The sequence below is a fragment of the Aquarana catesbeiana genome, linkage group LG04 (assembly GCF_042186555.1).
Source record: "Aquarana catesbeiana isolate 2022-GZ linkage group LG04, ASM4218655v1, whole genome shotgun sequence".
NCBI classification, from domain to species: Eukaryota; Metazoa; Chordata; class Amphibia; order Anura; family Ranidae; genus Aquarana; species Aquarana catesbeiana.
The window spans coordinates 459475936-459685633 of record NC_133327.1 but is presented as its reverse complement, the minus strand read 5'-3'; the positions used below and the strand labels follow the sequence as shown (position 1 = coordinate 459685633).

General features: G+C 43.2%; 1 protein-coding gene across 1 annotated transcript; it reads right to left on the bottom strand.

Annotated features, from left to right (window-relative positions):
- Positions 1–21513: 21513 nt before the first annotated feature.
- On the bottom strand, positions 21514–172073 carry URB2 (URB2 ribosome biogenesis homolog). The gene is made up of 10 exons (XM_073627542.1): positions 171963–172073; positions 143914–144058; positions 117077–117253; positions 95772–99090; positions 88654–88814; positions 83484–83594; positions 56912–57154; positions 56602–56692; positions 24705–24844; positions 21514–21859 (listed from the first exon to the last, which is right to left on the bottom strand). The coding sequence occupies exons 2-10, from the start codon at positions 144037–144039 to the stop codon at positions 21659–21661; spliced, it is 4569 nt and encodes a 1522-aa protein (XP_073483643.1). The 5' UTR covers positions 144040–144058; positions 171963–172073; the 3' UTR covers positions 21514–21658.
- Between the last annotated feature and the right edge of the window lie 37625 nt (positions 172074–209698).

Sequence of the window (209698 nt, the reverse complement as noted above, 5' to 3'; positions counted from 1 at the left end):
AAAAAAAACACTAGTGCTTAAATACCACCAAAAGAAAGCTCTATTTGTGTGAAAAAAAAAGGACGCAAGTTTCATATGGGTACAGTGTTGCTTGACTGAGTAGTTGTCATTCAAAGCTGAAAATTGGTCTGGGCAGGAAGGGGGTGTAAGTGCACTGTATTGAGGTGATTAAAAAACAAAAGGTAAGTGAACAGACAGGTGTTGGTGCCATTAGTAAAAGATAAACATGTGACCACCTCCAAGTGCTTAGGTGACCCCCGATGGATGTACACTCCCCACAATGGATGGACCTGCTGATGCTAGATACAGTATCTCAAAAGTGCGTACACCCCTCACATTTTTGAAAATATAATAAAATATCTTTTCATGTGACACCACTGAAGAAATTACACTTTGTACAATGTAAAGTAGTGAGTGTACAGCTTGTATAACAGTGTAAATTTGCTGTCCCCTCAAAATAACTCAACACACAGCCATTAATGTCTAAACTGCTGGCAACAAAAGTGAGTACGCCTCTAAGTGAAAATGTCCAAATTGGGTCCAATTAGCCATTTTCCCTCCCCAGTGTCATGTGACTCATTAGTGTTACAAGGTCTCAGGTGTGAATGGAGAGCAGACGTGTTAAATTTGGTGTTATCACTCTCACTCTCATAGTGGTCACTGGAAGTTCAATATTGTACCTCATGGCAAAAAACTCTGAGGATCTGAAAAAAAAGAATTCTTGCCCTACATAAAGATGACTTAGGCTATAAGAAGATTTCCAAGACCCTGAAACTGAGCTGCAGCACGTTAACCAAGACCATACAGTGGTTTAACAGGACAGGTTCCACTCAGAACAGGCCTCGCCATGGTCGATCAAAGAAGTTGATTGCATGTGCTCAGCGTCATATCCAGAGGTTGTCTTTGGGAAATAGACGTATGAGTGCTGCCAGCATTGCTGCAATGGTTGAAAGGGTGGAAGGTCAGCCTGTCAGTGCTCAGACCATACGCTGCACCCTGCATCACATTGGTCTGCATGGCAGTAGTCCCAGAAGGAAAGATGATGCACAAGAAAGCCCGCAAACAGTTTGCTAAAGCAAATTATGTATACGGAATACTGGAACCATATTCTGTGGTCTGATGAGACCAAGATAAACTTATTTGGTTCAGATGGTGTCAAGCATGTGTGGTGGCAACCAGATGAGTACAAAGACAAGTGTGTCTTGCCTACAGTCAAGCATGGTGGTGGTAGTGTCATAGTCTGGGGCTGCATGAGTGCTGCCAGCACTGGGGAGCTAGAGTTCATTGAGGGAACCATGAATGCCAACATGTACTGTGACTTACAGAAGCAGAGCATGATCCCCTCCCTTCAGAGACTGGGCCGCAGGGCAGTATGCCAACATGATAACAACCCCAAACACACCTCCAAGATGACAACTGCCTTGCAAAGGAAGTTGAGGGTAAAGGTGATGGACTGGCCAAGCATGTCTCCAGACCTAAACCTTATTGAGCATCTGAGGGTCATCCTCAAACGGAAGGTGGAGGGGCACAAGGTCTCTAACATCCACCAGCTCCGTGATGTCGTTATGGAAGAGTGGAAGAGGACTCCAGTGACAACCTGTGAAGCTCTGGTGAACTCCATGCCCAAGAGGGTTAAGGAAGTGCTGGAATATAATGGTGGCCACACAAAATATTGACAAATTGGGCCCAATTTGGACATTTTCACTTAGAGGTGTACTCACTTTTGTTGCCAGCAGTTTAGACATTAATGATTGTGTGTTGAATTATTTTGAGGGGACAGCCAATTTACATTGCATGTACAAGCTGTACATTCACTACTTTACATTGTAGCAAAGTGTCATTTCTTCAGTGTTGTCACATCAAAACATATAGTAAAATATTTAGAAAAATGTGTGGGTGTAGTCAATTTTGTGAGATACTGTATGTCTTACTGTGCTTTTTTTTTGGTTGGACCCACTGTGTATCTTGTCAACAACTTGACTAGTCACATGTTTGCACTGTCCTGGTACTTCACAACTTTCTTCCACAATGTTTTTATTGAATAAAGGCAAACTCACAAAACCATAAACAGTTGCCAAGGCCAGTGACTGAGAGTGGTTTGAGAATGACAACATATATACCACAAACTAACAGGCCTCTTACATGGTTTAACCAATAACAACAAAGAAACACGAAAAGTAACCAGGTGAGGGCACCTCGGTACTATTACGGTCTATTAGGGTAATAGTGAACCAATGCGGCTCTCAATAGTTAAAGTCTAGAAACTACAGTAAGCAAACATTATTATAGAAATCATCATGTAAAAAATACCATGCAGTACCTGAGATTGACCTATGTTTATTCTCATAGGATATGAGATAAAGTCTGAGAGCCTCTCAGGGACCAAAAAATAAAAAAATAGGGGGTGGGGGAAAACCATCTTTTAAGCCTTCCGATGTACAAGACGGCTGTACCCCAACCCAAAGGTCGATAGGCTATACCAAAAATGAAAAAAATTGAACCCAAAAGTGTGGCCAGAGAGCAGTTAACAGACTCAGCGTACTGGCATCTGGCAGTAAATAAATGAAAAAAAAAAAAGGAGAGAGAAAGGAAAAAAGAACAAGGGGAGAGTAAGAGAAGGAAACCCAAGAAAGAGGAGTCACGAAGGAAAAGGTAAGAAGAAGGTAAGCCCCACCCCAGGGAATCCAAGGCCATCACCGGTAGGCTCGACAGAATTTCCTAGAGGTCCAAAAAGCAGAAAGGCGGGCTCGTAGCTGGAAAATGGTCCAACCAGGGTTGCCAAATCTTAAGAAATGTGTCCCTAGGGTCCACGAGTGTCGCTGTAAGCTTCTCGTTCCTCAACGTACTATGCACCTGTCGCTTCACCTCCTCAAAAGAGAGGTGTTTTGCACGTCTTCACAATGGTTTGTTTAGTAGCCATAAAAATGTATGTTGCCAAGATACGTTCTTGTTTCGTTAACTCCAGCATAGGCTAATGAGGTAGGGCTTCCTACGGGTCCCTTCATATATTAGAATGAAAGAGCGTATTGACCAAAGTGTATAGCTGAATCCACAGCCTTTTAACTTAGGGGCATGTCTGCTCCACAGCTTTCAAAAACATGATGGGTAGTCAGGAAATTGGATCTATAATTTATGCCCTTAGAAAGCCTGAAGGTGCTCCTTGGATTTTGGGACTTTGGGGCTAAGCTGGGAAAAAGTCACACATGTGGTATCGCCATACTCAGGAGAAGTAGAAGAATGTGTTTTGGGGTATAATTCTAAGTATGCCTATGGTACTTGGTAGAAATATCTTATTAGTGAGAGTGACGGAATGTGTCCCAGGCACTTTTCCCTTATGTTTTCGGGGATGTGGCATGGAAGGCACAGTTTACCACATATGGTGGACTAAAAGGAAGAACCATCAAACTAGACCATGAAGGTTGCCAACATCCCTAAAAAGGAAGAAAATAAAGGTACCCCCCAGAGGAAAATGGGACTTTAACGGCAACACCAGTATATTAAAAAAGCAATTTAATAATACAAACTGACATCTACAAAAACAGCAATAATCATATAGAAAAAGCAAATGTACAAAATATAGAACCATTAAAAACAATAGTATGACATGGCAGTGATGCTTAGAAGATCTTCAACACGGCCCTACACGTTTCGGCACTTGACATGACGTCCCTTCATCAGGGGCATTTTGTGGAGAAGAATCACACTGTATAATAAAGTCAAAATTAAAGAAAGTAAAACAGTAAGTAATTATGTAAATACATTAAACAGTTGCTGTTGCATTTGGCATAGTGATTACATAAAAGGAAACATACCCAGAAATATCAAATTGAAAGTCCTAATGCTGGAGTCGTGGCTGCGACCACGTCAGACACATATCACCCCAATGTCCAATCGGAGACCGAGCGAGCAACTGCTCCCCCCCTTATCCACGCTGGTCCTCCCAAGCAGCGCCAACCCGAGAGCTTCCCCAAGGCAGTAAATCCACCGAGTAAAGATCAAATTGGATCTAAAAAATAAAATTACCACATAATTGAACTAACCCGCTTAAAAAAACAAAAAACCCCACAGTATAAACCAGAGAATTCCAAAGCATTAGATGTATCACATAATATCATACCTCAATGGAATTAAATCCCAGAGGAAAACAAGGAGATCAAGCCAGGGATGCAGGATATAAAATGTAGAATATATAGACCCAAGCCAAGTACTTCCACCATGAATTCCCAATGGATACGTTCTGCGGACAAAGGCAGGGTAAAGATGTCTATAAGCTAAAAGCCTACCTTGATAATATAAATTATAGTCTTGCAAAAAATTAGAAAAGTCCCTAGTAGTCCCCAAGAACCCACCTTGATGCAGTAAATCTAGGAGTAGGGGTCCTTGAACTATCCAGCAGTATGCCGTCCAGTGCAGTGACACAGATCCTGCATCTGATAGGGGTTTAAATAGGCTGACAGGCAGGGTAATACGACGCGGCGCCGCCAAACGTGCGGCATCAAAACACCATCGCGTCACCGCCTAAGAGGGTGGAGTCGTCACCCACGGCATCCACAATAGACGTGATGCCACGTCACAACGCTCGCAGCATCTCCCCGCCAAGACCCAGCGGGGAAGACAGCGGGTGTAACCTAAGACTGGGAAAACTCCGCCCAGACAAGAGCAGGGCGAAAACAACATAACAAACCTAGCTGCAGAGTGATCCAACCGTAGGTGAGAACGCACAGGGAAGAACAGTGGAAATTAAATACAAAGTATGGATAACAGAGGATAAGATTAAAAAACTTTCTTATACACGGCCATCTCAGTAAATATATTAAATCCTGGAGGGGAGAAGAAAAAGCATCTACTCCTATACTACCTAAAAGGGGGGCAAAACCAAGATAGCGCAAAGAGAGGGGGGGCCCTGAGCCCTCACTGCAGGGCGCCCACCACAGCACAAAAAATGTCTGAGGGGGCGTCATGCAGCAGGAGCCCACTGACGCAGGAAAGCGGCCATGCGAGCGGGCATTGGTCGGGTCATTGCCTAGGCTCACCAACGCGAACAACCACCCATAGCAGGCCGCCAAGAAAAAGGCCCCCCTAGGATCAAAAAGATCCCGAGGGGCCCACCTGCACCGGGCGGGACACAGGGGGACCAGTGCAAATGTGACAAAGGACGCCAACCACGACAACGACAAGGACTACAAAACCAGGGAAAAAAAAAAAAAAAACAGATGAAATACAGGTTGGTGGTAAAAACATGTTGTACAGAAGTGAACATACGTGAACACTAAGCTTAAGACTGGTGCATGGTGAAGAACAGATCATTACTCCTTCTCACAACCCCCCCAATGAAAAACCCTCCAAAAAGGGTCTATAGCCGAACTGCTCAATAAGTCCGGGGGCGAAGCCGCACCAAGGTCCGCAATCCAGCGGGTTTCCCGCTGCAAGAGGACCTTGTTCCAGTCCCCGCCCCGCGGACTAGGATGAATCCTATCCAAAATTAAAAAATCAATCCCTGGAAATATGCCATGATGTTTATTGGCAACATGCCTCCCAAGAGGGAGATCCGGGTTGGCTTTCTTCATAGAAGTTATATGTCTCGAAGCACGTAGATGAAACTTTAGCTTAGTCTTTCCGACATATAATTGTTGACATTGACAGGTGAGGAGGTATACCACCCCCTCGGTTTTACAGTTGAAAAAGTGGTGGGGTCTGTATGCTCGTCCGTTAGGGAGGATGGTATTTGGTCTAATATTCATATAGAACATCCACAAGTAAACATTCCCATTCTCTTACAGGGATCACCTCGAAAATCGCCCACAAATTCACTCTGGACCAACTGGTCTTTCAGTGAATATGCGCGTAGATAATTGCTGGATGTTCAGATAAAAAAGGGTGTAAAGAGGGATCTTCATCTAACAAATGCCAGAACCTATTAAAAATAGACTTGACTGATTGATGTTGATTACTGAATCTAGTAATGAATCTGACCACTGAGGAATCATCAATTCTCCTTCGATGACCCAATAATAACTCACGTCTTGTCTGTGCATTGGCTCGCCTGAATGCTAGATTGGTTTAGCAAGAATGATGCCAAAGCAAAGAACGAACCATCCTACATACTAGGGGGAGTACAACTGGGGGAATCCGTAGTGGAGAAGGATCTGGGAGTTTTGGTAGATAAGCTCAATAACAACATGCAAAGTCCTTTCTTGTACTGAGAAGTATGGACTCCAGAGAAAGAGATATCATTGTGCTCTGTACAAATCATTGGTAAGACCTCATCTGGAATGTGCAGTTCATATTTGGACACCAGTTCTCAAAAAGGATATCGGGGAACTGGAGAAAGTGCGCAGAAGGGCAACCAAACTGAGGTATGGAGGAGCTCAGCTATGAGGAAAGATTAGAGGAACTGAATTTATTCTCTCTTGAGAAGAGGAGATTAAGGGGGGATATCATCAACATGTACAAATACATAAGGGGTCCATATAGTGATCTTGGTGTTAAGTTATTCACTTTACGGTCAACACAGAGGACAAGGGGGAACTCTTTATGCCTAGAGGAAAATAGATTTTATCTCCAAATACGGAAAGGTTTCTTCACAGTAAGAGCTGTGAAAACGTGGAATAGACTCCCTCCAGAGGCGGTTCTGGACACCTCAGTAGATTGCTTTAAGAAAGGCCTGGATTCTTTCCTAAATGCACACAATATAACTGGGTACTAACATTTATAGGTAAAGTTGATCCAGGGAAAATCTGATTGCCTACTGGGGGTCAGGAAGGAATATTTTCCCCTGCTGTAGCAAATTGGATCACGCTTTGCTGGGATTTTTCACCTTCCTCTGAATCAACTGTGGGTATAGGTTTGGGTATATGGGATTGATATTATTTTTATGGTTGAACTAGACGGACTTGTGTCTTTTTTCAACCTGACCAACTATGTAACTATGATTCTTCATGAATCCACGCTGATTACTGCTAATGATACCGTTTTCATTACTAAAATCTTGTATATAGTCCCTTATCACCCCTTCCAAGAGCTTGATGATCTCCTAACTGGTCTGTAATTCCCAGGGATGTATTTTGGCCCTTTTTTAAATATTGGTGCTACATTGGCTTTTCTCCAATCAGCTGGTACCATTCCAGTCAGTAGACTGTCAGTAAAAATTAGGAACAATGGTCTGGCAATTACTTGACTGAGTTCCCTAAGGACCTTCGGATGCAAGCTATCTGGTCCCGCTAACTTATTAATGTTACGTTTTCCAAGTCTATTTCTATTTCTGTCCTCTGTTAGCCATGAGGGTGCTTCCTGTGATGTGTCATGAGGATAAACACTGCAGTTTGGGTTACTGAAGCCCCCCGATTCCCTTGTGAAGACTGAGAAGAATAAATTCAATACCATCGCCATCTCGCCATCCTTTGTAACCAGATTCCCTTCCTCATTCTTTATGGGACCAATATGGTCTGTCCTCCCTCTTTTACTGTTTATATACTTAAAGAATTTCTTGGGATTTTTTATGCCCTCCCCTGCTATGTGTCTTTTGTGTTCTATCTTAGCTGCCCTAATTGCACCCTTACATTTCTTGTTGCATTCTTTGTAAAGTCTGAATGCTGAGAATGATCCCTCAGCTGGATCTGTGTGGATTGTCATTGAGCCGGGCAGAATCATGTGACTGCAGGCTCACACAAAACAGAAGCTGCTGAGATGTCAGGTCGGCTGCTTGCTCTTTCAATCTCTCTGCATGGATGTTGTGAAAAAGAGGGGGGGAGGTTGGGACTTTGAATGAGGTGCGCATGATGCAGCCCAATCACACTCACAGAGGTGCAAACATATGTATGTTTATTAAGGACCAATGATCAACATGGCATAAAAACGCATTGCATGCATTAGACATAAAATAATCGCATATAGCCAATAAATCTATGTATATACAACCATGGGACATGGGTAGGTACAATTATGCATCTTAATCCCCCAAACAAGATAAAAGTCATGTGAAGTAAAAAACATCTGAAAATTGGTCAATGTGTGTTTGATGCATCAAAGGTAGGCTCGACGCTGCGTTTCATGGACTTCAATCCACTCTTCAGGAGCCAGATGCATCTAAATTCTATAAAAGATGTATAAAAAGCAATATAGTTTCATGGGTCTAACAAAATCAGCAGAAAAGGGGGGAAATTTGGGCATAATGGGCCATGCCAAAAAAGGTTACTCACATGATAGCCAAAACTGGGACCGTGCGACAAAACAAAGCCAGGGGTAAGCCATGGAGCCTGGCCCGGGAGCTGAGAGGGGAACCTCAACGAGGAACACTGGACCGCACACACCAACATCCCGCAGTGGAGGCGACTTCTATAATGTAGGAAATATTTAAAATGTTTCTATAATGATACAAGTAACAAAAAACTAAATGATATAAGCTGCGGATACCACCAGGTGATTGAAAAAAAGCACCCGGAAGATTACCTTGGAGAGTACATATGATGTTTGAAGCCACATAGATAGAAGGGGATCAGGGTTGCATAGGTTGCATCAGCACCGTCTCTGAATACCATGAAGCTGGGAGTGAGATGCAGCCCCAGTATGGAACGCCAGCTCCCCCTCAGCGTCACGCAGGCACGACACAGTGGAGCAAAACCTCAGCAAACGCCAGAGAAGCTCACCGCATGTCAGCCCAGCTGATATACCGGGTGTCTGTGCGTGTGACGCCCAACCAAGGAAGTCACATGCACAGTGCCGGAGGCGTGGTGCCGATGCACGGTGGAAAGACCTGCCCAGCCACCCACCCCCAACCCTGTGGAGGGGAGGTAGGAGGGCGGACACCAGCATGCATCGCAGCTCCCGGGAAACAGGACATCTGCCCACCCACCGACAATGAGTCACACAGACCCAGTCTGGCCACAGGGAGTAAAAGATGTATGAAGTGGTGAAGGATCAAAGTATGTGAACTGTCAGTGCAATGAACGTTCCATATAAAGCATGCTGAATTACGTCCGGACCCGGTAGGAATCCGCCATAAGAGAGCGATGGGCTACAATCATGAGCACCTCCATCCCTAATCAATGCAAGCAATGGGGGGAAAAGCGAACTTAGGACTTTAATTGGGACGCAAGGGAAAGTTTGCGCCCCCATCCTTAACCACTTGCCGACCGCCTCAAGTCTATATACATGAGCAGAATGGCATGGGCAGGCAAAATCACGTACCTAATACGTGATGCCTTCCCGCGGGCGGAGGGTCCGATCGGACCCCCCCCGGTGCCATAGGCGGTCGGCTCTTGTTCGCGGGCGATGAGAGGTCAGGGGGAGGCCATCCATTGATGGCCACCCCCTCCCGATCGCTCCCAGCGAATCAAATGCTTCCTCTCCCTCTGTAATGTAAACAGAGGGAGAGGAAGTGATGTCATCTCTCCTCGAGCCGATCTTTTCGATCCGGCGCCGAGGAGAGAAGACATCCAAGTAAGTTGCACCAACACTACACTTCCAGTAGAACACGTAGGCACACTTTTCACCCCCCGATCACCCCCCTGTCACACTGACACCAATAGCAGTTTTTGTTTTTTTTTTGCATTGGTGTCAGTTTGTGACAGTTATAAGTGTTAGGGCAGTTAGGTTAGCCCCCTTTAGGTCCAGGGTACCCCCCTAACCCCCCCTAATAAAGGTTAACCCCGTGATCACCCCCCGTCACCAGTGTCGCTAAGCGATCGTTTTTCTGATCGCTGTATTAGTGACACAGGTGACGCTAGTTAGGGAGGTAAGTATATAGGTTCGCTGTCAGTGTTTTAGAGCGACAGGGACCCCCATATACTACCTGCTAAAGGTTTTAACCCCCTGATTGCCCCCTAATTAACCCTTTCACCAGCGATCACCGTATAACTGTTACGGGTGACGCTGGTTAGTTAGTTTATTTTTTTATAGTTTATTATAGTTTTAGGGCACCCGCCGTTTATTACCTTATAAAGGTTTAACCCCCTAATTGCCCGGCGGTGATATAAGTTACGTTTTTAGGGTCAGATAAGGTCTGCGTCGCCCCAGGCAGCTTCAGGTTAGCGCCAGTACCGCTAAAACCCACGCACGCAGCATACACCTCCCTTAGTGCTATAGTATCTGAGCGGATCGATATCTGATCCGATCAGATCTATACTCCCCAGCAGTTTAGGGTTCCCTGAAACGCAGTGTTAGCGGGATCAGCCCAGATACCTGCTAGCACCTGCGTTTTGCTCCTCGGCCCAGCCCACCCAAGTGCAGTATCGATCGATCACTGACACTTACAAAACACTAAGCACACATAACTGCAGAGTTCGCTGAGTCAGGCCCGATCCCTGCGATCGCTAACAGTTTTTTGGTAGCGTTTTGAATCAGTCGCTAACAGTCAGGAGCTTTTTTGCCTGTGAGCCTCACTAGTGTACCCCTAAATTTAGAGCCCAAAATGGCAAATCGAAGGTACACTAGTGAAGAGGCCTACACGTTTCTGAGCATGACAGATAGTGAAGAGGAAGTCACTCATCTGTCAGATTCAGGCTCAGAATACGATCCTGTAGAGGACAGCGGCTCCATGACAGATAGCTCTGACGACAGAGTTGTGGTCCCTGCTAAGGTCAGGCGTACCAGACCCCGAACTTCTTCTGTCCTTGAAGTGCAAGAACCGCAGGGCTCTCGTATGGAGCAGAGAAGTACTAGTGCCGCTATTCCTTCTGGTGAACTGGCAAGCACCAGCGGCCTAGTACACCCTGGTCGTACATCCAGCACTGCAGTAACACTTGGTGACGTGGCGAGTCCCATAAGTGCAGTTCAAGCTGGCGAGGTGGCAAGCACAAGTAGTGTCCCGCTGCCACCAAGAAGACGAACACAGGCCTGTCGTGCCCATAGTGCCCTTCCTGCTGCATTCGCCAATCCGAATTGGGTACCCACCACTTCTGCAGCACCCGTACTTCCCCCTTTCACTGGCCAACCCGGAATTCAGGTGGAAACAGTTGACTTTATGCCACTGGATTTTTATTCGCTGTTTTTCACCGAAGATCTCTATAGATCTATTGTGAACCAAAGCAATTTATACGCTGGTCAAAACATCGCCACTAATCCCCAGTCCTCCCTTGCCAGAGATTGGAAACCAATTACGGTTTCCGAATTTAAGATCTTTCTGGGCCTTTCCCTCCTCATGGGCTTGAATAAAAAGAGTGAGTTGCGGTCATATTGGTCCACTGACCCAATTTACCATTCACCCTTGTTCTCTGCTTCCATGGCCAGGGCACGATACGAGCAGATTTTGCGGTTCATGCACGTCAACGACAATGAACTCTGTCGCCCTCGTGGAGACCCTGGATACGATCGGCTCTACAAAATTCGGCCCCTCGTAAACCACTTCAACCAACGTTTTGCAGACTTGTTTACTCCCCATCAAGTTGTCTGAGTTGATGAGTCCCTGGTTAAGTTTTCTGGCCGCTTGTCATTCAAACAGTACCTTACCAGCAAGCGTGCCAGATACGGGGTCAAGATGTATAAGCTCTGTGACAGGGCCACAGGCTATACATGTAGTTTTATGGTTTACGAGGGCAAAGATAGTCACGTAGAGCCGACAAACTGCCCTGACTACATAGGAAGCGCTGGCAAGATAGTGTGGGACTTGGTGTCACCCTTATTCGGAAAGGGGTACCACTTGTACGTGGACAATTATTACATGAGCGTGCCACTTTTTAGCCACCTTTTAGATCATCAGATTGGAGCATGTGGCACCGTGCGACCTAATCGCCGGGGCTTTCCCCAGCGGCTTGTAGATTCCCGTCTTAGGCTGGGGGAGAGAGCCTGCTTGCAGTGTAATAACTTGCTCGCTATAAAGTAGAGGGACAATAAGAATGCTTTCGTTCTTACCTCCCTTCATGCAGACACGACGGTCCAAATTCCTACGGCGACTGGTGTTGTGGAGAAACCCCTCTGTGTCCACGAATATAACCTTAATATGGGAGGGGTGGACCTCAACGACCAGTTGTTGGCGCCGTACCTAATTGCCCGTAAGGCCAGACGCTGGTACAAAAAAGTGTCTGTTTATTTCAATTGGCTTTGCTGAACGCTCATGTGCTATACAGAGCTTCAGGACAGACTGGATCCTTCCTTAAATTCCAGGAAGAGATCGTCAGAGCCCTTCTGTTTCCAGACGGTGCTCCACCTCACCTTCCCCAACCAAATGCAGTAAGCCGGCTGCATGAGAGGCATTTTCTTTATGCCCTCCCGAGTACCCCTACCCAACGAACCCCCCAAAAAAGATGTCGTGTCTGCAGCAAGCGCGGATTTAGGCGTGACACCCGGTATTATTGTCCCCTCTGTCCTGGCAATCCTGGTCTTTGCATTGGTGAATGTTTTGAACGCTACCATACATTAGTGGAGTATTAGCGTAGGGTACAGCACTGCACAGACTAGGACACACTTTCACAGGGTCTCCCAAGATGCTGTCCCATTTTGAGAGACCCAAACCTGGTACCAGTTAAAAAAGTTAAAGTTACAAAAAAAAGTGTAAAAAAAACAAAAAAAAGTAAAAAAAAAAGAAAAAAACACAAAAAAAATATAAAATAAAAAAAACAAAAATAGTTGTTGTTTTATTGTTCTCTCTCTATTGTTCTGCATTCTATACTGCAATGTTTTATTGTTATGTTTTTATCATGTTTGCTTTATAGGTATGCAATTTTTTTATACTTTGTTTTTTTATTGTTAACCACTTTTTTGTTTTCAGGTACGCCATTCAGCTGCAGAGCGGATTTATTTATCTTGACAGCAACAGCGTTTGCTCCCACGATATATAAAGCCGTGACTCCAGCGCTGTCGGAGGTGATTTCACCACCACAGTTACATACTTCAGTATATATGCCGAAGCGTGGGGGCAGCAGTGGGTGGAGGAGCGATTTGCTCCTGCCTTTTGCGGGAGGATGCCCCCATGCTTCGGCATATATATATACGGTGCATGTATGCCCATCATTAGAAGTGGGTGGAAGAAGGGAGGTATTCTAATGGTGGGCATACCCACCGATCAATATCTTTTTTACGTTCAGCCCACAGGCTGCATGAAAAAAAAGTTTACAATGTATGCCCAACAAGGACCAGCAACGTACTGGTATGTTGCTGGACTTTGAGTGGTTATACCAGAATGATGCCTGCAGGTTTAGGTATCATCTTGGTATCATTCTTTTCAGCCAGCGGTCGGCTTTCATGTAAAAGCAATCCTAGCGGCTAATTAGCCCCTAGACTGCTTTTACAAGCAGTGGGAGGGAATGACCCCCCCCACCGTCTTCCATGTTTTTCTCTGGCTCTCCTGTCCCAACAGGGAACCTGAGAATGCAGCCGGTGATTCAGCCAGCTGACCATAGAGCTGATCAGAAACCAGAATGGCTCCAAACATCTCTATGGCCTAAGAAACTGGAAGCTATGACCATTTCATGACTTAGATTTCGCCGGATGTAAACAGCGCCATTGTGAAATTGGGAAAGCATTTTATCACACCGATCTTGGTGTGGTCAGATGCTTTGAGGGCAGAGGAGAGATCTAGGGTCTAATAGACCCCAATTTTTTCTAAAAAGAGTACCTGTCACTACCTGTTGCTATCATAGGGAATATTTACATTCCCTGAGATAACAATAAAAATGATTAAAAAAAAAAAAAAAAAAATGAAAGGAACAGTTTAAAAATAAGATAAAAAAGCAAAAAAATAATAAAGGAAAAAAAAAAAAAAAAAAAAAAAAAAGCACCCCTGTCCCCCCCTGCTCTTGCACAAAGGCGAACGCAAGCGTCGGTCTGGCGTCAAATGTAAACAGCAATTGCACCATGCATGTGAGGTATCACCGCGAAGGTCAGATCGAGGGCAGTAATTTTAGCAGTAGACCTCCTCCGTAAATCTAAAGTGGTAACCTGTAAAGGCTTCTAAAGGCAATTAAAAATGTATTTAGTTTGTCGCCACTGCACGTTTGTGCGCAATTTTAAAGCATGTCATGTTTGGTATCCATGTACTCGGCCTAAGATCATCTTTTTTATTTCATCAAACATTTGGGCAATATAGTGTGTTTTAGTGTATTAAAATTTTAAAAAGTGTGTTTTTTCCCCAAAAAATGCGTTTGAAAAATCGCTGCGCAAATACTGTGTGAAAAAAAAAATGAAACACCCACCATTTTAATCTGTAGGGCATTTGCTTTAAAAAAATATATAATGTTTGGGGGTTCAAAGTAATTTTTGTTGCAAAAAAAAAAAATTTTTTTCATGTACACAAAAAGTGTCAGAAAGGGCTTTGTCTTCAAGTGGTTAGAAGAGTGGGTGATGTGTGACATAAGCTTCTAAATGTTGTGCATAAAATGCCAGGACAGTTCAAAACCCCCCCAAATGACCCCATTTTGGAAAGTAGACACCCAAAGCTATTTGCTGAGAGGCATGTCGAGTCCATGGAATATTTTATATTGTGACACAAGTTGCGGGAAAAAGACATTTTTTTTTTTTTTTTTGCACAAAGTTGTCACTAAATGATATATTGCTCAAACATGCCATGGGAATATGTGAAATTACACCCCAAAATACATTCTGTTGCTTCTCCTGAGTACGGGGATACCACATGTGTGAGACTTTTTGGGAGCCTAGCCGCGTACGGGACCCCGAAAACCAAGCACCGCCTTCAGGCTTTCTAAGGGCGTAAATTTTTGATTTCACTCTTCACTGCCTATCACAGTTTCGGAGGCCATGGAATGCCCAGATGGCACAAACCCCCCCCCCCCCCCAAATGAACCCATTTTGGAAAATAGACACCCAAAGCTATTTGCTGAGAGGTATAGTGAGTATTTTGCAGACCTCACTTTTTGTCACAAACTTTTGAAAATTGAAAAAAGAAAAAAAAATAAGTTTTTCTTGTCTTTCTTCATTTTCAAAAACAAATGGGAGCTGCAAAATACTCACCATGCCTCTCAGCAAATAGCTTGGGGTGTCCACTTTCCAAAATGGGGTCATTTTGGGGGGTTTTGTGCTATCTTGGCATTTTATGGCCTTCGAAACTGTGATGGGTAGTGAGGAGTGAAATCAAAAATTTACGCCCTTAGAAATCCTGAAGGCGGTGATTGGATTTCGGGGCCCAGTATGAAGCTAGGCTCCCAAAAAGTGCCACTCATGTGGTATCCCCGTACTCAGGAGAAGCAGCAGAATGTATTTTGGGGTGTAATTCCACATATGCCCATGGCATGTTTGAGCAATATATCATTTAGTGACAACTTTGTGCAAAAAAAATAAAAAAATTGTCACTTTCCCGCAACTTGTGTCAAAATATAAAATATTCCATGGACTCAACATGCCTCTCAGCAAATAGCTTGGGGTGTCTACTTTCCAAAATGGGGTCATTTGGGGGGGTTTGTGCCATCTGGGCATTTTATGGCCTTCAAAAATGTGATAGGTAGTGAGGAGTGAAATCACAACTTTACGCCCTTAGAAATCCTGAAGGCAGTGCTGGGTTTTCGGGGTCCCGTACGCGGCTAGGCTCCCAAAAAGTCCCACACATGTGGTATCCCCGTACTCAGGAGAATCAGCTGAATATATTTTGGGGTGCAATTCCACATATGCCCATGGCCTGTGTGAGCAATATATCATTTAGTGACAACTTTGTGCAAAAAAAAAAAAATTGTCACATTCCCGCAACTTGTGTCAAAAAATAAAATATTCCATGGACTCAACATGCCTCTCAGCAAATAGCTTGGGGTGTCTACCTTCCAAAATGGGGTCATTTGGGGGGTTTTGTACCAACTTGGCATTTTATGGCCTTCAAAACTGTGATAGGTAGTGAGGAGTGAAATCAAAAATGTATGCCCTTAGAAATCCTGTGGTATCCCCGTACTCAGGAGAAGCAGCTGAATGTATTTTGGGGTGCAATTCCACATATTCCCATGGCCTGTGTGAGCAATATATCATTTAGTGACAACTTTTTGGGACAAAAAAAATAAATATTCAATGGGTTCAACATGCCTCTCAGCAATTTCCTTGGGGTGTCTACTTTCCAAAATGGGGTCATTTGGGGGGGTTTTGTACTGCCCTGCCATTTTAGCACCTCAAGAAATGACATAGGCAGTCATAAACTAAAAGCTGTGTAAATTCCAGAAAATGTACCCTAGTTTGTAGACGCTATAACTTTTGCGCAAACCAATAAATATACACTTATTGACATTTTTTTTACCAAAGACATGTGACCGAATACATTTTGGCCTAAATGTATGACTAAAATTGAGTTTATTGGATTTTTTTATAACAAAAAGTAGAAAATATCATTTTTTTTCAAAATTTTTGGTCTTTTTCCGTTTATAGCGCAAAAAATAAAAATGGCAGAGGTGATCAAATACCATCAAAAGAAAGCTCTGTTTGTGTGAAGAAAAGGACGCAAATTTTGTTTGGGTACAGCATTGCATGACCGCGCAATTAGCAGTTAAAGTGACGCAGTGCCAAATTGTAAAAAGTGCTCTGGTCAGGAAGGGGGTAAATCCTTCCGGGGCTGAAGTGGTTAATATCATGAAAAAGAGGGGGGGGGGTTGGGACTTTGAATGAGGTGCACATGATGCAGCCCAATCACACTCACAGAGGTGCAAACATATGTATGTTTATTAAGGACCAATGATCAACATGGCATAAAAACGGATTGCATGCATTAAAATAATCGCATATAGACAATAAATCTGTATATACAACTATGGGACATGGGTAGGTACAATTATGCATCTTAATCCCCCAAACAAGATAAAAGTCACGTGAAGTAAAAAACATCTGAAAATTGGTCAATGTGTGTTTGATGCATCAAAGGTAGGCCCGACGCTGCGTTTCATGGACTTCAATCCACTTTTCAGGAGCCAGATGCATCTAAATTCTAAAAAAGATGTATAAAAAGCAATATAGTTTCATGGGCCTAACAAAATCAGCAGAAAAGGGGGGAAATTTGGGCATAATGGGCCATGCCAAAAAAGGTTACTCACATGATAGCCAAAACTGGGACCGTGCGACAAAACAAAGCCAGGGGTAAGCCATGGAGCCTGGCCAGGGAGCTGAGAGGGGAACCTCAACGAGGAACACTGGACCGCACACACCAACATCCCGCAGTGGAGGGGACTTCTATAATATAGGAAATATATAAAATGTATCTATGATGATACAAGTAACAAAAAACGAATGATATAAGCTGCGGATATCACCAGCTTGATTGAAAAAAAGCACCCGGAAGATTACCTTGGAGAGTACATATGATGTTTGAAGCCACATAGATAGAAGGGGATCAGGGTGTGCATAGGTTGTATCAGCACCGTCTCTGAATACCATGAAGCGGGGAGTAAGATGCAGCCCCAGTATGGAACGCCAGCTCCCCCTCAGCGTCACACAGGCACGACACAGTGGAGCAAAACCTCGGCAAACATCAGAGAAGCTCACCGCATGTCAGCCCAGCTAATATACAGGACATCTGTATGTGCGACACCCAACCAAGGAAGTCACATGCACAGTGACTCTGCATGGATGTTGTGGTGCTCTGCACTGCCACCTGCTGCCCAAGCCTGGTAATGCGGCCCAGAAAGGTATTTTCCTACATGTAATTGCTTCTGAATGCCTGGAAGGATTTTTTGCCTTACCCCTTAGCATGATGTTAATCTGCCTTTTGTTACAGAATGCCAAACCCCTCCAAAAGACCAGCATATGCAAAGAAGGTATGGCGGTTGCTATATAAATATATAATTTCATTTCTTCCCCCCCCCCCCCTTCCTCCTTCGTGACCCGCCTGGCTAATGGCAAATTAATTCTAGTCCTTCCAGATCTCACTATTCTACCAGTGACTGTGCCTCCTCTTCAAGACACGGATCCAGATCAAAGGAGAAACGCATCATTTTAGTCACAATGCATCCTGTCTCTCCACTACTCATTTATTTGGACTTCAGCCACCTCAGGAGTATGATAAGTCTGATCACTACCCACAGCCAAGGGGATGCTTGGCCTGTCCAAATGTGGCCCTTCCTGGCAAGACAGCTTGCAATACTTGCTTCCTGGAGGCAACAATGGAGAGGGAGGCAGACAAATCAAAAATTGTGTCATTAATGAAACAAGTGTTTCGAGACACCTTGGAAGCATATGCTAGTCAGACACACCCCACAGTGCAAGGGAAGGCATCAGCTTCCCAAGATACAGGCCCTCAACCCGAGTTGCAGCCACCAAACCTGAAGCTCATGCCTCTGATCTAGGCAAATCAGATGAAGATTTAAATTAGGGGGCAGGTTTTGATTTCTCTGATGTGGATGGATTTGTAAGGGCAGTCAGATGCACCTTGGTATGGGAAGACAAGCTGGAGGCTCAGCCCAAAAAGAAGAAATCTATTTCAAGCATATCAGGAACAGTTTGTGGTTTTCCTTAGAACTCAAGAGATATAATAACGAAAGATTGGTCCCAGATAGATAACAAATTTTCTTTTCGCAAACGTTTTTCCAAACTATATCCTTTTAGGAGAGAAGACCTTAGAGGAACTGCAGTCTACTCACGTAATTTGTAAAAAACATCTTTGCCATTCTGAAGCTTCCCTTCAACCACTTTGCATATTATTTTATATATACTGTACTTGCCAACAATGCTGCAGAAATCTCCATCCACTGAGTCTGGCTGCATCCATTTTAACTGTGGGCAGCTGAAGCTGCTGCCTGTTCACTTCATGGATTTACACAGACACACACCTCCAGCTCTGCAGCTCTCATTGGCCCTCTTATGACTCATCCCCCTTCCCTTCCAGGCAAACTCTCAAGAGAATGAGAGCAAGAGAGAGAGAGAGAGAGATGTGCATGATGTCATAAGCCTAGGCTTTTTACTAGACAAGAAACAGGAAGTGGGCTGTATAAGGTATTTACTAAAAGAAAAAAAAAAGTTTTACTATCCAAAGTTAAAACAACAAGGGCAGAGGATTTAATAGATGGAAAGATGAAAAAATTACTGAAGCTCTGCTTTAAGTACCTGGATGAGTCGCCTGTTGTGAACGCTGCCCTGATGAGCAGGGATGTGACCCTGCCTCTAGAAGATGCAGCATTGTTTAGGGATACCTTAGACAGAAGAGCTGACCTTGACCTCAAAAAGATTTATGTATTAGCCCACTGGCAGGCATGCAGGACTGCGGTGGCATTAGCACCAGTGGCAAAAGCCATTAAAGTGTGAGTGGAAAACTTGGACCCAACTGCGGCTACAGAAGTCAGAGGCAGATCTCCTAAACTCCTTTAGGAACATGAAGTTGTCACCGTATTTCTTGCTGACGCTGCTATCAATATCTTAAAATCCTTTTCCAGAATAATCCTGCGTACCATCTCCGAAGGTCACTCTTGGCTGTTCCTCAAGATGCCGCGTTCCATGTTCATTCCAACTAGGACACCGGTTTGTGCCGTGAAGAGGGAGACGGAGGGAGGGATAGTGAATACGTTACTATCCCAGAAAGCAATCATTCCAGTGCCCCATCATGAACGCTTCTCAGGCTTGTATTCTCGCTTATTTTTGGTCCCCAAAAAATCAGGAGGATGGAGGCCTGTTATAGACCTAACGAGATTGAACATATATACAAAGAACATTTCAAGATGGAGTCACTTCAAACTACACTGAAAGTTGTTCAACCAGGAGACTGGCTGCTATCTGTGAATCTAAGAGATGCTTATTTTCATATTCCGACACATCAAAACTAACAAAAATATCTCCGCTTCGCCCTCCCTGGGGCATCTACAATTTGTTTGCTTGTCTGCACTTTGGCCTTATACCTCTCCAAGGTTGTTCTCCAAGGTTCTTCTCTCCCTGGTGGCTCTTTTACGACAGAGAGAAGTTTGAATTTACCATTACCTAGACGATCTGCTTTTGCTGGCCACACACCGGATGCTAGTACTGGTGGTTCTTCAGGACTTTGGTTGGCTGATCAACTACAAAAAAGCAATCTCACCCCACTCAACGCTTTAAATACCTGGGGGCGTGTATAGACACTCATCGAAGCACGGTGTCCCTTCCAGAGCAGAAGATTCCAGTGATTCATTAGAGATGTTGTTCTGCCCTGACAGCCAACTTTCTCTCAGCAAAACAGTGCCAACAGGTAGTGGGGACGATGGTGGCTGTAATACCCAAGGCTCAGTGGAAGGCCCGAGCTTTCTAGTTTTGTTTTCTGTCCCAGTGGAAGTCGGAGAACATGAGCCAATTGATTTGAATCACATCAGGGATGAAGAAAGATCTGAGCTGGTGGCTAAACACCAGGAATCTTTTGTCCTGTCACTCCTTTTTACCAATTACCTAAATAGTCACAACCAATGCCAAACTGCCAATGTTTTACAACAGACTACCTTGTCCACAGGCAGCAGTGACAGATGCTCTGACAGCAGCGTGGTCTTTTCAGACAGCCTTTCCACCGCCAACGCTAATCTTCAACTTTCTCCGAAGACTAATAAAGGAAAGAGTTACAGTTCTGGCAGTAAAACCCAACTGGCCCAAACGTCCATGCTTCATCCATCTCCTCAGAGGCTGCGGGTGTAGGCTTGGATTTTAAAGGGGGCTAATTGAGGCACGCTGTAATTGGTATTGTGTAAAGTCTAGGAAACCGAGCACTAATGCAACTTATAACAAGGTGTGGATCAAGTTCCAGAACTTTGCTTCCCCCCAAGGCTTCTTTCCTTCCTTTCCCCAAATAAGTAATATTTTGGACTTTCTTCAAAAAGGCCTCAATATGAACCTAAGTCCTCTTAGGGGTCATGTTTCTGCCCTGTCTGCCTTCCCAGGGATTCAGTGGGCCTCCAATAGCCTTGTAATTAAATTTTTCAAAGCAATTTCCAGAAGTTACCAGTTTTTATTATACAAAATATACACAAAAGCGACAGCATTATAGTTCTTATTGAGGATTACATAGTTACATAGTTAGTCAGGTTAAAAAAAAAGACATAAGTCCATCTAGTTCAACCTATAAAAGGGGAAAAAAAAAAAAATCTTTTATCTTTAGGCTCAGCTGCAGCAATAAATTGTAGTCATTGCTAACATTTTATCAACTTCTAAAATGTGCACTAATTACAAAATGTACACATAAAATACACTAAGGGCCCGTGCACACTGGTGCGTTGTCAAACATAATTTGCCTTTTCTGAAAATGCATATTGTGTTTTTAGTGCATTTTATTGTGTTATGTTAAAATTTAACTCAACACATAGGCGTTTTACATGCATTTTCAGCCCAGGTCACCTGGGGAAAAAATTGACACGTGACTCAAAAAAACGCACTTTTAAAAAACACACGGTGGAATTTTGATCAAACAGGCACCTGCAATGAGCAGGACATTTTAAAAATGCAGCGCACTTTTAAAAAAATGCAGCACAGAGATGTGAACAGATAGAATTTGAATGCAACTATTTCTAATTTGCATTTGACTCGCTGAAAAGGTGCGTTTTACCATGGCAAAAAGCGCACCAGTGTGAACAGGGCCTGATTTAGGATTATTGCTATAATCTAGTGTTGTGTACTGTGCAGTCATAGGTACACCGTATTAAAGAGACCACTGCATGATTTCTATTTTGTAAATAGCAATTCAAACTTTTATCCATAAAGCGAGTCATATCATTAACAAAAATTACAAAAAAGTTTGTTTTTGTCCACATGCATGGCACATCATGGTGGTTGTGTCTTTTTAAGGCAAAATTCATATTGTACATTATAATCCTCTATATTTTTCTTCTACTTGGTTTCTTGTTTTGTGTTGGTGAGTATATTCCTGGTATAGTTCTTTGAATACTTCTCGCACTCCCATTTGTAAGGATGCATTTAGGAACTTGATATCACGGTCAATACACAGGTCCAAAATGTGAAAGATACCTCCTGTGAGGTGCTTCTTCACAGCAGGTTGAAGTGTAACCTGAGCAAAAAGAGACTTGTTATATCATCAAATCCAATTACAGAATATTTTACAGAACATTTTAGATATTTATAAAACACACTATGCCCTTAACCCACTCAACACTACCATACATATATACATGGCCTTGTATTGCGGTAGTTATAACAGGATCAAGGTTGAAGCTAAAACCAAGATACCAGTACCGTTTTTCTCAGGAGGCGATTCCCAAAGTGGTAAAAGTGATCTAAGCTACTATGCAGGCCTTTTGTTTTTTTGTGCAATAAAATTCATTCAAGTGTATTTTTTCCCAAAAATCTGTGCTTGAACTGCTTTGCAAATATCGTGTGACATAAAAAAACAACCATTTTATTCCATAGGGCCTCGGCTTAAAAAATATATATATATAAATAAAGTTCAGAGGTTGCTGCACTTAAAAATCGTTCATTTATTTTTCAAATTCTTTCTTGAAGGATTTGAAAAATAAATGAACGATTTTTAAGTGCAGCAACCTCTGAACTTTATTCATATATATTAGGTCGGTGGGAAGACCTCAATTGACGGCCAGGCAGCGCAGCTCTCTAGTGGCGGGCGAGCGTCTTATGACAGCCTCGCTTTCCCAGCCCACTAGGGGGCGCGCGCGTCACTGGGCACCCGGTAAAGCTGTCCACAAAGACCTTCCTTCGCACGGCCATCTACGTCATCCCTTCCACCCTGTGCTGCACGAGCAGTCCAAGCCTCGCTTTCCGATCACTCTACTGCAGTGTAGTATTCCCAGTCACGATTGCAGACTGACAGCGGTGAGGAGGATGGTCTATGCGGACCCATTTACCCCTGATGCTTGCATACTTAGATGTGCCTGTTTTAATCATCAACCATGTGAGTTGCTAATTGTTGTACCTTCATTAAATGTAACCATATTGCTACCCTTAGAGGCACCTCTCTTATTTGTACTCCGTTGTAACATGACGCTACTCATATATCAAGACATCGCTCGTTTATCAATTCAAAATTTATAAAAAAAATTTGCTTGTCTTGTAAAACACTCTTAGACCAAGTTACTCGCAATTCAAGGTTTTACTGTATCTAATTTTAGACCACAGCACTGCCAAGACCTTCAAAGTTACTGGCAACAGCAAGACCATCCCTGCCATAATTCCCTGTTCACCTGGGAGTCTTGGGTGATTCCTTCCACAGCAGCCCTAGAATAGAAATTCCCTAAAATAGAAACCGTTGAGTGGAGCAATCAACAACGGGGCTGAATTCCGGGAGCCATAATATCATGCACCACCTTGCCCACCTGTCATCGGCACTCCCTCCTCTCCCCTGTAACAGCGGCTTCATGACATAAGGGAGCTGGAGCTTCTATATAAAAGTCAATAACTCGCGCTCACCACTATTAAGATTGCGAAAAAGCTGTGGTATCCAACACTGTCACCAAACTTTCCTAATCTTTTCCTAAAGAAAAAAAAAACCTTTCGCCTGAAGAATTTAATAAGCACTGTGTCTACACTGAGTCACAGAAGAGAGCTCACTTGCAGCAGCCCAGCTTTGTCTATAGATGATCCTGGGTTGTCAGCATGGTTACATCTGAGTGGTGCGCTGCAGGGGTAAGCCTTGCTCCTATGTACTTGAGCAGAGCAGTACTTGTATGTTGCCTTTGGTGAGTGCATTTTAATAAATAATTTGGTTTTATATGGCAAATGGAGAGTATTATGATTTCTTTGTTCTTCCTTTTGGATGGTATTGAGATCTTATTTTTCTGGAGCTGACTTTGATGAGAATGAGAGTGTCTAATCCTCCAATGCAGCCTATCCCGGGTATTTTTATTTAATGGGAAACTTACCCAGTTTGAAGGTCCATCCAAAGAGGTGAGAGTTTTTCCCTCCTGGGCACACAATGGATTTAATTTACACACATTTTGGTGGTTTTCTTTGCCTATTTGATCTAGTATCCTCAAAGTTGGATATTTTCATCAGTCTGAAATTTGTTGTTTTCATTTTTATGACTGTTTGCCACTTTCAGGAGCACCATTTATTGGGTAGTCACCAGTATTTATAATTAATGCATGCACATTATAAGCTTATTTTGAATGAGATTATTTTTTAATTTTTTTTTGTTGTGAATGAGATAACTGACAACTATTTGATAATATTGAGATATCTACAGTGTTAAAGTAATTATTAAAGGTACATTTAAAAAATAAAAAAAATAAACATGTCATACTTACCTGCTCTGTGCAATGGTTTTGCACAGAGCAGCCTTGATCCTCCTCTTCTTAGGTCCCCTGACAGTGCTATGGGCTCCCCCACCGCTGAATGCCCCCATAGCAAGCGTCTTTCTATGGGGGCACTTGTGCGTACTTGCTCCCGAGCCCCGCTCTGTGTATCCATAAGACACACAGAAAGGGGCTTGGCCCGCCACCCGCATTGCTGTCTGTGAATGAAAGCAATGGTGGCTCCCGCTGCTGTGTCTGAGCCAATGAGGAGGGAAAGAGTCAAGAAAGCCTCAGCGCTCATGCACATTGCTGGATCAAGATCGGGCTCAAGAAAATATTATGGGGGACTGGGGGTAAGCCACGCACAGAAGGTTTTTAACCTTCATGCACAGAATCACTTTAATATTTCTAGCGCATTCATTTTTTTAATCTTTAAGAGCCAGAGCTCCTGCATTACATGACTGGACCAGAGTGAACTGAAATAAAGTATGTGCACAGATCTTTTTTTACCAGCACTGTACAGCATAGGTAGGAGGAGGGGGAAGCAGTTGTTTTAAGCATATTTACAGTATATGTAGCTTTTACTTCCAGTTTGAATTCTTTACTTCCAATTCCAACACTGAATAAAAAAAAAAATGTTGGTCATACCTTCTGTAGCTCATTAACATACTGTGAAACCATGAAAGAAGAAAAAACTGTGAATTCCTCTGTTTTAGCTGCAATATGAGTGTACATTCGTTCCACTAGTTGTGCACATTTCATTACGATTTCCAATTGAGGACCTGTGCCTGTTAAAAGAATGAAGAATAGTAAAGTAATGAGCCTTAGTTATTTAAAAAGAATATTCTAGCACTGACCCCATTTTTTACACGGCACAGTTCCAACATTTGAATGAAAAGTGTGCACGTTTAAAAACTATCACAATGAAAGCAATTATTGGTAAACATATAGTTTCCTGATTGCATTATGTGATATGGGCAGGTGTGCTGCAAGGTGTTCTTGTTAATCCTAAAATATAATACTGGCTATTAATCTTTAACCGGTTCCTGACCGGCTCACGTTTATATACTGGGGCACAATGGCACCACTGGGCGAAACCCCGTATGGGAGCCGCTAGGGGGTGCGTGTGGCCGGCGAGCACCGCCGGCTACCCGCGATCGCGTGCACGAGCGCCACACACAAATCCCTGTTCTGTCAGGGGAGAGGAGACATATCGTTTGTTTCTGCTAATTAGAAACAGCGATATGTCTCCTCCCCCAGTCAGTCCCATATCCCCACAATTAGAAACACTAACAAGGGAACACATTTAACCCCTTGATTGCCTCCTAGTGTTAACCCCTTCCCCGCCAGTGACATTTACACAGTAATCAGTGCATTTTTTATAGTTCTGATCGCTGTATAAATGTCAATGGTCCAAAAATGTGTCAAAAGTGTCCGATCTGTCCGCCGCAATGTCGCAGTCCCAATAAAAATCGCTGATCGCCGCCATTACTAGTAAAAAAAAAAAATAAATAAAAATGCCATAAATCTATCCCCTATTTTGTAGACGCTATAACTTTTGCGCAAACCAATCAATATACGCTTATTGTGATTTTTTCTTTTTATACCAAAAATATGTAGCTTACATATGGGCCTAAACTGATGGTTAAATTTGTTTTTTGTTATTTTTTTTAATTGTGGATATTTATTATAAAAAAATGTAAAAAATATTGTTTTGTTTTTTTTTCAAAATTGTCGCTCTTTTTTGTTTATAGCGCAAAAAAAAAAAAAAAAAACGCAGAGGTGATCAAATACCACCAAAAGAAAGCTCTATTTGTAGGGAAAAAAATGTAAAAAGTGCTGTGGTTAGGAAGGGGGTAAAATCGTCCAGGGCTGAAGCGGTTAAAGAGGAGTTCCAGTCTCCTGTGAAATAGATTAAAGTCAGCAGCTAAAAAAACTTTAGCTGCTGGCTTTTAAAAACCAGCCACTCGCCTGTCCCACAATCCAGCAGTGTCAACATCTTCACTACGGGCACCCAGCTGTGACAGCTTGTGACTTCACAGCTGGGTGCCCGATGCACATCGTGAATAGTGGATGCAGTCTTCTGGGGCCTGTTACATGTCCCAGAAGACTGCAGGGGGAAGGAGGGAGAACTTTTGCTCCGATCGCCTAGGGGGTCGGAGCGCAAGTGGAAGTGGGTACTTGTCAAAATTGGGTACTTAAAAAGTTCAATTCTTCAAGAGGAGCGGGGGACTTAAATCGGAACTTCCCCTTTAAGGGGTTTTGAATCCCAAAAAACAAAAATGTAATATATTGCAGTTTTGTTTTCTGTTTTTAACTAAATTAAAAAAGCTGATCATTGGAAGTACCATCAATGTTAAATGGTTTTTCTGAACCCTCAACTTCCACTTTTGCTGCACAGTTTGGACTGTTAAAGAAGTTTTAAAAATACCAGGAGGATCAACAGGTAAAAAACGAAGTCACACAGAGAACTCAAACAAAAACACTGCTGTGTTAATGCGACTGCAGACTGCATCATATATATCTATTTTTTTTCGCCTTTATTACCACTTTAAGGGATAAGTTCACCTTTTTCTTACATTTTATAAATGCACTAATAGTACTGTAGAAAAAAAATATATACATTTATAAAATGTAACCATTAAAGCCTGGAAAGCATTGCATCTTGGTTAGTGAAGGGAGCAATGCTGAAGTCTGTGCCTCTATATGGATTTTCCGTTAGGATATTTCAGGAAGGACGGCTAGACTACAAATGCATGTGATGTCACCACACTACTATGTCCAGCCGTCCTTCTGAAACCTGACACTCATGGCTGTGTTCCTCGAGAGCGTGCTTCACTAAGCCCTGTCTCCCTGGCTGCACACAGTACACCAGAGCGAGCAGTCTGGGCTATTAAATACTGTACAGAGCAGACAGTGGTAACCTGTGACTGCATCCGGGAAGGAGGAGGGAATGTGCACACGCCCTGTAGATCCATCTGCCTAGGTGGCAGATGGAAAATGTAGTATTTGTATAGGACTGACGAAAGATAGGAAGGACTTGGCTGTGTAGAGCGTAATAATGTACAAGCAAGCTAATCTTAAAAAGAAACAAATATGAGACACAAAATGCACCCTAGGATTCTGGTAAGAGGGCAAATACAAGTGGATTTCTGGATTTATGTATGCTCTCATGCTGCATGTTACACCCTATATATTGGTGTAACATGAAGCAAAAGGTGAATTTATCCTTTAAGGGATTGTAAAATAACAGCCATATGATAATTAATAAAATGAGCAAATGATTATCAGTACAGTAATTCTGTGTTTACCTTCAGGGTTTTTAATGTGTCAGATATAGACTAAAAGATAATGCTGCACACAATGAGAATTCTAATAATTTCTGTCTTATAACATTTAAAGTGGAACTCTAGGGGAAAACAGTGCTCTTTCGACTTTTGCTTGGTCCAAATACGTTACCTCTAATGCGGTTTATACTACGTCTGTGGATATGGCTATATGGCTACCCAAGTATTTAGTCAGCCACCAATTGTGCAAGTTCTCCCACTTAAAAAGATGAGAGAGGCCTGTAATTGTCATTATAGGTATACCTCAACTATGAGAGACAAAATGACATAGGTGAGGTTGAAAAAAGACAAGTCCATCAAGTCCTAACCTACTGCACGTTTGAGATCTCCCCAGAGTGGCTCAATGATATTGAGGTCAGGAGACTGAGATGGCCACTCCAGAACCTTCACTTTATTCTGTTGTAGCCAATGACAGGTCGACTTGGCCTTGTGTTTTGGATCATTGTCATGTTGGAATGTCCAAGTACATCCCATGCATAGCTTCCTGGCTGATGGATGTAAATGTTCCTCCGGTATTTTTTGATAACATACTGCATTCATTTTGCCAACACTTTTGACCAAATTTCCTGTGCCTTTGTAGCTCACACATCCCCAAAACATCAGCGATCCACCTCCGTACCTTTCATCATAGGCCTTGTTGACTCCTCTCCAAATGAAGCGTTTATGGTTGTGGCCAAAAAGCTCAATTTTGGTCTCATCACTCCAAATGACTTTATGCCAGAAGGTTTAAGGCTTGTCTCTGTGCTGTTTGGCATATTGTAAGCAGGATTACTTTGTAGAATTTGTGTAGTAATGGCTTTCTTCTGGCGACTCGACCATGCAGCTCATCTTTCTTCAAGTGCCTCCTTATTGTGCAACTTGAAACAGCCACACCACGTTTTCAGAGAGTCTTGTATTTCACCTGAAGTTATTTGTGGGTTTTCTTAGCATCCCAAACAATTTTCCTGGCAGTAGTGGCTGAAATTTTAGTTGGTCTACCTAACCGCGGTTTGGTTTCACCAGAACCCCTCATTTTCCACTTCTTGATTAGAGTTTGAACACTGCTGACTGGCATTCTCATTTCCTTGGATATCTTTTTATATCCCTTTCCTCTTTTATACAGTTCAACTATCTTTTCCCGCAGATCCTTTGACAATTCTTTTGCTTTCCCCATGACTCAGAAACCAGAAATGTCAGTTCAGCACTGGATGAAAGATGCAAAGGTCTGTCAGGAGTTCAGAAACTCGTTGACCTTTTATACACACACACTAATTACAAGCAAACAGATCACAGGTGAGGATGGTTACCTTTAAAAGTCATTCAAATCCCTTTGTGTCAACTTGTGTGCATGTCATCAGGCCAAAATCACCAGGGTATGTAAACTTTTGATCAGGGTCATTTGGGTAGTTTCTGTTGCCATTATGATTTAAAAAGAGTAAACACAGTTGATTGATAATAAATGGCTTCAGCCAAACACTAACCATGAGTGAAAGAAATGTTTTTGTGTTATCATTAATATTCTGTGAAAAATCAGCCAAGAAATCATAAAATATGCCAGGGTATGTAAACTTATGAGCACAACTGTGTGTGTGTGTGTATATTTTATATATATATACATATATACACACACACACATATCCACACACACACATCGTGTTTTGTTGCCTCACAACCTGTAATTAACATGGATTGTTTGAGGATTTGCATAATTTAATTTACAGAACATGCCCACAACTTTGAAGATGTTTTTTTTATTGTGAAGCAAACAGCAAATAGGACAAAATAACAGAAAAAGTCAATGTGCATAACTTTTGACCCCCCTAAAGTCAATACTTTGTAGAGCCACCTTTTGCGGCTATCACAGCTCCAAGTCGCTTTGGATAAGTCTCTATGAGCTTGCCACATCTTACCACTGGGATTCTTGCCCATTCCTCCTTGCAAAACTGCTCCAGCTCCTTCAAGTTGGATGGTTTGCGCTTGTGAACAACAATCTTTAAGTCTGACCACAGATTATCTATTGGATTGAGGTCTGGGCTTTGACTGTGAACCTCTATCCTAGCCTCAAATCACACACAGAGTGGTAAAGGTTTTGCTCAAGAATATCCCTGTATTTAGCACCATCCATCTTTCCCTCAACTCTGACCAGTTTCCCAGTCCCGACTGCTGATGGTGTTCTCTGGGTTATGTGATGTGTTGGGTTCGCGCCAGACATAGCGTTTTCTGTGATGGCCAAAAAGTTAAATTTTTGTCTCATCAGACCAGAGCACCTTCCTGCATTCATTTTTGGAGTCTCCCACATGCCTTTTCGCAAACTCAAAACGTGCCATTTTGTTTTTTGCTGAAAGTAATGGCTTTCTTCTGGCCACTCTGCCATAAAGCCCAACTCTATGGAGCGTACGGCTTATTGTCTTCCATTGTACAGATACTTCTGTCTCTGCTGTGGAACTCTGCAGCTCCTCCAGAGTTACCTTGGGTCTCTGTGCTGCCTCTCTGATTAATGCCCTCCTTGCCTGGTCCGTGAGTTTTGGTGTGCGGCTGTCTCTTGGCAGGTTTGCTGTTGTGCCATGTTCTTTCCATTTGGTTATGATAGATTTGATGGTCCCTTACTTGTTTGGAGAGTTCCTTGGTCTTCATGGCAGTGTTTAGTTAGTGATGCCTCTTGCTTAGGTGTTGCAGCCTCTGGGGCCTTTCAAAAAGGTGTGTATATGTAATGACAGATCAGGTGACACTTTGATTGCACACAGGTGGACATCATTTCAATAATTATGTGACTTCTGAAGGTAATTGGTTGCACCAGAGCTTTTTATGGGCTTCATAACAAAGGGGGTGAATAAATACGCACATGCCAATTATCAGTTTTTTATTTCTGAAAAATAGTTTTATGTATATATTTTCTAATTTTACTTCACCAACTTAGACTATTGTGTTCTGATCCATCACATATAATTCATACACACACACACACGCACACGTATAGTCCTATATATACAGTCCTATACCCACAGTTAATCCGGAAGATGCCAAAAAAAAAAAAAAAAAACAATATAGCATAATTTAATTTGCAATGTTTGAAATAATGAAGCAAGGAGGAGGCTTCCAATGCCAAGTGTAAGCTACAAACCATCCTTCATAAGAAGACAGGGCCCTCCAAGCCAGCCAATACTGGTGCCATAGCCTCTCCATAGTGATGGGGCTCCCCCACCTCCCAGAATGTCTTAGATGCCTGTCTGGCACAAGAGTGTCATATTCAGGGGCTACAAACAGGAGCATGTTGGTAGAAAGACTAGAAAAATTTAATGTGAACAAATCACCAGGACCAGATGGTCTTAGCCATGGAAGTACAGGGACTGATCTAAATGTATAATAAATATGTAAAGCACTGCATAAATTGATGATGCTATACAAGTACCTGTAATAAATAAATAGGGAATATTAACCACTTCAGCCCCGGAAGAATTTACCCCTTCCTGACCAGAGCACTTTTTGCGATTCGGCATTGCGTCGCTTTAACTGACAATTGCGTGGTCGTGCGACGTTGTACCCAAACAAAACTGACGTCCTTTTTTTTCCCAAAAATAGAGCTTTCTTTTGGTGGTATTTGATCGCCTCTGCAGTTTTTATTTTTTGCGCTATAAACAAAAAAAGCAATAATTTTGAAAAAAAAAAACGCATTATTTTTTACTTTTTGCTATAATAGTTTAGGCCGATATGTATTTTTCTACATATTTTTGGTAAAAAGAAAATCACAATAAGCGTATATTGATTGATTTTGCGCAAAAGTTATAGCGTCTACAAAATAGGGGATAGATATATAGCATTTTTATTATTTTTTTTTTTTTTTACTAGTAATGGCAGCGATCTGCGATTTTTATTGGGACTGCGACATTATAGAGGACACATCGGACAATTTTGACACATTTTTGGAACCATTGGCAAAAATACAGCAATCAGTGTGATTAAAAATGCATTGATTACTGTAAAAATGTCACTGGCAGTGAAGGGGTTAACACTAGGGGGCGGTGAAGGGGTTAACTGTGTAACCTGGGAGGTGATTCTAACTGAAGGGGGAGGGACTAACTACAGGAAGTGACAGATCGTGGTTCCTAGCCAATAGGAACACACGATCTGTCACTCCTGTCAGAACAGAACAGGGACGTGTGTGTTTACACACACGTCCCTGTTTTGTTTCTCCAGCTCACGATCGCTCGTGGCCGGCGGTCATTGCGACCGTCAGCCACGAGCATCGGCACCCCCGCTGTGCAGCGGGCTCGCGCGCCTGCTATCTGGAACCTGCATTATCATGTACAATAACGTGGTTTCGCGCAGGGGAGCCAACCTGCCGCAGTAAAACTGCGGCGGCTGGTCCGGAAGCGGTTAAGAGACCATACCCAAGAATTTGCCGATTCAGGATAGTATCGGTTGTAGTAACCAAAAAATTGGAAAAAAGTTGCGCAAAAGTGTCACCATCAGTGGCGGCCCATCCATACGGAGCGTCGCCCCACTAATCCATGCCCCTAATCTACATGCAGGGCGCCGGATGCATTCCAATAGGGTTTTTTTTTTTTTTTAGAAGCACATGATTAGAGCCATAGGCTCTAATTGACTTAAAAAAAGGGTGGGCTGGGTGCGCTTTGAGCCCCCCCTGTTGTGTGACAATAGCAAATTAATATTCGCTATTGTCTTCCCAATTCTCCTCCCGGACAATCAGGAAGCCAGTTCTGAGACCTGATTGGCTGGGAGGAGGAGAGGAGGTAGAGGAGATGCAGAGGAAGCTGCCATAAAGCTGAGGAGAAGACGTCTTGTGAAGCTGCCGCCCGCGACCTAGATGGGGCAAGTGCGGTGCTGGTGACCGACCAACGGAGTGAGGTGCGGGTGATCCATCCGACCGACCGGTAGATGTGTTGGTGCAGCTGATCTGACCAACGGGGGGTGGGTGGGGAAGGCTCAGGTGGCGGAGGGGATTGTTTGTCGCCCCCCCCCCCCCCCCCCCCCCAAAAAATATAGCCTCAATGGTCAGTGTTCAACATACACATATTTGTGTCACAATCTAACAAGACAATATATAGATCTGTGATAGCTGCTCTCAAGATATATCCACATACAGTATTTCACAAAAGTGAGTACCCACCTCACATTTTTGTAAATATTTTATTATATCTTTTAATGTGACAACACTGAAGAAATTATACTTTGCTACAATGTAAAGTAGTGGGTGTACAGCTTGTAAATAACAAATTTGCTGTATACAAATAATTTGCTGTCCCCTCAAAATAACTTAACACACAGCCATTAATGTCTAAACCGCTGACAACAAAAGTGAGTACACCCCTAAGTGAAAATGGCCAAATTGGATCCAATTAACCATTTTCCCTACCCGGTATCATGTGACTCGTTAGTGTTACAAGGTCTCAGGTGTGAATGGGTAGCAGGTGTGTTAAATTTGGTGTTATCGCTCTCATTCTCTCATACTAGTCATTGGAAGTTCAAAATCGCACCTCACGGCAAAGAACTCTCTGAAGATCTGAAAAAAAAATTGTTGCTCTACATAAAGATGGCCTAGGCTATAAGATTGTCAAGGCTCTAAAACTGAGCTGCAGCACGGTGGCCAAGACCATACAGTGGTTTAACAGGACAGGTTCCACTCAAAACTGCCCTTGCCATGGTCGACCAAAGAAGTTGAGTGCACGTGCTCAGCGTCATATTGAGCGGTTGTCTTTGGGAAATAGACATATGAGTGCTGCGAGCATTGCTGCAGAGGTTGAAGGGGTGGGGGGTCAGTCTGGCAGTGCTCAGACCATATGCCGCACACTGCATCAAACTGGTCTGCATGGCTGTCGTCCCAGAAGGAACGAGAAAAGCCTGCAAACAGTTTGCTGAGGACAAGCAGACTAAGGACATGGAATTTAACAGAATATGTAAAAAGGAAATCAAGGTTGCATAAATTCAAAACGAACGACAGATTGCAAAAGATAGTAGGACACACCCCAAACAATCCTTCAAATATATTAATAGTAAAAAGGTCAGGTTTGAACATGTAGGCCCTTTACAAAATAATCTAGAGTGGGTGACTGGGGACAAAGAGAAGGCTAATTTATTAAATACTTTCTTCAGCTCTGTGTATACAAAAGAGCATGGGGGAGCTCATGTCCATAATGGGGGTGGTTCTGACACAGCCCCGAATGATCCACAATGGCTCAAGAGTGATATTGTCCAGAAATATTTAGACAGAATAAAGGTGGATAAAGTACCTGGACCCGATGGCATCCACCCACGGATCCTAAAAGAATTGAGCTCTGTAATTTCAAAGCCATTGTATCTAATTTTTAGGGACTCATTAATGACGGGAATAGTACCACTGGATTGGCGCAGGGCGAACGTGGTGCCTATATTTAACCACTTAAGGACCGCCTCACGCCGATATACGTCGGCAAGGCGGCACGGGCAGGCAAAATCACGTAAATGTACGTGATCTGCCCCCCCCGGTGCCCGAGGCGGTCCTCTTTTGTCCCCCGGCGATCGGAGGTGAGGGGGAGGCCATCCGTTCGTGGCCCCCCCCTCGCGATCACCGCCATCCAATCAGAACATTCCTTTGCTGCTGTATGCTAAACAGCAGCAAAGGAAATTATGTCATCTCTCCTCGGCTCGGTATTTTCCGTTCCGGCGCCGAGGAGAGAAGACATCACTGTGAGTGTAAAACACAAACACACACAGTAGAACATGCCAGGCACACAAAACACCCCCGATCGCCCCTCGATCACCCCTCCGCCGTCACACTGACACCAAGCAGGTTTTTTTTTTTTCTGATTACTGCATGGTGTCAGTTTGTGACAGTTACTGTGGTAGGGCAGTTAGTATTAGCCCCCTTTAGGTCTAGGATACCCCCCTAACCCCCCCTAATAAAGTTTTAACCCCTTGATCACCCCCTGTCGCCAGTGTCGCTAAGCGATCATTTTTCTGATCACTGTATTAGTGTCGCTGGTGACGCTAGTTAGGGACGTAAATATATAGGTTCGCCGTCAGCGTTTTATAGCGACAGGGACCCCCATATACTATCTAATAAATGTTTTAACCCCTTGATTGCCCCCTAGTTAACCCTTTCACCACTGATCACCGTATAAGTGTTACGGGTGACGCTGGTTAGTTCGTTTATTTTTTATACTGTCAGGGCACCCGCCGTTTATTACCGAATAAAGGTTTAGCCCCCTGATCGCCCGGCGGTGATATGTGTCGCCCCAGGCAGCGTCAGATTAGCGCCAGTAGCGCTAACACCCACGCACGCAGCATACGCCTCCCTTAGTGGTATACTATCTGAACGGATCAATATCTGATCTGATCAGATCTATACTAGCGTCCCCAGCAGTTTAGGGTTCCCAAAAACGCAGTGTTAGCGGGATCAGCCCAGATACCTGCTAGCACCTGCGTTTTGCCCCTCCGCCCAGCCCACCCAAGTGCAGTATCGATCGATCACTGTCACTTACAAAACACTAAACGCATAACTGCAGCGTTTGCAGAGTCAGGCCTGATCCCTGCGATCGCTAACAGTTTTTTGGGTAGCATTTTGGTGAACTGGCAAGCACCAGCCCCAGGCAGCGTCAGGTTAGTGCCAGTAGCGCTAACACCCACGCACACACCATACACCTCCCTTAGTGGTATAGTATCTGAACGGATCAATATCTGATCCGATCAGATCTATACTAGCGTCCCCAGCAGTTTAGGGTTCCCAAAAACGCAGTGTTAGCGGGATCAGCCCAGATACCTGCTAGCACCTGCGTTTTGCCCCTCCGCCCGGCCCAGCCCACCCAAGTGCAGTATCGATCGATCACTGTCACTTACAAAACACTAAACACATAACTGCAGCGTTCGCAGAGTCAGGCCTGATCCCTGCGATCGCTAACAGTTTTTTTGGTAGCGTTTTGGTGAACTGGCAAGCACCAGCCCCAGGCAGCGTCAGGTTAGCGCCAGTACCGCTAACACCCACGCACGCACCGTACACCTCCCTTAGTGGTGTAGTATCTGATCTGATCAGATCTATACTAGTGTCCCCAGCAGTTTAGGGTTCCCAAAAACGCATTGTTAGCGGGATCAGCCCAGATACCTGCTAGCACCTGTGTTTTGCCCCTCCGCTCGGCCCAGCCTAGCCCACCCAAGTGCAGTATCGATCGATCACTGTCACTTACAAAACACTAAACGCATAACTGCAGCGTTCGCAGAGTCAGGCCTGATCCCTGCGATCGCTAACAGTTTTTTTGGTAGCATTTTGGTGAACTGGCAAGCACCAGCCCCAGGCAGCGTCAGGTTAGTGCCAGTAGCGCTAACACCCACGCACGCACCATACACCTCCCTTAGTGGTATAGTATCTGAATGGATCAATATCTGATCCGATCAGATCTATACTAGTGTCCCCAGCAGTTTAGGGTTCCCAAAAACGCAGTGTTAGCGGGATCAGCCCAGATACCTGCTAGCACCTGCGTTTTGCCCCTCCGCCCAGCCCAGCCCACCCAAGTGCAGTATTGATCGATCACTGTCGCTTACAAAACACTAAACGCATAACTGCAGCGTTCGCAGAGTCAGGCCTGATCCCTGCGATCGCTAACAGTTAGCGTTTGGTATCGTTTTGGTGAACTGGCAAGCACCAGCGGCCTAGTACACCCCAGTCGTAGGCAAACCAGCACTGCAGTAACACTTGGTGACGTGGCGAGTCCCATAAGTGCAGTTCAAGCTGGTGAGGTGGCAAGCACAAGTAGTGTCCCCCTGCCACCAAAAAGACAAACACAGGCCCGTCGTGCCCATAACGCCCTTCCTGCTGCATTCGCCAATCCTAATTGGGAACCCACCACTTCTGCAGCACCCGTACTTCCCCCATTAACATCCCCAACCAAATGCAGTCGGCTGCATGAGAGGCATTTTCTTTATGTCCTCCCGAGTACCCCTACCCAACGAACCCCCCCAAAAAAGATGTTGTGTCTGCAGCAAGCGCGGATATAGGCGTGACACCCGCTATTATTGTCCCTCCTGTCCTGTCAATCTTGGTTTTTGCATTGGTGAATGTTTTGAACGCTACCATTCACTAGTTGAGTATTAGCGTAGGGTACAGCATTGCACATACTAGGCACACTTTCACAGGGTCTCCCAAGATGCCATCGCATTTTGAGAGACCCGAACCTGGAACCGGTTACAGGTATAAAAGTTAGTTACAAAAAAAGTGTAAATAAAAAAAATATATATATATATAAAATTAAAAAAAATAGTTGTCGTTTTATTGTTCTCTCTCTCTCTATTCTCTCTCTATTGTTCTGCTCTTTTTTACTGTATTCTATTCTGCAATGTTTTATTGTTATTATGTTTTATCATGTTTGTTTTTCAATTATGCAATTTTTTATACTTTACCGTTTACTGTGTTTTATTGTTAACCATTTTTTTGTCTTCAGGTACGCCATTCACGACTTTGAGTGGTTATACCAGAATGATGCCTGCAGGCTTAGGTATCATCTTGGTATCATTCTTTTCAGCCAGCGGTCTGCTTTCATGTAAAAGCAATCCTAGCGGCCAATTAGCCTCTAGACTGCTTTTACAAGCCATGGGAGGGAATGACCCCTCCCCCCACCGTCTTCCATGTTTTTCTCTGGCTCTCCTGTCCCAACAGGGAACCTGAGAATGCAGCCGGTGATTCAGCCAGCTGACCATAGAGCTGATCAGAGACCAGAGTGGCTCCAAACATCTCTATGGCCTAAGAAACCGGAAGCTATGAGCATTTCATGACTTAGATTTCGCCGGATGTAAACAGCGCCATTGGGAAATTGGGAAAGCATTTTATCACACCGATCTTGGTGTAGTCAGATGCTTTGAGGGCAGAGGAGAGATCTAGGGTCTAATAGACCCCAATTTTTTCAAAAAAGAGTACCTGTCACTACCTATTGCTATCACAGGGGATATTTACATTCCCTGAGATAACAATAAAAATGATTTTAAAAAAAAATGAAAGGAACAGTTTAAAAATAAGATAAAAAAGGAAAAAAAATATAAAAAAAAAAAGAAAAAGCACCCATGTCCCCCCCTGCTCTAGGCTAAGGCGAACGCAAGTGGCGGTCTGTCGTCAAACGTAAACAGCAATTGCACCATGCATGTGAGGTATCACCGCGAAGGTCAGATTGAGGGCAGTAATTTTAGCAGTAGACCTCCTCTGTAAATCTAAAGTGGTAACCTGTAAAGGCTTTTAAAAATGTATTTATTTTGTTGCCACTGCACGTTTGTGCGCAATTGTAAAGCATGTCATGTTTGGTATCCATGTACTCGGCCTAAGATCATCTTTTTTATTTCATCAAACATTTGGGCAATATAGTGTGTTTTAGTGCATTAAAATTTAAAAAAGTGTGTTTTTTCCCCCAAAAATGCGTTTGAAAAATCGCTGCGCAAATACTGTGTGAAAAAAAAAAAATGCAACACCCACCATTTTTATCTGTAGGGCATTTGCTTTAAAAAAAATATATAATGTTTGGGGGTTCAAAGTAATTTTCTTGCAAAAAAAAATAATTTTTTCATGTAAATAAAAAGTGTCAGAAAGGGCTGTCTTCAAGTGGTTAGAAGAGTGGATGATGTGTGACATAAGCTTCTAAATGTTGTGCATAAAATGCCACGACAGTTCAAAACCCCCCCAAATGACCCCATTTTGGAAAGTAGACACCCCAAGCTATTTGCTGAGAGTCATGTCGAGTCCATGGAATATTTTATATTGTGACACAAGTTGCGGGAAAGAGACAAATTTTTTTTTTTGCACAAAGTTGTCACTAAATGATATATTGCTCAAACATGCCATGGAAATATGTGAAATTACACCCCAAAATACATTCTGCTGCTTCTCCTGAGTACGGGGATACCACATGTGAGACTTTTTGGGAGCCTAGCTGCGTACGGGACCCCGAAAACCAAGCACCGCCTTCAGGCTTTCTAAGGGCGTAAATTTTTGATTTCACTCTTCACTGCCTATCACAGTTTCGGAGGCCATGGAATGCCCAGGTGGCACAAACCCCCCCCCCAAATGACCCCATTTTGGAAGGTAGACACCCCAAGCTATTTTCCGAGAGGTATAGTGAGTATTTTGCAGACCTTACTTTTTGTCACAAAGTTTTGAAAATTGAAAAAAGAAAAAAAAAAAATGTTTTTTCTTGTCTTTCTTCATTTTCAAAAACAAATGAGAGCTGCAAAATACTCCCCATGCCTCTCAGCAAATAGCTTGGGGTGTCTACTTTCCAAAATGGGGTCATTTGGGGGGGTTTTGTGCCACCTGGGCATTCCATGGCCTTCGAAACTGTGATAGGCAGTGAAGAGTGAAATCAAAAATTTACACCCTTAGAAATCCTGAAGGCGGTGATTGGTTTTCGGGGCCCCGTACGCGGCTAGGCTCCCAAAAAGTCCCACACATGTGGTATCCCCATACTCAGGAGAAGCAGCTAAATGTATTTTGGGGTGCAATTCCACATATGCCCATGGCCTGTGTGAGCAATATATCATTTAGTGACAACTTTGTGCAAAAAAAAAAAAAATATGTGTCACTTTCCCGCAACTTGTGTCAAAATATAAAATATTCCATGGACTCAACATGCCTCTCAGTAAATAGCTTGGGGTATCTACTTTCCAAAATGGGGTAATTTGGGGGGGGGTTGTGCCATCTGGGCATTTTATGGCCTTCAAAACTGTGATAGGTAGTGAGGAGTGAAATCAAAAATTTACGCCCTTAGAAATCCCGAAGGCGGTGATTGGATTTTGGGGCCCCGTACGCGGCTAGGCTCCCAAAAAGTCCCACACATGTGGTATCCCCGTACTCAGGAGAAGCAGCTGAATGTATTTTGGGGTGCAATTCCACATAGGCCCATGGCCTGTGTGAGCAATATATCATTTAGTGACAACTATTTGTAAATATGTTTTTTTTTTTTTTTTTGTCATTATTCAATCACTTGGGACAAAAAAATAAATATTCAATGGGTTCAACATGCCTCTCAGCAATTTCCTTGGGGTGTCTACTTTCCAAAATGGGGTCATTTGGGGGGTTTTGTACTGCCCTGCCATTTTAGCACCTCAAGAAATTACATAGGCAGTCATAAACTAAAAGCTGTGTAAATTCCAGAAAATGTACCCTAGTTTGTAGACGCTATAACTTTTGCGCAAACCAATAAATATATGCTTATTGACATTTTTTTTACCAAAGACATGTGGCCGAATACATTTTGGCCTAAATGTATGACTAAAATTGAGTTTATTGGATTTTTTTTATAACAAAAAGTAGAAAATATCATTTTTTTTCAAAATTTTCGGTATTTTTCCGTTTATAGCGCAAAAAATAAAAACCGCAGAGGTGATCAAATACCATCAAAAGAAAGCTCTATTTGTGGGAAGAAAAGGACGCAAATTTCGTTTGGGTACAGCATTGCATGACCGCGCAATTAGCAGTTAAAGCGACGCAGTGCCAAATTGGAAAAAGACCTCTGGTCCTTAGGCAGCATAATGGTCCGGGGCTGAAGTGGTTAAAAAGGGATCAAAGTCTTTACCAAGTAACTATAGACCTGTTAGTTTAACTTCTATAGTCGGGAAGATACTGGAGCGTTTAATAAAAGACCACATAGACGAGTTCTTGCTGGTAAAAAGTACTAGTTACTTACCAGTAACTGTCTTTCTAAGAAATCTTCCAGGACGGCACACCTGAGAGATGAGAGGCTCCTCCCCACTGGAAACACAATCAATCAACAGCTGTTTTAAGTCCACACCCTTCCCCCTGATCCTCAGTTTGTAGAGAAGTAACTCCTGAACCTGGTTCACAAGGGAAATCATTCCTCATAGGCACTCACCTTCTAGTGTTCTAAAATGTTTCCCTCCAACGGGTGGAAAGTAGGCCTGCCGTCCTGGAAGATTTCCTAGAAAGACAGTTACCGGTAAGTAACTAGTACTTTTCTCAAGTCATCTTCCAGGACGGCACACCTGAGAGGATAATCAAGTACCTCAGGCCTACCTTAGGGTGGGACCACTGCAAGACCCTCTTGGCGAACCTCGGTTCTGCAGTAAGCTTTACCTTCACTCCATATGTTTGATGAAGGTATCTTAGCTGGATCATGCGGCTGATCTGCCGGTCTACTCCACCGGTGTCCCTGTCTTCTCTGCTTCGGATGCAGGATCTAGGTGGAGTGGGCTCTTAAAGATGGAATCAGAAAACATGTTAAACTTGTAGGTTATCAATGTTGCCTGTCACACATCTAACAACAATGGCCTATTCTGCCTATAGGTGCTGCTTAGAACCACTAAAAAGATTAATCGGAGACCTGTGTTGTAAGACAAGGACACTACATTGATCCATAAGGGGGCCGGTCTTAACACAACCCTGTCCAGGGAAATAAAACTGCCAAAAAAGGGGGCCCCTGACAGACAACCCCTTTTTGTTCATTTTTATCTTTACGTCAGCAAAGACTGAAGGGAAACCTACTTAAGGGAAATAGATTAACAAAAACTTAATTCCTGGGTTTAAGGCATGCCCAATCTATAGTTTTACTTACGCCTGAGAGCCTACTCAGGAGATTAACATCCATAGCAGGAGAAGATCACTCATATTGCTACATCTAGTTTTGCTAGAAGGGCAAAATGAAGGCCATGCACCGAGCTGTAACCTATTTGGTCGGGTATACATCTTTATACTTCATCTTCAGGCCATAAAACTCCTCTGAACCGAACTTCCTAAGTTCTTATTAAACAGGGCGATTCATTATCGCCTTTCTCCAGTGACCCATAACTCTACTGGGCTTCACCCTAGGAAATGGCTCTGGCATCCCTGAATGTAAGGGGTCAAGGCTTTCTGACATGTGACATCTGCAGCCAGAACTCCTGGCCGTTCCACGGAATAGAAGGCTGAAATACAAAAAGGTGATACATGTATTATTAATATCACAAATAAAAAAAAATCATAGATTGTGGACATAGCACAATAGATGTAGACAGAAAGGACACAAGCATAGACAACAATGTTGTGTATCTGAGTGTGACTAGCTAAACCAAAATATCAAATATGGGAAGAGACCCAAATCTGAACCTCACAGTCTGGTTTTCTGATGTGCGGCCAATATGTAAGCATTAAGACACAAACACACCTTAAATGCTGCGCATTTCTGAAGTGCAGCTAGCTAGGTCATAACTGATAAATACAGAAATGACGGGAACCCCCTTTTACCATGGTGTTTTACTGATGTACAGCAAAACAAGGCCATAAAGAGAAGACAGAAAGACCCAAACTTCTACGTTGGGCATTTATGATGAACCACCAAGTACAGTTATAAGACAATCCTTCCTGTTATGCAGTTCTGTAGTGCAGTTACATAGAACCAACAGAGAAAGAACACAAGCAACCTACAGCATTGTGTTTTTCTGAAGTACCATAAGGTAAGGCAATATGAAACAGAAAGCACCAACAAGCTTCAATGTTGAGTATTTCTGCTGTGCAGCAACATAAAAACAAAGAAACAACAGACAGCCTTTACAGCTGCGATCTTTCTGGTCTACTGCAAAATAAGGCAATAACTCCACAATGAGTATTCCTGCTGCGTTGCAAAACCTGAACCAGAAGGGACAGATAAGCTTAGGGTTCCCACACCCGTGCGACCCAACCTGCCACTTGGGACTGCAAGACGCATGAGAAGTCATACTATGGCTTCCAAAGGGTACCATTTGTGACTGTGCGACTCCAGGAGTCCCTGCTTACGGAACCACAGACCTCAAGATTACACAGGTCGCAGGAAAAGCAGCTTTCAGGTCAAACAAACAAGGGGTCCCCATGCTGTGGCTCCCTGGAGGAGTGCAGCCAACAACCCCCTACTGTGTATACCTAAGAAACAGCAAGGAAGATCAGTGAGAAACACCACTTACTGCTGTGCCTTTCTGATATATGGACGATAAGGCAGTAACTATAGGACATACAGGACACAAACAATGTTCAATCTTTGTGTATGTGTGATGTGTAGCATATACCAATACTGAGCAGAGATGCCATCACCCTCAATGTGTCTCCCTGCTGAGCAGCAAAAACAAATCAGAAAAAGAGAAACAACCTTCACTGTTGTGTCTTTTCTGATATGCAGCCAATAAGGCAGTAAATGTAAGACATAAAGGACAGACAACCTTCAATCTTGTATGTGTCTGATGTGCAACAACAATCTTGAATAGAGATAGCACATCCATATTCAAGTGATTTGGCATGTGCCATTGCCGTTAATAGCACTGTCTGAATCAGCACGGGCCACTTTGTGGTGCTGCACTAATTACCAATGGCAGTATGTGTACTACCCCTGGCACAGGTTCAATTTTGTATTTTCCAACAAAATCAGGACCATCCATCTTCACTGCTGCCTTTCTGATAAGCAACCAATAAAGCAGTAATACAGGACCCACAGACAGACCTCAATCTTGTACATCTCTGATGTGTAATAATATAACAGTTCTGAATAGAGATAGCACATCCATATTAAAGCGATTTGGCATGCGACTCAACATGTCAAAATCGCATGCCTAAAATCGGCAGCCATTGCTGTTAATAGCACCGTCTGAATCAGCACGACGTCACTTTGTGGTGCTGCACTGATTACCAATGGCAGTATGTGTACTACCCATGGCACGGGTTCAATTTGTATTTTCCAACAAAATCAGGACCATCCATCTTCACTGCTGCCTTTCTGGTAAGCAACCAATAAGGCAGTAATACAGGACCCACAGACAGGCCTCAATGGTGTATATCTCTGATGTGCAACAATCTAACAATTCTGAATAGAGATAGCACATCCATATTGGAGCGATTTGGCATGCGACTCAACATGTCAAATCGCATGCCTAAAATCGGCAGCTATTGCCGTTAATAGCACTGTCTGAATCAGCAGGACGCCACCTTGTGGTGCTGTACCGATTACCAAAGGCAGTATCATTAAGACACAAACACACCTTTAATAACTTGTTCAGTGGTACACCTGGCCAGTAAGGAACTCTTTGTTCTACCAGGTCACCCTCTTTGCTATATTCACCCCTACTAATGTACCACAACCGGGTATGTAGGGAGAGGCTGGCAACCTACTGTTGTGATAACCACAGTGTCTCTGCTATAAGAGGAAGCTGTGGCTGGTGGTTTTTAGCAGTAGCTTCTGGGTTATTTTGTTATGGAGACCCCAGGTCCTGCACTGCACCACTCAGTAAATACAGGTGGAAGGGGAAAAAATGCCTTACCTACCTCTTTCCCATCTGAGGTGGTTTAGGCACACTCGCTCCTCTGCACCACTTGTCCACCATACAGCATCTCTGATGTAAGAGGGAGCTGTGGCTGGTGTCTTTAGCAAAAGCTTCTGGGCTATTTGAATCCAGACCCCAGGGGAGATTATCTCAAATGCCCAGAAACAATCTGGCTGGGATTGGGGATTTTTGACTCACCGTTGTCGTCTTCTCCTTTTGCCACAGCCACCGGGCTTGCTTTTCCATCCTTATGGTCCACACGCAAGGAGGATAGCCGCCAAAGTGCCCCCCCACAACTGCTGTCCCTTTAGGGAGCTGCAAGGTTAGGCTGTGTCCTGCACTGTCCAGTCAGTATATACCCATGGGGGGGGGGGGGCAATGCCGTACGTTCCTCATTCCCATCTGAGGTGGTTTAGGCAGACATTCACCATAGTGAACTGGTGCCTCCTCGAAAGGAGGATGTGGGCGCCTGCTCCTGCTGACTCTCAGCCTTCCCTTCTGGGTAAGAACGCGGGTCGTTCAGGCAGTGCCCTCCCCAGCAGCCCACGCGAGCTACCAGGGGCCCAGGAGTCAGGGGATATGATCCCCCTAGAAACAACCGACAGCCAGCACCCCTGTCTGAACGGGCGTCCGGACAGGTAAGGGGGGAGACAGGATAAAGGACCCTGAAGTTCTGAGTACACCACTGTACCCAGGGGCCTTCAGCTCTCAGGGAGGCTTTCCCAGTTTCTGCTGCCCCCCCTGAGGAAAGGATAGGGGAACCCCCCCGGGAAGGATAAATATATCCTGCCAGACCCAGAGGCTTCCCAGGCATTTGGTCCGGCTCCCAGGGGGAGACCACCAGCCCCAGGCTTCGGTCATTTGGAAAAAACAAACAGTTTCGCTGTGTAGGAAGAAACACAATCAAAAATTGAGGATCAGGGGGAAGGGTGTGGACTTAAAACAGCTGTTGATTGATTGTGTTTCCTGTGGGGAGGAGCCTCTCATCTCTCAGGTGTGCCGTCCTGGAAGATGACTTGAGAAAAACATTTTAAGCAACAGACAGCATGGATTCATGAAAGACAGAAATTGTCAGACAAACCTGATTTGTTTTTATGAAGAGGTAAGTAAAACCTTGGACAGAGGGGTGGTTGTGGAAGTGGTATACTTGGATTTTGCAAAAGCGTTCAACACAGTTCCCCACACGTGGCTCATGTGTAAGGTAGAGTCTACAGGCTTGGAAATATCAGTTTGTAAATGGATAGAAAACTGGCTAAAAGACAGAATTCAGAGAGTAGTGGTTAATGATTCTTACTCTGAATGGTCTAAGGTTATCAGTGGTGTACCCCAAGGTTCAGTGCTGGGACCCTTACTTTTTAATATCTTTATAAATGATATTGGGTTTGGCATCAAAAGTAACATTTCTGTCTTTGCAGATGACACCAAGCTATGCAATGGAATAACGTCCTAACAGGATGTCTCCAATTTACAAGCCAACCTCAATGCACTGTCTAATTAGGCGACTATGTGGCAGATGAGGTTTAATGTTGAGAAATGTAAAGTTATGCACTTGGGGGCTAAGAATATGCATGCATCATACATGCTAGGGGGAGTACAACTGGGGGAATCCGTAGTGGAGAAGGATCTGGGGGTTTTGGTAGATCATAAGTTCAATAAGAGCGTGCAATGCTAAACTGCGGATTCCAAAGCGAGCAAAGTCCTTACTTGTATTAAGAGATATCATTTTGCCCCTGTACAAATCATTAGTAAGACCTCATCTGGAATATGCAGTTCAGTTTTGGACACCAGTTCTCAAAAAGGATATCGGGGAACTGGAGAAAGTGTAGTGAAGGGCAACCAAACTGATAAGAGGCATGGAGGAGCTCAGCTATGAGGAAAGATTAGAGGAACTGAATTTATTCACTCTTGAGAAGAGGAGAATAAGGGGGATATAATCAACATGTTCAAATATATAAGGGGTCCATATAGTGTACTTGGTGTTGAGTTATTCTCTTTACGGTCAACACAGAGGACATGGGGGCACTCTTTACGTCTAGAGGAAAAGAGATTTCATCTCCAAATATGGAAAGGTTTCTTTACAGTAAGAGCTGTGGAAAAGTGGAATAGACTCCCGCCAGAGGTGGTTCTGGCCAGCTCAGTAGATTGCTTTAAGAAAGGCCTGGATACTTTCCAAAATGTACATAATATAACTGGGTACTAACATTTATAGGTAAAGTTGAACCAGGGAAAATCCGACTGCCTTTTGGGGGATCAGGAAGGAATTTTTTCCCCTGCCGTAGCAAATTGGAGCATGCTCTGCTGGGGTTTTTTGCCTTCCTCTGGATCAACTGTGGGTATAAAATTGGGTATATTGGATTGTACAATTTTTTTTTTTATATTATTAATTTATTGTTTTTAAGGTTGAACTGGATGGACTTGTGTCTTTTTTTCAACCTGACTAACTATGTAACTATGTATGAGTGGAAGAGGCCTCCAGTGGCAACCTGTGAAGCTCTGGTAAACTCCATGCCCAAGAGGGTTAAGGCAGTGCTGGAGAAAAAAATTGTGGCCACACAAAATATTGACACTTGTGGGCCCAATTTGGACATTTTCACTTAGGGGCGTACTCAATTTTGTTGCCAGCGGTTTAGAAATGAATGGCTGTGTGTTGAGTTATTTTGATGGGACAGAAAAAGCTGTACACTCACTACTTTACATTGTAGCACAGTGTAATTTCTTCAGTGTTGTCACATGAAAAGATATAATAAAATATTTGAGGGGTGTACTCTACTCACTTTTGTAAGATACCGTATGTAATATTTAAACCATAAAAACAAATATTGCGTCGGGCTATCATTTGAAAGTGCATAATATCATTATAATAATCATACATTCAAGTGAAAAAGAAGAAATATGTGATTTAAAACATATATGCAAGTAATAAAACAATCCATAAACAATCCAGAAAGTCCAGAAAACAAAGTGCTTCAATGCAAAAAAAAGTTGATATAAACATTTAACTGTTACCAAAATCCAGTGCTCCAAAAGTGACTGAAGAAGGATTCTTCACATCCAGACAGTGCACATCCCAGTCACTAGCCGCTTACCAGCTATTAAGACCCCAGGATGGAGGTCAGGCTGCGCCTTATCCCAATATCCCATAAATGAGAAACACGTCGGGAGGAGCTACAGCGGTGATGCCATCACACACCTCCAGGGTGCTGCATGTGTTGTGTTTTATGCGAGTTTACTCCTGCTTGTTTGCACTGCTGGACCGTTTTGACTGCATGGTCTATCCATCTTGGAACCCTTGCTCTTGGCATCCATCCATCCCATAGGGATATTGGGTTTAGGCACAGTATACTTCCATCTTGGGTCCCAGTGGTTGATTGTGGATTATCCTGTTTGCTTGTTTTGTCCGTTTTTTAATCCTGGCATCCATCCATCCCATGGGGATAAGGCACAGCCTGACCTCCATCCTGGGGTCCTAATAGCTGGTAAGCGGCTAGTGAGTGGGGTGTGCACTGTCTGGGTGTGAAGAATCCGTCAGGCACTTTTGGAGCACTTAAATCTTTATATGAACCTTTTTTTGCACTTAAACACTTTATTTCCTGGACATTATTAATTGTTTATGGATTTTTTTTGGAGGGATGGATTACTTACACATACAGTTGTGCTTATAAGTTTACATACCCTGGCAGAATTTATGATTTCTTGGCCATTTTTCAGAGAATATGAATGATAACACAACAACTTTTCTTTCACTCATAGTTAGTGTTTGGCTGAAGCCATTTATTATCAATCAAGTGTGTTTACTCTTTTTAAATCATAATGACAACACAAACTACCCAAATTACCCTGATCAAAAGTTTACATACCCCAGTTCTTAATACCGTGTATTGCCCCCTTTAACATCAATGACAGCTTGAAGTTTTTTGTGGTATTTGTGGATGAGGCTCTTTATTTTCTCAGATGGTAAAGCTGCCCATTCCTCTTGGCAAAAAGCCTCCAGTTCCTGTAAATTCTTGGGCTGTCTTACATACATACAGTGGGGCAAAAAAGGATTTAGTCAGCCACCAATTGTGCAAGTTCTCCCACTTAAAAAGATGAGAGAGGCCTGTAATTGTCATCATAGGTATACCTCAACCATGAGAGACAAATTGTGGAAACAAATCCAGAACTGCACGTTTGAGATCTCCCCAGAGTGACTCAATGATATTGAGGTCAGGAGACTGAGATGGCCACTACAAAACCTTCGCTTTATTCTGCTGTAGCCAATGACTGGTCGACTTGGCCTTGTGTTTCATATGACGGCCTCCCAGAATCACGCTCCCGCACCCGGGAATGTCCGTGATCGTTGGGCCGGGGTAAACGGCCAATGACAGTGGCCCTTTACCACGTGATCGCTCTGTCCAATGAGGAAGTGATCACTTGTAAACAAACCGGCGCATGTCTGGTTCGGCTCCTCCCCTCTCCTCACACTGATCGGTACAGCATGTGAGGAGAGGAGGGAGCCAGTGCAGCAGCGCTGTGGGCTGGATCTGAAGTTCCCATAGCGCCAATCTGTGCCCATCCCTGGCTCATCCATCCACATTCATGCTCATCCATGCTCCATCCCTGGCTCATCCATCCTCATTCATGCTCATCCATACTCCATCCCTGGCTCATCCATCCTCATTCATGCTCATCTGTGCCATGTCAGTTCTCATCCATGCCACATCAGTGCTCATCTGTGCCACATCCATACTACGTCCGTGCACATCCATGCCACATCAGTGCTCATCCACGTCACATCAGTTCTCATCCATGTCACATCAGTTCTCATCCATGTCACATCAGTGCTCATCCATGCCACATTATATCAGTTCTCATCAGTGCCACATCTGTGCTCATCCATGCCACATCAGTTCTCATCCATGCCACATCAGTGCTCATCCGTGCCACATCCATGCCACTACAGTGCCCATCAGTGCCTCACAAATGTGTAATAGGTAGTCAAATTAGATTTGAAATGTATGTCCCTAGAACACCTGATGGTGCTCCCTGCATGTTGGGCCTTTGTATGTGGCCAGGCTGTATAAAAGTCTCCCACGTGTGGTATTGCCATACTCAGTAGGAGTAGCAGAATATATTTTGGGGTGTAATTTTTGCTATGTGTTAGAAATATCTTATAAATGGACCACTTTGTGTAATAAAATAAAAATGTGTTTTCATTTTCTTTCCACATTTTCCAAAAACTTGTGTAAAAAAATGACATGTTCAAAAGACTCGTTGGGGTGTTTACTTTCCAAAATGGGGTCATTTTTTGAGCATTTCCATTGTCCTCGTGCTCTAGGACCTTCGAAAGTGTAAGAGGTAGTCTAGAAATTATATGTGTAATGTCCCTAGAATGCCTGATGGTGCTCCCTGCATGTTGGGCCTCTGTATGTGGCCAGGCTGTGTAAAAGTCTTACACATGTAGTATCGCCATACTCAGGAGGAGTAGCAGAATTTATTCGGGTAAAGTTGCAAGTATGCATATGCTGTGTGTGAGAAATAACCTGTTAATATGACAGTTTTGTGGGGAAAAAAATAAAAGAAAAACAAAATCTTCATTTTGCAAACAATTGTGGGAAAACATGACAACTTCAAAACTCAACATGCCTCTTACTAAATACCTTGGACTGTTGACTTTCTAAAAAGATGACATTTGGGAGGTATTTGTACTGTCCTGGCTTGTTAGGGCCTCAAGAAATGTGATAGGCCGTTAGTACTTCAGGTACATATTTTTCATTTATAGCACAAAAAAAAACCCAGTGGTGATTAAATGCCACCAAAAGAAAGCTCTATTTGTGTGAAAAAAAGGACAAAAATTTAATATGGGTACAGTGTTGCATGACTGAGTAATTTTAATTCAAAATGTGAGAGCACTGAAAGCTGAAAATTGGTTAAGGAAGGGGGTTTAGGTGCCCAGCGGGCAAGTGGTTAAGCAAGCTGCTATCAGGCTTCAGTAGGCTTTCAATAGGCTTGAAGAAGTGCTGAAGCCTGCTAGCAGTTTGTTTAACCACTTCACCTCCGGAAGGTTTACCCCCGCCCCTCCGCCCCCCAAAGTAGGCCATTTTTTGCAATACAGCACTGCTTTATTTTAACCGACAATTGAGCAGCCGTGCGACACTGCACCCAAATAAACTTTATGTCCTTTTTTTCCCAAAAGTAGAGCTTTCGTTTGGTGGTATTTGATCACCTCTGCGTTTTATATTTTTTGCGCTAGAAACAAAGAGCGACCGTCAATTTAAAAAAAAAAAATAAAAAAATACTCATTTACTTTCTGCTTTAAAACACATCCAATAAAAAAATGTAAAAATCAAATGTCTTCATCAATTTAGATCGTTATGTATTCTGCTATATATTTTTGGTTAAAAAAAAAAAAGTTACAGCGTCTACAAACTATGGGATATTTTTATTTAAAGTCTTACTTTTTAAAATTTTTTTACCAGTAATGGTGGTGATCAGCGACTTATAGCGGGACTGGGATATTGCGGCGGACAAATCGGGCAACTGACACTTTTTTGGGGACCAGTGACATTATTACAGTAATCAGTACTAAAAATATGCAATGTCACTGATTGCCCCTGATGTTAACCCCTTCCCTGCCAGTGTCATTAGTAAATGACACTGGCAGGGAAGGGGTTAAAATCAGGGGCGATTAAAGGGTTGAATGTGTGCCTAGCTAATGTTTCAGTGTAGTGGGGGGAGGTGCTTTTACTACTGGAAGACGTGGATTGGAGGTTTCTGCTTCACAGAAACACAGGATCCATGTCTTCTGTACTGACAGAATGACAGTCTGCCTTGTTTACATAGGCAGGCTGGCATTCTGTTAGTGTAACGAACGATCAGCAGGTGCCGGCGGAGATCAGGTCCGCAGGACCCGCTCATCAGATCCCGCCACAGTGGGAGAGAGCCGGCGGTGGTGTGCGCTCGTGCCCAAAACCCGGAAGTGCGGAATCACATATATACGTGATTCTGCACAGAGCGGGCCGCCCTGTAACAACACTCCCATTAAGATCTTTAACATTTACAAACTGGAGCTGAATAGTACATTAAAAGCTTCCACAAAGCTTGCCAAAAGCTCTGCAAATGCTTGCTGTTCACACTGCTCTTATACAAGTGTGAAAGAGGCCTAATTGATTATATAGTGTGAGCTGGAGTTTGCCTTCAGTTTGTTATTGTGTTTAAATCTGCTGGTACATTTAAAACTACCCTCCACACCAGACTGACAATGCTGCTGTCTGCTGTGCCTTCTGTGCTCATTCTTCTAGAATTGTGTCTCACTAATACAGGAGGTGTGTTACTAGCCAGATCACCTGGTTAAAACAGGGGAAGAAGTCAAAGAAAAGAAAACTGATGCAGTCACTACATCTAATGATTGGTAAGATGCAATATATTACATTTTTGGGTTTAACCACTTAAGCCCCGGACCATTTGGCTGGCCAAAGACCAGGGCACTTTTTGCGATTCGGCACTGCGTCGCTTTAACTGACAATTGCGTGGTCGTGCAACGTGGCTCCCAAACAAAATTGACGTGTTTTTTTTCCCACAAATAGAGCTTTCTTTTGGTGGTATTTGATCACCTCTGCGGTTTTTATTTTGTGCGCTATAAACAAAAAAATAGCGACAATTTTGAAAAAAACGCATTATTTTTTACTTTTTGCTATAATAAATATCCCCAAAAAATATATAAAAAAAATTTTTTTTCCTCAGTTTAGGCCTGTACGTATATATTCTACATATTTTTAGTAAAAAAAAATCTCAATAAGTTTGTATTAATTGGTTTGCGCAAAAGTTATAGCGTCTACAAAATAGGGAATAGTTTTATGGCATTTTTAATGATAATTTTTTTTTTTTTACTAGTAATGGCGGCGATCAGCGATTTTTAGCGTGACTGCGACATTATGGTGGACATATTGGACACTTTTGGCACCATTCACATTTATACAGTGATCAGTGCGATTAAAAATGCATTGATTACTGTGTAAATGTGACTGGCAGTTAAGGGGTTAACCACTAGGTGGCGCTGTAGGGGTTAAGTGTGTCCTAGGGAGTGATTCTAACTTGGGGGGAGGGGCTGTGTGTAACACGTCACTGATCACCGCTCCTGATCACAGGGAGTTGTGATCAGTGACAGTGTCATTAGGCAAAATGGGGAGATGCATGTTTACATCAGCATCTCCCCGTTCTTCCTCACCGTGAGATGATCGCGCGTATCCCCGTGGACATCGAGTCCGCGGGACTCACGGTCACGGGGCTCCCGGCACATGCCCACAAGTCGCCTCTTAAAGGGCAACGTACAGGTACGTTAATCTGCCTGTACATGTCCTTCTGCTGCAGTATATCTGCGTGAGGTGGTCGGGAAGCAGTTATAACACTTTAATTACAAATTAAGTTTTTTTTGGCATGGAGTATGTTGTACAGTATCTCACAAAAGTGAGTACACCCCTCACATTTTTGTAAATATTTTATTATCTCTTTTCATGTGACAACAGAGAAAAAAATGACACTTTTTCTACAGTGTAAAGCAGTGAGTGTACAGCTTGTATAACAGTGTAAATTGCTGCCCCCTCAAAATAACTCAACGCACAGCCATTAATGTCTAAACAGCTGGCAACAAAAGTGAGCACACCCCTAAGTCAAAATATCCAAATTGGGCCCAATTAGCCATTTTCCCTCCCTGGTGTCATGTGACTCATTTGTGTTACAAGGTCTCAGGTGTGAATGAGGAGCAGGTGTGTTAAATTTGGTGTTATCGCTCCCACTCTCTCATACTGGTCACTGTAATTTCACGATGGCACCTCATGGCAAAGAACTCTTTGAGGATCTAAAATAAGAATTGTTGCTTTACATAAAGATGGCCTAGGCTATAAGAAGATTGCCAAGACCCTGAAACTGAGCTGCAGCACGGTGGCCAAGACCATACAGCCGTTTAAAAGGACAGGTTCCACTCAGAACAGGCCTCGCCATGGTCGACCAAAGAAGTTGAGTGCACGTGCTCATAGTCATATCCAGAGGTTGTCTTTGGGAAATAGATGCATGGGTGCTGCCAGCATTGCTGCAGAGGTTGAAGGGGTAGGGGATCAGCCTGTCAGTGCTCAGACCATACGCGGCACACTGCATCAAATTGGTCTGCATGGCTGTTGTCCCAGAAGGAAGCCTCTTCTAAAGATGATGCACAAGAAAGCCCGCAGTTTGCTGAAGACAAGCAGACCAAGGACATGGATTACTGGAACCATGTCCTGTTGTCTAATGAGACCAAGATAAAAACTTATTTGGTTCAGATGGTGTCAAGCGTGTGTCGGCGGCAACCACACTTGTACAAAGACAAGTGTGTCTTGCCTACAGTCAAGCAATGGTGGTGGGAATGTCATGGTCTGGGGCTTCATGAGTGGTGCCGGCACTGGGGAGCTACAGTTCATTGAGGGAACTATGAATGCCAACATGTACTGTGACATACTGAAGCAGAGCATGATCCCCCCCTTCGGAGACTGGGCCGCAGGGCAGTATTCCAACATGATAACGACTCCAAACACACCTTCAAGACGTCCACTGCCTTGCTAAAGAAGCTTAGGGTAAAGGTGATGGACTGGCCAAGCATGTCTCCAGACCTAAACCCTACTGAGCATCTGTGGGGCATCCTCAAATAGAAGGTGGAGGAGCGAAAGATCTCTAACATCCACCAGCTCTGTGATGTCAACATGGAGGAGTGGAAGAGGACTCCAGTGGCAACCTGTGAAGCTCTGGTGAGCTCCATGCCCAAAAGGATTAAGGCTGTAAAAATAATGGTGCTGGAAAATAATGGTGGCCACACAAAATTGACACTTTGGGCCCAATTTGGACCATTTTACTTAGGGGTGTACTCACTTTTGTTGAGTGTTGTGTTGAGTTCTTTTGAGGGGACAGGAAATTTACACTGTTATACAAGATGTAAACTCACTATTTTACATTGTAGCAAAGTGTAATTTCTTCAGTGTTGTCACATGAAAAGATATAATAAAATATTTACAAAAATGTGAGGGGTGTACTCACTTTTGTGAGATACTGTATGTACCTGGATAGAAAACTGGTTACAGGGGGCATCCAGAGAAAAGTGATTAATGGCATGTTTTCTAAATGATCTGGAGCTGAGTGGCGTGCTCCAGGCCCCTGCCCTGGAAGAAATTCTGTTTAATTCAATAATAAATGATATAACAATGGCCTGGAAGGCATTAGTGAATAATACCTTACCATTGTACAAAGCTACCTATCTCAGTAGAGGGGTACCGTCTAAATTTTATAAGGTGTGGGGTGGTTGGATTAATGACAATTCTACGGCTTCAGATTGATTGATTAAAGGTTAACAATACATGTTATGGGCTGGGCCTTGGTGAACACCTAGTACAAGCACTCTTGGTATTTCTGGGGTGTAAAGATTTAAAACATATAAAAACATTCCATCTCCAAATACGGAAAGGTTTCTTCACAGTAAGCTGTGAAAATGTGGAATAGACTCCCTCCAGAGGTGGTTCTGGCCAGCTCAGTAGATTGCTTTAAGAAAGGCCTGGATACTTTCCTAAATGTACATAATATAACTGAATACTAACATTTATAGGTAAAGTTGATCCAGGGAAAATCTAATTGCCTCTTGGGGGATCAGGAAGGATTTTTTCCCCTGCTGTAGCAAATTGGAGCATGCTCTGCTGGGTTTTTTTGCCTTCCTCTGGATCAACTGTGGGTACAGAATTGGGTATATTGGATTGTACGATATTCTTTATTTTATTTTTATTTTTTATGGTTGAACTGGATGGACTTTGTGTCTTTTTTCAACCTAACTATGTAACTTGAATATGGGGCTTAAGATCGAAGATAGCGGTCAGTAGTGTCTTTGCAGAATCTTTAAAAGGAACAGGATATCCTGATCCTCCAGGAGACAGATTTACCCTGGATCAATAATCCATGGTGTTATCACATATAATTATTAATATCCAGTTATATTTTGTGCATTTATGATTGCATCCAGCTTTTTCTTTTTAATTATTTGTATTTATTTTTTAGAAGTCATACATATGAAATGAGAACAGCAATGCCTGAGCAAAAAAAAAAAAAACATACACAGGCCTGTACTTATAATACTAGAACAAAATACATCAGCAGAGTACAGCTAAGGAATGCAGGATCACCACTCAAAAGAATGAAAGAACTTAGCAGACATACAGTATTAGAAACGTGGAGGAATGAAAACACTTTATCAACTAAATGGTACCTCCAAAAATAACTAAGGAGTTACACCAATGTTATCATTGAGCTATCATTCTATACATTGCAATCATTGTGACAAAAAAAATTGTATATATGCTGGTGTTAGCAATAGAACTATTAACCATAAATGGTCTCAGGGGGATATATGAGATGAGGGTCATCCAGCTATTTTTAAAACAAGTCTACTGAGCTGGACAGAACTAGTTCTTGAGGGAGTGTATCCCTGTTTACTGTGAAGAAGCCTTTATGAATGTAAAGAGTGCTTGTCCTCTGTAATGACCAGAAAGTGAGTATTTCTACTGCAAGTTCACTATATAGATCACCTATGTATTTTTACATGGTGATTATTTCCGCCCATTAATTGCCTCTTCTAAAGACAGATTACATTCAGTTCACCTAAACATTCCTCATAGCGGAGCTCCATCATGCCGTTAATCTGTTTGTCCTTCTCTGCACTTTCTCCAATTTCCTTTTTGTGAACTGGTGCCCAAAACTGAACTGGATATTCCAAATGAGGTCTTTCTAATGATTTGTACAGGAACAAAATGACGTTTCTCTCTCTCTGGAGCACCTCTTTTCATACAAGAAAGTATTCAGCTAACTTTAGAAACTGCACCTTGGGACCACAAGCTACTATTGAGTCTATGATCTACCAGAACACCTGTATGCTTCTTCACCAGAATTCCCCAGCCTGTTCTCCTCCTAGAATGTATGATGCAAGCATGTTTTTAAAACTCATTTACAGCAGCCTTAAAGTATATGACCAATGATGTAATGTAACACCCGGTCATCCACCTAAGACTCTGAGTGGCTGAATTTTAGCATCAAGTTTGAAAAGTTTACAAAGTGAGGTGAAAACAATCATAGTCCTGTTTTAACAGTAACACTGAGAGATACAGGGAGATCCCGTCACAGTGGGCACACCCCAAAGGGGTCTTCAGGGACTGTGCTCCATAGTGATGGTCGGTCAACGGCCCTGGACCTGTAAAGCACCCTGTGGCCAACAACACGTTGCAACAAGTGCCATGGTGAGCGCCCATGCAGGATGCCCAATGCAATATTACAGACCGTCCCCACAGCATGGGGTCCGGGTATGGCTCCAAGGGTTTTACCAAGGTTGTGCCGATCTAGATACACTGCTTCAATGCTTGCATTAGAAGACCATGAGGGCTTCATTGAATAATCAGAAAAAAAATTAATATAAAAACCAATAAAAAAAAAAAAATTAGTTAAGGTAAGGGAGATCTCAGTGAAGGAGAAAATGTAATTTGCCTTCAGACACTAACACAAAACTGAGGACACAGAATGGGGTAGGGTCACAGGAATGTTCTGATATTGACACTTTGCAAGATACATGCCTATAACCCATGCTGTATGAATATTCTGCCTGTGTTTTGTACTGTACAATTAAGATATTTCTGTTAAACTGCCCAAAATACACTTTGCTCTAAACCTTGTTATTGGCTGCCAACATAAGACTTTTTTTGTGGACCGAGTGGTGTCAGCACTGTCAATTGTCTTTTGCTAAACTACTCAGCTGTTCCCACTCTCAGATCTCTACAACATAAAGACCAAATATTCAAGGATTTATAAACGTGATTAGCTTCAGATATGGATACCAGGGTATAGTGCAAAAGTAACAGTCAACTTTAATTTACAAATTTTTTACCTACAATATGTATAGATGTTTGTATACAACTGCCCATGAAAATATTACAGTATTTTACCTTTATCTCCTTTTTGTTGGCCCTCATGCATGACAGATGAAACCAATCTATGGAATGTGCTCAAGAATGGTGCAACTGATTTTAGCATTGCCTTGGGTAGAAAAAAAAAAAAGAAAAAGAACAAAAAACATTTTTAAAGAGGCCCCTTAATTTTCAAAATGCCTTCAATAAAAACATGGTTTAATATAGGGCTTCTAAAACATTTGTAATATTTAAAAAAATTTAAAAATGTGCCCCACTACTTTACCATTCTAACAAAAGATTAAAAACAATCTGCAAATTATTGGTTTTAGAATGCAAATAAATGTACCTTGGAATGACATTGCAGTATTGAAAACAGCACTTCATGCACTGCCAAGAATATACTGTAGTATTCTTCAAACCTCAAGTGATCCAGAGGCACAGTGAGCAGCGTTCTGAATGAAAGGGTCACATGGTGAGGATTAATCAGAAACATCTCTCCACGCCTCAGTAACAAGGCCATAGTGTCTATTACAGGCACAACAATATCAGAGAGCAGTGAACGGTCCTTGCAAGCGTCATTGCCAAGAGTCTGCAACAAAAAGAAAACATTTTTTTAGCAGGACTGCAACTATATTATGTATCAGAGTAATTCATGACCCACAATCAAAAAGATTTATATGCTTATAGTAACGGCATATTCACACAATCTAAAATTATCTGGGGCATCTCTGCCACACCAGTTACAATGTCCCTGATCACTGCCACACCCGTCCCAGTGTCCTTGATCACCGCCACACCAGTCATATTGTTCCTAATCACCACCACACCAGTTACAGTATCCCCCTAGTCACCACCACACCAGTTACAGTATCCCTGATCACTGCCACAGCAGTCATAGTGTCACTATAAGGACTTGTTTACATGTGCGATGCTCTCTGAAGAGCCATCTATGCTCGGATCTCTCTTTAGAGAGCATATGACAGGCAGCAAGGAGGCAGCAATATAACTCATTCTTTGAGTTATATTTGAAAGCACTAATTTGGACACGTTTGCTTCAAATTAGATAAAGAGTCAATATGGAATATTTTATATTGTGACACAAGTTGCGGGAAAAAAACAATTTTTTTTTGCATAAAGTTGTCACTAAATGATATATTGCTCAAACATGCCATGGGCATATGTGAAATTACACCCCAAAATACATTCTGTTGCTTCTCCTGAGTACGGGAATACCAAATGTGTGAGACTTTTTGGGAGCCTAGCCGCGTACGGGACCCCGAAAACCAAGCACCGCCTTCAGGATTTCTAAGGGCGTAAATTTTTGATTTCACTCTTCACTGCCTATCACAGTTTCGGAGGCCATGGAATGCCCAGGTGGCACAAACCCCCCCAAATGACCCTATTTTGGAAAGTAGACACCCCAAGCTATTTGCTGAGAGGTATAGTGAGTATTTTGCAAACCTCACTTTTTGTCACAAAGTTTTAAAAATTGAAAAAAGAAAAAAAAATGTTTTTTCTTGTCTTTCTTCATTTTCAAAAACAAATGAGAGCTGCAAAATACTCACCATGCCTCTCAGCAAATAGCTTGGGGTGTCTACTTTCCAAAATGGGGTAATTTGGGGGGGGTTGTGCCACCTGGGCATTCCATGGCCTCCGAAACCGTGATAGGTAGTGAAGAGTGAAATCAAAAATTTACACCCTTAGAAATCCTGAAGGCGGTGATTGGTTTTCGGGGCCCCGTAAGCAGCTAGGCTCCCAAAAAGTCCCACATATGTGGTATCCCCATACTCAGGAGAAGCAGCTAAATGTATTTTGGGGGGCTATTCCACATATGCCCATGGCTTGTGTGAGCAATATATCATTTAGTGACAACTTTGTGCAAAAAAAAAAAAAAAAATTGTCACTTTCCCGCAACTTGTGTCAAAATATAAAATATTCCATGGGCTCAACATGCCTCTCAGCAAATAGCTTTGGGTGTCTACTTTCCAAAATGGGGTCATTGGGGGGGGGGGGGGGGGGGTTTGTGCCATCTGGGCATTTTATGGCCTTCAAAACTGTGATAGGTAGTGAGGAGTGAAATCAAAAATTTACGCCCTTAGAAATCCTGAAGGCAGTGATTGGTTTTCGGGGCCCCGTACGCGGCTAGGCTCCCAAAAAGTCTCACACATGCACACATGTGGTATCCCCGTACTCAGGAGAAGCAGCTGAATGTATTTTGGGGTGCAATTCCACATATGCCCATGGCCTGTGTGAGCAATATATCATTTAGTGACAACTTTTTGTAAATTTTTTTTTTTGTCATTATTCAATCACTTGGGAAAAAAAAATTAATATTCAATGGGCACAACATGCCTCTCAGCAATTTCCTTGGGGTGTCTACTTTCCAAAATAGGGTCATTTGGGGGGTTTTGTAGTGCCCTGCCATTTTAGCACCTCAAGAAATGACATAGGCAGTCATAAACTAAAAGCTGTGTAAATTCCAGAAAATGTACCCTAGTTTGTAGACGCTATAACTTTTGCGCAAACCAATAAATATACGCTTATTGACATTTTTTTTTTACCAAAGACATGTGGCCGAATATATTTTGGCCTAAATGTATGACTAAAATTGAGTTTATTGGATTTTTTTTATAACAAAAAGTAGAAAATATCATTTTTTTTCAAAATGTTCGGTCTTTTTCGATTTATAGCGCAAAAAATAAAAACCGCAGAGGTGATCAAATACCATCAAAAGAAAGCTCTATTTGTGGGAAGGAAAGGACGCAAATTTCGCTTGGGTACAGCATTGCATGACCGCGCAATTAGTAGTTAAAGCAACACAGTGCCAAATTGTAAAAAGTGCTCAGGTCAGGAAGGGGGTAAATCCTTCCGGGGCTGAAGTGGTTAATAGAACAATCTCAATATATCTACAAAGCATAGACCAAAGAACTTTTTCTTAAAGTGGTTATGAAGTCAAGACATTTTTTACCTTAATGCATTCCCTGCATTAAAGTAGATGTAAACCCTTACATATACGCAGTGAAGTGAACAGCCTCAGATGATACACAGGGATGAAACAAATCTCCCTAAATAAGTTTTGCATGTATATCTGCTGTCTACATTCTTTAGAAAGTTCAGATTGTGTTAGAGATTTTCTCTTCCTGTTCAGCACTGGAAGTGAAGCCTTGGCATATAGCCAAGACAGCTGATTGGAGGAAAGGCACACACCCCCTCTCCACATAGGTAGAGACTTTCAGAACTGTTCGTTGAATAGTTCAACTCTCTGCTAATCTCTTTATAGCAACCTCCCAAACACAAAACTCAGGCTGCTTTTATCTCAGTTGACTGAGAACTTGTCAGAAGTTATCAGGCTGATAACAGAAGAAAGGAGCAGGAGAAAGCCACCAGACTCTTTGAAGAGAGATAAGAAAACACTGCAGATATATGTGCCCAGCTCAAATTTCATGAATCGGGTTTACATCCACTTTAAGGTAAAGAAAAAAGCTTATTTGCTTACCCCTCCAAAAACCTACCCAAGTCCTTTCTCGATCCAGCGCATGCCCATGTGCAACAGTATTGCTCTCTCTCCCTCTTCTCACAGAACACAGGGGCAACAGTGGGAGTCATTGGCTCCTGTTGCTGTCAATCAAATCCTGTGGAGGGAGCAGATTGGGCCGAGACGCTCTGCGTGTCTGTGCACGTACACAGCCCGGCTCAGGAGCGCTCCCGCACGAGTGTCCCCACGGGACACAGCATGCTATGGGAGCAGTCAGAGAATAGGAAGACCCCAGAAGAGGAGGTAAGGGGCTGTTCTGTGCTATACTACTGCACAGAGCAGGTAAGTATAACATGTTTATTATTTTAAGGAAAGAAAAAAGCCTTTACAATCACTTTAATGTAAGAAAGCGTCCAAAGACATTGAGATTTGTTCTCTAGTAGGCAAGTATGTTTCCAAAGTACTCGTGCTGTTTATCCAATGCAACTGATATTCCCTTTGACTTATTATTGATTGAATAAACCCTGGTTTGAACACTGATTTCAATATTCTTTCTCCTTTAAAAACTTTTAGATTTAGTTAAATATTAGCTCTGTTTTGAGATGTTAAAGCTTCTTACATTGAGAGATATTTTCCAAAAGCATCTAGAGTTACATAGTTACATAGTTAGTAAGGTTGAATAAAGACACCAGTCCATCCAGTTCAACCTGAGTGAGTACACCCTCAAATCAGTCACTACCCTCAAGAAACCCACAATCCAAGGTCCCCAACTCACATTCATATACTAGGGCCAATTTTGGACAGAAGCCAATTAATCTACCAGCATGTCTTTGGAGTGTGGGAGGAAACCGGAGTACCCGGAGGAAACCCACGCAGGCACAGGGAGAACATGCAAACTCCAGGCAGGTAGTGTCATGGTTGGGATTCGAACCAGCGACCCTTTTTACTGCTAGGTGAGATTGCTACCCACTACACCACTGTAGCCATTTTGTAATTCTAATAGTTTTTTTTTTAATCAGCACAAAATGTTTTGGAAAAACTAGAGATTATTATAACATAAACAAACAAAAAATAGACGATAGGTATTAACCCCCCTGGCGGTATTCCCGAGTCTGGCTCTGGGTGGATTTTCAATACCAAAAGTGGTATCCCCGAGCCAGACTCGGGATCGCATCGCAGGATCCATGTAGAGGATACATACCTTGTCCCCTGGATCCTGCGATGTCTCCCCGCTGTGATCTGCGAGCCGCCGTGTCTCGCTCGATTCACAGTGCCGAGCTCCGTTCCCTGCAAGCAACGCACGGGGACGGAGTTCGGCGCCAAATTCAAAAAGTAGAAAACACAGTATAGATACAGTATACTGTAATCTTACAGATTACAGTACTGTATCAAATAATTACACATCCCCTTTGTCCCTAGTGGTTTGTCCAGTGTCCTGTATGCAGTTTTATATTATAAAAACTGTTCTTTCTGCCTGGAAACTGGAGATTGCCCATAGCAACCAAAACTGTCCCTTTAGTGGCTTTAGACCAGCTAGAAAACAGCGATAATAAATTAGAATCACTTGCAGAATTGAGTGATAGTGATTTGTGGGGAAATCCGTCACCAAACACTAAAAGTAACGAAAGCGACAATTCTGCCACTGAGCAAATTACAGTGCTTTTGATTTGATTACATTATTGAATAATTTTTATTATTATTATTTGGTATAATTATTTATAGTTATTTATTATATTATAATTTTTGATTTTGTTTTTCAAACTTTATCATAACCGGGATGTCTACTAGACTGGTTTGGGCAGATTTAAGTGAATTATTCCTAAGAATTACAGGCCTACAATATAAAACGCCAAATTTCTGTTCAAAATAATTGTACCACTTTCAGCACCTAAAATCTGAAATAATCATACCGCCAGGGAGGTTAACCAAGTTGATGGACATATCTAATATCTCAGAGCACTGTCCTAATTGAGAGCTTGCAGGTGTGAAAGATAAACCTAAGAGGTTAAAGGGGTTGTACAGGTTCACGTTTTTTCATCTTAATGCATCCATTAAGGTGAAAAAACATCTAACAATACCGGCCCCCCCAGCCCCCCCATTTTACTTACCTGAGCCCGTTCACCTGCTGCGCTCGCCCCCGATTTCCTCTTTGCCGCTCAGCCTGGCCGTTGATTGGCTAGAGTGGATGGATTGAAAGCAGCGCAGCCATTGGCTCGCGCTGCTGTCAATCACATCCAATGATGCGGCACGGCGGGGGCGGGGCCGAGTGATAGTCAGTGGCTATAGCTGCCAGCTGTATCATGGGAGTGCACCCCCAAGAACTAAACACCATGCGAGAGAGCTCGCATGAAGGTGTTCAGTTCTTGCGGGGAGGAGCTGAGACAGCCGCCGAGGGACCCCAGAAGACCAGGTTCGGGGCCACTCTGTGCAAAACGAGCTGCACAGTGTAGGTAAGTATAACATGTTTGTTATTTAGAAAAAAATATATACCTTTACAACCCCTTTAATAAGTAAACTTCAAAGCAAGACAGGAAATCATTATATTGAGCCATTTCTTGCAGGAGAACTATATAATGTGTTAAATGAGTAAATAGTGCTACATATATTTAAAGAGATGCAACTCCACACAGTGTAAATCTGAAAAACACCTTTGCAGAAGAAAATAAGTTAAATGTAGTTTACAAAATTAACCACTAGATGTCAGAACTGATCCAGCCGATAGAGACATAAAAAAACTGAATGTAAAGAAGCATTGCATTCCCTGATAAATTTATGTAGGTTTATGTAGGTTGTTGTTTAAGAAATCCATAAGATTAATTTCATTTGTATAAATGTGAACTCTGGATCTTATTCAGATGTCAAGTTGTAATTTTAAAGTTCTGGTGGAGCAACCTCTAGATCTAGCTCAGTTATGTGGGTGAGAATCTGTTCATACACCAAAATCAAGGAAGTATAATCAGCATAGGATCCCTACGTCACCTATTAAGGACGATTTTAAAATATATAGTTTACCTTTTGCAAAAATTGCAAGGTCAGAATGTGTTCATCTTTAACAACTGGTACAACTGGCTGTAATAATCTTTGACAGCTTTTGGGAGATTTGGATATGGCAACCCTCAAATTTAAATGCCCAACTAATATTTTTCTTAGTTTAAAATATACTGATCCAGTAGAATATCACATGGTCTGTTTAGAGAGACACCTTTTGGTAAAATCACCCTGTGCGCTCTATTTTAAGTTTTACCTTTGTCTTGTAAATGAACAGAATGCTATATTTTTTGTCATGTAAAGCCTAAGTCAGATTTAAGGTCAGGAAATGTTTATTTAAAATATTCCTTTACAGAGCAGATGGAAACTAGAAGAGGAATGGTGAGGAGCCAGGGCAGCAGGCACAGCTGGCTGGTGTGCGGAGAGATTCAGGGTACAAGCACAGCCAAATCCTGTAGGCTGTGGCCAGGATTTACTACCAACCACTCCCTTAAAGTGTTACTAAACCTAAAAACGTTTTTTTTACCTTAATGCATTGTTTGCAAGAAGGTAAAAAAAATGTTTTCAGTTTCTCTGTGCCCCCCTTCCCCTGTGTGAAGGGAAAGGGAGGGGAGAAGCGCTGTGCACTGCTGCATCTATTCTCCCCACTTTTCCACTTTACACAGCATTCGGGCAGCAGCATGAGCCGTTGGCTCTTGCTGCTGTCAATCAGATGCAGTGAAGAGGAAGTTCCGCTGTGTAAGACTATGGAGTCCGGCTCCATAGACACACAGGTCGTGAGCACGCCGACTACACTCTCCCCATAGCCAGTGGCTGGCTTTGGTAGTCGTAAAAAGAAGAGGAGGAGCAAAGATCACTGCCAGGGACCCCAGAAGAGGAGGATCGGGGGCCCTCTGTGCAATTCCACTGCACAGAGCAGGTAAGTATAACATGTTTGTTATTTTAATTTTTAAAAAAAATATTTGACTTTAGTAACACTTTAAGCTGCACAGGCAGCAGCTAGAGGTGTACACATGTAACAGCAATATTTACACCTCCCCGTTCACTTCAGTGAGCACTACTGAATGCGACCCCATCAAGTGAATTGAGTCATGCTGCAACTGCCCAGAAACTGTTGCACCCAAATGCAGCGCAGTAGTGCAGCATTTAGGGGGTTAAAACAGATGGCGTTTGATGGTGCACGGTATACTGCTTCTACAACCTCTAACTTAGGTGAAACCTCATGAAGTGCACTGGTACTTGTAGTGCCTATTAAATTGAATCTGGTGTGAACATTACCCATAAAATTAACACAAGGGGCATATGGTGTGTTTATGACCCCTGCCAAATGGCTCAGTACATCATTTGGGTTTGCTGAACTTGCCTCCCATTGACCTATATTCATTTTTTTAATGGCAAGCTGCCTGGACAATAAAGGTGAAGCAGCCCAAGTATGGACAGGAAAAAGTTCTGATTGCTTATCCAGCACACGTGCACACACAGACAAATTGTAATCACCCTAGAACTGTTATGCCCTGTACACACGGTCGGATTTTCCGACGGAAAATGTGTGATAGGACCTTGTTGTCGGAAATTCCGAACGTGTGTAGGCTCCATCACACATTTTCCATCGGATTTTCCGACACACAAAGTTTGACAGCAGGCTAGAAATTTTCCGACAACAAAATCCGTTGTCGGAATTTCCGATCGTGTGTACACAAATCCGGCGCACAAAGTGCCAAGCATGCTCAGAATAAATAAAGAGATGAAAGCTATTGGCTACTCCCCTGTTTATAGTACCAACATATGTGTTTTACGTCACCGCATTCAGAACGATCGGATTTTCTGATGACTTTGCGTGACCATGTGTATGCAAGACAAGTTTGAGCCAACATCCGTCCGAAAAAATCCTAGGATTTTGTTGTCGGAATGTCCGACCGAACGGGGCATTACAGTTGTGTTCAAAATAATAGCGTGTTTAAAAAAAGTGAGTAAAGCTCAAAATCCTGATAATAGCTTTTATTTCCATACACGCAAATGCATTGGGAACACTGCACAGTCTATTCCAAATCAAAACATGAAGAAAAAGGTTTCAAATTTGTTATTACTTTACAGAAAGTGAAGAAAAATGAATATTCGGCTCTTCCAATAAAATAGCGTCTGCATTTTTCTTTATAAACTCAACCATTTACTGTATAAACTGAAAAATGATTGAAGACCTAGCTTCCCTGTGAATCACTGAATATTTAGTTGTATAAGCACAGTTTCTGAGAACTGCTTTACATCTGTGTTGCATGGAGTTGACCAACTTCTGGCAGGTATTCCAGCCCAGGACGAATGCACTACATTTCACAGTTCCTCTGCATTGTGGGGTGACATCAAAAATACTGTTTCTAAGTGCCGGTTCACACAGGGGCGACTTGTCAGGGGACCTAGCCGCCTGACAAGTCGCCTCCCGTTCTGTACAATGGAACCGTTCTAATAGGAGCGACGCAAGTCGCTCCAACTTAGAAAAAGGTTCCTGTACTACTTTGGGGGCGACTTGAGGCGACTTGCATAGACTTCTATACAGAAGTCATTTTGCAAGTCGCCATGGAAGTCGTGTGCCTCGGTGAGGCGACCTGCAAGTCGTGTCGCCCCTGTGTGAACCGGGGCTAAGGATAACCCAAGATTACCTCAGAAACAGCATTTCTGACATTACCCCACAAGTTTTCTATTGGATTAAGGTCCAGGGATTGGGCTGGCCACTCTATAATGTTAATCCTGTTGGTCTAGAACCAAGATTCTGCTTGTTTACTCGTGTGTTTGGGGTCACTGTCTTGTTGAAACACCCATTTCAAGGGCATTTCTTCTTCCCCATAAGGCAACATGACCTTTTCAAGTATTTTGATGTATTTAAACTGATCCATGATCCCTGGTATGTGATAAATAGATTCAACACCATACTATGAGAAACATCCCCATATCATGATGGTTGCACCACCATGCTTCACTGTCTTCACAGTTTACTGTGGCTTGAATTCAGTGTTTGGGAATCGTATGACAAACTGTCTGCGGCCCCTAGACCCAAAAAGAACAATCTTGCTTTCATCAGTTAATAAAATGTTGAGCCATTTCTCTTTAGGCCAATCGATATGTTCTTTGGCAAATTGTAACCTCCTCAGCATGTAATTTTTAGTAAGGTAAGGATGTGGAATTCTCTTCCACAGGCAGTGGTTTCAGCAGGGAGAATCGATAAATTCAAAAAACTATTAGATAAGTACCTGAACGACCACAACATACAGGGATATACAATGTAATACTGACCTAAAATCACACACATAGGTTGGACTTGATGGACTTGTGTCTTTTTTCAACCTCGCCTACTATGTAACTATGTAAATTTTAGCTGAGCGGCCTATCAGTTTCTGCACTTCTTTATATGTTTTCCCCTCTCCAATCAACTTTTTATCTGCTTCAGCCCCGGAAGATTTTACCCCCTTCCTGACCAGAGCACTTTTTACAATTTGGCACTGTGTTGCTTTAACTGACAATTGCGCAGTCATGCAATTCTGTACCCAAATGTGCGTCTTTTTTTTCCCACAAATAGAGTTTTCTTTTGGTGATATTTGATCACCTCTGCTGTTTTTATTTTTGCGCTATAAACAAAAAAAGAGCGACAATTTTGAGAAAAAAAAAAAAAAAGTTTTTAACTTTTTTGCTATAATAAATATCCCCCAATTTAAAAAAAAATTTATTTCTTCATCAGTTTAGGCCAATATGTATTCTTCTACATATTTTTGGTAAAAAATAAAAATAAAAAATGCAATAAGTGTAATATTGATTGGTTTGCGCAAAAATTATAGCGTCTACAAACTATGGGAAAGATTTATGGCATTTTTATTATTTATTTATTTTTTTACTAGTAATGCCAGTGATCTGCGATTTTTAGCGGTATTGCGACGGACAGATCGGACACTTCTGACACATATTTGGAACCATTGACATTTTTACAGCGATCAGTGCTATATTCACCGATTACTGTGTAAATGTCACTGGCAGGGAAGGGGTTAACACTAGGGGGCGATCAAGGGGTTAAATGTGTATCCCCTCAGCGTGATCTAACTGTATGGGGATAGGACTCACTAGGGGAAGACACAGCTGTTCCTACTCAGTAGGAACACACGATCTGTCTCCTCTCCCCTGACAGCACAGGGATTTGTGTGTTTACACACACAAATCCCCATGCTGGCTTTCGTGCACAAGATTACAGCCACGCGCATCGGGTCCCCTGTTGTGCAGCGGGCGGCGCGCACTCTCTGGCGGCTCTCCTGGGCAAAGCTGTACCCATACGTGATTTCGCCCAGGAGAGCCATTCTGCAGCAGTAAAGTATAGGAGCCGGTTTTAGGGAACCGGTTAATCAAAGTATGCTGTTCTTCTGAACAATTACTGAAACGACCCATTTTACTCACATTTTCAGAGAGAAATGCGCTATACCCAGCATGTACAACATTTGCTGCCTTCATCCTTAAACACTTCCCGCCGGGAGGACGTTCACTGACGTCCCCCGGTTTCAGTGGTTATACCGGAATGATGCCTGCACCTACAGGCATCATTCCGGAATGTATATTTTCAGCTGGCGATTCTCTTTCTCTTTCATGCAGAAGTGATCCATGGGTGGCGAAAAGGGGTCCCACCCCCCTCCCGTCGATGCCTCTCCCAGGCCTGTACAATCACGGTGCCCGGGAGCGATGGGGCCGGCGACAATGGCTGCCCCAAACATAGAGAGGATCTGATGCAATGGCTGCCCCGAACATAGAGAGGATCTGATGTCGTTCCCTTCTCCTTGTAACCCCGGAAACCGAGAGCGAAAAGTTAGGTCATCACTTCTGGTTCGGCCGCTTTGTTTACCTGGCCAGTGATCTGTGCCTGATTGGCTGCATGGGAGGCTAGAGGAGAGATTTGGGGTCTAACAGATCTCTCCATAAAGAAGACCTGTCACGGCCCATGCTGTCACAAGGGCTGTTGTGCATCCCTTGTGATAGCAATAAAGTTAATAAAAAAAAAAGTGTAAAAAAAATCAAATAAAAAAGTGCCCCCATCCCTCCGTGCTTATGCGCTGATGCAAATGCAAATGTTACTCCCGCATGCATATGTAAATGGTGATTGCACCACACATGTGAGGTATTGTCGCGAACGTCAGAGCGAGAGCAATATTGTTAGCACCAGACCTCCTGTGCAACTTTCAACTAGTAACCTGTAAAGGCGTTTAAAGCGTCGCCTATGGAGAATTTTAAGCACCGTAGTTTTCTGCTATTCCACGGGCAGACGCAATTTTAAAGCGTGACAGGTTAGGTATCTATTTATTCGGCATAACAGCATCACATCATACAAAAAAAATTGGGTTACTTTAGTGTTTTGTTATTTTCTTAATTCATGAAAGTGTTTTTTTTTCCAAAAAAAATTCCTATAGGGCCTCTGCTAATATATATATATGTGTGTGTGTATATATATATATATATATATATATATATATATATATATATATATATATATATATATATATAAAGAAAAAAAGGAACTGTGCCCTAAAACCATATAAATGAACATATGTGTACAAACTAAAATTGGTGAAATACTTTGGCTAATTGAAATAGTACCTGGCTGTTATCACATGTAAATACACCAATACTATAAACTATAAGTGAACCAAAAACCAGAAAAAAACATGAAAGCAGGAAAGTGAAAAACACCAAGTCCATAAATGCATGGACAGATAGTCCACTAGGTAGTAAGAAGAAGCCTTTGCTCGCTGTTCACAAGAATTGGTGTACAAAAGGGGGAAATAGGAAACCACCCAACATCGTGATCCTCCACCACCTGAAGTGCACGCTTACCAGATGATAAGCTTAAATAAGCTTGATCAAATGAGCTGGAAACCAGATGGACCGGGATCTGAAGCGCCACTCTGTGTGTGTACCAGGCAGCAGATGGACTGGGTGAAGTGAGGACCTGGATATCCAACCAGCATCAAAACATCCCTTGGCAGCGTAGCCGCAGACAGGTTAGAGGAATACCAAACCCCGGATTATAGACATGGGAATAAAAAATGGATATCTATATATGTGACTCCGTAGATATGATTTATTAAAAACAGGTAAAAACGCTATGTAATAAAACATAGAATTGTTGACATTTTTGCAGATTTATTAAAAAAGAAGTACTGAAATATCGCATGGTCCTAAGTATTCAGACCCTTTGCTCAGTATTTAGTAGAAGCACCCTTTTGATCTAATACAGCCATGAGTCTTTTTGGGAAAGATGCAACAAGTTTTTCACACCTGGATTTGGGGATCCTCTGCCATTCCTCCTTGCAGATCCTCTCCAGTTCTGTCAGGTTGGATGGTAAACGTTGGTGGACAGCCATTTTTAGGTCTCTCCAGAGATGCTCAATTGGGTTTGTCAGGGATCTGGCTGGGCCATTCAAAAACAGTCACGGAGTTGTTGTGAAGCCACTCCTTCGTTATTTTAGTTGTGTGCGTAGGGTCATTGTCTTGTTGGAAGGTAAACCTTCGGCCCAGACTGAGGTCCTGAGCACTGTGGAGAAGGTTTTCATCCAGGATATCCCTGTACTTGGCCACATTCATCTTTCCCTCAATTGCAACCAGTCGTCCTGTCCCTGCAGCTGAAAAACACCCCCACAGCATGATGCTGCCACCACCATGCTTCACTGTTGGGACTGTATTGGACAGGTGATGAGCAGTGCCTGGTTTTCTCCACACATACCACTTAGAATTAAGGCCAAAAAGTTCTATCGTGGTCTCATCAGACCAGAGAATCTTATTTCTCACCATCTTGGAGTCCTTCAGGTTTTTTTTTTTTTAGCAAACTCCATGCGGGCTTTCATGTGTCTTGCACTGAGGAGAGGCTTCCGTCGGGCCACTCTGCCATAAAGCCCCGACTGCTGGAGGGCTGCAGTGATGGATGACTTTCTACAACTTTCTACTATCTCCCGACTGCATCTCTGGAGCTCAGCCACAGTGATCCTTGGGTTCTTCTTTACCTCTCTCACCAAGGCTCTTCTCCCCCGATAGCTCAGTTTGGCTCTAGGAAGGGTTCTGGTCGTCCCAAACATCTTCCATTTAAGGATTATGGAGGCCACTGTGCTCTTAGGAACCTTAAGTGCAGCAGAAATTTTTTGTAACCTTGGCCAGACCTGTGCCTTGCCACAAATCTGTCTCTGAGCTCTTCAGGCAGTTCCTTTGACCTCATGATTCTCATTTGCTCTGACATGCACTGTGAGCTGTAAGGTCTTATATAGACAGGTGTGTGGCTTTCCTAATCAAGTACAATCAGTATAATCAAACACATCTGGACTCAAATAAAGGTGTAGAACCATCTCAAGGATGATCAGAAGAAATGGACAGCACCTGAGTTAAATACATGAGTGTCACAGCAAAGGGTCTGAATACTTAGGACCATGTGATATTTCAGTTTTTCTTTTTTAATAAATCTGCAAAAATGTCAACAAATGCCCATGCTCCCGGGCACTCTCAAGTCCATTAAAAAAGATGTATTACGCCATTTCTTGGCCGCTGCTAGAATGGTGATCCCAAGATATTGGAAGTCAAGAACTGTACCTTCCCTGGGGGAGTGGGCTATTGAGGCGGACCGCATCAGAGACCTTGAACGTCTGTTGGCTGAGGAATCTAATAAAGACAATCAGTTCTCTCTTACGTGGACTTCGTGGGCAGAGGGCAACCTAGACAGTACCACCTCATGACCATGCTGGAGCGACTCCTGTTCCTAACCTTTCTGTTTCTCTACTTTCCCCCTAATCCTTCTCCTCTTCGTATCAATGTACTCCTTAGAATCCAGATGCAAAATACGACCCACACAAGATAATCCTTTACAACATAACAGGTTTCTGGAATAAGTTTGATTGTAGAAACACATGAAGTTTACATGTAATCCCCTCCCGTATATGGCGAGGGCTCTTTGGTTATCCTTGTTATGTCTTAACATGTTGTTTAAAACAATGTTTTTTCCTTGTTATCTGCACACATAACGTACTAGACTATGTATCCTTCGAATACACTGGATTTATTGTTATCACCACTACTACTATTAATGATGTTTATGTGAAATACATTTTCTTGTATGCTTCTTTCAATAAAATAAGATTGAACTAAAAATGTCAACAAATCTATGTTTTTCTGTCAACATGGGGTGCTGTGTGTACATTAATGAGGAAAAAAATTAACTTAAATGATTTTAGCAAATGGCTGCAATATAACAAAGAGTGAAAATGTGTGTATGTATATATATATATATATATATATCTATATAATAAAATGTTTGGGGGTTCTAGGTAATTTTCTTGCAAAAAAAAGTAGATTTTTACATGTAGGAGCGAAGTGTCAGAATTGGCCCGGATAACAAGTGGTTAAATAAGGGCCACCTGTTTGAGGCTTGGTTCACACCTAAACTGGCCGTGGATCGCGCAGCAATGCTGTCCATCCCTGTTCTCCATTTCAGGAATGAATCAGGGTAAAATCTTTGCCTGAATTCGGCCCTGAAATGGAGGCAAAGACGCACGTTTCTGTGCAGTGCGCTCCGCAGCCACGCAGAGACATGTGAACCGGCTCCATAGAGTGCCGGTCACATTCTCCTGCTATGCGAATTGAATGCAGGGAAACCCACATCCATATCGCATAGGTGTGAACCCAGCCTGATACCTGTTTTTTCACAGACTGAATTACCTCACTAATTCAGCTCCACACTGCTATTATTTTGAACACGCCCCTTTCAATTAATGATTCAATTGCACAAAAGAATGGGGTCTGCTATTACTCTACTACACCTAACTAGTAAATTATTTGCCATGTAGAAATATAATTTATACCAAAAACAGTGATTGATCTGGTTACTGATGTTGGACTGCTATTATTTTGAACACAACTGAACACATAGTTAGTCACCTAGTTCAACTAATTGGAAAAAAAGAAAGAAATTGAATAAATAGAAAACATTTCTTTACAGAATCCTATAACCACAGTTGATAACAGAGGAAGGCAAAAAACCCCTATAAAGTATAGTCCAATTTGCTCCAGCGAGGTAAAAAATAAATTCCTTCCTGACTCCCCGAAGGCAATCAGATATTCCCTAAATCAAGAATCTCTGGTGTTATTACCTATAAATTTTAATACCCAGCTATATTTTGTGCATTTAGGCATGCATCCAGCTCTTTTCATTTACTAAGCTGCCTAGAGCTAGTTCCTGAGAGAGTCTATTCCACATTTTCACAGCTTTTACTGTGAAGAAGCCTGTCCATATGTGGATAAATCTCCTTTTCTTCAGACATAAGCGCCCCCTTGTCCTTTGTAATGAACTTAATGTGAATAACTCTGCACCAAGTTCACTATATAGACCACTTACGTATTTATACATGTTGATCATCACCTCTTCACAAGAGAGAATAAATTCAGTTCAGCAAGCCACAGCTTGGTATTTAATGCTATTTCATGCTATAATTAAGTCCCTGATCTACCAGAACACCAAGATCCTTTTTGACCATTGACCCCCTTAGTTGTACTCCTAGAAGGTATGATGCATGGATGTTTTTCAACCCTAATGCATAACCTAAAGGGGTTGTAAAGGTCCCACCTAAGGTGAAAAAACACCTGGCAGTCACCGGCCCCCCATCCCCCCCATTTTACTTACCTGAGCCCTGGAACTTGACCCGGCAGGGACGTGCTGTTTCTCTGCCCGGGGTTCATGGCTTTTGATTGATAGCAGCGCATCCATTGGCTCCCGCTGCTGTCAATCAAATCCAATGACACAGGTGACGGGGGACGGGGCCAAGTCCGGCATCCTATAGACGCAAATGGTGGACTCGCTTGAAGCGCTTCTCCGAGGGGATTGCCAGATGTGGGAAGGAGCCGAGAGAGCCGTCGGGGGGCCCCAGAAGAGCAGGTTCGGGCCACTCTGCAAAACGAGCTGCACAGTGGAGGTAAGTATGATATGTTTGTTGTTTTAAAAACAAATTTTTTTACAGTCGCTTTAAGGCCCCTTTCACACGGGCGGCTGTTCTGCCGCTGTTAAAAACATGTTTTGTTATTCAGAGAATTCTGGCACAGTGTTCACTTGCAGTTGTACATTGCGATTAACTGCGTTTACATGTGGCTGCGTTTGGAACATTCTTGCCATTTTTTTACTATTTCTGCATACCAAGCTCTTCTTGGCCATGCCGGGGCCACCAGAAGTACCGACTTCTTTTCCTGCCTGATCCTGCAAAGAAGTCGTGGCAGTACCAGAATAGGAGGGAATGCATAAATCAGAGAGAACCGATGCCACGGAGTCACCAACGCATCTGTCCGGTATGCAAGAGGATCCCTTGTTCTTGACACAAAGTTGTCGATCTTCTGGAACCTGGACCTGGGAATAACTGCCGGCGACTTAAGCTCCTGCCAGTTCTCTACCCCCAAAATTAAGATTGCCGATATGCACGGCACATGCTTTTCTGCCCAGATTAAGATCTGGTTTACTTCTCCCTGAGCTGCACGACTCCTGGTGCCTCCTTGGTGATTGATATAAGCCACTGCTGTGGCATTGTCGGACTGGATCCTGACCGGGCAACCCTGAGACCTGAGCGTCCAGGCCTTTAGGGCTAGATACGCCACACAGATCTCCAGAATGTTCATGGGTAAGGTCCTCTCGGTCTTGGGCCATCTCCCTTAGACAGTCGACTGTTCCAGAACTGCTCCCCAACCCAAAAGACTGGCATCCATTGTTACCACTCTCCAGGTAACTGGTAAAAAGGATTTCCCTTTTCGCAGATTCTTGGGTATCAACCACCAACTGAGGCTCTGACGCACTGTAGGAGACAGACGCATCAGAAGATCTAACGCCTGGACCCTTTTGTTCCAGGCAGACAGGATACTGTTTTGCAGCAGTCTTGAATGAAACTGAGCATAGGGAACTGCTTCGAATGAAGCCACCATCTTCCCCAGCAGCCTCATACAAAGGCGAATAGAAGGACCTTTCTTTGTCCTGACTACCTGAATCAGTTCTTTTATGGCACTGATTTTTGCCTGGGGTAAAAATACTCTTTTCTGGGCTGTATCTATGACCAGACCCAAATACTCTAGTCTTCTTACTGGTTTTAAAGAAGTCTTCTCTGAGTTGAGGACCCAACCTAGGTATTCCAGGTAGTTGACTGTGGTGACCAAGTTTTGGTCCAAGCGGGCTACTGAAGATCTATCAAGAGCAGGTCGTCTAGGTACGCTATAAGCATTATACCCCGGGATCTTAATCTCGCCAGAGGAGGAGCCAAGATCTTTACACCCGAGGTGCAGTACCTAGCCCGAAAGGCAGAGCTACAAACTGAAAGTGGCATTTTTCTACTTCAAAACGCAGATATTTTTGATGAGCAGGGCAAATAGGTACAATCAGGTACGCATTCTTGATGTCCATCGACGCCAGAAGTTCTCCTCCTTGTAGGATGGAGACTACCGATCGGATTGATTCCATGCGAAAAGACTGTACTTTTAGGAACCGGTTCAGATCTTTGAGATCTAGAATGGGTCTGACATCTCCATTTGGTTTTGGTACCGTGAACAGGTTTAAATAAAACCCCAATCCCTGCTCTTGCGTGGGAACTACCACGATAACTTTTTGCGAAAAAGTCGCTCCAACGCTAGAAAGAGAGACTTCTTTTTCTCTGGGTCTTTGGGAACATTTGATCTGAGGAAACAAGGAGAGGGGAATTCTTGGAACTCTAGTTTGTAACCTAGAGTTACTGTGGAGACCACCCATCTGTCCTGAAAATCCTCCTGCCAGACCCTTGAGAACTGTAGCAGTCTTCCCCCCACTCGAACGAGCGGGGGCGCCCCTTCATAAAGGGGCTTTAGCGTTCTGTCTTGTAGACTTCCTCCCCCAGGACTTCTTTTGTCCCTGGGGCTGACTCTGAGATTTAATTCTTAAACCTGACGGAGGAGGCCGTCGCGACTGCCTGGAGGCTGATGCTCCTGGCACTGGGGAAAGAGCCCGCTTAAAAGAGGAACGTTTACTCATTTTCTTAACTGGCAAAAGGGTGCTTTTCCCACTAGAGATCTTATAGATATAATTGTCCAAATCCTCCCCGAACAGCTTAGCACCACGAAAAACCCAGCCAGGAGCTTCTTACAGGGCGATTCGGCTGACCAATTTTTCAACCATAAGATTCTACGCATATGCACCAACCCAAGCGTGAGAGGTCTGGAGGATAGAATCTCTGATTGCGTCAACTGCAAAACACAAAGCCGCTGGTAGGTTGGCCAAACCCCGGGCCTGCTGTTCAGGTAAAGCTTTGAGCACCTATTTAACATGGTCCCTCAAGTATTGACAAACTCCGATTGCTGCCACTGCGGGTTGAAAGAGAGAAAACGTTTTTTAACAGGAATTCCAATTTCTTATCAGTTGAATCCCTAAGCATTTGAGCATTGTCAACAGGACAAGTCACACTTTTATTCACGGAGGATATGGCGGCGTCAATTGCCGGTATACCCCACATCTTTGTACATTTTTCCTCCATAGGATAAAGTGTTGAAAACTTTTTAGGAGGGAAAAAATGTTTATCTGGTTATCCCACTCAGAATAAATAAGCTTTTCCAGTAAACCATGAACAGGAAAGACATGCAGTTTGAGGAGGCTTCAGTGAACCCAAACAAGACGAGGGTTCTTCAACTGACTCAGTTACGGGTAACTTAAATATGGAGCGGACCAATCCAGCAAGAATTTGCACCAGCAACTTCTCATCCTGAGAAGCTGAAGAGGGCCCTTCTCCACTTGATTCCTCAGAAGAGGAGTCATCAGTCTCATACCGAACCTCTGAGGGGGATTCCTCTCCTTTTTCCCCAAAGCTCCTCTGTTTGAGGGTCCTGGGTGGTAGACGGGACCTAGTGCGTTTTCTTCCACTGAGTAAAGATGCAATTAAGGCCACTAGTCTTTCCTCTAATACATTTAAGGTTGAGGAAAAAACCTCCTAAGTAATGTATACAGGGGCTGAAATGCCAGAAGCAGTTGCAGCCCCTGACCCCGACGGCTCACCCTGGCCAGCCTCCCCAGGTCCTTTGGGGGGGAAGGTGCTGCAGAGGGGAGTCCTCAGAGCCTGAGGGAGATCCCTTAGAGCCCCTATTTTTTTGGGTATTTGTACCTCTTCTGCCCATAGTGCCAAGCAACAAAGGCAGAGGTACTATCAGAATGCACTGACTGCTGAGCAATGTAGTTCAGCAACTGCCGCTGCTACCAAGGCTCAGTCTGGTGCCTAAGTAAATGATGCCTGGGAATGCCTATGTTCCCCACACTAACATGCGCCCGTCTGCTCTGTGTCTCTCCATAAGCCGTGTGCACCTGAAAAAGAGTGCACTTTATAGCTTGTGTAGCCCACGTTGTGGGCATCTAACCACGCCGATGTCTCGCTAACGCTCCGCCCCCCCCCCCCCCTCCGCCCCGATCCCCTTGTCTTTTTCAAAAAAGACTGCTTTCCTGCGCGAGGGCTCCGATCCCTTCAGAACAAGCATGGAGGGGAGGCTGGAGCAGAGGAGAGAGGAGGGCCGGTGGATGGGAAGCTGCCGTAATGGCGGCGGCGGGCAGTATACTACCGCTTCCTTGTGCCTTAACCTAAGCCGTGGGGGGAGAATCCCTGAGAGAAAAAAACCCCCTCCCCACATCCTACCTGGAGCATGGCTTGGAGGAGCGTACAGCATGGACACCGAGACAAGACAGAACAGGCATGAGAAGGTATGTGCTCTTGACAGCCCCCCGTGGCGACTTTAGGCATAGCATACATTTACTTAAAGGAGAAACCTAAACAAAAAACAAATACTGGATCCCGGGGTCCAGCTCTCTAAAAAGATAAGTGTTACAGGTAAAACCTCATTTCTTCGGACACAAGGCCCGGGTACCATCCAATTTGGCCTGGAAAAGACACCTTGAATGGATCTGGTTGCATGGCTTGCCCCAGTAAGGATATTCCAGCGGAGCTCAGCACAGCACATCTTTACTCGTGACCAACACCTAAGACACTGGCGAAAAAACTGAGGTACTCCCAGTAAGGGGAGGGGTTATACAGGGGGTTGAACTTCCTGTCTAGGGTGTGCCAGTGTCCAATCACCTAGTGATACCCTATATAACCCATCAGTAATTACTGAGACTCTGTGTCCCGTGATGTACGAGAAAGAACGTTTTTCTTCGTTTCTGTTATAAAATGTTGTTTTCTCCTTCACTGACGGGCACTGATGAGGTGGTACCGATGGGCACTGATGAAGTTGGCACCGATAAGGTGGCACTGATGAGGAGGCACTGATATGTAGAATTGATGGGCACTGATAGGTGGCACTGATATGCAAAACTGATGGGAACTGACAGGCGGCGCTGATGGGAACTGACAGGCGGCGCTGATGGGCACTGACAGGCGGCATTGATGGGCACTGACAGGCAGCACTGATGGGCACTGACAGGTGGTATTGATGGACACTAATAGATGGCACTGATGGGCAGCACTGATTGGCACTGTGATGGACACTGATTGGCACTGCGGTGGGCACTGGCAGACTTTATTATTGGAGCACTGCTGGGCACTGATTGGCACATCTGATGGGGCTGTGCTGATAATAAATGTGCTGATTATCAGCACAGACCCCACTCTCTGACAGGGAGAGCCGCCGATCGGCTCTCCCTGTGAGCACGAACCGAGGAATGCAGTTTACCGGCACTTCCTGGTTCTCGCGATGATCAGCTGTGATTGGTCACAGCTGATCACGTGGTAAGAAGCCTCTGTCAGAGGCTTCTTATCACGATCGGAGATGCGGCTTGTTAGACTGACATGCCGCACTCGGGCGAGCGCCGGCTTGTTATCCTGCTGGACGTCATATGATGCCCAGTCAGGATAACAGAACCACTTCCCGGCCATCATTGTTATAACCCGGACGGGAAGTGGTTAAATAGCCTAGTGTTATACAAACACTTATAAATTCCACCAAGGCAAGATTATTAAATGAAGCTTGCGCATGCAGGAGGTTTCCCATACATACACTCACCGGCCACTTTATTGTGTACTCCTATTCAACTGCTTGGTAACACAAATTGCTAATCAGCCAATCACATGGCAGCAACTCCATGCATTTAGGCATCTAGACAAGATGACTTGCTGATGTTCTTGCCAAGCATCAGAATGGGGAAGAAAATGGATTTAAGTAACTTTGAACGTGGCATGGTTGTTGGTACCAGACAGGCTGGTCTGAGTATTTAAAAAACTGCTAATCTACTGGGATTGGATTTTTACGCACAACCATCTCTAGGGTTTACAGAGAATGGTCTTAAAAAAAAAATATCCAGTGAGTGGCAGTTGTGTGGACAAAAATGCCTAGTTGATGTCAGGGGAGAATGGGCAGACCCGGTTAGAGATAATAGAAAGCCAACAGTAACTCAAATAACCATTCGTTACCTTGCAGTAGATGAGCTACAGCAACAGAAGACCACACCGGGTGCCACTCCTGTCAGCTAAGAACAGGAAACTGAGGCTACAATTCGCACAAGCTCACCAAAATTGGACAATAGAACATTGGAAAAACATTGTCTGGTCTGAAGAGTCTCGATTTCAGCTGCGACATTCAGATGGTAAAGTCAGAATTTGGCATAAACAACATGAAGGCATGGATCCATCCTGCCTTGTATCAACGGTTCAGGTTGGTGGTGATGGAGTAATGGTGTGGGGGATATTTTCTTGGCACACTTTGGGCCCCTTAGTACCAACTGAGCATCGTTTAAACCCCAAGGCCTACCTGAGGATTGTTGCTGACCATATTTATCCCTTTATGACTACAGTGTACCCATCTTCTGATGGCTACTTCCAGCAGCATAATGCACCAAGTCACAAAGCTAAAATCACCCCAAACTGGTTTCTTGGACATGACAATGAGTTCACTGTACTCCACTAACCTCTACCACCAGATCTCAATCCAATAGAGCACCTTTGGGATGTGGTGGAACGGAAGATTTGCATCATGGATGTGCAGCCGACAAATCTGCAGCAACTACATGATGCTATCATGTCAATATGGACCAAAATCTCTGAGGAATATTTTCAACACCAAGTTGAATACATGCCACAAATAATTAAGGCAGTTCTGAAGGCAAAAGGGGGTCCAACCCAGTACTAGCGAGGTGTACATAATAAGGTGGCCGGTGAGTGTACATACAGTTGTGCTCTTAACCACTTCCCTACCTGGCTATTGTCAAATGACGTCCACAGATGGGATCTCCCATCCTGGGTGGACGTCATATGACGGCCTGGGCTTCCCGGCCGCCTAGGGGGCGCGCGCGCCCGTCGCGTTGCTCGGGACCCGGTGCGTGTGCCCGGCGGCCGCGATGTCCGCCGGGAACCCGCAATTGCCCGTTAACTGGGCCGGACCATGGATCTGTGTGTGTAAACACACAGATCCACGTCCTGTCAGTTGAGAGGAGACCGATCTGTGTTCCCAGTACAGCGGAACACTGATCGGTCTCCTCCCCTTGTACGTCCCCGCCCCCTACAGTTAGAATCATTCCCTAGGAAACATATTTAACCCCTTGTGTCCCCCTAGTGGTTAACCCCTTCACTGCCTGTCACATTTACACAGTAATCAATGCAATTTTATAGCATTGATCGCTGTATAAATGTGAATGGTCCCAAAAATGTGTCAAAAGTGTCCGATGTGTCCGCCATAATGTCACAGTCACGAAAAAAAATCGCGATCGTCGATATTACTAGTAAAAAAAAAAAAATACATATTTTTATTAAAAAATGCCATAAATCTATCCCGTATTTTGTAGACGCTATAACTTTTGTGCAAACCAATCAATATATGCTTATTGCGATTTTTTTTTTACCAAAAATATGTAGAAGAATACGTATCGGCCGAAACTGAGTAAAACATTTGTTTTTTGTTTTTTTTAAATTGGGATATTTATTATAGCAAAAAGTAAAAAATATTGTGTTTTTTTCAAAATTGTCGCTCTTCTTTTGTTTATAGCGCAAAAAATAAAAACCGCAGAGGTGATCAAATACCACCAAAAGAAAGCTCTATTTGTGGGGAAAAAAAGGACGTCAATTTTTTTTGGGTACAACGTTGCACGACAGCGCAATTGTCGTTTAAATTGCGACAGCGCTGAAAACTAAAAATTGGCCTGGGAAGGAAGGGGGTGAAAATGCCCTGTATTGAACCGGTTAAGTTTACATACCCTGAATTTATGATTTCTTCACCATTTTTCAGAGAATATGAATGATAACATAAAAACTTTTCTTTCACTCATGGTTAGTGTTTGGCTGAAGCCATTTTTAATCAATCAACTGTGTTTACACTTTTTAAATCATAATGGCAACAGAAACTACCCAAATGACCCTGATCAAAAGTTTACACACCCCAGTTCTTAATACCGTGTATTGCCCCCTTTAACATCAATGACAGCTTGGAGTCTTTTGTGGTATTTGTGGATGAGGCTCTTTATCTTCTCAGATGATAAAGCTGCCCATTCCTCTTGGCAAAAAGCCTCCAGTTCCTGTAAATTCTTGGGCTGTCTTGCATGAACTGCACATTTGAGATCTCCCCAGAGTGGCTCAATGATATTGAGATCAGGAGACTGGGATGGCCACTCCGGAACCTTCACTTTTTTCTGCTGTAGCCAATGACAGGTCGACTTGGCCTTGTGTTTTGGATCATTGTAATGTTGGAATGTCTAAGTACGTCCCATGTGCAGCTTCCTGGCTGATGAATGCAAATGTTCCTCCAGTATTTTTTGATAACATACTGCATTCATGTTGCCAACAATTTTGACCAAATTTCCTGTGCCTTTGTAGCTCACACATCCCCAAAATATCAGAGATCCACCTCTGTACCTTTCATCATAGGCCTTGTTGACTCCTCTTCAAATGTAGCGTTTATGCTTGTGGACAAAATTCTCAATTTTGGTCTCATCACTCCAAATCACTTTGTGCCAGAAGGTGTGAGGCTTGTCCCTGTGCTGTTTGGCGTATTTTAAGCGGGATACTTTGTGGCATTTGCGTAGTAATGGCTTTCTTCTGGCGACTCGACCACGCAGCCCATCTTTCTTCAAGTGCCTCCTTATTGTGCAGCTTGAAAAAGCCACACCACATGTTTTCAGAGAGTCTTGTCTTTCACCTAAAGTTATTTGTGGGTTTTCTTTGCATCCCAAACAATTTTCCTTTCCAGTTGTGGCTGAAATTTTAGTTGGTCTACCTGACCGTGGTTTGGTTTCAACAGAAAACCTAATTTTCTACTTCTTGATTAGAGTTTGAACACTGCTGATTGGCATTCTCAATTCCTTGGATATCTTTTTATATCCCTTTCCTGTTTTATACAGTTCAACTACCTTTTCCCACAGATCCTTTGACAATTCTTTTGCTTTCCCCATGACTCAGAATCCAGAAACGTCAGTGCAGCACTGGATGAAAGATGCAAGGGTCTGTCAGGAGTCCAGAAACTCATTTACCTTTTATACACACACACTAACTACAAGCAAACAGTTTACAGGTGAGGATGGTTACCTTTAATAGCCATTCAAACCCCTTTGTGTCAACCTGTGTGCATGTAATCAGGCCAAAATCACCAGGGTGTGTAAACTTTTGATCAGGGTCATTTGGGTAGTTTCCGTCGCCATTATGATTTAAAAAGAGTAAACACAGTTGATTGGCAAGAAATGGCTTCAGCAAAATACTAACCATGAGTGAAAGAGATGTTTTTGTGTTATCATTCATATTCTCTGAAAAATGGCCAAGAAATCATAAATTCTGCCAGGGTATGTAAACTTATGAGCACAAATGTATGTGCAAGTAATCCATCCCTCCCAAAAAAAATCATAAACAATGCATGTATGTAAACTTATGAGCACAACTATACATCATATAATCAGTGATAGCATTGCTACTATAAGCATGTATTTATAGATTTGCACACATAACACACTATATAGGTCACAGAATATACATACAGTGGGGACGGAAAGTATTCAGACCCCCTTACATTTTTCACTCTTTGTTATATTGCAGTCATTTGCTAAAATCATTTAAGTTAATTTTTTTTCTCATTAATGTACACACAGCACCTCATATTGACAGAAAAACAGAATTGTTGACATTTTTGCAGATTTATTAAAAAAGAAAAACTGAAATATCACATGGTCCTAAGTATTCAGACCCTTTGCTCAGTATTAAGTAGAAGCATCCTTTTGATCTAATACAGCCATGAGTCTTTTTGGGAAAGAAGGAACAAGTTTTTTCACACCTGAATTTGGGGATCCTCTGCTATTCCTCCTTACAGATCCTCTCCAGTTCTGTCAGGTTGGATGGTAAACGTTGGTGGACAGCCATTTTTAGGTCTCTCCAGAGATGCTCAATTGGGTTTAAGTCAGGGCTCTGGCTGGGCCATTCAAGAACAGTCAAGAAGCTGTTGCTGCCACCATGCTTCACTGTTGGGACTGTATTGGACAGGTGATGAGCAGTGCCTGGTTTTCTCCACACATACCGCTTAGAATTAAGGCCAAAAAGTTCTATCTTGGTCTCATCAGACCAGAGAATCTTATTTCTCACCATCTTAGAGTCTTTCAGGTGTTTTTTTAGCAAACTCCATGCAGGCTTTCATGTGTCTTGCACTGAGGAGAGGCTTTCCGTGGGGCCACTCTGCCATAAAGCCCCGACTGGTGGAGGGCTGCAGTGATGGTTGACTTTCTATAACTTTCTCCCATCTCCCGACTGCATCTCTGGAGCTCAGCCACAGTGATCTATGGGTTCTTCTTTACCTCTCTCACCAAGGCTCTTCTCCCCCGATAGCTCAGTTTGGCCGGACAGCCAGCTCTAGGAAGGGTTCTGGTCGTCCCAAACGTCTTCCATTTAAGGATTATGGAGGCCACTGTGCTCTTAGGAACCTTAATTGCAGCAGAATTTTTTTGTAACCTTGGCCAGATCTGTGCCTTGCCACAATTCTGTCTCTGAGCTCTTCAGGCAGTTCCTTTGACCTAATGATTCTCATTTGCTCTGATGACATGCACTGTGAGCTGTAAGGGTCTTATATAGACAGGTGTGTGCCTTTCCTAATCAAGTCCAATCAGTATAATCAAACACAGCTGGACTCAAATGAAGGTGTAGAACCATCTCAAGGATGATCAGAAGAAATGGACAGCACCATTCATAAATATATGAGTGTCACAGCAAAGGGTCTGAATACTTAGGACCATGTGATATTTCAGTTTTTCTTTTTTAATAAATCTGCAAAAATGTCAATAATTCTGTGTTTTTCTGTCAATATGGGGTGTGGTGTGTACATTAATGAGGAAAAAAATGAACTTAAATGATTTTAGCAATATAACAGAGAGTGAAAAATGTAAGGGGGTCTGAATACTTTCCGTCCCCACTGTATACAGAAAATATAGTAGCTGATTAATATATATAAGACTACTCACAACAAGTGCTGTCATAATCTGAGAGGTGGTAAACCAGAACACTTTTCCTTTGTCTTCTTCTAAAGGACAATTAAGTAGCAGTTTGGTTATTGCGATGCCAGCAACAATTTCCTGTAACAAAAATAATTATAACCCGTTTATATAGTCAAATTAGAATTTTTATTACAGGTGAACAGATTATCAAAAATGTGATCTGCTATCAATTCATTGTCCCGTTTCACCAATTTGCATGCAAGCTGCTGCAAGCAAAGCCTACAGAATATTGGCATGCATTAAAAAGGGGATTCACTCCAGAGATAAAACGATAATTCTCCCAGAGTCTTCTACAAGACTCTGGTCCGGCCGCACCTGGAGTATGCCGTCCAGTTTTGGGCATCAGTCCTCAGGAGGGATGTGCTGGAACTGGAGAGAGTCCAGAGAAGGGCAACTAAACTAATTAAGGGACTGGAGGATCTCAGCTATAGGGAAAGACTACAAGCATTGAACTTATTCTCTCTGGAGAGGAGACATGATATCAATGTACAAATAACGTACTGGTGACCCTAGTATAGGGAAAAAAACTTTTCAGTGAAAGGGGATTTATAAAAAGACATGAGGCCATTCACTAAAATTAGAAGAGAAGCGGTTTAACCTTAAACTGCGTAGAGGGTTCTTTACTGTCAGAGCGGTAAGGATGTAGAATTCTCTTCCACAAACAGTGGTATCAGTGGCAAGCATCGATGATTTAAAGAAACTATTACATGGGTACATTAACGACCACAAAATACAGGGGTATACAATGTAGTATTAACATAATAGCACACACAGGTTGGAGTGGATGGACTTGTGTCCTTTTTCAACCTCACCAACTATGTAACCTCTTAAAGTACTGCATGAGCAGCAACAGAAAGTGTCCAATTGAGCTTACTGCCACTATAGGATGTTCCATTATTTACTAAGAAAAATATCTGCCCTGATCAAGGCACACACATGCTCCATCCCCTCTACCTCAGGTATTGGCTCCCTAATGGCTCATTTCAAATTGCAGGCACACGACTAACAAAAATGATACAAAGTGACCATTCCGCAATATTTGTATTATTCACGGCACCGTCCACTCATGCTCCTTCCACTGACGCATATCAATTGACATGCTTAATCATAGAGTGGAAGAGAGCTGGGGAAGATAACATTTAAGCAAATAACAATTATTGCAATCAGGTGAAATAGGAAACACATCAGAGGAAAGGGGTTTGTACTATAAATAATAAAGTTAGGGTATTGTCCCTGTGTGTGTGGCTGCAATTTCTATCAATATTTAAAAAAAAAAAAAAAATCCACATAAATAGAATAGATGGCTGTGTAAAAAAAAAAAGTGTGTGTTGTTTAGGAGATAAGGCTGCGTATATTACTATGACGTTAAAGATGAGGCCATAACAAACTTTCTTTTTTGATTAATAATCTTAGGTGCCAGTTCTGAATACTGTTCTAAATTACAGAGCAATATAGAAAGTATACATTCCAAAGGTAGTCTTTAAAAGTGGACAGAAGAGGAAAATTTGGGCATACATACAGTCATGCTCAAAAGTTTGCATACCCTGGCAGAAATTGTGACATTTTGGCATTAATATTGAAAATATGACTGATCATGCCAAAAAACTGTCTTTTATCTAAGGATAGCAATCACATGAAGCCATTTATCACATAGTTTTTTGGATCCTTTTTAAATCATAATGATAACAGAAATCACCCAAATGGCCCTGATAAAAAGTTCACATACCCTGGAATGTTTGGCCTTGGTACGGATAAAGAAGGTGGCACACACAGGTTAAAATTGCAACTAAAAGTTAATTTCCCACATTTGCGGCTTTTTAAATCACAATTAATGTCTGTGTATAAATAGTCAATGAATTGGTTAGCGCTCACATGGATGCACTAAGCAGGCTAGGCACTGAGTCATGAGGAGGTAGAAAAGAACAGTCAAAAGACCTGCATATCAATGTAATGAAACTTTACAAAAATGGAAAAGGATATAAAAAGTTATCCAAAGCCTTCAATATGCCAGTCAGTACTGTTTGATCACTTATTAAGAAGTGGAAAATTAGGGGCTCTTTTGATACCAAGCCAAAGTCAGGTAGACCAAGAAAGATGGCGGGAAGAATTGCTCAGGATACAAAGAAAAACACACAGGTAACCGCAGGAGAAATACAGGCTGCTCTCCAAAAAGACAATGTGGTTGTTTTAAAGGAGCACAATTCAACGATACTTGAACAAAAAAGAGCTGCATGGTTGAGCTGCCAGAAGAAAGCCTTTACTGCGCCAATGCCACAAAAAAGCCAATGAGGCTTTTTTGTGGAACTTGAACAAAAAAAAAAGATGCATGGTAAAGCTGCCAGAAAGAAGCCTTTACTGTACAAGTATCATTGTATTGTGCTCCTTAAAAACAACCACACCATCTTTTTCCAGAGCCTGTATTTCTCCTAAGGTTACCTGTGGGTTTTTCTTTGTATGCCAAACAGTTCCTGTGGCAGTTGTGGCTGAAATCTTTCTTGATCTACCTGACCTTGGCTTGGTATTAAAGATCCCCACATTTTCCACTTCTTATTAGGTGATTGAACGGTACTGACTGGCATATTCAAGGCTTTGGATATCTTTTTATATCCTTTTCTATCTTTGTAAAGTTTCATTACCTTGTTACGCAGGTCTTTTAACTGTTCTTTTCTACCCCCTCTTGGCTCAGTGTCTAGCCTGCTTAGTGCATCCACATGAGAGCTAACAAACTCATTGACTATTTATACACAGACACTAATTGTGATTTAAAAAGCCACAAATGTGGGAAATTAACCTTTAATTGCAATTTTAACCCATGTGTGCCACCTTCTGTGTCTGTACCAAGGCCAAACATTCCAGGGTATGTAAACTTTTTATCAGGGCCATTTGGGTGATTTCTGTTAGTTTTTTGATCCTTTTTAAATCATAATGATATGTAATAATAAATGGCTTCATGTGATTGCTATTCTTAAATAAAGGACATTTTTTGGCATGATCAGTCATATTTTCAATATTAATGCCAAAATTCCACAATTTGTGCCAGTGTATGCAAACTTTTGAGCACAACTGTATTTATAACTATATTGAGGAACAAAGTCCACGGTTACATTTCATGAGATTTCATGTGAATATTAAAAACCCAAGTCTAAGCTGATGTTTCCATCTCCTCGTTTGTCCCCCACCCCACCCTCCCCGATCCAGCTCTGTGGGTGGATCTTAAATTCTGCAGAGAGTGGCAGCATGTATTGACTTGGTGCCACTATCAAAAGCATTCTTTGGTAAATCCATGATGGGATTGGGGGGGGGCTGTTAGGTGTCCTGGGTTGAACGAAGCTGGACGTCATCCAACCAGGAAGAGGAACATTTGGGAGCCGAACGGCTGGGGAATTCCTAGTAACCATTGTCACTAAGAGAAAAAATAATAAATCCAAAGTTTTAAAGTTGTCACCAGAGCAAGAGGTGTAGAAAAATTCTCCAGTGGGAACACCTGTTCCCGCTACAACTCCATAGGATAAGATTTTTTTTCAAAGTTGTTTTCTGTTTTTTTCCGAAAAGATTGGGAAAAAAAGTGTGGAATATGCTGTTTTACAATGATAAATAATATATCTTTGACATGGTATTCAAGCTATATAACATGAAGACCTTTATGAGAGATTTCTGAGGCTTTATGTGCAAATGCTGGAATGCAATTCAAGTAACAATGTACTTCTCAATGCAGTTCTCAAACAAGAGAAATGCGCATTTCTGCCACTAGGAGGCACCAGGGGAAAGGCTTCATCTTGAACCTCCTACATTTGGGTGATTATTGGGATACGGTAGATGATAGTTTCTGTACTCTCAGGCCTTAATTTCTAGGTAAGAGGGTCAATTTGACAAATTAGGCTGAGCCAGTTGTCAGTCCAGACATCTGGGTGGATCCCGACCATATGGTCACAATTTTTCCCCAGCCTGGACCAGCTCTGTGACTTCAACCTGCTGTCAGCTGAAAACGGGTCACAGGAGTGCAGGCCGAATTGCACTCCTGTGATCCATAGGTGAAGTTCAGCCAAACAAGCTTTGGCTGTACTTCTCCTTTAATTTTGGGTTTTTAGAAGAGCCGGCTTCATTCTTGCTTTTGGTGCTATAACTCTGTGACTAAGAGAAGGGGCCAAGGGCCTACAAAGATTAACAAATGCCCCCTCACTTAGAAAAGTGGGGGAGCACCTCTATGCTAATTAAGTTTACTGAGTTTTTAGCAGACTTCTTACTACCGACCTTGAAGGTGGCTGGAGAATCAGGCTTGGAAGACCTTTCCATGTCTACTCCAGGAGCAGGGAGATGGAAAAGAAGAGAATGTTGTTGACCTTACCTTAGACTTTTTACACTGAGGTAGGTAGACAATCTACATGACCTGCTAAGTATTTGTTTGGTGTCCGGGTCCCACATCTCCCAAGTTTACGCTCACATCCTGTCCTTGTGATAGAGTGTTATAAGGACAGAAGTGGTGGGTCCTCTCTCTGAAGAGGACAGAGACATCAACCAAAGTTGTAGAGTGAGCAGGGGTTTAGAACATCTTTCAGGGTATTATTGCTGTGTCCTCCTGACCCAGTGACACATACACAAGTGTCAATGAGACTGGAATGTACTTTTAAGTCTTGTATCACTGTCATCTATTTTAAGAGTTATCTGGATTGTCCACCTGAGATGTTTCCTAATAAAAACTTCTCTCTATGGAATGCAAGGTTCTAGAAACCAAACAATAAATGCAAATGCAATTTTGATTACTGAGTGGAAAATTATTTACCATTTGTGACAGTGTTGTGGTTGAAAACAGCCAAGTGTATGGCCATCCTAAAAGAAAGGACACCGATTTGCCTTTGATTTTCAACCCAGATGTTTAACCCCTTCACACCCACAATCTGTAAATAATTGCTCCCCTGTATCGTTTTATTGAAACACTGAACCAAATAAAAGCCCTACATGTTCTTTAAAAATGGATTTAGATTATTTAAATATGTAAATTAGGCATAAAGTTATTGTCAGGCATCAATGAGAAATGGTGATGATAAATGTGTAAATGTAAATGTTAATTGCCAGCAAAAAAAAGCACATAAAACAATGTAACTTAAAATTTACACTAAAGGATAGGAAAAATGTTAACCTTATTGTTGTTTTCCCACAGGTTGCGAACTTCTAGTCCTTGAAGTGTAGATTGTAGGACTGTATTAAATTCTTCACAGCTACAGCGCTCCATCATCTGACTGAATAAGTAATTTAGCTCCCTTTCTACGCTCTGAACAATCTCATTATTGATCCAGGGACCTAAGACAAGAAAGTATTAGGTAAGTGTACACTAAAAACAAAAGTATGTCTTGCTGTCTCTATCCCCACATGCACAGTGTATGCACATGAGGAGCAAAAAAAACAGACCAAAGAAGTCAGGGGCTGATTTACTAAAACTGGAGAGTCCAAAATTTGGTGCAGCTGTGCATGGTAGGCAATTAAGCTTCTAACGTCAGCTTGTTCAATTAAAGGGGTTGTAAACCCTCAATGTTTTCACCTTAATGCATTCTATGCATTAAGGTGAAAAACCTTCTGTAGTGCAGCCCCCCCCCCCCATTTTACTTACCTGAACCCAATAATTCCAGCGACGGGGACAAGGCACAGCAGCTCCAGCCGCTGTCTCGGGCACTCATTGGATAGACTGATAGCAGCAGGAGCCATTGGCTCCCGCTGCTGTGAATCAAACCCAGTGACACAGGAGCCAAGGGGCGGAGCCGAGTCCTGCTGTCTGTGTCAATGGACGCAGCAGCAGGACTCCGTAGCGCCCTGCATGCGTGCCCCCATGGAATGCTGCTCTCCGTGGGGGCACTCGAGAAGAGGAGCCAGAAATGCCGCTGAGGGACCCCAAAAGAGGAGTATCGGGGCCGCTCTGTGCAAAACCCTTGCACAGAGCAGGTATGACATGTTATTTAACAAAAAAAAACACAAACCTTTACAACCATTTAAGCTTTCACAACAAAAACCTGGAAGCCGACTGGTTTCTATGCAGAGCTGCACCAGATTTTGTACTCAATACCTTACCGTATAAAAAGGTTATCTATACCAATCGGGGTTGCACAGGTAAATATGAAGCTATTTTTAGCTTTGATCGCTGTATAAATGTCAGTGGTCCCAAAAAAGTGTCAAAGTTGTCCGATCTGTCTGCCGCCATATCGCAGTCTTGCTAAAAATCGCTGCTCGCCACCATTACTATTAAAAAAAATAATAATAAACATGCCATAAATCTATCCCCTATTTTGTAGACGCTATAACTTTTGCGCAAACCAATGTATATACACTTATTAAGATTTTTTTTTTACCAATAGTATGTAGAAGAATACATATTGGCCTAAACTGATGAAAACATTTGTTTAAAAAAAAAAATTGGGGAAATGTATTTTAGCAAAAATTTAAAAACACTTTTTTGTTCAAAATTGATGCTCTTTTTTTTGTTTATAGCGCAAATAATAAAAAAAACGCAGAGGTGATCAAATACCCCTGAAAGAAAGCTCTATTTGTGGGAAAAAAAAGGACAAAAATTTTGTTTGGGTACAACATTGCACGCCCGCACAATTGTCAGTTAAAACAAAGCAGTGCCATATTGCAAAAAATGGCCTGGTCATTAAGGGGTTAAACCTTTCCGATCCTTAAGTTAATACTTTTTCCCTGTGTCATTCTATTTTATTATATAGAACTTAATTTCTGAACTTATTTGTTTTGGTTTCTTTGTATGTATGGGTTGTTACCGACATGTGAAAATTTCACGTCAATAGCACCTTTAGAAATATATTTACCTAGAAAAATGGTGATGTGCCCAATACCTTTTTTACCCGCTGTATATCTGCAGTGTTTACTTATCTCTCTCCAAAGCTCTAAGTGTCGTTTCTCTTTGGTGCTTGTTCCTCTATCAGCATGAGTCACTTTTGAGAAGTTTTCCTGACACATGAGATAAATTTGTGTTGGAAGGCAGGGGGGAGGGAGAGCTCAGAACAGGGCTTGTCTAATCAGAACACAGTTCTTCTGCTGTGTTAAGGGGTGTGTTCCTTTCCCCCAATCAGCTCTGTGCTGCTGACAGATGAAGAAAGATTTTTAACACAATCTACACTTCTGAAAGGCTGTAGGGAGGTGAAGACTACAGATAAACAAGTAAAACTTATGTAGGAGGATTTGTTTAATTTCTAAGGTCACCACATACAGACTCCAATAATTGAAGAAAGGATTGGATTAAGGAATGGAGACTAAGCCTAAAAAATATTAAGACAAGCTCCTAATAATAAATTATCTTCAATCGTTGGCCATCAGTGTGGTATACTGAGTAAGTGGATGGATGAATGGAGTGTAATGATGATAGTTAATAAAATGTAGCAGTAACTACTACATTTTATTAACTATCATCATTACACTCCATTCATCCATCCACTTACTCAGTATACCACGCTGATGGCCAACGTTTGAAGAGAATTTATTTTTAGGAGCTTGTCTTAATATTCTTTAGGCTTAGTCTCCATTCCTTAATCCAATCCTTTCTTCAATTATTAGAGTCTGTATGTGGTGACTGTGGTATGTTAATAACCGACAATGTTGTCTTTATTTTAACTGGTTTATGTTAACCACCTATCTGTGCCCTTCCCTTTTTCTTTAATTACGTTCATTAGTGTGGTGTATTTTTTGTATCAATAAAGCAAGTGTTTTGTATTTTCCACAGTGTTCGGTGTTTTGCCCTCTTAAGAGAACTTTATTCTCTTAGTTTTTCTTGTATACCCATAGCTGCATCCTACGTGACTCGTTTGGATAAATGGTTACATACACTTGTAATTTTTATACACTCTAATTAACTATGGAGGTTGATCCAGGCAACTAATCATTATATTTTGTACATCTTTATGTAGAGCAACAATTCTTTTTTTCAGATCCTCAGAGTTCTTTGCCATGAGGTGCCATGTTGAACTTCCAGTGACCAGTATGAGAGAGTAAGAGCGATAACACCAAATTTAACACACCTGCTCCCCTTTCATACCTGAGACCTTGTAACACAAATGAGTCCCATGACACCGGGGAGGGAAAATGGCTAATTGGGCCCAATTTGGCTGTGTGTGGAGTAATTTTGAGGAGACAGCAAATTTACACTGTTATGCAAGCTGTACACTCACTACTTTACATTGTAGCAAAGTGTCATTTCTTCAGTGTTGTCATATGAAAAGATATAATAAAATATTTACAAAAATGTGAGGGGTGTACTCACTTTTGTGACATACTGTATGTGAAAGTTTACACCCACTTTAAATCTTTTGTTTTAAAGGCTGAGTGGCCTATTCATATACTTATTGTTTTTTTGTATCACTTTGTCTTGTATCGGTGTTGCCTTATGTGAAAATTGATGTCACGGTTTTTCTTTTTCCTTTGTTCCGTTTCATGGTTTATTAGTATATACAATTTGTATATGTATTTCGTACAAATCTCAATAAAATTTATTTTTTTATTTAAAAAAAAAAGTTACGAAGAGTTCTACTTTTTACTAAATATAAGGATAGAGAAATGTTTAAAACATTTTTCAACACACAACAGAAGAAGAATGCCTTGCCAAAAGCTTTGCCAAAAATCAAATAACCCACCCCAGCGCTCAAATAATAAATGCATCTACAAAGTTCTAATAGTATGGAAAGTGTGGAACACGCCTCCACCTGGAATGCTATGCCTGATGCAACCCTTCTCAGATTGGGAGATTTCCACAAGCAACTGTAAAGAAAACACATGGGAGGACATTACCAAAAGCTTTTGGATATGGCAGTATATCAGACCATGTTCCGGAGGATGCACCCCGTTCTTCAGGGGCAATGACAGAGACCAACATCCTCTTATATATCTACTTAAGGTCTGTCCTATAGCAGATATACTGCTAAAAGGCATCCCTCATGTTCAGAATCGCGTTTATACGCGATTCTGCACTTTCTCCTAGCAGGCGCTTCTGCAGTGATTACTCAACAGAAACCGATCTGCGGGTGCCGGGCAATGGATACCCACCAATCCTCAGACAGAGACACAGAATGAAGCTCTGCCTATGTCAGGCAGGGACACAGAATGAAGCTCTGCCTATGTCAGGCAGGGACACAGAATGAAGCTCTGCCTATGTAAACAAGGCAGGGGGAGAAGTGACAGGTTTTGTGTCCTGAATAAAATCCAACACTTCCCTTAGTAAAATAAAAGCAGCACACTGTTTACACAAAAACACTGGCTAGGCACACAGTTAACCCTTTGATCGCCCTAGATGTTAAACCCTTTCCAGCCAGTGTCATTAGTACAGTGATCACTGTATTAGTGTACCTGGTTCCCACAAAGTGTAAGTCGCTGATCGCCGCCATTACTATTATAAAAATAAATAAATATTCCAGTATATATATATATATATATATATATATACATACACACACACATATATATATATATATATACACACACCATATTTTGAAGAAGCTATAACTTTTAAGAAAACCAATCAATATACGCTTATTGGGATATATGTAGCAAAATACATATTGGCCTAAATTTATAAAGAAATTAAATTTTTTACATTTTTTTTTGGATATGTTTTATAGCAGAAGTAAAAAATATTGTTTTCTTTCAAAATTGTCAGCCTTTTTTTGTTTATAGCGCAAAAAAATGCAGTGGTGATGAAATACCATCAAAAGAAAGCTCTATTTGTGAGGGGAAAAAAATTACAAATTTTATTTGGTTACAGCATTGCATGAGCGCGCAATTATCAGTTAAAGTAAACGAAGTGCCATATCGCAAAAATTGCCTGGTCATGAAGGGGATAAATCTTCCGGAGGTCAAGTGGATATACACTTATAGGTACAATATTAACCCGCCGATAGGTCGCATATTTGCGTGTGCATGGTACCAAGAGGTTAAAAATCAGTGTCTATACTGTTTAAAATCCAGTATTAGACTGTCTCACCCTGCTCTGCACATGCCTAGTTGCTCTCCATTTTTAGGCACTGTCGAGTTTGTAGAGGCCGATCTGCTGACAGCCTTAAAGCGGAATTAAACTCTCCTATCCTTTACATACAAGGAAGCTGCTTCTGTTCGATCTAAAACTTACATGGCGCTGCACATGTGATCAGGTTGAGGACAAGGTTGAGGACAAGCAAATGTGACAATTAGCAATCCCAGCATTTCAGGAACGTAACTGCTTTACCACTTTACTGCTGGGGATCTGGGCTTCAGCAAAATGGCAGCCTCCAGCGAGAAGAAACAGGAGCAATGCTGGAGGCAATTTACATCACACACTAATTTTGGTAGCATAATTCTTAATGTGGAATTTATGTTCCTTGATAAAGAACATTATTTTTTAGCAAGTTGTTACGGGTAAAGTTCCACTTTAAGGTGGGTGCCACCGTAGCAACAGATGGGGTAAAGGTTACAATAAAAAGTATATCAACCACAAGATACCCTAAAGTCACAACCAATCACTTCCCAAATCAATATAAATAATTTGATCAAATACATCCATGCTTATTTCCTACAGAATGAAAAGGTACAATGCCTCTTAAAAGGAGTGCATAAACCTGTGGAGATATGGCGGCTCTGAGTCATTGCCCTGGTCGATGTTAGCTGCGCACTTCTGGTCGGGGAGTCTTTATGACGCACTTTCGGTCCACCGATGGTTCCAGGTGACTGGGTGGGTTTTCCAGCATACACTTCAATGGCTTGTAGCCGCCATATTCCCACATGAGACAAGTCTATGCATGCTGCGCATTTCCAGTCGGTTTCCAATGACACAGTTCTGGTCCGATGGTGGTTTCAGCTGACTGGGGGGTGCATTCCAGTGCCTCGGAGCTGCCATATCTCTACAGGTTTATGTACATAATTGCTCCTTTGGAAACATGGTACCTTTGCATTTTTATTCTGTGGAAAATATGCATGTATTTACTTGATCAAATTAGATATATTTATTTGGAAAGTGACTTGGAAAGTGATTGTGATGTTAGGCTATCCCGTGGTTGCTATATTTTTTATGGTAACCTTTTACCCCATCTGTTGCTACGGTGCCGCCCCCCTTAAGTGTGGGAGGTGGGTTAATATCGTACCTATGTGTGTGTATATATATATATATATATATATATATGTATTAGGCAGTGCTCCATTACCACTGATTTGTGTTTGGTGTATATATACTGCTCGTATCTTATCACTTTTGTGAGTATCCAATTGGCATTTGTGTTTTAGTTCAATAAAAGCTTTTGGTAATGCACTAGGTGTTTCCACCCACTTGTTTCTTCTCTTTACAGTTACATGCTTTGATATTCCTGATTTAACACAGATGTCAAGATGATTCCACGGACATTACATTTTCCTAAAAAAAGAAGGAATGCATAAATACTGGAAGTTATCTTAAACCACTCTAGTTAAAGTGATTGTAAACGATCACCTTGTAAAACAACTATTCAGTTTAAAATAGAAATGAAAGGCAAAACATTTTTGTACAGCTATTAAAAAAAAAAAAAAAACACACACATTATAAATACCTTTTTTTCCCTTTTTTTATAACACATTCCCTCTGTTCTCAGCTGCATAAGAGCTGGGAGGAGGGAAAGCAGCAGCAGCACACTGAGCTTTTCAGTGAAAGGCTGTGCAGCAGGGGCGTGTCTGGACAAGTCTGATCATTGGAGAAGAGCACACTGAGTTCCCAGCACAGCTAGAGAACTGACCTGTGCTCACCTGCTTAATGTGATCAGTTTAATGGGAAAGCAGAGGGACTTACAGGAAACACCAGGTATTTCATACAAAGGAAGCAATACAAAGAGAACAGGATGCTTTCTCATACAAATACAGGAATAAGAAGTGTTGGAGTAAAACATGCTTTACAGGTTTGAGTTTGAGGAGTTCTCACACACCTCTTCTACAGAAAGCCATGGACAGGAGATATAGGTTTGATTTTTTTAGGTAGATTATAGCACAAAACATAGAAAGATGCAGTGGCAAGTATGCATGTGCAGCACATTCCCAAGACACTAGCCTCATCTTGGAGAGGCAATATCAATCAGCCAATGTCAAGCCAATTATCTCATGCCTATGGATACCTTTGCAGGCAAGAAAGCAGGCACACACATGACATTTTGTTGTCCATGGCTTTAAAAAGCCTTGCCTGAGGATCTTTAGGTTAACTGTATAAAACAAAATAGACAAACAAATCTTATTTTATACATAATTAAAAAAAAACTGAAAATGAATACTTACTAGAAAGCATTTTTTGGACGGAATTAAATATAGAGGTGACTAGCATTTGCTGGGCAGTGTAGATTTCTTCTACTGTAATACTAAACGCCAAATAACGAAGAGCGGCTTTCAGAAACAGAGTTTGTTTTTCAGCATATGGAAGTTCTCTCAGAATTTGTAAGCAAAAACATCTGTAAACCTCAATGTTCTGAATTTTGATTTTATCTTGGCAACTGAGCTCTGCTTCAAGGAGAGTGGTTGTGCAGGATACAAGGAATGAAGGTAAAATGTGAGCTGGGGCACTGATCTTCAGGCTTTGCTTAACAACCATATTCATAGTAACAACGGACTGCTGCAGCAAAGCACAAACATTTTCAGTCTTCTTTTTATCAACAATGTGTTCTTGGATGCAAGTTGTTAAAACTCTGCATAAGCCACTGAGAACAGAAATAAGCAACTGACCTATACAAGAGTTCCAGTCTTTGCTTTTGGGTTTTGGAACAAATTCAAACACAAATTCTGCAAATTTCTCTAAGTTCAGGAGACAGCTCTGCTTCCGCTCTAAGACCAAAGCAAGCAATGTGTCAAAAAAAGACTGTATAGTGGAAACAAATTCCGGCCAGTACTGCTTGTTCTCCATGTCATCTGAAAACTCCAATTCAGTTGGCTGAAAGCATATCATAACAGTTTTTAGAATGTCACTAGCAAAGAGCAGTTTAAATAATGCTTTGGCATGTTTACCATTTAAAAGAGATATCATAAGTCTATAACAAACACCTGCAAGTTGGAGACTCCTAAGGGACGTTGTCCTTGCTATAGACAACAGCAGGAAAAAGCAGCGACACTGGTCTGAGGGTGTCAGGCTGTCAGGTTTTAATGCAGAAATAAATTCTATAATATTGGTTATATGGTTTATCTCAGAATCACATAATTCAACAAATTTAGTTTCATTAGCCAATGATAATATACACTGTACAACAACCTCTAAATTTGTTATACATGCAGCGACTTTAGAATTTAATCCATCCGCTACATCACTGGCACATATTTTGGTTCCCTTACTGTAGGATGAAAGAAAATCTTCATGCCAATGCAAGTCTTTAGCAGAGAGAAGATCACAAATACCATTTAAAACATTTTTCTCTTTTAAAGCAATGGCACATTTGTTAATAATGCTGGTTATAAATGCACATTGCAATAGAGGTAGCTCGGAAAAGTGATCACTTTTCAGTAAAGCCAATGAAATATCCTCAAACGAAACTGAACTTTCTTTATCAGTTTGATCTTTTGTGCACTGTGTAGGTGGCATTGTTTCCAGAAGAAAGTCTGCTATGTTGTAGATATTAGGCAATGGAATGTATTTAAAGATAATTAGAAGATTTGATGCAATGAGGTGCCAGTGAGCCACATGGAAAGAATTTGAATCAACTAAGTTAACATTTCCACTCCAAGGTTCGTGATGTTTCGGCACCTTAAGATCACTGACAGGATGAATAATTAGAAATGCAGCATTCTGAAGAGTAAGTTGCGTGGATTCAGTTGGGGAGGCATAATGCATTAGAATATGTTTCATTTTCTGAATAGAAAGCAGCTCCAGATAAAACATGCTGACTGGATTTAATTGACTGCAATGTTTATAGACTTTGCTCCAACAATCTTTATCTCCACAGAACAATGAAAAATCCCACCCTTCAATAGATGATTCCAAAAGAAGAGGCAGTTCTCTTATCTGTGACACATATTTATTGCAATTCAGCTTAGTCACAGTATTTACTTCTATCCATGTACAGAGAAGCAAAAGGACAGCATCACAGAGTTTAGGAAGCCAGGCCAAAGATACAGTGTTTACACTACCCTGCTGAACAAGAGTTAGAGAAGGCATTATTAGCTTATCCATCATTTGTTTCATGAGATCATTGAACCTTGCTAGAACAGGCGTTGGAGTATAATTGTCCAAACTCTTCATGTTAAACAACAAGCAATGCAAAAGAGAGCTGAGAGAGACCATTTTCAAACAAACATCTGGGTCATCTTTAATATCTGGAAGGATATCACAATCACACTTTTCCAAAATAATGGCCCACACATCCAAAATCTGATTAGGTGGAAGCTGAATAAGAAAATCTGAAAGTTTCTCACTCAGACTAGAAGTAAGAATTGGCTGTCTTAACTCATCAGCTGCAGGACGGCATATCAATATCACAACTTCCTGAAACAGTTTTGGAAACTGCCTAAGCTTAGTATAGGTCTGGAAAAGGCTTAAAAGTAAAGCTTCCTGCGCTTTCCTAATGCGCAAATCGGAAATTTCTGCATCAATCCATGCACATGATAATAGGTCATCAAGGTCTGGTTCAACGATCATGTGATTTAATAAGATTAAATTTTTTAAGCATCGAAACCAAGACTGTGAGGAGGTGCAGGGGTTGCATATCAGCATTTCTGCTAGCTTCCGATAGAACTGGTACTGAATATCTTTATACCTTATGTGGTCTTCAGCAACATTGTAGATGTCATGATTGAGAGCTAGGTTCAGTAGCTGTTCTAATGCAAGAAGACCTGTAGAGTAACCCGAAGATGTTGCGTTATCTTCCTGCCTAAATGGAATCGTTAATTTAAGGCAATGAAAAAGCTTGACAAGCATGTGAAAGTAGAATATTTCCTTTCCATCTTTGCAATATGCCTCCAAAAACAATTTATACACAAGAGAAACAGAATTGGCCAATAGTGGAACATAGGTTTCTGGGTTACAGAAACTGCTATCCTCTAGTTTTGTCAAGATGGAGGATACAGGTGTAAGAAATATTTTGGGTGATATCTTTTTCTTCTCTGACCTGTCTCCTTCTGAAAGGAGCTCTTCTTTGTATGAAGCCAGAAGTTCAGGCTGAAAAAGGGCACTACAAAGAACAGTCTCAATGCTACTGCGGAGGTCCTTGATTAGTTGGTGGCGTACTTGACTATCATCATCCTTACTCCAAACACGGACATTCAAGGTATTTCTTAACAGCAAGCATGGCTGAAATAGATGTGTCATTAAATATGTAAATACCCTATTTGGATTACTTTGCTGTCTTTGTACTTGTAGATACTGGGTGAAAGACAATTGAAGGATTTTAAGGACTTGGATTGTGATGAGTTGTAATTGTTCAGATGGGATGATCAAGTAATGACAAGCCAATGTGCACAGCTTAGTTAATAAGTCTACCATCAATTCATATTTTGTTGTGTAGACATAAGCAAGGCTAGGAGTAGAGAGAACAGTTTGACAGCAGCTTAAAATGGTTGCGATGCCAGCTGGAGGGCCTTGTTGCACAGATGATAAAGCAATGAAGTCGTTCATAACCTAAAATATAAGAAACATTCACATAAATAACCTGTACAATGCTAATAACTTGAATAAACTATATGACTTTCTCAAGTTATATATTTTATATGAAACAAACAGATGGTTGTAAACAGTCTCTACAATAGTGAGGAAAATACGTGTTTATCTGCCAGAACTAAACACCATTTCTTTTTCCTGTTGTGGGCTAAAAACAGCATTTTTGTGAGCCTGGTCCTGTTGTCTTTTGCTAAACTACTCAAATTCCACCTACACTCATATCTCTACAACATAAGACACCTAATATTCCATAGTTTGAGAAGTGGCTAATTAAACTCCTCAAAATAACACAGGAAATGTGCACAGCACTGCTCTGAATTTTTGACACAATCAACAGGTATTTTTTTGCACTTATAAAACAAATTTAGCAGGATAATTTCAATTTACAAAATAACACCATTTACAAAAAAATGGGAATTTTGACTTACCAGTAAATTCCATATCTTAGAGTATAGTACAGGATAGAGGAGAGAAGTTTGTCAGGGCCCGACAAACCCAAGGTGCCAGGTCACAATTGTGACCAGAAGTTTTGACCTGGCACCTGGGCTGCAGCCCGCATGCTCCCCACACCCCGCACGGCCCCTCTGCTATGTCATTTCCAGGTCTCCGTTGACAGTTTCCAGGGCCATCAAGGCCGGGAAAGAATGTAATGCAGTGCAATGTGCATTGCATTCCATTCAGTGGAGCACAGGGGAGACATGCATGTCTCATTAACCACTTCAGCCCCGAATTTACCCCCTTCCTGACCAGAGCACTTTTTGTGATTCGTCACTGCGTCACTTTAACTGACAATAGCGCGGCTGTGCGACTCTGTATCCAAACCAAATTTACGTCCTTTTTTTTTCCCCACAAATAGAGCTTTCTTTTGGTGGTATTTGATCGCCTCTGCGTTTTTTATTTTTTGCGCTATAAACAAAACCGGAGCGTCAGTTAAAAAAACAAAAAAAAAAAACGCATTATTTTTTACTTTTTGCTATAAATATCCCCCAAAAATATATAACAAAACACTTTTTTTCCCTCAGTTTACAAAAAAAACATATAATTGGTAAAAAAAAAAAAAAAAAAAAAAATCGCAATAAGTGTATATTGATTGGTTTGCACAAAATTTATAGCGTCTACAAAATAGGGGATAGTTTTATGGCATTTTTATTTTTCATTTTTTTTGTTATTAGTAATGGCGGCGCTCTGCGATTTTTATTGGGACTGCGACATTATGGCGGACACATCGGACATTTTTGACACATTTTTGGGACCACTGTCATTTATACAGTGATCAGCGCAATTAAAAATGCATTGATTACTGTGTAAATGACACTGACAGTGAAGGGGTTAACCACTAGGGGGTAGTGAAGCGGTTAAGTGTGTCCTAGGGAGTGATTCTAACTGTGAGGGGGCTGGGCTTGAAAACACAGGTCAGTGATCACTGCCCTCGATTACAGAGAGCAGTAGATCACTGTCCTGTCACTAGGCAGAACGGGGAATGTTTTCTTTACATAAGCAACTCCCCGTTCATCCTCTCCGTGACACGATCGCGGGCACCTGGTGGACATCGAGTCCGTGGGACCCGCGATCACGGAGACCGCGGCGGCGTGCACGTGCTCGTGACACCGCTTCTTAAAGGGGACGTACCTGTATGCCCTTTTGCCTGCCAGTGCCATTCTCCTGACGTAGATCGGTGTGCGCTGGTCGGCAAGTGGTTAAAGAGAACCTGTCCCCAAAATAAAATCTTCACATAGATATAATGCTTTGTTGTTTTATATAATCTTCAGGCCTAAAATTATTTTTTAAACGTGTGCAAAAAACAGCTCTGGCTGTGAAAGGGTTAAAGCAGAAGTTCACCTTCAGGAACATGTTAAATGTTCCACCGTATGATTTGTTGGTTAAAAAAAAATGGTTCCTAACTTTTTTAGCTGGCTTCTAGATTCAAAGCAAATTTGTCAAGCCCTGCTTTAGGTGATTGAGTGGAACTTTATTTAGAAAATTAAGTCCTGCTAGATCACTTCAGGCTGGCAGGTATAGCTATGTAAAACATTAAAAATAAGTGCAGATACCATTTTAAAATCCACTAATACACTGTTTCAACCTGTTCTGCACATGCTCAGTTGCTCTCGATTTTAGGGCACTGTACCGAACTTGTAGAAGTCGATCTGCTGACAGCCTGAAGATTAACTACTGCAAAGGGGATCTAGACTTAAGCAAAATAGCAGCCTCCCGCAAGAATTAACAGGAACAACGAAGGAGGCAATTTACAGCACATGCTAATTCTGGTAGCATAATTATTAATGTGGAATGTATGTTCTTTGCTCAAGCTGTTATTTGTAAAGTCCTACTTTAAACACTAGCAAAAGCTTTGGTGGTAATGTTCCAGTATACCTTGCCCACCTCATGGGACTCCAGTTTTGTAGCAAGCAATAAGGATAAACAAAGAACAGAACAGAGGGGGGGACTTGTGTTCTGTACTGTACTCCAAGATACTGAATTTAGTTACAAGTCAAAATTCCCATCATCTTAATTGTAAAGTACTGAACAGGAAGTTATATACCTTGGGACATCCTTAACCAATAAACTGAGGGGTGAGCAACATTATAACAATTAGCAGCAAAACAGGTCCACAAAAGGAAGGGACAACTTAATAATAAATGACAGCTTGAAGCACCTTGCAGCTGAAGCAGGCATCAGCAGAGACCTGAACCACTACCCATTGAAACAGTATGAACAGAAGTCAAAGTGGCAGTCTTGCAAACCTGTGAAATGGATGCTTGATGCTAAAAAGCCCAAGAAACACTGACAGATCTGGTGGAATGGGCCCTGATAGGGAAGGAAGGAACCCGTTCCCTGAAGGTGTAAGCCCTGGAAATGATCAGCGTGAGCCACCTAGCAATAGTGAAATAAGCAGGAATGTCCCTTCTTGGGACATTTAGGGGAGGGCAAAAAGGGACTCTTCTCAAAGATGTTTTGGCTATGTAGACCCTAACTGCTCTGACCACATCCAGTGAAGTGCATCTCCTTGACATGTTTTGGAGCAGGACATAGGGAAGGGGAGACAATATCCTCACTGAGGTGAAAGGAAGAGAATACCTTGGAGAGGAAAGAAAATCTGGGCATCAGAACCATATTGTCTCTATGCAGGACGAGAAAAGGCTCCATACAAGAAAGAATCTCCAGCTCAGAGACATGCCTGATGTAAAGGCCACCTAATTTATGAGATTCCCAAAATCAGTTCATAGGGAGTTTTTTGAAAAACCAAAAGTACCAGGTTCAGATCCCATGAAGACACAGGAGGTTGGAATGGGTGATTAACATAAGCAACTCCATGTTTAAAGGTCTTGACAGAGTACAAAGCCAAAGACAGAATGGATAAAGCAAAAGCCTGACACTTTAGAGTACCAAGACCCAGAATAAAATATTCCCGTTGGTTAAGTTGCCTGCTTTTGCACCAGCCAAAGTAGGCCCTTCAGGTACAAAGGTAGATCCTACAAGAGGTAGATTTTCTCACACTGAGGAAGATGGGATTGACAGAGTCACTAATGCTCCATCCCTTAGGAGACTAGTAGTCTTCGACAGCCATGCTGTTAAAGCTAGCAACTGCAAAGCGGGAAGGAACCAAGGACACTGACAGGAGGCTAAGGCTCGTTGAACAGGAGTCTGTGTATTTCTGTGTACCATTTTCTCCTGGGCCAATTTGGAGTGAGGCGGACCACCAGAATCTGTTCCCCCTCTACTTTCTGAGCAGTCAAAGATGAAACCTTACTGGAAGGAATGCATACACCAGTCTGAACGGGGACCAAGGAATCACTAGGGTATCCACCATGAAAGCCAGGGTATACCAGAACCTGGCAACAAACCTATTTTTTTTATTATTATCTGGAGGCCATGATGTCCACATCTGGTGTTCCCCATCTCTGACACAGCATCAGGAAGATGTCAGAATGGAGGAACCACTACCCTAAGACCAGGCTTTGGCAAAACAGGAAGCCTGCTTGTCAACGTTCCACTCCCAGTATAAAGATACCAGAGAGAGTATTTAAATAGCAGGAGAGAATAAAGCTTGGTTCTTTCATGGCTGTCTGACCTCTGGTACCCCCTGGTGATAATGAAGGTGAGGGGTCCAGTGTAGGAGAGTCAGTCTTATGGTTTTTAGTTCTAGAATGTTGATGGGAAGCATAGATTCCTGTGGGGACCAGGTTTCCTTGACAGTCAGGGAGCTGTAGATCCAGATCCAACTGATGAGGCTTACATCCATCTTTATCACCTTCCAGGGAGGGAGAAGGAATTATTCTAGGGCTCTGGATTCTAGTGCTGAGTTGGAAATCCACTATGCCTAAGAGGTTTTTGCTTGACTGGACAGCAGTAGTAGACGATCCAGAGAAAAGATCAACTTGTCCTACATTGTGAGAATGTTGCCCTGCAAAAGTCCTGTGTGGAACTGATTACTTACACCTGCTTCAAAAGAGGCCACCATAAGTCAAGGGATGCCTAGTTGACCTGAGAGTAAGAGTTGGACCTCAGAGAAGCAGTCTTTTTCTGGGGAAGGAAAATTTTGGTCTGGGTCATTTCTAAGATCAGTCCCAAGTACTCCAGGTTTTGTTAAGGTTGGAGCAGTGGTGGCCCATCCATTTAGGGGCGCACGGGCACCACCCCCCTATCCATGCGTCCGGCCCCCTGCTCTACATGCAGGGCGCTGAAAGCATGGATTCCAATCAGGGTTTTTTTTTTTTAAGCACATGATTAGAGCCAGAGGCTCTAATAGGCTTCAAAGAAAAGGGTGGGCTCGTGGCACAGAGCAATGCGCTCGAAGCCCACCCAGTTGTGACAATAGCGAATTAATATTTGCTACTGTAACAATGATTCACCTCCCCGCCAACCAGGAAGTGGGTCTGAGACCCGTCACTCAATTGGCCGAAAGGAGATCCAATGAGATTGGCCAGCAGGAGGGGGGAGGAGATGTAGGGGAACCGAGAAAGCAGCCGCCCGCAGCCCGGAGAGAAGCCGCCGCCATCCACCGCCCGCTTGCGACAAAGGGATGGACCTGTCTTTGGTCACCCGGAGGAGGACACCAGGTTGGAGTGAAAGGACCACTTTCTGTTAGAAGTGGTAGGAGTCGTAGTACTGGTAGGTTCAAGCTGCCTTTTGTTAAATAAAAGTTCTTGCCCCCGTAACTTTCTTGATAAATGTATCAAGAGATTCACCACAAAGGCGTTCATCCTCGAACAGCATGCATAAAAAGACACCTTTTGCAAGCAGACTCAGCTGACCAAGCCTTTAACCAAACAATTCTGTGCAAGTGCACAGCAAGCAGTGTCATTCTAGAGACCTATCAAAGTACATTTTCTAGGGCAGAGGTGTCAAACTCCATTTAATTGCTGGCTGCATCAGCAGTATGGTTGCCCTCAAAGGGCCGGATGTATCTGGGGTGCACTATGTACAAAGTGCAAAGTTTAGGAGTATGCTACATACAGAGTGCAGAGTTCAGGGGTGCTCTATGTACAGATTGCGGTTCCAGGGGCGCCCTGTGCAGAGTCCAGGGGTGTGCTATATAACAAAGTGCAGGGTTTAGGGGTGCACCGTGTACAGTGTGCAGGGTTTAGGGGTGCGCTATGTACAGACTGCAGAGTTCAGGGGTGCGCTGCGTACAGACTGCAGGGTTTAGGCAAAAGTGGGTTTGCAATACCAACCCCCCCTTACCTAGCCCAGCTCTAGTAACTCCCTATGTAGGCGGCTCTAGTACAGCCCTGTGTAAGTGGCTCTCTTTACTACCCATGTATTTGGCTCTATTATACCTCCCTGTGTAGGTGGCTCTCACTTGCAGGGAGATCCTTCTGGCTCTCACATTCTGGAGAGCTGTCCCCCTGTGCCCCACCTTCAGGGATCTGTTATATTCGGAAGCTGCTGAAAGCAAAGCTGTTATTTGTAAACACAGAAGGCTTCTGCGTTGACAAGTGACAGTGGGGAGCAGGAGCGGAGGGTGAGAGTCGGAGGTGGAGGAATGGAGTTCTTGCAAAACTTGGTACAAGGGGCCACATGACAAGGCCTGATGGGCCAGATTTGGCCCGCAGGCCTTGTGTTTGACATATGTGCTCCAGGGCATCTAGGACAAATAGTGCTGAAGGCATGAGCTGCAATTGTTCCAGCAAAACAGGGACCTCAAAAATAGGATTGTGTTCTCTATTCATTTGGCCAGTCCAGTAAGCAACAGTTTGACAAATGTACATAGTCGAAATTGCCTGTTGTAAGGCTGGACCAGCATAAGCAAAGGTTGCCTTTTACGATGTTCCAAAGTGCCTATTAACCAAATCCAATCGAACTGAGGGAACATCTTCAAAAGGAACAGCGTAATGCTTCATCTAACACAGCAGGGAGTTTTTGAGGAAGTATTAAATAAGTAGGAATACCGCGCTCAGACTATAACTCCTAAAAACCAAAGCCGCAACAATAAACCATCTAATATCTAATGGTAGTAATCAAAAATAAAGTAAAAAAGTTGCGCTAAATTAATACCATGCAAAAATGATTGGCATATAAAATCTTAAATTGATACACGTGGACACCTATAAGTGAACTAGGAATCAATAAAAAGTGAATACAGGTGACAAAAAATCAAATAAGGAAAATCAAAACCTCAATAAATCATTCAAAGTGTCCATAAAGTAATGCAATAAAAGCGTGTCTTAATTATTTTATTTTAGTTTTTGAGGAAGCAATACCTTTTCAGGATTTGGCCAATCCTCATGCAAAGCACAGGTAATTTGCATGTGCAAAGGAAAAGTATTTCTAGACTTCATAAGCTGTTTAGTGTCCACAGGACCCTGAGATTTCAGTGCTGCTAAGGAAAGGCTAGTATGCACCTCATCACAAAGTGAGCTCCCATTAAAAAATATTTGCCATTACGTCTTTGCTTCCAACTCACCTTTCCCGATATCTAGAGGTTAGGAGGATTAGGGTCATACTCCTGAATAGATTCAAGTGGTAGAGAGGAAGAAGAGCACTTTTAGGTTCTGGAGACCAAAGGTTCTAGAAGGGCAAAGAGTTTCCCAAAGAAATCAGACATAGTGGCAGTGAAATTTGCCTACATCAGATAGGCTTAGACATAAATATTCAGACACATTTTTTATTATTCTGAGATTCGGATATATCCGAATACCCAAATTACAGTATAAACAAAGTTTACCGAATGCTCTGAATAACTAAACGAAATTCGAATTGAAATTAAAATAGAATTTTACATTGAATTCCAGTCAATTTCGAACTGTAAACATGTTTCTGAAATCAAAGACTGTGTGTTATTAGAGTACCATTTCAAAATAATGCGTTTTTTGTTAAGCCAAAGATGATTTAAAGAGTCTTGGTAATCATTCTATTTTTCTTTTGTTTCTTCACTTTGCCACATTTCAATCGAAAAAAAAAATATCAAAAGTTTTTAATTCAGACGATTCTAAATTTATCAATTTGAACGTTTCGAATCAAAACAATCGGTACATTCGAAGAAAATTCGAATACGAATCCCAAATACAAATTGAACGAATCAACCAAATTTAACTAAACTAAATAACTAGATTAACAAATCTAAACAAAACAGAACAAATTTTTTTGTCATGCACATGTCTGGATAGACTGTCTGTTGTGTGCCTGAGAGGGTAAAAATAAAACCTTGCTCTCATGCAGGGGAACTGCCGTCATCCTAAGCGCTTATCTGGCTCTGTGCCGTCTGTAGCATAAGTGCTATTATATCTTTTTTTCTCAGCTCCTCTATGCCTTGTACCCGCCATTGCTGAGTGAGGAGATCCCCTGTGAGGTATTCATGAAATGTATGCTGAATGAGAGGGCATTAGCATACCCAGTAAAGGAGCCTCGGTAACCCAGATGCTGACCAATGTCCTGTGGCTGTCTCTCTGGAACAGCAGGTAGCACTGAGAGACCACCAGACATGTTTCTTGCAAACTCGGCAGAAATGACGAGCGGAACTCCCATCAGCTGCAAGGTACAGTGCAACTACACAACCCAAGTAATAATGCTGTGTGGGAAGCACCCATCAAGTTTAAGAAAGAGTAAATGTTTTACTCACCTTAACTACCATTGATGTAGTCAAAACATGTACAGGGGTGAATGACACAATAAAGTGAATACCACCACACGTTTATAAACAAGAATACAGGGAAACCCTGTCATACCTCATCCACGCTGCAGATTCCTGGAGGTGACCAACCTTCACCATGGCCATACCCAAATACCCCCACCACCCACCCCCAAGAGGTCTTCAGGACATGGGTGTCAGAAAAATGGACCACTGACCCTGGACCTGTATAGCACTCTGCGGAAAACCACACTTGTTGAAACACAGGCAAAGGTAAGCATTAAATGCAGGGTTCAGTGTCCAAAGCAAACATTACAGGCCAGCCCTGCCACTGCTGCTCCAGATAAGGTTTCCAAGATGGAAACCGCTGGTACATCCTGGGGCAATAAGCAGTTGGATATTGATAGAAGTGTCAGTTGAAATAGTGAAGAGGAATTTAAAAAAATTATTTCTCCATAGGAGATGATGTCCAAAACCTGAGGGGGTGGGGGTTTTATGAGGGTGCACTAGGGAATTCCCAGCAAAGCTTTTGCCAATGTCCAATCACTTGAAGGTACTGGCATATAATCCAAGGTCTAGGACTTCCTGTACTGTACGAGAAGATCATGCCCCAAATTTTTCACCAGGTCACTATTATATTATTTTTAATATTTATATATTTATACTTTTTTAAAATTATTATTATTATTATTTTTCACTTACAGCGTTGAAACACACATTTACATTTTAAATTGTGCCTTTCTGCAAAACTGTAAATTACAGATTTATGCTAAAACCTCAAGGCTGACTTCTATGTGTTGTGGTAAAAAAGTAAAAGATGCACTGTGCTCCTGTGTCCCTAAATCAAGTGGTAGAATCTCCCAATAACTGTCTTCTGTTGGATATAGGGCTACAACTAACGATTATTTTCATAATCGATTAGTTGGCCGTTTATTGTTTTGATTAATAGGTTAATAACATTTAAAAAAGTATGGTGTGTAATATAATATGTAAAGTTTAAAAAAAGGCCATTTATTCTTAAATATCTATATGCAGTGGTAAATATAAATAACCAACTATATGGTTAGGAAGCAAAATATCTAATCCACTCTGAGAATAACAGACATACTGTATATACTATTAAAGGAGATATACTGTATATACTATTAGAAGAGATATACTGTATATATTATTAGAGGAGATATACTGTATATACCATTGGAGGAGAGATAGTATATACAGTATATATCCTCTAATAGTGTATTAAAGGGTGAATCTGGTAAATATCATCAGACTTAGAGATCAAATTTTTGGATTTAAAAAACAAAGTCTTCCTTCAAAAAAAATGTCATTTTAAGAACATTTGTTCAATTTTCTAATCGTTAGTGGGGTCAAATCGACGTTCATTTTCAACCACAGTGACGGGAGAATTTGGAAATAATAGAAAACCTCTTGGTCAAAGGAATTTTCAGACAGTGTATGTTGTTTTCTTTCAGAAATTACATTCATTTTAAAAACAGAATGTTAAAAAAAAGTGAAAATATCAAACAACATTCTTTCATTCAGCGAATGCACAAAGATTTTTCGTCTGAATATTCTCGTCTGAAAATTGATCCGTGTGGCCAGCATAAGACTGGGTACACACCTATGCAGTTTGCTTTTGATCTGTTTCTGTAGTGCTTTTTGCTGTGCGTTTTGAGTTTTCTACACGTGATTTCGCATTTTTTTTGGCCAATTTGTTGTTGGGCAGATTAAAAAACACAAATTGCTGCAAAAACGCATTACATGCTTTTCTGCAGCTTCTCCATTGAAGTCTATTGAGCCAAAAAAAGCACCGTTTTGTGTTAAAAAAAAGTCCCTGACCCTTTCCAAATATGCAGCAGCTGAAAAAATCATAGATGTGAACGTGTCCCATAGGAAACCATGTAAATGAACTGTAGAGCGTTTCTGCAAAAAGCACCAAAAAACACATAGGTGTGAACCAGGTCTAAGATGTTTAGCAACATAATGGGGTTAAAAAAAAATTAAATTAGCCCTTTATAGTACACAAAAAGCAGATAATCACTACTGTAAGGGGTTCATTTTTTTACTGTAGAACTGTGAAAGTAATATTTACAGTAGCGATTATTTCCTTTTTTTGTACTATAAAGGGCTCATTTTAGTTTTTTTTAACCCCATTATGTTACTGGCCAATTAAATCGATTATGAAAATAGTAACTGATTAATTTCATAATCGATTAGTTGTCGATTAATCGATTAGTTGTTTCAGCCCTGGTTGGATGTGTTATACCAATAACTACAACCTTATAACATATTCATAAGTCAGAAGGTAAAAGGGCAATCCTCAAAGAAAAATAATTAAGAAATGAGCCCCACAGAGTGCTTCTGTAGTGCTCAGAAATTTGAATCAATCATTCAAATCCACTAAAATGTGTTCCCCTTCTGGTATGCCTACTCAAAAAATACTTTGATTACGTATTGAAAGAAGAAGGTCAAACAGCTTGTTATCAATAATCTACACTACTCCCCTTGTAGATCTTTCTCCCATCCAATCATCAACGTAGGTATTCCATCACATGAATGTTAAAAAAGAGAGACAGCTTCTTATAGTGTACAACTGTATAAAATATATTTATCTAAAAGAAAGAATTTAAACAATACACAGTGTGCTTTTAATCATTACTGTTGGAAATACTTAGCCACCCCCCCCCCCCCCCCAATCTACTGGTATTCACCTTTCCAGAGACCCCTGCTGCTTTTTAGTCTCAACCACCATTAAAAGACTCAGCATCAGATGGTGCCTGTGTCCAATCAGGTCACCTCTCTTTTATGTGATAATGTTTGGGCCTAGTCATTGGTCACTAGACCAGAGGATTGTCATATGGGAAAACATTATGTGCACCCCTATTCTTGAAAGCAGTGGGTACATTGCACTGGCTAAGCTAAAGTTAGGAATGGCGAGGGGATTGCTGTACAAGCAAGTATCAGCCAGGTCAGGGGGCTTAAACAGGCAAAATGACAATGTTTCTTTAACACGTGTCCGTTGGTGCGCTGCAACTCATTAGACATATATAATAGGGGTTCCACCATATGCAGTGCTTTGTTGCACTGTAAAAGATACCTTAGTCCCCATATGGTAGTGGCTTATGCATCCACAATGAAGCACATCACAATAGCACATGCTGTACGTTGTAGTTTGCTGCATTGGCTCCCACTCAAAATTAACAGGCCACTCTAATGCAACACAATGTATGTGAACATAAAAAGTATGCAGTAATGCACCACAATGCAAAAGTGTGAAGGAAGGCTGAAATTTTTTCTCAGTCCTCCAACATGTGCAGAGATATGTCATGTGTATAGTGCAGTATGTACATGATGTGTATGTTTCTTTTTTAATTATTATTATTTTTTTCATTTACTTAAGTACTGTCACTAGGGGCTGTTATATTCTCTGAGTTGTGAGAGACACAAGACTCTGGTCTAGAACTGATGTTTATTTCAGTACTCACTGTACACTCCAACATGCATCTCAGGACAGGTATATCTTAGTGTGCTTCCTTACATGTGCTCTAAGATGACTACTATATATCTATACCCCTTGACCCTTGTCACCACTCCTGGGTGAAGCCAGCCTTAAAGTGACAGTACATGTGGAACTCTTTAGGTATAACACCTTCCATCCATCCCTAAAAAAAAAAAACAAAAACAAGAACAAGCACAAAACAGTAACTAATAACTGTCCAGTAACAGTCCTCCAAACACAGGAGATTCACAGAACTTCTCCCGCATCCATAGTTAGGTTTAAAAAAAGACAGAAGTCCATCCAGTTCAACCATAAAAAAATAAATAAATAAAATAAAAAATATCGTACAATCCAATATACCCAATTCTATACCCACAGTTGATCCAGAGGAAGGCAAAAAACCCCAGAAGAGCAAGCTCCAATTTGCTACAGCAGGGGAAAAAATTCCTTCCTGATCCCCCAAGAGGCAATCGGATTTTCCCTGGATCAACTTTACCTATAAATGTTAGTACCCAGTTATATTATGTAACTGATGTGACACCAAGTCTGCAGGGACAGCTACGGGGATAAAATGGCATCGGATTACTTTCGGCGGCCCCGTCGAAAGTCTCGTAACTGGTCTTGCAGCTGAAACCGGTCAGGAGGGCGACAGTGTCATTGAGGACAGGCACCCAGCGACTCGGGACCGGAGGAAACAGGGCTGGCCAGAATGGGCACTGGCGGGGCCAAGAATGGATTCACTAGCTCAGAGGGTGAGCAGACCTCCGGACCAGGGCTGGAGGGCTCTGTTGGAGCTGAGTTCAAAAGTTCAGAGTTTCCACAATCATCAGTCCCAGTGCATCCTGATCATCCTGACACTGGTGGTTCAGCCGATGTCAGGGATTTGGGCAGCTGAGAATGAGGACACAGTTGGTCCGCATGCCGTCTGCAAATGGAACCATCTTCCAGGCAGACCCTATACATTTTGGGTCCCAAAGTCTCTGCAACGATAGCAGGAAGCCAACAAGGGTTGGAAGCCCCACAAGATCAGGCCCATACCTTTGTTGGGCTGTGAACCGGGGTAGCTCGTCGTGTTTGACCATCTAGTCTTGGGACTGCAGTACATGTTCCCGGGCCGTTTGAGGGCGGAGCATGTCCAAAACAGTCCATGGCCGCCGACCCAAAAGGAGTTCAGCTGGACTTTTCCTGGTGGTTGCATGTGGTGCGGTTCTGTAAGCAGAAAGGAAGGAGTCCAGCTGCTGGGGTGACAGGGACTGTTTTTTACTTGTAGCCACTTTGTAAAAAGGGGGGAATTTTGGGACTTTAAATGAGGCACGGTGAGGTGTCTCCATCCCTATCTTAGGTATACAACAAAGGGGAGTTGGGACTTTAAAATGAAGCAGATGGAATGCGGAAGAATAAGTAAAAAGCTTTATTGCGTAAAGTAATACTAATAGAAGGCAAAAATTAATTCATATATATACATATATATCTTTAGCACCAATAGTAGGTATAGCAAGTACAGAAATAAATATCCATATAACACATATATGATGATAAGGTAATAATGTATAGGGCAATAATAAAACCTACAGGTACCAAGAGTGGCATGTTCGATAACTGTGTCCGTGAAACACGTTTGTATAAAAATAAGTAAATAACTAGTATAACGGTGGCATCAGATTAAACTCGTAGCTCAAGGTGGCATCAGATTAAACTCATAGCTCGACGCGTTTCGTGAATACCTTCACTCGTCAGGAGCAGATGCAACAATTGCCTATAGAATATAATAAGTATGATAAGCCACACTCAATATAGAAAGGAATGAAATTGGTAGACTTATGTTATAAATATTAGGCCAAATACACTTACCAAAACGGGCAGATAGTAAAGCATGCGGGAAATGGCACATAGTATTACTTTACGCAATAAAGCTTTTTACTTATTCCTCCGCATTCCATCTGCTTCATTTTAAAGTCTCAACTCCCCTTTGTTGTATACTTGTAGCCACTGTAGCTTTAAAATAGCATCTGAAAGTCTGCACAAACCATTCTGCTTGACCATTTGTAGCCGGGTGGTAGGGTGCAGTCAACTTGTGCTTGATGTTGTGGGCAGTCAGAAAACCCTGAAACTCCAGACTTGTGAATTGTGCACCGTTGCCGTGGCGATTTCTCTCGGTTATCCAAACGCAGCAGCGAGATGTAACAGTATGGAAATCATCGCCTTAGTCGTTGGCTGAGTAACAGGAATGACCTCAGGCCACTTTGAATGGGCATCAACTATGATCAAGAAGGTGTGTCCTCTGATCGGGCCGGCAAAGTCCAAGTGTAGGCGAAACCAGGGAACTGTGGGCCAAGTCCAGGGCTGGACGCACCCTCAAGGAGGGTCTCTTGCAGATTGTGCACATCCAGCACAAGCATTTACATATGTCGTGATATCTGAGTCTAGGTTCGGCCACCACACATAGCCTCGGACCTTTTGTTTCATACGTGTGCCCCTGGGATGACCAGTATGTAGCAAGTCCAGAATGTGTCTCCGGAGGGTCTGTGGAACGATCACTCGGTCTCCCCATAAAACACAGTTGCCAGCCACAGTTAATTCCATAAGCCTACGGAAATAGGGTGCATAATCCTGTGTGACGGTTGCAGGCCAACCATACCGTACCCAGGAAAGTATTGTTTTCAGGAAGGTATCCTCGGCTGTATGGGCTGCTATCTCCCCAGAAGACAAGAAGGACAGGCTGGTGTAATGACAACTCTTGACCGGTGGAGAAGAGTCCGTTGACGTCCCTGTCAGTCGGGACATTGTGTCTGCATTAGCATTAGCATTGGCATCATGACCGCGATACTGGATTTTGTAGCTGTATGCTCCCAAGAATAGGGCATAGCGTTGAAGGCGGGCCGCAGTTGTCTGAGAGATGCCTTTGTCAGGGCTAAAGATCTGGAGGAGTGGTTTATGGTCTGTCAGTATGGTGAATTCCCTATCATACAGGTAAAGATGAAACTTCTTAATTGCTCATATCAGCACAAGAGCCTCTTTGTCAATGTGAGAGTAATTGCTTTCTGCTTTTGTTAGGGACCTGGAGGCGAATGCCACTGGTTTTTCTGACTTATCCGGTAAGATGTGAGATAGTACAGCCCCCAGACCATAGGGTGAGGCATCACAAGCCAAGGTGAGAGGCTTCTGGAGGTTATAGTGCACGAGCATGAGTGACACCAACAGCTTCCGCTTAGAAACTTCAAAAGCACGTTGGCATGTAGCCGACCGGTCTCATCTGGAGTCGGCTACTCCAGGGGGGCCTGGTCTGTGTATCAGCTTTACACAGACCAGGCCCCCCTCTTTCTTCTTTCCCTATCTATATGGATATTCGGATCTTGATGCAAGCCTGACGCTGCCCCATAACGGACATCCATCCACCTGAGGCTATCTATGGTCCCTACTGCCATCCAGCATAATCTACTAGTAAGGCTTTTATCTATGCCTTTTGAGGTAAGGGTACTGTGAGCACATTCCTATACAGATACCATCCACTTTTGCCCACATCACTTACTTCACCTATTGAGAAAATTCATGAACAACATTCACCATTAGTGCGGATCTATTGATGCATTAATTGATTTATCCCATCACTTTTCTTTACATGAACTTTTATTGTCATTTTCACGTTTGTGTTTTACTTCACACGTCATCATTATTTTTGATTATTGATATGGTCTCTTATTATCATCACCTCCTCGGGATCACTTGGATCCTCCACGAAGAATTTCACATGTAGCAACTTTAATCACATGTTTTCACATGTTATGTATTTCTGTTATTTTATATTGTGACGTGTTATTGTCCTTAGTGTTCTGCGCGAAATCACTTTGTTATTTACTTTGAAATTGTAACAGTGTTACAGGGGTTTATGGCGATGTCTGGCATACCAAAGTGAGAAATCCAGTCTCTCCCAAAGAGAGGGGTCCCCCATGTTCTAGGATATATAATGGCAGTATCTTTGTCTGACCCCTGTAGAATACCTGTACTTTCCAAGTGGGTGGAGTATCTGCTTTGAGTATGTCTGCAGTTTGATTGGTGTTGGGCGGACAGTTGTTCAGGTCTGAAGTTGCCTCCATTGTTTCTGGGTGATAACTGAAACTGCTGCCCCTATGTCTACATCCATCTTGAGTTTCTTTCCATCAACGGTTACCTCTACAGTCATTGCAGTGGGTGCTGAATGCATATGATGTATATCTAATATGTGGAGAACTTCCTCAACATCTGACTCAGATGATGATGTATACCTTCCCACCATATGTCTCTTGTCTTGGGGTTCAGGAGGTAGTTTATCTCGCACCTTCTTACTACGGCACGCTCGTTTAAGATGGCATGCCTTACCGCAATTATGACATGTCTGATCCTTAAACCGTCAGACTTGTGATAATGGTCTGTATTCCCACAACGGTAGCAAGCTGACTTCTGGTTTTGTGGGGGTCTGTATTTCCAGTTTGCGGCAGTTGGCTTGACTGCTGTTCTGAAAACTTCCTGTTTCACCTCTTCCCTTCTGCCCTGGGGGTTCAATTCCCCTGTATCTTTCACAGCCATTTCCATCACTGAAGCTATCTCAATTGCCTTTGTAAGGGCAAGGTCTTTCTCTGTTAACAGTCTCTTTTGGCTAGACTCACGATTCAGTCCCATGACAAACTTATCTCTCAGTGCAGTAGGTAAGTATTCCCAAAAGAACAGGTAGAGACTAGTCTGCGAAGGGCGAGCACATAAGCCTTAATTTCTTCACCTAGCTGCTGCTGCCGCTGATAGAACCAAAATCTTTCTGCAATCTCTTGTGGTTTAGGCTGGAAGTGATCCTCTAACAGTGTCAAGAGCTCTGCCAATGTCTTAGTTGCTGGTTTTACAGGGGGAAGGAGATCCCTAAGAGTGTTATATGTCTTAACACCAACCACTTTAAGAAATACTGCTACTTGCCTGCCGTCTGGGATGGCATTTGCACTGAAATACTGTTCCAGTCTCTCAACCCAGGAACTCCAGGATGTCTGCTCTACATCAAATTCACTTAATGGCGGCACTAATGGCTGCACTGATAAGAAGCACTGATGGCTGCACTGATAGGAGACACTAATAGGCTGCACTGATAGGCTGCACTGATAGCTGGGCATGCTGGCATGTGTAGTTCCTGAGCAAGCAGGCATCTACACACATGGCAGGCAGGACATCCGAGGCGTGCTGGAGAGGGGGCGGAGCCGGGAGATAGGGGGACATGGGGCCACCCTGGTCAGTCAGCCCTGGCCAGGGAAACATCTTTCGGGCAGCGCGATGGGGGCCATTCCATTGACAGGACCCCTGGCAGCTGCCACTGACCTGACACCCCCCGCTCCCCCTTCCATGGAGCGGACTTCTTCCCCGTTCATAGCACAGTCCTGCGCAAAAGGCTACAGCAAGCTGCCGGGGACTATGTGTGTGCAGGACTCTGGGGAAAGAGAACTCTGCGTACCCCCTGCCTGTGGGTACACGTACCACGGGTTGAGAAACCCAGTCCATGGGGACTGTTGCATACACAAGAGTTACTGACCAGCCTGAAAACAGCTCTTCTCTGCTGTAACCCTTACATCAATGCCAGTAAATGGGTTAAATATAACTGTACCAATTGTTTTGATCCTTCCATTAGTGAACAAATAGACAGCATTATTTTGTTAGTGCTTTATTTTTATGTCATATTTAGACCTTTGGCCTTTCAAGCTTGGGGGTCCAATGTCAATTCTCACTAAGGTGACATTGCTGCCCCCCCTTATAAGTATTCTCTTGAAATCAGTGTAAAAAGTATCAAAATGCTATTAACATGAGTCGCAATTAGCTTTTTATTTGATGCATCACACTTATTTTAATGGAAAACACAGCAAGCAAAAATGCAGGTATGAGGTGTGAAGTAAGGTATGAATCCAGCTTCAGAGTCTATTCAGACATCTGCTCCATTCATGTGCATTAACACAACATAAAGGGTTCACTGAAGTGTGAATCTGACCCCAGTGTTTTTGACAGTTTTTAAATAAATTCAAATTATATTTGCTATGCTTTGTAAAGGACTCTTCACAAGCATATTTTACATGCAAATAAAACAAAAAATTGCATTAGTACATGTATATACATACGATTTGTTTTAATGACATGTACTGTAATCTCACTCAAGAGCACATACTGATTAGAATCATTCAGTATTCCTTGTAAACCACCATGGAATATATCAGTGTCATATAAACCAGTAAAATTAAATATATGATTAGTAATTTTTGTGGGTAACTATACTTTTTCCTTGTGTGATTACCGGCATTGCTGACCAGCAGTGTCCACTATTTGGCCAATTAATGCAGACATTGTGAAACTCTAATTTGTCCCTTACATACCTGTGCAATAGCAAACCGAAGTGTTACACACTTTCCCTCTTTTATTAGGCATTTCAACCTTTTACTGCGTAAAATGCTGTCCAGAAAAGACCAGAGCTTCTGTTGAACATCTCCTTCCAGATTCAGTTTCTTGGAGTGAAATCCAACCAAAGCATGGCAGACCCAGTCAAGTAGGACCTGTAAATATGATAATATAGAATATACTACATGATACCACTGTTTAGCACACTAAAATATCCCTTGGCACAGTCAGGAAGTACATGGCACACATCTCAAAACAAAATGTTTATATGGGAGCAGGGTGTGTCAATAGTAGTTTTCTCAGATTACCCATTAGACCATGGCACAGTGTTGTCTATTCCACAAAGGATAGGAATAAAAAAACGGGGGCTGCCTAATATTGGTGTGCTAATCTGACCGTAATCTAGGTTTAGGTTCTACTTAAGTGAGTAGCGTATGAGTGCCCAGAGAGAAACGTATCTGTCTAGGGTGTTCAAACTATCAGTATCATGATAGACAGCAAGTATTGAGGTTTGAGGGAATTGGGGGGTAGGGTAGGGAGAGGTAGGGGAGGCGGTGAAGCGTCAAAAAGGAAGGAGCTGGATATCTGGAAGAGAGCCACAGGAGAATTTAGTAGGTGGGAAGATCAGATGAGTAACTTGTTTACAGGCATATGTAGACTTAGGCCTTAAGAATAGCATTCATGCTTTGTTTGTATGTACAGTTGTGCCTATAAGTTTACATACCCTGGCAGAATTTATGATTTCTTGCCCATTTTTTAGAGAATATGAATGATAACACATAAACATTTCTTTCACTCATGGTTAGTGTTTGGCTGAAGCCATTTACTATCAAACTTTGTTTACTCTTTTTAAATCATATTCACAACAGAAACTACCCAAATGAACCTGATCAAAAAATTACATACCCTGGTGATTTGGGACCAAAAACATGCACACAAGTTGACACAAAGGGGTTTGAATGGCTATTAAAGGTAACCATTAGGCTGGTTTCACACTGAGGCATGCGGGCACTGGCGGTACAGCGGCGCTAAATATAGCCCCGCTTTACCGTCGTTTTAGCGGTGCGGTTTTAACCCCCCGCTAGCAGCCAAAAAAGGGTTTGCAGCGCTGCCCCATTGTTTTCAATGGGAAGGGGCACTTTAGGAGCGGAAAATACAACGCTCCTACAGCGCTCCAAAGATGCGGCTTGCAGGACTTTTTAGACCACCCTGCAAGCGCACCGATCCAGTGTGAAAGCCCTCGGGGCTTTCACATTGGAGTGCATTGAGCAGCTCTTTTGGGGTGCTTTGCAGGCGCTATTTTTAGCACTTTAGCGCCTGCAAAGCGCCTCGGTGTGAAAGGAGCCTTAGAGCTGCACGATTAATCGCCAAGAATCGTTATCGCGATTTTTTTTTTCCGTTGCGATCTTGACAAAAGTGTTTCACTATTCTGTCTATGCAAAGAATTCTCTCTGCTCTTCTCAAGCCACAGCCGTCAAAAGAAAGGAAGAAAAAAAAACAGGCAGTCTGCCAAGAATCACAACATTCTTTAGCAGTGAACTTAAAGCGGAGGTCCGGCCGTTTAAAAAAAAAAAAAAAAAAAAGTCAGCAACTACAAACACTGTAGCTACTGACTTTTAACCCCTTCCCGCCGACCGTACGCATATGTGCGTACTCGGCTTTCCGGGGTTATACCAGGATGATGCCCGCAGCTGCAGGCATCATCCCGGTACCGTTGTTTTGAGCGGGCGATCGGCTACCCGTATATAACAACCGATGCGGCTAAAAGCCGCTCGGCTGTTATACCGGAGGAGCGGGAGGGGACATCCCCCCCCTCCCGCCGCTCTTGCCGGGCCTCCCATGCGATCGGGAGGCCCGGTGTCCAATCGGCTGCCTCTGGCGGCTGTGGGCGGGCTGGAACGAAGCTGTGGGCGGCTTCGTTCCAGCCTTCTCAATGTAAACGCGGAAGCGACGTCATGACGTCACTTCCCGTTTACTCGGCTGCCAATGGCGCCGAATTTAAAAAAATATACAGTATTCAGAATCGCCGTTTTCGGCGATCTGAATACTTTGAAGTGCAGAGGATGGATGGGGGGTCTTTTAGACCCCCCATCCCTCCATAAAGGGTACCTGTCACCACCTATTACTGTCACAAGGGATGTTTACATTCCTTGTGACAGCAATAAAAGTTAAAAAAAAAACACAATTTTTTTTTTTAAAACACAATTTATAAGTCTAAAAATAAATAAAATAAATAATAAAAAAAAAATTTTAAAAGCGCCCCTGTCCCCACGAGCTCGCGCAGCAAAGAAAACGCATACGGAAGTCGCGCCCGCATATGTAAATGGTGTTCAAATCACACATGTGAGGTATCGCCGCGATCGTCAGAGCGAGAGCAATAATTCTAGCCCTAGACCTCCTCTGTAACTCTAACCTGGTAACCGTAAAAAAAATTTAAAGCGTCGCCTATGGAAATTCATAGCTACCATAGTTTGTCGCCATTCCACGAGTGCGTGCAATTATAAAGCGTGACATGTTTGGTATCTATTTACTCGGCGCAACATCATCTTTCACATTATACAAAAAAATTGGGGTAACTTTACTGTTTGGATTTTTTAAAATTCATGGAAGTGTCCCTTTTCCAAAAATTTGCGTTTAAAACACCACTGCACAAATACCGTGTGATATAAAATATTGCAACAATCTCCATTTTATTCTCTAGATTCTCTGCTAAAAAAATATATATAATGTTTGGGGGTTCTAAGTAATTTTCTAGCAAAAAATATGGATTTTAACTTGTAAACACCAAATTTCAAAAATAGGCTTAGTCATGAAAGGGTTAATAAGGGCACTTACCTGTCCAGCTAGCCTGCGATATCGCCCCCCCCCCCCCCCGAGGCCGATCTGTCCATCGGATCGGGTGCCGGCGCCGCCATCCTATCTAAGGGAAACAGGCAGTGGAGCCTTGCGGCTTCACTGCCCGTTTCCTACTGCCCATGCACGAGTCGCGCAGTGCTTTGTGAATGGCCCTGTTTTCTGGGACACACACATGTCCAAGAATACAAGGGGGCAGCTCACCGAAGAGGAGGAAGTGGCAGAACAGCTCCGCGGAATAGGAAGAGGCAGATTAGGAAGATTGCCTAGCAACAGGGGCTTCTGGTAAGTGAAAATTTTTTTTTTCAAATTTTTTTTATATATTTTTGTAGAATTTTAATGTCATTTTTTATTTTAGGGTGGACCTCCGCTTTAAGTATAAACATTTTAACAATTTGTCAATGGAATAGACGTCATGTGTAAATGAAGAAAGTTTAACAACTTAAACACTAAGGCTCTGTTTCCACTACTGCGAGTTGTTGTGCGACTTGACACATCTGAAGTTGCATGACAAGTCAAAACCCAAGTATTTCAATGGTCCCCATTCTAATTGGTGCGACTCAAGTCGCAGCGACTCCAAAAAGGTTTTTGCACTATTTTGTTCCGACTTCGGTGCGACTTGTTCTCACATAGTTTTCCCTGGTCGCATGACATCACATTACAAATCGCATTGCAAAGTTGCACTGTAAATCGCGTAACTTTGGGGATGCAGTAGTGGAAACAGAGCCTAAACCTTTTTCTGACATTTGTTGGTTTCAAGTTAAAATCTTTTTTTTGTTGCTAGAAAATTACTTAGAACCCCCACACATTATATATAATTTTTTAGTAGAGACCCTAGAGAATAAACTGGTGATTGTTGCAATATGTCACACTGTATTTGTGCACCGGTCTTTCAAATGCAATTTTTTTGGAAAAAAATTACTTTAATTAAAAAAAAAATACTAACCAGTAAGGTAATTTTTTTTGTATAATGTGAAATATTTTACGTCGTGAGAATCGTGATCTTTTTATTCTAAGCAAAAAAAATCGTGATTCTCATTTTGGCCAGAATTGTGCAGCTCTAGTAACCATCCTCACCTGTGATCTGTTTTCTTGTAATTTTTTTTTTTTACAAATATTTTTATTAAGATTTTTGAGACAAACAACAAACAACACAATAACACATGGCTGCTACAGTACATCAAGACTGTGTCAGATTAAATAGAACATTTGAAAGAACATATGACAGCGTGAGTTGCCAGGTTAATTAATAGCAATCAAGGTATGTATATGGTTCTCCACAGAGGGAATTAAATTAGATACCATAACAAATTACGCCTGAGATTTCAGACATCTAAGCCTAGAGACACAGTATTTTAATCAGTATATTAACCTAAGGACTATTGTGAATCTGTGTTCAATGTGAGATATTCAGAACCTCCATCCATTTACACCAGACCCTGTCGAATTTCAAAGGACAACCTCTGTTAGCGTATGTGTCTTTGTATAGCGGGAGGTCCTCATTGACCAAACGTTTCCACTGTGTGATTGATGGGGGGTTAGGTTTTTTCCACTGTATTGCAATGCACTTCCTGGCATAGAAAAGTAATAAACTGGTCAACGTGCGTTTGGCTATGGTTGGAACAATATTTTCTAGTAAACCTAGTATACAAATCTCCATCAGCGGTGATAAATTAGTTGAGGCCACCTTGTTAGTCAAGTCGAGTACCTCTCCCCAATATTGTTGTATTTTTGGGCAGCGCCAGAAGATGTGTGCGAAGTCTCCTGGGGATAGACCACATCTCCAGCATTCCGAAGAATGCTGAGGGTTCATCACATGTAGTCTATGTGGGGTGAAGTAAGCCCTATGAACAATTTTAAATTGTACTACTCTGTCTCTTATGGAAACAAGTGACCTGAAGGGGAAATCCCAGACGTCATCCCAGTCATCATTATCCAACGCAGGAATGTCGCGTTGCCAACGGGACCAGAGCCCTTCCAGAGGTGGCAGGGACACAAAGGTCAGGTGCGCGTACAGAGATGATGTAGGTTTCTCAGCGCAGCCGGATCTGAGCGTCTTCTCCAGCTCGGATTGAGTCAGGATGCAAGATGCGTGGGGGAATTGAGCCGCAAATGCGTGTGCTAGTTGAAAATAACGGAACTGGTAGTGTTTCGGAAGATTGTACATTGAAGATAACTGGGCAAAAGAAAGCAGTGAGGTCTGTGACACCACTTGTGAAATTAATTTAATACCATATTTAGTCCATGCCTGGGGGTCTGTGAGCTTAAAGATATGTGGTAAATTGGGGTTTGACCATAGCGGGGCGTTGGGAGAAAGTTCTGAGCGGTTGTATTTACCAATACTAAGACCTATTCGCCATGCTCGCAGAGTAGTGTGCATGGAGGGGGTAAGTGGGTGCAGGGCGCGTGGACCTCTGTGAATTAAAAATTGAAGGGTCTCCCAGGAACCCACCACCGTAGCCTCCAGGGCTGAGGCCACGTTAGTTTTGTCAGGGACCAACCACCAGACCACTGTCACTAACTGAGAGGCCAGGAAATATTTGTAGCAGTCTGGGAAAGCCATGCCTCCCTGTGATGTGGGCCTCATCAGGGTAGACAGTTTATATCTGGGTGGGGTGGGGCCCCACAAGAAGTCAGAAAATTTTTGGTTAAGTTTGGTGAAGAATGATTTGGGGATCCACTGTGGGAAGTGGCGAAAGAGGTAAGTAAATTTGGGGATGATTTTCATTTTAAGGAGATTAACTCTACCCCAAACCGATAAGGGTAGATTGCTCCATGATTTGAGTTTAAGTTTCATATCTCCCACCACTGGGTCAAGGTTTAGTTTAATGAAATCTTGGGCATGGGCAGAGATCTGGACTCCAAGATACTTGAAGGTGTCCACCCATCTCAACGGGCTGTCAGGGGGAGAGGTGTTTTTTGCTTCCTGGTCTATGGGGAATAGGGTGGATTTTGACCAATTGACCCGAAGACCCGTCACCTCAGAGAATGTGTCTAGGACCGATAATGCACCCTGGAGCGACGGGCCAGCATCCGCGAGAAAAAGGACCATATCATCAGCGTACAGGGCTACCCTCTCCTCCAGCAGGCCAATACGCAGCCCCTTAATGTGGGGCGATGTACGTAGGGCTTCAGCAACTGGCTCAATGGCTATGGCAAACAAGGCCGGAGAGAGGGGGCAGCCCTGTCTAGTTCTCCTAAACAATTTGAAGGGAGATGATAATTTGGAGCCAAGTCGAATCGAAGAGGTGGGGCACTTGTAGATCACCTGTAACCACGCAATGAATTTTAATGGGAAGCCCATTCTACGGAGGGTCTCCCACAGAAAGGGCCATTCCACTGTGTCAAAGGCCTTTTCTATGTCCAATAGGGCTATGGCCCTTGTCCCCGAGTTTTTATGCTGGGTATGGATGTTTGTGAAAAGTCTCCTGAGATTTACGTCAGTGGACCTCTTGGGCATAAAACCTGTTTGGTCGGAATCAATTACTGATGGCAACAATGGATAGAGACGGGAGGCTAGCAGTTTGGTTAAGATTTTAAGATCGTTGTTTAACAGTGTGATCGGTCTGTAAGATGCACATAGTTCCGGGTCTTTGGGGGGCTTGTGTATTAAGGTAAGGTATGCCTGGTGCATTGATGGAGGTAGGTCACCCTTAGACAGGCAAGTATTATACAGCTGGGCCAGAATGGGTGCCAGCAGATCGCAGTGGGTTCGATAGAAATCTATGGGAAGTCCGTCTGGCCCCGGAGCCTTACCGGTGGGGAAAGAGTGGATAACGTTTAAAACTTCTAATGTCGTAAAAGGCTGGATCAGTGACTGTCTCTCCGCGTCCGAGAGCCAACCAAGTGCCAGCGGATCTAAGAGATCTTGTAGTGACTCTGGTCTGAAATCGGAGGGAAGAGAGGAGGCATAGAGCCTTCCGTAGAAGGCACTAAACATCTCCAATATGTCAGATTGGGACGTCACTGTCTCTCCATCTGAGGAATGCAGGCTAGAGACTACTGTAAGTGGATGGTCATGTTGAGCCAACATAGCCAAAAAACGACCGTTTTTGTCACCCTGCTCAAAGAACCGTTGTCTTGTTTTCTTGTAATTAGTGTGTATATAAAAGGTCAATGAGTTTCTGGACTCCTGACAGACCCTTGCATCTGTCATCCAGTGCTGCACTGACGTTTCTGGATTCTGAGTCATAGGGAAAGCAAAAGAATTGTCAAAGGATCTGCAGGCAAAGGGACTTGAACTGTATAAAACAGGAAAGGGATATAAAAAGATATCCAAAGAATTAAGAATGCCGATCTCCTCGCTCAATTGAAAGTCACAGAGATGCACCTACTTGAATCCCCCACGGTGGAACAACTGAAAGTAGTCGCCTCAATCCGGAACCGCATCAAATCATTTGACATGAATAGGATATCCAAATCTATTCTATGGGCCAGGCAAAAGTTCTATGAATTTGCTAACAAACCACATAGAATGCTTGTTAATAGATTGAAACCACGCCCCTTCCTTTCAATACCTGACCATTTGATGCAACCAGATGGTATTCCTACATACTGTCCTAAATGTCCCAGGTATTTGGTGATTTTTACAAGAAACTTTATAACTGCTTAAGTTCAGATTCGATACCCCAATTTTCACAGAGAAAATTTGATGATTTTATGTCTTCCCTAGATCTACACAAATTGTCCATTGCACAAAATTCTACGCTCAACGCCCCTGTCACTGTAGAGGAGATAGCGGCGGTGATTAAAGCCCTACCGGCTCACAAATCCCCAGGCCCGGATGGGCTCCCTTATGTTTATTACAAATTCTTTTCCCCAGTTCTAAACCCCCATTTGCAGACTTTATATACCTCTTTGCTCAAGGGTTCCATCCCACATTCGCAGTTTCTACATGCTCATATAACTATCATCCCAAAAGCAGGTATAGACCCGTCACTACCAGATAACTACCGCCCTATCGCATTATTAAATTCGGATTACAAGATCTTTACTAAAATACTGGCCAATAGACTTTCCCCATTACTAACAACGTTAATTCATAAGGACCAAGTAGGTTTTGTCCCAACGAGACATGCGGGTGACAATATGAGACGGACTATAGACCTGATAGACCTTCTGACTAAAAGCAAACAACCTGCCATCGTCCTAAGCTTGGTCGCACAAAAAGCGTTACCTAATAGCCAAGGGCCCACAGGTGTATACGGGGGGAGTAAGAGGACTGCACCACAGGTATAAAGGCCTCACCGGTGCACATCTCCTGAGACCCCAGCCTAGGATAAAAAGTCAATACCTCATATATAGGTATTCCTGTGAGGTGTATATAAGTGTAATGATAGAAGGCATACACCCTATAAAATGTGTAAGTGAGCTGCAGTGCAGGTAAGCCCCTAATGTGGTAACTACAAAGCACAATCTAAAAGTACCTAGTATCTGTATATGTGCAAACCTGTAAAGTAAATGAGTGGCATGTACATCCTAGCAAATACATACCACAAGTGCGTGACAAGATACACACAGTGCAACAAATATAAGTGATAATCCTAAGAATATTGCATCCAGCTACCAATAATGAAAAATAAAATATAAACAAGTGAAACACATCCAAGAAAAATGTATCAGAGGGTCACAGGTATTATAACCAAATTATGGGCATATAGCACAGTCCGAAAGGGTTAAACCACACTTCAAAGGCATATATATGCCTGTATACATGATAAGGGATTAGTCCTCATATAGATGAGTAGATAACGGTTCATATAAGGAGTAAGTCTGGTAATGCTCAGGTATATAGCAGAAGCCTATAGGTGACTTGAGTGCTCGCAATGTCTTCAGGTGACTTTTGTGCTCCCCCTCAAGGGTCCCTACTCACCGGATCCAATCACCCCAAGAGGGGTAATACGCACGTGGATATAATCAATCCGATCAGTTCACCACGGTATCTGCTGTGACTGTTCCCAAAGCATTCCTCTGACTCCAGGTGGATTGGGCGTGATCCTTATTAAACCCCTCACGGAAGAAAAAAATAGACTCCCATAGTGTAGTAAAGTAGAAGCATGTTCATTTATTACAAAAAATGGATAAAATCAGCAAAAAAACACATTCCAAAAGTCATAAAGGTATGCAGCCAGCTTCTAGTCAGCCTTAAGGGTATGCAGCCAGGCTGTCTAGAAGCTGGCTGCATAACCTTATGACTTTTGGAATGTGTTCTTCCCTCGATCAGGCTAACTTCCCCCCTATGTTCACAGAAATAACCCGTCTCTTAAATCTTTGGACTCCCCTTCCTATCTCTCTTCTCGGTAGAATTAATGTCCTCAAGAATGTCGATACTCCATAAATTTAACAGATAAGGGTGGTGCTGCGCTAATCCTAATGTTCCTCACACTTTACCAAAACAAGTAGATAATGGCGGTAGGTGGCTTAGGCAAACAAGCTGATACCGGTGTGATACTGAGCCTAATATTCACAAAATAGCAATAGTGACTAAAGTGCTGTATGGGTATAAATGTCTATATGTGATAGGGATAGGCACAACCCTCCACTGTCAGCAGTGTACGAGCTCGCCGCTCGTCCGGATACACTGCACAATCTGTTATTTTCCTGTGTGAGTACCTATTTTACTTTACTAATAAAGCGTTTTGAAAAAACTACTACACTATATGGCATCCTTGTTTCCCTCTAACTACTATATATGTGGAGGACATGAGGCTGAGTGAAAGACAGCGCTGTGTGCAGGATCCATCCCCACAGGAGACACCAGTGGTGCCTGATTGATTACATGCTGTAACCTCAGGTCTATGAGGTAAGGGGCCATTACCCTACAGTGTAGGAGCATCTGCATGGGAAGCACCTATATACACTTCACATCTCTACCTCAGCTAAATCTCTATATGAAACAACCCAGTGTATATCTCCTCACCGTTTAGCATGTATTAGAAGCATTCAGAGCTGCTTGAAATTGCACAGATCACCTCTGGATTTTTTGGCACCTTATCGTTGCACAATGTCACTTTCTTTGAGGAACTTTTAACTTGAGTTTTCTGCACTTACTGTTGGCATTGAAAATGATATCACATCCGCTATGGATCTTTATGGACACTCGTAACATTGCACGTTGATTTTGTATTTATTTTTAGTGTTTCTACAATCATGGTATATTTATTCTTTTTAATTTTATGGCACGTTTGAATCAATATTGGAGTTGCTTCTATTGCACAAGTCACTCTTTAGAATTTTAATATTGTTGCTGCTATATATATCACTGTTTGATGAATTTGAATATTGCGTTTTGAAGTACCCATTGTAGTTATGAGATAACCGTTTACAGTAGCTGTAGATCTCCACGGACATTCAGTGTAACTTTGTATTTTCAACATACACCATACACGTTTTAAGAAACTTTTCCTGACCCCACTATAGTTTAGGTTACTATTTATAGATACATGATTGGGGAGTGACTAGACACCTTTTGTTTCACACATCATTTATTTTATTCTCACATATAGACGTTTATACCCATACAGCACTTTAGTCACTATTGCTATTTTGTGAATATTAGGCTCAGTATCACACCGGTATCAGCTTGTTTGCCTAAGCCACCTACCGCCATTATCTACTTGTTTTGGTAAAGTGTGAGGAACATTAGGATTAGCGCAGCACCACCCTTATCTGTTACATTTCTCTGTCTTTAGGGTCAGGCTGGACCCTTTTCGGTGCAGGCTGCTTTTCCGTTATCAACATTACAGTTTATACATGGTAGAGCAGGAATAATCTATATCTATTAGCTTTGATACTCCCTAAATTACTGTACCTATTTGAAACACTTCCAATCTCAGTCCCACTGTCGCAATTGAAACTTCTCCAGAGAAAATGCCTCAAGTTCATATGGAATAATGCATCCCACAGGATTGCACGATCAGTAGTTTACGCTTTGAAGAATAGAGGAGGACTGGCTGCACCAGATATCATCAAATATTATTATGCCTCTCACCTTCGGGTATTATCTTCCTGGATCTCTAGAAAAGCTCCAAGTAGGTGGGCCGAAATAGAAATGGGGATTACTGTTCCGGTACATCCGTGCTACATGCTATGGCCTTCCTCAGCTAAATTTATGCCTCAAATGAGATCCCTTTGCTTTGCACCGATGCTTTTTACCCTTGCTATTTGGAAGAGATGTGCGGAGCGGTTTTCCCTATTCTCCAAATGCTCTCCATTCCTAAATGTACTCTTCAACCCGGACATACCTGATGGACTATCCTATACAAGGATGCTTCCTTGGACTCAGGCAAGAATTTTTCAGTTACGACATCTCGTACACCTGGCTACCCGCAAACTTATGTCTTTTTCAGAGCTGCAAATGAAATATGAACTCCCTACCTCTCTTCTATACTTATACATACAATTTAAACATTTCTTCCACTCTAACTCCCCCTCACTCTCATTAGAGAAACCTACTGATTTTGAGGCCCTGTGTGCCAATGGCCCCTACGAACCCAAACAGATTTCTTCTATATACAAAATTTAGCATGAAACCCCACCTTTAATGGAACTCACACATAATTACATGAAAAATAGTCTCACATACTGCAAAGACCAATCTCTCTATTAGACTGGGGAAAAATTTGGGAGTCTGCATCCAAAATTTTACGTTGTGTAGTGCAGAAGGAAACTGCCATTAAGATCTTGCTGTTTTGGTACAGGACCCCGGACTTGCTGCATGCCCGCAACCCAACCACCTCCAATATTTGCTGGAGATGCAGCGAGTCTATAGGTTCTCATTTTCATATATTTTGGGATTGCCCTCTCATTGGCCCTTATTGGACTAAAATCCAAGATCTTCTACAAACGTTATTATCTACATCCATACCTTTGAATCCAATGCATTTCCTTCTGGGCCTACCTTTCCCGGGAATATCTAAAGCATCACGGAAACTTATGTCCTTTATCCTTCTGGCCGCTAAGAGAGCTATCCCCAGACACTGGCTCTCCACATCTCCCCCCACATTCCATCAATTTCTTTCCATAATGGCGGACATGCGTAGGATGGAACACTTGACTTGTTAAAATGAGGACACACTACCCTCCTTTTTTAAAATATGGAAGACATGGGACAACTCTGTGTACCCCCTTGAATCTGATAACCCTTAAGCCTCCTGAATCTCCTGGTGCCATCTCATGGTTATGTTGTACCTTGCTTCCTTTTCTCTTTTGTATTGTTATTATTCAAAACTATAGATCCCTTTCCCGCTTTGTTTACCATATGATACGGTATGATAACTATACTTGAATGATCCATAGTTGGAAGATGCTTATTTATGAACATACCTGTATCTACGTTCAGTTCCACAAGTTTATATATACATTACTCTGTACCATCAGAAGTTGAAATGCTTTCTCTTTACATTGCAGTGTATAATTTCTGAAAACTGTTATAAATAAACAATTTAAAGAAAAAAAGAATGCCAATCAGCAGTGTTCAATCTTTGATCAAGAAGTGGAAAAGGTGGGGTTCTGTTGAAACCAAACCACAGTCATGTAGACCAGCTAAAATTTCAGCCACAACTGCCAGGAAAATTGTTTGAGATGCAAAGAAAATAACAAAAAACTTCAGGTGAAATACAGGACTCTCTGAAAATATGTGGTGTGGCTGTTTCAAGATGCACTTAAAGAAAGATGGGCTGCATGGTCGAGTCGCCAGAAGTAAGCCATTACTACGCAAATGTCACAAAGTATCCCACTTACAATACACCAAACAGCACAGAGACAAGCCTCAAACCTTCTGGCACAAAGTCATTTGGAGTGATGCGAACAAAATTGAGCTTTTTGGCCACAACTATAAACACTACATTTGGAGAGGAGTCAACAAGACCTATGATGAAAGGTACACCATTCCTACTGTGAAAAAGAGAGGTGGATCGCTGATGTTTTGGGGATGTGTGAGCTACAAAGGCACAGGAAACTTGGTCAAAATTGATGGCAAGATGAATGCAGTATGTTATCAAAAAATACTGGAGGAACATTTGCATTCATCAGCCAAGAAGCTGCACATGGGACGTACTTGGACATTCCAACATGACAATGATCCAAAACACAAGGCCAAGTTGTAATGGGAATAGAAAATACCGCGCTAAGTACCAAAATAAAAATAAAAATAAAAAGTAAAAACAAAAACAAAGAAAAGAAAATTTTCTTCTAAACAATATCCTTGAAGAAATTGCAGGTATTGAGAGAGGAGATCTACTCAAGGAAAAGCCCCCCCCCCCCCCGCACAGATAGAGCACCCTCAGTTCCCTTCATCACTACATATTCTGTACAACATATGTTAAAAAATTGATTAATAAGCATTGGCATATCCTGGGTAATGAGCAGACTTTAAAAACAGTACTACCCGACAAACCTCAGATTATTTATAGGGGAGCCCCTTCTCTCAAGGATAGAGTGGCACTTAATATCTTCAACCCCCCCTCCTATCAAGAGAAATTTTTTTCAGAACCCCACTGTTTTTTACCAGCGTAGGAGGTGTAGGGTGTTCTCTTTAAATGGTTGTTGGAATTGACAAGTTTTGTCCCCAATGGAGAGGGAGCTCTTTCCTGCGTGGCATCTCTAGATTAGAGATGTCTTGGATACAAAGGATCAAGAGCTATGTCCCCTTTGCGTTGAACGTGGATGTAGATCTGAATGCGTTCATTGACAATTCCTAAGAATATGCTCATATTGATATAAATATTGATATGAACTCGTTCTAAGTCTTTGGTGGCAACAACCCCCCCCCCCCCCAAAGAGACAATTCATATATTTTCATATTTTTACTTTTATATGTAGGGTTTCAACATGAACCTATATTTGTGCATTTTTTGTTTTTTCCCTTTTTTTTTAAGTTTTTTGTTCCATATTATTGATGTTACACTGGGATTGGGTCTTTTGCCCCTCTCTTTTTGATACTATTCCAGGCCATGTGTGCCGTGTACGGAACAAATTTTTCCTGACTGAAAGTTTTTGTTTCCATCTATGACATATTATGTGTAACACCACTGGAGCCACGACAAATTTTTTCTGTGTCCCCTTAGCCCCAAACTCCTTGTTACTTCTGGGAGATGGGGCCCATAATTGGTGTTGTTTTGGCCTTTTCTGTTTGGTGTTAACCCGCAATCGGTGAATATTTTATATGTAATTTCCACCATAAAGGCCTGGCGAACACTAATTATTGAATGAGACTTCCTCCCTCATTTTTGAGAATGAATTTTCTCTTGCTGCTATTTTTGTAATTGCCGTATAATATTAGCATTTTATTCTCTTTTTAAGTTTCTCTGCACCTCCTAAATTCCCAATTTTTCAATGTGGCCCGTAATTGGTCCCTTTGTAACTTTGAATAAAGTTTTACAATTCTTAATATATGTTTTTAAACTTCCTCCTTGGAGGATTGGATCCCGCCTCCTAAAGACTGAGATCGAGGTGTGGTCCTTCTAGTTCACTATATAGCGCGGTGACTCGTTCCCCAAGACGATGTCAGATTCACATCGGGAGGTTTGACAAGCTGACGTCATTGCGCTGTAACGCAGCGGATGGGTGTTCGCAAGCAGGCTGGCTTTCCTCTTGCTGATTTTACTCTGCATTCCTGTAAGTGCAACTTTTATCTTTAATAAACCTTATATGGTACGTTTTTACACTATGGCGAGTCTGTTTACATTTTTGGGCAACGCTTGATCTACTCCCCTGACTGGCTGATGATCGAGCCTCCCTGGTCGCCTGGTACCTAGCCCAAGACTCTCCTTACCAACCATCTTGGAATTGTTTCATTTACACTCCTCTGGGCAGAGGCCCTGGCTGGGTTGATAGCTGCAGGCTCATAACAGCTTGCCTTCTGGTAAGCATGCAATCTGTGTGGTGGAGGTGCACTGTCCCGTAGCGGTGTTTTAATACAAGTTTATTCACTGGTGCACATTTGGACTAAATTGTGTAACACACAGACTGCTGTTGTGTTGGAAGTTCTCACACAATCATTATGGTTTTTGGACTATAATTACTATTTTTTATATATTTGTTTTAGTGCAGCTTTATTTACTTTATATTTTTACAAGGCCAAGTTGACCTGTCATTGGCTACAGCAGAATAAAGTGAAGGTTCTGGAGTGGCCATCTCAGTCTCCTGACCTCAATATCATTGAGCCACTCTGGGGAGATCTCAAACATGCAGTTCACGCAAGACAGCCCAAGAATTTACAGGAACTGGAGGCTTTTTGCCAAGAGGAAGATAAAGAGCCTCATCCACAAATACCACAAAAGACTTTAAGCTATCATTGATGTTAAAGGGGGAAATACACGGTATTAAGAACTGGGGTATGTAAACTTTTTATCAGGGTATTTTGGGTAGTTTCTGTTGCGATTATGATTTAAAAAGAGTAAACACAGTTGATTGACAATAAATGGCTTCAGCTAAACACTAACCATGAGTGAAAGAAAAGCTTTTGTGTTATCATTCATATTCTCTGAAAAATGGCCAAGAAATCATAAATTCTGCCAGGGTATGTAAACTTATGAGCACAACTGTATCTGTGTATTTAAAGAGCAACCAACCTTTCCACATTTTGAAGTAGTGGGTCAGGTTATCTTTACTGATATGTATTAACTACTCCATCTGTGCTACCCGATCTGTTCGTCTGAACCAATCTTTTATTTCTGGCATCTTAGCCTGCTTCTGGGAAAGACTGTTTATGCAGCATTAGTTAGATGGAACGTGAGAAAGTGTTTCTATGTAAGGACTGGCACGTTTGTATAGTGTAACAGGAATAAAGCTGGGTGGAAAGGGGAGATCATGGCCGGAGATCTGTCCAATTACGTGGTCAACCGGAGTCCAGAATGAACAAATCTGCAGAGAGGACCACCAGATGTGAATCAAAGTACCCTTTGCTTTGCGAGCATCTTCAGCAGGTATCAGGGATTCACATTGTTGGAACCCTTAAAGCAGTATTAAACCAAAAACTGAATATGTATTGTATTGCAGCTTACCAATCATTAGATGTGGTGGCTGCATTCGTTGTTTTTTTTCTTTCCTTTGGCTTTTCTTCCCAGTACCACACCTCCTGCATTAGCGAGACACAACTTTGGAGGTATGAGATCAAGAGGCACAGCAGACAGCTGCATTGTCGGGGGGGGGGTTACATGTATTAGAAGATTTAGATACACTAACAAATTGAAGCCAAATTCTAGCTCACTCTTTATAAGATGTTACAGCAAGCACTGTTTTCCTTTTGGGATAAAGATTTTGCATGAATAAAAAAAAGCTGGTAATTTTAAACATCCCTGCCAGCGTTAAATGGTTTGCCTCATCCATGTGAGCTGATACATTCTGCTGGAGAGCTTGTGCATTTCAAAAACAACAGACTTGCTGGCTGGATCACCAGATAAAAATAGAAGAAAGCAAGCCTAAAAAATAGGATTTTTATAACTGCTTACCTGAAAAATCCTTTTCTTGGAGTACATCACGGGACACATAGTATTAACTATATGGGTATATAGGCACGTTCAGGTAATGGACACTGGCATACCCAATACAGGAAGTTCACTCCCTATATAACCCCTCCTCCTACCAGGAGTACCTCAATTTTTGTAGCAAACCAATATACACAAACCCCAAAAGAGGGGAGGGACCTCTGTGTCCCGTGATGTACTCCAAGAAAAGGATTTTACAGGTAAGCTGTTATAAAAATCCTATTTTCTTTATTGTACATAACGGGACATAGAGCCATTGTATTAACTATATGGGATGTCCCATAGCAATTTGATGGGAGGGAGACACAACCCGTAGGGCACCCCCAGACTTGAGGACCTATACTGCTGCCTGCAGCACACTGCACCCAAAGGCGATATCCTCATGCCTTCTTACATCTACCTGATAAAACCTGGTGAATGTATGCACTGAAGACCAAGATGCAGCCTTACAGATCTGAGCCATGGAGGCCTGGTGATGCACTGCCCAAGAAGCACTAACTACTCTGGTAGAGTGCGCTTTGACTTGAAAAGGTGGAATCTTACCTTTTAAACCATAAGCCTGAATTGTAACTTGCTGAATCCACTTAGCAACAGTGGATTTTGACACTGCCTGTCCTTTCTTAGGACCTTTTGGCAGCACAAATAAGACATCAGTCTTCCGGATCTGAGCAGTCATTTTTAAATAGAGTTTGACAGCTCTAACCACATCAAGACAATGTTGTCTCTTCCCTAGAACATGGTTTTGGAAAAAACTATGGCAGGACAATATCTTGGTTCAGGTGAAAACCTGAGACCACTTTAGGCAGAAACCTTGGACAAGGATGCAACACGACCCTGTCCTCGTGAATAATCAAATAATGCTCTTTACAAGAAAGAGCAGCCAATTCCGAAACCCTCTTTGCTGAGGATATAGCAGCCAAGAGCACTAACTTCCTTGTCAGAAGGACTAAGGGAGTATGCTAGATCGGTTCAAATGACTGTTTTTGTAACACTGACAAAACTAAGTTCAAGTCCCAAGGGTTCAAAGGTGATCTGACTGGCGGATTAAGCTGCATCACCCCTTGCATAAAAAAACGGACCAAAGAATGCGAAGCAAGACTGATAAAGCTGAGACGTGGCCCTTAATAGTACTCAAGGCCAGCTTCATCTCTACCCCTACTTGTAGAAAAGCAAGAATTCTATGTTGTACTTCCAAGGGTGCCAACCCTTGGATTCACACCAGGAAACCATAAGCCCTCCAGACTCTATAATAAATGGTTCTGGAAGCTGGCTTCCTTGCATTAATCAAGGTAGAGATAACTGACCCGGAAAGCCCACTTTTCTTCAGAGTGTGGGTTTCAATAGCCAAGCCTTTAAATTTAGAGTTTGCAAGGTAGGATGGAATATCGGCCCCTGTGAGAGTAGGTCTGGCTGTAGTGGAAGGGACCATGGATCCTCCACCGCCATCTTTACCAGGACCTTCTGGGTCACACTGGGGCTATCAGAATTACCAGCTTTCTTTCCAGGATGATCCTGCAAAGAAGACGTGGCAGCAACTGAATAGAGGTGAATGCATAAATCAGTGAGAACTGATCCCACGGGGTCACCAAAGCATCTGTTCAACATGCGAGTGGATCCCTTGTCCTGCACACAAAGTTGACCAACTTCATGTTGAATCTGGACGCCAGAAGATTTATGTCGGGAGTCCCCCATTTTTGGCAAACAGCCCGAAAAATGTCAGGGTGAAGGGACCATTCCCCCGGGAGCAACTGCTGGCGGCTCAAGAAGTCCGCCTGCCAATTTTCTACTCCCAGAATGAAAACAGCTGATAGGCACGGAACATTCCTTTCTGCCCAAGTTAGGATATGGTTCACCTCCCTCTTTGCTGCGAGACACCTGGTGCCCCCTTGGTGATTGATGTAAGCCACAGCTGTGGCATTGTCGGATTGGATCCTGACAGGACAACCCCATAACCTGAATGTCCAGGCCTTCAAAGCCAGACCCGCTGCCAGAATCTCTAGGATGTTGATGGGCAAGGACCTTTCGGTTCATGACCACTGTCCCTGGACAGTTGTCTTTTCTAGCACTGCTCCCCAACCTGAAAGGCTGGCATCTGTCGTTACCACCTTCCAGATAACTGGTCTGAAGGATTTTCCTTTCAGCACTGCTCCCCAACCTAAAAGGCTGGCATCTGTCGTTACCACCTTCCAGATAACTGGTCTGAAGGATTTTCCTTTCAGCAGATTCTGGGTTACCAACCACCAACTGCTTTGGGACACCCTTGAGGAAAGCCGCATTGGCAAGTCTAAAGCTTGAACCATTTTGTTTCAAGCAGACAGGATACTGTTTTGCAACAGTCTCGAATGGAACTGGGCATAGGGAACCGCTTCGAATGAAGCCACCATCGTTCCTAACAACCTCATGCAAAGGCGAATGGAGGGATCTCCTTTCGACCTGACCATCTGCACCAGCTCCCTTTTGGAGTTGATCTTTTCCTGAGGCAAGAAAACCTTTTTCTGGGCTATGTCTATGATCAGACCCCAGTACTCCAGCCTTTTTGAGGTTTTAAGGAAGACTTCTCTAAGTTGAGAATTCACCCCAGATTTTACAGGTATTTGGTTGTAATGCGCACGCTTTGCTCCAAACGAGCCACCGACTGGTCTATTAGCAATAGATCGCCTAGGTACGCCAAGACTGTTATGCCCTGTGCCTTTAACCTAGCTAGAGGTGTAACCAGAACTTTTGTAAACACCCGGGGTGCGGTAGCTAGCCCGAAGGGCAAGGCTACAAACTGAAAATGGTGCTGTTCTACCTCGAACAGCCGAAACCTTTGGTAAACGGGAAATATAAGGACATGCAGATATGCATCCCTGATGTCGATAGACACCAGAAGTTCTCCTCCTTGTAGAATAGAAACCACCGACCTGATCAACTCCATGCGAAAAGAGCGGATCTTCAGGAACTGATTTAGATTCTTAAGATCTAGAATGGGTCTGACATCTCCATTCGGTTTTGGTACCGTAAAGAGGTTTGAATAAAACCCCAAACCTTGCTCTTCTGTGGGGATTTGTATGATCACCCCCTGAGTCAGTAATCGGTCTAGTGCCCGAAACAGAGATTGCCTTTTCCCTGGATATTTGGGAAAGTTTGACCTCAGAAAACGAGACAGTGGAAACTCCTGAAATTCTAGTTTGTACCCTAGAGTTACCGTGGAGATGACCCATCTGTCCTGAATTTCCTCTTACCAGACTACTGAGAACTGTAGAAGTCTTCCCCCCACCCTGGCAAGTGGGGCTGCCCCTTCATAATGAGGCTTTAGAATTCTGTTTTGCAGGTTTCCGCCCCCAGGACTTCTTTTGTGCCTGGGCCTGACTCTGAGGCTTTCCTCTAGACTGCGACGGCGGAGGCTATCGCCACTGCCTAGAGGATGCCCCTGGCGCAGGAGAAAGAGTCCACTTAAATGAAGGGCATTTATTCTTTCTCTTAACTGGCAAAAGAGTACTTTTCCCACTTGAAATCTTTTGGATGTATTTGTCCAAATCATCCCCAAATAGCTAGGGGTGCACCGAATGGGGTTTTTGGTGCCGAAAACCGATACCGAAAATGAAAAATACTCTAGGCCGAAAACCGAAACTGATACAGAAAATTACTGTTTTTAAAAAATATTTTTATACAGGAGATGATCAGAGACTGGGGACATGGTACAGGAGATGGTCAGAGACTGCAGACATGATACAGGAGATGATCACAGACTGCAGACATACAACAGGAGATGGTCAGAGACTGCAGACATCGTACAGGAGATGGTCAGAGACTGCAGACATAGTACAGGAGATGGTCAGAGACTGTAGACATAGTACAGGAGATGGTCAGAGACTGCAGACATAGTACAGGAGATGGTCAGAGACTGCAGACATAGTACAGGAGATGGTCAGAGACTGCAGACATAGTACAGGAGATGGTCAGAGACTGCAGACATAGTACAGGAGATGGTCAGAGACTGCAGACATAGTACAGGAGATGGTCAGACACTGCAAACATAGTACAGGAGATGGTCAGACACTGCAGACGTGGTACAGGAGATGGTCAGACACTGCAGACGTGGTACAGGAGATGGTCAGACACTGGGGACATGGTACAGGAGATGGTTAGAGACTGGGGACATGGTACAGGAGATCAATGCAGCCGCACCAGGTTCCTTTAAATGCAGCCTGCCAGTGCCCAGCAGCCTACCAGTGCCCATCATTTGCAGCCTGCCTGTGCCTCACCAGTGTCCATCATGCAGCCTGCCTTAGTATGTCAGACAGGATCAGGACAGGGCAGTGTTAGCAAGGCAAAGCCAAGAAGAGTGCTCTATCTATGGAGGAAAGCTGTCAGCACACCGCATTAAGGAGCAGCTTGTCGGTATGATCAGCGGGAGGAGCATTATCAGTATGCAGCACCGCTGGGGTTAAGAGTGCAGGACTTGTTGTTTGACATGCTATTAGAAACAGTGAGCCGGCTCGGGCTCACTGATTCTAAAAGCATGTCAAACAACAAGTTCTGCACTCTTAGCCCCCGCGGTGCTGCACACTGATAATGCTCCTCCCGCTGATCATACCGACAAGCTGCTCCTTAATGCGGTGTGCTGACAGCTTTCCTCCATAGATAGAGCACTGTTTTGCTTTAAGCCGCCTCGTCGAGGAGGGAGGGAGGAAGGGGAGGAGAGGACTGGACGGGGACGCTCCAGAACGACACCCCATACTGGGCGGCACCCCGCCCCCATTTTCGGCGTGATTTCCTTTTCGGCAACATGCCGAAAAGACTATTTTCAGCCAATATGTTTCGGCGGCCGAAATTTCGGTGCATCCCTACAAACAGCCGATCCCCATGAAAAGGAAAACCAATCAGGAGCCTTTTGCATAGTGCTTTAGCTGACCAATTTTTTAACCACAGGATCCTACGCATGTGTACTAACACAAGCGCAAGGCGGGACGCCTGGTGAATAGAATCTTTAATGGCATCTATGGCAAAACATAATGCTCTTGGTAGTTCGGCAAATCCCAGGCTTGCTGTACAGGAACCTCCTTAAGGGCCTGTCTAAACTGGTCCTTTAGGGATTGACAGATGCATATTGCAGAGACTGCAGGCTGAGAAACCGCACCTGCCAAAGAAAAAGTGCATTTTAACAGATATTCCAACCTTTTATCTGTTGGATCCTTAAGCATTTGTGCATTGTCTACTGGACAAGTTAGACTTTTATTCACACTGGATATAGCAGCATCAACTGCTGGTACATTCCATCTTTTGGTGAATTTTTCCTCCATGGGATAGAGTACTGTGAATCTCTTTGGAGGGAGAAAATGCTTATTTGGGTGATCACATTCACCATAAATAAGCTGTTCTAGTAATGCGTGGACAGGAAACGCATGCAAAGGCTGTGAAGGTTTTAAGGATCCCAAAGAAGAAATGGAACTTTCAGCTGACTCCGTTAGGGGTAGCTTGAAAATGAAACGAACCATCTCCGTAAGAGATAGTACCAGCAATTTCTCATATTGCGAGGCTGAAAAGGGTTCATCCACTCTTGTTTCCTCTGCAGAGGAGTGATTTGTCTTTCCTTCTGATCGCCTGAGGGTAATACCTCATCCTCTACCCACTGTTCCCTTGGTAAAGGGTCTAAGTTGGGGGAGGGGGATCTACCACGCTTCCTATCCCTTTGGATGGAGGATGCGATTAAAGCCCCAACAGGGTGGAGGAAAAGGCATCTTCGGTCACGTATACAGGGGCTGAGATGTGAGAAGCAGCTGTACCACCAATTGGTTTCAATGACTCACCCTGGATTGCCACATCTGGTATTTCAGGAGAAGATGACAGTGTGGAGGCACAACTGGAGTTCCCAAAGACTGGGGGTGAAATTTTTGGTACCTTTTTTGAGGTCTTTTTTGGGAATCCTTGGTGTCCTTTTTGGGAGGCATAGTCCTAAGCACAAAAGCAGAGGCACTAAGTAAATGCACTACTTGCTGAGCAATAGTCTAGCAATACAATGCCGCTAATAAACTTCAGCTTGGTGCTGAGTAAAAATGTATTTCCTCTAACTGGGAATGCCTGTATGCAGCACCTTACGTGCCCCCACCGCTCTTGTGTCCTGTGTGACCAGACAGCTATACTCTCCAGCTACTAGCTAAGGAGAGTCTGTTTTCTGTGTTCGGCGTCCCCAGCGCCTGCGCTGTGTGTCCTCGTGGACGCTACGTCCTGCACATAGTGCTGCGCCTAGCCATGCCCCCTCTGCACAACGACCCGCCCCCCTCTTGTTTAAACTTCCAGCAGTCCGCACGCGCGGACTGCATTCGGGCATGACAACATTTTACTCAAGGAGGAAAAAGCCTAGGTGGACTTACAGTTCCTAGGCTTCTTCCCTTACCTTATCCTCACCGCAGGATAATGCTGAAGACAGACAGATCCAAACTTCACCCATCACAGCGGGCTGCGTTAGCAAACCTTCAAGGACCAGGTGCCTTTTTATCAGGGTTCCACTCTCTTGGACCTGTATAGCACCCCGCCAGGAAGAACTTTCAGTAACGTGAGCATGACCAAAGCCCTGGGTCCCGGGGTCCAGCCCTGTAAGGAGAGGCGTTACAGGCAAAACCTCGTTCTTCCTATACGAGGCCCGGGTACCATCCACTTTGGCCTCAGTGGCACTTTGGATGGATCCTGCCTGTTGGGGCTGTTTAAATCCAGCATGGATCTTTCCAGCAGAGCTCTTTAGAGCACACCTTCACTCGTGACCAACACCTTAGACAATGGCGAAAAAACTGAGGTACTCCTGGTAGGAGGAGTTATATAGGGAGTGAACTTCCTTTATTGGGTATGCCAGTGTCCATCACCTGAAGGTGTCTATATACCCATATAGTTAATACTATGGCTCTGTGTCCCGTGATGTACGATAAAGAAAAACGAATGCATCTAAGATCTGGTAAGCTGCAATATAATAAATGTTTGCTTTTGGGTTTAATACTCCTTTAAGGAGAATTGTATTAATTTGTTCCCAGTCATCCTCTGACAAGACTAGATCAAGAGTCTTGGCCAAAGCTATTGCAGCCAAGTCTCCATTAGGGGTACATTTTCCAAATAACGTAGAATATATCTGTGATACATTTCCTAAAGGAGAGTCAGAGCAACATCGCTTCTCAAAGTCTGTGTGATATCTAGTGTAATGTTGGTGGTGTTCCAAGGTGTTAGGGCAGTTTCACACCACAGCACGGGTGCAGCACAGTGTACCCGTGGTTTTTGTGTGGATTACCCGCAGTTTCCCATAGACTTATATTTCATTGCCCTTTTTGGTGCGTTTCCTGAAATGCGCCAAAAACACAGGACATAATAGAAGTCTATAGAACACTTCAGGTAACCCGCAGGAAAGGTGTGGGTACACTGCACTGTACGCGCACTGCAGCTAAACTGCAGCACGGTAGTGTGAATACCAGAAAAAGAACCGCTGCTCTAGGTGTATAAAGCTGATTGGAGTATCTTGCAGAGAGTGCTAGCCCCGGCCCGCCTCCGTGGGGAAACTTGGAAAGAAGAAAGAAATGGCTGCACATCTAGAACTTCCGATTGCCTTTTATTTTGTTTCACAAAGATAACACCAAAGACACCAAACTGTGGTCACATACGTGACCACAGTTTGGTGTCTTTGGTGTTATCTTTGTGAAACAAAATAAAAGGCAATCGGAAGTTCTGGATACGCAGCCATTTCTTTCTTCTTTCCACGGTAGTGTGAAAGTGGCCCCAAGGAAAAGTTTTATCTGTAAGTAAGACCACTGAGAAACACAGTCTATTTGTGAGATCTTGTAATTTTTGTAGGGTGAGAAAGGCCTGAATGCATCTCACAGGGGTCAGTGGGTTCCGATTAGATGGGAGGTTGTATTTTAAACATAGGGCGTGAAAAGCCTGGAGGGTAGCTTTAATCAATGGGTGAGTGTTTATTTCAGTGAGAGTGTAGGTTTTCCTGATCCACTGTCATATACTATATGTAAGGGCATTTGCGAAACCTCTTGTACCAGTGATATCCAGTGCAGTGAGGATATTCCAGTCCACTACTCTAGTTATTTGTCAGGCCCAATAGTACTTCTGTATGTCCCGGAAATTTTTACCTCCTGGGCATTTTTACCCCCTTCCAGCCCAGGCCAATTTCAGCTTTCAGCACTGTCACACTTTGAATGACAATTATCGTTTTTTTCACACAAATAGAGCTTTCTTTTAGTGGTATTTAATCACCACTGAATTTTTAATTTTTTACTAAATAAATGAAAAAAACGTTTTTTCTATAGTTTGTTATAACATTTTGCAAACAGGTAATTTTTCTCCTTTACTGATGAGGCGGCACTGATGAGGTGGAATGGACGAGGAGGCAGTGGTGGATACCGATAGGCAGCACTGAAGGGTACTGATAGGCGGCAATGATGAGCACTGGTGGGCACTGATTAGGCATCACTAGTGGGCACTGCTGGGACTGCACTGATAAATCAGTGCCCTGATTATCAGTGGAGATGTCCCTTTCACACAAGCCAGTTATTGGCTCTCCTCTCCTCACACTGTCAGTGCGAGGAAAGGAATGCCGATAACCGGCTTTTGCTTACATCGTGATCAGCTGTTATTGGACACCACTGATCACATGGTAAAGAGCCACTTTGATAAGAATACAGCGATCACAGAATGTGCCGTCCGTGTGCTGCATCTAGCGCAATCACAGGACGTCATATAACAACCCTCCCAGAACTGGCCGGCCACGCTGTAGCAGTAATTCGGCTATAGCAGGGTTAGGAAGTCGTTAAAGAACAAGTTCACCTTTTCACAAAAAATAATAAATGCACATTTTTTTGAAGGTAAAAAATGTGCATTTATTATTTTTTGTTGCAGGAGCCTGTAAAGCATTACACCAGCAATCAGCAGATTGCGGATGCCATGCAGGTCTCCTGCAGACCTGTAAGTGTATCTGCTTATACGAGCAAGCCCATACACGCTGATAGGAAGAATCAATGAACTACCATAGTGCTCACTGTGCCGTGGTAGTTCACCGAAAACTACCAGCCAACAGTCGCCAAGGCTGTCGGGAATATTGGTTTTTCATTCACAGAGGACTGTGAATAAGTAACGCAGCTGAGTTTTTTTTATTTTATTTTGACGACTAACAGGGGGAGATCACCTGTTAGCTGTCACAGCGTGGGGAGGGGGGGGGGGGGTTCTTTCAAAAAATGTTACACCCTGCTCTTCTTACAGCCTGCTCTTCTCTATGGGGCGGTCGGATGGAAACAAACTACCTGTCCGTTTCCATCAGACTGTCATCCGATCCGCCGGACGGATGGGGAACGGATCCCTATCCATCCGTTTTTAGCGGACCGGATCGGAGGCTGGCCGGTGTCAGCGGACATATGTCCGCTGACATCCGCCACTCCAGAGAGCTATGGATGATCCAATCGGGTCAGCTTGTCAGTTTTTGAGGCAGACCCAATCGGACCATCTATAGCTCTCTATGGAGCCGTGGATGTCAGCGGATATGTCTCCGTTGACACCTGCCGGCATCTGATCCGGATCGGTCCGTCAGTGTGAAAGGGGCCTTAAAGCAGAGTTCCACCCAAAAGTGGAACTTTCACTTATCTGATCCCCCCCCCGGTACCCCGTCCCCACTTCTTGAAGACCGGGCCGTGCGAATTACGTCAGCAGCTTGGCCCCCCTCCTCCTCCCTCCCCCTCCGCCAGGCCAGTGAGATAACGCAGCAAGGTTCATGCGCAGTAGGGACCTGGCTATGAACCTAAAAAGGCTACACTGCCGGGTTCCCTTACCCCCAATGGCGGCGGCAGCACCCGACCAGCCGATGTAAAGATCGGCTGTGGTGCCGACATCGCTGGACTACAGCACAGGTAAGTGTCCTAATGTTAAGTTAGCAGCTAGAGTATGGGTACCATATTTCATTATGAGGCATTTGTTATTCCAGGTGAAGGTGAAAACTGAAAACACTTTTTATTTAAAGTGTATTTTTTTTTTTTTTTTTTTAACAACTTTCTGTTTTTTTTTACTAATAAATAAACAAGACCGCAAGCCTCCTCTTTACATTATAGACAGGAGGGCTGCTTAGTCACTGCTGGTAGGGGAAAGCTGAGCTATTACACATTAGTTACCAGAGCTGTGTATCCTGAGAATTACTCCACAATACTTGCAGCTACAGAGGCCACTGAAGGCTCAAAAATTCCATTTACTGCTTGTTAACAATATGTAAATATTGTCCATCTCCTGGCCATAGTTATATTTAAAGTTTCATATACACTCATTTTGCTTTTTCTCAGGTTAATACTAGTGCTAAATAGATCCAAAAAAACACAACTATTTATGCTCCACCCCTAAACTGAAATGTATAAATCTTTACACACAAAAGGAGCTGTGGCGAACAGCATAAATCAAGACTTATAGACATACAAAGCAAGTTATAAAGGTTTATCAGTTTTGTTGGTAATATTTGCAGTTACCTGTTCCTTATTTGGGAGAAAACACTGATGGGAAATCCATGCAAAGTGAGCTAGTTTTATTTTGTCTTCCCATGGAATTTTGGCATTTTTCAGTTTTATGTGGATTCCAGAGTAGAGTGCAGACATTTTCTAATTCTTGACCAATCTAGAAGTTAACAAAATAGATAAGTCATTTTTCAATCAATACGAAACTATGTCAATCAATTAAAAATGAAACATGTATTTGATGTCTTTATCTGTAAATATATTTAATTTGCCATGTATTGCACTGCAGCCAAATATGGAGCCAACAATGCTGTGGTTTGAATGTGACAGGAGTTTACATTGTGTAGTAATATGGTCCCTTTTTTTAAATTATTCTTTATTTAAGAAAGAAGAGCATGCGGAAATACAGAGACCACCACAATGGTATGTATAAAAATAAAAATAAACATTCCCAAAACATAATCAATGTAACATGCATCACAGTGTAATAAAAGATTGTCCCCTATCTGAAGGGAATAACACAGAGCTTCAGGAGACTAGGAAGGCTCTGTAACCCGCACGACCATTTTTTCACGGAAATCACAGTTTTTGTAAATAGAAGTAAAGACAAAACAAAACTGACCCTTAGGTCTTAGCAACCTTGGAAATGCTTTAAAGGAATGGCAGAGGAAAGAAGATGGAGGAAGAAGAGAGAGAGGAAGAGAAAAAAAAAAAAGGGGGGCGGGGGGGGGGGGGGGGTAGTTGGGGAAGAGATAATACCACCGACCATTCACACAAACTCTGTCCGGGGAGCCTCCAGTGTCGTCGCACCTCGGGGGAGCTAAGCCACCAGCTCCTCAAACTCCTCAGAGTAGGCAAATTTGTGCCAATAAAACCGCTACTTTCTTCAACCAGACGGCTACCGACGGTGGCTGTGTCTGCTTCCAGAATAAGGAGATGCAGCTTTTCGCCGCTGTGAGCAGGAGAGGCAATATGGATCTCCCATAACTCTTTCTAAGAATTTCCTAGTGATGCAAAAGGAAGAAGTCGGGGGTCGCCAGTAACTCCCGATCAGTGAACTTTTGAACTATGCGGTGTACCTCTGTCCAGAAGGACTGAAGGATGCGGCAAGACCAGACGATGTGAAGGAGCAAACCAAATGCCTCCCCACATCTCCAGCAAAGGTGGGGGCGTGTCTGGACGAGCAAGGTGGAGGAGGTGTTCTGGCTGAGCTCCTCCAAGGCACGGAGAATCCGCCGCCATCCAGGCTTCAATTCTCTCTTTTGAGCTTGCCACACAGCACTTTAACCTCCTGAACTACCCCGCTAAGCATCCACTGGGCTCTTTCTGGCATCGATCACTCTTAGTGTCTCTGGCCTATAGATCGCTCCCTGCAGAGACACACGCCGCCATCTTGAGGCCTGAGGCCCGATCTGATCCTCCGGCCTGCCGTTTTTGTGACCCGGGAGCCGAGCGGACGCTCATCCCGAAGGGACAGCGGTCATCCTTCCTGGAAACCCGCAGAAAGGGGGGCCTGTGGACTGCCTGTAAACCCGATCCCTCTGCTCTGCTACATTGAGGCCTTACACCACCTTGCGGCCTGCAGTCTGCCTGAAGCCTCCGACCTGTATTATCCAAACGCCAGGCACCGACCTAGAGTGGATCTGCCCTTCCTAATCCCTGGGACACAGTGAGTAATAGATCTCCCTTACATCCACACAACGCGCAGGGCCTACATCCCTTACCGAAAACGGCGCTCGCCCGGCCGGATACACTCACTAGGAAAGTCCGCGGCTTCGGCCTAGTCCTGGAGGTCGGCGGCCATCTTGGTGCTCCAAACACTCCTACAATCACCTTACTCCACAGCCTTTCCCATTAAAACTTTCTCACAGCATCCATCTTTCAACAATTCTCTCCATCTACAAAGCTGAACTGTACTACCTCTATGAGATTTAATTAACATAATATTTCCTGCCTTTTTTCTGCCGTATCTGGAGTACATTTACTGTTATCTGTGATCCGCCTATATGGGAGCCCTTCTTTGTGCTGATAATATTTTGCAATATGCGTGATATCGCTCAGATGTGAGGGAGAGTGCCCTTTGCAGCTATCGGCCATATAGTTTCAGTTATGCCCGCCAAAACACCTAAGTCCCGTTCTGCCGCAGTTAAACGTCTAAACAAGAGATCAATCTCTAATCCAGTCTCTACAGGTTCTATTCAACAATACCTAGCCAACGTACGCGGTGACCAAGCCAGAACTTCGAGAACAAGCGCCTCTCCGTCATCCCACGCCGCCTCTGTGAGGGAGAGCTCCCCAGCTTCCTCTTGCTGCTCGGATCTTATAGATGATCCTGGATCTCCGGTAGGCTCTGAAATGTCTGCACTCATGAGCGGCCTCAAAAAAGAACTTGCAGGTATGTTTCACAGTCTGGAGAAATCCATCAAAAAAGAAATAACTGCCGTTAGATCTGATATGTCACATATCCTGGCCAGGGTAGAGGAAACGGAACAGCGACAAGACACGCAGGCACTAGCTATTAAAGAATTACAGGACACTGTTACCCAGTTGGCTTTTGCCCACCGTGCATCCCTGTATAAGCTTGAAGACCTCGAAAACCGCAACCGCAGAAATAATATTTGAGTCAGAGGTTTGCCAGAAGCCACTGGGGATACCGATCTTGAACATTCTATAAGAGGCATTTTTAAAACCATCCTGGGTAACCCTGTCACTGCACCATTACGGTTTGATCGGGTGCATCGGGCCTTGCGACCCCAAAACGCTAACTCAGACCAGCCCAGGGATGTCATCTGCCGCCTGCATTATTTCGAAGATAAAAACGCTATCATGGTAAAGATGCGAGGCTTACCTAACATTGACTTTGACGGGGCTACCATCACCATCTATCCAGACCTTTCCAAAGATACTTTGGACCGCCGTAGAGCCCTAAAACCGCTACTGGACAATCTAAGATCTGACGGGGTTACATACCGATGGGGCTTCCCTGCCTGCCTGATTGCTACAAAAAATGGACGTTCCCATACACTGAGATTTCCTGAGGATCTTCCAACTTTCTTACAGGACCTACATCTCCCACCCATGGAACTCCCAGGCTGGCAGGACCCAATTCCAAAATTTTCGTGTCCCATGGACTCTATCTGGAAAAAGACCCCCTTAAAGAGGAGTCGTGCTTCGCTCCCAGGCTCTGCACAAAAACACGACTGAAACACTTATCTTTTCACCCATGTTTTTGCTAATAATGCGAACCACCTCTGCCTTACAAAAGGTTCTCTTTTTTGCGGATTCCAGCACTGGCCGCTGTGTTTTTTTTTTTTTCTTTTTTCTAACTGTATCTGTATACATAAGACTTGAGCGGACTCAACAGTAAGCTGACCAATGTCTGTTTCTTGTTTTTTGGTCTTTTTTTTTTTTTTTTTTTTTTTTTACTATTTTGGGTCCTTTCTTTTTCTAAGTTTTGTCGATTGTTCACATGTTTCAAATTGGTCTACATTTGCGATTATTGTAAAGTTGCATATTGTTTCTATTGACCTTGGTTTCACTTACATGGGTTTCTATATTTTCAACTGGAACTCATTGTTCTTTTATTATTGGCAGGTTGTTAATTTCTTTTCCTCCTACAGGCCGTGCGCTGTCGGGGCGCACTCCCCTCACCACCTCCCCCTCACAGCATAACTCCACCCCCACTTCCCCCTGGGGATGGCGAATGTGAACGGCCCTGAAGTTGTCCTATTTAATCCTTGTTTAAGGATTAGGATGGCCTTTCGCTCTCTCTTTCCCCAATGGGACCACTGCAGTTTTCTGCGTGATATTTCTTCACTTCCCACAAGTTCCTTGGATTACGTATGTACTCTCTGTATATATCTGTCCCTCTTTTCTTCTCATCTCTGCCTCTATTTCTTTTCTCTTTCTCCCTTCTCCCCCTTTACCCCTCCTCGCTGGTATGCCTGGCAAGACAAAATGAAGGCCTTCATTTTATTTTTAAATGGCTAAGGTAAAGGTTGTATCCTATAATGTTAGGGGTCTTAATGTCGCTGCTAAACGACATCAATTATATCGTGAACTAAAACAAGCCACGTGTTCCATTGCCTTTCTTCAAGAAACGCACTTAACCCACACGACACCTGTCAGACTAACCTCACCTAACTTTCCGCAGTGGTACTATAGCCTATCGGACACCAATAAGACCAAGGGGGTAGCCATTGGTTTTTGCAGAAGTGTGTCTTTTAGGCTATCTGATATGCTTGCGGATGACTATGGTCGCTTTCTTTTTCTCAAGGGATTCATTGGAAATGTTCAATGCACGCTTGCAAATATCTATTGCCCGAATCATAACCAACCTGCCTTCCCATCTCAAATACTGACTAAATTGTCACATTTTGCTAAAGGTCTTACTATTCTAGCGGGAGACATAAACATGCCGTTAGACCCCATTATTGATACATCACAAAGCCGCTCTAATATCTCTTTTAAACGACTGAAATTTGTGAAAAAACGGCTTATTGATCATCAATTGATGGACGTCTGGCGCCTTCTTCATCCCAAGGAGAAGGATTTCTCACACTATTCCTCAACGCACCAATCATACTCCAGAATAGACAATATATTCTTAGACCATTTTCATCTCCCTCTCCTACACTCTGCCCACATTGGCATCGCATCAATCCCAGACCATGCACCTGTGTCGATGACATTGACCATGCCCTCTTTGCCCCGACGTACCACCAACTGGAGGCTCAATAACTCCCTTCTCACCAACGAAGTAGAGGTCTCTTTGTTGGCTTCTCATTTATCGCAGTACTTTAGGGAAAATAAATCCTCTGATACCTCTCCTTCTATCGTTTGGGAAGCTCATAAGGCTACAATCAGAGGCCAGCTCATTGAGCTTGGTGCGCGGATAAAGAGAGAGCATGGTCAACAAATTAACCAGGTTTTACAACAGATAGAGGCTCTAGATAAGCAGCATAAACTTTCTTTACATAATGAACACCTTCAATCCCTCACACTTAAACGTGAGGAATTGAAGTCCCTCCTTAACCTAGACACCAAACGAAAGTTCCAACGTCTGTCGCAGAAATTTTACGAATGGGGGAACAAACCAAGTAGATTGTTGGCTAGGTCACTAAAGACTAAATAGTCGCAATTGTTTATCTCTAAAATTAAGCTTTCGTCAGGTGCATTGGCCCATGCAACTCCAGATATCGCTAAAGCTTTTAGAGACTACTACGCAGACCTATATAATATCAAAAACGACATGTCCTCTCTTCCTCAGAAGGAGAGACGGAACCGCATGCTCTCCTACTTGAGAAAGGCAAACCTTCCTAAATTGCCCACATCTGTCCTTAAAGAACTAGGGGAAGATTTCACGGTTGAGGAATTCCAGGCGGCATTGAAGTCTTCCCCCTCTGGTAAAGCCCCTGGTCCTGACGGGTTCACGATTCTATATTATAAAACATTTAGTGACATCCTCCTTCCCCGTCTCTCTGAATATGCAAACTCTATCTCTAATTCATCGGGTTTACGCCCAGAATCCCTTTCGACTCATATCACAGTCATTCCCAAACCAGACAAAGACCCTACCCTTTGTAATAGTTTTAGACCAATATCGTTAATAAACGTTGACATTAAGTTATTCGCAAAAGTAATGGCAAACCGATTACTTCCCCTTATACCAAATTGGATATCAGCGGATCAAACAGGTTTCATACCCACTAGAGAAGCAAAAGATAATTCCCTTCGGGCAATATCCCTAATTCAGTATGTTCGGCGGCACTCCCAGCCCACCCTACTCCTCTCCACTGATGCAGAAAAAGCTTTTGATAGGGTGGACTGGGAGTACTTTAAGTTGACCTTACGCCACTTCGGTATGGGTCCAAAAATGTTTTACCGTATTTCCTCCCTTTACTCTAACCCGTCTGCTCAAGTTAGGATTAACAGAACGCTCAGTGACCCCTTTGTCTTACATAATGGAACCAGGCAGGGATGTCCCCTCTCCCCCCTTCTCTTTGCTATCACTTTAGAACCCTTCCTCGCCACAATCAGGAACAATGCCAATATCAAAGGCGTACAAATAGGCAACAGATCCCACAAATACGCGGCATACGCAGACGATGTACTATTTTTTATCCAACAACCTCGAATCTCGATTCCGAATTTAATGTATGCATTTACTACGTTTCAATCAATATCTAATTTTAAAATAAATTTGTCTAAATCCGAAATTCTAAACATTAACATTCCTGAGTCCGAGACTCTTTCCCTTAAAACCCTTTTTCCTTTTAGATGGGAATCAAATTGCATGAAATACCTAGGTGTTTATCTTACATCTAATCTACAATCCCTTTTTCGATGCAATTACATTCCCATGCTAAACAAAATCAGAACAGACCTACGAAAATGGTCTAACTTATCCCATACCTGGTTGGGGAAGGTTAATATAATTAAAATGAACATACTACCTCGCATCCTCTTCCTCTTTCAAATGCTACCACTAGGTGTCCCAGTGGGATTTTTCACTATTCTACAGTCCATGATTTCCCGCTTTATCTGGAAGGACAGACATCCTAGAATATCCAGGGAGATATTGTTTCGTTCTAAATGCTCAGGTGGCCTGGCACTTCCTAATTTTAAAGCATATTATCAGGCAACTGTATTGACCAGACTTGCTGAATGGAAATATGCCCTTAACTCAAAGCTATGGGTACAAGTTGAGTATTCCCTAAGCGGTGTAGACCTTTCAATGGCTCCCTGGATACCCCGCTCCCACAGGAACCTTGCCCGTTCCACTTCGGCCCTTACCATCTCCTCTCTGGATGTATGGGACGCACTACATAAAAAATACTCCTGGAACTATGACTCACCTTTACTACCTCTCCTCAATCACACATACTTTCTGCCAGGCCTTCTGGACCCAGGTTTTAAATCCTGGAGGGCAGAAGAACCCCTCCTATTGCATCACATTCTAAATGGTAATGTACTTAAACCCCTATCTGCGATCCTCACTCCTAAACCCGCCACGTTCCTGGATAGGTGGAGATACCACCAAATACAACATTTCTTAAGCTCTCTTCCTACTCCACTTAGGGGCGTCAGTGACCTAAACGATATAGAAGTAATATTTTATCCAAAAGATCCCCCTTTAGATAGCATCTCTTTATTCTACAAAGTCCTTATTACTCTTCAAAACCCTGACCCCCCCCCCCCTTATCTGACTAAATGGGAAACTGATCTTGATCTCTCCTTGACTGACAATCAAAAAAATAGGATCCTACTATTAGCCCATACCTCGTCCTTAGCCTCAAGAATGTCAGAAGTCAACTATAAATTGCTCACTAGATGGCATTACACCCCAGCTCGTTTAAACCAAATGTTCCCCGCCAGTTCCCCATTGTGCTGGAGGAACTGTGGGAACAAAGCTACTCATGCACACATATGGTGGTTTTGCCCACTGATTAGACCGTATTGGGATGATATCCGTAGTTTGATTGCTCAGATTGCTGATGTTCATATACCAAATGACCCATGGGCTATCCTTTTTCACGTCACAAAAACTCCCATAAAGTCGTATAAACGCTCAATCATTCCTCACCTATTGTATACAGTGGTGTTCCGCGCTTAGGACGGGCTTATAACCGAACTGCAGCCCCCCTAATAGGGAAAGCACCAACGGCGCGATCCAATAATTGTGTAATCTAAAGAAATAGGGGATTGGCGCTGTTCACTGATAAAAATGATAATAAATAAATTATACAAACTCCTAACAAAAGGGGAGCATAACACCCCAATTCTGTGTGGGTGAGACGTGTAACACAATATAAATGATATGGAAAATAAATATATATGCTGAAAATAGTCAGAAAAATTGTGCAGACTACCCAAGATAAAAATAAAAATACTAAAAAATAATACTTGAATTAGTGAATGGAACTACAAGCAATAACAAAGGTGAGTGATCAATCAGATGTGTATAAAAAACCACAAAGAATATATATGTGTACAATGAAAGGTATGGGTGGGTATTTCTAAAAGAGAGGACAAACACCGTGTTACCCACTGAAAATTAGTATATGTACTAGTGAAGCTGAGTGGTGTTGAATAAAAAATGTAAAAATATAAATAAACTAAAAAAAGGACTATCGGTATGTAGTGTGCAAACAATCTAGGTGCACAAAGAGAATCAAAAAAGTGAAAAAAGCCAAAAAATAAAATAAAAATGAAAGTCCAAACAACCAGAAAAAATTATTATTTCAACAAAAAAAAAAAAAAAAAAAGGAATATCCGTGAATAATATTCTATCGTTCAGTTCAGTGTAAATAAACAATTCTTGTGCAGCAGGCTAGTGCATCTTCAAAGGTTGCGGATAAGTCCGTCCCACTGAGTATATACTGTCCCGTGTGGAGTCCCCTCTAGTGCCCCCACTCACCAGAGCGCCCAACCCCTGCAGGGGTAATGGGCATGTAGATGTGAATCCGATGATGATCCAAGCGGTTGGTGTCCCCCTCACCTCCTAATTTCCACCTGTGTCACCAGATCGCTTTCAAAAGGCATCCATCCGGAACAATTACCATGTGCAGGGAGAAGAGAAGAGCCTCATAGTGTGATTCCGAATATATATTTATTAAACTCAGGTTAACAGCAAACAAAAATAAATAAATAAAATCAAAAACTCAAAGGCTAAAAACAAATAGCACTCTGCCGGCTGGCTCCACATGCGAAGCCGCAGACAGTGCAGTGTGAGCGGCTTGCGTTCCACAGCAGTCTGCCGGAACCGGAAGTGCGAGACAAAAAACAGAAGTAAAAAGAACGTATGCGTACCAAGAGGCCACGCCTTACGCGTTTCGTCATCAAGACGTCATCTGAGGCGCGGCCATCTTGGTACGCCATACGTCTATAAATACTGCACGTGCAGTATTGCATCCCACAGTGGGATGATTCAATATCTGATTTGGCAAGGGCTTCTGGCACCAGGGCAGCGACTCCAACTGGACACCCATTAGGGTTTCCTCTACTTGCACCCATTGTTTCAGAGCGCCGTGCCAACACCAGTCCAGGGTATGGGTTAGGTGACACGCCATGTAAAAGAGGTTGGCATCCGGCAAGGCAATGCCACCCCTCAATTTTGGAAGTCGCGAGACGGTTTGCGCCAACCAAGGGGTTGCTCAGACAAAATTGACAAACGTTTGGTTTACCACCCTTAGGAAGGAGGTAGGAACCCATACGGGGAGTACCAGAAAGTGATACAGCAACCGAGGCATGTTCATTTTTATATGCCACAGTGCCCAAACCAGGAGAACAGACCATGCTGCCAATCATGAAGTTCCTTCTTTATGGCTGTCGGGGGGGGGGGGGGCTGAAGGGAAAAATCTCCACCCTGCTGGACAAGAGGATGCCCAGATACTTAATGTGGGATGAGGCCCATTAAAGGGGAAGTCCACCCGGAGCAGTGCAGTTAAGGACGACATCCAGTGCCTCAGGTTTCTGATAGTTGATGCAGAAAAGTGACAACTCTTCATATGTCTTCAGTTCCACAAGCAGATTTCAGATAGATACCAGGGGATTGTTCAAAAAAAATTAGTAAATCGTCTGAGAACGCCAACATTTGGGGGGACGGGGTGGCATCCAATCGCAGCCCCGAGATGTTTGGATTATCCCTGATGAATCGCAGAAAGGGTTCTAGGGTCAGAAAGAATATCAGATGTGACAAGGGGCACCCCTGTCTCATCCCATTCGTTATCCGAAATGATGAAAGGTGGCCGTTAACCTTGACCTGCGTCGATGGGGAATAGATAGCTTAAACCCAATTCATCATTCGTTCCCTCAGGCCTATGCACCTAAGAGTCTCGAACAGGAAGAGCCATCTCACCCTATCAAATGCCTTCTCGGCATCAGTCGAGAGGAGCAGCATTGGGGTCCTCCGTGTCCGCGCAGCGTGAATCAGATCAATTGCCTTGGTTGTGTTGTCGTGCGCCTCCCTTGTAGGGACAAACCCCACTTGATCGGAATGGATCAGTTGTGGAATCAGGTCCGTCAGACATACGAAACGGATTGGTGAATATTTTTAGATCCACATTTAAAAAGGGAAGTCGGCCAGTAGCTTTGGCAATATAGTAATATAGTAATATTTACCCTTCTTTGGAATCACTGCAATGTATGCACGCAATGCGTCTCTAGGGCAGTCCCTTCTCCCACCGCAATATACACAGAAAGAACGTGTGGGGTCAAAAGATCCCCAAAGGTCTTGTAGCATAGAAGGAAGTGGCCATCTGGGCCCAGGGCCTTGCCCAGTTGCATTGGTGCCACCGCCAGAGCCACTTCATCTGCTGAGATAGGTTTCTCTAGAACGGTTAGTTCCTCCTCTGAGAGATGAGGAAGTCCCGATCTTTGCAGGTAGTCCTGTATGGTCTTCCGTTCGGAGGATTTCTCCCGCTCAGACGTTGGGCGTGGAAGATTGTACAAAAAGAAGTATAATAACTCCGAAACAGGTCAGCTATATCCTCTGTAGCATGAACATTGTTTGTGGGTTTCATCAAGAAGTTTGGGGATAAACGTTTGAGCTTGCTGGGCTCTCGGAGCTCGCGCCAGCAGTTTTCCACATTTGTTGCTGTACTCATAGAATGTTCGTCTACACTTAGCAATCACAGCCTTAGCCCTGAACAGGGCCAAGGATCGCAGGTGGTTCTACAAGGCTGTCAGATCTGCAAGAGCCTGGGCAGCTAGTGATTTTTTATGGACGGCCTCTAGGGATCAGATTTTTTTCCAAAAGAGCGACAAGAGTGATCTGTTGCTCTCTAGCTTTCTTGAGTCGGGACCCTATCTTAATCAGGAGACCCCTGATGTATCCTTCGTGCGCCTCCCAAACCATCGTTGGGGCGACATCTGGGTTCATGTTAGTAGAAAAAAACTGTCTCAGGTCCCTTGACACCTCCTCGGCGACCTCTGGCATTTGGATCAGGGAATCATTAAGCTTCCACATTCACTGTTTGGGAGCGGGCTGCAATAAATGGATGTCCAAAAAAAACGGGACGTAGTCTGAAAAAGTTAGAGCCAATTGAGGCTGAGGTAATTCTGGACAAAAGCGATTGAGGCATCAAAAAAAGAATAATTCTGGTGTAGGAGTCTCGGGTGAAGAACCCGCCACACCTCCACGAGGTGGAAAGCATAGAAGTTTCTCTTTAGGCGTTTCAACACTGCATAAGAGATCTGAGAGGCATTCCTGGAGGAATCCTGGGCCGGATCCATGACGAAGTTCATGTCACCCCCAGGATCACCGCACCTTCAGCAAAGTCACTTAATTTGGTCAAAATCTGATCCAAGAAAGCAATCGGATTTGAACTGGGGAGGTATAGGTTCACCAGGGTGACCAAGGAGCCCCCCAGCATCCCCTTTACAAAGAGAGCTTTTCCCTCTGCATCACTCCATCGATCCTTCACCAACCACAGGGTTGTTCCATGGACCATAATACTTTGGACTTATGCCCCGTACACACGGTCGGACTTTGTTCGGACATTCCGACAACAAAATCCTAGGATTTTTTCCGACGGATGTTGGCTCAAACTTGTCTTGCATACACACGGTCACACAAAGTTGTCAGAAAATCCGATCGTTTTAAACGCGGTGACGTAAAACATGTACGTCGGGACTATAAACGGGGCAGTGGCCAATAGCTTTCATCTCTTTATTTTTTCTGAGCATGCTTGGCACTTTGTCCGTCGGATTTGTGTACACACGATCGGAATTTCCGACAACGGATTTTGTTGTCGGAAAATTTTATCTCCTGCTCTCCAACTTTGTGTGTCGGAAAATCCGATGGAAAATGTCCGATGGAGCCCACACACGGTCAGAATTTCCGACAACACGCTCCGATCGGACATTTTCCATCGGAAAATCCGACCGTGTGTACGGGGCATTAGAATCAGAAAAACACCCGTGATATATCGTCGGGAAAAAACGATCTCAGAGTCTTGGTATTTTACCAGCACGAAAATGCATCTCCTGGAGGTAAAAGACATGGGCTTTCATATGTTTCAGGTTAGCTAGCACCATGGAGCGTTTCTCCGAGTAGTTTAGCCCCTTCACATTGATAGAAACAAGACGAACAGGCTGTTTTACCCGTGGTCATGGTGTGAGCTGGTGGAGGCATAAGGGCGATAAAAAAAAGGGGGGGGATTGAAAAATAGAGGTAAGTAAAGAGAAGAGGTGAGGTAGAGACAGAGAAGAAGCAGAGAGAAGAAAGAAATAAAGACAACTATTACGCCGTGGGCGTAGGAAAGACCTAGTCTCAATGCAATCCAGTAACCCTGAAAAAGGAGTCGCTCAGCATGTGCAACCCTATGTGGGGGAGGCAGTTGTTCACAGCAGGGATCAGAGGCTCCCTATCCTGACCCACACTTTGTGTGTGTATATATATACATATATATATATGTAAGGCTGTACATGAGTGGCTGAAAAGCCAGGCGATGCAGATACCCTTCCCGTAGATTTCCAGGTACCCGGTATGGCATGTCCCGTGACCTAGATCTTGACAAGCATGAAGTGGCAGCAGGAGATAATTTTACACAGAACTACCTACTAAACAGTTGAAGAATGGTTAAAGAACAGAATACAATGCAAACAACAGAACTTAAGCCTGGGTGGAAGGCCCCTGCCTCACGGACCAAGCGAAGGCAAGAGCTGTCTAAAAGTCAGGCCGATCTAGCCTGGCCGCAAGAGAGGTCATGTGAAGGAGGGAAGTCAACAGATACATTAGGCCCTGATGGAGGGGGGAGGGGGGAAGGAGAGGGAAGGGAGAATAAGGGGGTGGGGGGAAGGAGGGACAGGGGGGGGAAAGGAGGAGCGAAGAGGAGGGAGGGAGGGGAGGGGAAAATGGAAGGAAGGGAGAGAGAGGAGAGGAGGATGGAAAAGGGAGGCTCAGGAGAACCTAGTGGGGGGGAGGGGGAGGGAGGACCCATACATTTGGCACAGTGAGAACCAGTTCCCCGTCACAAGGTAAATGAGTACAACCCGGCATCCATCTCCCATAGGACAGTAAAACCTGTGCATGGAAAGCTCAATCAGACACAGTACAGTACCCCACAAAGCGTCAAACAAACTCCAACCCTCCTCCGCCATGTGCAAGAGGGCCAGGGGATCTCAGCCGGAGCCCAAACACTGAGCACCAGAAATAATAGATGTCCAGTACTGGAGAGGCTCATGGATAGTTCAAGGCACAGCCTCTAGTTCCTCTAGGTGAAGACACGCCATAGAGTCAGGGAAAGAGGATGGGAGTGATCCCGGGCGGCCACTTCTGGAGTGGGGATCCTTGAGTCACCAGATACAAGGCCAATGGACCTTTCCCCTCATCACAATACAGGTAGGAACCCCTGGACAATTGCCAGGGCAGGCCGTGGGCAGCCCGTAACAAATAGCACTTACGGTTGTAATATGGTCCTTTTAACAAACAGCACTGACCTGACATGACATGACAGAGCAATAAAAGGCTTTACTGATGATACCTGATTACAAATGTCAAAATAAATGGGTAATAACTAGGCAACTGTGGCAATATGCAGACAACAAATGGGCAATCTTGACAATATGAGAGCATCAAACAGGCATTCCTAACAATATAAAAGCAGCAAATGAGCAATAGCGAGAACACACAAACAAGGGCACAAATGACACAAACCTGGTGCAGCTCTGTATAGAAACCAATCAGCTTCCAGGTTTTTTTTTTTTTTGTCAAAGCTTAATTGAACAAGTTAAGTTAACAGCTGACTGGCTACCATGCATAGCTGCACCAGATTTTGCACTCTCCAGAAAATCTAGTCCTGCTGCCTCCTCTCCATTGTGGTGCTACTAGTTCAAACGTAGTACAAATGCTGGGGACTTCTAGTTCAATAGGGCGCTGTCCCTGGACAAGCTGGTAGCAGGGAGTGGACACAGGAGCGGAGTTTGCTAATGTTGTGCAGGGAGAGAGGAGCCTGTCTGCTACCTAGCAAACAGTAGGGACACTGCTTGCACTACTTCTGTTAGCCTATAGCAGTTAAGTTGGAAGGAACACCAGGCACCCTCAACAGCAAAGACCTGGGCAAGATCTAGATGTTTCCAGCTATGCTCATATCCATTATCTGTACTTAAAAATGGCCTTGCCCCACTTCCCATGACCCCAATAAGAACCCCTAAAATAAAGGCCCAGTTCATACTGGTGCGACATACGCTCTGACTTTGGGAGCACATGTCGCTAACAAAGCAAGCAGAATATTGGCATGCATTAAAAGGAGATTAACTCCAGAGATAAAGCGATAATTCTCCCACTCTACAAGACTCTGGACCGGCCTCACCTGGAGTATGCTGTCCAGTTCTGGGCACCAGTCCTCAGGAAGGATGTACTGGAAATGGAGCGAGTACAGAGAGGGACAACAAAGCTAATAAAGGGTCTGGAGGATATTAGTTATGAAGAAAGGTTGCGAGCTCTGAACTTATTCTCTCTGGAGAAGAGACGCTTGAGAGGGGAATTTAATAAGACATATGGCCAATCATTAAAATTAGAAGAAGATAGGTTTAACCCTAAACTGCGTAGAGGGTTATTTACTGTAAGAGCGGCAAGGATGTGGAATTCCCTTCTACAGGTGGTGATTTCAGCAGGGGGTATCGAGAGTTTCAAAAAACTATTAGATAAGCAAATGAGCGACCGCAACATACAGGGATATACAATGTAATACTGACATATAATCACACACACAGGTTGGTTTTGATGGACTTGTGTCTTTTTTCAACCTCACCTACTATGTAACTATGTTGTGTATAAATCAATGGCTCCCTATGAAAGCCGTCTTAACTGGTCCTACACAAGTCAGTCTGACTTTAAAAAAGGTTCCTGCACTAGCTTGGTCCGACCTCAGCCCATTCAATATTATTCAAAACAAAATATAGTGTAGCACAACCAAAAACAAATACAAATAAAACAAGTCCAAATATAACAAAAGTCCACCATTGTGCAACTTTCAGTGACAGGTCTAGAGCTGCAACTAACGATTATTTTCATAATCGATTAGTTGGCCGATTATTGTTTCGATTAATCGGACAATAACCTTAAAAAAAGTGTGGTGTATAATTTAATATGTAAAGTTTAAAAAAAGGCAATTTATTCTTCAAAATCTATATGCAGCGGTAAATAAAAATAATCATCTATATGATTAGGGAGCAAAATTTCTAATCCACTCTGAGAATAACAGACAGAAGAGATATACTGTATATACTATTGGAGGTTGAATCTGGTAAATATGGTAAATATCATCAGACTCCGAGATCACATTTTTTATTTAGACCCCATTCACACTGGGGCATATGTAATGTGCCCTGCTCCCACATTATGTGCCCTGCCTCCTTGAAATGTGCCCTCCTCCGGCTTGGGCATAGCGCACTGACCGCCGGCCCTGGCTGACAGGTCAATGTCAGATTGATATAATGCACTTAAAAATGTTCATTATGTGCTTTCATGTAAACCTTTTTCTTATGTTCCTGTACATATCCCCTGCGTGGGAACTCATTATCTGGGGTTTTTCCCTTTTTATATTTCAATAAAAAACATTGTACCAGAAATGTGCCCTCCTCCCACGTAATGTGCCCTGCTCCCACGTAATGTGGCTTGCCTCCATGTAAAAGTTTACTTTAAATGTAATAGTAATGCCTTCTATTACCCCCAGTCTATCAGCCTCCACCCTCTCTGGGTTCAGATGCTGATCTTCCCTGCACAGTTAAAACAAACATGTTATACTTACATGCTCTGTGTAATGGTTTTGCACAGAGCAGCCCCGATTCTTCTCTTCTGGGGTCCCCCACCGATGCCTCTGGCTCCTCCTGCCTTTAAAGTGCCCCAACAGCAAGCTGCAAATTATAGTATAGTGTGCCCCTATAGCAAGGTAAAAAAAACTTCTGCTTTTAGACCTACTCACTTCCTGCCCAGGACTACATGTTCCATGAGGCATTGCTCCTCACACATTCACATTCACAAGTTCTCAGGCACTTACTGACATGTATGGATGGTGTACTGAGCTGTATGTGTGCTGCACTGTATTTCCTGATATGTAAACAAATAATGCATTCTGTATGCAGGCCAAATAATCGGCTGGCCGATTAATCGATTATGAAAATAGTTGACAACTATTTTCATAATCGATTAGTTGTCGATTAATCGATTAGTTGTTTCAGCCCTAGACAGGTCATAAATTTCCAGTGACCACTGCTGAAGAAGCTCATCAGAGAGCATAACGCGTACAGGTGTGAGGCGTCACCATTAAGGGCGTTTTCTCAGTTCACTTAATGATTGATGATATGCATGTTTTTCACAATTGTATGTGAGGATTTTATCCAATTTTTATAAATATTAGCAGAGAGCACTATGGTTTGCCTTTGTTTTATATGGCCACAACTTAATAATGAGATCCCGGGAGGAGGTCTGAGCTGTCTAGGTGCACTGTGATGAGGATTTGTGTTCCCGAAAAACCGTGAGAGATTTTACACTAAGCGTGTGTGACTCTGCACTGGGGCCTACATAGTGAGAACCCGGGAGGTGGTCTGTCTTGTTCAGGAACACCAGGAGGAGGAGTTGTTTTTCCAAGGCATCTTGAGAAATATAATCACAGGCGTGTGTGACTCTGTAGTGGGGTCAACTTCTGAAGGTGAGCAGGTATTCCAGCTAGAGGTGGTGGTTACTGAAGTCACTGGAAATATATGAACTGTCACTGAAATTTGCACAACGGTGGAATTTTGTTGTGTTTGGACTTGTTTTATTTGTATATGGTTGCGCTACACTATATTTTCTTTCGTTTGATATATTGAGAGTCATATGTGGATACACTCTAAGTGGTATGGGAAGCAATCACGTGAAGCCTATTAGTAGGCCAATTATATCATATATTGATTTCACAATATTATATTGATTATTGTGCTGATTATATATTTTTTCACCATTCAATATCATTAAAGTCTGATCAAAGTCAGATCATCATCTTAACTGATCCAATTTGAAGGGGAACCCCACGCCAAAATGAAAAAAAAAACAGCGTGGGGTTCTCCCCCAGTTCCATACCAGGCCCTTTGGGTCTGGTATGGATCTTGAGGGGAACCCCATGCCAAAATGTAGAAAAAAAGTCTGGGGGCGGGGGTCTCCAGATGATCTCACCAGATGGCCACACCCCATGGCTTTATGGCACACGCCGGAGCTACCAGAAGAGCAGGAGCTAGAGTCGGGAGAAGAACTGGAGGAAGAACCGGCAGAGGAAGAAGACAGCAGAGAGAGCAGAACCAGAGAAGAACCCCATCAACATGGGTACAAGGTGCTTTGTAGTGGGGGGCACAGAGCAAGGGGTTCCCCCTCAAGATTGATACCAGACTCAAAGGGCCTGGTATTGTCGGATCCCATTCATGGAAGTCAGACAAGAAGTCGTAGGGCAAAGTCAGAACTGAAGTGTCGTACCAGTGTGAACCCGGCCTAAGGGCTGTTTTGTTACTGAAAGAAACACACAATCAAAAAGTTCACTTCATATCAAGATTGGGATACCGCAGAGAGGAGCAGAGCGCAGCTGCCAAGCTTAAGAACTTTTTATCTACTCCGTGCACATGTGGATCTCAGTAATAGAAACTGTAGAGACTTATACTTACTGCCCTATTGCTTCTACTTTCATCATGTTTCTCAAGCATACATGTATGTCTTTGTAGAACTACAAGTCCTAATGTAGCCCTTTAGCATAACCACCCATATGTGCAAAAATAGGTTTTTTGTCTTTTCTGTAAAATCTCTCTCTTGTAGAACATTACAGGACACAAGATCTTGGTCTTTGACCATGCACCTGCCTTCAGGCGACTGGACAATACCAAAGCTGTAAGGTCAGCCCTATATAACCCTCCCCCCACTCCCAGCAAGCTCCATTTTTTTAAACAAGCAATAATATATGGAACATAAAAAAAAGAAAAGGGGCCAGTGCCTTGTAATATACTATTACTTAAATGTACAGCTATCATTCCTAGACCATGGGATATCCAAAAGCAGTCCTGCTGAGGGATCGGCAACACAGAAAACAAAGACTACAAAACAAGCAAGTTAAAAGAACGGCTTGATAAAACTGAAAGAAGCCTGAAGCACCTTATGACAAAAACTGACATCAAATGAAGTGGAAACAACCACCTAGTAAATTTATAAAGTGTAACAGAAGATGGATTACTCAGGCTGAAAAACCCATGAAGCACTAAAAAAATCTGGTGACAGAGTGTGAGGGCAGACTTGTCCGCATGGAGCTCCTGATATGCTGTTAGGATTCTCCGTTATCCTGCCTCTTTTTGGCTGGTTTTTCTCCATTTCAGATTGGTCTCCTTATCTTGCCAGCTTTGGATCCCCCCAATGATGCTTTCTAATAGCCGCTCCTCCCTCCAGCAGACCTGGAAGCAGCAACTTCCTGTTCCAACCACCAGCCTCAATGCCATCACGGCAGGGAAGTTCCATGCTCTCCTAACAGAGAGAGAGGTGGCAGGGAGCACAATGTCACTTTGAAAATATTTGATACACCTGAAGCAGACTCCTGGCTCACCATGGTCCAATAAGATTTGCACAAGTAGCCAGGGTAGTTCGCTCTATGTTTGACTTTTATCCGTTTTATAAATCTGTGCAGATGGAGCACTCTAGAATTTCTATTTCATTTGTGGCATTGGCACAATTCCAGTTTGGTGGGCTCAGGCTATTGGCGCTCCTAGGAGCCCCTTATCTTAATTTTTACGGGATATTATCCTGCTACTCTATCTCACCACCAGCTCCTTGCTCTCCTGGGTTTGGTTCTGCCATTGAGGCATGAAAGCCATGCGTTTAAGTATGTTGTCACCCTCCGCGTCTGTCTTTCTTCTACGGAAGGAACTTTAGTCTGATCGAGCTGTTTTATCTCAGCATCAGACCTCCTGGCTGAAGTGACTAACCTATGTTACAGGTATAAAACTGACTTAGCTAAGTTATGTTGGGGTGTTTTCTAGTCAGTATGGATTTTTAAATTTTAGATTTTTACTGTTGCACTTGGCTTCCATATATTTATATCCTGCAAGATTGCTTGTATGTATATTTCTATTATTTCCCTCCTATTGGTTTATGAAGAATAAACTAATACCATGGAATATATGGGGCCTTAACAACAAAAATTTACAAAGTCCCTTATGTTCAAAGTTCTCAGTGTTCACAAACCCCATTTTATTTCTACAGGATACCCATCTATTGGGTAATAAAATCTTGCGCCTTCATAGATCCTGGGTCCAAAAGGCCTTTTATACCACTTACTCTAGTTATGCAAGAGGAGTTGCCATTCTCCTGAACAAGTCGCTTCCCTGCAAGGTACTGCATGTTCTTACTGACCCCAGGGGTAGATATGTTGCACTTATTCTGGACATCCGGCAACCCAGATTGTATTAGTGAATGTTTATTTTCCACTGCCCTTTACTCATTCTATCCTATATACCATTTAGGAGAAATTAGCCCCCATTAAAGTCTATTATTATAGCTGGTGATTTTTTAAATATCCTAGATATGGCCTTGGATCCAATCCACAGAAGATTTGTAATCCGGATTCCAAAATGACTCCAAAATGGTGAGAAATAAGATTCTCTGGTCTGATGAGACCAAGATAGAACTTTTTGGCCTTAATTCTAAGCAGTATATGTGGAGAAAAACAGGCACTGCTCATCACCTGTCCAATACAGTCCCAACAGTGAAGCATGGTGGTGGCAGCATCATACTGTGGGGGTGTTTTTCAGCTGCAGGGACAGGACGACTGGTTGCAATCGAGGGAAAGATAAATATGGCCAAGTACAGGGATATCCTGGATGAAAACCTTCTCCAGAGTGCTTAGGACCTCAGACTGGGCCGAAGGTTTACCTTCCAACAAAACAATGACCCTAAGCACACAGCTAAAATAACGAAGGAGTGGCTTCACAACAACTCCGTGACTGTTCTTGAATGGCTCAGCCAGAGCCCTGACTTAAACCCAATTGAGCATTTCTGGAGAGACCTAAAAATGGCTGTCCACCAAAGTTTACCATCCAACCTGACAGAACTGGAGATGATCTGCAAGGAGGAATGGCAGAGGATCCCCAAATCCAGGTGTGAAAAACGTGTTCCATCTTTCCCGAAAAGACTCATGGCTGTATTAGATCAAAAGGGTGCTTCTACTAAATACTGAGCAAAGGGTCTGAATACTTAGGACCATGTGATATTTCAGTTTTTCTTTTTTAATAAATCTGCAAAAATGTCAACAATTCTGTGTTTTTCTGTCAATATGGGGTGCTGTGTGTACATTAATGAGGAAAAAAAATGAACTTAAATGATTTTAGCAAATGGCTGCAATATAACAAAGAGTGAAAAATTTAAGGGGGTCTGAATACTTTCCGTCCCCACTGTATGTGTCTGCCACACACAGATCTGAATCACAGATTGATTTTAAGATTTGTAGTAATCATGCTTCAGTCTCTAGCTGTGCAGCCTCTAGGTTAATGAAAGTTCTTCCCTCCTCGGTTGATATTGATCAAACAGGTGTTATGGCTGGCAAGTCGATCAATATCAACCTTCAGAGGGTGTTTACACATCTACAGCTCCCCTTGACTGACTCTACTTCATGGGTTGTTGGTTACATTAGACACTGAAAAAGCATTTGATTCTGTTGATTATACTTATATCTCCACTGTGTTGGAGGTCATGGGTTTCGGACAAGGTTTTTGTAAATTGATTGAGATATTGTATAAGTCCCCAATGGCAAATGTTAAGTTGGGTGGGGAGCTCTCCATTCCCTGTTGAGAGGAGGATGAGGCAGGGATGTCCTTTATCCCCAGTCCCAGGGCCTGACAATTTTGCTTTGAATCTAGGAGCCAGCTAAAAAAGTTAGGAGCCATTTTTTTTTAACTATTTAAGTATTTTTAACCAAAATCTGCTTTGGTTGTGAAAGGGTTAAAGGATAAGTTCACCTTTTGTAACATGTTCCCAAAGGTGAACTTATCCTTTAACCCTTTCACAACTAAAGCAGATTCTTGCATTTTGTACACACGTTTGAAAAATAATTTTAAGCCTGAAGATTACACAAAACCCCAAACATTATATATTTTCTGAAAGCAGACAAACTAGCAGACACCCTAGAGCAGTGATGGCAAACCTTGGCACCCCTCATATGTTTTGGAACTAAATTTCCCATGATGCTCATGAACTCTGCAGTGTAGTTGAGCATCATGGGAAATGTAGTTCCAAAACATCTGGGGTGCCAAGGTTCGCCATCACTGCCCTAGGGAATAAAATATTTTTTATGCCACGCGATATTACCGCAAAGGTAACATTTCTGTTAAAAAAAACAATTAAAAGTACATTTTAGGGGGCACAAAAATGCAGTAAATTACCCATTTTTATGGTAGAATATAAAAGCCCAGGTTGCACCAAGTAAATAGATACCCAACAAGTCAAACCTTAAATTTGCGTGCACCTGTGAAATGGCTTCAGTACCCTATATTTTACATAGGCGACCCTTTAAAAGACCCCTATAGGGTTATCAGTTTAGCGTTACGAAGGAGGTCTGGTGCTAGAATTATTACTCTCATTCCAGCGTCAGCGGCGATATCTAAAATGTGCTTCGCAATTGTAGTTTTCAAGCGTAGGCGCCCCGTCGTGTGCGCTTACGTTTGTACGTGCGTATATGTGGGGGCCTCAATTTTATGTGCTTGGGTGTAACTTTAGTTTTTTACAATTAAAAAAATTTCTTTTTTTACTCAACATTTTTGGGGTTTTTTTCTATCACATAGGAGACAAAAAGTCCCCTATATGATGATTTTTTTTTTGGTGACAGGTTCTCTACAATGAGACATCCAGGATCTAAAAGACCCTGCATGCCTTCTATGTGCTCCACTGAATGTAATGCAATGCACATCACACTGCATTACATTCTTTCCTGACCTTGATGGCCGCGGAAACAGTCAACGGGGACCCGGAAATTAAGTCACACGTTACTTCTGGGTTAACAACAAGAAGGGGAGGAGAGCGGACATATGTCCACTCTTCTCCCTCTCCTATACCTGGCGGCACCCACTATGCCAGTCCTGGGCTTGCAGATGGGCAAGCGGAGCCCAGGATTCATAGCAGCCCAGCTCTCCAGTGAGCGTGTGGGGGGACTGACAGTCCCCTGGTTCTCTGCTCACAGAATACAGTGTTTGATCGCTCAGTTCTCAGTGCAGAGCCAGTGGTGGACAACTGCAGCATTGGATGGATGCTGCATTCACCTAGCTAAGTATGAATGTGTGTTTGTTTTTTTTTTAAACCAAACTTCTCTTTTAATTTTCAGGAAACTGTGAATGAATGATGCGGCCTGCTACTTTCAAAAAGTGACAGCGGGTGTGGTAAAAGGAACCCCAGCCTGCTGTCACAGGGGGTGGGGGGAGAAGGTGCACAAGCTGAAACATGTTACATGTTCCACCCTACAAATGGGTGGAACATGTAACATGTTCCACAGGTGAACCTATCGTTTAACTCAGTTACTACCAATGCCTCTCTGGAGTTATCTTTTTCAGACTAGATAAAGACAACTATCAAAGTTTATAGGTGACTCCTGTACAGGTGGGGTTTGCCGTGCCATAGTCTACTATATACAATCTATAGTAGAGTGGGTTTAATTACTACAGTAGATGCTACAAGCTTTGTAAAAGTACTACCTCCGTATTTCACTTTATTGAATTGAGCTGAGTGCACAAGGAAAAGAGGTTCTTTTTATGCCTTATTTTCTTTGTTTTTCTACTTGTATGTAAATTGAGCCAGGGTATGCCTAATTGGTTCTGTTTTTCACCACCATATGATAAAACTTAAAGCTGTTTTTCATATTTTCCATCACTTTAAATAGTTTGTTTGGACCAAGCTGGTCCAAACGAACTATTTCCCCTCACTTAGTGCTGCAGTGTCTCTAAGCAATGTATAAACTGCATGTAGCTTTGGCTGTGTATTTGTCATACAGTGCTGTGTTCTGGCTGTGAGACAGAGACTTCCCATCTCATATCCGGAACAATGAATAGTCGGTCTGATCGGTGCTCAGCCAGACATAGGCAGCTTTGTATTCTATGAATGAATATAAAACTTTCTCTGATTCACTCAAAGCCTACTCTGATTGGGTCAGAGGGGCAGGGTGATAATTTCATGCTGTCCGACTTAGTCAGAGGAAGCTTTGTATTCATTCACAGAATATAAAGCTGCCTATGAATGGCTTTTTTGGGTGTGAGACAGGAAGTCTGTCTCGCAGCTGGAACTCAGCAACAAACTAAAGTGACAGGAAACATGGAAATCAGTTTTAATAAAAAGAAGTTGTAAAAAAAAAAAAAAAAAAAAAAGATCTGGTGAGTCTAGATGGGGGAAGGGAAATGTACCCTTTAGATCAGTGGTTCTCAACCTCAGTCCTCAAGTACCCCCAACATGCCATGTTTTGTGAATTTCTCTTTAATAAAATAGCTGTCCAAAATACCAAGCCATTGACTCTGATTTAACCACTTCAGCCCCGGAAGATTTGGCTGCTCCATGGCCAGAGCATTTTTTGCTATACGGCACTGCGTCGCTTTAACTGACAATTGCACAGTCGTGCGACGCTGTACCCAAACAAAATTGATGTCCTTTTTTTTCTCACAAATAGGGCTTTCTTTTGATGGTATTTGATCATCTCTGTGGTTTTTATTTTTAGAGCTATAAACAAAAAAAGAGCGACAATTTTGAAAAAAAACACAATATTTTGTACTTTTTGCTATAATAAATATCCCCAAATTTTATTAAAAAAAGTTTAGGTCGATATGTATTCTTATACATATTTTTGGTAATAAAAATTGCAATAAGCGTATATTGATTGGTTTGCGCAAAAGTTATAGTGTCTACAAAATGATAGATTTATGGCATTTTTATTAAGATTTTTTTTGTTTTATTAGTAATGGCGGTGATCTGCAATTTTTATCATGACTGCGACATTATGGTGGACACTTTTGACACATTTTTGGGATGACTGACAACTATACAGCGATCAGTGCTATAAACATGCACTGATTACTGTATAAATGTCACTGGCAGGGAACACTAACACTAGGGGGCGATCGAGGGGTTAACTGTTCCCTGTGTGTTCTAACTGAAGGGGACTGACTAGAGGGGATGACAGATCGTGGTTCCTAGCTAATTAGGAACTCACGATCTGCATCTTCTCTCAGAACAGGGATTTGTGTGTTTACACACACACGTCCCTGTTCCGCCTCTCCTGCACATGATCGCTCGTGGCCGGCAGTCATCGCGATCATCGGCACCCCCGCAGTGCAGCGGGCGTGCACGCCTGCTATCCCGCTTAAAGGAGTTTTAGCCTGCTATCCCACTTAAAGATTGAGTTTGAGGAAGTGGTGCGACATCCATGCTAATATGTAAGTTAGTAATGTGAGAGGAGTCTGAAAGAGTGAGGTGAGGAGTAGAGCGATAGATTTGTGTGTCGTCAGCATAGGGATGGTACTGGAAGCCATGGAAGTTTATCAAGTGACCAAGGGAAGAGGTGTAGATGGAGAAGAGGAGGGGTCCGAGGACTGAACCTTGGTGGGGGACCCCTACAGAAAGAGAAAGTGGGGGGGGGGGTAGATAGAGTTATAGGTAACACTGAATGAGTACTGTGATATGTAGTAGAAGAACCAGGAGAGAGCAGAGTCTTGAAGACCAAGAGAGTTGAGTTTTTTGAGGAGGAGGGGATGGTCAAGTGTCAAAGGCCGCAGAGAGGTCTAGTAGTAGGAGTATGGAGTAGTAGCCATATGTTTTGGCAGTTAGTAAATCATTAGTGAGTTTTAACAGGGCAGTTTCAGTGGAGTGCTGTGGGCAAAAGCCGGACTTGTAAGGGGTCAAGAAGGTTCTTGTCGATGAGGTAGGAGATCAGACGGTTGTAGACTAAGCCTTGTAATAGTTTAGAGGTAAACACAAGCAAGAATAAGGGTCTTAAGTTGTTCAGGCTGGTGGGCTCCAGTGAGGGCTTTTTAAGTATGAGGGTGATCAGCGCATGTTTTAGAGAAGAGGGGAAGGTGCCAGTAAAGAGGGAGAGATTGAAGATGTGAGTGAGGGAGCAAAGAATAGTAAGGGAGGGTGACCGTAGTAGTTGTGAGGGAACAGGATCCAGGGGATTGGTGGTAAGGCGGGCTTCTGAGAAAACTTTAGCAACCTGTTCGGTAGGAGCAAGGTCAAAAGAGGAAAGTGTTGAGGGTGGCAGGGCATGTTAATCCTTACACTGCGAGATCCACTGCAAGGGTGAGATTTTCAGGTTCAGCTTTAAAGTTATATTGAGGGCAATTTTTTTAAAGGAAGAGTATGGTCAAAACTTTTTTGGCCCTACTTCTCCTGTGGGTCACTGGAGTACACTTCATACTGTGACCCGTTTTCAGCCGATAGTGGACTAAAGTCTGCTGACGTCACCGAGCTGTTCCAGGCTCAGGAAAGATCTCGACTTTACAGTCAGGATCCACACAGATACCAGGACTGGCTCAGCCTCCCAGTACTCCGCAGAGAGCCTGAACCAGTCACTCCCGCCCCCTGCACAGCCCGGCACTCTAGTGAGCGCTGGAGGGCCAGAGAAAAGAGCCAGTGACTGACAGTCACTGACTGCTTACTGAAGATCAAGAACTGATCCATCAGCAGTCTTTTGCTCAGTTCTTGGTCTTGGTGGGGGTACGTCACCCACCTAGGCAAGTATGTATGTTTGTTTTTTTTTTACATTCCTGAACTTCCCTTTTAAACAAAAAGGTCATATTAACCTGATCTGTGCAACAACATTGGCACTTATGGGTACTGATTAGGTGGCACTGATGAGGCACCAATATGCCACATTTATGGGCACTGATATGTGGCACTGGTGGGCAGATAGGCAGCACTGATGGGCGCTACTGATGAGTGGCATTGATGGGCAGCACTGACTGGCATCACTAATAGCCACTGATTGCTGGCACTGATTTCTACAACTTGTGGGTAAAGGTGATTGGACACAGCCGATCGCATGGTTAAAGAGCCACGGCCCTTTACAGAGATCGGGGTTGCGCCGTGTCCCAGCAACATGGCGCGATCGCCACGGGCGCGCAAGAGCGGTCGTTCTGGGAAACTGTCATATGACGTCCACCCAGAACGAGAGCCGCACCACCCAGCCATAATTTAACGGTGGGCGGGCGGCAGGTGGTTAAATCAGATCCTCTGGACCTTCAGAGCGCATGCGCTGCTGATGTCAGCGGCTGCATGCAGGGTGAATATCTCCTAAACCGTGCAGGTTTAGGAGATATTAATTTTACCTACAGGTAAGCCTTATAGGCTTACCTGTAGGTAAAAATGACCAAGCAGGGTATACAACCGCTTTGAGAGGTTTTTTTTTCCTGCCTCTTAAGCCCTGTACACATGATCCGAAATGTGTACAGTAATTTTCGTACGACGTCTGATAATCTTACTGTTAGTATGGTCCTTTTGACAGTCGATTCTGACTTGTCGGACGAAAAAACCCCTGATGTGCAGGCTATATCATTTTTGCCGTACATGAACTCAATGTCCAATTTTCGTTTAATTAGTGAATTTTCATATGGTGAGTAACCTCTTCACTTTCGACATGAGACTATCATGCAACAACAAACGGATGAACGTTAGTCCAAAAATCTGATTGTGTGTACGAGGCTTAAGGCTGCATTCACACTACAGCATTTTAAATCGCGGGCAGATTTGCTGCGGATCTGCCCACCATTTGACAGCGCTGAGGTGTGATTGACAAAACGCGAGACTCGCATTCGAGATGCCATTCATTTGAATGACACCTCAAATTGTGGTGCGGGTCTACCACATTTGTCCCGCGATAAAATGTGCTGCAATCGTGGGATGCATGTCGCCCAAAAGTAGCTCCTGAATTATTTTTGGGCGAACACGTGTCCCGCAATGAGGGTTGCCGTGATTGCAGCACATTTTATCGCGCAGCAATGACGGCAGACCCATACCACGATTTGAGATGTCATTCAAATGAATGGCATCTTTAATGCGAATCTCGCTTTTTGTCATTCACACCTCAGCGCTGTCAAATCACGGGCATATCCGTGGCAAATCTGCCCACGATTCACAATGCTGTATTGTGAATGCAGCCTCGACGTTGAGCTCAAAATATGGCTGTAATTGTTCAAATGTGCATGGACACGTAGGATAACATTAAACTGCTTCTACAGGCAAAACACAAAATTCTTGTAAAAGCAGCAATTGTTTAAAGTGGTGTTCTCGTTTAAAAAAAATAAATAAATAAATAAATTAAAGTCAGCAGCTACTGACTTTTAATCGGACACTTACCTGTCCCAGGGTCCAGCGATGCGGGGGATCGAAGCCCCGCTCGTTCCCCCCCCCTCCCTCCGCTGCGCCGGCATTTTAACTGTGGGCGCCCGGCTGTGGCTTTACAGCTGGGCACCCACTGCTCATGCGCGAGCCACGCAGCGCGCCGGCCCCGCAATCATCTGGGACCGGTCACATGTCCCAGGTGATTGACAAGAGGGAGGGTGGAGAGGCGATCTCCCTACCTGCGCCGAGGGAAGTGACGTCAGGAGCCCAGGCACTGAAGGACGCAGACTAAGAGGGACCGACCAGGAACAGGCATTTAAAGGTGAGTAAAATTTTTTTTTTACTACAAATGTTTCATTTTCTTAAACACATTACAATTTTTTTTTTTTGGGTGGAACTCCACTTTGAGCCAGCGTGCATGGAGCCTTACAAAGCATTAGTAAATAAAAAGCAGACAGCTGCCCTCTCCCAGTAGCACACTCCAGCATAAGATTTATTACTAATAAACATAAAACCAAAGCTTTATAAACGGCCAACATCATTCAGGTATGCCTCTCGCACGTCAACTCAGAACTCTGAGGTAAACCTATCTAACAAGGAAACGTTTTATAAAAACAGAATTACAACGTAGCCACTTGCAGCTATCGTACAGCTCTTGTCCGTTCCAAGTAATGCGAGGTTACAGATCTCCGAGCGACCGCATGCACGAAACTAATACACACGTTTATCACATTGCTCTACTTACATATCAATATCGCGCACATGCCACAAATCACTTCCGGTATAGCCGCACGTGGTCTCCAGGAAGAGCGGAGACCAGGGCTGACGTCAGTCACGTGACGGGGCTGTATGGGATGGGGCGGGGTCTAGCGGACCTGAGAATGTAATGCAGTTCAGGTTGCAGCTTCCAATGTTCTCCCTAGACACAATTCCAATAGTGGAACATGGATGCTGCTGGTTTTGACTAGGGATGCACATGGCGAATTAATAATACGATATTAAATGTCTGTCGGGCGGGAGCTCGTTAATGTGATAAGATATTTCATGCCAGGTCGAGTTAAATGACTGGGAAAGAGGAGCCAGAGGCATGCTTGTCTGGGTGACATTTATAAATGAGGGTAGAGTCTATGAATACTGTTTGGGCTGTGTGGTATAGAGCAATTCTTAGATGTGGAGATGTGTGTGACCAGGAAAGTTATTTAATTTTAGTATATTTTATTTGTTATTTTGGAATGGAGAGTACATTTAAAAATGGGCCAAGGCAAAGCTTTTTATATTTTGGATAGCGTAACATTGCATTGCCATGTTTGTGGAACATGTGACAAGATGCACAGGAAGTGTGCTGCAAAGGGGCTTGGTGTGTCATTGTTAATAGCATCGCAAATGCAGTTATCAGAATTGTGGTGCTCCAATGTTTCTCAACTCCAGTCTTCAAGTACCCCCTACAGGTCAGGATTTTCCTCAGATGAAACAGCTGTGGTAATTACTAAGGCAATGAAACTGATCAAATCACCTGTGCAAAATAATGGAAAGCCTGAAAACATGACCTGTTGGGGGTACTTGAGGACTTTAGTTGAGAAACATTGGGGTGTTCCATGCCCAAAAGGTTCTGGAGTTTCTTTGGCACGTGTAGGTCGGCCTATTCAAATGAAGGGGCTGCCCTATGCACAAAAAAAAAAAAAAGAACACATGCTCCCACCCCTTCTTTTTCATCTGTGGTCTATATTAGAACAGAAAGTGAGAGAAAATTCCTCCATTGTTTTTACCAGAAATAGTGTCCCCACTGGAATATTTTTCCACTTGTTACTGATCTGGAATAACTGTAAACATGACAACTAAATCTCCCTAATGAGGATAAAGGCTTAAAGAGGTTGTATACCTCCCTATATACTGTGTACCTATAAGTAAGGCTTACCTGTAGGTACTATAAATATCTCTGTGGATAAAGGATTGTATGTTTTGTTTTTTTCTTTTTTTTGGTTGAACTAGAATCAGGGGTAGGCAACCTGGGGCCCTCTAGCTGTTGTGGAACTACATTTCCCATTAGGCATTGCAAGGCTGGCAGTTACAATTACTCCCAGAGGCATGATGGGACTTGTAGTTCTGCAGCAGCTGGAGGGCCCGAGGTTGCCTACCCCTGAACTAGATGGACTTGTCTTTTTTTCAACCTGGACTATGTAACTATATATACACACCTATAGGTATTGTAAATATCTCCTAAACGTGTGCCGTTTAGGAGAGATTTACTATATGCTTCCCCAATGTCATCGGCACATACACTCTGAAGGAACGGCTGCCTGTGCCGTTTCTTCAGGAGCGAGTGCCGTGGCCGATCCTGCACACATGCACGGGAGTGACATCACGCGACTCTGACCAGTCACACAGCCGGAGCCCGCGGCCCCAGAAAAAAAAAGACAGGCAAAGTTGGATGCGGCCTGCAGAGGAGACAACGTGGGCTTCGTTTGCAGGTAAGTGTCACATAATGTGCTAGTATGCGATGCATACTAGCACATTATGCCCCAACTTTGCAGGGAAGGAAAAAAAAAAAAATACAGAGTTTACTTCCTCTAACAGGGGTTCTAATCTTTTTCCACTCTACCTGAAACTAAGGGCTTGCGACCCTTTTGTTAATCGGTTAAGGACAAGCCGCCGCAGTTATACTGTGGCAGATTGGCTCCCCTAAGCGAATCGCCTTAGCTGATCGCCCACGGCCACGGTGATCAGATACGTTTCAGAACTGATCAGTCTCCTCCATGCCCAGGCCAATGATTTCTGGCCTGGACCTGGTGATCGGTTCTGGCAAATGGCAGATTGTCCTCTGCCTGTGTAATGTAAACGCAGGCAGAGGAAGTGATGTCACCTCCCCTAGTGGAATCCTTTCTGATTCCAGAGAGAGGACATCTAACTGCGAGTTGCACCAACACTACACTGACACAGTACACATAAGCACACTTTTGACCCCCCCCCCCCCCACAGTTAACCCCTTCACTCCCTGTCACTGTGTCACCTAGTGCAGTTTTCAGATTTTTTACTGATCACTGTACTGGTGTCACTTGTAACACATCAGCATTAGGGCAGTTAGTAGTAGGCCCAGGTACCCCTCTAATAAAGGTTTAACTCCTTGATTACCCCCCAGTTAACCCTTTCACCCCGTCACCAATATAGTGTACAGATCTATTTTATGATCGCCGTATTAGTGTCACGGGTGACGCTAGTTACTGTCACCGGCAGGTTTTGAAGCATCAGGATACCCGCCATATATTACTGAATAAAGGTATATGCCCCTGATTGCCCCCCAGTACAGGTTTTAGAGTCAGTTAGGGGCAGTGTCAGATTAGTGCTAGTAGCGCTAACACCCACGCACGCACCATACACCTCCCTTACTAGTATAGTGTTTGGACGTTTCAATATCTTTGACCAGATCAGATCTATACTAGCGTTCCCAAAAAACACTGCATTAGCAGGATCAACCCAGACACCTGCTAGCACCTGTCTTTAGCCCAGCCCACCCAAGTGCAGAATCAATCACTATCACTTACAAAACACAACACACATAACTGCAGCGTTCGCAGAGACAGGCCTGATCCTTGCGAACGCTAACAATTTTTTTGGTAACGATTGAAGCGGTCGCTGACAACCAGTTGCTCTTTTTGCCTGTGAGTCGCATAGTTGTACCTGTAAATTTAGAAGCCAAAATGTCCAATCAGAGGTACACCAGTGAAGAGGCCTACACGTTGCTGAGCATGACAGATGAGAGCAATGTGGAAGCCACCTCACTGGCAGAATCAGGCTCAGTATACGAAGCAGTAGAGAGCAGCGGCACCCTGACAGATAGCTCCGACGATGGAGTGATCCCTGCTAAGGTCAGGCGTACCCGATCCCGTTCTTCTGTTGTTGAGGTGCAAGAACCGCAGGGCTCTCGTATGGAGCAGAGAGCCAGTACTAGTGCCACTCATCCTTCTGGTGAACTGGCAAGCACATTCTGGTCATAGTCAAACCAGCACTGCAGTAACACGTGGTGACGTGGCGAGTCTTATAAGTGCAGTTCAAGCTGGTGCGGTGGCTAGCACAAGTAGTGCCCCGCAGCCACCAAGAAGACAAACACAGGCCCATAGAGCCCATAGTGCCCTTTCTGCTGCATTTGCCAATCCTAATTGGGAGCCCACCACTTCTGCAGCACCCGTACTTCCCCCATTCACTGGCCAACCCGGAATTCAGGTGGAAACAGTTGATTTTACATCACTTGATTTTTATTCAGTTTTTCACGGACGATCTTTATAGATCTATTGTGGACCAAAGTAATTTGTCAAAATAGAAATAAAACAAAGTAGCAATAATATGCAATACTTCTACATACAAAACTATGTAAAGTGTCGGCACTATTTTGTGAACCATCGTTTAAACAGACAACATATGAAGGTATAACGTTACATGGAGCAGTTATGCCTCTATATCCTTACTAGTGGTATCAAGAAGAGGCAAACAAGGAGAGTGGGACTTTATATGAAGCACACAGTAGCGAGGAGTAAGTTAAGCTGAACAAGGGAATTTTATTCATATAATTGATTATAAACATACATATATTGTAAATATCAGAGTAAATGGTAAGACCAATAACAACAGTACCCATAATGATAACACCACATGTCTCAAAATGTGACCACTGGTGTCAATAAGTAAAGGGTCAATACATAATAATGAACAATAGGTAAATTGATAACAAAAGTGTCTTGGAAAAAACCATGATAAAATTCCATAGTTCAACAAGGACGTAGTTAGGTAAAAATGTAATTGCAAGGTAGTGCCTGCAGGACCTAAGACCTTACTGAACCTGTGGAGGGAGAGATTACATAGTAGCTTGGAAATCTGAAAATGAATGGAAACACGCCAACAAGTAGCTTGACGCATTTCGTGGCTGATACACCACTCATCAGGAACATGCACGTGATAATCTAAAGTAAAAATAAAAATAATATAGAAATTGTTCAGTCATCATTGAAGACATATATGGGGTAGGGTAGAACCCCAAATAACACTGGAGTGCGTACTTACTAGTTAGGGTGCGTTGGCTGATGGCGTAGTGATGGGGTGCCAAGACACCGAAATACACCTCCAATCGGGGGCCGTGGTAGACGGCCCAACGGGGGTGACCAGGCAGGCAGCACCCAGGGCGCCACTCTCCTTGTTTCCCTCTTCTTGATATAATAGGGGTCTACCGGGTCATGATTTCATTTACAAGTCCCATAGGTATGGAAATACTTGACCTTACCAGGTCTTGGCTTCCTAAAAGTCTCTAAATTCCTCCTCCCTTACTAGTGGTAGTGACTTTCGTTTTCCCCCTCACCCCTAATGGGATCAAACTGTGCTTGGGATATGCCAACTTCAGGATGCAAAAACATAACATATTGCTCTAGGTCGTGCTTCAGTAATGTGAGTTAATATGACACGCAGGTAATGTTAAGTATTATAAACTAAAAGTATGTAGAATACAGACAACAGAAACTGAACAAAGGGAAGGAGTAAAGAAAAAGGAAAAAAAAAAAAATAGGGAAATATACAGTTATCAACGTTTCATTCAAATATGACAGTATTCAGTATATAAGTTGTGATACCAATATTGAGCTGCAACTACTATATGTTAAGGTTTTAGGACTTTAGCCGCTTCTGGATGAAGAAACCAAGCTTGCCATTTTATTATAAAGCGGGGTGCTTTAAGATTTTTGAGTGCCAGTAACTTTTCGTATTGGCATTGTACATTGATCCTCATGCATATTTCTCTTCTCATTGGGAGGTCAGAAATTTTCTATTTACTCGCTTAAGCCGTCCTGGCTGAGAATAACACATGAGCGATCACTGTTCTAACTGTGATAGGGTAAGAGTCTAGTCCTATGTTCAACAGTGCTAGTTCCGGGGTAAGTGATTTGTACAGGCCTGAGATTTCACTGATGATTCTAGCTATACTTTCCCAAAAGGACACTATGTGAGGACAGTTCCATAGAACATGGAATAAGTTCCCTATATGGTTACAATTTCTCCAACAGTGATTCGAAGAATCCTGAAATATTTTTAACAGTCTATAAGGTGTCATATACCATCTATGATATATTTTTTGAAAGTTTTCCCAGTGCTCAACACAGGCAGTAATAGTGAAGCTCATTTGTATAGCTTTCAACCATTGTTGTAGGGAGAATTCTTTCTGCATCTCTTTTTCCCATTTGTACATATCTGGTGTTTTAGTCACTAATATAGGACCAGATAGAGAGTAGTAGAAGAAAGAAATTCCACGGGTCGATTTGTTTGACTTCCCTTGGAGGAATTCCCAAATAGATTTTGGAATTGCTATGTTTTCCATGCATTTAGTGGTTGAGTGGTAGTGTCTAATCTGCATTGACCTATAAGCATCCGTAGGTAGGCTGCTTAGGTGTAAGACATTTGTGAAGTGTATACCCCTTTTAATGCAGTCTCTTGCATCAAAATCTTTAATTAGCCATTCATATGTTTTAACCGGGATATTTAGTTTGTATGTGTTTTCTATGTATTTATTGTGAGAGAGTAATGTGCGCCATGCCTGAAGAGTAGCTACAATTGTGGAGTGTTGAACAGAAGGGATTACGTGGGGGGACATAAGAGAAGTTGAGAGAATTGCAAGGGAGTTCTGATGTTTCATAAAGCTTAGTTCCATGTCAACTCATAGTATATCCTCATTCGGTTTAAACCATTGTTTAGATTGGTCTAGTAAGGACGCTTTGTAGTAGCCCTGCAAATCTGGCAAACCAGTACCACCATTCGCTCTACTCAATTGTAGCGATGAAAGGGCAATTCTCAAATTTTTACTTTGCCAGATATAGTTTCGTAATAGGGAGTTACATTTTGTGAAGAATGGGATAGGAAAAGGAATTGGGAGCGTTCTAAACAGATAGAGTATCTTTGGGAGTACTTGCATTTTAAAGGCAGCTGCTCTTCCTACCCAAGATAATTGAGTCTTACTCATCTGTTTCAGATCTTCAGAGATGTTGGACAATGAGGGGGTGAAATTAGCATCATAGAGCAAGCTTGAGGGGTAAGAGAGCTGGATCCCTAAATATGTGATGGATTTAGCTCCCCATTTATATGGAAATATACTTTTCATTGTGTTTCTTTGGCATTGAGATAAGCCCATGGCCAGTATTTGACATTGATTAGAATTGATCTTGTAATAGGAAACTTTTCCAAATTGCTCAATCAGGTGTTGGGTTCTATGTAGAGAAATTAGGGGATTCGATAGCGACAAGATGATATCGTCTGTGAACAAGCCTATTTTGTGTTCCCATTGACCCACTCGCAGTCCCTGAATCAGAGGATCACTCCTGATTGCTTCAGCAAAGGGTTCGATAGCAAGGGAGAATATAATTGGAGAGAGGGCACCCTGCCTCGTTCCATTTGAAAGATCGAATGATCCAGACAAGGTGCCATCGACATATACTCTCGCCGAAGGGTTATTATATAATGTCATAATCACTGAATATATTGTCCCAGACAACCTGAATTTAGTTAGCACTTGCGACAGATATTCCCAGTGAACTCTGTCAAATGCCTTCTCTGCATCCAGAGCAAGGAGAAGAGAAGGCACCAGACAAGTTTTAGCATGATGTATGAGGTTAATCGTTCTTCTTGTACTGTCTCGAGCTTGTCTCCCCCTTACAAATTCCAATTGTTCCAGTCCTAGTAGGAGTGGGGTGAGATCTAAGAGTCTGTTAGCTAGCAATTTGAAGTATATTTTTAAATCAGAATTTAGAAGCGATATGGGCCTGAAGTTTTGTAGGTGGTCTGGCTCTTTCCCAGGTTTTGGGAGAGTCACAATAACAGCTTCTAACATCTCCTTCGGGAAGTGACCTATAGTATTCTGAGGAGAGTCCATCTATTCCTGGCGATTTTCCCAGTGGAAGGGAGGTGATAACATTTATAATTTCTTGTCTTTCTATAGGGCGGTTAAGATGAGTCAGGGAGGCTTCATCAAGTGCAGGTAAATTTATGTTTTTTAGGAATTTGGATATAATCTCTTTATTGGGCTGAGGGGTGTCATGGTCTTCTTTTAGATTGTACAATGTTGCATAATAATCCCGGAATGTTTGGGCTATATCTGACGGATCAAGAGCATATTTACCTGTTTTGTGGTGACATACCCGGGTAGTTTTTTCCCTAGCTCTTTTTTGTTTTAATTGCATGGCCAGTCTTTTTCCTGCCCTATTTTGTGAGTATGCAGTGAGTTTAAGACCCTTAATATATTTATCATGGTCAGATATTAATATTGTTCTAAGTTCCTCTCTAAGGATGACAAGGCAGGTCAGCAATGTGTTTTGGGGAGACTGTTTGTGCTGAGTTTCCAAAGAGGCTATTTCAGCAAGAAAAGTGGAAATTTTTAATTTCCTCTTTTTCCTTTCCCTGGAGGCCATCTGAATCAGTACTCCCCTAACAAAGGCTTTATGTGTACACCAAATTTTAAATATACTGCTAGAGGATCAGAATTAACAGAGAAGAACTCCTCCAGTTGTGTCTCCAACTCCTTTACATATGCTGGATGTGATAATATATAAGTATTATTTCTCCATAATGGCGTAAATTTACCTGTGTACCCCTCTGAAAGTTCCAGGGAAATAGGGGCATGGTCAGACCACGTAATGTTATAAATATTTGTCCCTGTTACCTTATTGAGATCTGTCCGTAATAAAGCAGTCAATTCTTGAATATGTGTTATGGGGATGAGAGAAAAAGGTATTCTCTTTCTGTGGTATGTTGATAGCGCCACAGGTCATGTAGATCTTCCTGTAGCAGGAATTGTCCAAGTCCCAGTTTCCCCGCTGAGTTCCTGGAGGTAGTGTCTATATCGGGGTCCATGGGAATGTTGAAATCACCGCAAATTAAAATATGGCCTTTTTGGATTGAGCAAGCTTTGGCCAAGGTCCTTCTGATGAACCTTATTTGATATCTGTTGGGGGCATATACTGTATTTATTGGCGTAGAACACTCACTTTTTCACCATAAAAATCGGGTGCAAATAGTGCGCGCGTGTTATACGCCAATACTTCAGTTTTAGCTGCCTCGGAGGGGACAGGGAGGGGGCACAGGACGAGCGCCGTCAGATTACATAAAGTGAGAATCTCCTGTTTACTTGGCGGCCTCTGTAATAGGAACTCCCGTCTCCTGGGCCGCTATTGGACCACTGTTCTGTCTATCATAGGAGATTCTCACTGTATGTAATCTGTCGGCGCTCGTCCCGCCCCCCTCCCTGTCCCCTCTAGGCTGCAGATGGGCATCGATCAGGCTGCACTGATGGCAATGGTGAGGCTGCTGCATTGATGGCAATGGTGAGGCTGCACTGATGTGGACTGATGAGGCTGCATTGATGGCACTTGTGAGGCTGCATTGATGGCAATGGTGAGGCTGCAGATGGGCACTGACCCTTATTTTGCTTCAAAGTTCCTTATTTAAAATTTAAGTTTTTTTCCTGAAACTTCCCTCTTAAAAATGAATACGCCGATAAATGCGGTATATTGACTAGGGTATATAGGGCTCCATTAATTTCTGCAACCAGGATTATATATCTACCTTCTTCATCCACTACTGATGTATGTAGCTTAAAGGGAAGTGAATCTTTAACAGCTATCATAACTCCTCTTTTCTTTTTTTTTTTTTTTTTTTAAATTGGCTTGGTAAATGTGGGGAAAATGCTTATTTGTACAGCTGGGAGGATTTTCAGATAGTAAGTGAGATTCTTGTCCACAAAATATATCGCAGCATTGGTTTTCTGCTTCCTTCTATAATGCCAGTCTCTTGTTAGGGCTGTTAAGATACTATCGTTGAATACAAAAGGTCTTAAGTACCATTGAAGATAGGTGTAGTGCAGGCGGTCGATTTTTCTTCTATATAGTTATGTTGCAGGCAGGAGAGAAGGCAAATGTGGTAACTTGAACTGAAAATGAACAAAACAAGAAAAAGGATTTGACAATTAGCATTGGGATAGTCCCATACTCATGGATGAGAGAGAATTTGTTGGGTACGGGCATCTCCTGTACACATAACCAATGGGGAGTAATATGTCCTACCGGGCAGGATCTAAGTAAGCTATAGTACGGCAGATTATGAGCAGCAGACCCATGTGTCGATGATGTTCAGAACTGTGTTCATTCTAACCTGAGTTTTCAAGAGAGCGATGCTGGGTCCGAGATGTCCTCATCATCTGGTGGGAGGAGACCCCAAGATTTCATTAACTCCAGACCTTCTGCCAGGGTGGATACCAGCCAGGTTTTGTTGTTCTTTTCAATGGACAGCTTCGTCAGGAATTTCCATTTGTAGAGAATATTGTTATTCCTCAAGATCTTGGTGATGGTGAGGACATTCTTGCGGGCTTGTATGGTTGCCTGTGAGAGATCTATATATAGCTGAGATTCCCGAATATGGTTCTGGTAATAATTTGCATTTGCGGGAGAAGTACATGAGCTGATCCTAAATGTGGAAATAGTGGATCCTAGCTATCACATCTCTTGGAACGCGTTTAGGTAGATAGGATATACTTCATATTCCCATCGCAAACATTCCTGGATGAGCTCACGAATATGGGTGCTGCAGCAACAACCAGCTGGGTACTGGTTCAAGTCACAATGAAGATATTTGCCAGCACACCATGGAACAACGTAGATAGCCTCCAAATATGTAATTTATTGCATGGTCACAACACAAGGAGAGTGCAACATTTCGGAGTCACGCAGGACCCCTTCGTCAGGCATGTGATGGTAGGTAGATAGGATGGCTTAGGAAGGCAGTGAGCCCTATCACCACTTTGTGGGATTTTGTCGCTGGGAGTAATTCGGCTATCATTTTCTGCAGATAAGGACAGAGTTCCCCTGGTGAGACTGATTCCGGAATGCCTCTAAATTTCACACTTCCGGTGGGAACGGTCTTCGATGTCCGCCATTTTGATTTTCAGGTTACGGATTTCTTCTGCGAGATCTTTATGGGCATCGACTACTTCATTGTGTGCTAGGGCATAGTCACTCATTTTGTTCTCCAAGTGATCCACTCTATTCCCAATAGCTGCTATGTCCCTGTTTGTTTGCTTCATACAATTAGCCATATCATGCTGCAGTGCTCCACGGAGGGTAATTAGCATGTCTTTCAAAGCAGAGTTCAAGATAGGCTGGCCCACTGTGGGGAAAGCATCCAGCTTCTCACTGAAGCCATTACTGTCAGCCTGAGTAACCTTATCTAGGGAGGCATCATTTATTGTGTCTCCCTTCTCTGTCAGCTTCCTTCTCTGCTTTACAGGGCTGTTAAATGTGGATTGGGGAGAGCGGCTTCCATTGTCAGCAGATGAAGGGTCATGCTGATGTGAGGTAATCCGCGTTGCTTCAGCTGTCCCCATTCTGCTCTGTGAGAGAGCCGGCGCCATCTTGTGGGGTATGAGTGCCCGCTAGGCTGTAGAAATCCGTTAGCCTACGGGGTCCCTCACGCTCCTTCCTCTTCCCCCTCATGCCTCCCCTGCCTCTCTGGCTTTCCATTTTGTGTCTGGTGGCTATTTCAGGGTCTCGCCGTTGCCGTGTGTCGCCTGTCAGATCCTCTGAAGCCGGAGCTTGGTCACAGTGTGGCCATCTCCTCAGGCTGCTGGCCACGCCTCCTTATATGGACCAAAGTAATTTTTATGCTGGTCAATTCATTGCCGCCAATCCCCAGTTGACCCTTGCCAGAGATTGGAAACCTATTACGGTTTTCCGAATTTCAGACCTCTCTGGGCCTATCCCTCCTCATGGGCATTACTAAAAAGTGTGTGTTGCGGTCATATTGGTCCACTGACCCAATTCACCATATGCCCGTGTTCTCTGCTTCCATGACCATAACGCTATACGAGCAGATCTTGCAGTCCCTGCATTTCAATGACAAACTCTGTAGTCCTCGGGGTGACCCTTGATAGGATCGGCTCTACAAAATTCGGACCCTCATAAACCACTTCAACCAACAGTTTGCAGCTTGTTTATTCCCGAAGTTGTCTGCGTTGATTAGTCCCCGATTACATTTTCTGGCCGCTTGTCTTTCAAACAGTATCTCCCCAGCATGCGTGCCAGATATAGGGTCAAGATGTATAAGCTCTGTGACAGGGCAACAGGTTATACATATAGTTTTATAGTTTATGAGGGAAATACAGTCACATGGAGCCCCACAACTGCCCAGACTACATAGGGAAAGCTGGTAAGATTGTTTGAGAATTGCTGTCACCCTTATCCGGAAAGGGCTACTACTTGTACGTGGACATTTATTACAAAAGCGTGCCACTTTTTAGTCACCTTTGTGATTGTGGAATTGGCACATGTGGCACCGTGTGATCTAATCGCCGGGGCTTCTCCCAATGGCTTGTAGATTCCCAGCTTGGATGGGGGAAGAGAGCCTGCTTGAAATGTAATAATTTGCTCGCAGCAAAGTGGAGGGATACACAGAATGTTTTTGTTCTGTCCTCCCTTCACGCAGATACAGCAGTCAAAAATTCCAACGGCGTGAAGCCCCTCTGTGTCCACAAATACAACCTTAACATGGGAGGGGTGGGCTTCAACGACCAGATGATAGCACTGTACTTAATTGCCGTAAGGCCAGACGCTGGTATAAAAAAAGTGTCTGTATATTTATTCCAATTGGTTCTGCTGAATGCTTATGTGCTATACAAAGCATCAGGTACGAACTGGATCCTTCCTAAAATTCCAGGAAGAGATCATCACAGCCCTTCTGTTTCCAGACGGCGATATTTCCCAATCCAAATGCAGTGAGAGGCATTTTCCATATATACTCCCTGGTACCCCTACCCAACGAACACCCCAAAGAAGATGTCGTGTCTGCAGAAAACCCGGATATAGGCATGAAACCCGCTTTTATTGTCCCTCCTATCCTGACCAACCTGGTCTCTACATCTGTGACTGTTTTTGTCACTACCACACACTAGTGGAGTATTAGCGTAGGGTACTGCACAGTCCTAGGGCACACTTACACAGTGTCTCGAAAGATGAGATGGCCATCACATTTTGAGAGACCCTAATCTGGAATGTTTACAGTTAAAATAAAAGTGTGAAAAAAAACAAGAAAAAAGCCAAAAATAGTTGTTTTATTTTTCTTCCCTCTATTATTATTATACAGGATTTATATAGCGCCAACAGTTTACGCAGCGCTTTACAACATTAGGGAGGACAGTACAAGTTCAATACAGGAGGAATCAGAGGGCCCTGCTAGTTAGAGCTTACAATCTAGGAGGGAGGGTCAAGTTATACAAAAGGGTAATAGCTGTGGGGGATGAGCTAATGGAGAAAATAGTGCAGTAGTTAGATGGAGGCAGGATAGGCTTCTCTGAAGAGGAAAGTTTTCAGGGATTGCCTAAATGTGGATACATTTGGAGAGTCTGACAGATTGGGGTAGGGAATTCCAGAGGATGGGCGAGGCTCGGGAGAAGTCCTGGAGGTGGATATGGGAGGAGGTGATGAGGGAGCTAAAGAGCAGGAGGTCCTGGGAGGAACGGAGAGGGCGATTAGGTTGGTATTTTGAGACTAGGCTAGTGATGTAGCTGGGGCAGAGTTGTGGGTGGCTTTGTAACTTATTGTTAGTATTTTGAATTTAATTTGTTGGGCGAGTGGCAGCCAATGGAGGGATTGGCAGAGGGGGGTAGCAGACACTGAGCGATTTGTAAGGTGGAGAAGTCTGGCAGCAGCATTCATGATGGACTGAAGGGGGGATAGTCTATTTAAAGGTAAGCCAATGAGGAGGGAGTTGCAGTAGTCGAGGCGAGAGATAACCAGGGAGTGAATCAGGAGCTTTGTGGTTTTGTTGGTTAGAAAGGGACGTAGTTTAGAGATGTTGCGGAGGTTGAGGCGGCAAGCTTTGGAAAGTGATTGGATGTGGGGCCGAAAGGAGAGTTCAAAATCTAGGATAACACCTAGTACCCTGACATGTGGGGACGGGTGGATGGTTGTGCCATTGCTCTTGACAGACAAGTCAGGGGAAGAGGCACGTGAGGGAGGAAATATTATAAGCTCGGTTTTGGACAAGTTGAGTTTGAGGAAGTGGTGTGACATCCATACAGATATGTCGGTTAGTAAGTTTGTGATGCGTGAGGAGACTGATGGAGTGAGTTGAGGGGTGAAGAGATAGATTTGTGTGTCGTCAGCGTAGAAATTATATTGAAAGCCGTGAGAGGTTATCAGCTGACCCAGGGAAGAGGTGTAGATTGAAAATAAAAGAGGTCCAAGAACAGAACCTTGGGGGGCCCCGACAGAGAAGGGAAGAGGAGTGGAGGAAGTAGAATTGTAAGTGACACTGAAGGTGCGTTGGGATAGGTAGGATGAGAGCCACTGAAGAGCACAGTCACGGAGACCGAGGGAGTAAAGTTTTTTTTTTTTTTAAGGAGGGGGTGGTCAACCGTGTCAAAGGCAGCTGAAAGACCCAGAAATGGGAGTACAGAATAGTGTCCGTTGGTTTTTGCAGTTAGTAGGTCATTTGTGAGTTTTAAAAGAGCAGTTTCTGTGGAGTGTTGAGGGCGAAATCCAGATTGAAGGGGATCAAGAAGGTCGTTTTTAATGAGGTGGTCACTCAGTTGGTTGTAAACCAGGCGTTCGAGAGTTTAGAGGAAAAGGGGAGCAAGGAGATAGGGCGTAGGTTGTTAAGATTGGTAGGGTCCAAGGACGGCTTTTTAAGTATGGGGGTGACCAGTGCATGTTTTAGAGCAGTGGGGAAGACACCAGAGGTGAGGGAGAGATTGAAGATGTGGGTTAGAGAGAGTGTAGGATGGAGTCAGAAGGCGACCGTAGCATATGAGAGGGAATAGGGTCCAGGGGACAGGTGGTTAGGTGGGCGACAGAAAGGAGTTTAGCAACTTCGTCTGTAGTAGCAGATTTGAATAGTGGGAGTGTCAGTTGTACCTGTTGACATGGGGTCTTAGCTGAGGGAGATACCTGTAGAGCGGAGATTTCATCGCGGATTGCATCAATCTTGTTTTTGAAGTGATTAGCGATCACCTGGGCAGTGAGTGGGTCAGTGGGTGGAGGACAAAGTAGAGAGTTGAAGGTAGAGAAGAGTTTACGGGGACTAGATGAGAAGGTGTTAATAAGAGCTGTAAAATAGGTTTGTTTGGCAGTGTGGAGGAAAGAATAGTATTTTTGGAGGGCAGATTTGTATTGGTTGAAGTCTTTGAGAGAGACTTAGTCTTGTGCCACAGACGCTTAAAAGCGCGACTACGTTTTTTGAGACTTTTAGTGTCATCTGTTTGCCAGGGTTGTAGGGGTTGAGGCCTGATTCTGCGTGTAGTGAGGGGAGCGAGCTTGTCCAGGGTGGAGGACAGGGATTTATTGTAGATGGACGTGGCTTGGTTGGGGCAGGACAGAGGAGAGATTTTGTCATAGAGGTGATCAGTAGCAGAATAGAGGAGGGAGGAGTTGAGGTTGCGAAAATTTCTACGGGTGATGGTTAGGCGATTGGAGGGAAAGGTGGTGGAAGACAAGGGGAGGGAGAAACTAATAAGGTGATGGTCGGAGAGAGGAAAAGGATTGTTTGAGAAGTTGCATGGAGTGCATAAGTAGGAGAATACAAGGTCAAGGGTGTTGACATCAGAGTGAGTAGAAGCCTGTACCCATTGTTTTAGGTCAAATGAAGAGGTTAGACTAAGAAGTTTAGAAGTAGCAGGAGTGTTTGTATTAGCAGGGATGTTGAAATCACTGAGAAGGATTGTGGGAATTTCTGAAGAGAGGAAGTAGGGTAGCCAGGCAGAAAACTCATCAAGGAAAGTTGATAATGATCCAGGGGGCCGGTAGATCACAGCAATTCTTAGGGAAGTAGGAGAGAATAGACGTATACAGTGGGCTTCAAATGATGAGAGAGAAAAAGAGGGAGGAGAGTGAATAACCTGGAAGGTGCATTGGGGGATAGGAGGAATCCTACTCCACCTCCCTTGCGTCCATTAGGCCTAGGGGAGTGAGTCCAGTGAAGGCCACCCTGGGATAGGGAAGCAGGAGAAGGGGTGTCACGTTTGTGGAGCCAGGTTTCGGTGAGAGCAAGTAGATTGAAGGAATTAGTAACAAAGAGGTCATGAACAGCAGTGAGTTTGTTGCAGACAGAGCGGGCGTTCCAGAGGGCACAGGAGAGAGGGAAGCTGGTGTTGGGAAGAAGAGGAATGGAGACTAAATTGCGTAGATTGCAACTACTGCCAGAGGGTGTAGGGTGATGGGTGTGTTGGGCACAGTTAAATGAGGGAGGCCCAGGGTTTGGGGAAATATCTCCAGCAGTTAGGAGAAGCAGAAGAGTAAGGGAGGTAATATGAGAATATGATTTATATGAGGGGACATGCTTCAGTATCCTGGGGGGTTTGTTAGCAAGTAGGCTTAGAGTTAGAAAGAGGTGATGAGTGCAGTAATAGGGGGAGGGGAGAAGTGAGGGTGATATGTACAGATTGTGGGGTGGAGCAGAGGGGTGAAGAAAAGAGAGTTTGAGGAGAGAGGAAGCAATTGTGAAAAGGAGGAGAGGTAAAGAGAGCATGTTTCAGAGAGGAGGGTGAGATAATTTGGAATAGAGGTCATCTGCTGTCTGTTGTAGTTTGCTGTGTGCAAATCGCTGAAGTGCAAGAGCAGAAGTGCCACTTAAAGAACCCCCACTTCTTTGGAAGAACCCCCTGTATGTGCAGCCCCCTGTATGTGTTCCCCCGTAAAGAAGGCTTTGTTTTTATACTGTGTGTTGGTTGTGGATAGAATCTGGCAATTAATTAAGAGGGCATATTAGGAACACAGCTAGCAGGGCATAACTTTCACACCACAATCAAACTGCAAGGGGACTAAAAGGCCAAAATTGTAAAGATAAGGGAACCCATAATTTAGATAAGACTTAATGGCTAAATAAACATTGAATTAATGTGAAAATGGCTACAGATGGAGTTGAAACAGCGGTGACAAACAGATTTACCAAATATGCAGTCAGTCAATGTTCAGTTTAAAAGGTATGTGGAGGTATAAAACGCAGGTTTACCAAATATGCATTTGAGCAGTCAGTCAATGTTCAGTTTAAAAGGTATGTGGAGGTATAAAACGCAGGTTTACCAAATATGCATTTGAGCAGTCAATGTTCAGTTTAATGTTCTCTATATTGTTCTCTTTCCACTGTTACTGTATTTTATAACTGCAATGTTTTATTTTTACTGTGTTTTATTGTATTTGCTTTGCAAGTATGGTATGTATTACTGGAATGTTTCTTTGTTTTATTGTTAACCATTATTTTCTTTGCAGGTTCGCCATTCACCACGGGTTTATTTATTCTGACAGCAGCAGGGTTTGCTCTCACAATACGTAAAGCCGTGACTCCAGTGCTGTAGGAGGCGCTTTTACCAGCAGAGTTTAAAAAAAAGAGCATATATGTCAAAGCAGGGGTGGAAGAGCAATTTGCCCCTAATATTAGGGGCGGATTGCCCCCATGCTTTGCCATATATTTTTTACTTTTTTTTTGGCACAGATTGCAATAAAAAAAAAAAAGTTGTTTTATCAAGTTTATGTTTTATTGTCACCATTGTTTGCTTTTTTACCCCATTCATCTGCAGCACGGATTTATTTATTTTGACAGGGTTTGTTCTCACGATGCATAAATTAGCGGCTCCATCGCTGTAGGAGGTGATTTCACTACAACAGTTTAAAATAAAAACAGTGCATGTATGCCCATCATTAGAAGTGGGTGGATGCAGGGCGGTATTCTAATGGTGGGTATACCCACCGATCAATCTTTTTTCGTCCAGCCCATAGGCTGCATGAAAAAAAAAAAGAACATTACAATATATGCCCAACAAGGATCAGTATGGTATACCAGAATGATGCCTGCAGGTTTAGGTATCATCTTGGTATCGTTCTTTTCAGCCAGCGATCGGCTTTTATGTAAAAGCAATCCTAGCGGCTAATTAGCCGCTAGACTGCTTTTACAAGCAGTGGGACGTAACGTCTCCCGCCATCTTCCATGCTTTTCTTGGGCTCTCCTGTCCCACCGGGGTAACCTGAGAATGCAGTCGGTGGTTCCGCCAACTGACCATAGAGCTGATCATAGACCAGAACGGCTCCAATCATCTCTAGGGCCTAAGAAACCGGAAGTTACAAGCATTTCATGACTTCGGTTTCGCCTGATACAAACAGCGCCATTGGGAAATTTGGAAAGCATCTTATCACTTATCCAACCGCACCTTTAGCGTTTCTTACAACTCTACTTCCTCCTCTCCTCTTCCTTTCTCAGTTGGACCTCTCCTATTTTCAATCTACACCTCCTCCTTGGGTCAGCTGATAGCCTCCCGTGGCTTCCAATACCACCTCTCTGCTGACGAACCCAAATCTATTTCTCTACCCCTCAGCTCACTTCCTCTGTCTCCTCACAAATCGTTAATTTACTATCTGATATATCAGTTTGGATGTCACACCACTTCCTCAAACTCAATCTATCCAAAACCAAACTTATAATTTTTCCTCCCCTATATGCCCCTTCCCCTGATCTCTCTGTCAAAATCGATGGCACAACTATAAGCCCATCCCCACATGCCCAGGTTCTAGGTGTAGTCCTGGACTCTGAACTCTCCTTTAAGCACCACGTCCAAATCCTGCCGCCTCAACCTCTGCAACATCTCCAAAATACACCCCTTTCTAACCAATGACACAACAAAGCTCTTAACCGGTTCCAGACCAGCCGCCGCAGTCATTCTGCGGCAGGTTGGTCCGGCTGCGCGAAGCGTCATAGCTATACGTTGCAAGCGCCACCACCGGCTGCGATGATCGGATTCAATCAGGAACCGATAAATCTCCAGGCCCAGGCCAATGAAATCTGACCTGGTGATCAGTCCTGGCGAATGGGATCCTTCCCCTGTTGTGCAACTGTAAACACTGACAGGGGAAGTGATGTCATCTCTCCTCGTGTCTGTCTTTTCCCTTCCAGACCGAGGAGAGAATATCTCATAGTGCACAACACTACACTGACACCATGTCATGTAGGCACACAATTCACCCCCCCGATCTTCCCCCTCAGTTAACCCCTTCACCACCTGTCACTGTGTCACCCAGTACAGCATTCAGATTTTTTTTTTTATCGCTGTACTGGTGTCATTAGTGACAAAAATCAGCGTTAGGGTAATTAGTCTTAGGCCCAGATAGGTCTAGGGACCCCCCCCTAATAAAGGTTTAACCCCTTGATCACTGTATAAGTGTCACGGGTGACGCAGTTTAGCTAGTTTATAACGTCAGGTCACCCACCGTATTTTACCCAATAAAGGTTTAACCCCCTGATCACCCAGCGGGTGATCAAAGTTAGGACTTAGCATCAGATAGGGTCTGCATCGCCCCAGGCAACGTCAGATTAGTGTCAGTAGCACTAACACCCACGCACGTACCATACACCTCCTTTTAGTAGTATAGTGTCTGAACGGATCAATATCTGATCAGATCAGATTTATACTAGCGTTCCCACCAGTTTAGGGTTCCCAAAAATGCAGTGTTAGCGGGATCAGCCCAGATACCTGCTAGCACCTGCATTTAGCCCCTCCGCCCAGCCCAGTGCAGTATCAATCGATCACTGTCACTTACACAAACACATAACTGCAGCGTTCGCAGAGTCAGGCCTGATCCCTGAGAACGCTAACAGTTTTTTTGCAGCATTTGAAGCAGTCGCTGACAGTCAGGTGCTTTTTTTCTTGTGAGTCTCACTAGTGTACCAGTAAATTTAGAGACCAAAACGTCAAATCGAAGATACACTAGTGAAGAGGCCTACACATTCATGCACTTCAGTGACAATGAACTCTGTCGTCCTCGGGGTGACCCTGGATTTGATCGGCTCTAAAATTTGGACCCTCGTAAACCACTTCAACCAATGCTTTGCAGCCTTGTTCACTCCCGATCAAGTTGTCTGCGTTGAGGAGTCCCCGATTAAGTTTTCTGGCCACTTGTCTATCAAACAGTATCTTCCCAGCAAGCGTGTCAGATACGGGGTCAAGATATATAAGCTCTGTGACAGGGCAACAGGCTATACATATAGTTTTATGGTTTATGAGAGAAAAGATAGTCACGTAGAGCTGGAGAACTGCCCAGACCATAGAGAGTGCTGGTAAGATAGTGTGGGACTTGGTGTCACCCTTATTCAGAAAGGGGTACCACTTGTACGTGGACAATTACACGAGCGTGCCACTTTTTAGTCACCTTTTTGATTATGGAATTGGCGCATGTGGCACCGTGCAATCTAATCACCGGGACTTCCCCCAACGGCTTGTAGAATCCCGACTTAGAAGGGGGGAGAAAGTAGACACCCCAAGCTATTTGCTGATAGGCATGTTGAGTCCATGGAATATTTTATATTTTGCCACAAGTTTCGTGAAAATTACACTTTTCTTTTTGCACAAAGTTGTCACTAAATGATATATTGTTCAAACATGGCATGGTTCTTTGTGGAATTACACCCCAAAATACATTCTGCTGCTTCTCCTGTATACAGGGATACCTCATGTGTGAGACTTTTTGGGAGCCTAGCCACGTACAGGACCCCAAAAACCAAGCACCGCCTTCAGGCTTTCTAAAGGCATAAAATTGTGATTTTACTCCTCACTACCTATCACAGTTATGGAGGTCCTGAAACGTCCAGATAGCACAAACACCCCCCCCCCCCAAATGACACCCTTTTGGAAAGGAGACACCCCAAGGTGTTTGCTAAGAGGCATGGTGAGTATTTTGCAAATTTTTGAAAATGAAGAAAGAAATGAAAAAACATTTTTTTTCTTTTTTCAATTTTCAAAACTTTGTGACAAAAAGTGAGATCTGCAAAATACTCAACATGCCTCTCAACAGATAGCTTGGGGTGTCTACTTTCCAAAATTGGGTCATTTGGGGGGGGGGGGGGGTGCTATCTGGGCATTTCATGGCCTTTGAAACTGTGATAGGCAGTGAGTGAAATAAAAAATGTACACCCTTAGAAAGCCTGAAGGCGGTGATTGGTCTTCGGGGTCCTGTACGCAGATAGACTGCCAAAAAGTTCCACACATGTGGTATTCCCGTACTCAGAAGCAGCCGCATGTATTTTGGGGTGTAATTCCACATATAACAATGCCATGTTTGAACAATATATCATTTAGTGACATCTTTGCATAAAAAAAAAAAATAATAATAATAATTTACCCGAAACTTGTGTCAAAATATAAAATATTCCATGGACTCAACATGCCTCTCAGCAAATAGCTTGAAGTGTCTTCTTTCCAAAATGGGGTCATTTGGGGGGGTTGGGTTGTGCTATCTTGTCATTTCATGGCCTCCGAAACTATGATAGGTAGTGAGAAAGTGAAATCAACATTTTACGCACTTAGAAAGCCTGGTGCTTGGTTTTCGGGGTCCTATACGCGGCTAGGCTCCCAAAAAGTCGTACGTGGTACCCCCGTACTCAGGAGAAGCAACAGAATGTATTTTGGGGTGTAATTCCACATATAACCATGGCATGTGTGAGCAATATATCATTTAGTGACAACTTTGTGTAATTTTTTTTTTTTTTTTGTCATTTTTCAATCACTTGTGACAAAAAAATAAAAAATTCAATGGACTCAACATGCCTCTCAGCAACTTCCTTGGAGTGTCTATATTCCAAAATGGGGTTGGGGGGGGGGGGGGTACTGCCCTGCCATTTTAGCACTTCTAGAAATGAGATAGGCAGCCAAACTAAAAGCTGCATAAATTCCAGAAAATGTACCATAATATACGCTTAGACATTTTTTTTTTTACCCAAGACATGTGGCTGAATACATTTTGCCCTAAATGTATGACTAAAATTGAGTTTATTGTATTTTTTTTATAACAAAAAGTAGAAAAAATATTTCTTTTCAAAATTTTCCACCTTTTTCGTTTATAATCGTAAAAAAATAAAAATCCCAGGAGGTGATCAAATACCACCAAAAAAAGCTCTATTTGTGGGGGGAAAAAAAAGATGCAAATTTAGTTTGGGTACAGCATTGCATGACCGCGCCAGTTACAAAAGCGCAGTGCCAAATTGTAAAAAGTGCTCTGGTCATTAGGGGGCAAATCCTTCCAGTCCTTAAGTGGTTAATTAGAACCAGCGTCTGCTCAATTTTCTACATTTAGGACCCTGGTGTAAGCATCATGCTTGCACCAACTTTTGTTAACCACTTCAGCCCCGGAAGATTTGGCTGCTCAATGACCAGGCCATTTTTTGCGATACGGCACTGCGTCGCTTTAACTGACTATTGCGCAGTCGTGCGATGCTGTACCCAAACAAAATTGACGTCCTTTTTTTCCCCACAAATAGAGCTTTCTTTTGGTGGTATTTGATAGCCTCTGCAGTTTTTATTTTTTGCGCTTTAAAACAAAAGAGTGACAATTTTGAAAAAAAAAAAAAAAAAATATCTTTTACTTTTTGCTATAATAAATATTCCACATTTTTCAAAAAACATTTCCTCAGTTTAGGCCGATATGTGTTCTACATATTTTTGGTAGGAAAAAAAAAAAAAAAATCGCAATAAGCGTAAATTTATTGGTTTGCGCAAGTTATATAATCTACAAAATAAGGTATAGATTTATGGCATTTTTATTAGTGTTTTTTTACTAGTAATGGCGGCGAGCTGCGATTTTTATCGGTACTGCGATATTGCGGCAGACAAATTGGACACTTGACACATTTTTGGGATCATTGACAACTATACAGCAAACAGTGCTATAAAAATGCGCCGATTACTGTATAAATGTCACCGGCAGGGAAGGGGTTAACACTAGGGGCGATTAAAGGGTTAACTGTGTTCCCTAGGTGTGTTCTAACTGTAGGGGGGATGGGACTGTCTAGGAGGAAAGAGAGATCGGTGTACATACTTAGTATGAACACAATCTTGTCTCTACTCCCCTGAAAGAACTGGGATCTGTGTGTTTACACACACAGAGCCCGGTTCTCGCTCTGTTATGAGCGATCGTGCCCGCTGGGCACATGCTACAGGCTTGCCCCTAGTCGCCAAAAGGCGAAGCAATGTAAGGGAACGTCATTTTGCTCAGCCATGCCATTCTGCAGCAGTAAAACTGTGGCAGCTGGTCAGCAAGCGGTTAATTACCCCCAATATGTTCCCATCACTACTCTCTGCTCCTAAAGGTATTGGGAGCCTTGGAAGGTGAAAATATGGGGTTGAGTTACTAAAACTGGAGCGTAAAAAATCTGGTGCAGCTATACATGGTAGCCAATCAGCTTCTAACTTCAGCTTGTTCAATAAAGCTTTTTTTCAAAATAAAAGCTGCACCAGATTTTGCACTCAGCTGAACTCAGATATTGTAATCAACCCCTATATATCAATAGGTGCTTTAAAGCAGAGCTCCACCTAAAAGGGGAAGCTCCACTTGTTTGCCTCCTCACATCCCTCCACTGCCACATTTGGCAACTACCTGGTTTTGACAGGTACTCGCTCCCACTTCCAGCTGATTTTGCTGCGGTGAGATCAGCCTGAAGTTCGGCCCCCCTCCTCCTTTCCCTGCTGCTGGGCCATTCACAAAGCGCAGCGCACATGTGCAGTAGGGAACAGGCTGTGAAGCTGCAAGGAGAAGAAGGCGGCGTCAGCACCCAACAGGCGATTGAAAAATCGGCTGGGGTGAAGACACCGCTGGATTAGTGGACAGGTAAGTGTCATAATATTTTTTTCTGAAGGAGCCTGTATCTCAGCTTTAAGTATTATTTATTCTATGTCCAGGATTTACAGTCTCTTTCTCATACAACAATCATTGCAGTTTGGATCCCTAACTTGTGTGGAATACTTGAATAAAGAGCTGAATCTAAACCAATAGAGTATCAGAAGGGACCAGCATTCCCTCAACTGTTTTTAGAAGCTCTATTGTATGCTTCATATATGGTGGTAAACAGTTCACGTGGGGTCGTAGAAAATCATCTACCAGTCAGCTTGCATTAGCTGTCTGGTAGCCCACTCCAGGTCTTCCTAGGGGCTTTGGTAAGTTCTTGTGTACTATAGGTCAGACCTCAAGATCTTTGCTCGCATTTGGCAAGTGGAAAAAACTTGAGGGAGAGTGTGGAGCTGCCTTAGAGGGGGAGGGGTGGTGGGGTTAAATGGGAGCCATTCTCCTCCCAGCGATCGCCCAGGAAACTGGGGAAGAGGAGAGCTGGCCGGATCACACAGAGCAGGAATCTCCCTGCTGTGACAGCTTGGATTTGAATTGCCCAGCGGCCACAGTCAAGGTCCCGCCTCCTATGATAGACAGCACACTGGTCTAATCCTGGGAAATTGAAGTAGTGTGATGTCTATCATAGGAGCCAGTCCAAGAGGCGGGACCCCGTTCTACTGCGGCTGCCAGGCAAATTAAATCCAAGCTGTATCACAGCAGGAGATTTCTGCTCTGTGATCCGGCAGGCTCTCCTCTATCTGATCCCCATGCACTGGTGAGGCTGCACTGATGGGCACTGATAAAGCTGTTATTATTTATAACTTAATTCTGCATAAATTTTTTTTAAAGATATTCACACTACATGCAGCCGGTGAGGTCACCAGCGCATGCGCTCTGAAAGGATGGTATACCCGCGTCGTTCCTTCAGAGCAATCAGTGACACCCCCGTGCGCATGCACGGAAGTGACATCGTGGCGCTGCCAAAAAGACGGCTGGAAGACCACTTGAACATGGAAGCGTCTGTAAGAGCTCACAGCGCGGTGGTGCTGGACTTCATAATAAGGTAAGTATTTCATAATGTGCTAGTATGCAAAACATACTAGCACATTATGCCTTTACCTTGCAGGGCTTTAAAAAAAAAAAAAAATTGGCGAGGTTTATTTCCTCTTTAAATCCTGGCTAGTAGCTCAGGACTTTTGAGCCCTGCTTTAGGTAATGCATATAACATAAGAGTTTAAGGCTCCTTTCACACATGTGCAACTTGTCATGCAACTTTGAACATCAAAGTCACACCCCCTGTTTTCCAATGAGTACTGTTCATTTCTATACGACAAAGTAGTTCATGCACTACTTTGGTCCAACTTTCATAAAAATTGAGGGCCATAGACTTCAATGTTAACACGCAAAAGTGGCACCTACATGCAACAGTTGTCCATCATCAGTGGTCAAAGCTAAATTCGTACCCATCCAAAATCGCACAAGTGTGAATGGAGCCTTAGGGTACTTAAAGCAGAACTTTACTTAGTACAGAAGATCTGCTGATTGTACGCGAAGCCAAAACACTAGTGCTTGAGCATTTATTCATTTCAATGGCTAGAATAAATTAATATTTTGGCCGATTAAATGAATAGACGCCCAAGTGCTTGACGTGCCCAAATGGCTTAGGTGCATTTTTTAAACTGCTTTTCTCCTGCCATGTGAAAAGCATTAAGAAGAGCTTCAGTGTGCATGGGGCCTAAGTGCGCAAAAGTCCCAGATGGAGAAGTTTTTCCATTCCTCCGCATTTTCCTGAATCTGGAATGAAATTGTGTTTATCGTCATGGAATACTTAAAATGTCTAATTTTCAAGGAATGAAATGTAAATCTTTGATCAAATCAAGTTTGTCCATATCGTGTTGACATTTATTAGTATGAAGTATTTTTCTTGTATTTCCCCGATTAAGGTGGGTGGTATATTCCCATGCATTGAACATTCTCCCCCAAGCACTGGTTTGGGTGTGGGAAAGGATATTGTCACCAATACTATAGAGGAATTACCTGCATGACATGTACAGTATTCTGTTAATTCTTGTAATAATCAACCTTGCATTTGCTTCATAATTGTATAGGATATTCAATTTAAAAATGTCTCGAATGTTAGATTTGTGCTTTTTCCTTTCACAGTTGTGCAAAATGACTGCAGCCTGGGCCCCTTATTTTTGGAAACAGAAAAGCTACCCACCAGCAGCCGTGAAAAGAGATGCCCATTTGGGTGGAAGTTTAGTAGGGATGGAGGCAATGGAATGCTACACCGAGGACAAGCTAAACTGTAAAACATTTATACCACTTTCAAAGCTCTCCTTCCAGCTTTAGAATACATTTGTTTAAAATCAGAAGTGTGCAGAAGATCATTTTCTACCTGGTGACTATTCGATGTCTGGCTATTGGCAGTCGCCTGAATATTGCAGGGTCACCCTGCAAGTAAGGTGTAAGTTAGTCCATCTCTTTTTACCTTGTAACTGCTGCTGCCCAAAACTGTTCAGTAAAGTCATGGCATGTCAGCCACCTCCATGGATGTAACTGAAAACCCCAGTGCTGAAGATATAGGAAATCAACATGAGCTGGAATACTGAGAGTAGCCTACCTGGTAATGGATCACATGTTTGATTCTCTTCTTGACAAATGGAGGTGGGGGGGGGGGGGGGGGGCGGGCACCACTGTATAAACATGTTCTCTATACCTTGTCTAACAGCACACTCAAAACTCTCCTCTTTTGAACGGGCTACTACTGAATCGGTAACAAAACTTCTCAGATACCCTCCTAACCAATTGTCCCCTGGATCCTGTTCCCTTGCAACTACGTCATTCACCCTCCTATTCTATCCTGCTAGTCTCCGGGATTTCTCCAAAGCCTCTCCCTTCCTCTGGAACTCTCTACCTAAATCTGTCCGGCTATCTCCTACTCTGGCTGCCTTCATGCGATCCCTGAAAATTCATCTCTTCAGGGAAGTCTATCACTCCTCCAACTATTCTCTTATCACTTCTCATTCTCATTCTACACAGAACCTTTTGTATCACTTGCCCCACCCTATTACATTGTAAGTTCTTCAGAGCAGGGCCCTCTTAAAGCGGAGTTCCACCCAAATATTGAACAATATCTGTATGTATTGTCTTCCTTGCCTAGATGCTGACATGCCGTTTAAAAAAAATTTAAATCGCCTTAATTACCTTTTATTTTTCTATTCTTCTTTGCACTTCCTGGTTCTCCTCCCGTGGTAGTAGGCATGTTTCTAGCCTCTCCCAGACTCCTGGGAGCTAGTCTCAGGCTTCCCAGGATGCCACTGAGCATGTGCGGGAACGAGCGGTGAATACTGGGAGCACAGCATTCACCACATCCAGGAAATACATGCTTGTGGGCTTCAAATGCCCACAATGAAGTTGGAAACCGCCTGCAGTGAATAATATAAGTTATTCTTTCCGACGAAATCTGACACAGGCGGACATATTACACACAATATGTGAGTATGTAATGCTGAGAAGAAAAGTGTGAATGAACTCAAAAAAAAAAAAAAAAAAAAAACGAAAGATAGGTGGACCCCCACTTTAACCCTATTGTACTGTAAAGCACTGTGTAAACTTTTATAATAAAGATCTGACAATCCGTCTGTCAGATGGAAGCAATTCGGCGCCTCCCCAGGTGCCAGATTGCTTCCACACCCACCCTCCCGGTAATGGATCTCTCTCTTCCAGCCCCCCCCCCCCAAAGTATCCCAGGCTCCGCTTTCCTGAAAGCCCAGGACCAGCATGGCAGGTATCTCCGGATCGAGAGGAGGGATCTAGAAAAAACATGTAAAATGTCAATTTCAGCCCCCCCTTTCACTTTCCATGGCCAGGAAAAAAAATTAAAAAATCAAATTCAGTGCAATCTGCACCTCATTAGATTCATTGAAGCACAGGGAAGACAACCGGGACCTTTTAGATCCTGGATGTCTAAATAAAGAGAACCTATCAGCAAAAATAATCATCACATAGAGGTCAAAAAGTTTCCCTATGTGATGAAAAAAAAAAGTTAAATTAAAACATTTTTTCCTAAATTAAGGTAAAGCTACACCCATGCACATAAAATCCCCATCACCACCCCCCAAACAATTTGTAAAAGCGTAAAACACACATTACATGTCGCCACACACGCCAAAGTGAGAGCAATAATTCAAGGATCCAGCCCACTTCTGATGACCTGTAAGATTTTTTTTTTTTTTTTTTTAAAGCGTCACCTATGGAAAATGTAGGGTACTGAAGTTTGTTACCATTTCATGGGCTCATGCAAATTTATGGTTTGACATGTGAAGTATCTATTTACTCGGTGCAATCACATCTTTTATAGTTTGCCAAAAAAAATGGGTAATTTATTCCATTTATGTGCCCTAAAATTAACTTAAGTGTATTTTTTACTGAAATTTTTCAGCAAAATTTCTCCAATCATTACCAGTTATCGCAAAAGCTTGATTGCAGTTGTTGCCACCAAGGCTGGCACAACCAGTTTAAGGTTTAGGGGGGAAATAATTTTTCACATAGGGCCAGGCAGGTTTGGATGTTTTTTTCCCTAAATAAATGAAATCATCATTTAAAAAACTGCATTTTGTACATTTTGTATTTACGTGGGTTATCTTTATGTAATGTTAAAATTAAAAGTTTGATGATCTGAATCATTCAAGTGTGACAAATATGCAAAAATTAAAAAAAATAAATAAATAAATCAGGGGGGCAAAATACTTTTTTCACATTACTGCAGGAGAAACCACTGTATGCAACAGAGATCAGGTATTTCACAAATGGCAGATGCCACAAATTTACCCCTCTTTTACAGGTATTGTTTTGTATACAAGTGACCCTGTGCTGAACATCAGTGCTCATAGTCAGGTCCCAATGACAAACAAATTTAAAAAAAGGCACAGAAGAGGCTTTTCTGATTTATAAGGTAATAGCAGGAAACTTGCAGCATCTGCTGTTGGACAAGACATTTACTTTAAAATGATAATATTAAGGTTCACCTTTACCTTGTTTTTTGAAAAAAAAAGTAGATTTTTTTTTTACTCACCGCAAGATTTACAAGTAGTTTATCCATCTCTACCTGCAGGAGGCCTGAACACTGGCAAAAAAAAATACAAAAAAAACGAAACTGTAGGCCAGCGAAGTATAACACCTCCTACCAGCAACGCCTAAAAGTTTAGTAGCAAAGCAGTATGAAGAGCAAGTATGAGCATAAACACAGAGGGGTGGGACCTATGCCACTCAATGGACTTCAAGAAAAGGAATATAGAGCAAGTACAATAATCCTATTTTCTCTCTCGTCCATTGAGACAACATGTCTTCCACCTTTGGTAACAGCCAAAAACAGTGGGGCAGAAATTTCCTTAGGTAAGCAAAGCCTAACACCAACTTGCCCCTATGCAAGACAAGAAAACCAGCTATTTCAGCTAATCGCCTCACAGAGTAAGCGGAAACAAGGAATACCACCATCTATTTCTGAAGTGCAGAGAAAACCAAATTCAGATCCCACAAATTCAGAGGGGAATGATAACAGGAAGCTACATGAGAGAGTGCCTGTACAAAAGTCTCAAAGATTTAAGCCCTCTTTCACACAGCCAGATGGTGTGGCCAAGCACGGACATCGGTCCCAAATCGCAGCTAACCACTCTGTGTGCAGCTATATGCAAAACAGCAGCAGCCACTGTCAGCCTGTCATTAGTTAGTTAAAATGGGCTGAGCGGCCGCTGCTGATTGCATAACTAGGTCATTCCAGCAGCAAGAATCCGCACCAACCTGGCCGTGAGAAAGGAGCCCTTGGGAGGCCAACGATCTGTGAAACAATAGAGAGAAAAAAAAAAAAAGAAGGAGGAAACCTGACCGTTGAGAGTACCGAGAGCCAAATGCTGGTCCAGAAGGAGAATGTTTGTCCCTTAACCACTTTAGCCCCAGAAGGATTTACCCCCTTAATGACCAGTCCATTTTTTGGGACACGCCACTATGTCGCTTTAACTGACAATTGTGCAGTCTTGCGCCGCTGTACCCAAACAAAATTAAGGTCCTTTTTTCCCTCCACAGATAGAGCTTTCTTTTTGTGGAAGGAAGGACAATTTTGAAAAAAAAAAAAAAAAAAAAACAAAAAACTATTTTTACTATAATAAATATCCCAAAAATTAAAAAAAAAAATTACAAAATGTCTTCTTTAGTTTAGGCCAATATGCATTCTTCTACATATGGAAGAGAAAAGGAATCGCAATAAGCGTATATTGATTGGCTTGCGCAAAAGTTATAGTGTCTACAAAATAGGGGATAGATTTATGACATTTTTATTATTATTTATTTTTTTTTTTTACTAGTAATGGCGGCAATCAGCAATTTTTAGTGGAACTGGGGCATTGCGGCAGACAGATCGGACACTTTTGACACTATTTTGGGACCATTGACATTATTACAGTGATCAGAGCTAAAAATAGCCACTGATCACTGTATAAAATTACATTGGCAGGGAAGGGGTTAAACACTAGGGGGCGATCAAGGGGTTAAGTGTTCCTTAAGGAGGTGTTTCTAATTGTGGGGGGAGTGTACTGACAGGGAAGAGAGAGAGAGAGAGAGAGAGAGAGATAATGCATTTGGGTGTCAAAAATATGAATGCAATCTATACACTGGGGGGAGAACCTCTGGGGGAATCTAGGATGGAAAAGGACTTGGGGGTCCTAGTGGATGATAGGCTCAGCAACGGCATGCAATGCCAAGCTGCTGCTAATAAAGCAAACAGAATATTGGCATGCATTAAAAGGGGGATCAACTGCAGAGATAAAACGATAATTCTCCCGCTCTACAAGACTCTGGTCCGCCCGCACCTGGAGTATGCTGTCCAGTTCTGGGCACCAGTCCTCAGGAGGGACGTACTGGAAATGGAGCGAGTACAAAGAAGGGCAACAAAGCTAATAAAGGGTCTGGAGGATCTTAGTTATGAGGAAAGGTTGCGAGCACTGAACTTATTCTCTCTGGAGAAGAGACGCTTGAGAGGGGATATGATTTCAATTTACAAATACTGTACTGGTGACCCCACAATAGGGATAAAACTTTTTCGCAGAAGAGAGTTTAATAAGACTCGTGGCCACTCATTGCAATTAGAGGAAAAGAGGTTTAACCTTAAACTACGTAGAGGGTTCTTTACTGTAAGAGCGGCAAGGATGTGGAATTCCCTTCCACAGGCGGTGGTCTCAGCGGGGAGCATTGATAGCTTCAAGAAACTATTAGATAATCACCTGAATGACCGCAATATACAGGGATATGTAATGTAATACTGACACATAATCACACACATAGGTTGGACTTGATGGACTTGTGTCTTTTTTCAACCTCACCTACTATGTAACTATGTAACTATGTTCCTGATCACTAGAAAAAGACAGATCCCCTGTCAGAACGGGGATCTGTTTGTTTACATTGACAGATCCCCGTTCTGGCTCTCTGAGGAGCGATCGCAGATGGGCGGCGGACATCGCGGTGGCCGGCCATGCGCATCGGCTCCGGCGACGTGTGCGCCTGCTAGAGCCATTAAAGGGGCCACCGGACCGGTACCACAATTTGCGCAGCTGAGCCATTCTGCAACAGTATAACTGTGGCGGCTGGTCGGCAAGCAGCTAAAGAAATCCCAACGTCTCACACCAAGTGAAGCTGGCCCTCCATGTCCAATGACAAACCTGGCCTTCCTAGCTTTTAGCATCAAAGAAATAAAAGATTCAGAAATACCTCTGTCTTTCAAAACCTGGGCTTCAGTTGTAAAGCCTAAAAATGTTTTACCTTAATGAGTACCCTGCATTAAGATTAAAAAAAAAAAAAAAAAAAAAAAAAAGAAGAAGGAGCCCTCTCCTCTTTTCTATGCTCTCACAGGCTTTGCTGAGTGCAGAGGTAGCCACTGGATCCCGCTGCTGTTAGTCAAATCTCGCGACGAGGAAGCGGGATGGGGTCAAGCCTCGCTGTCTGTAAACACAGCTCACAAACAAGCCCGCAGGTGTGCCACCATGGGAAGCAGCTTCCTATGGTCGCACACCAAGAAGAGGAGCCTAGAGCATGGGCAGGAGACTCCAGAAGAGGAGGTTCTATGCAAAACCATTCAGCAGGAAAGTATAACATATTTGTTATTTTAAAAGAAAAAATAAAAACATTTGACTTTACATATTCATACCATGCAATTAAAGCTATTGATCATGAAGCACTATAGTCCTCGTGGCACTGACAGGCTGAATCTGGATCAGATGACCCTTCAAGCAAGATAGCCAAATGCTGCAGACAGCCACATCACCCAAAGTTTCAGAATATTGATCAGGGGATGAGTTTTCAATGACAAACCCCCTGTACCAAGAGTGCCCAGGACTCCACCTCAGCCTTCTATAAGGATCAAGACTGGAAGGGGCCACCAAGCCAGGACACCCTGGTCTTTGGTGCCAAACAATTCAGTTTTTCCAGGGACTAGACTGAGACTTGTCCCACAACAGCTCCATTTTAGAGGTCTAGGAAAATTGATTGCCTTGAAAGAAAATACCTCTAAGCCCAATGCAAAAGCATAGAGTCGGACAACTCCTGAACTAGAAAGCTCTAATCTGAAATTGAAGAGTTTGACGTTTCCCCAAGAAAGAAACAATCTGGAGTATCTGGGTCTAGTTCTAAATACAGAACGAAATAATGAGTTGGCTCCAGTGACAATTTCTGAAGGTTCAGGAGTTAATTTCAAATCACAGTAATGTCTGGACAGTCAAAGTCAAATGATCTTATAGAGCCTACACTGACTATTCCCTCAACAATAGGTCACCTAAATATCTCACAATGTGCATACCATGAGCATGCAGCAGGACTACTACAGAGGCCAGCACCTTGGTGAACACCTGGGTACATCCTCCACCAGTATAGTAGTTGTTTTAAGGCAGGACAGTACCAGATCCACAGTGGGTACAGACCAATTTTTTTAAGAGACCATGGGCAGCTCAGACAAAATCTGTAGGAGAAGGTTTAGGGGCTCACTTTTGGCTTCTGTGCTTAGCTTCACACTCAGACATATTGGGACAGCGTGGCAGTAAGGCAACAAGGCTTAGGGTACGAGTCAAGGACTCAGGTACCCATGAAACCAAGACCGCTAATAGCAAGTAAGGGTAGAATGAAGTAAGTGTTGGATGGCTGGAAATGACCAAAGTCGGGGGGTGTGGTTTTGGCATGCAGCGGTAAGGACGTGTCTTCCTTGAGCTCCGGCGCTGGCACCACTTTTCATCGGCTTAAACCAAGAGCTTTACCCGGCACAATTCCGCACATCATGCGGAAGAGATCAGGCAAGTCCATGCCTAAAAAAGGAACCCCTTCGGGATCCATAAAACGTTACCTGGCCACCGATCCAGAGGATTCCCTTGATCTGGACGGACTAGGCCGCTCGCCTCGAGGCGCGTGCTCCGCCTCCCGCCACAGATCTGAACCAGGGAGACACTCTCCAGCAACTTCGGCCTGCTCTGAGGGAGAGGAAGGCGCAGCTAAGTATCCTGGCGTTGCGGCACTCGTGAGCGATCTCCCCACCAAGACAGAGTTTGCCTCTTTGTTTGCAGGACTGGAGCGTTCGATTAAAAAGGAGATCTCTGCGGTGAGATCGGATCTTTCGCACGTGTTAGAGCGGGTGGAGGAGACCGAACAACGTCTGGATCGACACACGACTGCCATTAGGGCCTTGCAGAACACCGCCCGCACCCTCTCCATTGCGCACAGAATGGCCCTCTACAAAATCGAGGACCAGGAGAACCGCAACAGGCGGAATAACATTAGGATAAGAGGGTTGCCGGAAGCCACGGGTGAGGACGACCTCCTCCCCTCACTGCGAGGTATATTTAACGGCCTGCTCGGTCAGGCCGCGGACTTTCCTCTGAAAATAGACCGTGCTCACAGGGCCCTCCGCCCCCGCAACTTGTCGTCGGAAGTCCCACGAGACGTGATATGTAGGCTGCATTATTTCGAGGAGAAAGAAATAATCATGAAGAAGGCCAGGGAAAAATCACCGCTGGACTTTGATGGGGCCTCCCTCTCATTCTTCCCAGACCTAGCCAGGGAAACGCTGGACCGACGCAGGGCTCTGCGTCCCCTCACTGAACAGCTCCGCGCAGCATCGATTATCTACCGCTGGGGATTCCCTGCATCACTTATTGCACGCAAGGAGGGCAAGACGGTGACCCTTCGCTTCCCGGAGGACCTGGAAAAGTTCTGCACGGATCTTAACATACCCACACCGGAGCTTCCGGGATGGCAGGATCTCATTCCGTCCCCTACCCCCTCTGCAGAACCTCGATGGCAGAAAGTAGACCACAGGCGCAAATCAGGCTCCTCCGGATCATCTCCTCCACAAGATGGGTGAAGCATTTGGATCCTGTCTTGGGCCTGTAACAACTTGTCCTCGATGGTGGCCGCAAGTATTAAGAAATTTGATCTGATATAAAAGATCTTACTTGCATTTGTTGTTATCTCTACTGCTCCGTACAAAGAAGAGAGGTTTTTTCTGGTGTTTTTCCTACTAGAAGATTAATCTTTTGTTTTTTCTTTTTTGATCTTTTGTGCACAATTTCCTTTTTCCTTTGCTTTTTTGGCCCCCTCGTTTAGGGATCCATAATTAAAGGCTGCCGGGACAGTAATCCTACATGAGTTACTAGGATTAACGTTTTACAAGGTTAAATTTAAACTTTGAGATGTATGGAAAATGCCTCTTATGTTAAAACATCTTGATTGTGCCGGCTCCGGAGCTCTGGGACGGACAGATGCGCCACATTGGGCGCTCTCTGTTTGTCGTTCCGGGCGGCGGACCCGCCCCCTCGGGGGTGTCGGGGGGGTCCCGTGCTCTCGTGAGAACGTCCTTTTGGGGACGGGGGCTTCGGGTGTACGGGACTCGCGACTTACCCCTATTAAGCACTGCAGTGATATGCGTGCTGATTGCCGCCCTGATACACCAGGGGTGGCGACTGTGACGATGCAATTTAGTAATCTACCTCTTTCTTTCTTTTCCTTTTTCTTTCTCTCGTTTCCCTTCTCTCTCCTCTCCTGGTATACCTCTGACCCACCCTTTCCCTTCCCTAACCCTTTTTTTGTGTCTACCTCAGATCTGCTGGAACGGAGTGCCCCTGACGGAGTCAATGGCTAAGCTCAACATACTCTCACTCAACGTCCGTGGTCTACACGCTCCAGGTAAACGACACAATTTATTTAGAGAGCTGGGTCGCCTGCGGGCCGACATTGTCGGCCTGCAGGAGACCCATCTGACACACACAACGACAGTGAAACTTTTTTCCTCAATGTACCCCACGTGGTACTACAGCCTCTCTGATATTCATAAATCCAAAGGTGTGGCCATTGGCTTTCGCAGGGGTAACTCGTTCTCGTTCGAAACTATGGTGAGTGACCCCTCGGGGCGATTTTTATTCATCAGGGGCAAACTGGGCAGTATGTTATGCACCATAGCCACACTATACGCTCCCAACCGAGACCAAACTGGCTTCTTGGCTGCCACCCTTACTAAGTTGGCGGGGTTTGCCCAGGGATGTGTCCTACTTTCGGGGGACTTTAATGCTCCCTTGGAGCCCCCTATTGACACGTCCACAGGCACATCCTGTATCTCACACAGACGATTAACACTCATTCATAAACGTCTGCACGACGCCCAGCTAATGGACGTCTGGAGAATCCTCAATCCCAAGGTGCGAGATTATACTCATTTTTCACACTTACATCACTCCTACTCACGCATCGATTACCTCCTTATTGATCATTTTCATCTCCCCCTTGTCATTGACGCAAAAATAGAAACCTCCACACTATCAGATCAGTCACCAGTCATCCTTCAGATAAAAATCCCATCGACCCCAATTAAGACTACTAACTGGAAATTGAATGAGAATCTACTCACAGATGACATAGACACTGCAGCTATTTCTGGGGAACTGGTACAATACTTCAGGGAAAATGCCTGCCCGGAGACTTCCCCGGGTGTACTTTGGGAGGCCCATAAGGCCTTCATACGTGGAAAACTGATTGAACTAGGGGCCAGGAAAAAAAAAGAGAGAGCGATACAGCAAACAGAACTGCTCAGAGATATAGGCACCCTTGAACGACAACACAAAGCGGGCCTTGCAAAACAGGTGCTTGAGGCCCTGACCAAAAAGAGAGAAGATCTGAAAAATCTCTTTCACACTGAACAAAAACACCAATTTCGCATTACAGCCCAACGCGCATATGAATGGGGCAATAAACCTGGTAGTTTGCTGGCTCGCTCTCTGCAACAAAAAAAAGCTGCAGCTTTCATTGCTAAAGTTAAAACTAGAACCGACGAGTTAGTATACCACACCCCTGCAATAGCAGCTGAATTCAGAATGTTTTACCAACAACTATATCATGTTCAACACAATATACCTGATCAGACTACTCGCAAACAGGCTATCCATGATTACCTTGTAAATGCCAAACTCCCAAAATTGGCAGATGATTTACTATCAACCCTAGACGGGGAATTCACTTCGGAAGAGTTACGTAGAGCTCTTAAGGCCATGAAATCGGGCAAGGCTCCGGGCCCGGATGGGCTTACGGTTTCATACTATCGCTCGTTTGCAGACATCTTGCTACCAAGATTAGCTAACTATGCCAACTCAATTTCCTCCGGAGACCCCATTAGACCAGAAACTCTACATGCACACATCACTATTATCCCCAAAGCAGGAAAAGACCCTAGTTGCTGTGGTAGTTATCGCCCCATCTCCCTGCTGAATATCGATGCTAAATTATACGCAAAACTAATAGCTAATAGGCTTCTCCCCTTACTCCCAAAATGGGTTTCGAACGCACAAACGGGCTTCATTCCCGGAAGAGAAGCGCGAGATAATTCTCTGCGTACCCTCTCCCTGATTGCCCATGTGCGTGGGTCCTCCCAGTCCACCCTGCTGTTGTCAACAGATGCCGAGAAGGCGTTTGACCGGGTGGACTGGGAGTTCCTAATGGCGACCCTGGCTCATCTGGGACTGGGCTCCTCTCTTCTGAACCAAATAACAGCCCTATATAATTTCCCTACAGCCCAACTCAGAATTAATGGCACTCTTAGCGACCCTTTCGTACTACATAACGGTACACGTCAGGGTTGCCCCCTCTCACCGATTCTATTTGCCCTTTCGTTAGAACCCTTTTTATCAACCATAAGACACAACCCGAACATACACGGCATTACTGTGGGCTCTTTTGAGCATAAGTATGCCGCATATGCGGACGACATTTTGTTTTACGTTCAACAGCCCAGAATTACCCTTCCTAATTTAATGCAAGCCTTTTCGACCTTTAACCAAATTTCAAACTTTAAAATTAACATGACAAAATCCGAAATCTTGAACATCTCAGTCCCCAAAGAAACCGTGACCCACCTACAAGAATCTTTCCCTTTTAGTTGGCAAAAAAAAAAACATGAAATATCTAGGTATATTCCTTACTCCCTCACTGTCCTCTTTATTCCAAACCAACTATATGCCTCTTTTAAACTCGATCAAATCTGATCTCCAAAAATGGTCTCAAATTGCGCATTCGTGGCTAGGGAAGATTGGAGTGGTAAAAATGAACATACTGCCCAGGCTGCTCTTCTTGTTCCAAATGATACCATTTCAAATACCTGCTGAGTACTTTAAACGTATAACAACTATGATTTGCAGATATGTCTGGGGTAGACGTAGTCCCAGACTGTCCAGATCGCTTCTTACTAGACCAAAGGCGGAGGGAGGGCTGGCCCTTCCAGACATCAAACAATACTTTTTGGCAGTTACTTTATCCAGAATTTCGGATTGGAAATATCATAAGGACTCAAAACTCTGGGTGTCACTTGAGGTTGCATTGGGGGGCGCTGACCTTTACCCTTTAATATGGATACCGAAGAAAACCAGGCATCTATCAGTAGAAACATCTCCCCTCACGTGCTATACCTTAAGGGTCTGGGACTTACTATGTAAAAAGCATGCTTGGCAATGCAACTCCCCCCTCATGCCACTTACTGGCCACATGTATTTTCCTCCGGGGAACATTGACCCTAGATTACACTCCTGGAATCTGGGAAACCCGGTTTTACTACACCAAGTCACAAAAGACTCTGTCGTCTTACCTCTATCCACGCTCTCACCGGTTCCGAACCCACCGCTTATGGATCAATGGAGATACTTACAATTATCTGACTTCGTTAAATCCCTCCCTAAACCATTGCGAGATGTATCTAGCCTGACGGGGATTGAGGCAGCCTTTGTAGATGACCGCCCAATGGAGAAACCCCTTTCATACTTTTATAAATCGCTAAGATCACTGAGCATAAAAGGATACCCTAGCTTCCTTCGCAACTGGGAGAAAGATCTCCTCAAGACCCTAACGGAAGCGCAGAAGTCATCTATCCTCCTACTCTCTCATACATCATCTATATCCTCGAAAACAGCTGAAGTTAATTACAAACTCTTAACCAGGTGGCACTACACCCCTGCTGTGCTACACAAGCTATTCCCTCAGGATTCACCCCTCTGCTGGAGGGGTTGTGGAGAGAGAGGGACGCATACTCATATCTGGTGGTCCTGCCCTCTTATTAGGCCCTTCTGGCTCACTATCCTCCATTGGATAAAAGAAATTCAGGGTTCGGAGATTCCTAACGACCCCTGGCAGGTATTATTGCATTGTACAGACGAACCAGCGGGACCATATAAAAAATCCATCACACCGCATTTGTTAAACGCTGCTAAAGCCCTCATCCCTAGATACTGGAAAACTTCCAAAATACCTTCCTTGCGCCAAT

Excerpts from the sequence above, each read along its gene's own strand:
- URB2 (XM_073627542.1), bottom strand. The coding sequence starts at position 144,039 with ATGTCTGCACTCTACTCTGGAATCCACATAAAACTGAAAAATGCCAAA. Across the intron at positions 24,845-56,601 it reads CCAACAAAAAGGAGATAAAG|GCACAGGTCCTCAATTGGAA; the intron begins GTAAAATACTGT and ends TTCTTTTAACAG. Across the intron at positions 21,860-24,704 it reads ATGTTAATGAGCTACAGAAG|GTTACACTTCAACCTGCTGT; the intron begins GTATGACCAACA and ends CTTTTTGCTCAG.